A 241,107-nucleotide genomic window follows, 5' to 3' on the forward strand; every position below is an offset into this window, starting at 1 on the left:
GACAGATTAGCTCCTCAACCCAAGCTTAAAAAAATCTGCTATTCCTGTTTTAACATTGCATACATAAATTACTAGTTGAAGGACTAGATTTTCCCCCTCTCCAGCTATTTGTGTAGTTGTTTCATGTAGATAACTTTAAATCATACTTTACATGATTTAGCCATTTTAAACGCCCTCCTCCATCCCCGCCCCGCATCCCACCTTTTTGTTCCCCCCCCTCAAAAAAAGTCTTTCTTTTGAATTCAAGGAGCTACGTAGGATAGGTAAACACAAACGTCAGGTGAGCAACATTTCCAGAACTCACTCCAATACCTTACAAAAAACCTCTTTCTCCCACTGCAGTTTAACTCTTTGTGGTGATGGATCGCTGGTGACCAGCAACCTTGAAACCTAATTTAGCTTTTTCTCTTCCCCAACTATAAAATGCCTCCTTTTAATTTAAAAAAAAAATTTTTATTGAAGTATAGTCGAAGTGCAGTGTTGTGTTAATTTCTGCTGTACAGCAAAGTGATTCAGTTATGCATATATATACATTCTCTTTTTTGATATTCTTTTCCAGTTTATCATAGGATACTGAATATAGTTCCCTGTGCTATAAAATGCCTCCTTTTAGTTCTTGACCCCAGAGCTCTTTTTTTGTTCTGCCCTCTAAGAGGAAAACAGTTCCCAGCAGAGCTATTCATATAACATTGAAACTGATATTAATATCACGGAGGCCAAAGCCTCTCACTAAACATCAGTGTGCATGCTGATCACCTGGGAGCTTGTGAAACACAGACTCTGACTCAGTGGATCTGGGTAGAGCCTCGGCTCCCTGGTGAAATCCATGTTGTCCGTGGACCAGTAGCAAGTAGCAAGGATATATATCCACGGGGTAGACGTTGGACTTGGAAAAGGAACTGAGGCTTCTGAATCTAGCAAAAGTATATTCAACTTAGTCTGAAAAACTGTAACTTGCAACAGTTCTTATCACTATTCTGGAATCAAATGATGCAAAGCGATACAGCACAGAGACTGGCGTCTCGGTCCTTTCCGACTTGCTCACAACCTTCTGAGTGTCTCTCTGGCACAAGGGCATGTCACTGGAATTCCCACCCCACACACATACACCCATGTGTTATCCCACTGAATAGCCCAGATACCCCTAGTGTTATCCCAATGATCACATTTGACCAGAGCCTTTCATATGAGCATGCTGGTGTTATCTGTATAGGAAGCACTTTAGCTCCTTCAGGATATGTAACCCTGTATTAATCCATCAGCACAGATTCTCTTCACGGTAACATTTTGATCTAGAGGCTCTAATGCTTTTCCGAGTGGGCTCAGAATATCCCATTAGCTTAGGTTGAATTTGCTATAGAATCCAACCCACTGTGCTTCTTAAAGTGTTATGGAATTACTTTATTCATTTCCCGGAAAGAAAAAATAATTTGCAGTCAGCATCATTATCATTATTTCATTGGGAATTTTTCTAAGAAAGTCTTCCAAAGAGAATATAAGCATACCATCTACCATAACTTTGCCAATAAAGGCAGAGCTTGAAAAAAAGGGATTTTTCTTCTGTTAGACATGTATTGTTTTACAAATCTATTTTATACACATCTTTGGATGGTAAATTAGGTAGTACATTTTGGGAGGTATCTGGGAAATATCTCAGACTCCAAGATAGGAGAAACCAGTTAAAGGGAATTTCTCTCTGTATAGTGCTCCACAAACTATGAGATTTGACTCACAATTTCTTTCAAGGTTCCCTGAAATGGGACCCTCTCACCCTTAAACGTGTATCCCCAGATACTTCTTAACCAGGATATAAACTCCAGTCCATAGTTTCTGGAACTATACCCAACAAGGTAGGTCAAAATGAGAAGAGACTTTGCTTGCTCCCGCCTGCCCAATGAATACTGATTTACCATCAGGCAAGGATAGTCACCAAGGAGCCTTATTAAAGCTGTAGGACAGACTAGGAGCTTCCTTCTCTTCTCTGTCGCCTCTCAGGACAAATCTGGAGCCAAGAGGGAAATGACAGGATGAAAGATTAGGAAGGGATCGTCTAGTGCACCCCTCTCTTTTTATGTACATGGAGCCAGCATTCCATAAAAGCTAGGTGACTTAAAGCAACAGCTAGTTTGTTGACAGCAATAGAACTAAAACTCGCATTACAAAGCTCTCAGAGAGAATGGCAAAATAACAGCCCCCCTCTTCAGCATGTCCAAGGGATGTCCTAGATAAATGCCCCTCGGAGAAAGATTAAAGTCTTAACTGATTAGGGCAACATGGTAGTGAATAGTCCATCGATAGTAATTTAATCAAATAATACTCAACAAAGGCAGTCAGGCAAAGGACTACCGAAGGTTCATCAGTAAATAGCAAAAAAATGTCCTCTGCTTAGTAAAACATGCACTTTGGCGGGGGTTAGGTATCTGAACTATAACAGCTGCGAAGAGGTGAGTGATGAGGTAAGGGGAGACCATCCTGGGCAGTCCCTGAAGCCCTGAGTTCTTACGCCCAAACCCTCCTCCTTAGGTTTCTTTATAATGTTAGTGCTTTGTCACTGTTTGTCTTGAAATGAGAAATAATGAGCCTCACCTGTTTTCACACTCATTTTTTAAGAATGGGTGAGATGATAAAGTAATTTGAACTCCTTTACCCCCCCCCCAAAGCTATGTAAATTCAGTATACTTTGAAATAATCTGTCTCACTTACTGGGAGGAACTTGTAACACAAAACCCACACAAAAAAAATTAAAGCTAACACCTGCTCTCCATGTCTCACCTTCTTCTGTCTTCCACAACAATCATAAAGCCACTTCCAGAGACTAAATTATTACCTTCAATGGAAGTCAAAGTCAACCCTGGAATTTTTCCTGTTCCATTCTATCTTTGGTGGTTGAGATGACTACAAACATGGCCCCACAGGTCTCTGAGTCATCCCGCTAAAAGCAGGGTTATTATGTCTTCTATCCTGGGGACCCTAGTTATTCATTTGATTAAAATATTTAATCAAAAATATTTGATTAAAATAAAATCAAATTCATTTGATTAAAATTCATTTGATTAAAATGTCTTCCTCTGACATCTGCCAAAATTGGCTTGACAGATCTGGCTCAATAGGTTTCTTATTCCCTCCTCAACACATCTGTGTCCTTCTCAAAGAAGTGCCCTTCATCCAAGCAACCTGGCCATTCTCCCATCAAGGCCACACTAATAATTGCTCCTCCCAGTGGGAACTGAACACAACCACTCTTATGTGGAGTTCCCAGAACACAATAGTTTCTAAATGGTAACACCTCCACTACTTTCGAAAATAAAACCTCAGTGCAATAAGCGATGATCCTGACCTCCTAAAATTGTGGTCAAGGTCATTGCTCAGAGGCTAGAGGACCACAGCTTATGCTCTAAGAATTTCCTCTGATTCCAGCTCTACCACATCATTCTCCAGTAGTTTGTTTTACTTCTGAGTTTTCTGGCTTCCTAACGATGTTGGGTCTTATTTGGTGATACCAACCAAAACCTAATTAAGATTATTATCATTATGTTTCTTCCTGATATGTACCGTTGATTAGATCAAAGATGAGAAGACTAAAAGGGACAAAGAAAGCAAAGAAGTTAAGAGCTTCTTGGATGGAAAGAAGGGATTTACAGAAATGAAGTCGCAGAATGGAGAATTCATGACCCACAAACTTAAACACACTGAGAATACTTTCAGGTAAGAAGTTGTGGCTAGTTAACAGTGACTGTGTTCATATGTGAAAAAATAATAGTAATAATCAGTCTCCCTACCCTGTGCTTCCAGACAGAAATGTGCTAACAGGCAACCTACTTTTGTTGTGAGGTCATTGGCCATTGTCTTACAGATACTCAGTCAGCCGGTCTGGCTATCAGACACTAACAGGAGACCAGCAGGCATTGCTCAGACAAGGTTTGATCTGCTTTTCCCATTATTTGGCAAGGCAGATCATGCTTGGCAGCCATGTTTTTGTTCACTGATCTAATATGTTCATGTAAGATCAGTTTATTAGAAAACATGACTGGAGTTGTCATTGACTCATTCTCTGTATGGTCCACCCAACTTCCTAAGAGACCCTTCTCAGTACCATTTTAAAGAATGTATTTTCTAAAGGTTGTAAATAAATTGCTGCATAAAACTTAGATTTCCCTGTGGCCAAATACTTTGGAAACATTGGGTTAAACTAAATGAGTCAGCTCTCTTTACCACTTTGAGAGCGCTTGCTGTTAATTTGCCTTGGGAATCTCTCAGAGGGAGGAAGAGGGCATGCAACTAATGCTCCAGTTTTGGGAAACCCTCTTGCAGAGCTTCAGCTTCCCCTCCTTATCCCCTCCCCCATTACGGCGATTGATTTTAGGACAGATAGACAAGTATATGCAGGCAAATCCTCACTTCTAGGTACGTTGACTATGGAGGGCCCCCCATCAGCTTTGTAGAAGGACTCAAGTTGCAGAAGCTTGCCGTGGACACCTGGCTACCTAACTCTCTGTGCCCCATTCCCACACACACACTCCCTCCAACTGCTAGTGCCAAATTCCAATCTCTGTTACGTCCCTGGCTGCTGTGCCAGGTGTTCTGGAAAAGTCTTGGGTCCCCGTAACATGGATTCCCATGGGGCTGTTCTTTGGCAGCCGCCTTGCCTGTAGACCCTGTTTTCCGGAACACTTCAAAGAAGAAAGTTCCCAGTAGGTATTGTATGGAAGTCAGACTGTTCCTTACACCAAAGCCTGTGTAACATCCAGAAGCAAACGGAACTACTAAGGATGGACATTTCCAGCCGCTCTAAGATGTTATGTAAATATAGTTGTTCCCAAACAATTTTTCTACACAAAAATTTGAGCAGAAACCTAGTCACAATTATCCAAAAGAGAGCCGAAAGCACATGGAAGAAAAGGTGTGTATTCAAAGACTAAATGAAGTGTGAAGGAGTGAGAAGCGTAGAACCTATAGATGTTTCTTGGGATTGGCAAGAAAGTAGATGTAAAAATGAAGTTTATTAGCAACTCATAGAAAATCTAGAAATCAGGTTTGATTCAGGCTGATAAGCTGAGTGCAGAGCTTGCTGAAGCGCCAGTAGTTTAATGTGTTAAAGCCCTAGAACAGTGTCAGGTTCATAAAAAGCATTCAAAGAATATTACCTAATAATATTAGTGTTTAATTACTTGATAGTTTAAAACATGTGTTGTAGATAAGAGTACAATTTTGTTAAGAGAAATAACATTTAAAAAAATCTGTCAGTAGAAAGAAGTTTGGTTAACAATCGGCAAACTTGTCAACCAGCTTCAGTCAAAGCTCAAATTAATAATTAACATGCCCATCGTTTGAAAATCCAGATAACGGGGTAACTCAAAGAGAGAAGTCACAAGGGATGGCAACAGATTAAGCAGTGAGAACCCGTAAATGGGACTCTTGCTTTAATTTTTCTATGTCTGGGCAGAAAAAAAATGAAACAAGCTGCCACCATATTGTTAGTTTTTGTTTAGCTGCCAACATACCTTAGTTTTAGTTTCAGCTAGAAGTTGACGCCGATAGAAGCAGAGACGCCTCATTTTGCTCCATATAGTAATAAGGTGAGGAGCCAGGAAGGGAGTAAGAGCTTCTGTTTACCTTAGCTTAGTGCCTAATAGTCTAACTGAAAACAAGCTGTGTTCACGGTGAAAGGTCTGATGTTCATCTCAACTTTCACCTAGCGAAGCCAAGGATAGAGGAAAGAACCTTCTGGAAGAAATTTCCATATTGGTGCTACCCTAATGCTGAGGGCATGCCTGCATGTCTGAGCAGAGGTGATGTGGACAGAACTCTTGTTCCTGTTTTGAGCATAGCTCCTTTTGTTGGATTTAATTACTGTTCCCTTTGATAGACCCGTTTTCTTATAGCTAAATTGTTTTCTCTAAAACGTGACATGAAAAATCTCAATTCAAGGAGCAAGTTAAGTACCCATCACCCAAGGAAACCACCAGTAACATTTTTTCCAGATGCTCTCTATGTATATACATTCAAGACACACACACATATACATATAGTATGTATATGTGTATATAATTATAAATCTCTATTTTAAAGTGATTCTTGCTTTGTGCATAGCAATGTATCTTAGCTAGCCTTCTGTACCAGTGAATATAAGCCTACAGTTAATGTTAGAGTGTCCCACTGGGTGGATGGGTCATGATTTATTTAACCAGTCCCTAATGATGGGCATTTGAATGCCCAATATAAAGACTGAGTGACACCTAGTGGAATCCAGAGAAGTTTCTCTAGGCATGTGTTTTTCAGTCCTACCAAACACTAACACGATGAACACAGAGAGTAAACTCATCTCTGAAGATGGAGAGACTTTAACTGAAAGGGGAGAGTTCCTCTCTGGAGTCACAGGCCTATGGGCCTTTAAGACTGAAAAAGCAATACCAAGTTTTAAGGGACACTCTAACCTTGAATGAGTTAAAAATAAAAGTTCATCTTTAACCATCAAGAACGTAGCACAATATTTTTTTAACTTTTTAACCTCAACTTCTAGTAAGAAATTTTACATCATAACCCATTACACATCTACATATATATTTATAACTGAAACAAGCACATCAAGAAATGATCTTGGGCTTCCCTGGTGGCGCAGTGGTTGAGAGTCCGCCTGCCGATGCAGGGGACACAGGTTCGTGCCCCAGTCCGGGAAGTTCCCACATGCCGCGGAGCGGCTGGGCCCGTGAGCCATGGCCGCTGAGCCTGTTCCTCCGGAGCCTGTGCTCCGCAACGGGAGAGGCCACGACAGTGAGAGGCCCGCGTACCGCAAAAAAAAAAAAAAAGAAAAAAAAGAAATGGTCTTTTCCCTTGTTCCATGCAATGCCCTCTGATATTTTCTAGTTCATTTTTTAAAGGCTAATTACAGTCCACTAAATAGATTTTCCAAGCTGCAGCTTAAAAAGCATAGTCCTAAAGGACGTAGTTTATTCAGAGCTACCTCATTATTTTAAAAGCATGAGACGTACAGATAAGATCAATATTGGTAACTGTGTAATCTTGAACTCATTTTCTGTTTTATTCTTCTTGCTTCATAGCTAGAAACACTGTGCCATTCTCTACATGGAATAAATGATACTAGACCGTAGTAATTCATCTGTTACAAAAGCATCAGAAATGGGCTACCTATGGTCAGATACAGTTAAGAATGCCCTCACTACTTGTTAATGAGTATTTAAACAAGATTTCTTCTTTTTGTGGCTGAATGATATTCCATTGTATGTATTTTTACCACGTTTTCTTTATACATTCATCCATCAATGGACACTTGGGTTGTTTCCATACCTTGGCTACTGTAAATTACGCTGCACGACCATGGGGATGCATGTATCTTTTTGAGTCACTGTTTTTATTTTCTTTGAATAAATACCCAGAAGTGGAATTGCTGGGTCATATGGCAGTTCTACTTTTAGTTTTTTGAGGAGCCTCCACAGTGGCGGCATCAATTTACAATCCCACCAACAGTGCCTATTTGCCCCCATCGTACAGTCAAGGAAACCCAGGGTAAGTGGCAGAGCAGGGACTCAGATTCAGACCTGGAGATTCCAGGTGGACCCCAACTTACCCCTCGGACAGGTGGGAGGATCCACTGTCCAGTGAGGGCAGTGGAGATTTCGGTGTGGGATGCAAAGCCTGCAGACCGACATCCCCTCCCTAAGGCGGGAGGAGGGGAGCTGGAAGGCAGACGTGTGTCCAACTCCTTTGCAGCCGCCCTGGAGGGAGGGCCAGCGAGGCCAAGGAAGCTGAAGGTGCTTCCCAAGTGGAAGCTGGCAAGCGGCTGGAGGAGCTGCGCCGCCGCCGCGGGGAAACTGAAAGCGAGGAGTTCGAGAAGCTCAAGCAGAAGCAGCAGGAGGCGGCCTTGGAGCTGGAGGAGCTGAAGAAGAAGAGGGAGGAGCGAAGGAAGGTCCTGGAGGAGGAGGGGCAGAGGAGGAAGCAGGAGGAAGCCGAGCGGAGAGTCAGAGAGGAGGTAAGGCGGGTGCGGCGTGGCCCGTCAGGGGTCTTACGTTACCCGAGCCCCTGAGGATGTGTCTCTGGTGACCCTTCCAGCCCTGGAAATAGTTTCTTCCCAGGTGAACTGCTGCTGCTCTTTGAACATGAATTCTTACAAATACATTTGAAGATTAATCAGCTTGCTGTGTGCTAGACATGGTTCTAAAACTTTTATCCACATTAGTTTATGCAATTCTAAGAACTCTCTGATATGGGTCGTCTTCTCATCCCCATTTTACAGATCAGGAAACTGAGGCACAGAGAGGTTTTTGTAATTTTCCCCAGGTCCCACTTGTCTTAATCCATGACCCTGTAATGTCCCTCAATAAAGAACAGTTAGCAGAGAAGGATGAAAAAGTCTGCAGATTGGTTACAAGAACCGAGTCACATGATCATGATAGTTGTTTTTTGATATTTGAAGAGGCTTTATAGAGAAGATTCTCAAAAATAGCTTTTGGGGTGTTTTAAGTGGAAGAGTCAGTAACTAGATTTTCACAGGCAGTGACAGTATTGTTTGTTACTGTATACCCAGGACCCAGCCCAGTGCCAGGCATGTAGCAGCAACCCCGTAATTATGAACAGATGAATTTGTTCCATCTTTTTAAACAGAACTGAAAACAGATAAAGTTACAAGAAGGCAAATTTTGAAAACTGAACAAGTGCTTAACCAACTACTGTAAGCATTGCTACAGTTTACAAGGTGCATTTTTTCCTTTCATCCTGAGGTACATTATTCTCATTTTATAGACAAAGAAGTGGGAATCAAATAGTTTGAGTAACCTGTGTGAAGTTACTTGACTAAAAAGTGATAGAATTGGTACTGAGACCCAGCTTCTCCAACTCAGCCTAGAGCTTTTCCCACAAATCTTTGGAGATAGTGATCTCCCATCATTAAAAAATACGTAAAAAGACTTTAGATGACTTTCCGACGTGGATCCTATACAAACATTCCCTGAACTGTGCAAAGTTTGGATAAATTATTTCAAGGTCTCTTTCAACTCCAGCTCTAAATGAGCCAATGATCTTTGGTTAGGAAGTAATTGGGATGATAGAGCTTTAGAATCAGACACTCTGCCACTGGCAAGCTGGGACCTTAGGAGAGTCACTGGACTACTCTGAGACCTCTTTTCCTTAACTGTGAAATATCTACTTTCAGGATTGTGGCGATGATTAAATCATTGTATTCACGGTGCCTTGTACATAATAGGCACTCAGGAAGTCATAGTTATCATTATTGTTATTATTGTTATCTAGAGGAGCAGAATATCAATGAAAGCAGAAGAGAAACGTGAACTCTGAGAAGTGGATTGGACCTAGGAGATGATTCGGTCTAACCTCCCACCAAGCACAGTGTCTTAGTTCTGGCTGCTGTAACAGCCATAGACTGGGTGGCTGATAAGCAATAGAAATTTATTTCTCATAGTTGTGAGGCTAGAAATCCAAGATCAAAGTCCAGCACATTCTCTGTCTAGTGAGACCTCGCTTCCCAGTTCCCAGACGGCAGTCTTCTCACTGTGTCCTCACAGAGCAGAAGGGGTAAGAGAGCTCCCTGGGGCCTCTTTCGCAAGGGCACTATCCATTCATAAAGGTCACTCTCATGATCTAATCACCTCCCCAAAGCCCCACCTCCTAATACCATCACTTTGGGGGGCTAGGATTTCAACATATGGATTTTGGGGGGACACAAATATTCAGTCCACAACACACAGGATCTTTCTGCAACATCCTCTGAGAGATGAACATCCGGTCCCTGCTTGAGAACATCCAGTTTGAAAACTACAAAGACTACATAAATCTCTCAAAAAATTGTTCATAGAGTTTATGCAGCTTGATGAGAAGGCAGGGGAGAGTATTTTAGGCCAGGAGTGAAGGCACAGAGGGGTTAATGAGACAGATTGTAAACATCTGTGATTTCACCACTAGGGTGCAATATCTACACCATTTCAGGTTTGTCAAACCATCTAAAATAATCTACTCAGCTGAGGTGTGGACAACCATGAAATCGTCTCTTGTACAATTTAGTAAATATAGTAACATACATTTATATAACTTTGCACATGAATCATCTCATTTGTCTTTGCAACTCTCCTAGGAAGCAGGCGGAAGGGATACTTTACATGCACAAAGTGGAAGGTCAGTCCTAGATGACTTGACAGGATGATGATGACAATGATGATGGTCATTCTGAGCACTAGTCTAAGCATTTTACATGGGCTTTCTCATTTAGTCCTTGTTGAAGCCCTAGTCAGTGGATATTATTATTACCCCATTTTACAGATGAGGAAACCTAGGCACAGAGCAGGTAAGTAACATGGCCAAGGTCACACAGTTGAGAAGGGGCAGCCCAGAGTGCTTGTCGACAGTTAGACTCACAAGCTCAGGCTTAACCTCTGGTGCCACCCTTGAGGAAGGGATAGCATCCTTTCTAGAACCTGGGTCTTTTTCCTCTGGGACTATGCTTTCCCCTACAGCACTCTTTCCTTTTGGCTTGAAGCTGATCTTGACGTCCTTGTTATTTGTTCTTTCTCTCTTAGGAAGAGAAGAGGAGGCTAAAGGAAGAGATTGAAAGGCGAAGGGCAGAAGCTGCTGAGAAACGCCAAAAGATGCCAGAAGATGGCTTATCAGACGACAAGAAGCCCTTCAAGTGTTTCACTCCTAAAGGTTCATCTCTCAAGGTACTTTTTCCCCAGAAAACCTTCTTATAATATGTCTATTAAAATATAATAGAAATGTGATTTTAGCCCCTGGTTTAGTTATTGATTATTCAAAGTTTTGCTTCATTTATCTTTTTGCTCCTTCTTTCAGCAATTTCACAGCTTCTTTTTGTTTTCAAGATATGGAAAGGAGAGAAATAAAGTGGAGAAATTTTTGTCTGTTGTTTATTAGATCTTTGGTATACATTAAAAAGACCTTTGGTGATTATCTCTGGATCTCACTGACCCACGCCCTCCACATGCCTTATTACTTTGAGCAAATAAAAATGGAAACATTTAAACTTTATAAAGTGGGCAAATATATTTTAAAGGTTTAAGCTGCTTTTCATGCTAATGTTCATTTTTTTCCCTTGTCATTATTAAGAGCAGCACAACTGGAAATGGTACATGTCAAATTTTAAAGCTGTTATCATGGGAGGAGATGAAATGTGACTCGGATAGGCTCCTTTGCCAGGATGAGTTTGGTCCGACTACTGCCTTCATAGAGCACAATTCCTAGTGACTTGGAAGTGCTGCTGAAAGAAAAGAGAATGAGCAGGAAGGAGCCGACTCAGGGAGATGATGGGATGGTTGCCATGGAGGAACAAGAACGCACACTCAAATACACGTTTTTGCTTATACAGTTAGCGTGTTTTGAGTACCTGACACAGTGAAAATACTCAACAAGTATTTATTGAATGAATGCATGAATGAATGAATCTTCAGGGATTGGAACTTTGAGCAGTTTTTATTTTATCCTCATTTTCCATCAACCGAGCTAGGTTACAAAGCACTGACAACAGGTAAAGCCAGTATAGAATCATAGCCAGGCTCCAGCTGGTTAATGTGTGCATGTGTGTATCTGTCATTGTGTGTGAGGTCTAATGTCCACACTAACATGATCAAAAGCCAGTTACTTACGTTTTACAGTTATTACCTGTTTCACATGAAAAACAGTATGTTTTATCCCTAGATAACTTCACTTAGTCTTTAGAATGGTCTGGGTCCCAGTCCACCATAGTTCTAACTCCTCCCAAATAAACTCCTTATACTTGAACCCTCGTCTTAAGAGCGGCTTCAGGGGGGATCCAAACTAAACCACAGGGGCATTTTCTTATTTAATGTTTGATATTTATAACAAATCTAATGTGCGCTATGTGCTGTGAAGGCGAGAAGCACAAAGCGAGGTCACTGCCCCTAGGGCACTAATATAATTGACTGCCTCAGGAGAGTTCAAGAATTACAAAGGTAATGAAGTGCAGACGACCAGCTCAGTGAGGTCTCTAAGTGGGGCACAAGGAGGAGAGAGAGGCTTTGTTGAGTAGGTGAGCCTCATGTATGGATCTGAAATTTGAATTTCGTAAAATCTTCCTATGTCACAAAATATTCTTTTGACTTTTTTCCAACCATTTAACAATGGAAAATGTTCTTAGCTTTTGGGTGGGTGGAGGACATGGGCAAGTGGACCATAGTTTGCATGCACCTACTGTAGGAGAAAGAGCTGAAAGGCAAACCCTGCTCAGTGCAGACCATCTCTGTGCAGGCACCAGGTCCCTCCTCAGTCTGGGTCCTTTTATTCCTGGCTCATCAATAATTAAAGAAAACCATGTTCTCTCTCTTTCAACCTTCCGTCAAATGCCACTCAAGCTAAGCTTTCCTTGAACTGTCTTGGGAACATGAGGAAAGTAGTAGTCAGTAGTAGGAGGATGGATGCAACCCATCCTCCTCCAAACATCTCTCTACCTAGTTTCCAACTTAACTTCTCTAGTGTTTCCATCAACCAGACTCCTGGGTTCCCAGAAAGCTTTTGTCTACTCACTCTGGTAGAGAGGCACGTGTGAGCAATCAAAGTTGATATGTAAAAAAGAAAAAACACATTTTTAATTTCTGTGTAACAGAGACATGGTTTCAAGAACAGGCAGTCTAGTGCTTTTCTCCATAGTATGTGCCTTGAAGAACCTGCTGTGGTTCTTGTTTTAGAACTTAATTTCATGTCCTACAATTGAATTCCTGCAACTATTGATACTCTTGGCCCTGCAACTTTTATAAATGGTCACAAGCTAACATTGTCAAGTGCCAGTGGGAGGAGAAACACTTGATATTTGACCTCAAGATATTATCAACTGGTGTATTTTGTTCATTTCCCATGACTTATATTCCTTGTCTCAGAAGCTCAGAACCTGGTTACTCATAGTTAAATTATGCTAGCAGTGAATGATTTTTCTTACATAAGACATGCAAAGAATAAGCTTTAAGTAAATTAAATTTAGAATTTTGTTTTTATTATTATTGTTTTCATATACTGATGGTGGAAGGAGTGTGGAGTAAGGAGAGCGCCAGTTTGCTGAAATGTGTGGGGTTTTCCCTTGAGTTTTACAGGGACAACACTGCCACCTCTTGGTCTTCAGAAGAACCAATTTCCCCCTTTAAACTCCTTACGCAGGAGATTTAATTTACAAATTTAGTACAAATTGTTACATTACCCAGAGTCACTAAGGGCAGGAATTTTCCAACAAGAGTACATCAGCAATGGATGGTAAATCCTGATATAATGTGATAATGAAGTCAAGCTATATTGAATATTGTAGATACAAAAGGAGAAGGTAGGGTCTGAGAGCCTCTGTAGTGTGAATAAATGTGATGGCCAAGGTTAAGAAGATGATCCCCGAGTCAGAACGATGCTAGAGGTGCTACAAAGAGCAAGTCTCATCTCTGCCTCCCCTCTCCACCGGCCTTTCCCCACGCTGAATTGTTCTCCATTATTCAGTCCCACCACTCTACATGCCTCTTGGTTCCCCAAATCTTTGTATATGTGTTTGTTCTGCTAGAAATGTCCTCTCCCCTCTAACTCATGCACTCCCACCCTCACTTTCATGAACTCATTTATAAAACTGTGTAAACTATAAACTACAAATCTCAGCTCAAATACCAGAACATCTGAAAAGCCTTCTCGAACTCCCCCATTTTCTTATCTTTAATATGGTACCTACCACTGAATTTAAAATTTTTCATTTATGTGTTCTACTAGTCTCCCCTACTGACTCCTTAAATAATTGGAACCCTGTCTCATACATCGTTGGGTGTTCAACTTTATATAATAGTACTCACATATAATTTATTGGTTGGTTGGTTGTTTGACTGACAGGTTGACACGGTTAAATCAGAATGGATAGATGGGTGAATAATATTAAAGGTGCCAGTGCATTGCATGGTTCTAATGTGTTTTACCTCATTCAACTGGGAACTTTTTCTCCAGAAATGCACTTCTAAGTTTATGTTAAAATCAGAAAAATAAGATTTAAGACCCTTTACATCTCATAAACTCAGGGATACCTATAGCATTCTTTTGCATAAAGTTTTATGTTTAATGAGTTTGATTTTATCTTTGTAAGAAATCATTGGAAAGGATGAAGTGCTTAACTAACATCTTTAAAAGTATTATTCGACTGATATTAGGAGTGAAACATGTTTTCCAAAAAGCTTAAGGGTATTTATTAATAATCCATGAGTCCCAGGCCAACAGTCCAGAAAAAGCCATGACATCTTAAAGATTGTAGGGGACGGTCAACCACACCAGCCTAGGGTAACTGTAGCCTAGTAGATTCCTTGGCTGCCCTGAACAGGGCAGAAAATGGACCTGTGTGCTTGGCACATGCAGTCATATGCAAAGAAGCTGTTACTATTTGCTGATGATAGGTGATGCGTGGCAGAGGATATTTCTAGCCTGGAGTTGGGTATCATGAGGAGTCAACAGATATTTGCTGACTTATAAAGAACATCTGGATTTGAGTGATGCAGTTTCAGTAAAATATAATGTTTGATTTAGCAGCTTTAGTTGTAGCAAAATTTCTGGCTTTTAAAAAAAGAATTTATTAAAAATGACTAAACTGCCCATCGGTGTATATCCATAGCGGTTTCTCTGGGCTTATTTCCTTATTTCCCACTTGGACTAATAGGGCCTTCATGAGAGGCCTCAGCATTCCTGATGAGCTGTGCCCCAGTTTCACTCATCCCCACCCCCATCTCCTATATTCAGGGCAAATTAAGTTCAGCAATCGGTTTGACAGCTGTCAAATTAGAAAATCAGGCTAAGCAGTAAGTGAATAGTTCACAGTTCCTGGTTGTCTTTCTTATATATATAAATATCAAATTGTTACGTTGTATACCTAAAACTAGTGTAATGTAATATGTCATTTATACCTCAATAAAAAATAATGGAAAAAAATTTAAAGTACATCAGAAAGCAAAAAAAAAAATTGTTTTAGTCTTGGAATGTAATTATTTTGCCCTTGATTTATATTATTTCAGAGGCATTTTAATTCCACTTTGTCTCCAGAAGTTCACATTTCTCTATTTTCTTCCAGTCCTACCTTCGTCTCCCAAACCTCATTATCAAATACCTTGTACGTAGTTTTCCTCTCTAGCAGAGGTGCTGTGCACAGCACCCTCATACTCTTTGACACTCGTTGGTACTTTTATTCCCCGTGTTCAGGGAAGATAGTAGTATGGGCTGAGAAACACTTTATAAACTGAAAATATTAACTGGTTTTATTTTTTTCCAATTCCTAGATAGAAGAGCGAGCAGAATTTTTGAATAAATCTGTGCAGAAAAGGTAATATGGTTGATTGTTGAATTGAGAACCATCAGCCATTATATGTATGGAAAAATTCTCTCATTTTTATGTATGTATGTGTGTGTTTATTTACTTAGCAGTGGTGTTAAACCAACTCATCAAGCAGCAGTAGTCTCCAAGATTGACAGCAGACTGGAGCAATACACCAGTGCAATTGAGGTGAGAGATGTCCTCAGAGTTATGGTCAAACAAATCAACTCTGATTATATAAATAATCATAGAAACACTTAGGACAATAATCAAGTCCAGTGGTGTTAGAATGTTAATGATGTTTTATAACTAGTTAGAGAGAAAACAATAATAAAGACACATTATAGAAGAGTTTTAAATAAATTATTGTTTACTACTTTCCACCTGTATTCTTTAGTGAAGGTGTTACTTTTTTTAATGAATGAGTTTATTCTTATTTAAATATATTATTTATGTGTTCACAAGTATATCTTCAATATTCTTAATTCCTTATAAAAGGCGTTCCCATATATAGTTTTAAACAGGCCCCTTACAACCATGATTAGTCCTCTTTTATCTATAAGAACTTTTATTATCAAATAAATTGGTAGTATAAGTTAATATAAAGATGATAGCCAGCTGGAATTTAATGAATTTCAAATGGATTGTTTTATATATGAAGGATCATAGTTTTATGCTTCTGTCTAATCCAACATTTTTTCCGCCCAGTTGACCTAGGGGTGTTACTCTATTCAGAAATAATGTACTATATTTCCAAGTACCAAAACACTAAGAGGGTAGGGTGCCATTGATCAAGATGTGATCCTGGTTTTTTTCTCCTTTGTGTAGACTTTAGTCAGTGGTTTTAGTTGCCTGCTCTGAAGTAATTGGATCAGTTTCATTTGATTTCTCCTCTCCTTTGTACTGCAGAGTGGAGATACCTATAAAATAGTTCATAACAAATGATAAGAGGGAATAAGAAAGAGAGAGGTCTGGATGATTTATCAAATGAATAATCAAGTCTTAACATTCAAGAGGAGATTTTCAGAAGATTAAATGGCCGCTAAATTATAAGACAAATTGCAGATAGTTATTTTCTGTGGTTGAATTGATCACAGCTCTAACAGGGTTAATGAAGCCAAAACTGTGGCTCCAGGCTTTACATAGTCCAGCAATGGTGCCACTCACCCTGGCTGCCCACCTTGATGACACATGCCACAGGCCCCAAAGCAGGGCCAGGAGAGAAACTGCATGATTTGGGGTACGCCCATCACTACTGCTGGAAAAGTATCTTGAATGCACACCTTTCTGTTTACACCCGTTCATTCCTCCTTCCAGTCTCCATGCAGTGGTCTCTCAGTCTTTCCGTCTTTTAGCACACTCCCCGTCTCTGGTCCTTGGCGTGTACTCTTAGCTCTGCGTGGAGCGGTGTTTTCTCCTTCGTTCACCAGCCTCTTTCAAGTCTTCCATCAGATCTGGGTCTGAATGTCACATCCTCAGAGTAGCCTTCTTTGCCCCCCTAAACTAAGTACCACTGTCCTATCGTGTGCTCTCTTGGCATGCTTACGGCACCACACTCATCTTTCATAGCACTTACTACAATGTGAAATAATAGTGTATAACTAATTACTGTCTCTCCTATTAATGTCAGTCCACTGCAGCTTACAGAGTGGACTGTCTTGCGTACCACCACGTCCCCAGAGCCTAGCACAGTGCCCTGCACACAGCAGGCACTCAAGAAGTGTCTGTTGTAGCAATGAAGTAGCATATCACCTTAACAAGAAATGGAGTCCCAATGAAAAGCATATTTCACTTTTGAAAGATCCTCTGAAGTAGATATAATGGTTTATTTGGAGGTAGAGATGTCATCAGAATGTACTTTCACAACAGAAATTATGACTCTCATTTTTGGTGAAGGCATTTACACAGTGAATTTGTTAAGTGATAGTGTTGAAGAAGACAAGCTTACTATAGTTTTACAAGCGCAAACTTACCAGCACCAATCCTAAAAATAATTCACATACTTCAGGGAACAAAAACTGCAAAACCTACGAAGCCAGCAGCCTCGGACCTTCCTGTTCCTGCCGAAGGTGTCCGCAACATCAAGAGCATGTGGGAGAAAGGCAATGTGTTCTCATCACCCACTGCATCAGGCACGCCAAATAAGGTGAGCAGAGGATTGCCGTCTTTTAATTTTGGAGGTTGGGTTTTTCTTTTTTTTTTTTTTTTTAGGAATCACATAGTTAATTACAAAAGCAGTGAAAAAGGTATAATTCTTACTTACTTTTGCAATGACCAAAAAGCAAGCTCAGGAAGAGGCTAATAGACTATGCAGTACCCAGAGTTAATCACTGACCTTGGGGTTGGGGGTAGGAGAAGTGCAGGGGGAAGAACACCAGATAACATACTCTTTAAATATCAGGTTTAAGGTTTATTTTTGTCAAAATATTCAATATAATGATCAATAATTGATCAGTGTTATGTGAAATAATACTGGATATTATTTTGAGGTTGCTTTGAAATTTTCTTTCCAGGTAGGTTTTTTTTTTCTTTAATATGAGATGCTTGGCCTTTTGTAGGAAACAGCTGGCTTAAAGGTGGGGGTCTCCAGCCGCATCAATGAATGGCTTACCAAAACCCCAGATGGAAACAAGTCACCTGCTCCCAAACCTTCTGTAAGTAGCTCCAGGTTCTTCTGAATTTGTCTCATAGCTCAGCTTCCAGCAACAGAAGAAAACAGGCTGTTGGTCTATTTGCCTGGGAAAAACAAGGCCGTGACTGCTGAATAACAAACAAGGAGGGCTTCAGATTGAGGGAGAACAGTCCCGAGCACTATAATTACCCAGAAGGTAAAATGGGACCATCACCTCTCCACCCAGAGCGTTGAGGCAGTTCAAATTTACACTCTTAACTGGTCTGCATGTTTAGCTTCTATTCTATAAATTACAGATAGGAATTTGAAAATGAAAATGTCAAATTATCTTGGCCATTTCTCTGTCAAGAGCACCCCTAGACTTATTCCCAAAAGAATGTGTATGTTGGCTATTTGAACCCATGTTTTCTAATTTGCCTAATTTCTGTAACTTAACACAAAAATACAGTTACTGGGTATTTGTTGAAATAATTGCTGTAATTTTCTTGTCAACACCTCCAAAGGAAAGCCATTTTTAAAAAAAAACAACCGTAAAAGTAGAAACTATAAAAACTGGTTATGAATGTTATTTTTGGAAAGTTAAAATTTTCTTATTAAGTGCGGCTATCTTACTATAAAAATATACTTTTAACCTTTTCATTGAATGTATTTGGTCATTGCCTTGCATTTATCGTTATAATCAAAAACCTTATTAAGCTCCCTACTGTATACTGGTGAACTTTCTCTGTTAAGTTGGCTTTTATACCTTTGTTGGTGCCCAAGGCAGCAAAGGCTCAACTGTCACAACCCCCCCATTCCAGAGGTAGAAGAAGAGCTTTCCAAATCCTAGGCCTCTGCACTGTTGAGCATTTAGTTGCATCCCTTTGCTCTATATCTAATCTCCAAATTCACTAAAGTTTTATCACTTTTCCAATTTAAAAAGAAAAGAATGGAAATATGTCCATACTTTTCTTGGGTACAGTTCCTTGTAGTCAATTAATATTCAGCTTGAGCTTCTCTGCATATGGGCCTCACAAGAGGTATAAAACTAATGTAAACCCAATTTACAATTGGACAGTCTTAATATATTGAAAAGAAAATCTTTTTCCTCTCCCAGTATATATGGGAAAGGGGCCCTATAAAAGGAGACAGTCGAGGTGAGGGGTCATACCCACAAGGTATGTGATCTTTAGTGCCTCGAGTTTCCCCAACACCCCAGGTGACATAAAGAGTGGAAATTATTTTTTAAATGGCAGTTTATATAAAGTTTTGTGGTTCCAGATCAGTGATTATTAACCTTTTTGAATTATGGACACCTTTGAAAACCTAATGAAATGTAAAGACCCTCTCCCCCAAAACACTGCATATAATACAAGTTCAGCAAGTTCGTGGACACACTGAAGGTTTCTCATTACAGCAAAGATAAAGAGAAAAGGGTATATGTTTTTCTTCTTTGATGAGTATGGTACATTGCTAAAGGAGATGGTCACTTTTACACATGTATTTGCAACCTGTTTCATTTCTATCCCAGATTATACTCATGTATTTGGTTCAGGACTTGACCCATACTCTTCTATCAACACTTTAACCGATAAGCCTATCATCTATGTCACCCTAATGGGAGGGTTAAAAAGATTCAATACAGTTATTATTACAACAGGTATAAATGAGTCAAGGTTTCCACAGAAAGCCCCATTTTCTGGAGTTATTGATGGCCTCCTAAAAATGGCAGGACAAAAAGGCATTACAGGGAAATTACAAAATCATTGCCTGCTTTATCTAGTATTTAGTAAGTAATTTGCTAGACTGTCTACTAGAGGATAGAGGAGAAAAGGCAGGAAGAATGTGGCAAGTAGTATACATCATAATGATCTCTTCTTCCCCAGGTCCCATTGGATTTGGTACGTTAGTGTGGCTTCCTGAATAAAGGCCAGGTGGAAACAAAGCAAGGTGTAATTGATGTTGCAAATAAAAGGGCAGTTTGAGTAGATCGTACTTAATATATAACTTTGAGCTTTGTGCACATCCCGAGAGTAGTAGGCCCAGCAATGTGCCACGTCATGAATAGCAGTATGGCAGTCTCTTTGGGGAAAGATATAACTTGGAATTTAGTAAGGCAGGAGGGTAACTCACAGACACTACGGATCCAGCAGAAAAGAAATGAAAATGTCCAAACTGCTGGAAAGGGCTGGACGGATCCTGCAGATACATAAAACTTGTCAGGCAAAAGGTTAAGTCCCGGAAGGCAGCTTAGAAAGACAGGTCAAGCAAAGAATTTTGTCTAGGTCTTTCCCGGGGGTGTGTGACACTGGCGGCCTGCAGCTGAGATCTGTGTAGTCAGGGCCATTTTGCTTTATATTCCTTCTTTTTTTTTTTGCAGTACGCGGGCCCCTCACCGCCGCGGCCCCTCCCGCCGCGGAGCACAGGCTCCGGACGCGCAGGCCCAGAGGCCATGGCCCACGGGCCCAGCCGCTCCGCGGCATGCGGAGTCCTCCCGGACCGGGGCACAAACCCGCGTCCCCTGCATCGGCAGGCAGACTCCCAACCACTGCGCCACCAGGGAAGCCCTATATTCCTTCTTTTAAATTATAATTTGAACATTTTTTTAAGGTGTGGAGGCATGCATTCTTTAACTTGATTCCTTCTTTTTTAAAATTTTCTTACACCAGCCTCTTCAGGCATGTGTTTCCAGCCTGGCCCTTCATGTCAGGCCTGTGAGTTTGACACCCTTGGGATTCTGGTCAGACTGACCCTGAACCCAGGATGTCAGAGGATTACCTAAAGACAGCAGCAAATAGGAGGCTCCCAAAGGCTCCCTTCTAATTTGCGACCAGAGGTGATTTATTCTCAACCCCTTGTTTATATTCCTTGGCGTGTATGGGTGAAAGGGAAGCCTGGGTTTGCGTTTGCAGACATATGGCATGTGGCCATTAAGGAAAAATCAGAGAGAAATTCTTTTACCAAAAGAGTGCTCACCCAGTGAAACCTCAAGAACCAGGAAAAGAGTAATCCATGGGATTAGTGTCCGGTTCTAAAGTTCACTGAAGAGAAAAAGCATCCTCTGCTACTAGTTATGCATTAATTTTCATATAATTAAAAGTGCTCAAAAGCTTGTCAAATCAATATTATTTGGGTCTCTGAAAACTAGTAACTTATTTAAACATTGATCTACACCTGATTCTTTACTGAGACGTCTATTGCTATTTGTGGGTAGAATTTATAGGACTTCAGTGTAACTTTGTAACTGGAATTCAGTTCTAAGTGTGTCTGTTGTATCTGGTTAGTCTGTTCTTTGTGTCTAAACTACATGTTATATACAGCAATTAAAATGCTAATTTGTCTTTCTTTTTGTTTAAAAAAAACCCCAACATTGTCTTTCTCAGCTGAATTTTCTTCTTCATTCTTTGATCTCTGGTTGACTGGAAACCTGCTTCCCTGCCTTCATTTCTCCCTCTTCTTCTGGAGTGGGTCTTTCTCTAAAATGTAGGCTGGTCAGGTAATTTCATTTATATTTCCCATTTGAGTTAAAATGCCAATTTACTGCTCAGATGTTCATATTTTCTTAAAATGGACTCTTTAACTCTTTAAGTGATCTCAAATGATTCATAGGTAGGATTCAAGGAAAATACAATTCATTTTCTTTAGTGGAAGGGTATTCATGTGAAAGAAAAATATTTTTCTTATATGAATCAAATAAATAAAGTAGTAATAGCCACTTCCCAGAGCTTCCATTAGCATGTTCCTAATTATAGTTTCCAAATTTTTAAAACAGTCTTCCAGACAATTTGGCAGCTTCGACTTCCATTGGCGTACGTAGTGGAATTCTTCAAAAACAACCTGATTTGTTGCTTACTGGTTCCAAGTTAAATAGGTGTAACTCTCTAATAGAATATCAGGAATCCATGTCACAGTGAAAATCCAGAAATTCAGTAAGATTAAGGCAAATCTGAACTGCTTCACACGGTAATGTTTTTAACCAGTGCATTTCTAGTGTTGCAATCTCAATAGTATCTACTAAGAAAAATACATGTCCATTTAGACTGGTGTCCATGGATAAACGTAGTTGCTATTAGCTTTGCCTTCCTAATGAGAAAAGGGTTTGCCAAAATCAACATTACTATTTCAGTAAAACACATTTATTTTCTACAGACTACCTTTGCCAAGTATTCATATAAGCAAACGCTGGAAGAAGAGTAAATGGAAACAGAAATTTGGATCCTTATCCAAACCAAATTAATTATGAGGTAGTAAATAAAGATTCAAAGATATATAGCTGTCATCGATCATATTTTAGTGTTTTCTTCCCAAGATCTTTACATGTTCTCATATATGTCATCAACTGTCACTTTCTCTTATGGGTACACTTTGTAGTAAATGTTTAATTTCACGGGGCTAGGTGCTCCTGATACACTTCTGAATTACCCCTTGCTCCTCAGGAAACACAAAATGATTCTAATCTGAGGAAAGTGCAATTAGAAAAATGTCTTAGATTGGGCTGCCCAGAAGCAAACCCTAAAATAGTGGTTCATGTGCAAGTAGTTTACTTGAGACATGAAGAAAACACTACAGGAAGTGAGGCAGGAAAAGAAGTCAGCCAATAAAGAATGTTTATTAAGCAAGTCACTACGTGGGCTGTTAAAGATAATCCTGCTGGGAAAGCCTGAAAGCCACCACAAAGCACATGCTTCCGAGGTATCCTACCGGAGGCGTGAGCGAGTCTGAGAAATATTCTTGCACCAAATCTCATGAGTGAGTGGCTGAAGACTGCTCCTGGGGGTGTTAACTCTCTGGATGTCCAGCCTGCCTCCTGGGAGCAAAGTGGGCATCTGCAGCCAGAGGAAGTCCTCATGCAAAGAGATGCAGTGTTGGCCATTGGAAGTCCAGCTGGTACACATTAAAGTCATAAGGGCTGGGGGCCATGGGCAAGGCACCAAAGAAAAGTTAATTGGCAAGGGGTGAGGTCCTTTTCCAACCCCCTCAAAATTATTTAAAACTAACCTATGCTCGATTCACTTCTAAGGACATAGAAAGTTAAAAATTGGCTATCTCATTTTAAATATGCTTATATTCCAATTTTACTGGTCAATAAACAGTTAAGTCCTTGGTGAATGACAGGACCTAAATGCTGGATAGTTTCAGCCCATTCTCCTGTCACAGCATAGGTCAGGGTCCATATAAAATAGCTAGTGGGAAGCAGCCACATGGCACAGGGATATCGGCTCGGTGCTTTGTGACCGCCTGGAGGGGTGGGATAGGGAGGGTGGGAGGGAGGGAGACACAAGAGGGAAGACATATGGGAACATATGTATATGCATAACTGAGTCACTTTGTTATAAAGTAGAAACTAACACACCATTGTAACGCAATTATACCCCAAGAAAGATGTTAAAACAAACAAACAACGGCTAACGATCCTTTTGATTCAACCCATTTCAGATGACTAGGATAAAGTGTATTACACACATAAACAAACAGCAGATGTGGTGATTTATTTAGACCTGGCCAGAAAATATGAAGAGCCACCCATCATTTTTTTCTGCTTTCTCTTCATTAGGATTTGAGGCCAGGAGACGTATCTGGCAAGCGGAACCTCTGGGAAAAGCAATCTGTGGACAAGGTCACTTCCCCCACTAAGGTAATCTACTGGAAGATTTGTTTTCCACAGGTTCTCTTCCTGCTGTATCCTGCAGTATGCTGTCCCAGGGTCAAAAAAGAAATAATGCTGATCCAGAGAGTCTTGTCTGGGTAACCATCAGTTTCTAAAGACTTGTGTATGGTACCGTGAAAGGCAATGTCACGGAGCCTTCAGCATGGTAGGTTTGTCAGTCATACAAGGTAAATAGTCTAGATCTGTGGGATGGCTCCCAGTAAGACATTCTAGAAACACCATCGTGGTAGGGGTGTTGAAAACAGAAGGCTGTGTGGTATAACCATGGTCTACATTTCCTTACAAGGTCCAGGCTTGGAAATCAGAATTTGCAGATCACCTAGGAAAGAATGTCTGTCTCCTTGAGTAGTTTCAAATCTGCTTTCTGGAACCATTCTAAGGGGTTACATTGCCAGCAGCCTAGGACTCAAGGCTGTTACGGCAAAAAAATTGAAATAATATTCAAAAGTTAGCAAAATTTGCTACCCTATGAAAACTAATGGCTAAGAATGCTTGGATTTGTCTTTCTTTGGCCTTCTGCTCATCCTTCACAAAGTGGCCTGTGGTCAATATCTAAATGATGCACAAACTAAAAATAGGACCCCTTGTTGTACAAGGAGCTAATTCAACTCCTAATTCCCCATTCAAGTAATAATTCCACTCTTCTCCCTTGGTAGAGGGAAAATTGAAAAGAGAAAAATCAGAGAGCGACAATAAGTAAGATTAGAATAGACTGCTTATGGGCTGATGTAGAACTCTATACCCAGAAGCACTTTTTAAGCCAACTCAGAACTGAAGAACATCTCAAAGGCAACTGAAGAATCTCTACAACTCACCGAAGGGAGAGAATTGCTTCCTCTTTCCTACTTTCTACGACGTGCTGATAAGTCTGGTGCAGCTTCCTGAGTGTGTTGCATCTTCTCTATTAGTTAAGTTTTCTAAATAACTGCTAAATATATTCAAAGTACCGGTAATAATTTTCACCATTACAAACCACTAAAATGTAATGAGCATCCACTATATGCCTTCTCAACCTACATTATCTCATTTGACTCTCCAATCACCATTATTATTACCCCCATTTAGAGTTAAGGAGAATGAGGCACAGAGAGATTAAGTACCTCTCTCAAAGTCACACAGCAAATTAGGAGCAAAGCCTGGATTAAACTCAGGCAGTCTCTTCTGAGCCTGCATTCTTAACCCTTATACATGCTGCTTTTTTTTAGGATTGCATATTCAGTAGAAAATGTAAAGTTCTAAAGTTCCTTGCACAATTTTCTTCTGGTGGAATGGAGGGGAATCATTTTGTAGTTTTTTTTTTTTTTTTAAACAAAGAATGAACTTTTGTTGGCCTAAGCCATTATGACCCTTCTCGAAATGACCTTTCAGAAATGACAGTCTAAATGTTTATGTAGTCTCCTTTCTGAGTAGGGGGTGTCGGCTGTCCATAGACCATCGTCACAGGTTTAATAGATCCCCTCTGGACAACATTCCTCTGAACCAGGGTTCTAGGAAGTAGAGTAAAGATATGATCTGGAACGGTAGGTCTCAGAGACCACCACTCACATACAACATGAATGGTACTCCCTGGAATTATGCAATAATGTGTGTGGTACAAGGTGGGACGGTGACAGGGTGAGACTTCATACACATACATACTGCCCCCTCCTCCTTGGTCTATACCACAAAACTCTTTCTACAGTAATAATAATAACATAACCAGCAGGCCCAGAGCTGAGTTTGTGAGGTAGCAAAGTAGGTAGCTCCTTTGGTCCAAAATGTCAAATTCATTAGTGTCACGCAGTAATCCCTTTGAAATGAAACTGTACAACGCATTTGAAATTGCAGATTCATGACACTTTAACATTTGTGACTACCTCAGCAAGAATTTTTAGCAGCTAGCTGAGGGAAAGAAATGGTGTACAATAAGACCATTGGTCAGATAAGTTTCAAGGGTAGGGGCATAAGAATAGGAGGTAGGAAATGAAAAAATAGGAGAACACTAAAGATAAGCATAGTCCAGTTTACTATCATGCCTTGATGCAGCTGAGACAGCCATTCAGTCATGTGTGCCTGTCCTGGAACACACATTATAGAGTCCTGGCCCTTGCAGTAAGTAGTGTTTAAAAAAAACCTCCTTGACCCTGAATGCTATGAGCAAGGCTCAAGATCAAGATATGAAAAGGGGAATATAAAGAAGAAAGAAAGAGGAAACAAAAAAACCAACAGAAGAAAGGATAGACTGAAAGAAGAGGAGCATATTTGAAGAGAATGCCAAAAATAATCCTCCCTTTCATAGACATTTATTCCTGCCATATTATCTTTTTTTTTTTTTTTAATTCTGACACAAAATGTCTGGCTGAAAGACCATGGCCTGACGACTTAAAGCTCTCTTCTCTTAGCAGGTCTGAGACAGTTCAAGAAAGAACCCAAAGTAGCCGCTCAAGATGCCGGACCAGCTCAGTTGAAGAGGGCTCATTTGCTCTGTGTTATATTTATGTTGATTTACTAAATTGGGTTCATTTCCTTTTGTTTTTCATTATCCCAGTAAACCCATGTATATTATCACTATATTTAATAATCACGGTCTAGAGATGTTCATGGTAAAAGTATTGCCTTTGCACAGGAGCCTGTTTCTAAAGAAACCCATGCTGTGAAATAGAGACTTTTCTACTGATCATCATAACTCTGTGTCTGAACAGTGATAGTAACCACATCGGAAGTCAACAAAAGGAGATTCAAGTTGAAAATTGCCTGAGGAATGTGTGCAGTATCCAGAAAAATGAACCATAGTGTTTTTTTTGTTTTTTTGTTTTTTAAATACAGAAATCATGTTGTTTCTGCACTTTAGAATAAAGCATGGAAGAAATTATCTTAGTAGGCAATTATAACACTTTGTGAAAGTCACCCACTTCAGATTTTAGATACTACAATAATGATTATCTTTAAAAAAAAAAAAGATGTACTGTTAAGGTATTACTTTTTTCATGCTGATGAATATCTAAATTGGATTTTGATGTTAGCTGACAGTGGTACTGATTTCTTTAGGTTGGTTGCTTTGTGGATTTCTTTGGTAGTGATAGTGAACCACATTTTAGATGACGTGATCATGTATGTATGTGCATACACATATACAAACACACTAATGGTAGAAAGCTTTTTTATGTGCTAGGCTATTATATTTAGCAGTATGTCCCTGTAACTAGCCAATATCACTGCTTTTTAAAAATTAAAAATCACAATATTATATTAATATTTGCCAATAGAAACATGGCAGAATAGGTATCGATATGTTTCCAATGCCCAATAACCTATAAGAAAGAGATTAGAAATGTCAAAATGAATTGACATTTTCTATAAAGCATAGTATTTAGTTTATAATTAAAAGCAGTCTTGAAGTCCAGTGTGAATTGTACTAAATCTCAAAGCTTGCTCCAAACTTCATTCTTAAGAATCAAGTTCACAATCGGTTGGCTTAGATGATGTCTGAGGTCTCTTCCTTCTCTAAAATTTAAACACGAGAATTTTAGTGACAAAGTTGTACAGATTGGAATTCCATGAATAGGTGTACTACGACCAACTTTGGGTAATCTCTGGAAGCAGAAAAGTAAGCAAAAGCCAATATTTAGGAGTCATGACAGTACTTCCATCTTTAACTTACCGAAACATCTTTTTAGTTTACTTTTCTACCTTTATTAGTCATTGGCACTTGCCATAAGTTGATAATGTGTTGAACTTTCAAAAAATATATGTAATTTTTATTAGTTTTACCTTTTTCCCTAAGAGTCTATCAACTCGTCATTTGTACACACCCAATCCAGGTATCAGATCTTATTCTAGCTAATAAGCGTTCATCTATTCTTCACAATAGATGATAAAAGAGTACTCCAGTGTCTTGGCAATATGTTCTAGCATAGAGATATACATATAGTGTAGTTCTATAAACGTATACCTCATGACTTACCAAAATTGTCTTAGTCTCAATTCCTACACAACGAGGGAGCCTCCCAAATGACTCTTTTCTAATCCACAGTGTTCCCCTGGGAGAGCTAGCCAGGGTAGGGCTGGCATGAGGAGTGACCAGTGCCTTCCAAAGTCCATTTTCCTCATAAATCAGTAGAGTTGTTGAATCCTCTAGCTTTTAGCACATCTGGGCCAAAGAAAGTAAAGCCAGCAATATTGCATAAGTCACCCATCCATGACAGAGTAGACATGAGTCTATGATAAGATGAACTAGAATTCACATGCAGTGCCTGAGTTGGCATTGCCTCCCAGCATTCGAGTGAAATGGATCAAAGTTTGAATTAAGTCCTATGGCAAGATAACATTTCTTTGTTGTACTTTTGAATAAGAGCCTCTCCTGATCACTATTATATGTTTTTTTCTAGAAAGTCTAAATTTAAGAAGAGAATATATCGATCGATCCTGACTTTTATTCCAATATTTGGATGGAATAAGTTTTAGGGTAGAATTTTGTTCAGTTTGGATTTAATTTCTTGAAAAATTCCTTGTTTACTTGTTTGATTACAATTCTCTCTGTTATCTTTTTAAGAAGTAAAACTGCAAGGTGACTAGCATGTTCTGTGAATCTGCCATTCCTAAAAATTTTATAAACACGATATTTTTCACTGATAATTGATCGCTGCAATAAATATATATTGTGAAAATGCATCCACAATAAATGGAATTCCTCCAAATGTCTTTGCCTCACTTATTTTTATGTACTATATTGATTACAAGAGTTCTATCTGATGTAATAAAGATGATGGTATAGCAAAATGCATATTTCAGATTGAGTCTTGGTTTCATTCTTTAAAGAGGAAAGCCATTTCATATATATATATATATATATTTTTTTTTTTTTGCGCCCGGCGGGCCTCTCACTGTTGTGGCCTCTCCCGTTGCGGAGCGCAGGCTCCGGACACGCAGGCTCAGCGGCCATGGCTCACGGGCCCAGCTGCTCCGCGGCATGTGGGATCTTTCCGGACCGGGGCACGAACCTGTGTCCCCTGCATCGGCAGGCGGACTCTCAACCACTGCGCCACCAGGGAAGCCCGCCATTTCATATTTCTAAATACTTATTACAGGCAATTTTCCAACAAAATATTAAAAATTGCTCTGGTAGGGACTTCCCTGGTGGCGCTGTTGTTAAGAATCCGCCTGCCAATGCAGGGGACACGGGTTCGAGCCCTGGTCCAGGAAGATCCCACATGCCGCGAGGCAACTAAGCCTGTGTGCCACAGCTACTGAGTCTGCGCTCTAGAGCCCGTGAGCCACAACTACTGAGCCCATGCGCCACAACTACTGAAGCCCGCGCGCCTAGAGCCCGTGCTCCACAACAAGAGAAGCCACTGCAATGAGAAGCCTGTGCACCGCAACGAAGAGTAGCCCCCGCTTGCCGAAACTAGAGAAAGCCCGCGCGCAGCAGCGAAGACCCAACGCAACCAAAAATAAATAAAATAAATAAATTTATTAAAAAATAAAAATTGCTCTGGTAGAGACAACTGACCAAACATATATAGAAAAGGTTGAAAAGAGGGATTGAAAACCTTCTTCAGAAAAACACATTATCAAATGTTCCTTCATCCTCCTTCTCATTCCCAGTGTAGTCACATGTCACCCCTCTGGCACCTACGGTGGCAGTACTGTTTTCCCAAAGACATTGTCTTTTACAGTAGAAATACCCATTTAATATATACTGTTTGTTTGTAGAATACTTACTATTTGCAAGGCACTGGCGATTACCTTTAAATCCAAAGATATTTTTTCATAGTATTTTTTTTAATATTTATTTATTTATTTGGCTGCGCTAGGTTTTAGATGCGGCATGTGGGATCTTTAGTTGCAGCATGCAGGCTCTTTTACTTACGGCATGCGGGCTCTTAGTTGAGGCATGCGGGATCTAGTTCCCTGACCAGGGATCAAACCCGGTCCCCCTGCACTGGGAGTGTGGAGTGTTAACCGCTAGACCACCAGGGAAGTCCCAGTAATTTTATATATTTATGTAGCCCTACTTGAAATCTGAGGCTTTTCTCACAAAGGTTTTAAATTGTGAGTCGGGAGGCCCTGAACAGTCCGCTAAGTCTTGTTCATAAAATTGACGAGTTAACAAAATTACGGTAACTTAAAAAATACCGTAAGATGTTATGGAAAAACCCGAACGAACTTTTTGGCCAACCCAATAATTAATACTTTTGACTTCTACATTCTAACAAGAAGGGGTCTAAGTTTAGACAATGTTATCGTCAAAGTCAATCACAAAATTAAGAAATGAAAATAATACAATCTGTAGTACTAATACCAAACTGATAGGATTAGGGCTGGATGAACGTTTATCTTGTGCGTCTTCAGGGTTTGAGCTCAAAGATGTTACAGTCTTCTGCGTGATGTGGAAACTGGTCTGTATTGTAGGGGTTTTTTCTACTCTTGCTTGCATGTGTGCTCCAAATGGAAGGATGGTTAAGAAATGAAAATCTCATGACCCTAAATATGTGTTCTTCCACGGGAGTGAGGAGATGGCCTAACAAGGTCTTTATCTGGGTGCTGTGTCTATTTGTATTCAAGCTTATTAATCATGTTGTCCAAACATTCTATATCATTACTGGATTTTTTTTGTTCCTTTGTTCTAGCTGGTACTGAATTGGGAATGTGAAAATCTCCCTCTACAATTATGGATTTGTCTATTTCTCCTTGTAATTCTGTTAAATTTGCTTTCATATTTAAAGTCATGTTTTTGGTGCATACACAAATCTAGAATCATTTTATCTTCCAAGTGAATTGAATATTTTTAATATTATGAAGTGACCTTCTATTTGTAACAAATATTTTTGCCTTAAAGTTTATTTTTTCTGTTCTTAACATTGCTACCATGGCTTTCTTTTGGTTAGCACTTGTATAACTTTACTTTCCCCTTTTACTTTCAATCTGTGTGTGTGTGTGTGTGTGTGTGTGTACTTGTATATATGATATAACTTTCTCCACCCCTTCACTTTCAACCTTTGTATATCTTTAGTTTTAGATGCATGTCCATTTAGACTAGAGTCCATGGATAAATGCAATGGCTATTAGCTTTGCCTTCCTAATGAGAAAAGTGTTTGCCAAAATCAACATTACTATTTCAATAAAACATTTATTTTCTACAAACTACCTTTGCCAAGTACTAACATAAGCAAATGCTGGAAGAAAAGTAAATGGAAACAGAAATTTGGATCCTTATCCAAACCAAATTAATTATGAGGTAGTAAATAAAGAATCAAAGATTCTAACTTCTGTTCCCCATAATTCCTCACAAGAGATTGCTATTTCCTAGGAGCATGCCTTGAAGAAAGCCCCTTGTCAGGGGGCAGGTTGGGGCCACCATGCTCCTCTTGAAGCACACGGACAAGGACCAATAACAGCCCTGGAGACCAACGATGCAGACCGCAATCTGGCCCAGTTAAGGAGATATCTGCCCTTTTCCCCCCAGCCCTTACTCCTCCTAACACAACAAGGAACTAGCACTCAGAAGAAATATGGGATGAATGTAAATAGCAAAACACCAATTCCCTCCCACTTCCTCAGTCACCAGAGCTAGGGACAGATCTAGAGGGTAACGAGGAGGAGGGCATTGAATCGAGTTTGACATTGAAGTTTAAAGTGTACTTAATACCAAATACCAGAACGAAATCTTAAATACCAAAATGAAAGGAAGTGGCTGAAAAGTTGTGGGATCTGGCCAACACGTCCTTAATGAGAAGGGGGATTTCACCATTGCACAGTTCAGGTGCACTTACTGGTGGCAGTGGCGGGGGTACCATTTCATGTTTTTTATCATGAAACTTCACCCTGAGCCTGGGAGCCAGCTTTCTCTTTTGAGGTGATTTATCCTATCTGTTCATTGTTGAACAGGCTGGGGGCATTCTTACTGCCTCATTTCCAAGTGTTCAGAAGAATAATACTTCACTATAGTCCCCAAATTTAGACACAGTACATAAACTAACAGTGTAAGTATTCTACCAATGATAGAGGGATCAGGAAAGACTTCACTTAGGGGATGGCCTTTGAGCTAAGTCTTGGTTAGTTGACTGGCTGGGACAGATCTTAAGATCTGGAAACTGTTGGGGTGGTTTGGCCCTACACTGGAACATCCTAGACCCTGATAGTCTGAGGAAGGCCTGACGGGTACTAGATGACCCCAAGGCTCCCGGGATCCAGTATGGCTTCCTCAGCCTCTACAGCCACGTAACCACTAACTTCTGTGATGTCATAAATAACTTTGACTTCCCTAGTCACCTCATATGCTCATGTAAGCCTCTGCTCAACAAATTCAAAATGATATAATCACACAAAATAAATCACATTCCTAACACAATTTACATTTGGCCATGTTGCTAACATGACCTTTTTCCTCCTGATTCCCACACCAATAATTGTGCCTTTTGGAGTACTGTTTTGGTTTTTCTTTTCCTCTTTCCTTACTCTTACTATATTGCCTTTTATACTGCAGGCTTAGAGGTGATGAATGCATCAAAAAATTGGAGGAGGAAAGGTTGCTGCACAGGCAAAGCTGCCTTCCCAGGAAGCAGAAGCTGGCTCCATAAGGAGTATGTCCCATAACCTTCTCTGATAAGATCAGAGAAAAGGAGAACAAAAACTCAGACCGACATCAAAGTCCTTGGTTGAAGTTTACTGCAGGTCTTCCTTCCACTTGCACTTAAAGGCAAAGAATTTATTTCCACTGTATTCTACTGTCTAGAATAGGAGAGTAAGTTTTAAAAAAAAAAGTTAAAAAGGAACAGGTGCTTAAGAAAATCATTTTAAATTTACCTGGGGAAGAAAGAGGTCCTAATGAAATCTCTTTTCTTAAAATGTACTGACTCCAGCTAAGCTTCAACTAAACAGTGCTGCCTAGTATAATTCATAACATGATTTTCTCTCAGAGCCTTTGTACTTGCTGTTTCCCCTGCCTGCCAAGGTCTTCCCGTAGGCATCCACATAGCTCATCCCTTTACTTGCTTCAGGTTTCTGCTCAAAAGCCTGGTCAGAGAGACTTTCCTGGACACTCCATCAACAGAGCCACCCCTACCAAGGCCCACCCACTAGAGCACTCCCTATGCTCTTTATTTTTCCCTTATTTCTCGCCACAGCAATTTTCATCACCTGAGAGCTTTTTTCAAGTATTGGTCTTTCTTCTCTCAGTAGTACATAACCTCCACAAGGGATGTCCATTTTATTACACTGGGAACAGTCCCTGGCAATTAGTAGGCATTGAATAAATATTTGTTGAATTAATGAAAGAATGAATAAATACAATTTTCAAAGGTTTTTTTGAATTCCTGTTTTTATTATGCACTAATTTTTCTCTGTAGGATTACTTGAAATATGATCATGTAGATATGTGGACTAAAAATCTTGAGATTTAAGTCCCAGCTCTGCCATTAATTTCTTGCGTAACTTGTTTAGATCATTTCTTGGAGTTTCACCTTGTGTGTCTGACACTATGGCTTGCAATCATGACTCTAAAATCCAACAGAAAAATAGATTCCATATACAAAAATTCTCTATGCATGTCACCTTTAGTAACATATGTGTTACATAAAACAAGGTACAATTATAAAGGGTAATTGATTTTCAAGAAAGTGTGATCTAATACCTGCTCTATTTCTTTTTCTGGAAGGTCCAATCTTCTAAATCACTGACCTCAAAGAACATGTTATTTTTTGGAAACTAACAAAATTTAAGCAGAGGCTATTAACCTCATGTTTAAGCTATTGCTTTGCCCTTTATTTTACTTTTGCATTATCTCCATTTCTACAGTATTACAAATCTCATGACACATAATGCCTCGTGCAGGCACCAAACATTTAAAGACTTTTATTTTTAGCTCTACTTGGAAAAGTATTCTAAATAAATTATCCACTAAGCTACAGACCAGGGGGAAATCAAGGTGGGATGTACAGGAATAATGGCTAAATTTGTTACGGAATGATCATATTTAATTAGATGAGACAATACATGTAAAATGATTTGCATAGTGTCCCCGAAGATGTTCTTGATACGTTAGCTAACGATTATTATACTTAAAGAATCTCTGAGCTAATAATAATCTTGCAAGCTCACCCAAGAAAATCTAGGACTCTTCCATCAAATATTTAAAAAGTCTCTTTTTCCGAATCCAATAAAGATCATTAGTCACACAACCGTGCAAAACGCAACTCGGTGCGGATACAACTAAAGATCAACAAAGCAAAAGTCTTAACCAGTCTGCTCTAGTGTCTGCTCGAAGAAGGGACAGACATGACAAACAACCGATGTGCAGAACCGTAGAGACAAATAGCTGCCCTGCCTCCACCCCTAAAATTTCCCGCCAGCCCCCTGCTCTCTACCTTCCCGCCCCTCGGGATGCCCTTTGACGCCCACTCCTCTGCTGCTAGTCCGCCACATCCTTCGGGCTTTTCCTTTCCTTCAGCCGAAATCCCGCGTAGCTGACCAGTCTGAGATCTCGCGAGGTTGAGCCCGTTGCCCTGGTAACGAGTGCTGCGCTACGTGATGAAGGGCGTGGCTGCGGCTACTAAAAGGCCGCGGCAGCGTTCCTTCCAGTCGCTGGGCTGTCGGTATCACTGGCAGAACGGCTGCTCCCGGCGCACGGAAGGGACTACTGGCCTGACCGTGGGACTCGAGGCGAGGGTGAGGAGGCCAAGGCGGGACAGTGAAGTGCCGAGAAGGAAAGTCCCTGCGCGAAACGAGCGCGCCCAGAAAAGGCGCCCCTCCCTCCACTGCCGTGTCGCCGAGTGTGGGAGGAAAACTTCGCCACCAGGAATTGTGGCTTCATCGTCCTTCCCGCCAAGAAGGGAAGTCATCGTTGCTGCCCCGAGACTGCCGCGGCGCCGCTGGGCGAGGCCGCGCCTGCTGTGGCCTCTCTCGCTTCTGACGTGGAAGGTACGCACGGAGCGCTTATTGGATCCATCTGTGTGTGTGCCTCTCCTGAAGCTCAGGTTTTACTCCGCAGCAGGTCAGCACGTTGGTGCGCCTCATACGCTCATGTAAGGAAACAGAATCAAGATTTATGCCAGTCCAGTTTTCCAAATTCGGAGTTGTGATCCCCAGACGGAAACTTCAGTCTCTTACTACTGAAGGTGTCACCCGTAAGACAGACTTCTCTGTGGCATTCGTAAAGTTATTCGCTGTGGAGCTTGGGCTGTATTGTTTGTGGTCCACTCTCGAAAACCCACTTTTTGTAGAGAGGAGCATAAACTAGTAGATTCGAAATTAGTAAATTCCTTTGGTCTCTCAAAAATAGTAGACTCTTGACAAGGAATTTCTGTTATTTCATTGTCTTAATTACCACTTAAGAGGTCTTAATTACCACTTAATTACCACTTAAGAATTACCACTTCTGATAACTATTGCAGTAAGTTAACTATTCCAGTAAGACTAATGTGATCGAATATTAGAACAGTCTACAGAATATTAACCAAAATATAGAGAAAAAAACCTACTGTCATTTGAACTTTTGGTCAAATGAAAATTAAGCCGAAAAAAAAAATTAACTGTATTGCTACAACTCACTACCTGAATAAGTAACTGTAATTTTTCTCTGATGCATGAGCTTTTCAGTACCTCAGAATCATTCTGAACTCGCCATCGCTGTGTCTAGACTTGTCTATGATAAGTCTAGGATTTGGTTATGTACCCTGGAAATTCCTTTTTCAACTGAATTATTTACGTGATTTGTCTTATTCTGACTTGTCTCTATCTTATAAAAATGGAGAATTTCTTCAAATCTTTGAAATTAAAGGTTTAATTAGCTGTGTCTTAATTTACTTTTTAGAGAAGCCTGTTGTCACTGTTAATTAAATAAAATTGAATATATTTGGGGGTACACATTTAATGTGTACTTAAAAAGAAAACTGTCAAATAAGTTCCTTACAAATTGTTTTACAGCCTACCTACATAATAAAAGAAATTTCGAGCCAAATATTGGAGATGTCAGAAGATTCAGAAAAGGAAGACTATTCAGACAGAACAATCAGTGAAGATGAATCAGTATGTTTTTCTCAACTTAATCCTACTTAGAAATAAAACTTGTTATAAAATATAAATTCCCAGTAAAAATACTATAAATTCAGTTGGCTGTAAAAATCCGTTGGATATTTAAATCACTTTTCGCTGAAGTTGGGAAATAAATTGATTGAAAGCAAAGCTATTAATGTGTGCAGTATGCCCTATCTAGAAAGAGAATCTATATTGATTTGGGGGGGTTTTTGAGAAAATATTTTGGCTGAGATTCTTCTGAGTTTTATTAAAATGTGTGTAATAAGTAATTATTAGGGTTTTATTTTTATAATTCATGTCCACTTATTTTCTTATATGTACTAATTCTATGTTACATTATAATGTGTATCATAATAGTGAAACCTATTTCTAAACCTACTGTGTGTCACCATCATAGATTTCATGTGGCACTGTTGTAACAAAGGAAAGTACATGGAGGAAGAAGGGGGTAGTGGAGAAACAAAATGCAGTAGTTACAAATATTTTGTCTGGTCCCAGCACATATTTCTAAGAAATTTCCTTCACATTTTAGTAATGTATAAATTATCTATATAAGTTAAGGTCCCAAAATAAACTCCCCAAATGATGTATAACCCTTTAAGTCAATGGCTTTCTCCCCTCCCCGCATAAATTTATTTATTTATTTATTTTTGGCTGCATTCCTTGCTGCGCGCACGCGGGCTTTCTCTAGTTGCGGCGAGCGCGGGCTACTCTTCGTTGCGGTGCGCGGGCTTCTCATTGCGGTGGCTTCTCTTTGCCGGGGGGGGGGGGGGGGGGCACAGGCTCTAGGTGCGAGGGCTTCAGTAGTTGTGGCACTCGGGCTGAGTAGTTGTGGCTCGCGGGCTCTGGAGTGCAGGCTCAGTAGTTGTGGCGCACAGGCTTATTTGCTCCGCGGCATGTGGGATCTTCCCGGACCAGGGCTCAAACCCGTGTCCCCTGCATTGGCAGGCGAATTCTTCACCACTGGGTCACTAGGGAAGTCCCGGCAATGGCTTTCTGTGTTTCTTTTTTCTTCTTTTTTTGGTTAATTTTAGTCGTAATTTAACCTGTTTTGCCAGGTTTACCAAGAATCTTTAAACTGTTCCTTCTCTATAATCATTAATATGACCTTACCTTGTGGAAGAAGAGAAATGAAAGATGAAAACATTGTTTCAGGATATTTGAAGTGTTGGGTGCTTTGAGATCAATAGCCAGTAATAACCTTGAATTTTTTCATTTATTAAAGATTAAAGACACACTCAATTCTAAGTACTAAGGTAGATGTAAAAAATTTCTGGATTGGGAAACCGCTGGTTTTTAAAAGATAAATAATTTAAAACTCTCTTGTTTTAGGATGAGGATAACTTTATGAAGTTTGTAAATGAAGACATCCATCAGTGTGCACTTTTAACAGGTTTGACATTATTCATATATTCCCCCTTCTCTTTCTGATAATACCTTAAGTGGATGAAAAATGAGAGAGCGCTAGAAAAAAAAAGTCAGTGAATAATATAGGGAATTATTATTCTGTTATTGGTAAGGAGATGTGTGTTTACTTTTATAATAGTATTTTGGACTTCAAACTTTTTTTTTAATTGAAGTATAGGTGATTTACACTATTCTGTTAGTTTTGGGTATACAGAAAAGTGACTCAGTTGTGTATATATATTTTTCAGATTATTTCCCATTATAGGTTATTTCAAGGTAACATAATTCCCTGTTCTATTCAGTAAATCCTTGTTCTTATCTATTTTATATGTAGTAGATTGTTAATCCCGTACTCCTAATTTATCCCTCCCCCTTCCTTTCCCCTCTGATAACCGTTTGTTTTCTGTTTCTGTGAGTCTGTTTCTGTTTTGTATATAGATTCATTTGTATTAGATTCTATATATAAGTGATATAATATTTGTCTTCCTCTGCCTAACTTATTTCACTAAGTATAATACTCTCGAGGTCCATCTATGTTGTTGCAAATGGCAATATTTCATTCTTTTTTATGGCTGAGTAATATTCCATTATACACACACACACACACACACACACACACACACACACACACACATCTTCTTAAGCCAGTCATCTGTTGATAGGCACATGGGTTGCTTCCATGTCTTGGCTATTTTAAATACTGCTGCTATGAACACTGGGGTCTTTGTATCTTTTTTTTTTTTTTTTTTGTGGTACACGGGCCTCTCACTGTTATGACCTCCCCCATTGTGGAGCACAGGCTCCGGACATGCAGGCTCAGCGGCCATGGCTCACGGGCCTAGCCGCTCTGCGGCATGTGGGATCTTCCCAGACCGGGGCACGAACCCGTGTCCCCTGCATCGGCAGGCGGACTCTCAACCACTGCGCCACCAGGGAAGCCCTGGGGTGTATTTATCTTTTTAAATTAGAGTTTTAGTTATTTCTGGATATATACCCAGGAATGGGATTGCTGGATCATATGGTAGCTCTACTTTTAGCTTTTTAAGGAACCTCCATATTGTTTTCCATAGTGGCTGCACCAATTTACGTTCCCACCAACAGTGTAGGAGGGTTCCCTTCTCTCCACACCCTCTCCAGCTTTATTATTTGTAGACTTTTTGATGATAGTCATTCTGACCTGTTTGAATGATACCTCATTGTGCTTTTGATTTACATTTCTCTAATAATTAGTGATGTTGAACATCTTTTTGTGGGCCTGTTGTTCATCTGTATGTCTTCTCTGGAAAAATATCTAAATAAGTCTTCTGCTCATTTTTTGACTGGGTTGTTATTTGTTTGTTGGTTGGTTTTTAAATTTTATTGGCGTATAGTTGATTCACAATGTTGTTTTAGTTTCAGGTGTACAGCAAAGTGATTCAGTTATACATATACATATATTCATTCTTTTTCAGATTCTTTCCTCATATAGGTTATCACAGAATACTGAGTAGAGTTCCCTGTGCTATACTGTAGGTCCTTTCTGGTTATCTATCTTATATATAGTGGTGTCTGTATGTAATCCCAAGCTCCTGATTTATTCCTCCCTGCCCGACGTTTCCCCTTTGGTAACCATAAGTTTGTTTTTGAAATCTATTAAGTCGGTTTCTGTTTTGTAAATACGTTCATGTGTATCATTTTTTTAAATTAGATTCCACATATGAGTGATTTCATGTGATATTTGTCTTTCTCTGTCTGACTTATTAGTATGATAAGCTCTAGGTTCATCCATGTTGCTGCAGATGGCATTATTTCACTATTTTTATGGCTGAGTAATACTCCATTGTATATATGTGCCACATCTTCTTTATCCATTCCTCTGTCAGTGGACAGTTAGGTTGCTTCCATGTCTTGGCTGTTGTAAATAGTGCTGAACATTGGGGTGCATGTAGCTTTTCAGTTATGGTTTTCTCTGGATATGTGCCCAGAAGTGGGATTGCTGGATCATTGTAGTTCTATTTTTAGTTTTCTAAGGAACCTTCATACTATTCTCCATAGTGGCTGTACCAGTTTACATCCCCACCAACAGTGCAAGAGGGTTCCCTTTTCTCCACACCCTCTCCAGCATTTATTGTTTGTAGACTTGTTGATGATGGCCATTCTGACTGGTGTATGGTGATACCTCATTGTAGTTTTGAATTGCATTTCTCTGATAATTAGTGATGTTGAGCATCTTTTCATGTGCCTGTTGGCCATCTGTATGTCTCCTTTGGAGGCATGTCTATTTAGATCTTCTGCCCATTTTTTGATTGGGTTTTTTGTTTTTTTGTTTTTGTTTGTATAATTTGAGATTAATCCCTTGTTGGTCACTTCGTTTGCAAATGTTTTGTCCCATTCTGTGGGTCTGTTCGTTTTGGTTATGTTTTCCTTTGCTGTGCAGAAACTTTTAAGTTTAAATACATCCCATTTGTTTATTTTTGCTTTATTTTCATTACTCTAAGAGGTGGATCAAAGAACATAATTGTTGCAATTTATGTCAAAGATTGTTCTCCCTGTGTTTTCCTCTAGGAAGTTTTTAGCATCTGGCCTTACATTTAGGTCTTTGATCCATTTTGACTTTATGTATCTATATGGTGTTAGAGAATGTTCTAATTTCATTCTTTTGCATGTAGCTGTCCAGTTTTCCCAGCACCACTTATTGAAGAGACTGTCTTTTCTACATTGTATATTCTTGCCTCCTTTGTCATAGATTAATTGACCATAGGTGTGTGGGTTTATTTCTGGGCTTTCTATCCTGTTCCATTGATCTATGTGTTTATTTTTGTGCCAGTACCACACTGTTTTGTAGTATAGTCTGAAGTCAGGGAGCCTGATTCTTCCAGCTCTGTTTTTCTTTCTCAGGATTGATTTGGCTATTCAGGGTCTTCTGTGTTTCCATACAAATTTAAAATTTTTTGTTCTAGTCCTGTGAAAAATGCCATTGGTAATTTGATAAGGATTGCACTGAATCTGTAGATTGCCTTGGGTAGTATAGTCATTTTGACAGTATTGATTCTTCCGATCCAGGAACATGGTATATCTTTCCATCTGTTTGTATCATCTTCGATTTCTTGCATCAGTGTCTTATAGTTTTCAGAGTACAAGTCTCTTGTCTCCTTAGTAGGTTATATTTTTTGATGCAATGGTGAATGGGATTGTTTCCTTAATTTCTCTTTCTGATCTTTTTTTGTTAGCATATAGGAATGCAAGAGATTTCTGTGTATTAATTTTGTATCCTGCAACTTTACCTAATTCATTGATGAGCTCTAGTACTTTTCTGGTAGCATCTGTAGGATTTTCTGTGTATAATATCATGTCATCTGCAAACAGTGGTAATTTTACTTCTTCTTTTCCAATTTCGCTTCCTTTTATTTCTTTCTCTTCTCTCATTGCTGTAGCTAGGACTTCCAAAACTATGTTGAATGAAAGTGGTGACAGTGGGTGTCCTTGTCTTGTTCCTGATATTAGAAGGAATGCTTTTAGCTTTTCACCATTGAAAATGATGTTAGCTGTGGGTTTGTCATATATGGCCTTTATTATGTTGAGGTAAGTTCCCTCTATGCCCACTTCTGGAGAGTTTTTATCATAAATTGGTGTTGAATTTTGTCAAATGCTTTTTCTGCATCTATTGAGATGATTATATGGTTTTTATTCTTCAATTTGTTAATGTGGTATATCACACTGATTGATTTGCAGTTGTTGAAGAATCCTTGCATCCCTGGGATAAATCATGGTGTATGATCCTTTTAATGTAGAATATGCTTGGGAGTGTTCCTTCCTCTGCAATTTTTTGGAAGAGTTTGAGAAGGATGGGTGTTAGCTCTTCTCTAAATGTTTGATAGAATTTGCCTCTGAAGCCATCTGGTCCTGGACTTTTGTTTGTTGGAAGGTTTTCAATCACTGTTTCAATTTCAGTACTTCTGATTGGTCTGTTCATATTTTCTGTTTCTTCCTGGTTCAGTCTTGGAAGGTTGTACCCTTCTAAGAATTTGTCCGTTTCTTCTAGGTTTTCCATTTTATTGGCATATAGTTGTTTGTAGTAGTCTCTTATGTTCCTTTGTGTTTCTGTGGTGTCCATTGTAACTTCTCCTTTTTCATTTCTAATTTTATTGATTTGAACCCTCTCCCTTTTTTTCTTGATGAGTCTGGCTAAAGATCTATCAATTTTGTTTATCTTTTCAAAGATCCAGCTTTCAGTTTCATTGATCTTTTCTATTGTTTTCTTTGTCTCTATTTCATTATTTCTCCTCTGATCTTTATGATTTCTTTCCTTCTACTAACATTGAGTTTTGTTTGTTCTTCTTTCTCTAGTTGCTTTAGGTGTAAGATTTAGGTTGTTTGAGATTTTTATTGTTTTCTGAGGTAAGATTTTATTGCTATAAACTTCCCTCTTAGAACTGCTTTTGCTGCATCCCATAGGTTTTGGATCATCGTGTTTTCACTGTCATTTGTCTCTAGGTATTTTTTGATTTCCTTTTTGATTTCTTCTGTGATCCATTGTTCTTTTAGTAACATATTGTTTAGCCTCCATGTGTTTGTGTTTTTTTACTGTTTTTTTCCTGTAACTGATTTCTAATCTCATAACATTGTGGTTGGAAAGGATGCTTGATATGATTTCAGTTTTCTTAAATTTACTGAGGCTTGATTTGTGGCCCAACATGTGATCTGTCCTGGAGAATGTTCCAGGTGCACTTAAGAAGGAAGTCTATTCTGCTGCTTTTGGATGGAATGTTCTGTAAATATCAATTAAGTCCATCTGATGAATGTGTCATTTAAGGCCTGTGTTTCCTTAGTGATTTTCTGTCTAGATGATCCAAGCATTTCTGTGCCTATTGAAATGATCATGTGGTTTTTGCTTTCCTCTTGGTAATGTGGTGTATCACATTGATTGATTTCCGTATGATGAACTATCCTTGCAAACCTGGAATGAATCCAACTTGACCATAGTGTATGATCCTTTTTATGTATTTGGCTTACTAATATTTTGTTAAGGATTTTTTGCATCTGTTTTTATCACAGATATTGGCCTGTGATTTTCTTTCTTTGTAGTCCCTTTTTGGTTTTGTTATCAGGGCGATGGTAGCTTAATAGAATAAGTTTGGAAGTGTTCCCTCGTCTTCAGTTTTTTGGAATAGTTTGAGAAAGATCAGTGTAAGTTCTTCTTTGTATGTTCCGTAGAATTCCCCAGTGAAGCCATCTGGTCCTGGACTTTTGTTTGCAGGAGGTTTTTTTATTGCTGATTCTATTTCGCTTGTAGTGATTGGTCTGCACAAGTTATCTGTTTCTTCTTGACTCAGTTTTGGCAGGCTGTGTGTTTCTAGAAACTATTTGTTGGCATATAATTCCTCATAGTATTCTCTTAACAGTTTTTTGTATTTCTGCAATATTGGCTGTTATTTCTCCTCTTTCATTTCCTATTTTGTTTATTTGGGTCCTCTCTCTTTTCTTCTTGGCAGGCCTGGCTAGAGGTGTGTTGATTTTGTTTATCTTTTCAAAAAAACCAGCTCTTGGGTTTTTTATCCTTTCTATTGTTTTTTGGATCTCTAATTTATTTATTTCCTCTTTTAACTTTATTATTTCCTTCCTTTTGCTGACATTGGTTTTTTTCTTCTTCTTTTTTTAGGTGGTAGGTTAGGTTGTTTTTTTTGAGTTTTTTTTTTTTCCTTCTTGAGGAAAGCCTATATCACTATGATCTTCTGTCTTAGAACTGCTTTTGCTGTGTCCCATAGATTTTGGAAGTTTGTGTTTTCATTTTCCTTTGTGCTCAGGTATTTTCCAATTTCTTCTTTGATTTCATCACTTACCCATTGGTTTTTTCAGTAGCATGTTGCTTAGTCTCCATGTGTTCATTCTTCTCCCATTTTTCTTTCTGTGGTTGATTTCTAGTATCATACCATTGTGGTCAGAAAAGATATTGAGATAATTTCTATCCTCTTAAATTTGTTGAGACTTGTTTTGTAACCTAATATGTGGTCTATCCTAGAGAACGTTCCATGTGCACTTGAAAAGAATGCGTATTAAGGGGCGGGGGGCTTGATGTAGTGTCCTGTATGTATCAAGTCCAGCTGGTTGTGTCATTTGGGATCTCCGTTGCCTTACTGATTTTCTGCCTGGAAGATCTGTTCATTGATGTCAGTGGGGTGTTAAAGTTTCCTACTATTATTGTATTCCGTCAAATCTCTCTCTTTATGTCTGTTAGTATTTGTTTTATATATTTAGGTGTTCCTAAATTGGGGGCATATATGTTAATGAGTATAATATCCTCTTCTTGTATTGCTCCCTTTATCATTATATACTGTCCTTCTTTGTCTTTCTTTATGGCCTTTGTTTAAAGTCTATTTTGTCTGATATGAGTACTGCTATTCCTACTTTCTTATTGTTTCCATTTGCATGAAATATCCTTTTCCATCACCTCACTTTCAATCTGTGTGTGTCTTTTGCCCTAAAGTGAGTCTCCTGTAGGCAGCATACTGTTGGTGTTTGTTTTTTAATCCAGTCTGTCACTCTTTCTTTTGATTTGAGTATTTAGTCCACTGACATTTAAAGTAATTATTGATAGGTATGTACTTATTGCCATCTTATTTATTTTTCTTCTGTTTTATTTTATTATTTAGTTATTTATTTTAACATCTTTATTGGAGTATAACTGCTTTACAATGGTGTGTTAGTTTCTGCTTTATAACAAAGTGAATCAGCTATACATATACATATATCCCCATATCTCCTCTCTCTTGTGTCTCCCTCCCACCCTCCCTATCCCACCCCACTAGGTGGTCACAAAGCACCAGGCTGATCTCCCTGTGCTATGCGGCTGCTTCCCACTAGCTATCTGTTTTACATTTGGTAGTGTATATATGTCCATGCCACTCTCTCACTTCGTCCCAGCTTACCCTTCTCACTCCCCATGTCCTCAAGCCCATTCTCTACCGTCTGCGTCTTTATTCCTGTCCTGCACCTAAGGTTCTTCAGAACCCTTTTTTTTTTTAGATTCCATATATATGTGTTAGCATACAGTATTTGTTTTCCTCTTTCAGACTTACTTCACTCTGTATGACAGATTCTAGGTCCATCCACCTCACTGCAAATAACTCAATTTTGTTTCTTTTTATGGCTGAGTAATATTCCATTGTATATATGTGCCATATCTTCTTTATCCATTCATCTGTCAATGGACACTTAGGTTGCATCCATGTCCTGGCTGTTGTAAATAGAGCTGCACTTAATTTCCATTTTAAACCTTGTTTTCTAGTTGTTTTTGTAGTTCTTTCTTGTTCATTTCTTCTTTTTGTTTTCCCTTTTGTGGTTTAATCGTTTTCTTTTGTATTCTTGAGTTCCTTTCTTTTTGGTTTCTGTGAATCTATTGTATCTTTTTGATGTGTGGTTACCCTGGTTTTCAAGTATGTTAACCCATAACTATATCTACTTGCTTTAAACTGATAGTCATACAAGTTTAAACACATTCTAAAAGATATTCATTTTTGTACTCCCCTCCCCTACATTTTGTGATTTTGATGTCCTATTTTACATCCTCATGCATATCCTTTTACCATTAATAGTAGATATAATCACTTTTACAATTTTTTTGGATTTTTAAAAATTTATGTACTGACTTATTAAAGTGATCTTCAATCCTTTTATATATTTGCCTTTCCAATAGATACTTGCTTCTTTTCTATTTAGAGAAGACCTTTCAATATTTCTTTTAGGTTAGGTTTAATATTGCTGTATTCTTTCAGTTTTTGCTTGTCTGAGAAATTCTTTATCTCTTCTCCTATTCTAAATGATAATCTTGCTGGGTAGAGTATCCCAGGTTGCAGGGTTTTCCCTTTCAGGACTTTGAATATATCATGCCACTCCCTTCTGATCTGCACAGTTTCTGCAGAGAAATCAGCTGATAGCCTTATGGGAGTTCCCTTGTAACTGACTCTGTTTTTCTCTTCCAGCCTTTAGAATCATCTCTTTAACTTTTGCCATTTTAATGCTAATAATGTCTTGGTGTGGGTCTGTTTGTGTTCACCTTGTTTGGGACCCTCTGTGCTTCCTGTACCTGGATATCGGTTTCCTTCTTTAGATTTTAGGAAGTGTTCAGCCATAGTTTCTTCAAGTACATTTTCAATCCCCTTTTCTCTCTCTTCTCCTTCTGGAACCCCTATTATGCATAGGTTTGCACTCTTTATATTATCCTGTAAACCTCATGTGTTGCTTTCATTTTGTTTTCTTTCTGTCTGCTATTCTGATTGGGTGATTTCCATTATTCTATCTTCCAGATCACTTATTTATTCTTCTGCAGCACTTAGTCTGCTATTCATTGCTTCTAGATTGGTTTACTTGGCAATTGAATTAGCTAATTTTGACTGTTTCATTTATATAGTCTAGTTCCTTGTTACAGTGATCTGCATTTCTACTGATAATCTTTCTTAATTCCTTTAGCATTTTTATTACTTCCTTTTTGAAGTTGGGGCTTAGAAGACCAGTGAAGTCTGTTTCATTAGTTGTTCTTTCAGGGGAGTTCTCTTGTTTTTTTAATTGGGAGTAGTAGTAGTTCCTCTGCTTCTTCATTTTACTTAACTTTCTCTGTCTCTGAATTTAGGAGAAACAGTTATCTACTGTGGTCCTAAGGGGTGTTTTTATGTGGGAGCACCCCTGGGTAGACTGTGTGAGTTGAATATTTTTGGTGCGAGGGCTGGTTTTGGTATGGATACCAGCCACATCTTTCTTCAGAGTTTGCTGGCCATTATCCCCTTGATAAGGGGTGTGATTTGTTTTGTAGTGTCTAGAGTCTGTGCTTGATGTGAGGTGGGGTTTCCTCTTTCTCCGTGGTTGTCATTGCCTCGTTGGGTTCTGGGTCTGCTCCCAGGTTTTGGAGTAGAAGTCCTGAGGGTTGGGTTCAGTAAGGTTCCATTGCACTTGAGTGCGTGCCCTTCCCCAAAGGAGATGATTGCTGAAGCAAGTGAGGCTCTTGTGGTCACAGCAAACCTGTGCACCGCCTGTGTAGGTCTCTGCGCTTCCTCTCAGATGCAGCCCAAGGTCGTATCCCTTTCTCCATTGTGTTTGTCCCAGGTCTAGTACAAGGCTGTGGTGTGGAGTAGGCTGAGGCTGAGGATGTGGGCATTGTGGCTGCAGAAATTGAGGTGGCTGTGCTGCTGCCTGGGGTCTGGGCTGCCTCTGTGGCACACTTCTCCCTGGACCTGTCTGCCACATATCTGGTGCTGAGCTGCAGCACGGAGTGGGCGGAGCCAGTGTGCTCTCACTGGGGAACAGATTGCTTCACACTCCTCACCAGGACCTGTCTGCCCAAGATTCAGCACGTAGCTGCTGCATATTGTGGCACTGCCTTGTGTGTGTGCTGACAGTGGTCACCACAGCTATGCCTGGATCACACCGCATGCACCCTGGTCTGATCCTGTGCAGTTAGACCAAATCTTTGCCCTGATCTCGCACCAGGCTGTGGTGTGGTTTGAGCAGAGACAGGGCGTTCACCCCTTCCAATTGGGAAGTGTAGGAAGTCAGCAGCTGCCGGTGCAAGGCTCTCTCCACCTTGATTATTAGCAAGCCAGCTCACGTGCACTCCTCACAAGTAGAGTCTAGGCTTCTCCAGCTCTTCTCTCTGTCTCAGTGGATTTCCCAGCAGGCAAGAGGGCTTGTCTCCTTTGTGCAGGACCCCAAGACATGGATGCCCAGATTGTGAGTCTGTCTGTTCCCTCCCCAGGGTAAGGGTCTGCCCGTATGGACCTTCTCTTCCTTATAGATCCCTCTCAGAGGCACAGGTCCTGACCTGATGCCTTTTTTCCTGTCCTACCCAGTTACATGGAGATCTTTCTTGCAGCTTTAGTTGTATAGGACATCTTCTGCCAGTTTCTAGGTAGTTTTCTCTGAGAATTGTGCCACATGTAGATTTTTTTTTTTTTTTGATTTTTTTTTTTTTTAATGTATTTGTTGAGGAAGGTGAGCTCCACGTCCTCCTACTCTGTCTTCTTTTTTTTTTTTTTTTTTTAAAGAAGATTTTGGGGGTAGGAGTTTATTTATTTATTAATTTTTGCTGTGTTGTGTCTTCGTTTCTGTGCGAGGGCTTCCTCTAGTTGTGGCAAGCGGGGGCCACTCTTCATTGCGGTGCACGGGCCTCTCACTATGGTGGCCTCTCTTGTTGTGGAGCACAGGCTCCAGATGCGCAGGCTCAGTAGTTGTGGTGCACGGGCCTAGTTGCTCTGCGCCATGTGGGATCCTCCCAGACCAGGGCTCGAACCCGTGTCCCCTGCATTAGCAGGTAGATTCTCAACCACTGTGCCACCAGGGAAGCCCTACTCTGTCTTCGTGGTCCTCCCATGAAGTTCAAACTTTTAAGGTTTGTTTAAGGTTTGATTTTTAATTAAACTAAATGAAAGTGGTCATTGGAAAGGACTTCATTTAACAAAAGAATTTACCTTGACATTTCTTTAAATAATTAGCTCTTTAAATGCATTTACAGTATGATTCAAATTTTTATGGACACAATGTTTTGGAAGTACATCTTTATTTAAATGAAGTATGCCTGTGTGAAGAGTTTCCTTAATAAAGTCATTCATTTGCAAATGTATATGGCCATTTTGATGTATACTTGATTTTTTAAATTTTATACATTTAGAGTACTTTCAAATACACATGAAAATATTTCTTCTAAATATTCACATATCTATCTGAAGATATTCTGAAATTGAAGATAAGGTTTTTATCCTTTTTTTTTGATAATTTTCACTGCCATCCTATAACAAATGTTCCTTTTTGAGAAAACAATTATTCTCAGTTTGGTATGTATCCTTCTAGACCTTTTTCTTTGCATTTATACACATACCTATACCCATATTCATAGAAAGTTTATAGTACTATTTTGCAGACTTCTTCACCCACTTTTTTGTCTTTAAAATTTTGCCTGTCTGTTGGAAGAAAGAAGGTACCTCACTATTTTAAGTAACATTTCCTTGATTGCTACAGAAATTGAGAATTATTTCATATGCTTGACTATTTATATTCCACCTTGTTATGAATTGCCCATTCATAGTAATCCTTTGTTAACTTTGTTTTTGTTGCTTCTGTTGTTTAGAATTATTTTGATGTTAAGTTTATCATTCATTTGTGGCTTTTTATTTTTATATCTATTTAAGCTACAAAGACCTTCCCTACACCAAGGTCATGAATATAATCATCTAAATTTCCTTTAAGTACTTTTATCTACTTGTTTGAATTTTGGTATTTAATTTCTCTATGATTTACAAATAGTAAGAGGTATGGATCTAATTTTATTTTCCAACTCATAAATAGCTACCTTGCCTTTTTTTTTTTTTTTTTGCGGTACGCGGGCCTCTCACTGTTGTGGCCTCTCCCGTTGCGGAGCACAGGCTACGGACGCTCAGGCTCAGCGGTCACGGCTCACGGGCCCAAGCCACTCCGCAGCATGTGCGATCTTCCCAGACCGGGTCACGAACCCGTGTCCCCTGCATCGACAGGCGGACTCTCAACCACTGCACCACCAGGGAAGCCCTAGCTTTTATATTTTGAAAGGTTTTGTTATAAACGTTTCTCAAAGTCCTTTCCCTATGTTCTAGAACAATTTGAATAATACTGCAATTAACTGTTCTTTTAAGTTTGATGGAATTTCCTTAAAGCTATCTGGACATAATTGTTGTTGTTGTTTTAGAGTTACAAAGGATATTTTTATTATACAACTTATGTTTCTTCTTTGTTAGTTTAGGTTTTCTATCTATTCTAGGGACAGTTTTGGTTATTTGTATATTCCTAGAAAAATAATGCTTTTCATGGAGTGTTTTTAATTTATTTACATAGTTTTAGGCAAAGAATTCTTTTATAATTGTTATAATTTCCTTTGAACCTGAGATTTTTTTTCTGTTCTCATATTTTATGTTAAGTATTTGTGCATTCTTATTTTCTTCTCCCTGATTATATTAGTGGGATTTATCTTGTTTTGTCAAAGAGTCAATGTTTGAATACATTTATTCTGTTGTGCTGTTTTCTAATTCATTAATTTATGATTATTATAATTATCTCAGAATTATTGATAATATAGTAATAAATTATGTTGATGTATCTAATTGTGGCATACCGTTAAGGGAAGTTTTAACTCCTAGTCTTTAACTTAAAAGGTTAATGCTATTTAGCTTCTTAATGAATTTATAGTACTGGTGCGGATCATTTTTCTAAGTATTTTAGTGGTAGTAGTTCAAAGACAATAGGTATAAAACTATAATTTGACCCACAAATTTTCTGAACATTGTCTGTAGTACAGACCTGGTCGTGTTGATATGAGAGTTATTTGATTTAGGCATCCTGGGATTGCATCTGTCTTTAGGCCTAGTGAAGGCATGGCTCATGAGTATAAAAATCTTCTGAGGAGATTAGTATTTGGATTGTTATTTCTATGGGTAATACTACTTGGTTATTTACTTCTAATAGTCATAATTCTCCTGTCTTTAGGTCTGATGTTGGGATTATGTAGGAGTCAAAGTTTAAATCCTCACAGTCTGTATATTCTTAGATTCAGTATCACTGATGTGCTATAGTTCTTACGGTAAGGGAAGGATTATTAATTTCATCTATCATGTAAAGAATTCTTAATGATGGCAGGGCAGTTAGAATTAGGATAATGGCTGGTAAGTTTGTCGGGATAGTTTCTACTTATCGTGCTTCTGTTGTACTTGTATGTGTTAGTTTAGTTGTTAATATTAGTGAAATAATATAGAGGACCAAGGAGCTGATTAAAAACACAATTATCAATGTGTGATCATGAAAATGTAGTAATTCTTCTATAATGGGTGATGTTGCATCTTGAAAACCTAATTGTAGAGGATATGCCATGGAGATATATAGGACTTTCACCTATAATTTAACTCTGATAAAGTTATGGAAAATTTTACTAATATCTCATTTATTGAGAAAGACATAATGATTATGATGTTGGCTTGAAACCAGTAGAAGAGGATTTGATTCCTTCCTTTCTTAGCTATTTTGAGTTAACATAAGTGGGCGCTTCGAATGTGTGATATGGTAGACATCCGTTTAGTCATTCTAGTTAGCTCTACTGTTAAGACTTCTCATTTTGATGCAAATGCCTCTCAAATTATGAAAATTATTAATATTACTGCTGTTAGTGAAATGAATGAGCTTATTGATGAGATAGTGTTTCATGTTGTGTATGCATCTAGGTATATCATTGTGGTATTCCAGATAGACCTAGGAAATGTTGTGGGAAGAAGGTTATATTTACACCTACAACAAATATAGTTACAAAGTGAATTTTTGCTCATGTTGAGTTGAGTGTATAGCCTAAGAATAGTGGGAATCAATGTACAAAGCCTCCCATAATAGCGAATACAGCTCCAATTGATAATACTTAGTGGAAGTGTGCAACCATGTAATCTATATCATGAAGGACAATGTGTAGTGATGAGTCAGCTAGGACAATTCCTGTTAGTCCACCTACTGTAAAAAGGAAGATGAAGCCTAGGGCTCATATTATGGCTGGAGATCATTTGATATTACCTCCATGAAGCGTTGCTAGTCAACTAAATACTTTTGCTCCTGTTGGAATAGCAATAATTATAGTGGCTGATATAAAATATGCTCATGTTTCAACATCTGTATTTACTGTAAACGTGGTGAGCTCATACGATGAATCCTAAAAGTCCAATTGATATTATAGCTCATAGTATACCTATGTACCCAGAAAGCTCTTTTTTCCTGAGCAATAAGTTACAATATGTGAGATTATTCCAAATCCAAGTAAAATTAGAATATAGACCTCAGGATGTCTGAAGAATCAGAATAGGTGCTGATATAAGGTTTGATCTCCCCCTCCCGCAGGGTCAAAAATGGTTGTGTTTAGGTTTCGTTTCTGTTAATAGCATAGTAATTCCAGCTACTAGTACAGGTGATGATAGTAGCAGTAGCACAGCTGTAATTAAAACTGATCATACAAATAATGGTGTTTGATACTGGGGTATAGCATATGGTTTTATGTTAATAATTGTAATAAAATTAATAGCATCTAAAATTGAGGCAACAGCTGCTAAATGCAGGGAAAAGATAGTAAGGTCTACTGAAGCTCCAGCATGGGCTAAGTTTCTGGCTAAAGCCTGTACCAGCACTGGCTTCAACAATAGATGATGAAAGAAGTAGTAGGAAAGAGGGTGGAAGTAATCAGAAGCTTATATGATTTATATGGGGAAAGGCTATATCGGGTGCCCCGATCATTAGTGGAACTAGTCAGTTCCTGAAGCCTCCAATTATAATGGGCATAACTATAAAGAAAATTATTACAAATGTGTGGGCTGTTACAACTACGTTGTAAATCTGATAGTCTTCAAGCAGTGTTCCAGGTTGACCTAGTTCAGCATGAATTAGTAGGCTTAAGGTAGTGCCCACTATCCCAGCCCAAGCACCAAGTAGTAGATATAAAGTACCAATGTCTTTATGGTTAGTTGAGAATAGTCTGTGCTTTATGAACATAGGTTAAATGGCTGAGTAAGTATTAGACTGTAAATGTAAAGACGGGGGTTGAGTCCTCTTTTTGCCAAGTCCTGTGGTGAATTTTACATATTGAATTGCAAATTCAAAGAAGCAGCTTCAATTCTGCCAGGGCTTCTTCCACCTTTTTTTTTTCCTGGTGGTAGGAGAAGTAGATCGAAGCAAGTTGACCAGGGTATTTAGCTGTTAACTAAAAGTTTCTTGGGAAGTGTAATCCCACCAATCTAGTGAGGATTTAGCTTAAAGTGTTCAATTTGCATTCAATTGATGTAAGATATAGTCTTGCAGTCCTTATTAAGCAGGAATTAAGTAAACTTGCTTAGGGCTTTGAAGGCTCTTGGTCTGTGTAACCTAAATTCCTAATCCATTACTCAGAGTATTGGTGTAAGGGGTAGGAGTATTATGGATATTACAATTATTGTTGGTAGGAAAATTGTTTTGCAAAATCAAATTGTCATTTTATTTTTATATTATTTATGGAGGGAAATATAGTTAGTGCTGTAGAGTATGTGAGTCCTATGTAGAAGTATAGGTTGAGTAGTGCTGTAATAGCTATTAGTTTAGGTAAAATAATGTTGTTGTTTTTTGTTATTTCTTAAATGATTATTCACTTTGGCATAAATCCTGATAGTGGTGGAAGGCCTCCCACTGAGAATAGGGTGATGGGGATGAGGGTTGTAATAATGGATATTTTGTTTCATGTGTGGGATAGCGATAGTATAGCCGTAGCTGAGCTGTAATATGTTATTGTAATATAAATTAGAAGGTTTAGGGTTGTTATAGTTGGGTTTTACAGTATAATGGCTGATAGTCATCCTATGTGAGCAATTGATGAGTAAGCTATAATTTTTTATAGTTGGGTTTGGTTTAATCCACCTCACCCCCCAATTATGATGGATAGTATGGTTATAGATAATACTTGGTTTAGGCTGATGGATGGTGAGATTTGGTATAATACTGACAGGGGTGCAAGTTTTTGTCATGTTAGTAAGATGAAGCCTGCTATTAACGAGATGCCTTGTGTAACTTCAGGTACTCAGAAGTGGAATGGAGATAGTCCTAGTTTTATCGTTAGGGCTATGGTTATTACTGTCGATGCTGTTGGATTAAAGATTTTTGTAATGGTTCATTGACCGGAATATAACAGGTTAATAATAACGGCTATTATAAGTAATATTGATGTGGTAACTTGTGTTAGGAAATATTTAGTGGATGCTTCTAGAGCTCGTGAGTTAAATTTTTTTATTAAAATGGGAATAATGGCTAGTATATTTATTTCAAAATCGATTCAGATTAATAGTCAGTGGGAGCTGGTTATTACAATTATGGTTCCTGAGATAATGGTTGTTAGGATGATGATAAAGATGATGGGATTTATTAGTACGGGAAGGGTATAAACAACATTTTTTGGGTAAGCGTCCAATAGCTTATTTAGCTGATCTTACTATAGAATATGGTGTAATGTGGTAGCACGAATTTTGAATTCTTAATCAATTCCTATGATTCTAGAAATAAGATGATTTAAACCTCTATTATTTACTCTGTCAAAGTAACTCTTTTATCAGACATATTTCTTGATGGATGCTTGATATTGTAATAGGTAATGAGGCGTGTCATATGCATAGGGCTGGCGTTAGTGCTAGGAAGTTTTTTCAAAGTAAATATATTAATTCATCGTATCAACATCAAGGACAGGATGCTCAAATTCATAGGAAAGAGATTGTTAGTAATAGTGTTTCGATGATAAAGTTGGTTGTGTATAACTCTGACATATAGGGGTTATAGAATGCTCCTAGAAATAGTATTGTTGGGAAAATGTTTATTATGATAATGTTGGCGTATTCTGCTAAGAAATGGAGGATGTAGCTGGTCGTAGTGATTCTTTACTGAGTAACTTGACTGCATCAGCAATGGGTTGTATTAGACCACGTGGTCCTGTGATATTTGGCCCTTTTCGAAGTTGCATATAACCTAAAATTTTTTGTTCAATTAATGTTAGGAATGCTACAGCTAAAAGAATGGGGATAATAAGTGTTAAGATATTAATTATAAACATTTTGTTGGGGAGAGGATTTGAACCTTTGGTTGTAAAGGTTTAAGTTTTACGCAATTTCCGGGCTCTGCCACCTTAACAAACCCTAGTCTTGGGTAGATGTTTTGTATCTATTAATTAAGTTGAGATTATATCATTATTTAGTTTTAAGGCACTTTTTAAAGTGGGCCTTATTTCTCTTGTCCTTTCGTACTGGGAGAAATGTATAATAGATAGAAACCGACCTGGATTACACTGGTCTGAACTCAGATCATATAGGACTTTAATCGTTGAACAAATGAACCTTTAATAGCAGTTACATCATTGGGGTGTCCTGATCCAACATCGAGGTCGTAAACCCTATTGTCAGTTTGAACTCTAGAATAGGATTGTGCTGTTATCCCTAGGGTAACTTGGTCCATTGATCAGCTTTTTAGATCAATAAGTGATAATATGTTTTGACTGGTAAGTCTAGACTTTAATCACTCGGAGGCTTTTTTGTTCTCCGAGGTCACTCCAACCAAGTTGTCAACCAATATAAATTTTTGTTATCACTTGATGGTTTAGTTATTTTTTGGGGGGGTTGATAAATTAAAGCTCCATTGGGTCTTATTTTGTTATTCCCGCCTCTTCATGGGAAGGTCACGTTCACTGATTGAAACTAAGAGACAGTAAAACCCTTGTGTGGCCATTCATACAAGTCCTTATTTAGAGAACAAAGGTTTGTGCTACCTTTGGTCAGGATACTGTGGCTATTTAACAGTTGTCACTGGGCAGGCAGTGCCTCTAATACTTGTTATGCTAGAGGTGATGTTTTTGGTAAATAGGTGGGGTTTATGTTTGCTGAGTCCCTTTTACTTTTTTTAATTTTTCTTTGGGTGCATGGCTGTTGGATTAATAGTGTGTTTGATAAATAGTTTAACGTTGAGTTGTATTTATTTACTGTTAATTATTCATATATTATTAGTTACTGATGTAAACTTATGCAAGGAGAAATACTTCTTGTTACTCATACTAACATTATCGCCTCTATTGGTTAATAGATTAGTCCAGTATAAACCTATGAGTTGATTTGCTTGTTATTGGTATTAAGGTAAAATTATTGTTGAGCTTGAACGCTTTCTTAATTGGTGGCTGCTTTTAAGCCAGCTATGGTGTTGCTTATTTTTACTCTCTACATAAGGTTGTACCCATTTCTAAAAGGCTGTACCTTTTTAGACTAACGTTTAAAAATACATTAAAATTTATAAAAGGTTTCTGGTGATTTTTAAAGTTGAACTGAAATTCTTTTCCTGGACAACCAGCTATCACTAGGCTCGTTAGGCTTCTCACCTCTACTTATGAATCTCCTCACTATTTTGCTACACAGATGAGTTTGTTCTAATAAACTGTTCATAAGTAGTTCGTCTGGTTTGGGGATATTTAACTTAAGTTCTCTTTGTTGAATATTAGTTAAATCATTATGTGAAAGGTACAGAGGGTAAACTTAGCTTTTTGTTACTTTTAATGCTTCTTTCATCATTCCCTTACGGTACTTTCTCTGTAGCGCCAGGGATACTTTAAATTTCTATCTCGTATAATTTGAATGTTGAGTGAATGTTTTATTTAGTTTGCTTGTACTAGTAGAATGGAAAGGGGTGTTGGCCTAGATTTATTTCAAAGTATTCATAAATTATGAAATCTACTAGGTGAAAACTAGGTATTTTGTGTTTTTTTTACATCTTTATTGGAGTATAATTGCTTTACAATGGTGTGTTAGTTTCTGCTTTATAACAAAGTGAATCAGTTATACATATACATATGTTCCCATATCTCTTCCCTCTTGCGTCTCCCTCCCTCCCATCCTCCCTATCCCACCCCTCTAGGTGGTCACAAAACACCGAGCTGATCTCCCTGTGCTATGCAGCTGCTTCCCACTAGCTATTTATTTTATGTTTGGTAGTGTATATATGTCCATGCCACTCTCTTACTTTGTCACAGCTTACCCTTCCCCCTCCCCATATCCTCAAGTCCATTCTCTAGTAGGTCTGTGTCTTTATTCCTGTCTTACCCCTAGGTTCTTCATGACATTTTTTTTTCTTAGATTCCATTTACAGGTGTTAGCATATGGTATTTGTCTTTCTTTTTCTGACTTACTTCACTCTGTATGACAGACTCTAGGTCCATCTACCTCACTACAAATAACTCAATTTCGTTTCTTTTTATGGCTTAGTAATATTCCATTGTATATATGTGCCACATCTTCTTTATCCATTCATCTGATGATGGACACTTAGATTGTTTCCATCTCCTGGCTATTGTAAATAGAGCTGCAATGAACATTTTGGTACATGACTCTTTTTGACTTATGGTTTTCTCAGGGTATATGCCCAGCAGTGGGATTGCTGGGTCATATGGTAGTTCTATTTGTAGTTTTTTAAGGAACCTCCATACTGTTCTCCATAGTGGCTGTACCAATTCACTTCCCACCAGCAGTGCAAGAGTGTTCCCTTTCCTCCACACCCTCTCCAGCATTTATTGTTTCTAGATTTTTTGATGGTAGCCATTCTGACTGGTGTGAGATGATATCACATTATAGTTTTGATTTGCATTTCTCTAATGATTAATGATGTTGAGCATTCTTTCATGTGTTTGTTGGCAATCTGTATATCTTCTTTGGAGAAATGTCTGTTTAGGTCTTCTGCCCATTTTTGGATTGGGTTGTTTGTTTTTTTGTTATTGAGCTGCATGAGCTGCTTGTACATTTTGGTGATTAATCCTTTGTCAGTTGCTTTCTTTGCAAATATTTTCTCCCATTCTGAGGTTTGTCTTTTGGTCTTGTTTATGGTTTCCTTTGCTGTGCAAAAGCTTTGAAGTTTCATTAGGTCCCATTTGTTTATTTATTTTTTTTTATTTCCATTTCTATAGGAGGTGGGTCAAAAAGGATCTTGCTGTCATTTATGTCATAGAGTGTTCTGCCTATGTTTTCCTCTAAGAGTTTGATAGTTTCAGGCCTTACATTTAGGTCTTTAATCCATTTTGAGCTTATTTTTGTCTATGGTGTTAGGGAGTGTTCTAATCTCATACTTTACATGTACCTGTCCAGTTTTCCCAGCACCACTTATTGAAGAGGCTGTCCTTTCTCCCCTGTACAGTCCTGCCTCCTTTATCAAAGATAAGGTGACCATATGTGCATGAGTTTATCTCTGGGCTTTCTATCCTGTTCCATTGATCTATATTTCTGTTTTTGTGCCAGTACCATACTGTCTTGATCACTGTAGCTTTGTAATATAGCCTGAAGTCAAGGAGCCTGATTCCTCCAGCTCTGTTTTTCGTTCTCAAGATTGCGTTGGCTTTGGGGTCTTTTGTGTTTCCATACAAATTGTGAAATTTTTTGTTCTAGTTCTGTGAAAAATGCCAGTGGTAGTTTGATAGGGATTGCATTGAATCTGTAGATTGCTTTGGGTAGTAGAGTCATTTTCACAATGTTGATTCTTCCAATCCAAGAACATGGTATATCTCTCCATCTATTTGTATCATCTTTAATTTCTTTCATCAGTGTCTTATAATTTTCTGCATACAGGTCTTTTGTCTCCTTAGGTAGGTTTATTCCTAGATATTTTATTCTTTTTGTTGCAGTGGTAAATGGGAGTGTTTTCTTGATTTCACTTTCAGATTTTTCATCATTAGTGTATAGGAATGCCAGAGATTTCTGTGCATTAATTTTGTATCCTGCTACTTACCAAATTCATTGATAGCTCTAGTAGTTTTCTGGAGGCATATTTAGGATTCTCTATGTATAGTATCATGTCATCTGCAAATAGTGACAGCTTTATTTCTTCTTTTCTGATTTGGATTCCTTTTATTTCCTTTTCTTCTCTGATTGCTGTGGCTAAAACTTCCAAAACAATGTTGAATAAGAGTGGTGAGAGTGGGCAACCTTGTCTTGTTCCTGATCTTAGTGGAAATGCTTTCAGTTTTTCACCATTGAGAACAGTGTTGGCTGTGGGTTTGTCATATATGGCCTTTATTATGTTGAGGAAAGTTCCCTCTATGCCTACTTTCTGGAGTGTTTTTATCATAAATGGGTGTTGAATTTTGTTGAAAGCTTTCTCTGCATCTATTGAGATGATCATATGGTTTTTCTCTTTCATCTTGTTAATATGGTGTATCACGTTGATTGATTTGCGTATATTGAAGAATCCTTGTATTCCTGGAATAAACCTCACTAGATCATGGTGTATGATCCTTTTAATGTGCTGTTGGATTCTGTTTGCTAGTATATTGTTGAGGATTTTTGCATCTATATTCATCAGTGATATTGGCCTGTAGTTTTCTTTCTTTGTGACATCCTTGTCTGGTTTTGGTATCAAGGTGATGGTGACCTCGTAGAATGAGTTTGGGAGTATTCCTCCCTCTGCTATATTTTGGAAGAGTTTGAGAAGGATAGGTGTTAGCTCTTATCTAAATGTTTGATAGAATTCACCTGTGAAGCCATCTGGTCCTGGGCTTTTGTTTGTTGGAAGATTTTTAATCACAGTTTCAATTTCAGTGCTTGTGATTGGTCTGTTCATATTTTCTATTTCTTCCTGATTCAGTCTTGGCAGGGTATGCATTTCTAAGAATTTGTCCATTTCTTCCAGGTTGTCCATTTTATTGGCATAGAGTTGCTTGTAGTACTCTCTCATGATCTTTTGTATGTCTGCAGTGTTAGTTGTTACTTCTTTTTCATTTCTAATTCTATTGATTTGAGTCTTCTCCCTTTTTTTCTTGATGAGTCTGGCTAATGGTTTATCAATTTTGTTTATCTTCTCAAAGAACCAGCTTTTAGTTTTATTGATCTTTGCTATCGTTTCCTTCATTTCTTTTACATTTATTTCTTATCTGATCTTTATGATTTCTTTCCTTCTGCTATCTTCGGGGGTTTTTTGTTCTTCTTTCTCTAATTGCTTTAGTCGCAAGTTTAGGTTGTTTATTCGAGATGTTTCATGTTTCTTAAGGTAGGATTGTATTGCTATAAACTTCCCTCTTAGAACTGCTTTTGCTGCATCCCATAGGTTTTGGGTCGTCGTGTCTCCATTGTCATTTGTTTCTAGGTATTTTTTAATTTCCTCTTTGATTTCTTCAGTGATCACTTCGTTATTAAGTAGTGTATTGTTTAGCCTCCATATGTTTGTATTTTTTACAGATCTTTTCCTGTAATTGATATCTAGTCCTATAGTGTTGTGGTCGGAAAAGATACTTGATAGAATTTCAGTTTTTTAAAATTTACCAAGGCTTGATTTGTGACCCAAGGTATGATCTATCCTGGAGAGTGTTCCATGAGCACTTGAGAAAAATGTGTATTCTGTTGTTTTTGGTTGGAATGTCCTATAAATATCAATTAAGTCCATCTTGTTTAAGGTATCATTTAAAGCTTGTGTTTCCTTATTTATTTTCATTTTGGATGATCTGTCCATTGGTGAAAGTGGGGTGTTAAAGTACCCTACTATGAATGTGTTACTGTCGATTTCCCCTTTTATGGCTGGTAGTATTTGCTTTATGTTTTGAGGTGCTCCTATGTTGTGTGCATAAATATTTACAATTGTTATAACTTCTTCTTGGATCGATCCCTTGATCATTATGTAGTGTCCTTCTTTGTCTCTTCTAATAGTCTTTATTTTAAAGTCTATTTTGTCTGATATGAGAATTGCTACTCCAGCTTTCTTTTGGTTTCCATTTGCATGGAATATCTTTTTCCATCCCCTCACTTTCAGTCTGTATGTGTCTCTAGGTCTGAAGTGGGTCTCTTGTAGACAGCATTATATGGGTCTTGTTTTTGTATCCATTCAGCCAGTCTGTGTCTTTTGGTGGGAGCATTTAATCCATTTACATTTAAGGTAATTATCGATATGTATGTTCCTATTCCCATTTTCTTAATTGTTTTGGGTTTGTTATTTTAGGTCTTTTCCTTCTCTTGTGTTTCTTGCCTAGGGAAGATCCTTTAGCATTTGTTGTAAAGCTGGTTTGGTGGTGCTGAACTCTCTCAGCTTTTGCTTGTCTGTAAAGGTTTTAATTTCTCCATCAAATCTGAATGAGATCCTTGCTGGGTAGAGTAATCTTGGTTGTAGTTTTTCTCCTTCATCACTTTAAATATGTCCTGCTAGTCCCTTCTGTCTTGCAGAGTTTCTGCTGAAAGATCAGTTGTTAACCTTATGGGGATTCCCTTGTGTGTTATTTGTTGTTTTTCCCTTGCTGCTTTTAATATGTTTTCTTTGTATTTAATTTCTGACAGTTTGGTTAATATGTGTCTTGGCGTGTTTCTCCATGGATTTATCCTGTATGGGACTCTGTGTGCTTCCTGGACTTGATTAACTGTTTTCTTTCCCATATTAGGGAAGTTTTCAACTATAATCACTTCAAATATTTTCTCAGTCCCTTTCTTTTTCTCTTCTTCTGGAACCCCTATAATTCGAATGTTGGTGCATTTAATATTGTCCCAGAGGTCTCTGAGACTGCCCTCAGTTCTTTTCATTCTTTTTTCTTTATTCTGCTCTGCAGTAGTTATTTCCACTATTTCATCTTCCAGGTCACTTATCCGTTCTTCTGCCTCAGTTATTCTGCTATTGATCCCTTTTATTTTTAATTTCATTTATTGTGTTGTTCATCATTGCTTGTTTCATCTTTAGTTCCTCTGAATCCTTGTTAAATGTTTCTTGCATTTTCTCTATTCTATTTCCAAGATTTTGGATCATCTTTACTATTATTATTCTGAATTCTTTTTCAGGTAGACTGCCTATTTCCTCTTCATTTGTTAGGTCTGGTGGGTTTTTATCTTGCTCCTTCATCTGCTGTGTGTTTTTCTGTCTTCTCATTTTGCTTAACTTACTGTGTTTGGGGTTGTCTTTTTGCAGGCTGCAGGTTCGTAGTTCCCGTTGTTTTTGGTGTCTGTCCCCAGTGGCTAAAGTTGGTTCAGTGGGTTGTGTAGGCTTCCTGGTGGAGGGGACTAGTGCCTGTGTTCTGGTGGATGAGGCTGGATCTTGTCTTTCTGGTTGGCAGGTCCACGTCTGGTGGTGTGTTTTGGGGTGTCTGTGGACTTATTATGATTTTAGGCTGCCTCTCTGCTAATGGGTGGGGTTGTGTTCCTGTCTTGCTAGTTGTTTGGCATAGGATGTCCAGCACTGTAGCTTGCTGGTCGTTGAGTGAAGCTGGGTGTTGGTGTTGAGACGGAGATCTCTGGGAGATTTTCACCATTTTATATTACGTGGAGCTGGGAGGTCTCCTGTGGACCAGTGTCCTGAAGTTGGCTCTCCCGCCTCAGAGGCACAGCACTGGCTCTTGGCTGCAGCACCAAGAGCCTTTCATCCACATGGCTCAGAATAAAAGGGAGAAAAAGTAGAAAGGAAGGAAGGAAGGGAGGGAGGGAGGGAGGAAGGAAGGAGATAAAAGAAAATAAAGATAAAATAAAATAAAGTTATTAAAATAAAAAATAATTATTAAGAAAAAAAATTTTTTTAAGAAAAAACAATAGACGGATAGAACCCTAGGACAAATGGTGAAAGCAAAGCTATACAGACAAAATCTCACACAGAAGCAAACACATACACACTCACAAAAAGAGGAAAAGGGAAAAAATAATAAATCTTGCTCTCAAAGTCCACCTCCTCTATTTGGGATGATTCGTTGTCTATTCAGGTATTCCACAGTTGCAGGTACATCAAGTTGATTGTGGAGATTTAATCCGCTGCTCCTGAGGCTGCTGGGAGAGATTTCCCTTTCTCTTCTTTGTTGCACAGCTCCCGCGGTTCAGCTTTGGATTTGGCCCCGCCTCTGCGTGTAGGTCCTGGGAGGGCATCTGTTCTTTGCTCAGACAGGACGGGGTTAAAGGAGCAGCTGATTCGGGGCCTCTGGCTCACTCAGGCCGGGGGGAGGGAGGGGCACGATGCTGGGTGAGCCTGCGGCGGCAGAGGCCGGCAGGACGTTGCACCAGCCTGAGGCGCGCCGTGCGTTCTCCCGGGGAAGTTGTCCCTGGATCCCGGGACCCTGGCAGTGGCGGGCTGCACAGCCTCCCTGGAAGGGAGGTGTGGATAGTGACCTGTGCTCGCACACAGGTTTCTTGGTGGCGGCAGCAACAGCCTTAGCGTCTTGTGCCCATCTCTGGGGTCCGCACTGTTAGCCGCAGCTCGTGCCTGTCTCTGGAGCTCCTTTAAGCAGCACTCTTTTTTTTTTTTTTTCCTGCGGTATGCGGGCCTCTCACTGTTGTGGCCTCTCCCATTGTGGAGCACAGGCTCCGGACGCGCAGGCCCAGCGGCCATGGCTCACGGGCCCAGCTGCTCCGCAGCATGTGGGATCCTCCCAGACCGGGGCATGAACCCATGTCCCCTGCATCGGCAGGCGGACTCTCAACCACTGCGCCACCAGGGAAGCCCTAAGCAGCACTCTTAATCCCCTCCAGGTACGTGGGGAGTTTCTTGCCTTTTGGGAGGTCTGAGGTCTTCTGCCAGCGTTCAGTAGGTGTTCTGTAGGAATTGTTCCACGTGTAGATGTATTTCTGATGTATCTGTGGGGAGGAAGGTGGTCTCTGCGTCTTACTCTTCCACCATCTTCCCCCTCTCCTACTCCCTAGGTGCTTTTTTGAAGCTATGCTTTGATTTATTCAAGCACACTTTCCAGTATGCTTACCTTGTTACGACTTGTCTCCTCTCATATGATTATATTTGCTAATAGATTATAGAAAATTATTATAATACTTGAGGAGGGTGACGGGCAGTGTGTGCGTGCTTCATGGTCTTAATCAATTAAGCACTCTATTCTTAATTTACTACTAAATCCTCCTTTGGTTTTTAGTTTTCATAAACTAAAACTAAAATGTGGTGAAAATATATTCTTGAATATATTTTGAAGTAGAAAATGTAGCCCATTTCTTCCCATCCCATAGGTTACACCTTGACCTAACGTGTTTATGTATAATAATTATGTTTACTTTTACTTCTTTTAAGGGTTTGCTGAAGATGGCGGTATATAGACTCAATTAGCAAGAGTTGGTGAGGTTTATCAGGGTTTATCGATTATAGAACGGGCTCCTCTAGAGGGGTGTGAAGGACCTCCAAGTCCTTTGAGTTTTAAGCTGCTGCTAGTAGTATTCTGACGAATAATTTTGTTCTTGTAATTATTTGGGTTTAGGGCTAAGCATAGTGGGGTATCTAATCCCAGTTTGGGTCAGGAAATACTAAAGTCACTTTCATAGTCTACTTTTATTTTAGTTACGGCTTTTTATGACTTAATTAAAACTTTATTTTATGTAACTCTTTAACACGCCTTACACCATATTTTTATTAATTTGGGTTAATCGTATGACTGAGGTGGCTGGCACGAAATTTACCAACCCTTGTTGGTATAACTTAGTCGAACTTTTGTTTATGGCTTACTTTTTATCACTGCTGCTTCCCGTGGGGGTGTGGTTAAGCAAGGCGTTATGAGCTGCTAATGCTAATGTGCTTGATGCCTTCTCCTTTTAATCTTAATGATTTAGAGGGTATTCTCACTGGGGTGTGGATGCTTACATGTGTAATTTTATTAAAAACTAATAGGCTGGGACCAAACCTACGTGTTTGTGGAGTTAGTAAACTCATCTAGGCATTTTCAGTGCCTTGCTTTAAGGTTTTAAGCTACATTAACAAGTTGTTTTCACATATTGAAGTAACATGTATATAGTTGTTTTATGTGATTTATGTTAGATTTAGTGTTAAAATTTTGATTAAAATGGTCGGTAGATCTAGGGAGATGTCTGTCTATATAAATGGTGAATAAGTAGTTTATTGGTATGATTGGGGTTTATTTTCTAGGTCTGTCTAATCTTGGGCATTAAGTTGTCCATGTTATTGCGTAGGTGGCTAAGTTCTACGTACTTACGTGTTTTTGCCTTGTTTTGGGGGCTTGACAGGGCATTATAGGGATGCAGAGCATGGGATTTAGTGGGGGGTAAAGGGGGTTTGTTAAACAGGTCCTCTACCTGTTCATATGCATATGTGTGTACATGTATGTGTGTCTGCAGTTATCCTTATGTCCTGTAACCACTGACTGAATAACACCTTATGGTCGATGATGTTGGTAAATAATATTCAATTAAAGTCCAGCTACAATTTATTTGACTGTGTTAAGGCCTCAGACGGCCATAGCTGAGTCATAGCATCCCTTAAAAATTAAAAAATACTGAATGCATGAAATCACAGTTATGTGTGAGCATGGGCTGATTAGTCATTAGTCCATCAAGATGTCTTATTTAAGAGGAAAGAGTGAGTGATTTTAGGTGAGATGGTCTTGAAGTAAGAACCAGATGTCTGATAAAGTTCATTAACAGAAACTCCCACAAATTATGGGCCCAGAGCAAGAAGAGGGACACCTCTTTCAATTTATTTCAAAGTAAATTGTAGACATTCTTACATTTCTCCTCTAAAGTTCAGTCTTTGTGATTCTTTTTCTGTTTTGAGGTAATTTCTACATTAAATGAAATGCACAAATCTAAGTGTATCAATCAGTGAATTTTAGCAAACGCATATACATCTGTGTGATCCAAACCCCTACCACAATATACAGCATAATCACTCAGAAAACTTAAATACTTAGGTGTAAATTTCACAAAACATCTACAAGACTTGAATGCTTAAAACTACACAATGCCAATGAAAGGAATCAAAGAAGATCTAAATAAATCAAGAAATACACCATGTTCATTGATTGGAAAACTCAGTCTAGTAAAGGTGTCAGTTCTTCCCAAATTGATATACGGGTTCCAGGCAATTCCTATCAAGACTTTTTTTTAAGATATAGACACGTTTACCTGAAAAGGTAAAATGACTAGGATAGCTAAAATAATTTTGAAAAGAAGCATAAAGTGGGAGCATTAAGCTTATCTGATTTCAAGAACTTTTATATAGCTACAGTGGTCAAGGCCCTGTGGTATTAGTGGAGGGATATATACATAGATAAGTGGAACAGAATAGAGAGCCCAAAAGCAGAGCTACACAAATATGCCCAAGTAATTTTTGACAGAAGTGCAAAAGCAATTCAATGGCAGAAAGTGCCAGTCCTCTGACCTCCGAAGTCCGAGCCTCAGCTCCCAGCCCCGCCCGTCCCAGCCGGGGAGCAGACAAGCCTCTCAGGCTGGTGAGTGCTGGTGGGCACCGATCCTCTGTGCGGAAATCTCTCTGCTTTGCCCTCCGCACCCCTGTTGCTGCGCTGCTCCATGGCTCTGAAGCTTCCCCCCTCCGCCACCCGCAGTCTCCACCTGCGAAGGGCCTTCCTAGTGTGTGGAAGTCTTTCCTCCTTCACAGCTCCCTCCCACTGGTGCAGGTCCCGTCCCTATTCTTTTGTCTCTATTTTTTCTTTTTTCTTTTACCCTACCCAGGTATGTGGGGAGTTTCTTGCCTTTTGGGAGGTCTGAGGTCTTCTGCCAGCGTTCAGTAGGTGTTCTGTAGGGGTTGCTCCACATGTAGATGTATTTCTGATGTATTTGTGGGGAGGAAGGTGATCTCCACGTCTTACTCTTCTGCCATCTTTAAGCTCCCCCAGAACACCTTTTATAATCAATGCCCAAAGAATTTCTATTAAGAAAATACTGTTGTTACAGGAAGTTGTCATCAGGGTTTCTGAAGTAGTCTTGAAGTTTACAGGGACAGCAAATCATACTCCATTTGAACACAGACATTAGGTTAATTCCTCTGTGAGCCAAATAGGCTCCTCTTGCTTTTAAGAGAGAGTGATGAAAATGCAATAACTTTGTAACCTAAGTAAGAAAAGGTATCCTCAAACAAATTGCACAAAGATATAAAATGAGATGGCTGTACTCTTTTTTTTTTTTTTTTTTTTTAAAGGGGAAAGATGTAGTGCTAGGAGTGGAAACATGCTTTTGTATCTGGGAGGAAAGAAGTGCTGTGGAGGCCAAGTTGAGGAAGGTATTTCTTTCTTTTTTTTTTTTCATTAATTTATTATTTATTTTTGGCTGCATTGGGTCTTTGTTGCGGTGCACGGGCTTCTCATTGCCATGGCCTCTCCTGCTGTGGAGCACGGGCCCTAGGCACACAGGCTTCAGTAGTTGTGGCTTGCTGGCCCAGTTGCTCCACGGCCTGTGGGATCCTCCCAGACCAGGGGTCAAACCCGTATCCCCTGTGTTGGCAGGCGAGTTCTTAAGCACTGTGCAACCAGAGAAGCCCCGCTGAACTCTTTTTAAAGGGCAGATATATAGCTTTATATATCAAGGTGTTAAAAAAAAAAAAAAAAGGCAAATGGCTGAAATTCCCAAAAATTTCAGAACAGATGCTATATTATCAGTTAATGATTAATTTTGGTTTGAGGTGATTAAGTTTTCAACTAATGAGAATCTCACTTTTAAATTTTAGTTTGCTTTATTGTTTATTGTCAGTTTATTTGGTTGTGTGTTGTTCAGTTAACGTTACAATGTACACTGATGAATCTTTGCATCAATATTCTAGTCCATGCTTTTTCTGTAGCTAGACTTGACCCCTATTCATTGTGGCAAACACACTTCTGTTGCTAAAGCAGTTGTACATATTATCCCAAAAACATGTTTGCCCAGTGATACTTGTTTCATGTCACCAAGTTCTTTTGTTTATTGTTTCAGTGAATATATTTGGGATCATAGAGGCTGGCTTCCTCTATTGGAGCATATTTATTCCCAGAGCCAAGCATAGGCTGACACATAACAGCCAATAATAAACGAGAAGTAGGAGAATGAGTCATCACCAATTCTTGTCCACTAAAAAGTGGGAAAAATGAGGGTAGTTGGGCCATAAAGTCATTTTTTTCCAATCAGATAGATCATGGTAAAAAATTTGGTCCTAAAAATAACGAAGAGGGCTTCCCTGGTGGCGCAGTGGTTGAGGGTCCACCTGCCGATGCAGGGAACACGGGTTTGTGCCCCGGTCCGGGAAGATACCACATGCCGCGGAGCGGCTGGGCCCATGAGTCATGGCCGCTGAGCCTGCGCATCCGGAGCCTGTGCTCCGCAACGGGAGAGGCCACAACAGTGAGAGGCCCACGTACCGCAAAAAAAATAAGTAACGAACAGTACGAAAGCTGGTATAGATAAGGAAAATGGTGGGGCTCCAAGGATAGCCTTCCTGTGGAGAGACAAAAGAAACTTGAACCATGTGTATAAGCTTAGGGGACAACCATTATCAAGCAATAAGCTGAAGATGCAGGGAAAGGGAGAATAAAATGTGGAGCAAGATTCCCAGAGGTAGGTTAGAAAGGCATCAAGCACCCAGGAGAAATGAAACTTTAGTATAAAATCTGTGATGACACAAAATAATCATGAACTATATAATAACTTAGAACCAAGGTGCAAATGAAATGTTATGGGTTTTGTTAAAGTGTGACCATGCTCATTGTTACCTTCAATGAACCCCTGGTAAAATCCAGCTTTGCATAAAACACTAAATTTGAGCCTAGATCTACCAATGAATAATTTGAAAATATACAATAAAATTTTCCTCTTTTCTTTTGAAGTCATATTCAATTAATGTTTTTCCTTTTTTTATTTTTTAACATCTTTATTGGAGTATAATTGCTTTACAATGGTGTGTTAGTTTCTGCTGTATAACAAGGTGAATCAGCTATACATATAAATATATCCCCATTTTTCCTCCCTCTTGCGTCTCCCTCCCAGCCTTCCTATCCCACCCCTCTAGGTGGTCACAAAGCACCAAGCTGATTTCCCTGTGCTATGTGGCTGCTTTGCACTAGCTATTTTACATTTGGTAGTGTATATCCATGCCACTCTCTCACTTCGTCCCAGCATACCCTTCACCTTCCCCGTGTCCTCAAGTCCATTCTCTACGTCTGCATCTTTATTCCTGTCCTGCCCTCAGTTCTTCAGAACCACTTTTATTTTAATATTCCATATATATGTGTTAGCATATGGTATTTGTTTTTTTCTTTCTGCCTTCACTCTGTATGACAGTCTCTAGGTCCATCTACCTGACTACAAATAACTCAATTTCGTTTCTTTTTATGGCTGAGTAATATTCCATTGTATATACGTGCCACACATCTTCTTTATCCATTCATCTGTTGATGGACACTTAGGTTGCTTCCATGTCCTGGCTATTGTAAATAGTGGTGCCATGAACACTGTGGTACGTGACTCTTTTTGAATTACAGTTTTCTCAGGGTATATGCCCAGTAGTGGGATTCCTGGGGCGTAGGGTAGTTCTATTTTTAGTTTTTTAAGGAACCTCCCTACTGTTCTCCATAGTGGCTGTATCAATTTAAAGTCCCACCAACAGTGCAAGAGGGTTCCCTTTTCTCCACACCCTCCCCAGCATTTATTGTTTGTTGCTGTTTTGATGATGACCATTCTGACCCATGTGAGGTGATACCTTATTGTAGTTCTCATTTGCATTTCTCTGATGATTAGTGATGTGGAGCATCCTTTCATGTGTTTGTTGGTAATCTGTATATCTTCTTTGGAGAAATGTCCATTTAGGTCTACTGCCCATTTTTAGGTTGGGTGGTTTGTTTTTTTGATATTGAGCTGCATGACCTGCTTGTATATTTTGGAAATTAGTTCTTTGTCAGTTGCTTCATTTGCAAATATTTTCTCCCATTCTGAGGGTTGTCTTTACGTCTTCTTTATGGTTTCCTTTGCTGTGCAAAAGCTTTTAAGTTTCATTAGGTCCCATTTGTTTATTTTTTTTTATTTCCATTTCTCTAGGAGCTGGGTCAAAAAGGATCTTACTGTGATTTATTTCATAGAGTGTTCAGCCTGTGTTTTCCTCTAAGAGTTTGATAGTGTCTGGCCTTACATTTAGCTCTTTAATTTTGAGTTTATTTTTGTGTATGGTGTTAGGAAATGTTCTGATTTCATTCTTTTACATGTAGCTGTCCAGTGTTCCCAGCACCAAATATTGAGGAGGCTGTCTTTTCTCCATTGTATACTCCTGTCTCCTTTATCGAAGATAAGGTGACCATATGTGTGTGGGTTTATCTCTGGGCTTTCTGTCCAGTTCCATTAATCTATATTTCTGTTTCTGTGCCAATACCATACTGTCTTGATTATTTTAGCTTTGGAGTATAGTCTGAAGTCAAGGAGCCTGATTCGTCCAGCTCCGTTTTTCTTTCTCAAGATTGCTTTGGCTATTCGGGGTCTTTTGTGTTTCCATACAAATTGTGAAATTTTTTGTTCTAGTTCTGTGAAAAATGCCATTGGTAGTTTGATAGGGATTGCACTGAATCTGTAGATTGCTTTGGATAGTATAGTCATTTTCACAATGTTGATTCTTCCAATCCAAGAACATGGTATATCTCTCCATCTGTCTGTATCATCTTTAATTTCTTTCATCGCTGTCTTATAGTTTTCTGAATAGCGGTCCTTTGTCTCCTTAGGTAGGTTTATTCCTAGGTATTTTACTCTTTTTCTTGCAGTGGTAAATGGGAGTGTTTCCTTAATTTCTCTTTCAGATTTTTCATTATTAGTGTACAGGAATGCCAGAGATTTCTGTGCATTAATTTTGTATCCTGCTACTTTACCAAATTCATTGATTAGCTCTAGTAGTTTTCTGGAGGCATATTTAGGATTCTCTATGTATAGTATCATGTCATCTGCAAACAGTGACAGCTTTACTTCTTCTTTTCCGATTTGGATTCCTTTTATTTCCTTTTCTTCTCTGATTGCTGTGGCTAAAACTTCCAAAACAATGTTGAATAACAGTGGTGAGAGTGGGCAACCTTGTCTTGTTCCTGATCTTAGTGGAAATGGTTTCAGTTTTTCACCATTGAGGACGATGTTGGCTGTGGGTTTGTCATATATGGCCTTTATTATGTTGGGGAAAGTTCCCTCTATGCCTACTTTCTGGAGGGTTTTATCATAAATGGGTGTTGAATTTTGTTGAAAGCTTTCTCTGCATCTGTTGAGATGATCATGTTTTTTCTCTTTCAATTTTTTAATATGGTGTATCACATTGATTGATTTGCATATATTGAAGAATCCTTGTATTCCTGGGATAAACCCCACTAGATCATGGTGTATGATCCTTTTAATGTGCTGTTGGATTCTGTTTGCTAGTATTTTGTGGAGGATTTTTGCATCTATGTTCATCAGCGATATTGGCCTGTAGTTTTCTTTCTTTGTGACACCTTTGTCTGGTTTTGGTATCAGGGTGATGGTGGCCTCATAGAATGAGTTTGGGAGTGTTCCTCCCTCTGCTATATTTTGGGAGAGTTTGAGAAGGATAGGTGTTAGCTCTTCTCTAAATGTTTGATAGAATTCGCCTGTGAAGCCATCTGGTCCTGGGCTTTTGTTTGTTGGAAGATTTTTTTTTTTTTTTTGTGGTACACGGGGCTCTCACTGTTGTGGCCTCTCCCGTTGCGGAGCACAGGCTCCAGACACGCAAGCTCAGCGGCCATGGCTCACGGGCCCAGCCGCTCTGCGGCATGTGGGATCTTCCCGGACCGGGGCACGAACCCGTGTCCCCTGCATCGGCAGGCGGACTCTCAACCACTGCACCACCAGGGAAGCCCTGTTGGAAGATTTTAAATCACAGTTTCAATTTCAGTGCTTCTGATTGGTCTGTTCATATTTTCTATTTCTTCCTGGTTCAGTGTCGGAAGGTTGTGCTTTTCTAAGAATTTGTCCATTTCTTCCAGGTTGTCCATTTTATTGGCATATAGTTGCTTGTAGTGATCTCTCATGATCCTTTGTATTTCTACAGTGTCAGTTGTTACTTCTCCTTTTTCATTTCTAATTCTATTGATTTGAGTCATCTCCCTTTTTTTCTTGATGAGTCTGGTTAATGGTTTATCAATCTTGTTTATCTTCTCAGAGAACCAGCTTTTAGTTTTATTGATCTTTGCTATCGTTTCCTTCATTTCTTTTTCATTTATTTCTCATCTGATCTTTATGATTTCTTTCCTTCAGCTAACTTCGGGGTCTTTTTGTTCTTCTTTCTCTAACTGCTTTAGGTGTAAGGTTAGGTTGTTTATTTGGGATGTTTCTTGTTTCTTGAGGTAGGATTGTATTGCTATAAACTTCCCTCTTAGAACTGCTTTTGCTGCATCCCTATTTTGGGTCATCGTGTTTTCATTGTCATTTGTTTCTAGGCATTTTTTGATTTCCTCTTTGATTTCTGCAGTGATCTCTTGGTTATTTAGTAGTGTATTGTTTAGCCCCCATGTGTTTGTATTTTTTACAGATTTTTTCCTGTAATTGATATCTAGTCTCATAGCACTGTGGTCAGAAAAGATACTTGATACAATTTAACTATTCTTAAATTGACCAGGGCTTGATTTGTGACCCAAGATATGATCTATCCTAGGGAAAGTTCCATGAGCACTTGAGAGGAAATTGCATTCTGTTGTTTTGGGATGGAATGTCCTATATATACCACTTAAGTCCATCTTGTTTAATATGTCATTTAAAGCTTGTGTTTCCTTATTTATTTTCATTTTGGATGCTCTGCCCATCGGTGAAAGTGGGGTGTTAAAGTCCCCTACTATGAATGTGTTACTGTTGATTTCCCCTTTTATGGCTGTTAGTATTTGCCTTATGTCTTGAAGTGCTCCTATGTTTGGTGCATAAATATTTACAATTGTTATATCTTCTTCTTGGACTGATCCCTTGATCATTATGTAGTGTCCTTTTTTGTCTCTTGTAATAGTCTTTAATGTCTGTTTTGTCTGATATGAGAATTGCTACTCCAGCTTTCTTTTGATTTCCATTTGCATGGAATATCTTTTTCCATCCCCTCACTTTCAGTCTGTATGTGTCCCTAGGTCTGAAGTGAGTCTCTTGTAGACAGCATATATACGGGTCTTGTTTTTGTATCCATTCAGCGTCTGTGTCTTTTGGTTGGAGCATTTACTCCATTTACATTTAAGGTAATTATTGATATGTATGTTCCTATTCCCATTTTCTTACTTGTTTTGGGTTTGTTTTTGTAGGTCTTTTCCTTCTCTTGTGTTCCTGTTTAGAGAACTTCCTTTAGCATTTGTTGTAAAGCTGATTTGGTGGTGCAGAATTCTCTTAAAGAGCTTTTGCTTTTCTGTAAAGGTTTTTTAACTTTTATTTTTGGCTGCGTTGGGTCTTCATTGCTGTACACAGGCTATCTCTAGTTGTGGCGAGCCAGGGGTACTCTTCGTTGTGGTGCACGGGCTTCTCATTGCAGTGGCTTCTCTTGTTGCAGAGTACGGGCTCTAGGTGCGTGGGCTTCCGTAGTTGTGGCTCGCGGGCTCAAGAGCACAGGCTCAATAGTTGTGGCGCATGGGCTTAGTTGCTCCGTGGCATGTGGGATCTTCCTGGACCAGGGCTCGAACCCACGTGTCCTGCATTGGCAGGTGGATTCTTATCCACTGCCCCACCAGGGAAGACCTCTGTAAAGGTTTTAATTTCTCCGTCAAATGTGAATGAGATCCTTGCTGGGTAGAGTATTCTTGTTTGTAGATTTTTCCCTTTCATCACTTTAAATATGTCCTGCCACTCCTTTCTGGCTTGCAGAGTCTGCTGAAAGATCAGCTGTTAACCTTATGGGGATTCCCTTGTATGTTATTTGTTGCTTTTGGCTTGCTGCTTTTAATATTTTTTTCTTTGTATTTAATTTTTGATAGTTTGATTAATATGTGTTTTGGCGTGTTTCTCCTTGGATTTATCCTCACTGGGACTCTCTGTGCTTCCTGGAGTTGATTATTTCCATTCCCACATTAGGGAAGTTTTGAACTATAATCTCTTCAAATATTTTCTTAGTTCATTTTTTTTTTCTTTTCTCTTCTGGGACCCCCTATAATTCAAAGGTTCATGCATTTAATGTTGTCCCAGAGGTCTCTGAGACTGTCCTCAATACTTTTCATTCTTTTTTCTTTATTCTGCTCTGCAGTAGTTATTTCCACTGTTTTATCTTCCAGGTCACTTATCCATTCTTCTGCCTCAGTTATTCTGCTATTGATTCCTTCTAGAGAATTTTTAATATCATTTATTGTGTTGTTCATCATTGTTTGCTTTCTCTTTAGTTCTTTTAGTTCCTTGTTAAACGTTTCTTGTATTTTCTCCATCTATTTCCAAGATTTTGGATCATCTTTACTATCATTACTCGGAATTCTTTTTCAGGTAAACTGCCTATTTCCTCTTCATTTGTTTGGCCTGGTGGGTTTTTGCCTTGCTCCTTCATCTGCTGTGTGTTTCTCTGTCTTCTCATTTTGCTTAACTTACTGTGTTCGGGGTCTTCTTTTTGCAGGCTGCAGGTTCCTAGTTCCCGTTGTTTTTGGTTTCTAACCCCAGTGGGTAAGGTTGGTTCAGTTGGGTTGTGTAGGTTTTGTGGTGGAAGGGACTGGTGCCTGTATTCTGGTGGATGAGGCTGGATCTTACCTGTCTGGTGGGCAGGACCACGTCTGGTCGTGTGCTTTAGGGTGTCTGTGAACTTATTATGATTTTAGGCAGCCTCTCTGCTAATGGGTGGGATTGTGTTCCTGTCTTGCTAGTTGTTTGGCATGGGGTGTCCAGCACTGTAGCTTGCTGGTCGTTGAGTGGAGCAGGGTCTTTGCGTTGAGATGGAGATCTCTGGGAGAGCTTTCACCATTTCATATTATGTCGGGCAGGGAGGTCTCTGGTAGACCAGTATCCTGAACTCAGCTCAGGTCTGACACCCAGCCAGAGCACCAAGACCCTGTCAGTCACTTGGCTCAGATGAAAAGGGAGGAAAGGGAGGGGGAAAAAAAAGAAAGTAAAACAAAATAAAGTTACTAAAATAAAAAATAAATATTAAAAACAAAAGTAATAAAAATAAAGAAGGGAGCAAGCAAACCGAAAAACAAATCCACCAATGATAACAAGCGCTAAAAACTACCAAGAAAAAAAAACAGACAACCCTAGGAAAAATGGTAAAAGCAAAGCTATACAGACAAAATCACACAAAGAAGCATACACATACACAGTCACAAAAAGAAAAAAAGGAAAAAATATTATATAAATTTTAAAAAAGGAAGAGTGCAACCAAATCAATAAACACATCTACCAACGACAATAAGCTCTAAATATTAAACTAAGATAAACATAAAACCAGAAACAAATTAGATGCAGAAAGCAAACCCCAAGTCTACAGTTGCTCCCAAAGTCCACTGCCTCAATTTTGGGATGATTTGTTTTCTATTCAGGTATTCCACAGATGCAGGTACCTCAAGTTGATTGTGGAGATTTTATCCGCTGCTCCTGAGGTTGCTGGGAGAGATTTCCCTTTCTCTTCTTTGTTCGCACAGCTCCTGGGGTTCAGCTTTGGATTTGGCCCCACCTCTGTGTGTAGGTCGCCAGAGGGCATCTGTTTCCGCTCAGACAGGACAGGGTTTAAGTAGCAGCTGATTAGGGGGCTCTGGCTCACTCAGGCCAGGGGGCAGGGAGGGGTTTGGAATACGGGGCGAGCCTGTGGCAGCAGAGGCCAGCATGACGTTTTAAGAGGCTGAGGTGCGCCGTGTGTTCTCTCGGGGAAGTTGCCCCTGGATCACGGGACCCTGGCAGTGGCGGGCTGCACAGGCTCCTGGGAGGGAGGTGTGGATAGTGACCTGTGCTCGCACACAGGCTTCTTGGTGGCTGCAGCAGCAGCCTTAGCGTCTCATGCCCGTCTCTGGGGTCCGCGCTGATAGCCCTGGCTCGCACCCGTCTCTGGAGCTCCTTTAAGCGGCACTCTTAATCCCCTCTCCTCACGCACCAGGAAACAAAGAGGCAAGAAAAAGTCTCTTGCCTCTTCAGCAACTCCAGACCTTCTCCCGGACTCCCTCCTGGCTAGCTGTGGTGCACTAGCCCCCTTCAGGCTGTGTTCATGCAGCCAACCCCAGTCCTGTCCCTGGGATCCAACCTCCGAAGCCTGAGCCTCAGCTCCAAGCCCCCACCCGCCCTGGCAGATGAGCAGACAAGCCTCTCAGACTGGTGAGTGCTGGTCGGCACCAATCCTCTGTGCAGGAATCTCTCTGCTTTGCCCTCTGCACCCCTGTTGCTGCGCTCTCCTCCGTGGCTCTGAAGCTTCCCGCCACCCCCAGTCTCCGCCAGTTAAGGGGCTTCCTAGTGTGTGGAAACCTTTTCTCCTTCACAGCTCCCTCCCAGAGGTGCAGGTCCCATCCCTATTTTTTGTCTCTCTTTTTTCTTTTGCCCTACTCAGGTACATGGGGAGTTTCTTGCCTTTTGGGAGGTCTGAGGTCTTCTGCCAGTGTTCAGTAGGTGTTCTGTAGGAGTTGTTCCACGTGTGGATGTGTTTGTGGGGAGGAAGATGATCTCCACATCTTACTCCTCTGCCATCTTGAAGGTCCCTCTGTTTTCTCTTTTTCTCCAGATTGGACCCCTTCTAATCCTGAGCGAATGTACATCCCAACAGGCCTGGAGATAGAACCCCTTTATCCAAGCTCCAAGGAGGATCCTGTGGTTTACCTAGCTGAAGATGGTGGGTATATGAGACATGTTGCTATAAAAAATAACTTGGTACCTGGGCTAATCTCTTAGTTATATTTGTTCTGCTGTTTATAGTGGAAATTGTAAATTAACAGGAAGTCCCTGCCTCCACAAACACGTCTGGTTACATATTAATCCAAATGTTGATTCAGTGCTAATTATGTTCTTGAAGGTGCATATTGCAGCTTATGCATACTTACTTTAAGATAAAGCATCATGTTGACCATGAGAATGAAGAGTCTTATTGCGATGGAATTAAGCTTCGCATCAGTTTTCAAAGGTAAATCCAGCAGAGTGCTCTGCAACTATCATCCCCTTTCCATCTATAGGTCATTTTCATGCAGTCTTTCAGGTGATTTATTTTCATATTATGCCAGTTTGATGCATTTCTTGGGACTGCATTCTTGAAAAGAGGAAAATATCCCACATTGCAAATAACATCTAAGATTACATCTCAGGAAAGTGTTCTTAACACTCAGGATTAATGAGTGCATCTTGAGAGCTCTGGTAATGCAGAATCTCTGCTTCATGTTAGAGTATGCTAATAATCAAACATAGAAGTCTCAACCTACATTGTAAACTGCGCTGCTCCTGAAGCACCAATGTAAGGAAGTATGGGACTCCTGTACAGTTTCACCACATCTTATGGAAAAACCGGAATGAACTTTTTGGCCAACCCAGTATCTTAGACTATATATTAAAGATGACTTCCAGGAAGCAAATGTATTTTATTTAAAGAGCTGGCAAAACAGAGAAATTCACGGGAATTCCTTCTTACACAGTAAGCAGTTACAGAAATCATATACTCGTGCATTTTTAAGCAACTGGGGTGAGAAAAGCACCTCTGATTTTTTATATTTGATTTCAAATATTTACATAGCTAATGCACCTCCTAACTTTCACACATAAATGAGATCTAATATGAAATTAAAGTAGATGAGGTGAGTTGGTCAGGCTCTTGTCAGGAAGTGGATGGCTTACATAGAGTAATTTAAGAAACTTTAATGAAAGGATAACTTACAAAAGGGTGGACAGAATTAAGGGAGACTAATAAGGGATGGTGAAGCAACAGAGAATTGTCAATAGAGCAGAACCATTATTCCTCCTAGGCCTGAAGGGGTAAGAGAACAGAGTGGTTTCCAAACCTGTAGCTGTAGAAGGAAGTCCCCAAACAACTGAGTATATAGAATTCTGGGTTTACATTTTTTTCTTTTAAATATTTTTCTTTCTTTAAAGATATTGTTCCATTGTCTCATGACATCTGTTCTCTTTAGTAAAAAGTCAGCCATAATTTATATCATTGTTCCTTATATGTGATGTGTCTTTTTCTGTTTGGCTGTTTTCAGCAATTTGACTGTGACCTGCCTAGATTTGGTTATCTTTATATTTATCCGGTTTGGAGTTTGCTGAACCTCTTAGATCCATAATTTAATAGAGTTCTTTGTTTTTTTTCCAAATTTGAGAAATTTTCGGCCATTATTTCTTCACGTATTTTCTCCATAATATTCTTTCTCTTCTGTCCCTTGGAATTCCAACTCCAATCCATATGGTAGATTTCTAGCTATCTCGCACATGTCACTGGGTCTTTGTTCTTTTTTTCTCCTCTGGCCTTGGGTTTGGATAATTGTATTCATTTGTTTTTAAGTTCACTGAGTCTTTCCTTTGCAATATTCAGTTTCTCTTAAGCCCATCTGGTAAATCTTTCATTTCCATTATTGTACTTTTTATTTCTAGAATTTTCATTTCATTCTTTTTACAGTTAACATTTCTTCTTTTTTTGAATTACTTGATCTGTTTATTCACTATCTCTATCTTTTCCTTTAAGTATTTTAACATATATTCAAAGTCCTTCTCTGTTAATCGTACCATCTGAGTTATCTTTGGGTCTGTTAAATATTTATTGGATCACATTTCCTTCTTTGTGTGCTTCATAGTTTTTTTTTATCATATGTGGGAAATTGTGAAAGATATGTTGTAGGAGTTTGTATTATGTTCTTTTTAAACATTATGCTGAATTTTTTTCTGGTAGGCAGCTAAATTGCTGGCAAATCATTTTGCTTCCTTTGGAATTGGTTTATTTTTTTATAAAAGCAGGTCTGTTTTCATTTTGTCCTTAGTCCTAGGTCATGGCCCTTACTCCTGAATGCGGTTCTTATGCCTAATATACAACCTTTTTAGAGTCACGATTGAATGCCTGAGGTGCTCAGTGAAGTCCTTGTATTCTGGATAGGTTGAATTTCAATATATCCTAGAATGTTTATCCTCTGGTATCTCAGTCCTACAGTAGCACTCTGTCCTATCTTCCCTAGTCTTATCCTGTGCTTGTAGAGCCAAGCCTTCAGTCAAGGACTGGGGAACCACCATGTAGACTATTGAAGCCCTCCCTCTACATAGCGTTCTTCTCTCTGGTACCCAGGGTACCAATTTCAGCAGCCCCAGGCAACAATCTCGCCTCCTCAGCTCAACATGACTGTTATGCTATCCTTAAGTGCCATCTTCCTAAGAGGTAAAAAGTACCCCCAGGAAGAAAACAAGAATTAAACATGGGCTTATTTCATGTATTTACCTTCTTTGAAGAACCATATGTAGTTCTGGTATTTGTGTTGTCCAAATGCATGAAAACAGTTAATTCGTATTTTTTGTCCAGTTTTATAGTTATTTACAGTGAAAAGATGACTTCAGGACCAATTACTTCATTATAACCAGAAGTAGAGTATTTTTACTGTGAGAAATATATGAATTTATTTCAGGCATTGCTTTTCTAGTCTAAATACTTAGACTTACTTATTTCAACATAAACCTATATATGCTAGTGTCAAATTATGTTAAAATTTATAATCCTTAGTGACACTTCAGTTATACTGTAGTTCCAAACTCTATGCAGAATAGCCTATATACTTTAGCTATGGCTTGATATCTTTATGGTTTCTCATCAGCCTACAAAGAGCCTTGTTTTGTGTATTCCCAAGTTGGGGGCAACCGAACACCCTTGAAGCAGCCTGTGAATAACTGTGATGATACTTTGATGTTTGAAGCAAGGTTTGAGAGTGGTAATCTACGGAAGGTAGTCAAAGTGTAGGTTTTAATTATTTTTATTTGAGGAGGTAGACTATCAACTATTTATTATTTCCTGTATTAGATACATTACTTTTAGTATCCATTACTGAACTATAATTCCTTGAAGTATAGATGCTACTTAGAGATTATTTTAAGGGGGTAGGTATGGAAGGTTCTGGGTTCAAACAATTTTGAGAACTATGAATTAAACAGGTTTCTGTAATGTACATTTTCAGTATGCCAATATGAATTGTCACACACACACACACACACACACACACACACACCCCGCTTCTCAGACTTTTTAATGGAGTAGTTCTTCAGATGAGTGTTCTGTAAAACGTGCTTGGGAACATGCCTGCGATCCAAGGATATTTTTAAAAAAATTTTTTAATGAAAAATTTTAAACATACACTTAAGTACAGAGCATAATACAGTTCTACATTAACTATCATATACCCATCACCTAGATTCAATGGCTCTCAAGGTTTTACAACATTCATTTCCTAGTTCACTGTTTATAACTACACACACAAACACATATACACACACAATAAGTGCATAATGCTGATAGAATAGGAAGTACTTGGTAAAAAAAGTCACAACTAACCAGGTAAAATTGTTAGATATATAAGTAATGTACTAATGAAATTATTTTTGCCTTTAAGTATCTTCAATGATTAAGTATGGGGGATGCAAACAGTTATGAAATACAGTTCCTGTCCTCTCAGAGTTTACAGTTTTATAATCCATATGCTTATAGTAATTTATATAGGTTTTTAACCTTTCTTAGTGATAGGTATTTCAGATTCTTAGAGCTAGAATCTAATATAAAACAGAAATACATGTCTGAAGTAAAAAAAGAAACATTGGACTTGAATTCTTAAAAACTTAAGAACTCTTTAATCACTTCTTTTATAGGAAACATAACCGGGTTGACATATATAATTTTTGTCAAATGCCCATTTTTTTATGTGCTCTCTTGAATTACAAAGGAGTAAAAAGACTTTAGAATTCACATAGAAGCAGTTTTGCATCCAATAAAAGAGAAAGCTTCAAAACTTTGATTTTTTACAATTACTTGCTTATTGGACATTGCCTAAATAAATGTTGTTTCCCAAATAAAAAGCTTTCTGTGAATAGGTAGTTTATTATTTGTATTTTTATTATTTAATTTAAACTTGAATGTCATTTTTACATTTTTTATGTGCTTTTTTTCCCCTTCCTTTTTTTGTGTCTTAGGGCAGAATATGAATACCAGCTGACTGTGCCCTGACCTGTTCACAAATAAACACACCCAGTGGTACTACTTCCAAGTCACTAATACCCAAGCAGGAATAGACTACAGATTCACTATTATCCATTTCACCAAGCCTGCTAGTCTTTATAATCGGGGTATGCACCCACTGTTTTATTCTGAAAACGAGGCCAACGCTCATAATATTGGCTGGCAGAGAATAGGAGACCAAATGAAGTATTATAGAAGCAACCAGGGGCAAGACGGGTGCCATTATTTCTCTTACATGGACATTTCAATTTCCACACAGTAAAGATACCTGCTATCCATACACTTACACAAACCTGCAAGAATACCTTTCTAGCATCAATAATGACCCAGTACAGTCAAAGCTTTGTAAAATATGTGTCTGGTGCCACACAATTACTAGGACCATGGTGTATGTTTTAACGATTACTACCCCCTTGAAGAACAGTGAGTCAAGAAAGCGAAAGGCCATGATTTTGACTGCAGGGGTACATCCAGGAGAAACCACAGCTTTTGGATCATGAAGGGCTTCCTAGATTATATTTTAGAAGACTCAAGTGATACACAGTTGCTCCGGGACACTTTCATCTTCAAGGTGGTACTCATGCTGAATCCAGATGGTGTGATTGTGGGAAATTATCGGTGTCCCTTAGCTGGACGGGATTTAAACCTTAACTATACATCTCTCCTGAAGGAGTCATTTCCTTCTGTTCGGTATACCCGGAACATGATCTGTAGGTAAAATAAGCATCAAATTACCCTATGCTTATTTAGTAAACTTGGTAGTAAGAATTTTGCTCCCACAATCCCACTCATTTTACTCTAGATTTTCTTAAGATAGTTTAACTATAGCTACTTAATTTTTTTCCTTATTCTTCCCAACTCTGCTTCTGTACCTTTCTGGCATTATGCCACTACGTTCACTAGCTTTCTTTTAAGTAATGAAATAGACTCTAGAACATTTTAATGGCTTAGTGAAAATGTACAGTTACATTTGCCTATCCTAAAATTTGGTTTCTTCCTAAAGTTAATGGTAGCACTGATGTTTATTTTGGGATCCTTGAATCCCTTATATGTGAAAATTAGTTACATCTACAGAGCCTTCTGGCACTATGTTGACCATACATTGCTCTATGATGAGTCTTTTGATGATAGGTTACATACTTATTTAAACTTTCATGAATAGTCTTATTTGCCCCTGGAAAAAATGAACAGCTTTAAATTTTCTAAAGAATCAGAACAGTAAAATGCACATAGTATTTAAAGCTTTGTTGAATTACTGGGTGAATTATTTAATAGATTCAAGTAATAACAATCAGGAATAGGCATTGCTAGAGTAGAGAGATTTATTGGAGTCAAAGAACACCCAAATCCTCTTAACCTTTTTGGTTAAGAATGTGGAGACTAGAGTGAAAACATATCAGATTGGAATCCCTGCTATATCATTTGCTAACTGTGTGATTTTGAGCAATTTTAAAAACAAACCCAAACCTCAGTTTTCTCATCTATAAAGTGGGAATAATAACGCTTACCTCACAGACAAGAGGATTAAATGAGAATATTACTACTAAAGTGCCCAGAATAAAGTGCCCAATATTACTGGAACACTGGAAACTCTAAATGTATTCAGTGTTTCCACAAATGTAAAAAGAAGTTAATGAATTAGATATAGATGTAATAACTCTTCGTAAACTATTTAGGATTGTTCAAATGTTACAATAATAAGTACTATTATAGAGAGTGTTTATATCCTCATCCAGCTCTGTCATCAGGGCCCCTAATAAAAGCATACGAGCCCTGTTTCAAGGAGGAGGACCTCAAAGATACCTCCAGTCCCTCAGAGGAGCTGACAGGCTTCAGGAGCACCCAGCATGGCTCTAGTTACTTAGTTCAGCCTCAACTTTCATGTTAATCCTTTTATCTTTATAGACACATGGGGAGTGAAGCGCAGATCTCCACAAAAATGAGTAAAAACTCTTGTTTTATACCCCTCACAAATGTGGACTTCAGGATTCTCTGAAATTATTTGGGAAATATTTAAGTCATAAAGAGGAACCCATAACTAATTTTCCTGGGGATGGCACACAATGGAGAGAGCTGAGTAAATGCAATGTGGTATCCTAGATTGGATTCTGGGACAGAAAAAGGACATTATTGGGAAAACTAGTGAAATCCAAATAAGGTTGGGAGTTTAATAGTGATGTACCAACGTTGGTTCCTTAGTTTTTGACAATGTGCCATGGTTATGTAATATGTTAACATTAGGGGAAACTGGATGAGGGGTAGATATATGGAAACTCTCTCTACTATTTTGCCAGTTTTGTGTAAATCTAAAGTTATTCCAAAATTTAAAGTTTATTTTTTAATAGAAAGGGAGCTGATGGGATGCCCATTAGAGTATTTATAATGTCTACTTAATGCTCTTTGACATTAAGGGTGCCTGGCCCAACACAAGATGGATTACAGGCCAAGGCCCTTTGGCTTGTCTCTGTGGAAGACATTTTATATGTCTCTGTTCTTCTTAAATTGCCTCATAAGAAGGTTAAGGCAGGAATCTATTCAATAAGTTTCAGAAAGACTTCCAAGAAAGAGAACTACTTTAATGCAATTGATTAATCATAGGCAGATAAATGGAATAAAAGTCAGTCACATACGTGTGGAAAGGTGAGAGGCTGTAAGTATGTCTAAAACTAAATATATTTAAAGTATTTGAGGATAACAGAGAGTAGCTTTTAATATAGGCTACTTAGTGTAAGGTACTTAGAATATCTTAACTGGCTAAGAAAGAAATCCCAACCGTTTCTAAAGTGATTTAAATTAGTGTTAAGATGAGAGACCCTATTATGCTGTTTGACTTCAAAAGTAGTAACATTTCTTTGGGATTTAATTACTTAGAGGTTTCTTTTGACTCACTTATAAGAAACCAAATGTTCATTAAAACTGGGGAAATGGTTTAAAAATGTACAGCATATCTTATTTAAGGAGCTAACTTGATAGTCTTACTTTATAATCTAGTCCTTTTCCTAAAAACTTGTAATGATCATTTGGTGACTTTATGTCAATTTTATGTTATCAGTTAGAATTTACTGGTCATCAAATGAAAAAGGGCAATAAATTAATACGTGTAACAGACTTCAACTTGGGATTTCACTATAGTTTAAAGAAGTATTGTTTTGGATAGAAGCTACACTTTGAATATTTAGATTTTAGGATTTAATATTTTGTTATAAAAGTATTACATCTCATGTTACTATAAATTATTAACATTTGGTATTTATTCTTCCAGATATAAGCAGTATATGTAATTTTAGTTATTTAAGTAATATAATAATGCTATATGAAGTTTGGAAATATGATATGAAAATAAAGGCAAAAATGTCGGTAATCCTACCACCTTAACACCACCACTTTTTCACCTTTTGAAAGCCTCTCTACTAGTTATTTTCATCAACCAGTTTGGGGGACTTATTTTTTATTACTTTAATATTCATTGAATGCCTAAATTATGCAGGCTAAGAATTGTGCTCTTGAGAAATGATTTCTTTAAATTATTTATTAGAAATTTACCAGAAAAACAATCAATTCAAACTTTGGTACTATTTTTCTCAAAATGATATTTACTCACCACATTACTCAAAGGTTAAATATTAATTGGCTTCAGCACTAAGTCGTCAGGCACTCAATTTTTAACACATATTTTGGTACTTGTGTGCATAGCACTGTTTTAGATGTTTTGAAGCATTCCCTATCCATGTTTGATTAAATATCAAAAATATGAAAACTTACCTAGGCAAGTGCCAAGTAAATGGTACCAACATTAAGTGCTACAGGAGTTCAAAAAAGAAAAGTCTGTGGGCTTGACTAGTCAGAGAGGAAGTGAGACGTGAGGTTGGTGTTGAGGGATAAGGGGTAGTATTTGCATTTACAAATATGAAGAAAGAAGATACTTCAGTCAGAAAGAATCTATGTGAGAGCTAAAAGGCAAAGATAAGAGTGAGCTGTTTTCTGTGTACAACAAAAAACACAATCAAAAAAGCAGAGAGATCCTCTTGGAGAAAGTCTTGGGAGTAAGGTAAAAATTTTGTCCTTATACTGGAAGGCTAAAACATTCATATTTTATATACAATTAATAGGAACTTATTATAGGTGTTTAAAAAATTATATGTTAATAATCATAAGAGGTAAGAAAAGAAACTGAAAAGTAGGATATAAGAAACTCTGTTTATTTGGATATTAGACTTGTTAATCCATAATTACAGCCATAGAAGAAAAATGCAGAGGTAAAATGTAGTAACTTGTTCTTTTTCTTCTTTGTAGATTGATGGAGAAACGAGAAGTTATTTTGTATTGTGACCTTCATGGCCATAGTAAGAAAGAGAACATCTTCATGTATGGCTGTGATGATAGTGACAGATGTAAAGCATTATACTTACAGCAACGAATCTTGCAACTTAGGCTGAGCAAAAATTGTCCAGATAAAGTAAGCACCTTTAATATTTTGACTTTTCCTTTACTACATGTTGCCCATGCAAGACAGCAAAATGGATAATTTTAGTTAGTAAACTGCTTTTTTATTTAGTTATTCTGATTGGTTTATACAATTGACCGTAAGAAAGCAACTGTGTGAAATGTTTAATGACCAGTAATTTGAGATATGAAAAAAAATGCCCAATATCCTACCACCATACTTAATGATAAAAGACTGATTGTTTTCCTCCTGAGGTCAGGAACAAGGCAAGGATATCCACTTTTACCCCTTCAATTCAGCCTTATACTGGAGGTTCTAACAAGTGCAATAAGGGAAGAAAAAGAAATAAAAGGCAGACAGATTGGAAAGGCAGGCATGATTGTGTTCATAGAAAACCCATGCAATCCACAAAAACTCCTAGAACTAATAACTGAGTTTAGCAGTGTCATAGGATACAAGGTCGACCCACAAAAACCAACTGCAGTTCTATATACTCACAGTGAACAACTGGAAACCAAAATTTAAAAGAATATCATTTACCATCACTCCAAAATAAGTGAAATACTTGTGACTGCAAAGGGATGGCACAAGGGAGTTTTTAAGAGGTGATGGAATTGTCCTATATCCTGATTTGTGGTAGTGTTTACACAAACCTATACATGTGTTAAAATTCACAGAATGGAACACAAAGTAAATTTTTTTAATTGTAATTAAATTACAAAAACTCATTGTAGATACTGATGTTATAACAGTTCTTGAGGGCGACTTTCAAATTATCTTTCATGTGATAATAAAGCATCGTATTCGATTCTGAAAATCTACAACACTGATCTTCATTCCTAAACATGTTTAGGCTCCTTCCTATAGCCTTTTAAAGTCAACACTATCAAGAATTCATCAGCTGGTTTTGAATGCATATGTTATATATAGATAAAAAATAAAATTTATTTCAGAATTTAAGTCTATAATTCTCAGAAATGTAAATATGTCATCCTTAAAATGAGTTATTTTCATTGGTCAGGATATAAAAGCTCCCAAAGCTTTAGAGAGAATTATTGCTTTTGCACAACTACTTTTTCATTTCCAACCGTACTTCCTATGAAAGACATTGTGATTAGAAAAGCAATGGGTCTCATTTTTATTTGCGTCTTTTCAGTTTTCATTCTCAGCTTGCAAGTTTAATATTCAGAAGAGCAAAGAGGGAATAGGAACGGTGGTAACGTGGAAAGTGGGAATCAGGAACAGCTTTACCATGGAGGCCACTTTTTGTGAATCTACTCTGGGTAAGATCAAGTGTCCTCATTCATGACTGTCAGAACTTTAAACCAAAGAGACGTTTTTAATGTAAGATTAATAGTGTAGGCAACTGGATCGTGAGCACTTTCTTCCTGCTTAGATACATACTGATATCTAATCAATTCTATAGATAGGATGAATAAACAGACTCCCACTATATATCTCTATCATCATTTTCCTTTGTTTAGAAAAGGAAGTTTTAGCACATACATAGAATACCTAATTGGTTGTTTCATGAACTAATCTTTAATTGCTTGTTTGGGGTTTTTGTTTTTGTTTTAGAAGGGGTTCCTACAGATGACTCTAATGATTTCAAGAAAAAGCAATGCTCATAATTAAAATATCAGAATAGAAGTATCTTTAGTAGATTTGCCATTTTTAAGGCAAACTTAGACTGGACTTTGTTTTTGTTTTTTGTCAATTTGTATTTTAATTGGTTCCTTGAACTAAAAAGTGTACCCTAGTTCCATTTAAGAAAGCTTTCAGTCACATTTAACATTATCCTTAGAATGCCCCATATTAAGGTAATTGTCACATTATTAGAAAATGTATCAACTCAAAGGAAAGTACTGGAAATCCACACTTGTAACTTCTGGCTAGTTTTTAAAGCACCTTGAAATTCTTATAACACTATTAATGATGATGAAAACATTAAAATATTTACCCAGGTTTTTCTCTAAGTGATAACTAGGGTGCTTATAACTGGTAACCAAGTATTCTATAACTTTCTTGCTGAATTTTCTTCTGCTTTGCAACACAGACTAATCTGTATTAAGTCACCTTTGGTCCAGGTGGTGGAGAAGGAACAAGGGAAAGCAATAAGCTGTTAAATGACCTGTCCCAGTGTAGAAAAGCCAAAGGACAGAATACGGAATCATATCAGATGTTTTGTTTACACTTTGTTGGGCAACTTAAGCCTACCTGCTAAGAAAATATGTTTAAGTCACCTTCAAGGGTGGCTAAACTTATTGATGTTTTAGTTAATAAAAGAGGCATTCATTTCAACACAAAAGACTTGGAGTCGATGGGGTATCATTTTTGTGATTCTCTCTTGGACTACTGTGATCCAGACCGAACCAAGGTAAGTAAAGTCCATTTGATGATACATCAGACCCAGACTCCAGTCTCTCAGATAACATAACCTGCCTATGGGCCTACAGCAGTTTGTTCCTTTTCATATCCTAACAGTGTTCAGTGTTTTTTGTACTTGATGTTCCAGGTATCTATAAATATTCAGTTTAATTAGGAAATAGTTATTTTATAATTAACTCATCTATCATTTTCCCCTAGTATTATCAGTGCCTGAAAGAATTAGAAGAAATGGAAAAACATATAAACTTGGAAGAAGTCCTTGATGATTCAGATACTTCTCTGAAAGAAATTACATTGGATCTAGAGTCTAGGTAAGTCAGGATGGTGGTAGTAATGTAATTTGCTGTGCTGTTCTACTGATACTATGCTCTTTATAATAATATGAGTATGTAATTTTCAGTCTGTACTGAAAATCCTGGCTATAGGTGGAGGAAAATTTTTCCCATGCACATTACTTTAGCCAGACCCCATCAAGACTTCATTTATTCATTTATTTAGATGATATTAATTGAGCACCCACTACGTACTGTATATGAAAGACATATTCAAATTGTTTTTAATGCTGTCATTACCCACAGAGAACTGACACACTTATAGAGATGCCATATAAATAATCTAAGTTAGTGAATAATAAGTGCAAAATTTAATGCCAAGGGAATGTTATTGGAAGAAGGAAGGTGCTAATTTTAGTGCAGTTCCTATAGGAAAAGCAGAACAAATGTTTGATTCTTCCAATTTATTTATAAATTTTCAGACCTTGAGTTAGTGCCCCTGTATTGTTTGCAGATAGAGAGTATCATTTTGAACTCAGATTTGTTTATATTTGACGTGTTCCAATCAGTTTCAGTCATCATTCTTCTAATACTCTTATAATGCCTAGAACTACCAAACATCTATACCACCTTTGTAAACATTCTTCTTATAATTAGAACTATTTCTGCCATTCCAATAAGATAATAAAGTAAAAGTAACAGTTGAAATCTTAAAATACCACCAAAACATTCTGTAAATTAAAATAATTTATTATTTTTTGTAGTAGCCATGGCTCTGACAGTTCAGAATCCAGTGACTCTCAGACTGAGCTTCTCAAGTTAAGTTCTCAGGTACGACTGAAAATTTCTGCCTATGATATGGATATGCCAAATAAGTACTCTTCTTATTATGACTAACAATCAGGCAAAAAAAAAGTTTGCAGTTGTATAATTATTGTATATCATAATTGTTATTTTCTTACTATGTACCATATCCTTAAATCATAGAATTTTCTAACCTTAGGGCTTTTTAATACTCTTGCTTATTGATGAGAACAGTTAAAATCCAGAGAAATTAAATTACATTTCAAAAGCCACACCGCTTGTTAATGAGAGTTGGTAGCATAACATACATCACCTGACTGCTCGTCCTATATTCATTCATTCATTCATTCATTCATTTAACAACTATGTACTGAGCTCCAACTATGTGCTTGGGAATAGAGCAGTGAACAAAACAAGACAAAAATCCCTCCCTCTGTAACTTATATTCTAGTTAGTAAGTAAAATATCTGATGTGTTAGATGATCAGAAGTGCCCAAGGAGGAGATAAGAGCAGGAGGATTAGGGAGTTCAGGTGGTATTAGTACTGAATGTTTGTGCCCCCGCCCCAACCCTGACCTCCAATGTGACGGTGTTAGGAGGTGACCAAGACAAGCTTAGACAGTATTCTATTGGTACCTGTTAGAAAATGCTGATATTGCCATGAAAGGACTTCTGCAGGTGATTGTGGAGAAAGCTTAGAAAGGAAGAGAGTGGGAGAGTAAGTGTCCATCTTTTTAGACAATACAAGTAATCATGTACAGATAAGGTCTCAGAAATGAAGAACACGTTACTGGACAATGGACAAAAAGCAGTCCTTGCTATAAAATGGTAAAGAACTTGGCTGAACTGTGTTTGTGTTCTAGTGTTTTGTGCAAGGTAGAACTTGTGAGTGATAAAATTGTATATTTAGCTGAGGAGATATCTAAGCAAAGTGTTGAAGGAGTGGCTTGGTTCCTCCTGATTGCATACAGTTAAATGCAAGAAGAGATAAGTGAACTGAAGAAGGAATTGTCAAGCAAAAAGGACCCAGAACATTGAAATCTGGAAAATTCTCAGCCCATCCATAATCCAAAGAATGAGAATGTGTGTTCAGAATAGAACAGTTAAGTGTGTGGAGAACCAACCATTTGATAAGGAGATGAGTGTAGGTATGAAGCATGGAACTAATCAGCCACCCCAGCAGGAAAACTGCCAGTTTGAACTGAAGGGGAGAGCCACAATTTTTAAATGTTACACTCCATTTATAGTTATTATAAAATATTGGCTATATTCCCCATGTTGTACAATTATCCTTGTAGCTTATTTTATACATAATAGTTTGTACCTCTTAATTCCCCACCCCTGTAATGCCCCTCCCCCCTTCCCTCTTCCCTCTGGTAACCACTAGTTGTCTATACCTGTGAGTCTGCTGCTTTTTTGTTATATTCACTAGTTTGTTGTATTTTTTAGATTTCACATATAAGTGATATCATTCAGTATTTGTTTTTCTGACTTATTTCACTTATCATAATACCCCTCAAGTCCATCCATGTTGCTGCAAATGGCAAAATTTCATTCTTTTTTTTGGCTGAGTAGTATTCCAGTGTGTGTGTGTGTGTGTGTGTGTGTACACACACACACACACACACTTACATACACGTCATCTTTATCCATTCATCTGTTAACGGACACTTCCTTAGGTTGCTTCCATATCTTGGCAATTGTAAATAATGCTGCTGTGAACATTGGGATGGATGTATCTTTTCAAATGAGGGGTCTTGTTTTTTTCAGATATATACCCAGGAGTGGAATTGCTGGGTCATATGGTAGTTCTGTTTTTGAGAAACCTCCATACTGTTTTCCATAGTGGATCCACCAATTTACATTCTCATCAATAGTGTATGAGGGTTCCTTTTTTTTTTTTTTTTTTTTTGTGGTATGCAGGCCTCTCACTGTTGTGGCCTCTCCCGTTGCTGAGCGCAGGCTCAGCGGCCATGGCTCATGGGCCTAGCCGCTCCACGGCATGTGGGATCTTCCCAGACTGGGGTACGAACTCATGTCCCCTGCATCAGCAGGCAGACTCTCAACCACTGCGCCACCAGGAAAGCCCTATTTGTGTTCTTTTTGATGATAGCCATTCTGAGAGGTGTGAGGTGATATCTCATTGTGGTTTTGATTTGCATTTCCCTAATGATTAGCAGTGTTGAGCATCTTTTCATGTACCTGTTGGCCATCTGCATTTTCTCTTTGGAAAAATGTCTCTTTAGTTCTTCTGCCCATTTTTTAATTGGGTGGTATGGATTTTTGTTTGCTTGTTTGTTCTTTTTCTTTCTTTTTTGGTTGTGTGGCATGTGGGATCTTAGTTCCCTGACCAGGGATCAAGCCCGTGCCCGCTGTGGTAGAAGTGTGGAGTCTTAACCACTGGGTCACCAGGGAAGTCCTGGGTTGTTTTTTTGATGTTGAGTCATATGAGCGGTTTATATATGTTGGATGTTAACCCCTTATCAATCATATCATTTGCAAATAGTTTCTCCCATTCAGTAGGCTTTTTGTTTCGTTTATGGTTTCCTTTGCTGTGCAAAAGATTTTAAGTTTAAATAGGTCCCATTTGTTTATTTTTGCTTTTATTTCCTTTGCTTTAAAAGATAGATCCAAAAAAATATTGCTACAATTCATGTCAGTGTTCTGCCTATGTTTTCCTCTATGAGTTTTATGGTTTCCAGTCTTACATTTAGGTCTCTAATCCATTTTGACTTTATTTTTGTATATGGTATTAGTGAATGTTCTAATTTCATTCTTTTACATGTAGCTGTACAGTTTTCCCACCCCCACTTGGTGAAGAGATTCTTTTCTCCATTGTATATTCTTGCCTCCTTTGTCATAGATTAATTGAGCATAAGTGTGTGGGTTTATTTCTGGGCTCTCTATTCTGTTCCATTGATGTTTGTTTATTTTTGTGCTAGTACCATAGTGTTTTGATTAATGTGGCTTTGTAGTATAGTCTGAAGTCAGGGAGTGTGATTCCTCCAGCTCTGTTCTTTCTCAAGATTGTTTTGGCTGTTGGGTTTTTCATGTTTCCATATAAATTTTTAAAATATTTGTTCTAGTTCTGTGAAAAATGCCATTGGTATTTTGATAGGGATTGCATTGAATCTGTAGATTGCCTTGATCTTTCCATCTGTTTGTGTCATGAAGACAAATTTTCAAAAGCCCTGAAGGTGACTAAGAGATCATCAGGGCCATTAACACTAGGTTTTAACAGGGCAGACGGCTTCCAATAGAGGCCATGGAGGTGAGCCGCCTGGAGCTGTGCACTGTGGTGTGGGCAGAGTCCGGACAGAGAGCCAGGCATGAGTAGCACCCTGCCAAGCTGTTGGCGTGCTGTTGCCACCCTAGTGGGTCCAGAAGGCAGAGCACTGGGACAAGAGGATTATTCTTGACCATTAAGATCTCATTGAATCTGCTTTACTAGGTTTTGAGCTTGCTTGGGACCCATTCCCCATCCTTCTTTCCTTTTTCTCCCTTTTGCAATGGGAATGTCTTAGCCTATGCCTGTCCCACAGTTGTATTTTGGAAGCACATAACTTGATTGGTTTCATGGGTTCACAACTGGACAGGAAATTTACCTCAGGATGAATCATATTTTGAGTCTCATCCATATCTGATTTAGATGTTATTGAGATAAGACTTTGGAGTTTAGAGTTGATGCTGGAATTAGTTAAGACCTTAGGGGTTGCTGGGATGGGATGAATGAATTTTGCATGTGAGAATGACATGAATCTGAGGGGATTAGGGGTGGAATGCTATGGTCTAGATATTTCTGTCCCCCAAAGTCATATGTTGAAATTATAATGCCCCATATTATGGTACAAGAAGGTGGGGCCTTTGGGAGGTGATTATGTCATGAGGGCAGAGCCCTCTGAATGGGATTAGTGCCTTATAAAAGAGGCTCCAGAGAGATCCCTAGCCCCTTCTGCCTTGTGAGGATACAACAAGCAGCTGCAACCCAAAAGAAAGCTCTCATCTGACCATACTGGCACCCTCATCTCAACCTTCCAGCCTCCAGAACTATGAGAAATATATGTCCCTTATTTATTAGCCACACAGTTGGAGGTATTTTGTTATAACAGGTGAATGGACCAAGACAGATGTTGTATTCATTTTCTATTGCTGAGTAACTAATTACCCCAAATTTTAGCAGCTTTAAACAAAAAACGTTTATTATCACATAGTTCCTGTGGGTCCGGAATCCAGGAGTGGCTTATCTGGGTTCCTTTATCTAAGGTCTCTGAAAAGACTGCAGTGAAGGTAGCCTAATCTCAGAAGCAGAATCCCATTACTTTTGCCATATACCATTCAGTAGAAGTAAGTCACTAGGTTTAGCCCAGTGACCTAGGATTACAGAAGGGTATGAATACTAAAAGATGGGGATCATCAGAGGTCATCTTAGAGATTGTCTACCACAGATGTAAAAGCCATTACTTTGATTTGACATTTGCCTCAAGGCTATGTTGAAGCCAACCTACAAATTCTAGAATTTGGGGCTGTTTTCCCTCTCAATTCAGTTTTTTTATCCACATTTTTTGAGCTGATTTCTTTCTTGTAGCACACCTTATCAAATAAAGCTAGCAACAACCAACTCATAGTCTAAACTTCCTGCCTCAAAATCTCTTTGCCCAATGACTCAGTTCTGTTATGTACATTTTCTGTCTTTCACACTGTCACAGAAGATAGTTTTACTAAATGTATCACCTCTACATAACTTGTGTCACTATTTTTCTAGGTTCCTATAACCACCTGTTGTTATTCAGTCACAAAGCCAATGACTGCCACATAATTTAGGTTTTTATTAGGACAGCATTCTATTTCTAGGTATCAGTTTCAACACTATTCATATTTTATTCATTAAAACAAAATTCTCAGAATCTCAGTAGCTTATAATAGCAAATACCTATTTTCCTGTTCATGGATCATCTATGGCTCTACTGGGCTAATAGGAGGTCAGTTGAACTTATATCCAGACTGTGGGTTGTTTCAGATCTATTCTACATTTCTTCCTCCCCCCACCCCAAGACTAGCAGCCAGTTAGGGTACGTTCTGCTCATGGTAAATCACAAGAGTTCAGGAGGGCACGCCAAACCATGAAAGTATGTTTAAAGTCCCTGTTTCTCATTCCACTGGCTAAATCAAGTCATATATCCAAATCTAACATAATGGAATAGGAAGGGTAAAAATTTGGGAACAATCCAGGGGGATCTATTCCCGGGGTAGGTACTAGAATTGCAAAGGCCATGAGAAAGGAGTATGTCTGTCATCTTCTAGGAAGACCAAGGAGGCTAATTTGGGTAGAGAAGACTGAAAAAGGAGAACAGTGGTAAGAGATAAAGTGAGATAGGTGTTGGAAGTTGAGGGGGACAAATCATGTAAAACCTGGCTTAGGACTTCACTTTTTACTCTAAGTGAGTCTGGAGAGTTTTGGTCAGAGGAGTGACATGATGTGCTTTAAGTGTCAGCAAGGTCACTTTGGGTGTTGTTTTGAGAGTAGAATGATGAACCACAAGGGGAGACCATTTAAGGGGCTACTGCAGTTATCCAGGCAAGAAAAAGTGGTGGCTGGACCAAGGTGGTAGCCGTAGAGATGATGAGAAGTGATCAGATTTTAGATATATCTGACAGAGTCTAGAGAATTTGCTGATGGCTTGGGTGTGAGTTTGAACAATAAAAAGGAGAGCTAGAGGTCTCCAGAATTCTAGGCCTGAGCAACTGAAGATGGAGCTTCCACTTACTGACATGGGGACTATTTTCTTCTCTTCCTACTAAATCATGTTCTGAAGGTATGTATCAGGACTCCATCCATTGCAAGGAACAAAAAACTCTTCAAAAAAAATGGCTTAGCTGGGGTCTCCTGGTGGCGCAGTGGTTGAGAGTCCACCTGCCGATGCAGGGGACACGGGTTCATGCCCCGGTCCGGGAAGATCCCACATGCCGCGGAGCGGCTGGGCCTGTGAGCCATGGCTGCTGAGCCTGCGCATCCAGAGCCTGTGCTCCGCAACAGGAGAGGCCACAACAGTGAGAGGCCCACGTACCGCAAATTAAAAAAAAAAAAAAGGCTTAGCTGAAAGGGGAATTGGTTGGCTTAGTAAGGGAAAAAGTCTAGGGATGACACTGGCTTTAGCCATGGCTTAAATAAGGGGCTCAAAGGATATCACTAGGATTCGAAGTTTTTTCCCCATTTTAATGTCATTTCTGCCTCTTCTGGGTTGGTTCCATTCTCAAACTCTCCTCTCTTGCTGGCGAAATGGAATTCCAGCCTCACATTCTCACAACTGTAAGTCTGGTAGATACCCTCTTTTCCAGTAGCCCCCTCAAAAACATAGAGTTTGATTCTTTTATTGTAGTAAAAATACACATAACATTTACCATCTTAGCCATTTTTAAGTGTACACTTCAGTGGTATTAAGTACATTCACATTGTTGTACAACCATCACCACCATCCCATAACTCCTGTCATCTTCAAAAACTGAAATTCTATACCCATTAATAACTCCCCATTCTCTGCCCCCCTGGCCCTTGGAAACCACTGTATACTTTCTTTCTTCATGATTTTGACTACACTAAGTACCTCATGTAAGTAGAATCATACAGTATTTGTCTTTTTGTGATTGGTTTATTTCATCTAGCATAATGTCCTCAAGGTTCATCCATGTTGTAGCATATTTCAGAATTTCTTTCCTTTATGAGGCTGAATAATATTCTATTGTACGTCTATACCACATTTTGCTAATCCATTCTTCCATCAATGGACACCAGGGTTGCTTTCACATTTTAGCTATTGAATTGAATAATGCTGCTATGTACATGATTGTACAGATGTCTCTTCAAGACGTTGCTTTTCATTCTCTTGGTTATATACCCTAAAATGAAATTGCTGGATCATATGGTAATTCTACTTTTAATTTTTTGAGGAACCTCCATACTGTTTTTCACAGCAGCTATACCATTTTACATTCCCATCAACAGTGCACACAGGCTCTGATTTTTCTACATGCTTGACAGCACTTGTTATTTTCTGGGTTTTTTTTTTTTTTTTAAAATAATGGCCATTCTAACAGGTGTGAGGTGATATCTCACTGTGGCTTTCATTTGCATTGCCCTAATGGTTAGTGATATTGAGCATCTATTTATATGCCTATTGGCCATTCATATATTTTCTTTGGAGAAATGTCTATTCAAGTCCTTGGCCCATTTCTGAATTGGTTTGTTTATTGTTGTTGTTGAGTTTTAGGAGTTCTTTATATATTCTGGACATTAATCCCTTATCAGGTATGTGATTTGCAAATATTTCTCCCATTCTGTATTTTGCCTTTTAGAAATGCAACTGTTTTTGTGTGTTGAGTTTGTATCCTGATACTTTGCTGAATTAATGTATCAGTTCAAACAGGTTTTTTGTGGACTCCAGGGTTTTTAAATATATCATCTGCAAACAGAGATCATTTTACTTCTTCCTTTCCAATTTGGATGCCTTTTATTTCTTCTTCTTGCTTAATTGCTAGGGCTTGAACTTCCAATACTATGTTGAATGGAAGTGATGAAAGCAGACACCCTAGCCTTGTTCCTGATCTTAGAGGAGGTGCTTTTTGGTCTTTCACCATTGAGTGTGATGTTTGCTGTAGGTTTTTTATAGATGGCTTTTATTATGGTGAGATAGTTTCCTTCTATGCCTAGTTTGTTGAGTTTTTTTAATTCATGAAAGGGTGTTGAGTTTTGTCAGATGCCTTTTCTGCATTAATTGAGATGGTCATGTGTTTTTTTCCTCCATTCTATTGATTTGGTGTATTACATTGATCAATTTTCATATGTTAAAACTATCCTTGCATTCCAGATATAAATCCTATTTGGTCATGGTGTAAATCCTTTTAATATGCTGCTGAATTTGGTTTGCTATTATTTTGTTGAGGATTTTTGCATCAGTGTTCATAAGGGATATTGGTCTATAATTTTCTTGTAGTGTCTTTTTCTGGCTTTTGTATCACAGTAATGCTGGCCTTACAGAGTGAGTTAGGAAATGTTCCTTCCTCTTCAGTTTTTTGGAAAAGTTTGAGAAAGATCAGCATTAGTTTTTTAAATATTTGGTGGAATTCACCCAAGAAACTGTCAGGTCCAGGGCTTTATTTTTGGTTGGGAGAATTTTCATTACTGATTCAATCTCCTCAACTAGTTATATATAGGTCTACTCATATTTTCTATTTCTGCATGAGATAGTCTTGGTAAATTCTGTGTTTCTAGTAATTTGTCCATTTCATCTAGGTTATCTAATTTATTGGCATACACTTGTTTGCAATACTCTTATAATCCTTTCTATTTCTGTAGAATTGGTAGTAATATCTCTACTTTCATTTCTGATTTTAGTAATTTAACTTTTTTCTTAGTCCATTTAGCTAAAGGTTTGTCAATTTTGTTGATCTTTTCAAAGAATTAACTTTTGGTTTCATTGATTTTCTCTAGTTTTTCTATTTCATTTATCTCTGCTCTAATCCTTATTACTTCCTTCCTCTTCTGTCTGTGGATTTAATTTTTTCTTCTTTTTCTAGTTCCTTAAGTTTAAAGTTAGGTTACTGACTTGAGATCTTTAGTTTTTGAATGTGTTTATAGTTATAAATTTCCCCCTTAGCATTACTTTCACTGTGTCCCATAAATTTTGCTCTGTTGTGTTTTCATTTTCATTCAACTCTCTAAGTATTTCCTAGTTTCTCTTGTTTCTCTTGTGACTTCTTTGATTCATTGACTGTTTAAAAGTGTGTGTATAATTTCCACAATTTTTTGAACATTTTATTTTTCCTTTTGTTATTTCTAACTTTATTCCATTGTGGTAAGAAAAGATACTTTGTATGATATCTATCTTTTAAAATCTATTAAAACTTAATTGGTGGTCTAACATATGTTCTGTCCTGGAAAATGTCCTATATATGCACTTGAGAAGAATGTGTGTTCTATTTTTGGGTGGTGTTCTGTATATGTCTGTTAAGTTTCAATGGCTCATTGTGTTAAGTCCTTTTTCCTTATATACCTTCTGTCTGACTGGTCTCCCTATTGTAAGTGGCGTATTGAAGTCTCCTATTATATTGTAGAACTGTCTATTTCTCCCTTCAATTCGGTCAGTTTTTGCTTCATACATTTTGATGGTCTGTCATTAGGTATGTAAATGTTTATAATTAATTGTTATGTCTTCTTGCTGTATTGAATCTTTTAACATATCCTTTTTAAAGTAGTTTCTAGTAACATTTTTAAATTTAAACTCTATTTTGTCTAATAGAGCCACTCCTGCCCTCTTTTGGTTACTATTTGCATAGAATCTCTCTTTCCTTCCTTTCACTTTCAACCAGTTTGTGTCTTTGGCCCCACCCAAAATCCAGTCTTTGGATCTCAGTGAGTCTTTTATAGACTGAATATAGTTAGATCGTGTGTTTTTTATCCATTCTGACAGTGTCTGTCTTCTGATTGGAAAGTTTAATCCATTTACAATGAAAATAATTACTGATAAAAAGAGACTCCTGTCTCTGTGCTGTTTTCTATATGCCTTAGAGTATTTTTGTCCGTCATTTCCTGCATTCCTGTCTTCTTTTGTGTTTAGTTGATTTTTTGTGGTGAAATGTTTAAATTCCTTTCTTACTTCCTTTTGTGTATATTCTATAGGCGTTTCTTTGTTGTCACCAGGGGGATTACATTTAATATCCTGAAGTTATAACACTCTAATTTGATACAGCTTAACTTCAAAACATACATACAAAAACTCTGTTCCTTTACAGCTGCACTCCCAGGCTTTCAGTTGTATATGTCACCAAATTACGTAGTTGTATGTTGTGGGCCCAAAAACATAAACTAATAATTCTTTAAGTGTATTAGTCTCTTAAATTATGTAATAAATAAGGTTTAGAGTTACAGACCAAAGTGACAGTAGTCTAATACTAATTTTATACTAATAAATGCTATTTTTTCTTTAAATGTTTTTCTCTTAAATCATGTAGACAACAAAAAATTCAGTTTGAAACTATTGTTACAATAGTACTTACTAGCTTTTATAATTTCCCGTGTATTTAACTTCACTGAGACCTTTATTTTTCTCTACAGCTTCAATTTACTATCATTTCACCTTGCAGAAATCCCTTGGGCATTTCTTTCAAGGCAGGTCAAATGGTCACAAACTCCCTCAGCTTTTGTTCATCTGGAAATGTCTTTAATTCCTACCTAACTTTTGAAGGACAGTTCTGCTGTTTTTTGGGTTTCTTCCCTATTTTGCACTGTGTTCTGGCTTCCAAAGTTTCTGATGAGAAATCTGGTAATGATCTTATTGAGGATCCCTTGCATGTAATAATTTGCTTCTCTCTTAATGCTGTCAAAAGTCTCTCTTTGACTTTGAAAGTTTATGTGACTTACTGTGGGTTTTTAAATTTCATCTTACTTGGAGTTCACTGAGCTTCTTTGATATTTACCTTCCTGTCTTTCATCAAATTTGGGACGTTTTCAGGCATTATTTCTTTACTCCTTGGCATTTGTGGGTTGCTGACTTCTCCAGCTCTAAGGCTGGTATGCATGAGGCAAAAAGAAAACACATGAAACTACTCACCATCATGCTCCTCTTTCGCTGCTGAAGTCCCTCATCATCTGCCTTCTTCTTTCCACCTTTTAGAGCCTCTTGTGTGTATTTGGTCTGTAATACCCAGGGTATTAGTTGTACTTAGTGGAAAGAAGAGGACGAGTACTTCATCTTCCTAGAAGTGGAAGTCTTAAGATAGTTTTATGTCTGCATACATACATACTATCTTTGATATATTGATTAAATAAGGATTTTAAATATGATTCTCTTACCTAGATAAAAAACAAGAAAAAACATCTGAAAACAAAGAAGGAAAGAAACTCTACCACAGCAAGCCATCAGAGAAGAGCAAGAGGTAAATATTCATTGATATGGTTGTTAACAGTCGTTGAAAAAAAAACAAGAATGGCAAATTATTTCCTCTTATACCCAGGAAGACGTCATGATTTTTCCCCAGGTAAAATTAATGATTAAAATTTTGCTCATATTATTTACTGTTTATAAAAATACAAAAGAATCTTGACAGATGAGAGATGGGTCTTATTACGGTGCTATATTTAAATTTCACTTATACTTACCTTACTTGGAAAAGTATTTGAGGCATCTTACAAAGATGTATCCAGGAGAGCAAGAAGAAATAAATTAAAACTAAGAAAAATTAATGGGAAAACAAGAGTATAAAATAGATGGTACTGAGAGATTGCCTTCCATCATGATAGCATGAGGATCTCTGCAAACCCACTCACCAGCAAAAATCAGAGAAAATTATTTTTTTAAAAAAACAAAAATTTAAAGTTTCTGGAAATGGTCCTAAGGGCATACAGCAAATGAAAAATCATCTGTTCGGGAAAATCTACTAAAATTGGGTACAAACAAAAAAACAACCAAAAGGAAACCAGTGAGAGCCTGGGGTATTTGAATCAAGACTCTCCACACCCTGCCCCCCAGATTCCAGCTCAATGATACTCTACTCCAGGAGAGTGCAGCCAAGGACACAGGGTCCGCTTTCCCCACAGATGCCAGCCAGAGGGCTATCTTCCCAGGAAGGGCAGGGCTTGCACATTTCTTATCCTGTCTCCAGCTGCCTGCTGTTGAAGTGAAGTTCCAGGTAAGTGCAGTCAGGAGGTGGGGGCTCCCTTCTTTCTACGCAGACCCCACTCTTGAAAAGAAGGCTCCACACTTCGTGTGCTACATCACTGAAAATATTTTGGTCCTAATCACCCGTCTTGGATTGTAAAGTGTTGGTTCCACACTGGAAGAGGCAAATAGAGAAGACCTGAGGCTCCTGCCCTCCTTCCACCTACATCTTAGCTCCTAAAGTGGGGTACCACTGAGAGAAGAGTGCCACTGTCCCCACTCTCAGCTCCAGAGACACATCAGAAATTTTGCATAAGTGCATTAAGATGGCAGAGTAGGAGGATGTGGAGCTCACTTTCCCTCAAAAACACATCTACATGTGGCACAGTTCTCACAGCAAACTAACTGGAAACTGGCAAAAGATCTCTCATACAACCAAAGCTGCAAGAAACATCCCCATGTCATTGGGTACGATGGGAAAAAAAAGGCATCAAGACACAAGACGCCCCTGGGAGGTATCTGTGAAGGAGGGAGGGTCCACACAGGCAGGCCCTCACCCTGGGAACCCCATGACTGCTAGGAACTCCACCAGGACATACAGAGGGACTGGAGGGGCCTGGACTCTGATCTCAAGCCGTGTACATGTGCTGGCTTGCTATCAGTCAGGGCAGAAAGAGACTAGAGCTGATGGCTGCCACTTCATCACACTTCCCAGCCTGAAGCACATGCCAGGTGGGGCAGCTAGTATGTGCAGTGGCTAGGCACTGAATCTCGGGTTTGTGTGCCCTGGGAGTGAACTCAATCTAGCTGCACAGAGACAGCCCAGAGCGTCTGGGGTGTGGCCCAGGCCAAACCTCAGAGCCCATTGTCAGTACCTGCACTGCAGAGCACAAGTCTGCCATTGGAGCCCATCATCAGCACATGCACGGTGGGACACAGGTACGGTGGCAGCGGACTTCGTTGGCATACATACCACGTGGCATCACAGAATCGCATGTCTCTGGCAGACAGCCCCTGGGGAGGAATACACAGTGGTTCCTTTCCCTGTGAGAGTGCTCTGGTTCTTCCCACCTCACACCCCAGCTTGGAGCTGGATTGTGGGTGGACAGGTCCTGGGAGAGCAGCCCCAGGCAGCAGCACAATGACCTCAATTCCTGCAGCCACAACACCCCAGCTCCCAGCACCAGCCTAGCACTAGGTCTGGGATAAACACAACAGAGAAACGGACAAGACCTTGGGCTGCTTCTGGGAAGAACTGTGGATGCCTTCAGTGGTGGCACATAGGTCTGCTATGACTACATGGGCCTCACTTGCTTTGGCACTCACCTTTTGCAACAGAGCACATACTTAAGGGCAACAGAGTCTTACTGAGCCCAACTTTCAGGGCTTCTACTCCAACAACCGGGGAGCAGACCCCACCCCCAGCAAGGCTCTGACAGCCACAGAGCAAAGAGGAGGCCCCACCCAAAATCCAGTGCAGGCTCTGGACAACACACCACCAATCCCATCCCCTATCAAGGGGATAATGGCCAGCATACTCTGAGGAAAGATGTGGCTAGCATCCATACCAAAACTAGCCCTCACACCAAAAATCTTGAACTCACACATTCTATACAGGGACACTCTCACATAAAAGCACCCCTTCAAGACAACAGTAGCTGTTTCTCCTAAATTCAGAGACAGAGAAAGTTAAGTAAAATGAAAAAGAAGGAGAGGAACTGTTCCCAATTAAAAAAATAAGAGATATCCCCTGAATAAACAAATCATGAAACAGACCTCAGTGGTCTATTACACCCTGAGTTCAAACAGGAGTTAATAAAAATGCTAAAGGAATTAAGAAAGATTATCAACAGAAAGGCAGATCACTGTAACAAGGATCTAGAAACTATAAAAAGGAACCAATCAAAATTAGACAAGTCAATCGCCAAGATAAAAACCAATCTACAAGCAATGAATAGCAAACTAAGTGCCACAGAAGAATGAACAACTGATCTGGAAGACAGAATAATGGAAATCAGTCAGAACAGCAGACAGAAAGACAAATGAAAACAGAAAAGTGAAAGCAATATACGAGATCTATGGGATAACATAAAGCATGCCAACCTACACATGATATTGGTTCCAGAAGGAGAAGAAAGAGAGAAGGGGATCGAAAATGTAATCTAAAGAAGGAAACGGATATCCAGGTACAGGAAGCACAGATGGTCCCAAAGAAGATGAACACAAACAGACCCACACCAAGACATATTGGAATTAAAATGGCAAAAGATAAAGAGAGGATTCTAAAGGCAGATAGAGAAAAGCAGTCAGTTACAAGGCAACCCCCATAAGACTATCAGCGTATTTCTCCGCAGAAACTGTGCAGGTCAGAAGGCAGTGGCATGATATATTCAAAGTCCTGAAAGAGAAAACCCTGCCCCCTGGGATACTCTACCCAGCAAGATTATAATTTAGACCAGGAGGAGAGAGAAAGAATTTCTCAGACAAGCAAAAACTAAAAGAATACAGCAATATTAAGCCTAACCTAAAAGAAATATTGAAAGGTCTTCTCTAGATAGAAAAGAAGCAAGTATCTATAGGAAAGGGAAAATCACAATAGGAAAGGCAAATACATAAAAGGATTGAAGATCACTTAAGTCAGTACATAGATTAAAAAACAATCCAAAAATTGTAAAAATGATTAAAACTACAATTAACAGTAAAAGGATAAGGATGTAAAATAGGACATCAAAATCACAAAATGTAGGGAATGGGAGTATAATAATGAAGATCTTTTAGAATGTGTTTGAACTTGTATGACTATCAGTCTAAAGCAAGTAGATATGGTTAACATACTTGAAAACCAGGGTAACCAAACATCAAAAAGGTACAGTAGAGTCACAGAAACCCAAAAGAAAGGAACTCAAGCATAATACAAAAGAAATCCATCAAACCACAAAAGGGAAAACAAGAAAGAAATGAACGGAGAAGTACAAAAACTGGAAAAAAAGGTTTAAAATGGCAATAAGTACATACCTATCAATAATTACTTTAAATGTCAATGGACTAAATTCTCATCAAAAGACACAGAGTGGCAGATTGGATAAAAAAATCAAGAACCTACAATATGCGGCCCACAAGTACAATATGCTGCCTACAAGACTCACTTTAGGGCAAAAGACACACAGGTTGAAAGTGAGGGGATGGAAAAGGATATTTCATGCAAATGAAAACAATAAGAAAGCAGGGGTAGCAATACTCGTATCTGACAAAGTAGACTTTAAAACAAAGTAGTCTTTAAAACATAAAGACAGAGAAGGACATTATATAATGATAAAAGGAGCAATACAAGAAGAGGATATTACACTTGATAACATAAATGTACCCAATATAGGAGCACCTAAATACATAAATAGCAGCAGACATAAAGGAAGAGATTGACAGGAATACAATAATAGTAGGAGACTTTAACACCCCACTGACATCAATGGACAGATCTTCTAGACAGAAAATCAGTAAGGCAGCAGAGATGCTAAATGACACAACAGACCAAATATTTTTCCTTGGTCAGGGGAACCAGGTAAAACAGATAGCTCCTAATGTCTTCCCAAAATAAATGACTTAATTTGCAACAGATCCTGGAGAAATTCAAGCTTAACAGCATTCTCAGAAACAGTAGAAGTAGAGTAAAAGGCAATTCGGAGAAGATTGGTAGATCCATTGGAGAAACAGGCTAAACTTGTAGGCTGCCTAGTTCACCAGAGAGAACTGCAGGGAGGGGAACAGCTGGGAGGAGTCTGAGGTGGCATCAGAACAAATCTGAAACCCCGACCTGGGAAACTGTTCCTTTGGAGCCCAAATTTGATTGGATTAGTCTGTAGGGCAATTTATGCCCCAGGGCACTGTTGAAAACAATAGATCTATTAGCCAGAAATTAGTGGAATTTAACAGCAGGGTGTGTGATCAGGGAAGGTGTCAAAGACAACCCTGCCAAAACCACTGCCTTCCCAGAGAGAGTGGGGCACAACCAAGTCTGCACCCCTCAGGGAGCAAATTAGAGGTTTAACACTTCAGGGGGTAATGGACTTCGCTAAAATACACCAGCCAGTCACTAAAGAAACAAACACATACATAACAATAAATAGCTCCAGAAGGTATGGAAGGGGTAGCAGGGAAAGATTAGTACCCAGAGTTCAACAGAATTGTCTAGTTGGGAAATAAGCCTGACAAACACAGACAAAGGACAACATCCCTAGTTGATGCGATCCAAAAAATCATCCTTGGAGCCAATCAATCAATCTTTCAAGCATCTGTTACCTGCAGAGAGCCCAGAAGTTGAAGACCTGAGTACCAGACTTAGAAGATTTCTACTCAGATGTTTCTGGAGTTTAATAACAGTGATCCAGTGGGAAATTTAAAGTTAGCAGTCACAAGTTCATTCAGCAGATACTGAGCACCAAATACACTGTCATCTGCTAAATGTGGATTGAATTAACGGAATCTAATTTCCCAAGAACTTCTGAAATTTTTTCTCTTTTCCTCCTTTATTATTTACTAATAATCTTTGGCAGAAAGAGTGAACAGTATCATCTTAACTGAGTTTAATGCCTGAGGTCAACTTAAGTTCATGCTCTTGAACTATTTCTTACTTTAAATGATTGCTTGTTATCAGTATATCCCTAAAAAAAATTAGAGTATTTTAGTTAACTTTATTTCCTACCAGGACACTTTCAATAATTCATTTTGCAGACTTTAAGCAAAAACAAATAATTATAGATTACTGTGATTAGAATTTATAGATCACATTCATAAGGACACTGGCCTGGTGATTTTCTATGAGATAAATATAATAGTTTATTATGGTTCATAGCATTATTTCAATCAAAGGAAGAGGGCTAAAAAATGACATCAAGAGTTCGTTGAGTGGGCTTCCCTGGTGGCGCAGTGGTTGAGGGTCTGCCTGCCGATGAAGGGGACACGGGTTCGTGCCCCGGTCCGGGAGGATCCCGCATGCTGCGGAGCGGCTGGGCCCGTGAGCCATGGCCGCTGAGCCTGTGCTCCGCAACGGGAGGGGGCCACGGCAGTGGGAGGCCCGCGTACCGCAGGAAAAAAAAAAAAAAAAGAGTTCATTGAATCAAGTCTTATTACAAGTGAATTTTTTTCAGCCTAATTTCACCCCTTGTCTCTCCAAATTCTTTATAATGATTATATAATATTGCTACTTTTAACTTTGTGTAATTTTTTCTAGAATATTTCCTTTGCTCTCTCCCTTTAACAATCAAGTTTTGATTTTTACAGTTTCCTCCCATTTTTATCCTGATTATGTCATTTTTTTTTTTTGCTGCCATTCAATTTTATCTAAAAAGGATTTTAGCTTTTAACTATTTCATAGTCTACTTTTTATCATGAGTTGGTATGCATTACATCTTGGCAAAATGTTTTCAGTTCTTTTCTCAGGCCCTTTTGGGAAATTCTTTCTAATATCCACATAGCACAGATGCAGAAACAAAAGCTGGGAATCATTTAAAATGTTTTCACAATCACATAATGATTTGTAGACTACTCAAGATTAGCAGTCATAATTCTGCGGTGTTTTGTGTCTCTTTTAATCCAACTGGGTCATATTGGCAAGTATCTCCTCTCAAGGTAGACAGCAATGTCATGTGTATGATCTTTCTTACTCTGAACTTTTTTACAAGCTACAAGAAAATACTTTTTCAACTTTTCTATATAAACATAGTTTTGTAATTGCTTATACCTTTTCATACAGTTTTATATAGTTTCACTCATTTCACGCTTATCTTGCTACATCTTTATTCTTCTCATTAAGTGAGATTATAAGCATATATTTTTGTCCCTTTCTCATCATAAATAAGTTCTATATGAAGTAAAAAATTTTTTAAACTCCCTTTAATGCCAAAATACAATATTAATACTTTCTTCTATCATTGTTGTAGAAGAAAAGTAGTGTTGCGAAAGACAGTAAAAGGCTCTGATTTAAAAGATTATTTTTGTCCATTCTAAATCTATGAGGATAAAATGAGAAATGTTGAAAATTACGATAAATCATATAAAATATACGTCATTTGCATGTTTATAATATAGTACTGCCTTCCTTCTGGTTCTGTGTTCCATTAGGTTTGTGAAAAAGGAAATTTAGTTCAAAGACACAAGAATCAAATTCTGATGTGACAGGGAATGTTCTGCTTTTACCCTCTGACAAACAATTAATTCATTTCCTCAACAAACACTTTTTTGTGCTACAGCTTTGAGGTTATCACCGTGCTTTGTGCTAGGGATGTTAAGACTATACTTTACCATTTCTTATTCCCAGGAACTCATCTTTTAATAGGAGGAGACAAACAAGTTAAGCGCGGTGTTACAGGTGCAATGCCTATAGTCTGCACGGGGTAAGGGAGCACAGAGAAGGGAGTGGTCAGTTAGACTGGAGGGTTGGATTGAGTGGTCCCTGTACTTGAGAGATATCGCCGATTTGAAAGATTTTTCCCAAAACAGAATATAGGGATTTTATGTTTTAAAAAACATCTTGGTCCTTTTGTGATGAGCCAGGAGAGAAATTAAATTTTGGATTATTCATTTGCTTCTGTAGGAATCTGCTAAGTCTAACATAAATCTCTGAATCTCTAACATTTCTGGTATATTTTTTTCTTAATTTTTATCTCATTATCTTTACTTGAGGTCCTTTGAAATATATTCATAAAATTTAAACAATATTTTAATTTTGTCTAAAATACTTCTTTAATTTTATGTGTGTATATATTAATTTTTATACATTTATACCACACTTATTTTCAAAGAGAATTTCAGGTAACTTAATTAAAAGTATATATACAAGTACATAAATCCACTTAGTTTATGATACAGCAGGCTAATTAAAAATAGAAATGGAAGTAAGAACCACACCTAGGAAACGAGAGAATTTTATTATAATTAAGATGGTTACTTCATTGAACTTTAAATTATTCTTTCTCATAGTGATCAGCCAAGCAAATCAGTCACTTTTTATATGTAACTTTTATATATTCTTCTGTTAAATTTAATGTCAGAAATTAAAGAACACATTTTAGAATCCTTATTTTAGACTTTTTTCTATATATGTGTATAGAAATTGTGTATAGAAATTAATTAATGTTAATTAATCACAGGTTATTAATTAATCTTCAGGGTTTTTGGCAACCTATGTTTTCATTTAAAAGTACAGGATATTATTAACTTCTTTACATGTTAGTAAATGGTGGCAAAGTATTCCATTGTATTAGTGAACCTTTATTTAGCCACCCCCATTGTTAAACATTTTTTTCTGTTGTAAACAACAATGAAGATGTTTAACTCCCTATTTGTGTATATTCTTAATTATTTATTTATAATAGATTCCTAAAAAGGAACTGCTGACCCAAAGAGTATGAACATTTTTTAGACCTTACTATAAATAGCAAAAATGCAACAAAAATCATATAAGATTTGAGAACTGTTTGTATTAATTTCATTGAGCTAAACTACTATTTACATATTATCTGCTAGCATTTTTCATTTAGAAAAAGATAAAAATATGAAATGTAAAAGAGTCAATGAACTATTTTCATGCTTACACTAATGAACTTTTACCATCTTTTCTAGATACAAGGCCAGATATATCAGATGACTGTACATTTGATTATTTCAGAAGACAGTTCCCTAATCAAGGTTTGTGAATAAGATGGGAATATAGACAGTAATGTGTGGTCACCTATCATCTGAATGTAAGCTATTTAATATGTATCTGGTCAAGATTTACACATAAGAAACTAGAAGATTATCTTCAAATCGGACAGCCAAAGAACAATTCACCTTCCCAGAAATTCTGAATCTCAAATTTTTATTTTTCTCTCTAACTCTAGAAATATAAAAGACAGTAGAACTTCCTTATATGTCAACTTGATGTCTTGTAATTTTACCGAGTCGAAAAAAAAATATTTTGAAAAATATTATTTTCAAAAAAATATTATTCATCTCATTGTCTAATCTTTTCATTCCCATCTCATTGAATCTCAAAGCAGAGAGAAACCCTGAGAGCACCCTACTCTCACCTCCTACTGATGACAGGACCCAGGCGCATCCAACTTTTGATTGACTACACTTGGTGACAAGTAGTTTACCAAATTGTAGTCACTTCATTCCATTGTTAGAGAGCAATGTTCTTTTTATGTTGAGTTAAAAACATATGTCCCTGTAAATTTAATTCACCTCTTTAATAATACAAAGCAAAAAAGAATGAAAAGACCTTAAAGGTAAACATTTCTCATTTTCCCTAATTCTCCTTGAAATAATAAGAACAAATATAATGCCTCTTCCACATGACAGACCATAAATATTTTTTTAAAGCTATCATTTCCCTGACACTTTCCTTCCATTTCTTTCAGCCATCCATAATATGATTCCCTTTACTATTATATTTTACTGTTTTCTATCACTATTCAAGCTTGAATGAAACTGAACACAGTATTGCAGATGTCATCTAACTAGGACAGCCATTCCTTGGTATCTGTGGGGGACTGGTTCCAGGAACCCCACGGATAGCAAAATCTGAGGATGCTCAAGTCCCTTATATAAAATGGCGCAGTATTTGCATATAACCTATGCATATCCTTCAGTATCGCTAGATTACTTATAATACCTGTACAATGTAAATGCTATGTAAATAGTTGCCAGGGCACAGAAAATTCAAGATTTGCTTTTTGGAACTTCTTGGAATTTTTTTCCTACTATTTTTGATCCACAGTTGGTTGAATCCACAGATGCAGAACCCATTGATATGGAAGCCTGACTGTATACAATAAATTATCATTCTCATTTGCTTCTTTCTAGATACCAGATTTCCATTAATGCAGTCTAAGATTACATGTTTTTTTGAAAATTATCCTAGAATATTGACATATGGGATTTACAAATACTCAAACCTATAAAGTTTTATTTTCATAGTGCCACTGCTAACTTACGTCTCCTCCATTCTCTACTTCTTCAATTTTGGTTTGATATCTTGGTCCAGTGTACTGAGCCTTAAATTTATTCTTGTTAAACTAAGTCTTCTTAGATTCAGCCTTTCATGAACTTGATCTTGATTATGTCATATTGTTGTACTATATACACGTGTATATACCTTATACATATATACAATATATAAATACATATCCTATATCTGACCTCTTGTCAAAGCTTCAGCTTCTTTATCTGTTTATGTCTTCACTTAAATGTCCCTTATAGCCAAATTCAAATTCATCTAATCCCACATTGAATGCTGTTCCTTCTGTATTCACTGTAACTTTGGTAGCAGTACTATCTACATAACTACCCAAGCTAGAAACCTAATAGTTATCTTTTTTCTTCTTTCACTTCCACCATTCATATCTAGATAGCCACTGAATCCAACTGATTTTACCACGTAATCCCTTTTGTCTCCACCTTAACTACCATCATTCTTTTCAGTGCTTATTTATCAGAAGCACTTTAGATTTCTAAGTGGTCTCCTTGCCACCAATATTGTCATCCTAATTCCACCTCTCATACTACCATAAAAGCAATCTATCAAAAACAGAAATCTGATTAATGCCACTACCTGAAGCCTTTCAGTAATTCCCAGTTTTCTAAAGTAATTCCCAGTTTTCTAACAGTGGTTGAAGTTGGCACGGTCCTGAGACTTCAATTTGTTCTAGGCTTTCTCTTTTCAATTTTTTTTCAACTTTTAATTTTTAAATAATTCAAGAATAGTACAAAGAGCTATATCTATCTACCTACCTAGCTATATTTTCCCCCCAATCCATTTTTTGTAGACATAATGCTCCTTTATTCCTAAAGGGCTTCAGCATATATTTTCCAAGAACAAGAACATTCTCTTACATTAAAATAAGTAAATTCAACTTTGATACAATACTACTTTGTATCATACTGTAGTGAAATTTTGCCAAATGTACCAATGATGTCCTTTAGGGCACAACTTCTCCCTGATTGAGGCTCATGGATTGCATTTAATTGCCATATCCCTTTATTCTCTTTTAATTTGGAACATCTGCTCAGCCCTTCTTTGTCATTCACAGCACTGGCACTGTGAAGATTATGGGCCAGCAGTCTTATAGAATGTCTGGTTTTAAAATTTTAGAATTATCTGGGGAGTTTATGATAATCCCAGCTTTGAATTCTGGGTTGGCCTTTGCTGTCAACCCCCAAATCTGCATTTTTAATAAGGTACCATAGATAATTCTGATGTTGATGATCTGCTCTTTTCGACTCACCACATTGGGAACTATAGTGAGAGTCGGTGGGAGGCCAAGCATTTGGGACCTAGCCCATCCAACCCTTATTCATCCTGAGTAGCTTTCATGTACAATTTTTCTTCCAATACTGGTCTGTTACTTTAAAAACAAAAAAAAAAATTTTTTGACAACCACTTGCTGCATCAGAGAAACCAATTCCCTAACAAGACCTACAAGACTTCCAGTGAACTGGCCCCTGACTGCCTCTCCAGTTTTACCTCTTGCCATTCTCTGCCTTTTCCTTTACACTGCAGCAATGATGATCCTCTTGTGGCCTCAAAATACATCCGTCTTCTCACCTCCTTGCCTTTGCTCATTCTGTCTTCTCTGCCTGAAACATAATTCTCCCTCTTCAACTAGATAAGCTACTTCATCATTTAAGGAGTAGGTATCAAAGTGTAATAAGACTCATATACAGTTTATTATTACAATAAGAGTGAGATAGACTGAGTGATAATGATATGCACAAATTGCTCTGGTTGCTCAGAGAAGGGCATGTAATCCAGCCTGGAAATCTCAGGGAATGTTTTCCTGAAGGAACTGATCCTTAAATTATGATCATGATTATGATGGAGTCTTAAGTGATAAGTTAGGCAGTTAGCAGCAAGCGTAGAGTCACTTCCTTGAATTCTTAAAAGATTAATGTCAATGGTTTTGTGATCTTATTTATATGAAAATTCTTTCCTTACTTGAGATGAACTATGTCTGGGACTGAAGATAAGGCATTCAGAGCCTTTTGACTCCTGACGTCTCTCACCAATATTTATTCTCCCCTGTCTAAACAGAAGAAAACTCTATTCAATAGAAAAGACAGGTGCAACAGAGGAGCTGAGGGATTCTGCTCTTTGTCATCCATCAGTATTTTAAAATAATCCCAGCAGAACAAATCTAAACATTATTTGATATATTTTCATTCTGAATATAGCTAAGTAAAATTTACTTCTTTTTCTCAATACTTCTTCATATCTGAGTTCATCTGGTATTTTAACCTTCCTGATACTATTCTCCTGTGGCTCAGTCACTCTCCTATAATCCTCCTTTGTTATATAATCTCCTTTCCATCTTTGTTCATGTTCTTTTAAAAATCTGATGTTTATCTGCTTTGCAGAGGTCTCAATATACTAGCTGATGCCTGTGCTAGATACTGGGCTACAATGGAAAAAAATATAGTCTGTTCTCAAGAAGCAGAGAGAGTGACAAGTAGACAGTAGAAACATAACGGGATAAATGCTATTTACTGTGCTGTGATATTATACAGGAGTTGTTTGGGGATAAGGGAGTATCAGAGAAAGTTTCTCAGAAAAGGTAACTGTTACGGTTCCAGGGCCCAAATAAATAAATACTATTTTTTCTTTACCAAGTTTTGAATCTATTAAAAATTAAGACAAAAGAGTAGGGCAAAATACTAGCAAACTGAATCCAGCAACATATAAAAAGGATTATACACAGTGACCAAGTAGGATTTATCCCAGAAATGCAAGGTTGGTTTAACATATAAAAATTATCCACCTCCAAGAGTAATGAAAGTAAAAACAAAAATAAACAAGTGGAACCTAATTAAGCTTAAAAGCTTTTGCACAGCAAAGGAAACCATAAACAAAACGAAAAGAAAACCCACAGAATGGGAGAAAATATCTGCAAACAAAGCGACCAACAGGGATTAATCTCCAAAATATACAAACAGCTCATGCAGCTCAATATTAAAAAAACAAACAACCCAATCCAAAAATGGGCATAAGATCTAAACAGACATTTCTCCAAAGAAGACATACAGATGGCCAAAAGGCAAATGAAAAGATACTCAACATCACTAATTATTAGAGAGATACAAATCAAAACTTACAATGAGGTATCACCTCACACCGGTTAGAATGGCCATCATCAAAAAAATCTATAAACAATAAATGCTGGAGAGGGTGTTGAGAAAAGGGAACCCTCCTATACACTGTTGGTGGGAATGTAAATTGGTACAGCCACTATGGAGAACAGTAGGGAGGTTCCTTAAAAAACTAAAAAAAGCTACCATATGATCCAGCAATTCCACTCCTGGGCATATATCCAGAGAAAACCATAATTTGAAAGGATACATGCACCACAATGTTCATTGCAGCACTACTTACAATAGCCAGGACATGGAAGCAACCTAAATGTCCATCAGCAGAGGAATGGAAAAAGAAGATGTGGTACATATATGCAATGGAATATTACTGAGCCATTAAAAAGAATGAAATCATGCCATTTGCAGCAACAAAGATGGACCTAGAGATTGTCATACTGAGTGAATAAGTCAGACAGAGAAAGACAAATATCATGATATCACTTATACATGGAATCTTAAAAAATGGTACAAATGAACCTATTTACAAAACGGAAATAGGGTCACAGATGTAGAAAACAATCTTATGGTTACAAAGGGGGAAAGGTGGAGGAGGGGTAAATCGGGAGATTGGGATTGACATACACACACTACTATATATAAAATAGATAACCAACAAGGACCTATTGTATACCACAGGGAACTCTATTCAGTACTCTGTAATGACCTATATGAGAATAGAATCTATAAAAAGAGTGGATATATGCATAACTGATTCACTTTTGCTGTACAGCAGAAACTAACACAACATTGTAAATCAACTATACTCCAATAAAAATTAATTTAAAAAGAAATAAAATTAAACAACGTAATACACATTAATTGAAAAAAGAACAAAATGCACATGATCTTCTCAGTACATGCAGGAATAATGTTTGGCAAAATCCAACATCCTTTCATGATTTAAAAAAAAATATGCAACAAAGTAGGAGTAGATGGATGTTCCTCAACCTGATAAAGGCTATCTATAAAAATCCCACAGCTAGGGCTTCCCTGGTGGCACAGTGGTTGAGAATCTGCCTGCCAATGCAGGGGACACGGGTTCGAGCCCTGGTCTGGGAAGATCCCACATGCCGCGGAGAGACTGGGCCCGTGAGCCACAACTACTGAGCCTGTGCGTCTGGAGCCTGTGCTCCGCAACAAGAGAGGCCACGACAGTGAGAGGCCCGCGCACCGCGATGAAGAGTGGCCCCCGCTCGCCGCAACTAGAGAAAGCCCTTGCACAGAAATGAAGACCCAACACAGCCAAAAGTAAATAAATAAATAAATTTAAAAAAAAAATCCCACAGCTAATATCATAGTTGATGGTACAAGACAATGCTTTCCCCCTAAGATCAGGACCAAGACAATGGAGGTTTAGGCAGGGCAGTTTGGAAAGAAGAATAAATACAATGCATCCAGACTGGAAAGAAGTAAAATTACCTCTATTTGCAGAACACATGATCTTGTATGTAGAAAATCCTAAGGAACATACATATATACACACACACAACCTACCAGAGCTAATAATCAGTTCAGCAAGGTTGCAAGATAGAAAATCAACATGCAAAACTCAGTTGTAATGGGTAAATTGTATGGTATGTGAATTAGATCTCAATAAATCTGTTGTAAAAATCAATTGTATTTCTATATACTAGCAATGAACATTCTGAAAATGAAATTAAGAAAATTCCATTTACAAAGCATCAGAAAGAATAAAATACTTAGAAATAAATTTAACAAAAATAGTGTAATACTTGCATGCTGAAAAGCACAAAACACTGTTGAAATATATTAAAGAAGTTTTAAATAAATGGAAAGATTCCCCCACATTCAGGAATCAGAAGACTTGTTGAGATGGCAATACTCACCAAATTGATACGCAGATTCAATGCAATCCTATCAAAATCTCTGCCGAAACAGAAATTACAAGCTAAACCTAAAATGCATAGGAAATGTAAAGGACGAGAATAACCAAGGCAATTTTGAAAAAGAACAAAGTTCAAAGAGTCATACTTTCCAATTTCAAAACTTACCACCAAGCTGCAGTAATCGTAACAGTGTGGTACTGGCATAATGGCAGATACAGAGATCAATGAAATAGAATTGAGAATACAGAAATGAACCCTTATATTTTTTGTCAATTAAGTTTCAACAAAGGTACCAAGACAATTCAATGAAGAAAATAAGAGCATTTACAACAAATGGTACTGAGACAACTAGATATTCACATGCAAAAGAATGAAGTTGGACTCATTCCTTACACCAATTCATTAATTCAAAATGGGTGACAGACCTAAATGTAAGACCTGAAACTACTCTTAGAAGAAAAGATAGACATATAATGTAAGCATAGTAAGGGGACTACTAGCTTTAAGCTCCAACATGTAAAGGGCCGGATTTGGAGAGTAGACCTTTGTTAGGGAGAACGTTCTGGATAGTTTGCAATGCTTACTCTTCCCCCCTCCAGCCACAGCCAGCCCCTTCTAGCCGCCTTGTCTCATTGAAAGGTAGGGGGAAGAAAAGCTAAGAAATGCCTATTAAGGTCACAGCCCAGGGACACAGACCCACTAAAAGACTAAGATTTAATAAGATTATAGGATGTTCCCTTTCCCCATACCTTACCACCACACCAACATGACTCCAGTATAAGAACAATGATTTACAGGTAAAAGAGCTGCAAGCCAGACATGTATTCTATCTGATAAGTGGTGCATAGGGAACCCCAAAGACAACAGGATAGACAAAAACAAGGCTATTATAGGAATTCCTATAATGTATACACACACACACACACACACACACACACACACAACACATACCTAGCACATCATATTCAAACTTCAGAAAACCAAAGACAAAGACAAAAATCTTTGAATTTATCTTTCTCTGTCTGACTTATTTCACCTAGCCTAATGCTCTCAAGGTCCTGTTGTCCCAAATGGCAGGATTTCCTTCTTTCTCATGGCTGAATAATATTCCATTGTGTGTGTGTATGTGTGCGGGTGTGTGTGTGTATATATACACACACACACATACACACACCGTAACTTCTTTATCCATTCGACCACTGACTGACCCTTATGTTGTTTCTGTGTCTTGGCTATTGTAAATAATGCTCCAATAAATGGACAGACACCTCTTCAAGATCTTTTTTTTTTTTTTTCATTTCTTTGGATATATCCCCAGAAGTGGAATTGCTGGATCGTAGTGTAGTTCTATTTTTAATTTTTTGAGCAACCTTCATAGACACATACAACTAGTTAAGGAGATAAATAACCAAAACAGAGCACAATGTACATTTAGAGAAAAGAATTTGGAATTGATCGTCATAAAGGAGATTGAATCTCACAAGTCCAGATGAGAGAAGCAAGAAGTACTTCTAAATCAATTGAAAGTTTTTTCACCTCTCAAAAAGACACCAATGCTCAGTCAAAAATAATAGCTGGTGGATTCGCTTGGGCATATGACATGAATGAACACTGATTATCAGATAATTCCCTTGACTGCTTGATGAAACTGAGTAAAATTACATTTCCTAACTCAGAGTTTGCCACTAAAATGCCCTGTGGGTTAACCAAAGGGGAAATTTTGATGACAGATATGTTGGACTCTTATAGTGTAAAGCTCATTTTGTCAGATCTTACCAACAATAATGTTTTCTACAGTTATCACATGATACATTGAATAAAAAAGAAAAAACATTTCCTCTGGCTATTAGGTACTTTACTTTGAAAAATGGGGTTTCAAAGAATCTTGATTTCTATGGAGATTTTAATGAAACCACAGAAAACATCAAACCAAATATTGTCAATATGTTGTCCAAAGACAAACTAGACTTTGCTCATCTATCTGCATGGTTGGCTGACAATGAAAATATAAAATGTATATTTTGGCAAATTTCATTCAGTCTATTAACTTCTTACCAAAGAAAAAGATCTGATCTCTTAAATGTCTTGCACACCTTGTACTTAAAAAAGAGTGTGGGGGCTTCCCTGGTGGCTCAGTGGTTGAGAGTCCACCTGCCGAGGAAGGGGACACGGGTTCGTGCCCCGGCCTGGGAAGACCCCACATGCCGCGGAGCGGCTGGGCCCGTGAGCCATGGCTGTTGAGCCTGCGCGTCCAGAGCCTGTGCTCCGCAACGGGAGAGGCCACAACAGTGAGAGGCCCACATACCGCAAAAAAAAAAAAAAAAAAAAAGAGTGTGATTTGCTATCCTGTGATAATGAGGCTTTCATAATGAAATGTTTTGGTCACGTTTTAGTTTCCTCAAAAAATGCAGAAGCACTTAATGAGATTTTCGACTTTACAGAAATGAAAGAGGCCAGTTTCCTTAGACCTGTGCCAATAAGGTGGCTATCATTGTTGCCAGCCATAGAAAAGACATTAAAATGTTAGTCTGCCATTAAATCACATTTTTTCAACATGTGGGACAAGAAGAATGGCTTTCTCTAATTTGCAAATAGTTTGAGATGGGAATAGAGGAAAGGGCTACAGTAAAACCATTTATATGCTGTTTCTCTAATTCTGTTTGATGATCTTTGAAGAGGTCATATGGAGCATAGAAAAGGATGAACTGCACCTCAGTTGTTTGACATTATATGTAGGTTATGACAGAAACTCATACAGTGAAAAAAAATGACATTTAGGAGGAAATAAGACTGACTCAGAAGTCAAAAATATGTCACCAGAAAGGGCAGCCAAGTTAAACAGCACTAAAAACTGTAATTTATTTGAAATCCACCTTCAGTTTAAGTTCGAATTACCTCTGTGCTTTAAAAACCTATTCTCTGAGAAAGAAAAGTTTACTTACAGTGATATCCAGTGTGCTTCAGAGTATCTAAAAACAGTGGACATTTTAGACATGGCAAACACTACATGATGAATTTAAGGATGCAAAGGGCCAAATGCCCTAAAGCCACCCTACTAAATTAAGCCTGTAGATATAAAGTGGATGGACATTTTTGTACAGCTGGAAACTAATTCCGTACAAGTCTAGAAACCTGCTATTAATAAGTACGGTCATATTCCATGATCAAATTCCCTTGTTGACAGGATATCTAACTTGCTGTCATTGCATTGGCCTGCCACCAGGGGTCAGCATAATGTGGGGCTTCATAAGAGCAGACCTCAGAGGCCTTGACTTTGAATGTATTCAGTTTTACCACTACATAAAAGAAAAGAAGGATATCCTGAAGGCTGCAGGCAGTTCAGAGAAGTATTACTGGAAGAGGACACACAAAGAGCAAAAATATCCTACTTTATCATGGGACATAAAGAAATGTCAGTTTTTATTAATTATAAGTAATGTCTGTTTACTTAGCCCCATTGTATTTACATTCAACTTTTTAAAGGTCTTATATTTATGTATCTTAAAAAGACATAATATGGCCTATAAAATGTAAATATCCTATAAAGAGTTAAAATCTGTATCAGAGGAAAAAACTATTTATAATGTTATATTATTCTCACACATACTATTTGTTTAATTGGTTCCACTATTAATAACTACTAATTGCCACTGTTAACTAGTCCTACTGTTTTTCTTAAATAATGGCATTTATGTAACAAAAAAGCAAATACAGAATAATATATAATTTTAAATAAATGCCTAATTTATATTTTATGTTAAAATAATCATGTGTGTATAAGTATTTATTACATATTGTACTAATTTTTTGGTCTGTTGTAGCTGTTCTTGAGTTGGCACTCTAAAAGTTAGTCACCCTACTACACATGTAGATGGCCTTCATAGAGCCTGACATGCAGAATTCAGTTCTGAAACGCCTGATAATTATTGGACAGGTATTTCTAGTGTTTGCTCTTCTCTTGAAACAGTTTCATTTAAAAGCTTCCAGAGGAAGTATTCACTGATATATTTCATATGTCTGAATGAGATAATGTCAGATTAATTGAAGATAAACTCAAGCTAGCCATTAAATATATGAATGAGGTAATTGTGACGAAAGTAAAAAAATTGTTTTGTTAACCTTAAAACCTAAGTTCAGAAATTTTATGGTATATTCTCTTTTTTAGCAAAAATACCTGGACAAGCCCCTTCTTGGCTTCTAAAAAGATATCTTGGCTTCTAAAAAGAGGTAGGAGAACTACACTTAATTTCTTCTACCAGGTTACCTTACTCCCTTTCCTCTGTCTTATAAGATTTTTATTTTGCATTAAAGTAACAGCTAAAAGTGACGTTTTAATAACAATTGCTAATTGTCTCCTTAGAGTCTACATAGTGTCTGTGGCTAGGTCAGTTTTATACACAGGAGTGCACATATGATGCATTTTGAATGGTTCTGAGATTTCAGTATCCCTAAAGTATCCCTAATGGATGCCTTAACATCTGCAGTTAGACAGTTATTTCTTCTAAGCAATTACCATTGCTGTATTTGAGTTTCTCTCTTTAAATAGAAATACTTCTGGCATAAGATAGTTACTTAGAATGAATACTATCAAATGTTTTACTATCTATAATAGCAATTGAAGCATTGGTCACGTAGGGATTATACTAGTACCTAAAAATTGGAAAAGGAATAGAAAGGGAAGTCAGGGATAACATAGATAAACTGTAGTTTTGTCTAAACCGGTAATTATTATACCACTAGCCCCCCTGGCAAGTTTCCCTATCTCTAGGAATAATGATATGAACAACCACCTGAACAGTGGATTTGTAAGTATTTGAGAATAGAATGAATTTGCACAACAGAGGAAACATGGTATGCCTGTTCTCCCTTCCTTGGCCTCTTTTCTAAGAACTTGGTTTCTGCTCAATAATGGTTCTGTTGAAATATGTAGGCTCTCTTGCCCCCAAAACCTAGAAAATTAGGTTAAGAAACCATCTTTGGCCATACCTGTACTTGGATCTAGAATTGATTAATTTAGACTTAACTTTTTAAAATATATTACTTATCTATGGAAAGAAATGAAATAATATATCAACATAAGAGAAGGTAATAAAGTAGTGGAGTTAGAAGATATGTATTCTAGACCTGCCCCTCCTTATTAGCTATGTTATCTTGAACAAATAGCTTAACCTCTCTGATTCCCTAACATTCCCTTACATTCCCTCTCTGATGTAAGATGGGGATAACACTGGCCATCCTGCCTGTATCACAGGACTGGTGAGAGCCCCAAGTAAGATAATATCTGTAACAATACTCTGCATACTGTGAGATGTAAAATACAGATATAACATGGCATTACATTACTCTTGATTAGATAGTTCATTGTTGACATTGAAATCAGAGTACCTAATTTCTTTCAGCTCCCAAACTATGATTCAGAGGCTTAGCAAAGACCAACAAAGATATTTTTTAGAAACCGATGAGAGGCTGGTCCAGGAAACAATTCAGCCCAGAATCAATGATTTGTATGGAAACTGTGTCAAAGTGACATCCTTGAAGTGTCCTATGAGCAAACAAACTCCCATCTGGACTGAGAAGACAAGGATACCAACAGAAGGTTTTTCTTTTTTGTTGTTGTTTAGGATTTTAATACTATATACAAAGGTGGCTTTCACTGTATCATCATTAATATTGATAAATCCTATGAAATTTGGATTATGGGAACTTTTTATAAACAGAGGACAGCCATTTTATTCCTGACTCTGTAAAGTATTTGTCTTATTTAATTTCTATATAAGTTGAATATAGAAGAAAACTGTTTGCTTAATATAGCCTTGAAAAATCAATTTAATTTCCTTATTCCCATCACTTCCTTGTTATTGATGCCCTTTCCATATCATAGAATAAAAAAGTAATGAGCTGATACACACAACATGGATGAATCTCAAAATCACTGTGCTGAGAAAAAGAAGCCAGACACAGAAAAGTAAATACTATATGAAATCACATTTATATGAAATGCAAGCTAATCTATAGAGACAAAAAGTAGATAAAGGTTTCCTAGAGTAGGAAGGGACAGAGTAGGGAGGAAGGAAAGAAAGGACTGTAAAGGAGCATCAGGAATCTTTCAGGGATGATCCTCTCTAGATCTTGTTTATGGTAATGGTTTCACAGGTATTTACAACTGTTGAAACTCCAGGGTGTTGGGCCAGACCAACTAGCTGGATTGAATTTTCATCCGCCAGATGGCAAAGATCGAGTGGAGGAGCAGCAATTCAGGTTAGACGTGTTGCTTTTTAAATGCCTTTTAGACACTGAAGTGGAGGTACTGAATAGGCAGTTGGATATATGAGTCCAGCATTCAGGGAAGAGATCTGGGCTGAAGATGCATTTGGGAATTTTCAGCCTATAGATAGTATTTTAAGGCATGGAGCTGGATGAGATTTAAGTGAGTGTAGATATAGAAGAGGGTTAAGGAGCAAGTCCTTGGGAACTCTAACACGGATGGATCAGGAAAAGAGTAAGAACCCAACAAAAGAAGACTAAGAAGCCCCCTCTGGGGTAGGAGGAAAAGCAAGAGAATGTGTTGTCCTGGAAGCTAAGTGAGAAAGTGTATCAAAGAGAAGGGAATAAGCAGCCAAGTCTAATGCTTCTGATTAAGTCAAGTGGATTTACTATTGGATTTTACAACATGGAGGTTTTATTTGGGATCTTGATCAGAGAAATTTCAGTAGAATGATAGAGGTGCAAGTCTAATTAAAGTGTATTTTAAAATAGGAGCAGAGAAATTGGAGACAGGTAGTATTTACAGAATTTTGCTGCAACAGGGAGATTTGTTTTTCAGTTTTTCCCACTGCTGCCACCACACTGCTTAATTTAAAATTTGTTTCTCATCTTTCCCATCTTCCCTGAGCTGAGATTCTCATGGCTTTTTTATTATATTATCTCTAAACATGTCCTGATGAATCTTGATGACATATGAATAAAAATTCTACAATCTTCTTTTTTACTGAAGTAAATCATTTCAGAGAGTTATCTTTTGTTATTTTTTGCTGTTGTCCCTTTCTTTATAATATATACATTTAGGGCTATAAATTTTCCTTCACCTCCTCACCTGTATAATTCTCCACCTACTACAATCTAGCTTCTCACCATAACAATGATATTATTTCCAAAGTCATCAGCTCCTATCATACTTGACTTCTCTACTGTTGGTTAATTCCAGAGCCTTAAAACTCTCTCCCTTCATTCACTTAGCAATTCCAACGGACGTATCTGTGGAACTTCTCTCTCTTTTAGTCCTGTTTCTCTGCCCATTCATGTTTGGTGTCCTACATGGGCTTCACTTCCTCTGCCTGAATTTTAAGTGGGCTATTCCCCAGTATTCCATCCTTTGGTCTCTCCTCTTCTCACCACATACTTTATTTCTGAGCGCTCTCATCTATACCTGTAGCTTCAACAAACAACTGCTGATCATGATCATATTTTTTTAATCATCAATATAGGCATCTCTTCTGAATTCCATACTGTGCCTACTGGAATTATCCTTGTTTTTCCTCACAGATATTTCTAATACAACTTGCCCACTGCAGATCTCTTTCTCCTGCTGCATTCCATTTCTCAATCAATAATACTGCTGTCCTCCTGTTATCTAAATAATAGCCCGAGACATATCCTAATCTTCTCCATCTCTTTGGTATCCAACAATGAGAAGCTCTATCAATCTGCCCTCAAAGATTCTCTTGACTCTGCATTTCTTCGTCATACTGCTGCTCCTTTAGTTCAGACTCCCTTTCTGCCTCCCTTGAATTACTGCATTAGCCTCCTAACTTGTCTCTCTGCCTCAACTCTCACTTTTCTTCAACCTGTCATCCTCCTGGTTGCCGGCGTGATCTTTCAAAAATGCACATCTAATTATATCACTTCCATGTATAGTTTTCAATGGCCTCCTAACAATTCCATTTTTAAAACATTAAGCATCTACCAGTCACAAATTATTCCTGTCTCAGGAAATCTCCCAAAAGTACTATTATTACAAGATCTCTAGTTTTGAACCACTTATTCACAGCTACCTGATTTCTAGTCATTCTAAAACATACTTGTGATTTCCTGAATGTGCCATGTTAGTCCCACTATCTAGATTACTACCCTTTTTTTTTTTTTTTACTTAGCTGACATAGCTATGCATCAAGACTCAGATTAATTAGGAATTAGGAATATTTCCTTTTCCAGCTCTAAGTATGGCTAGAAGTCCCTCTTCAGCAGTCCTTTAGTAGGTACCTTGCCTTATCTCTATAGATAAATATTCTAATTGATGCTTTACTTCTCTCTCTCTAGTCCCAACTGTTGGCATATTAAAGGCAAGGACTATATTTTTCATACCTATTTACCAAACCAAACATAATGCCGGATACATAATAATGATTCAGTGAGTATTTGCTGAATGGCCTAGGAATGGCTTCTCAAGAGACTGTAGGTAAATTCAGTTTATTTGCCAGCACTGCCAGATATTGTAATCATACATACCCTCAATCATTGTCTTTCAAGACTAGCTTAATTCAGTGAGTGCTTTAGTCATCTGTTTCCTTTCTTTTTAGTAATGGATAATTCCTTTTTTAAAAGCATTATTGTGGATATTTCAAGCATAAACAAAAGTAGAATAAAATAATGAACCACTGGTGCCCGTCACCCACCCTTAATAGTTATCAGCATCCTGCTATTCTTGTTTCATCTATATTCCCACTGCTTTTTTTTTTTTGCTAAAGTAGTTAAAGCAAAGTCAGCAAATCATATTGTTTTGCCCATAAATAGTTCAGTGTATATCTCTAACTAGATAAAGCATAATGTATTTCTTGCTTTTATTCTAAGTGTATTCTACTTTTTCTTATGCTGTCTACGTATCAATTTAGGCATCATAATGATAAGTAACACTGCTACATCCTTTAAAATGTCTACCTATTTTCCTTCAGGCTTTACTTAGGGTTCTTTTTCCCCCTCTCTCTACCTCTGTATATTGAATTATTTTTAATTGTGTTAAAATACACATGACATAAAATTTACCATCTTAACCATTTTTAAGTGTCAAGTTCAGCAGTGTTAAGTACATTCACACTGTTGTGCAATCTCCAGAACTCTTTTTGTGCAAAACTGAAACGCCACACCCATTAAACAACAACTGCCCGTTCCTCCCTCCTCCCAGCCCCTGGCAACTATCCTGCTTTGACTGACTATTCTCGGGATCCCATATAAGTGGAATCAAATATTTGGAAGACAAATACAGTATTTGTCTTTTTGTGACTAGCTTATTTCACTTAACATAATGTCCTCAAGTTTCATCTATGTTGTAGCAGGTGTCAGAATTTCCTTCCTTTTTAAGGCTGAATGACATTCCATTGTACATACACCACATTTTGCTTATCCATTCATCCATCGATGGGCACTTGGGTTGCTTCCACCTTTTGGCTATTGTGAATAATGCTACTATGAACATGGATGTACAAATAACTCTTCAAGACGTTGCTATCAGTTCTTCGGGGAATATACCCAGAAGTGGAATTGCTGGATCATATGGTAATTCTATTTTCAATTTTTTAAGGAACCACCATACTGTTCTCCACATTGACTACACCATTTTACATTCCAACCAACACTGCACAAGGGTTTTAATCTCCCCACATCCTTGCCTACACTTATTATTTTCTGTTTTTTGACAATGGCCATCCTAATGGGTATGGGATGGAATAAACACTTTTAAAATGAACTTTATTTTTTAAAACAGTTTTCTACACATTTTAATGTTATTATACTCTTATTATCACAATTAACAAAATAATTCCTTCATATCATCTAATAAAGAAGGAATTTCTAACATGCTCTTACCATAGTTTTCACTGTATCTCCATCCTTCTGTTTCCTCAAACAGAAGCTTTGGAGCCACCGCTGATTTCACTCTTCTTTTCTCACCCCACATCTAAGTCATTAGAAAATCCCAAAATATATTCAGGATACTTCCCTCCCCCCCTCACTTCTCACCGTTCCGGCAGCTGCCACCACCCTGGTCCAAGCTACCATCCTCTCTCCTAAATTATTTCAGTAGCCTTCTAAGAGATCTCTCTGCCTGTTTACCCTTACCCCTGTTCAATCTGTTCTCAACTCATCAACCAGCATGATCCTCTTAGAGCAAATCGCAGATGTGACACTCCTCAAAGCCTTCCAGTGGCTCCCTGTTTCACACTCAGTAAAAATCAAAATCCTTATAATGGCCTGTGAGGCCTTATGTGAACTAAGTCCAAGTTACCTATCTGAGCTCGTATTACCTTATATCTTTCCCTTTGTTCATTCTGCTTTAGTCACTTGTCCCACCTTGGTGTTCCTTGAACACACTAACATGCTCCTAGCTCAGGGCCTTTGCACTTACTATTCCCCCTTGCCTAGAACGCTCTTCCCTCTGATTGACTGCTTGACTGCTTGTCTCGTTCCTTAACTCCTTTGACGTGGAAGCTTCACAGGGAGGCCTTCTCTGAACACCTTTTTAAGAACAGAAGTCGGCCCCTCCCCAAAGAATTCTCTATTCCCCTTCCCAGCTTTATTTTCTCCCGTAAATTTTTTATTATCTGACATAGATAGCTTATTTGTTTGCTTATTTTCTGCCTCATAATTAAAGTATAAGCTTCAGATGGATAAGAATTTTTAGATAGAATGTTTGGCAGATAATGCTCAATATGTAATTGCTTAATCAATTCAGTTTATATATCTATACATATTTTTATGGTTGCTCCCCAGATTTGCAGTACAACTTAGAAAGCAATATGAAAGAACGTCCATCTTTCCAAATCAAGAAGCCTGGAGTAAACTGGACAGATGATGAAAAAAGAATCTACAGTGATAAAAAAAAAAATAGCTGAAACTCAAGAAATATTGCAGTATTTGCTCCCCATCATGAAAAGCACTAAAAATGTGCAAACTACTCAGAGAAAACAGATACTCAATCCAAGAACCAACTTTCAAATCCAACATAAGTCAATACAATTTTGTCATTCTTAGCTATTTAATACATATGCTCTTTTATAAGGAAACAAGGCTTATTAAATTCATTATCCTAAGAAACAAACATAGGCTTTTAAAAATACTGGCAGCTACACCATGTTTGACAAAGGGAGAAAGGCCCAAAGCCTTAAGAAAACATTGGATATGTGAAGGGGAGTACGTTTTCAGGCCTTATTTGATTGTTTGTTTACATGAAGCCACTCATTAATTTGGATCTATGAATAAAGTATGCATTAATAAAGTATGACCACAGCCTGACTTGAAATTTCTTAGGTGTGTTTAAACCTTATAATCCTAGGGGGCAACCGGAATTAGAAATAATTAACCGGAGCTACTTCAGCTTACTGATATTCAGAGGAAAGCAGGAAGGATAAGACCAGATTTCTTTTCAAGATTATTAAAAAGAACCATCACTAAGGCCAAAAGGAAACTCATATAAATAAAAGTAAGACAATGACAAGCTGAAAACGATAAATATAATACTAATATTATCAACAAATTTTGATGAAGTATTTCTGTGTGCTACACACTATTCTGTGTTTACACACACAAACACATTTTACATTCTACACATAAGGAAATTGAAGTACAAAAGGTTAAGCAATTTGTCCAAGGTCACACAGACAATAGGTAGCAATCGGATTCAACCCTAACTAGACATTTTGACTGCAGAGTCCTTCATCAGCATGCTTTGAGATTTCTCTTCATAATATAAATGAAAAACAGAGGACCAATATACACTTAATATTCAAAGACTGCCTACAAATCAATGATAAAATTATGAATATTTTAATAGGAAAATGGGCAAAGGCTATGAACCAGAAATTCACAAAAGGAAAGAAGAAAAAAATGGCCAATGATCATTTTAAAATGTTCGATCTCACTTAAATCCAAGGAGTGAAAATTAAAACAATAATGAAATTCTCTTCATTTTTGTCTATCAATGGAAGAATTCATTCACTGATTGTTGGAATATAAATGGGTACAATTTCTGGAAGGCAATCCAAAAATATATGAAAAATCCGTAATATCTACGTTCGTTTTGACTAAGAAATTCCACTTTTAGAAACTGATCCTAAGGAAAAAAACCTAGGAAAGGGCTCGAAGATTTCTGTAGTGATGTTCATTTCAGTATTGCTTATAAGAGCCAAAGAGAAAGAAAAATGAATCTAAATGTCCAACAATAGAAGATTGCTTAAATAAATTATAGTACATCCATAAAGTGAAAGATTATGTAACTATTAAATATATCAGTGTATATTTTAACATGAAACGATGTTCACAATATATAAGTGAATAAAAGCTGCAGACCAGTCTGATTTGGTATGGCTGCATTTATATATGATGTATATATATTTAATGTGTGCATACTGTACATACTCAAACGCATATATACCTAGAAAAAAACTTTGGAAGTACATATTCTCAACAGTGATTATCGTAACCATTGGAAGAGTATTGGCAGAGTATGATACTCCTCTTCCTGATTTTTTTCTAAATTTTTATTAATGCCTATTTCTTTGCTGTATAATCATCAAAGTAATAAAAACTACAAAAATAGGCAATTGGTGGCAGTTTCTAGTGGGATGGGGTAGCTATCATGCTGGAGAAGACAGTGCCTGAAAGAAATTGAATGTAATAGGTCAGCTAATGTGAGAGAAGCAAACAGTACAGGCAAACAAGGGATCAAGTATGATAATATCAGCAAAATCAAAAATCAGAAAATGAATAACAAAATACAATGGACCTAGGCAAAGAAACTGAGGAGTTGAGAATCTGGATATAAGCAAGGGGTCTGAGAGGTGACAATTCGGCCATTGCTTGATTTTTAGGCATTATCTTCACAAGAGATTCCTTATATGCTTTGAACCTAGACATGTACTCATTGTGGTCTGGCCGGAACCTGAAGGTATAAATAAATGCTAGTCTTTATTAATTAAGAACTCTTTGGTTACATGTAACAAAATAATTCAAGCTAGCTTAATCAAAAGCATAAATTAGGGTAGGGGGGAAGAATTGTAAGAAAATATAAGGCTATTCATGGAAACAAGGGAGAGAATGAATTCAGGCATGATTCAGGAAAGGCCTGGAACTGGGAATGGAAAGCTATCCGTCTTCAGTCTCTGCTTTTCTCTCTCTGCAGAAAAGTCTTCACACCCCTGACTCACAAATTTGTACCCTACAGCAGTTTCACTTAAAAGACTGACTCACTATCTGTCATTCCCCATTCTAAATTATAGGAAAGATAATCTGACTGGCAACTATTCCAGTGGGTAGAGGTCAAATAGTTGCAAACACGGCTGACTGAAGCCCTTACCCTTGTGGAGCTAGAGGCAGTTCCCAGGAAGGGAAAATTTTGCCTGGGCTGGACACTTTCCAGAAGTATCTAATATAGGTATAGGTGGAAATAAGAAAAATTAGGAAAGCCAAAAGCAAAACCATTCTTAACAGATGATCTCACTACATATTTAACATCATCAAAATTGATATTTTTTGCTCTTACAACTTATTTCTTTATGGCTGCCTTTTCTCTGTTTTCTATATCCTTTACCTGACTGGCTCAACACACTGACATACTATTACATGATTACAGGGTAGAGTAAGAATAAGCAAAGAATGAAAAGATCACACCTTTGCTAAACCATTTTAGGCATCAATCCAAGTTTCGACTAAAGAAAGACTACTTAACTTATTGAAACAGCCTGCAGAATTATCATGCTTAAGGATATAAAATCTGAATATAATTATAAGACTGGAACTTAAACTGTTTTATTCTTATGTGAAAATTAATAGGGTATATATAGGTGGATTACTAATCAATAGCATATTAGCAAAATGATTTACATCTCTTAAATGTATCTCTGATCAAACATTGGTCAGACGTCAAACATGGAGGAATAAATCTCATGTTTGGTATTCCATCTGGGAATGATGAAAATTCTTGAGAATTTTCAAATTGGAGAGTTTTTTCACTTCCAGGAAGATGAAGTAAAATGTATTTTCCCTACTCTTTCACTAAAAACAATTAAAGACCCTAGACATTACATATAAAACAAACATAAGATAACTTTGAAAGGTAGAGAAAAGAAGGCACACTAGCTAGGGACCTCAAGAGCCAAAGAATGGTAACACAGTGGTGAGTGGATGGTAACACAGTGGTGAGTGGCCTGGGTTTTCTTTTTGCCTCATATATCCAAGAACTGGAGCTGAAGAAGCCACCAACATAGAAACACCAATGGACACAGACCAAGAAAAAAAGAAAGACAATAAAAGCCTGCATTATACCAAAAGACCTACCAGGAAAAGGATGACCTACCAAAATAGAAAACATTTAGATAAAAACTGCACTACTCCAGCCAAACACTACGGATAAACAGTGGCTCCACTCCCACCCACATAAGCAGAAGCAGAGGGAGAGGTCTAGACTTCCACTCTTATAAGATTATAATGAGGCCTCTCAACCCCCCTTGTAGGTAGTGTCAAAGAAGGGCAAGTACCAAGTCAGGACTTTCATCCCCACTGGCCTGTAAAGACCCCCGCCCCAGGGTGTCATTGGACACCATGTGGGGAGCTTAGACTTCCACACCCACTGGACAAAAATGAGGTGTCTTTCCCCCTCCCCACTATGGTGGTGTCAGAGTAGATCTAGTGGAGAGTCAGAACTTTTACCAATGCCCAGCAGTAATGAGACCACCTCTACCTCAGTATCAGTGGAGGCTACATGGGGAAATGAAACTCCCACACCTGTCCAGCAGGAATGAGAAGCTCCTCCCCTCTGGTGTCAGTGGAGTCCAAGTGGGGAATCTGGGCTTCTGCTTCCATCTGTCAGTAATGAGGTCTCACCCCTGCTACAGCAGAGTTACAAAAAGTCAGCTAAAACAGAAGGTTTAAATAAGATCCAGAGTCTCATAACATAATATGAGAATGTCTATGTTTTAATCAGAAATAAATCATCATACCAAGAACCAGGAAGATTAAAATTGATTAGAAAAAATAATCAGTAAATGCAAACAATGAGATGACAGTGACGATAGAATCTTCTGAAAAAGATTTTTACAACAGTCATGATAAAAAATGCTTCAACAAACACAAACACACTTGAAACAAATGAAAGAAAATATAAAGCCTCAGTGGGGAAAAAAAAAAGTGGGGGCGGGTAGACAGAGAAGGAAAGAAAGAAATAGAAGGTAATAACCAAAGGGAAATTTTTGAATGGAAAAATACAATAACTGGAATGAAAAGCTCAGTGGCTGAACTCAACAGCACAATTGAGGGGACAGAGGAAAGAATCTATGAACTGGAAGAGATAGAACTACAGAAATAACCCAACCTGAACATCAGAGAGAAAACAGACTGGAAATAAAATGAACAGAGCCTCAGAGACCTGTGGGACTATAAAACAAGATCTAACATTCATATTATCAGAGTCCCAGGAAGAGAGGAGAAAACAGCAAGGCTGAGAAGGTACTCAAAGGTACTCCAAATTTGGCAAGAGACATAAACCTACAGATCAAAAAGCTGACCAAACCACTAACAGGATAAACCCAAAGAAATCCATGCCAAGATATACCAGATAAAAAAAGTGTTTTTTTGGCTGTGTTGGTCTTTGTTGCTGCACACATCCTTTCTCTAGTTGCGGCGAGCGGGGGCTACTGTTTGTTGCCGTGCACGGGCTTCTTGTTGCAGAGCACAGGCTCTAGGCATGCGGGCTTCAGTAGTTGCAGCACCTGGGCTCAGCAGTTGTGGCTCATGGGCTCTAGAGCGCAGGCTCAGCAGTTGTGGTGCATGGGTTTAGCTGCTCTGCGGCACGTGGGATCTTCCCAGACCAGGGACTGAACCCATGTCCCCTGCATTGGCAGGCAGATCGTACCCACTGCACCACCAGGGAAGTCCAGATACACCAAAATTTAACTTCTGAAAACTAAAGAAAAAGAAAAACTCTTGGAGCAGCCAGAGAAAAATGGCACCTTATTTATAGGGAAAAACAATCTGTCTCATCATAAACTATGGAGGCTATGGAACTTCCCTGGTGGTCCAGTGGTTAAGACTCCACGCTCCCAATGCAAGGGGCCCAGGTTCAATCCCTGGTCAGGGAACTAGATCCCACATGCATGCCACAACTAAGAGTTCACATGCCGCAACTAAGAGTCTGCATGCTGCAATGAAGATCCTGCACATGGCAACAAAGATCCCACGTGCCACAACTAAAACCTGGCACAGCCAAGTACATAAATAAATAAATATTTTTAAAAAACTATGGAGGCTAGAAGAAGTGGCACGATGTTTTCAACTATTGAAAGAAAGAAACTGTCAACCCATAATCCTACACCCAGCAAAAATAAAGGAGAACTCAAGAAATGTTGAGATGAAGGAAAACTAAGAGAATTTTTCACTAAAAGACCTACACTAAAAGAATGGCTGATGGAATTTTTCTCAACAGATAGAAAATAATTAAAGGAGGAACATCAGGAAATAAATAACATACTGAGCAAATGTACAGGTAAATATAATGGGATTTCCTTCTCTTCTTCAGTTTTGTAAAATATTTTGATGGTTGAAGCAAAAATTATAACATTGATATGGTTCTAAATGTATGTAAAGGGAATATTTAAGACAAATATAAATATTAGAAGGTAAAGGGAGATAAAGGGAGGTAAGATATCTACACTTCACTCAAACTGGTAAAATTACACCATGAGATATAAGTTATCCATATGTAATATTTAGAGTAACCACTCAAAAACCTATTCAAAAAGATACACTCAAAAACACTATAGATAAATAAAAATGGAATTCCCTCGAATATTCACATTATTCACAGGAAGGCAGGAAAAAGAAAACAATGAGAAAAACCTGAGAACAAACAAACAAAACAAAAAGGCAGGCTAACGTCCTAAGATAACAATAACTACATTAAATGTAAATGGCCTAAATATAACAATTAAGAGACAGAGATTAGAAAAGTGAATTTAAAAATATTACCCAGTGATATGCAGTCCACAAGAAACTCATTTCAAATATGACAGTGTAGGCAGGCTGAAAGTATAAGGATAGAAGACAATATATCATGAAAACAATAAATGAAAGCAAGAGTGACTATGTTAATATAAGATGAAGTGGGTTTCAGAGCAAAGAAAATTACCAGAGACAGAGAGGGACATTATACAACGATAAAAAGGTCAACCAACTAAGAACACATAGTGATCTTATATGTGTATGCACAAAACTATAGAACTACAAAATATGTGAAGCAAAAATTGAAAGGAGAAATAGACAGATCCACAAATGATCAAATCACTAGATGGAAATGGAATAAGGATGTAAAAGAATTCAACACCACTGACCAACAAAATCTAATTTGCGTTTATAGTGTACTCCACTCAACAACAGATGAATATATATTCTTTTCAAGTATGCATGCAGCATATATCAAGATAGACTATATCCTGGCCGTAAAACAAGCCTCTACGTATTTAAAAGAATTTAAATCATATAAATCATATTTTTTTTACCACAATGGCATCAAACTAGCAATCAATGCACAAAGATAACAGAAAAACTCATGAACACTTGAAAATTATACAACATCCTTATGAACAATTCATGAGTCAATTCATGAGTCTCAAAGGAAATAAAAACATATACTGAAACAAATGAAAATGAAGACAATATATCAAAATTTGTGGGATGCAGCTAAAGCAGGGCTGGGAAGGACATTTATAGAACTAAACACATACATTAAGAGGAAAAATCTCAAACCAATAAGCTCCAACTGTAAGAACCTATAAAAAGAAGAGCAAAATAAACCCAAAGCAAGTAAAAGGAAGGGAATAATAAAGAAATGAAATTCAAAACAGAAAAATGACACACACAGCATGTTCATGGATTAGAAAACCCAACTGAGTAAAGATGTCAGTTCTTCCCAAATTGATATACAAGTTTTATGTAATTCCTATCAAAATCCCAGCAAGATTTTTTGTAGATATAGAAAAGATTATCCTAAAATATATATACAAAGGCATTAAAATAGCAAAAACAATTTTGAAAAAGAAAGATAACATGGAAAGAATCAGTCTATCTGATTTAAAGACCTTTAATATAGCTACAATAATTAAGAGAATATAGTATGGGAAGAGGAACAGACATACACATCAATGGAACCAAATAAAGAACCAAGAAATAGACCCTATGCAAATATCCTTGACTAGTTTTGACAAAAAAGCAAAAGCAACTCAATGGAGCAGAAAAAGCCTGTTTAACCAATCTTGCTGCAGCAATTAAACATCCACAGGCCAAAAAAATGAACCTTGACCTAAACTCATACCTTAAACAAAAAAATAACTCAAAATAGATCATAGAACTTAACTGCACAATATGAACCTATAAAACTTTTAGAAAAAAAGAAAATCTTCAGAATCTAGAGCTGGACAAAAAGCATGATCCATAAAAGAAAACTTGATAAGTTGGAATTTATCAAAATAACAGCGTTTGCCCTTTGAAAGACCCATTAAGAGGAAAAAAAACAAGCTATAATATTGGAAAAAATTTAAAAACAGCCCTCAAACCTAAAATATTAGACTCATGCAAGCTACACAGGATGCTCCCACATAAAAACAGCCATTCAAGACCACAATAGATATTTGCTTCTTCTAAACTCACAGAGTCAGAGGACTATAAGTAAAATGAAGAAGCAGAGGAACCACTCCCAATTAAAATATCAAGAGAATTTACCCTGAAAGAACAATGAAATAGATCTATCTAGTCTATTAGATTCTGAGTTCAAAAAGGAGATAATAAAAATACTGAAGGAATTAAGAAAGGCTATTGATAGAAATGCAGATTACTGTAAAAAGGAACTAGAAACTATAAAGAGTAACCAAGTAAAATTAGAAAATGCATTTGCCAAGACAAAAGCTGAGTTAAAGGCAATAAAATAGCAAACTGAATAATGCAGATGAATAATTGATCTGCAAGATAGAATAATGGAAATCACTCAATCAAAAAGCAGATAGAAAGACAAATTAAAAAAAAGCAGTATACGAGACCCATGGGATAATATAAAGTGTTCCAATATATGCATAATAGGGATTCCAAAAGGAGAAGAAAGAAAAAAGGGGATCAAAAATGTATTTGAAAAAAATTATGGCTGAACCTTCCTGAAATCTAGAGAAGGAAACAGATATCCAGGTACAGGAAGCACAGAGGGTCCCAAACAAGATGAACACAAACAGACCCACACCAAGACACAGCATAATTAAAATGGCAAAAGTTAAAAGATAAAGAAAAGATTCTAAAGACAGCAAGATAAAAAGAGAACTCAGTTACAAGGAATCTCCCATAAGACTATCAGCTGATTTCTCTGCAGATACTCTGAAGGGAGTGGCATGATATATTCGAAGTCCTGAAAGGGAAAACCCTATAACCTAGGATACTCTACCCAGCAAGATTATAATTTAGAATAGAAGGGATCAGGAATTTCTTAGACAGGAGGACCTTCAAGATGGTGGAGGAGTAAGACATGGAGATCACCTTCCTCCCCACAAATATATCAAAAATACATCTACATGTGGAACAACTCCTACAGAACACCTACTGAACGCTGACAACAGACCTCAGACTTCCCAAAAGGCAAGAAACTCCCCACGTACCTGGATAGGGCAAAAGAAAAAAGAAAAAACAGAGACAAAAGAATAGGGATGGGACCTGCACCAGTGGGAGGGAGCTGTGAAGGAGGAAAGGTTTCCACACACTAGGAAGCCGTGGGCGGAGCCTGCAGGTGGCGGAAGGGGGGAAGCTTCGGAGCCGCGGAGGAGAGCACAGCAACAAGGGTGCAGAGGGCAAAGCAGATTCCTGCACAGAAGATGGCTGCCAACCAGCACTCACCAGCCCGAGAGGCTTGTCTGCTCACCCGCCAGGGTGGGTGGGGCTGGGAGCTGAGGCTCGGGCTTGGGTCGGATCGCACGGAGAGGACTGGGCTTGGCTGCGTGAACACAGCCTGAAGGGGGCTAGTGCACCACGGCTAGCCGGGAGGGAGTCCGGGAAAAAGTCTGGACCTGCCTAAGAGGCAAGAGACCATTGTTTCAGGGTGCACGAGGAGAGGGGATTCAGAGCACCACCTAAATGAGCTCCAGAGATGGGCGCGAGCCACGGCTATCAGCGCGGACCCCAGAGACGGGTATGAGATGCTAAAGCTGCTGCTGCAGCCACCAAGAAGCCTGTGTGCGAGCACAGGTCACTCTCCACACCTCCCCTCCTGGGAGCCCATGCAGCTCGCCACTGCCAGGGTCCCATGATCCAGGGACAACTTCCCCGGGAGAACACACAGCACACCTCAGGCTGTTACAACAACATACTGGCCTCTGCCACTGCAGGCTTGCCCGGCAGTCCATACCCCTCCCTCCCCCAAGCCTGAGTGAGCCAGAGACCCCTCATCAGCTGCTTCTTTAACCCCGTCCTGTCTGAGTGGGAACAGACGCCTTCAGGCGACCTACATGCAGAAGCGGGCCAAATCCAAAGCTGAGCCCCGGGAGCTGTGAGAACAAAGAACAGAAAGGGAAATCTCTCCCAGCAGGCTCAGGAGCAGCGGATTAAAGCTCCACAATCAACCTGATGTACCCTGCATCTGTGGAATACATGAATAGACAACAAATCATCCCAAAATTCAGGCAGTGGACTTTGGGAGCAATGGTTTTTTTTTTTTTCCTTTTTCTCCTTTTGTGAGTGTGCATCTGTATGCTTCTTTGTGTGCTTTTGTCTGTATAGCTTTGCTTTTACCATTTGTCCTAGGGTTCTGTCTGTGCGGTTTTTTGTTCTTTTTTTTTTTTTGTATAGTTTTTAGCACTTTTTATCATTGGTGGATTTGTTTTTTGGTTTGGTTGCTCTCTTCTTTCTTTTTTTATTACATTTTATTTTTTCTTATTTTTAATAACTATTTTTTTGTTATTTTTATTATTTTATTTTTCCTCCCTCTCCCTCTCCCTCTCTTTCTTTCTTTCTCCCTTTTATTCTGAGCCGTGTGGATGACAGGGTCTTGGTGCTCCGGCTGGGCATCAGACCTGTGCCTCTGAGGTGAGGGAACTGAGTTCAGGACATTGGTCCACCACAGACGTCCCAGATCCATGTAATATCAAATGGCGAAAACTCTCCCAGAAATATCTATCTCAACACTAATCCCAGCTACACTCAATGACCAGCCAGCTACAGTGCTGGACACCCCATGCCAAACAACTAGCAAGACAGGAACACAACCCCACGCATTAGCAGAGAGGCTGCTTAAAATCATACTAAGGTCACAGACACCCCAAAACACACCACTGGACGCGGACCTGTCCACCAGAAAGACAAGATCCAGACTCATCCACCAGAACGCAGGCACCAGTCCCCTCCACCAGAAAACCTACACAAGCCACTGAACCAACCTTACCCACTGGGGAGAGAACCAAAAACAATGGGAACTACGAACCTGCAGCCTGTGAAAAGGAGACCCCAAACACAGTATGTTAAGCAAAATGAGAAGACAGAAAAACACACAGCAGATGAAGGACCAAGGTAAAAACCCACCAGACCAAACAAATGAAGAGGAAATAGGCAGTCTACCTAAAAAAGAATTCAGAGTAAAGATAGTAAAGATGATCAAAAATCTTGGAAATAGAATGGAGAAACTACAAGAAATGTTTAACAAGGAACTAGAAGAACTAAAGAGCAAACAAACAGTGATGAACAACACAATAAATGAAATTAAAAATTCTCTAGAAGGAATCAATATCAGAATAACTGAGGCAGAAGAACAGGTAAGTGACCTAGAAGATAAAATAGTAGAAATAACTACCGCAGAAGAGAACAAAGAAAAAAGAATGAAAAGAATTGAGGACAGTCTCACAGACCTCTGGGACAACACTAAAAACACCAACATTTAAATTATAGGGGTCCCAGAAGAAGAAGAGAAAAAAACGGGGCTCAAAAAATATTTGAAGAGATTACAGTTGAAAACTCCCCTAATATGGGAAAGGAAATAGTCAATCAAGTCCAGGAAGTGCAGAGAGTCCCATACAGAATAAATCCAAAGAGAAACACGCCAAGACACATATTAATCAAACTATCAAAAATTAAATACAAAAAAAATATTAAAAGCAGCAAGTGAAAAGCAACAAATAACATAAAAGGGAATCCCCATAAGGTTAACAACTGATCTTTCAGCAGACACTCTGCAAGACAGAAGGGACTAGCAGGACATATTTAAAGTGATGAAAGGGGAAAAACCTACAACCAAGATTACTCTACCCAGCAAGGATCTCATTCAGATTCGATGGAGAAATTAAAACCTTTACAGACAAGCAAAAGCTAAGAAAATTCAGCACCACCAAACCAGCTTTACAACAAATGCTAAAGGAACTTCTCTAGGCAGGAAACACAAGAGAAGGAAAAGACCTACAAAAACAAACCCAAAACAATTAAGAAAATGGGAATAGGAATATACATATCAATAATTACCAATAATTATATTGGTGATTATGTTACTTACCAATTAATTGATAATTATACTAATTATTAATTAACTGTATTACCAATTGATTGGTAATCAATAATTATCAATAACTGTATTGTAATGAAATACAAATGGATTAAATGCTCCAACCAAAAGACATAGACTGGCTGAATGGATACAAAAACAAGATCCGTATATATGCTGCCTACAAGAGACCGACCTCAGACCTAGGGACACATACAGACTGAAAGTGAGGGGATGGAAAAAGATATTCCATGCAAATGGAAATCAAAAGAAAGCTGGAGTAGCAATTCTCATAGACAAAATTGACTTTACAACAAACACTATTACAAGAGACAAAGAAGGACACTACATAATGATCAAGGGATCAATACAACAAGAAGATAAAACAATTGTAAATATTTATGCACACAACATAGGAGCACCTCAATACATAAGGCAAATGCTAACAACCATAAAAGGGGAAATCGACAGTAACACAATCATAGTAGGGGACTTTAACACCCCACTTTCACCAATGGACAGAGCATCCAAAATGAAAATAAATAAGGAAACACAAGCTTTATATGACATATTAAACAAGATGGACTTAACTGATATATAAAGGACATTCCATCCAAAAACAACAGAATACACATTCCTCTCAAGTGCTCATGGAACATTCTCCAGGATAGGTCATATCTTGGGTCACAAATCAAGCCTTGGTAAATTTAAGAAAACTGAAATAGTATCAGGTATCCTTTCTGCCCACAATGCTATGAGACTAGATATCAATTATAGGAAAAAAACTAAAAAATACAAACACATGGAGGCTAAAAAATACGCTACTAACTAACCAAGAGATCACTGAAGAAATCAAAGAGGAAATCAAAAAATACCTAGAAACAAATGACAATGAAAACACGATGACCCAAAACCTATGGGATGCAGCAAAAGCAGTTCTAAGAGGGAAGTTCATAGCAATACACTCGTACCTCAAGAAACAAGACAGATCTCAAAAAAACAACCAACTTACACCTAAAACAATGAGAGAAAGAAGAACAAAAACAGCCTCAAAGTTAGCAGAAGGAAAGAAACTATAAAGATCAGATTAGAAATAAATGAAAAAGAAATGAAGGAAATGATAGCAAAGATCAATAAAACTAAAAGCTGGTTCTTTCAGAAGATAAACAAAATTGATAAACCATTAGCCAGACTCATCAAGAAAAAAAGAGAGAAGATTCAAATCACAGAATTAGAAATGAAAAAGGAGAAGTAACAACTGACACTACAGAAATACAAAGGATCATGAGAGATTACTACAAGCAACTATATGCCAATAAAATGGACAACCTGGAAGAAATGGACAAATTCTTAGAAAAGCACCACCTTCCAAAACTGAACCAGGAAGAAACAGAAAATATAAACACACCATTCACAAGCACTGAAATTGACACTGTGATTAAAAATCTTCTAACAAACAAAAGCCCAGGACCAGATGGCTTCACAAGCAAATCCTATCAAACATTTAGAGAAGAGCTAACACCTAACCTTCTAAAACTCTTCCAAAATATAGAAGAGGGAGGAACACTCCCAAACTCATTCTATGAGGCCACCATCACCCTGATATGAAAACCAGACAAAGATGTCACAAAGAAAGAAAACTACAGGCCAATATCACTGATGAACATAGATGCAAAAATCCTCCACAAAATATTAGCAAACAGAATCCAAGAGCACACTGAAAGGATCATACACCATGATCAAGTGGGGTTTATTCCAGGAATGCAAGGATTCTTCAATATATGCAAATCAATCAATGTGATACACCATATCAACAAATGGAACGATAAAAACCATAAGATAATCTCAACAGATGAAGAAAAAGCTTTTGACAAAATTTAACAACTATTTATGATAAAAACCCTCCAGAAAGTAGGCATAGAGGGAACTTACCTCAATATAATAAAGACCATATATGACAAACCCACAGCCAACATCGTTCTCAATGGTGAAAAACTGAAACCATTTCCACTAAGATCAGGAACAAGACAAAGTTGCCCACTCTCACCACTATTATTCAACATAGTTTTGGAAGTCTTAGCCACAGCAATCAGAGAAGAAAAAGAAATAAAAGGAATCCAAATCGGAAAAGAAGAAGTAAAACTGTCACTGTTTGCAGATGACATGATACTACCCATAGAGAATCCTAAAGATGCTACCAGAAAACTACGAGAGCTAATCAATGAATTTTGTAAAGTAGGAGGGTACAAAATTAATGCACAGAAATCTCTTGCATTCCTATACACTAATGATGATATATCTGAAAGAGAAATTAGGTAAACCCTCCCATTTACCACTGCAACAAAAAGAATAAAATACCTGGGAATAACCCTACCTAAGGAGACAAAAGATCTGTATGCAGAAAACTATAAGACACTGATGAAAGAAATTAAAGATGACACAAACAGATAGAGAGATATACCATGTTCTTGGATTGGAAGAATCAACATTGTGAAAATGACTCCACTACCCAAAGCAATCTACAGATTCATACAATCCCTATCAAACTACCAATGGCATTTTTCACAGAACTAGAACAAAAAATTTCACAATTTGTATGGAAACACAAAAGACCCCGAATAGCCAAAGCAATCTTGAGAAAGAAAAACGGAGCTGGAGGAATCAGGCTCCCTGACTTCAGACTATACTCCAAAGCTAAAATAATCAGACAGTATGGTACTGGCACAGAAACAGAAATACAGAACTGGATAGGGAGCCCAGAGATAAACCCACACACATATGGTCACCTTATCTTTGATAAAGGAGGCAAGAATATACAGTGGAGAAAAGACAGCCTCTTCTATAAGTGGTGCTAGGAAAACTGGACAGCTACATGTAAAAGAATGAATTTAGAACACTCCCTAACACCATGCACAAAAATAAACTCAAAATGGATTAGAGACCAAAACGTAAGACCAGACACTATAAAACTCTTAGAGGAAAACATAGGCAGAACACTCTATAACATAAATCACAGCAAGATCCTTTCTGACCCACCTCCTAGACAAATGGAAATAAAAACAAAAATAAGCAAATGGGACCTAATGAAACATAAAAGCTTTTGCACAGCAAAGGAAACCATAAACAAGATGAAAAGACAACCCTCAGAATGGGAGAAAATATTTGCAAATGAAGCAACTGACAAAGGATTAATCTCCAAAATTTACAAGCAGCTCATGCAGCTCAATATCAAAAAAGCAAACAACCCAATCCAAAAATGGGCAGAAGACCTAAACAGACATTTCTCCAAAGAAGATATACAGATAGCCAACAAACCCATGAAAGAATGCTCAACATCACTAATCATTAGAGAATTGCAAATCAAAACTACAATGAGGTATCAACTCACACCGGTCAGAATGGCCATCATCAAAAAATCTACTAACAATAAGTGCTGGAGAGGGTGTGGAGAAAAGGGAACCCTCTTGCACTGTTGGTGGGAATGTATATTGATACAGCCACTATGGAGTACAATATGGAGGTTCCTTATAAAACTAAAAATAGAACTACCATAGCAATCCCAATACTGGGCACATACCCTGAGAAAACCGTAATTCAAAGAGTCATGTACCACAATATTCATGCAGCTCTATTTACAATAGCCAGGGCATGGAAGCAACCTAAGTGTCCATCGACAGATGAATGGATAAAGAAGATGTGGCACATAAATACAATGGAATATTACTCAGCCATAAAAAGAAACGCAATTGAGTTATTTGTAGTGAGGTGGATGGACCTAGAGTCTGTCATACAGAGTGAAGTAAGTCAGCAAAACAAATACCATATGCTAACACATATATATGGAATCTAAAAAAAAAAAAGGTTCTAAAGAATCTAGGGGCAGGACAGGAATAAAGATGCAAACATAAAGAATGGACTGGACATGGGGAGGGGGAAGGATAAGCTGGGATGAAGTGAGAGAGTGGCATTGACATATATAAATACCAAATGTAAAATAGATAGCTAGTGGGAAGCAGCCTCATAGCACAGGGGGATCAGCTCAGTGCTTTGTGACCACCTAGAGGGGTGGGATAGGGAGGGTGGGAGAGAGACGCAAGAGGGAGGGGATATGGGGGTATATGTATGCATGTAGCTGATTCACTTTGTCATAAGCAGAAATTAACACAACATTGTAAAGCAATTATACCAATAAAGATGTTAAAAGAAAGAAAGAAAAATTTAAAATCCAAAGGGGAAAAAAAAATTTCTGAGACAGGCAAAAATTAGAATAATACTAAACCTATGCTAAAAGAAATATTGAAAGACCTTCTCTAAATAGAAAAGAAGTAAGAATCTATAGGAAAGAGATAAACACAACTAGAAAATAAATCACTTAAATAAGCCAGTATACAGATTAAATAGAAAAAAACTTTTTTAATTTGTATATGTGAAAGTGATTATAACTACAATGAATAGCAAAAGGATCAATATGAAGATGTAAGAGGACATCAAAATCATAGAATGTGGGGGAGAGAAGTAAGAAAATGTAGATTTTTTCTGAGATTGTATTTGAGCCTATATGACTACCAGTCTAAAGCAAGTAGATATAGTAATGGGTTAACATTCTTGAAAATCAGGGTAACCACAAATCAAAAACATAAAATATATTCACAAAAACCAAAAAGAATAGAGCAAAAGCATAATATAAAAGAAAACCATCAAACCCCAAAAGGAAAAACAAAAAGAAAAAGAAAGGAATAAAGAAGAAATACAAAATCAACTGGAAAACAAGGTTTAAAATGGCAGTAAATTCATAACTATCAATAATTACCTTAGGGACTTCCCTGGTCGTCCAGTGGTAAAGAATCGCCTTCCAATGCAGGGGACGTGGGTTTGATCGCTAGTCAGAGAACTAAGATCCCACATGCCGCAGGGCAACTAAGCCCACGCACCACAACTACTGAGCTCCTGGGCCTCAACTAGAGAGCCTGCATGCCGCAAACTACAGAGCCCATGCACTCTCGAACCCGCGCGCCACAACTACAGAGCCCACTCACCCTGGAGCCTGCATGCCATAACTAGAGAGAGAAAACCTGCACGCCACAACTAGTGAGAAGCCTGCGTGCCACAACGAAAGATCCCACGTGCCTCAACGAAGATCCCGCATGCCGCCAAAAATAAATAAATAATAGAAAATCTTTTTTAAAAGTAGCTTAAATGTCAATAGACTAAATGCTCCAATCAAAAGACACAGAGTGGCAGACTGAATAATAAAACATAACCTATAATATGCTGCCTACAAAAGCTCACTTTAGGGTGAAAGACACACACAGATTAAAGTGAGGTGATGGAAAAGGAAATTTCATGTAAATGGAAATGACAAGAAAACAAGGGTAGCAATACTCATATCAGACAAAATAGACTTTAAAACAAAGGCTATAAAGAAAGGCAATAAAGGACATTATATAATGATAAAGGGATCAATACAAGAAGAGGATATTGCACTCTTTAACATACATGCACCCTACATAGGAGCACCTAAATACATAAAACAAATACTAACAGACATAAAGTAAGAAATTGACAGGGATACAATAATAGTAGGATACTTTAATACCCCACTGCCATCAATGGACATATCTTCCAAACATCAAACCAATAAGGCAACAGAGATTCTAAATGATACAATAGAACAGTTAGACATAATTGACATTTTTCAGGACATTACATCCACACACACACACACACACACACACACACACACACACACAGAATACACATTCTTTTCAAGTGCACATGGAACATTCTCCAGGACTGACCACATACTAGGATACAAAACAAGGCTCAACAAATTTAAGAGGATAGAAATTATTTCAAGCATCTTTTCTGACCACAATGGTATGAAACTAGAAATCAACCACAGAAAGAAATGAGAAAGAAACAATTACATGGAGACTAAACAACATGCTACAAAAGAAACCAATGGGTCAACAATGAAATCAAATAGGTATTTTTAAAATACCTTGAGACAAATTACAATGAAAACACAACCATACGAAATCTATGGGATGCAGCAAAAGCAGTCTTTAGAGGGAAGTTCATTGCAATATAGGCCTTCCTCAGAAAACAAGAAAAATCAGGAAAAATGATCAAATAAACACCTATCCTATTACCTAAAAGAATTAGAAAAAAGAGGAACAAACAAAACCTAAAAGTCAGCAAAAGAAAGAGAATAATAAAGACCAGAGAGGAAATAAATAAAATAGAAACAAAAAAGAAAAAAAAAATCAATAAAACCAAGAGCTGGTTATTTGAAAAGGTAAACAAAACTGACAAACCTCTGGCCACGCTCACCAAGAAGAAAAGAGAGAGGACCCAAATAAACAAAATAAGAAATGAAAGAGGAGAAATAACAACTGATACCACAGAAATACAAAGAAACCATAAATGAATACTATAAACAATTGTATGCCAACAAATTGGACAACCTAGAAAAAAATGGACAAGTCCATAGAAACATACAGCCCACCACAACTGAATCAAGAAGAAATAGATAGGAATTCCCTGGTGGTCCAGTGGTTAGAACTTGGTGCTATCACTTCGACATGTGGGCCCAAGTTTGATCCCTGGTTGGGGAACTAAGATCCCACAAGCTGCACTGTGTGGCCAAAAAAAAAAAAAAGGAAGAAGAAGAAGAAATCAAAAGTCCAGGACCAGATGGCTTCAGAGGGGAATTCTACCAAATGTACAAAGAAGAACTTACACTGATCCTTCTCAAACTCTTCCAAAAGATCAAAGAGGATGGATCAGTTCCAAAGTCATTCTATGAAGCCACCATCACCCTAATACCAAAACCAGACAAAGACACTACTGAAAAAGAACATTATAGGACAATATCTTTGATGAATGTAGATGCAAAAATCCTCAACGAAATATCAGCAAACAAATCCAACAACACATAAAAAATGTCACACACCATAATCAAGCTACATTCATCCCAGGGTCACAAGGAGGGTTCAACATATACAAATCAATCAATGTGATACACGACATCAACAAAAGAAAAGACAAAAGCACACGATCATCTCAATAGATGCAGAAAAATCATTTGATAAAATTCAACATCCATTCATGATAGAAACTCTCACCAAAGTGGTACAAAGCGAACATATCTCAACATAATAAAAGCCATTTATGATAAACCCAAGCCAATATAATACTCAACGGTGAAAAGCTGAAAGCCTTCCTGTTAAAATCTGAAACAAGACAAGGATGCCCACTCTCACCACTTCTATTCAACATAATAGTGGAAGTCCTAGTCACAGCAATCAGACAAGAAATAAAAGATATTCAAATTGGAAAGGAAGAGTAAAATTGTCATTATATGCAAGATGACATGCTACTATATATAGAAAACCCTAAAGACTCCACACAAAAACTATTAGAACTGATAAACAAATTCAACAAGGTAGCAGGATACAAGATTAACATACAGAAATCGGTTGCATTTCTTTACACTAACAATGAAGTACCAGAAGTAAAAAAAAAAAAACCCATTTAGAATCACATCAAAAAAAAAAAAAAATACATAGGAATAAACCTGACCAAGAAGAAGAAAGACCTATACACTGAGAACTATAAAACATAGATAAAGGGAACTGAAGATGATTCAAAGCAATGGAAAAATATTCCATGCTCTTGGATTGGAAGAATTCATATTGTTAAAATGGCCATACTACCCAAAGCAATTTACAGATTTAATGTGATGTCTATCAAATTACTCATGACATTTTTGACAAAACTAGGACAAATAATCCTAAAATTTATATGGAACCATAAAAGACCCAGACTTGCCAAAGCAATCCTGTGGATAAAGAACAAAGCTGGAGGTACTGCCTTCCCAGACTTCAGACAATACTACAAAGCTACAGTTATCAAAACAGTATGGTATTGGCACAAAAACATACATATGAATCAATAGAAAAGAGAGCCCAGAAATAAATCTATACACCTAGGGTCAATTAATCTTCAACAAAGGAGGCAAGAATATACAATGGAGAAAAGACAGTCTCTTTAGCAAGTGGTGTTGGGAAAGCTGGAGAGCCAAATGTAAATCAATGAAGTTAGAACACTCCCTCATACCCTACACAAAAATAAACTCAAAATGGCTTAAAGACTTAAATATAAGACAATGACACCATAAAACTACTAGAAGAGAACACAGGCAAAACATTCTCTGACATAAAATTGTAGCAATGTTTTCTTAGGTCAGTCTCCCAAGGCAATAGAAATAAAAGCAAAAATAAACAATGGGACTTAAACTTATCAGCTTTTGTACAGCAAAGGAAACAATGAACAAAAAGACAACATGCAAACTGGGAGAAAATATTTGCAAATGATGCAACCAACAAGGGCTTAATTTCCAAAATATACAAACATCTCATACAGCTCAATATCAAAAAAACAACCAAATCAAAAAATGTGCAGAAAACCTGAATAGACATTTCTCCAAAGAAAACATACAGATGGCCAATAAGCACATGAAAAGATGCTCAACTATGCTATTAGAGAAATGCAAATCAAAAGCACAATGAGGTATTACCTCACACCAGTTAGAATGGCCATCATTTAAAAGTCTACAAATAATAAAACACAGATGAACAATACAATAACTGAAATTAAAAATAGACTAGAAGGAAGCAATAGCAGAATAACTGAGGCAGAACAGATAAATGACCTAGAAGACAGAATGGTGGAAATCTCTGCCATGGAACAGAATAAAGAAAAAAGAACAAAAAGAAATGAGGACAGCCTCAAAGACCTCTGGGACAATATTAAATGCACCAACATTTGAATTATAGGGGTCCCAAAAGAAGAAGAAAAAGAGAAAGGGCCCGAGAAAATATTTGATGAAATTATAGTCAAAAACCTCCCTAACACGGGAAAGGAAATAGTCACCCAAGTCCAGGAAGCACGGAGAGTCCCATACAATATAAACCCAAGGAGGAACACACCAAGACACATACTAATCAAAAAAGCCTACAAATAATAAATGCTGGAGAAGGTGTGGAGAAAACAGGAACTCTCCTACACTGTTGGTGGGAATGTAAATTGGTGCAGCCACAATGGAAAACAGTATGGAGGTTCCTTAAAAAACTAAAAATTGAGCTGCCATATGATCCAGCAATCTCACTCCTGGGCATATATCCAGAGAAAAGTCTAATTTGAAAAGATACATGCACCCCAATATTCAGAGCAACACTATTTAAAACAGCCAAGACATGGAAGCAACCCAATGTCCATCAATAGATGAATGGATAAAGGAGATGTGGTACATATATACAATGGAATATTACTCAGCCATAAAAATCATGAAATAATGCCATTTGCAGCAACATGGATGGATCTACAGATTATCATACTAAGTGAAGTCAGGAAGAGTAAGACAAATACCATGTGATATCACTTATATGTAGAATCTAAAATGATACAAATGAAAGAGAACTAGAGTCACAGACACAGAAAACAAACTTACGGTTGCCAAAGTGGAAAGGGAGTGGGGGAGAGATAAATTAGGAGTTTGAGATTAGCAGATACAAACTACTATATATAAAATAAATAAACAATAAGGTCCTACTGTATAGCACAAGGAACTATATTCAATATTCTGTAATAAACCATAATAAAAAAGATTAAAACAATATATATATGTATAACTGAATCACTTTCTGTGCACCAGAAACTAACACACTGTAAATCAACTATACTTCAATTTAAAAAATAAAAATAAAATAATAATAAAAAAATAACATAAAACACACAAGTAGGAAAAAAATCTCAACAGTAAGAAAACAAATAGTTCATTTAGAAAATGGGCAAAAGACATGAATTGATATTTCACCATACAGAATATACAGATGGCACATAAGCCATGAAAAGATGTTCCACATCATTAGCCATTAGGGAAATGCAATTAAAACCACAATGAGATATCACCACACTCGTATCAGAATGGCTATAATAAAAAATAGTGAGCACCAAATGCCGATGAGGATGCAAAGAAACTGGGTTACTCACATACTGCTGGTGGGAATTTAAAATGGTACAGTCACTCTGGAAAATAGCTTGGCAGTTTCTTTAAAACCAAATATATAACAACCATATGACCCAGCAATAGCTCTCCTGAGCATTAATCCCAGAGGAATGAAGACTTATGTTCACAAACCTACACACAAATGTTTATAGCAGCTCTACTTGTAACAGCGATAAAATGGCAACAATCCTTATGTCCTTCAATGGATGAATCATTAAACAAACTGGTACATCCATGCCATGAACTACTACTCAGCAATAATGAGGAATGAACTACTGATACACAAAACAACCTGGATGAGTCTCCAGAGAGTCATGCTGGGTGAAAAAAGCCAATCGCAAAAGGTTACATATGGTAACCACATTCTCGAAATAACAAAATTATGTAATTTGGACAACAGACTGATTGGCAGGAATTAAGGAGGGGATGAGGAAGGAGGAAAGTAGGTATGACAGTAAAAGGGAAACATGAGGGGACTGTTCTGTATCCTGACTATATCTATGGCAATATCCTGATTGTGTTATTGTTTCTTATTTTGTAATTTTCTGAAATTTGTCATTTCGCATTTGTTCATGATACTCTTTGCTATCTAATGTCTTTAGATTATATGAAGTTAAAACTTTTCCCTTTAAAAAACAATAAAGGGGCACAAATCCAGTTCTAGAACTGCAACCTGAGAAAATCCTCCATCCACTCCCCAGTGAGAATACCAAAACTGGTTTTTTTTAAAAAAATTAAAGTTTTTAGAAATTGTCCTAAGGGCACACAACAAGCGAAGAAACATTTATTCAAGAAAATCTACCAAATCTCAGTAAGAGCAGTGAGAGTTTGTGGCACTTAAGCCACAACCCATTTCTCCCTTCACCCCAGTTCAGCATGAGGGAAACTCCACTCTCCCAAGTGTGTGACCAAGGACACAGGAATAGCACTCCCACAGCTCCCAGTCAAGGGCTATGGTATCTCCCCAGGCAAGGCAGGCTGCTAGCATTTCTCATGCCCCTACCTTTATTTCAGAGGCTAAATTCCAGGAAAGTACAACCAAGAAAGAGGTCAGAGCCTCCTGTCCTCCACCCAACCAGAGGGCTGGGTGGAGGACAAGACAAAGGCTCTTCCCCAGATACAGCAGGCCAAGAAGCTGGAGTCCCAGTCACCTTTGCCCAAGCTTGTTCATAGGGTGGAGGTTCCATGCAGGGTAAAAAGACCAGCGGCTACCGCCCTACCCAGCACCACACTCAAAAAGCAGAGGTGTGGCTCTAGAAGTGGATCGCTGCCTCCACCCCCAGCTCCACAGCTGTGGCTCAGAGAGTTTGCCCCAGGAGGAGAGGCATTCCATAAGAACTAAGAGCTCTGAAGTTCTCCCTGCCTATACTGATTTGTTTGGAACAGAATGTGGAGAAGCTCAAGCCTAAGGGTGCTGTCAAAAACAACAGAGATTTGGGGGTTAGCAATTAAGAGGAGGCTAGTAGCTTGGTAAGAGCGACAAACTCTACTAGAGGACCACTATGTTGTCAGAGGGAACCAGTGAAAGAGACAGCTAAAGAGAGCCCTCCAAGGGTTTAAAAAAAAAAAATTAGACTTTCAGTAAAAAATGGCAAACTGGACACATATTTAGACACATATTTATCCTTTTTTTTTAATCCTTTTGAGAAGGACACACATGCTCCTTCTCAGAAACCTACTAAAATAACAATTTTATATTTTAAGACAAAGCTACAAGGATGAGACTAGGAGAAGAGGCCATTTTGGAAGCTAGAAAGCAGAATGGCTCTAAACTTCTCAACTTCTAGTGAAAGCTAGATGGAATGGAACAAGACTTTCAAAATTATAAAGGCAAATTATTTTTAACCTAAAATTCTATACTCTTCTAGCTTTGATCAAATTTAAGAATAGAATAAAGAATAGATCAAGAGGGCTTCCCTGGTGGTGCAGTGGTTGAAAGTCCACCTGCCGATGCAGGGGACGCGGGTTCGTGCTCCCGTCCGGGAGAATCCCACATGCCGCGGAGCGGCTGGGCCCGTGAGCCATGGCCGCTGAGCCTGCGCGTCCGGAGCCTGTGCTCCGCAACGGGAGAGGCCACAGCAGTGAGAGGCCCGCGTACCGCCAAAAAAAAAAAAAAAAAGAATAGATCAAGAAAAGCTTCTGACACAGGAAATATGAGATCCAACATTGGACAGAGGCAATGAGAACCCCAGGATGGTGGTAGTGAAATGAAATACCAGGATGACAGCTGTGTATCAGCCCAGACTTGTTGGGAAGGCTCCAGGGGAGACTATCTTGGGAAGAGATCAAGTACCATGCCTACAAATTCCTTGAAAAAAGATATTATGAAGATTTAAGGGTTGGGTTAGTGTTAAGTACACAGAAAACCACGCAAACAAACAAAAAGTTAAGGTGAGTATCATCTCCAGAAAAAGACAAAAAATTATGCAGGAAATGAAAGAAATTATCATTTTCTGTGTGGCTCAGCTACTATATATGGTATTTACACAGTTATAATATTGTAGACACTGAGTACCAATTTAAACAAAATAATAACCAATTTGGAAGAGGGAATTAGGACTTGTGGCACATGGGTCAGGAAGAAGAAAGCTACATCTTCATCTTCTACAGTTGAGAGTCAAAAGATTATGCCAGAAACTGAGAAATCAAGAAGTACCATTATCAGCATGTTACTTACAGAGCAGAGGTAAATACCTAAAGAATCAGGTAAAACAGACGAGGTGCTTACCCTGGAGAAGAAGAAGGTGCTAGTGCGGGACTACTGTTTTCTATAACAAACTTTGACAAATTCTTGACTCTTTAAAAACTATGTGCATTCTAACTTGAAATAAAATTCTTAAATGTATACTTCTATCTCTTCTATATTGTGTCACTTCATTCACCAGTGTTCGGGTTTCAGCGTGACTAGTTTATACCAGTACCAAAAAATTAATTTTATCTCTGCCTTGAAGGCATTATTATGAAGGCTAGACAAGATATTCAGAAATTCTGCTTTTAATAACAGCTACCATTACTGTGTGCCCAGTACTGTACTAAGAACCTTCATACATTATCTCCAATTTCCACAACAGCCATGCAAAGTAGGTATTGTTTCCATTTTACACATGAGACCCTGATGCTCAGAGAGGTTAAATAATTTACTAATCTGTAGCAGAGCTCCTTGATCCCAGAGTTTCTGTTCTTCCTTCCTATTAGATCACATCACCTACATCACCTCTTTCTAGGGTTTGAGTTTAAAAGAACTACAAAGGGGAAAAAATGTAGCAGTTCAAAGAACTCCTTTGAGGGAAGGCCAGGGAGGGGAAGAGGAACCCTGAAGGATTCAGCAATATTACTAGGTAGCTGTCTACTGACTTAACCGAGCTTAACCCCAAATTGGAATTTCCAGCTGGTCATGTGAGCATAGAAAGCAATTTTTAAACTCTGGCTAGGAGCCCCTATGATTACAAAAATAAAAGCTCCGGTCTGCTCTTATTTTGAAATAAGATATTCCAGCTGTTCCAGCATGGGCCTAAACACCCTGGTGAGGACACTAAGACGACAAGGTTTTGTGTCCAGGGATACCCAGTCATCCTACAAGGCTGATTTCCGAAAAGGAGGGGACAGTTGTATAACTTCTTCCCCAGTGGTGACCTCGGTCTGGGATCTCAGACCAGATGATCTTGAGGGTCCCTTCTTAGTAAGATTCTAGGTTGTATTTATCTTGGTTTAAAACATTAGGAGTCTTGAGAGTGTCTTGGCCAGCTTCCTTTCTGGAATTGTGGTGTGATATAATCAAGACACTTGCCTGCCTCTTTAAGTCTGTTGGTTGGTTGGTTCAGGTGTGGGTAAAGTGGCCAGTTTGAGGAACAACAATGTTGTTTACATTCTTTCTTTCTGAAAAGTCAGGAGCCACCGGCAAGAAATGAAAGTGAAATCAGGGGATAGTGTCATCAGTCAGCACAAATGTGACAAAGTTCAGAGAGCTGTTTACTTAGGCACAACTGCGCCTGCCAGCCAGTCATAAGCTCGGGGCTTATGCTCGGGGCTGCATCGTTCCAGTCTCCACCGGCCTCGTTTCTGGAACCTGACATTAGGACGCAGCGAGAGAGAAGAATCAAGCGAACATGATTTCCTGCTCCTCCTCTTTATGAGTGTTTTGTGGGTTCTGCATCTTCTTTTTGGTAAGTACCTACCCTACATGCCCCACAGCTCGCCCAGACGCCTGCCTCTCTGCAAGACAAGTCAGCTTTCCTCTCAGACCCTGCATTCTAGCCATGGGCCTGGGGAAACGACTGGTAGTGAGGATCTGGGGACCTTCCTCCCCATACAGACCCACCTTCGTGAGCTCTGCTCTTCCCTCCTTCTCCCTACTCCCTGCAGCATCACTGTGCGACTCTGGCCTCAGAAGGGGTGCAGGTAATGTCAGTATAACTGGTTAGAAATGCAGGGGAGAACTGTGGGCAGCAGGGTCTTGCACCGAGTCTGTACAAATAATGGTTTGTGATGCATGAAGTGGATTCTTCATCAGAAATAGGCCACCAAACAAAAGCAGATCACTGACTCGCAGTAGCTAAACTGGTAGTTACAGGAAACACTATGAGTTCTTAAAATACGCACTGTGGACTAAGATTGTCAGAAAGACCTGTGTTCTTGACTCAGAAAGAAGACAAGAGATTTTCAGACCCTGTGTTATTAGACTACATTGCTTTTCACACCTTGATGGAAATTCATGGCGGGATTTTAGTTCAGTTGGTGATCTTAAAAGATTTTTTTTTAATGTGGGCTATTTTCCTAATAATTTCCAATATGCTTCTTCACCTGTAAAATCAAAGGCTCTTTGGGAAGAGATAAATACATGTATTATGTGATTTGTCCTTCCTTCCTCCCTCATGACGGCTGAAATGCATTTTTCAGTACCTTCTTCCTAAACCTCATCTCTCCCAAAGTCCCGAATCCGTGCACATGACGTTCTCCTTTTGATTTTGTATATTCCCCTTTCTCAACACTCTTTCCAGCTAACCCCCTGCTTTATCTAGTCACTAAGATTGTTGGTTTTCTAAATTTCACTTTTACATAAATATAACACATGATTCTGGAAATATTTTTAATGTAAAAAGAAAGGAACTCTTACCCATGCCAGAGATATCAGGGCAAACATGAACATTTTAGAAAAATTCCTTAGTCTCTTTCTTGCAGTTATACTATAAAGTATGATTTCAGACCTGGTTCTTCTAAAGGCTGCATAGAGTTTTAGTATCTTGATATGTCATAATTTGATTCTAATGTTGGGCATTCAAGTTGCTTCTCATTTTTTGCCAAAGTAATACTATGATGAACATTCCTGTATATAAATCATTGATTGCATTTCTGATTGCTGCCTTAGGGTAGACTCATAAGTGGAATTACTTGGCCAAAAGGTATGATGATTTTTAGGGTTTTCAGTGCCTTTTGCCATATTGCCTCCCAGAATGTTTCTAGGAATTTTCACATCCACCATCATTATATGAAAATGCTAGTTTTACTGCACTCTTGATATCAGTGTTTTTAGCTGCAGTTTTAATAGGGAAACTTATAGGTTATTTTACTTGGCATATCTTTGATTACATTACATGAGGTATATAGACTTTTTTTCATGTTAGTTAATGTGATAGAGTGTTTTATAATAAGAAATATGTGTTTGGTCTCTGTCTCCATTTCTGGCACAGAGCTCCTAAAACCCTTGGAATTTCCTTAGTGATAACAGAGGTAAAGGTGTCTTTTTTTTATTCATTACAAACCCTTTTCAACCACATCTGAGTTGTTAACTTTTGGCAAGTCGCTAAGAATGGGGCCGGCTGCCAGGGAAAACCACCACCCCAGCCCCCAACCTCTAGGGAGGTGAGAGCGGCTGGAGACTGAGTTCAATCACCAGTGGCCAATGATTCAATCATACCTACGTAATGAAACCTCCATAAAAATCCCTGAAGTACAGGGTTCAAGAGCTTCTGGGTTGGTGGACACACGGAGATGCCAGGAGGGTGACAGGCCTAAAGAGGGCATGGAAGCTCCACGACCCTTCCCCCCACCCTTTGCCCTAGGCATCTTCTGGGTGGCTGTTCCTGAGTTGTATCCTCCTATGATGAATGAGTATTCTAGTAAGTAGGCTGTTTTCCTGAGTTCTGTGTGAGCCACTCTAGCAAATTAATCAAACCCAAGGAGGGGGTCATGGGAAACTCGAAGTTATCCTAGACTTGCACTGCGGGGGGCAGCGCTCGGCTTGTGGCACTGACCCCTTAACCTGTGGGATCTGATGCTATCTCCAGGTAGATAGTGTCAGAATTAAGTTAAATTATAGGACATCCAGGTGTCACAGAAACTTCCTTGGTGGGGAAAAACCCTCACACATGTGGTGGAGGGTACAAATAAACAGAAGAGCTTTTACAGTTAACTATTTTGCATTCCTTCTTACGTGAAATATCTCTTCATATGCCTTGTCCATTTTTATGGAGATTAATGTTTTTCTTATCTGTTTGCATGAACATTTGTTATATTAGGTATATTAACCATTTCATGTTTGTTGCAGATATTTTTCCATACTCACTGACTTTTTTGGGGGAGGCTGCATTGGGTCTTCTTTGCTGTGCTCTGGCTTTCTCTAGTTGTGACGAGCGGGGGCTACTCTTCGTTGCGGTGTGGTGGCTTCTCTTGTGGCAGAGCACAGGCTCTAGGCGTGTGGGCTTCTGTAGTTGTGGTGCAAGGGCTCAGTGGTTGTGGCTCACGGGCTCTAGAATGCAGGCTCAGTAGCTGTGGCGCACGGGCTTAGTTGCTCTGTGACATGTGGGATCTTCCTGGACCAGGACTCAGACCCGTGTCCCCTGCACTGGCAGGCAGATTCCTAACCACTGTGCCACTAGGAAAGCCCTCCATGATCACTGACTTTTAATTTTACATTTTGTTGTATAAAATGTATATTTTAACAGTTAAATCTGTACTGCTTTTTTCTTTGTAGTTTCAATTTGCTTTTAAGCTCAGAGCATTCTTTCTCATTCATAAATCAAATATTTACTTTTTTCTAGATCTTTTTTTTTCTTTTGTCTGTTTGTTCCTTACACTTCACTATCGGATCCATGTGAAATTTATTTTGGTATGTGGAGTGAGATGAGGCCCTAAAATAGTTTTCTTTTGTTTTAACTAATCAATTGCTTCAGCATTAGTCAATGGAAAACCCTTTCTTCCACTGAATTATAACACCAATTTTACGGTGTATTAACTTCATATACATGGCTTTTCTGAGACATTCTGCTCTCTGAGCTGTCCATCCAGTACCCCTGCCATTCTGTTCTATTGGGCCCACTTCCCCCTCAGTTATTTCTCCTTGGGAGCTGGACACTGCAATGACCTCAGTGACTCTAGCCTGCCTTAGGCCTCTTCAAGTGAACTACAGCTTAAGGTGAATTAATTAATATAATAAATATCTTTGGAAGTTTAATCTTCACATATGCATACACAGTATGTTCTCGCAGAAACTGAGACTTTTTGCAGGGCTTTATTCTATACCCCTAGGCTCACACCACCTCAGCTGTCTCAGTCCTGTCAAAATGACAGAACTGAAATAATTTAGTAATGAGTTTACTCATTCCTTCGTTCAAGGAAAAACAATCCACAGATCCAGGGAGCGTGGCGCCTCACAAGCGGTGGAGCATTCTTTCTAGGGATGTGGGACAGAGCGTTAGAAGAGGCAACGTGGCTTATGATGAAGCCTCGACCTCGTAGCCAGCAGGTCCTGTTTCCTGGGGAAGGTGAGCTGGCTCAGGCTGCTGGAAGACTGTGATTGGTGTATGTTAGGGTTCCTTGACAGGTGTTTCCCAGGCAGGCTGACTTGGGTTTAGATTTGTGACCTGGGCTGGGCCACTGGGGCCGCCTCATTTTCTGAGTCCCAATATACAACTTAACTTTATCAGCCAAAAATCTAGACTTGAATAGACTTTGGGAGGGGACGCCCCCGATCCCCAGCTCTTCTGTGAGGACACAGATCTTCTGCCCACTCAGCAGCAGTAGGGAGGTGCAGGTACTAACAGCCAAGACCCTGGCAGAGCAGAGAACACAAAGGAGCAGCGACCTCGGCCCCTTCCTGCAGCATCCCGCCCACCAGGAAGCATCAGGCCTCAGTCAGCACCCCCCTAAGAGTGACCAGGGAAAGATTCACTTTCTGAGGGATGGAGGGAGAGGCCCCATAGCACCTGCTACTCAGTTTGCCTGTGATTTGCTTTCTTTGAGTTATTTTAGTGAGTTACAAAGCCATTTCATATGCGTTACAAACTCTCCAGGTAAGAACTGCATCTTCCTGTGTGGGGATGGAGGTGAAGTCCGAGAAAACTTAGCCTCCTTTCCAGCCAACTCTCAAAATAACTTTTGCAAAACTGAAGGTCTAAGTCTAAGTGACCATCTATCATTCTTTCCCTCCTCTTCTTTCCTTTTGACTTCTGGGGGCAAACTATGTTCACTAGTTTTACAGCGGGGCTAGTGGGCAGAACCGCCAGAGACAATGCCTGGCACTGCTCCAACCCCAGTTCAGGAACTCTCTGCACCTTCAGCCCCGCCACCTGGGGCCTCGCGCCTTAGGTTTGGGGGAGCAGGGGCTTGAGTTAATGAAGCACCTAGTGAGGATATAATCCAAACCTCTCACCCTGGCCTCCAAGGTCCTCAGGGACCTGGGTCCGCTCACCAGTCCAGCCTCGTCCTGTCCCCTCAGTCACTGGGCTGTCACCCAGTGTCTGTTCCTCTCCCAACCCGGTATTTATAACCACAGCACTCTGTTTCTAGAAGCCTCTTCCCCTGGCTTTTTCACATCCCTCAGGCCTCAAATCAAATGTCTCCTTCACAGACAGGCCTTCCCTGACCCTCCAATGGAGACCCATCACTTCCTTCTACCAGGTTCTCTCCTTCACATCGCCCTGTTTATTTGCTTCCCAAATCTCTTCAAAAATTATAATTATCTTTTTAAAAATACATGTTTGGTGTTTGTCTCCCCAACCAGAGTGCAAGCTCAAGGAAGGCAAGCCCCTGCTTTGCCCCGCATGTTACTGATTCCCCAGGGCCTGTGACTCAGGGAATCGTCCAACATGTATGATCGCTGGAGTCACAAGAGGAAACCCTGGCCTCATCAGTAGAAGGGGGGGCAGTGGCTCTCCAGGTGAGTGCAGGATAGAGGGCAGAAGCAGCATAATCGAGGGCGACAGCAAAGGCTGTCACTCTTTGCTGGTACTGTTATTTGTCTTCAAACTCTGCCTTGGGGCCTGTGAATCTTGGCCCCCCCGTAAACTGCACTGTGAAGTCCCCCCAGTAAAAACCAAACGAGGATGGGTCCCAAGGTGCAGGCGTTTTCTCATTTTTAAGGATTATTTTTCCCCGCGCTAAATTTTTTTTGACCTTTGTTCCCAGCTGGATCATCTGCTTACTAGCAGGGCTAATGAGCAACAGAACAACTGGACAAACAGCAAGTTAATATTAATGGAGCTGCTGAGACAGTCTATTGCGGTAGCTTGCTGGAGGTGGAGGGGGTGGCGAGTGCGCCAACTCCACGCTGCAGTCTCATGGTGTAGTCATGTTTCTGCTGGCAAAGCTGTTTTTATTTACATGGAAAAATTAAGTAAATCCAGACGTCACAGTGTTCCATAAAAAGCCACTGCTGGCCCGGCCATCCGTGCGGCATCTGAAACCCAGGCGGCTGCTTCCATCTTACAACATTTGGGAAACAGCGCTGTGGCCTCGTTTTCAAAAGTAAGAACCTGAGCTCACGTTTCTGCCAAAGCAAATATGACACATTTCCCTTTCTTCTTCCCTTTTTATTTTCGTCAGGAGCCACACCCAAACCACAAGCACAGTGATGGCTCAATGAGTTCAGCTAGACAGATTTTCGCCAGGGCTGGAGGCCCCCTCTGACAACCTGGCTCTCTCCTCTGTCAGATTCTGTTTTTCTGACTTTCTTCTGCTCGTATTTTCTTCCCTGGGCTTCGCTCCCCCCCATTCACGTCGCAGCCACGCCCTCCGCCCCTGTCCTGCTCTTCCCTCGTGTCCCCTTTCTCCCCTGGACCACAGCCTCCACCACGGCACCAGAGCAGGCAGCAGTCCACCTGTGCAGATCAAATTAACTCACTTCAGTCTCACAACAGCCCCCAGGGACAGGCTCGAAGGCGCGTTAAGGGCGGGGATGTAGACTCTGGCAAGCTCACTGACATGCCCAAGGTCACGCGCTATGAGCGACAGGACAGCAGCCTGAACCCCGGTGGTCTGGCGCTAAGGTCCACGCTCTTCACCACCACATCCCTCACACCATCCCGGAGTCGTCCGCGCCAGCCACCAGTGAGGACAGCTTCCTGGAGTCCAGGTTCTCCAGGGAAGCTCTGTTCTGAACTCCAGTACTAGTGTCTCCTCAAGAATGTCACTTCTCTGAGCCTCAGTTTCCTCTCTATGATAATAATTTAAGTAACACTAGGTAACGTTCCACATGCTGCACATAAATCACCTCACTTAATTTCCATAACATTTACAAAACATGCTCTATTGTTATACCCATTTTGCAGATGAGAAAACTAGGCAGAGAGACATTCAGGTAGCTAGTAAATGGTAGAGCAGGGATTTGAACCCAGGACACACAGCTTCAAAGTCTAAGCTCAATGTCACCCCCATACAAGAGGAGAATAATGTGATGTCCACACACTGTGGCCGTGAAGATTAAAGGGGATGATGCACGTGAGGGCCAGACCTCGGGAGACAAGACTCAGGTTCTTACAGTGATTTCACAATTCTGCCCGACAGGCCTCACCAGGCTCACTTGGGGAAGCCACTGAGCCTCACTAAGCCTCAGTTTTCTCCTCTGGAAAGTGAAGATAATAACATTAAATGTGCTCTCATAGTGAAAACTTAAGAATACCTGCTAAGTGCTTAGTACAGGGCCTGGCGCAGAGTAAATGCTCAAAAAGGTTTTGAGGTCAGTATTTGATCTTTAATAAGCCCTCAATCAAACTAGATTCTTTCTTAGACACCTCCAGTGATCATAAAGACTTCTCAAAGCAAGTTCTGCCCTCCAAGCTCCCCTATAGCTTTCTTAAGTCATTAATGAGAAGGAAGGCCGGGAGATGAATTTGTAGCCGACAAACTAGAAACCCATCCGTTTTTCTTTCAAGCTTCTGTTCCACAAAACTTGCACACTGTGTAGTGTCTGTCAGCAGCAAAATTGTAACATCCAAGTTTTGCCAGGTCATGGCAGCAACTGCTCCTGCTGGTGCGGGGGGCAGGGCGGGGCCTCACCACACCTGAGTCCCTCCTTGCAAGGGGCCTCACAGTGTCCAACGCCTGAAGCTAGCTACAGGCTCACATACATGTCTGAGAAAGAGGGGACAAGCTTGAGGAAACTTACATTTAGGAAATGGGAAGCATAAAAAACAGAGAAGGAGAACTAGGACAGAGATTCAGGTCAAAAAAATAGAAGCAGGTCTTCCCTGGTGGCGCAGTGGTTGAGAGTCCGCCTGCCAAGGCACGGGACACGGGTTCGTGCCCCTGTCCGGGAAGATCCCACATGCCGCGGAGCGGCTGGGCCCGTGAGCCATGGCCACTGAGCCTGCGCGTCCAGAGCCTATGCTCCGCAATGGGAGAGGCCACAACAGTGAGAGGCCTGCGTACCGCAAAAAAAAAAAAAAATAGAAGGAGGCATTTACGAAGCTCTATGTGCCATGGCTGACGTTCACGAAACCATTCAGAGGTCACTCAGTGGATACTTACTATGTGCCCATAATGTGCCAGGTAGTCCTGGGTGTTGCGGATGTAACAGTTAAAGGCAGATTTTGAGAGAGACGGGCAGCCATAGATTTTTGTCTGATTTGCCTAACAGATAAAATTCCTTGCCCACATGAAGTTTACATTCTACTGAGGGTTGTAGATGGAAGACAAAAGAAAACATTTAGCACGTTAGATGGTGGAAAACGGCAAGGAGGAAGAGCAGGGAAGCAGCACAGGGAGAGCCGTGCCGGTGCCGCGGAAGGGCTGCTGCGGCTTCAAAATGCCGACCAGGGATGGCGCCACTGAGAAAGGGACCTTTGAGCAGAGACCCAGGGGAGGCAGACACGTGATAACAGAGACCCAGGGGAGGCAGACACGTGATAACAGAGACCCAGGGGAGGCAGACACGTGATGACAGAAGAGCACTCCAGGCGAGGAATGCAAGTGCAAAGTCCCAAGCTTGCCTAAAGTTTTTGGAAAATGCGAAAGGAGCCAATGTGGCAGAAGCTGGGGGAGGGAGTGGAGAGCAGGAATAACGGGAGAAGAGGTCCAGGAGGTGACACGGGCACTAACAGCACTGGGGAGTCCTGATCCCAAAGAAGCAGGAGAAGGCCAAGTTATTGTTAATGTTGTCCCTGGAAAGTGGGCGCCCTTGGCGTCGAGAGTCATCCTTGTTAACAAGCTCCAGGACATTTACACACCTGTGGGCACAGCACACTGTACCATTCCCTGGCCGAGGAATCCAAACGTTCCAGAGTCTCGTCCCCACCCTCTGGAGCAGGAGCTCGGGCTGAAGGGGACACTTACAGGAACTTGCCTTCCTCTCCGATGGGCACCTATAAGGGCTCATTAAACACGTGATGAACGAAGCAGAATCTCCCGGTGGTGGATGAGTGGTGCCCTGATATGAGCGCCAGTGCAGGGTGCTCCAGGAGGCTACCCTCGGGGGCATCATTCGGGACAGAGGCGTGCAGGTGGTGAACTCGGGCAAAATGGCAAGAAACTAAATAAGCCCCAGCTATATAAAGTCTTGTTACTCAATATCATTAGACGCTCAGGCAGGAAGAATGAACTGAAGAAACAGAATGAGGTGGGTGATTTGGGAGTGGGTATTTTTGCTAAGTCAATGTAGAGAAAGGAGTTTTGTGGGGAATCTCGTATGTTGGGGTAAGATGAAAATGTAATATGTGAAGTCATGATTAGAGCAGTGACGAATCAGAAGTTATAAATAAGTGTGTGATCAACATCTGTATACAGCAGCCGCATAATGATTAAGCTGATAGATATTTTAGCATAAAAGAAAGAAGTGCTTGGGAGCTGGAGCTACAGACCTTCTCTAAAATGGAAACAAAAGGTCGACGGGCAGCAGTTTGCAAAGTTCACTTTGACCCTGGAACTCAAGAGAGCACGTGGTAGGCCTTCAGCCATCTGAAGTAAACAAGCCAGTGTCGGTGGCAAGAGCCGGCCTCCCCGCTCCATCAGCCCTTCTCAAGTGTCCCTTACAGTCAAGGGGCAGGCCAGGGGTGAAACCTATGCTGGGAAAAGCTCTCTGGTCACCCGTTCTCTGCCTGCCAGGTGTCCTGTACTCGGGGCGTGGGCGGCTGGAGGGATTTCCAGTGCAACAATCCGCCAGTGCTCCAACCCTCCCTCAGACACGACCTCATGCAAGTTTCCCTCTTTTAACATGAAGGTGGCAAGAACGTAATTTAGAAGATCAGGATACTATGTCTGTGCCTCTTTCAGCCATCATCCCATCAGCGTGAAAACTTCAGAGGTGCTTAAACTAGAAAACAAAAGCAGACCAACTGCCTCGAATGCACTGTCTGGGAGTGTTCTCCTTCTGCTTCTCTAACTGGGACCCTGCTGCCCTGGGCTCTCCGGTGACAAGCGTGAACACACTCCACACACTCACTCAGAGTCAAGATCTGTGTCTTGGTCCAGGGGCCCCACTGCCACAAAGGGTTATGCTTTACGATGACCGCTGTGACGACAAAAGGCTAGCAGCCTTTATTTATAAAGAGCTCATATACAGAAACCAAACAGAAACCAAAACTGAAAATGATAGAAAGAAAAAAAAAAAGGAAATGACAGCACTCCCAAGAGAAGAAAACAGAGACGGTAAACAAACACTTAAAAAACGTTAAACCTTGCTCATTAAAAAGAAACAGTACAGCAATGCTGTGTCATTTTTCATTATCAAAGATGAAAAGACAAGAAAATTCAATCTGGGAGGATTAGATGAGAAAGTACTCTCTTAAGCTGCTGGTGGAAGGATAAACTGATTCACAAACATAGTCACCCTGGCATTATTTTTAATATTATAAAACAACATCGTAAGACAGAATATATAAACCATACACAATAGAACAGCTAACGCAGCCGTTAAAAATATTGTTTAGGAAACACTTCTAGTGACAAAAGGAAATGTTAATGCTATAATGATGTTTACAAAGTGGGATACAAGCACATATATTTACGTGGTCCCAACTATGTAAAGCAACATTATAGAAGGAAATGTGTCGTTGACTGGTTACTTCTACAACCTTGAAATTATAGACGATTTTTAGTCTTGTCTCCATACTTTCGTGCATTTTTCTAGTTTTCTACAACCAAGATGCATTACTTTATTATAAACAGGAAAACTTCACCTAAAAATAGCAACAGTGACTCAGCAGTGTCCCCTTCTGCCCTCTGAAGGAAGCACAGGCTTATCATCTAAAGGGAACTAAAAAGCTCATTGTGGTGAGAACATGAATACTAGGATTGTTAAAAGCCAAAACAAAACAAAACAGGGTAAGCTCTTAGGAAGGCAGAGCAGAGTACCCTAGGGTTTTCCAACCAAATAACCATATCGTTTTACTGGGAAGTGTTTAGAAAAAAGAAGCTAGGACTAACCCCCAACCTCTCTGTCCACATCCCAACAGGAAGCACGGAGGAGCCATCCCAGCACTGAGTAAATATATATGAGACGTAAAACACGGCCCCTCACCTCAAGAAGCTTTGCCGTCTTGTTAGATAAGTACATGCAGGACCTAAAGGGCGCTACCTGTCATTTTCATTCAAAAAAAAAAAAAAGAGTTCCTACTGTGTATCACGCACCATTCTGGGATAAAACAGCGAGTGGGAGCATAATCTTGGCCTTCAGCTACAGCAGAGTGTGGGCTGAAGTAGTCTGAGAAAGCTGGTGAAAAATTAGTAGGACTCAGAGAGGCAGAGAACAGGGTAGGACTTGAGGAGGTGGAGTGCCTGAGCGGGTGGGCAGTCGGGAACGGGGACAGTGGGCAGGTGCCGGACTGAGCAAAGCAAGGGGGGAAGACCAAAGGGAGCTGGGCCTCACTGGAGAACCCAAGTTCAAGTTCTAAGCCATACCAGATCGTGGTGAGCCTCACGTACCAGGCATAGGAGTTGGGACTGAATTCTATGTGCATAAAGGGGTGAGAGGAAGTAAATCAGGGACTACCACCTTCTCCACACGCCTGCTCATGGGCTTCCTAGCTCCAATTTATTTTGTCTCACTCTCTGTTGAAAGCCTCGAGAGAGAAGAGGAAGTCAGAAACAAAGGCCCTGGGTGCCTGGGGAGCTGCTGATTGACATGGCTCAGGCAGTCTCCTCTGAGAAGCCCCAGGAATCTTTTTGCATTAAGCTTTATATATACATATATTTTTTTAGCCCAAGTGTAACAGGCTTGAAATAGGATAAGTAAGAGGGAGCGTTTACACAAAGGCACCCCAACTCCCAACCTGGACCATGGAGGCAAGTCAAATCTCATTTCCCACTGCACCATGGTGTAAATCCGGATTCCAGTCCTGGAAATCCATCCTACACCCCGAAATACCTAAATGCATTAAAAATGGAGATACAGGCTTTTACAAACACTTGTTAATATGTAAAACCGTGCAAACTGTGTTCCTGTTGGGAATTCTTCCCATCCCGTGGGCTGCACCGGTTAAAACTTACTGTACCAATCTAATACCGTGGACTAAACACACTCTTCTTATACCTGGTAAATCTTTCTGTCTCTGCCAAAGGAGTCACTGATAAATCTTTATTCTCATCAGCCACCTACTGCAGACTGAACATCTGTGTCCCCCCAAAGTTCGTATGTTGAAACCTAACCCCCAACGAGACAGTATTTGTAAGTGGGGCCTTTGGGAGGTGATTAGAATGGGATCGGTGCCCTTAAAAAAGAGGCCCCAGAGAGTTCCTGGTCCCTTCCACTATGTGAGGACACAGCAAAAAGCTGAGCCCTTACCACACTCCGAATCGGCCGGTGCCTTGATTTTGGACTTGCCGCCTGAACTGAGAGGAAGAAATCTCTGTTGCTGACGAGCCACCCAGTCCGAGGTAATTTGCTGTAGCAGTCTGCATGGCCTGACGCTGCCCTCCCCCTCAGTCTGCTCCACGTCCTGCCCCCTCTCACCACGCTTTGTTTTTCCACGTGCAGGACAAGTGTGGGAGTGGTCAGGCAGACCCTCCAGCCAGCTCTGGGAAAGGTGAGGGGCTGCACCTCTCAAGGGGTCCCTCCAGAAATTGATCTCCAGGGCCACCACTGGCCACCACTCCCTGCACTGCCCACACCACGGGCAGCCCTGGCCGGGTGCACTGCAGGATACCACTCTGTTCTGGCCCTGTGCTCCTAGGCACTTCAGGATGGAAATGGCTGTTTTGTTCCATATTGGCAAATTTACAAATATGAAGGCATAGTATGCAGATTACTGTTTGAGAGGCCAATTTGGAGAAGTCCTTCTGATTAAAAACTTAGTGAAAACATTTTTCCAAAAAGATGACGAAGGTACATCCTATATATATCGATACTATATACTATGGAGGGACTAGAGAAAGCAAGTTTCCTGTAGATCAATTTGGCAAAATGCAGTAAAATCACTAAAAAATATTGCTACCCTTGACCCAGTGATTGCAGTTTTAGATATTAATCCTAAGGAAAAATCAGATTCAGCAAAGTCTCAGGCCAAAGGTCATTCAGTTATGATATTTCCCGCCCTCAAAGCTGCCAGGGGGGCCCTTCCTCCTGATCTCAACCCAGACAGGCAGCTGAGGACTTAGCCCGTGGAGCCTGCCTGGAGGTTACCCCAGATGTCTTGGTTTTAGTTTGGCTGTCTTGAAGGGAGTTTGCCACAGGTTTTTATGGAATTCCAGAAGGGAGAGCAGGAGCTTGAGAAGAAACTGGGAGGGAGACAGGGAGAAATGGACACTCACAGCGTGACTTCCTGCAGGTACCCAGGAAGGCGCCCTGCGAAGCGCAGGAGAAGATGCCCGTCCTAAGGTCAAGGCGGAGTAACCAACTGCTGTTCCTGGGAATCATGACACTCACAGTCACAGTGATCTTCCTGCTGTTCTTTGCTCTCCTCTGGAAGGCCGGCAACCTTATCGACTTGCCCAACCTCAGAATTGGCTTCTACAACTTCTGTCTTTGGAACGAGGGCACTGGAGCCCTACAGTGTCACCAGTTCCCTGAGCTGGAGGCCCTGGGGGTGCCTCGAGTTGGCCTGGCCCTGGCCAGGCTTGGCGTGTACGGGGCCCTGGTCCTCACCCTCTTCGTGCCCCTGCCTCTCCTCCTGGCCTGGTGCAACAGTAACGAGGGAGAGTGGCAGCTGGCCGTGGGCTTCCTGGCCATGTCCTCCATGCTGCTGGCCAGCGGCCTGGGCCTCTTCCTCACCTACACATGGAAGTGGCTCCGGCTCTCCCTCCTGGGGCCTGGGTTTCTAGCTCTGGGTGTTGCCCAGGGCTTACTCATCCTCTTGCTTATGGCCACAGTCGTGTTCCCTCAGAGGGCAAAGGACAAGAACTTGAGAGCTGCTAGCTCTAAAGGCTTACGTGATTGCAAGGGTTCTGTTTGAACTATGCTCAGAGAAGGTGCCAGAGGATTCACGGGCTGCTGTGTCTTCTCGGCCATCCTGCTTCATAGCTAATGCTGATCTCAAGACTAGCAGACGGGACCCACCGCGGAGGGAGTAGGGCACCCGACGTCAAGGACAGGCAGCAAGGGCGGCCAGGGCTCCCTCGGCCACTTAGTGTAGGGTTGTGCGTCCTTTGGGACTTTTAAGGTTCCCAAGGTCACCCTAAAACCACACAGCTCATTGTCACAAGAATTCCTGCTTTAACTAACTGATCTGAGCAAGCCATTCTTACTTTATCCTCAGAACAATGGGGAGATAAGGCTTCCTGTCATGGGGCCAGATTTCCAGTACAAGTTGCCAAACGCCAGACTGGAACCCAGTGAGGGTTTATGAAGAAACACCTCAGGGTCCCTGGGGGCCCTGCCTGGCAGGCTCCCCATCTCCATCCAAGGCGGGTAGAACGCGATGAGCCCCTCACCTCTGACAACGCTCCCAAAGGCCCAGGAATAACCTGAGGGATTCACCGAAGACAGAACACATGGGCACAAAGAGCAGCCTTGGTGGCTTTGACGGTTCCCCTGAAAAGGCTCCCGGCTCCCTGAAGGCTCCCTGAAGGCTCCCTGAAGCCCGACAGAGCAGGGAGTCAGCGGGCAGATCCCTCCCAGCACGTGACCTGGGAGTTCAGGAGCCGAAGACACTGGGTCCCTGGTCAGGAGAGGAAGGTGAACAGGACTGAACGGTTCCACATCCACGTGAATGCTGCATCCCCTCACCTCTCAACCCGGGCCCAGAAAGGATACAAGCACAACTCACGCACTGGGGAACTTTGTGTATTTTTCAGCACCTATATATTGAAAATCTGTACAGCACGTGATTGCCTCATCCTATGCCTGTCAAAAGCCACACTGAATACAGAAGCAGAAACACGGACTCTAGTGTGATGTCTTGTCCTTGGTGTCTCCTTTGGGTTCCTGTCCCACTCTTGCTTTCCGACTGTCCAGGGACCAAGGCCGAGGCCACCAAGTGGAAGAAAGGTGGCAGCTCGGGGGGAGGAGGCCTGATTGGTCAGGAGGCTTCCCAATCTGTACGCTGAGCCTCAGGTTCCTGGACGGAGCCCAGCACTGTGGCAGGATGTCTGGTTCAGGGCTGGACGAGCAGGGGCTCACAGACTGATCGAATGCCTCGTGATTAAGGCTATTTTTAAAATAGGCTTCCTCCTTAGGGAGGCCAAACAGTAGGAATTCCAGTGTACTTAGCAGCCATACTTGTTTTTCTTTAAACATTATTAAGTTGACTCTTTGGTTCCAGTAAATTGACCACCACAACCTCATCTCCCTGGAACCAGGTAACTGAACACAACAGACTGTGGGGATCCCAGACCCTCTGAGCAAGGAGAGAGCACAGTGCAGGGAGGATCTCTAACGGGAGCTCATTCTGATTCCTCACTTCCCAAGGTGAATCTGTGCAGCCCAGAGAGGCGCAAAGCTGGGAGCAGAAGCCGTGACAGTCTGAGGGCAGCGCCCAGGCCAAGAGGGAAACCCCGCTTCCTTCAGCCACTCTGGGCAGAAAGTCCTGGAAGTTTGTCCCTTAGCTGAAAAATATCTCTCTGACGTATTTTAGCGCGTCCTGGTCCTCCTCGAGTTCTCTGCCGCAGGCCGAGTCAGAACCCGCAGGCCCCGGAGGAGGGCCGTCTTCCCCACAGTCCTCGTCCTCGCTGTCCTCGCTTCTGCTCCCGCGGGGACTCGGAGACGGCGGCGCTGAGCTGGCCGGGGACTGCTCTGGCTTATCAGCGCCTGCCAGAGGCAGCTGTTCCAACGGCTTTTCCTGTTTTCTGCCCTGCCGAGTAGAAGCAATGGCAGGCAAAACAGACGGGGGTTTACTTCCCTAACGTGCTGGTTTATCTGTCGGTGATGCAGAACATGCCCAGAAGCAACTGTGAAGCCAGCACCGGACGAGTCAGGCCCTGCCCCCAAATCACAGATGGCCCCTCCCTCCCTTCACCCGACCCCTCCCCTCCCCGCCACCCCTTCTCAGATGGTGCAGAAGTAGAGACCAGCTTGGGAGAGCAGCGGCAGGGGCCTGAGGAATAGCGCCACAGGAAAGAAAACTAGAATAAATGTACGTGGAAAGGCGGGGTGACAGAATGCAAGGAGCACAGGAGACGAACCCCGAGTGCGGGTCTTAGCCTCTCCCTTACTGGCACCAAATCACTTATTGTAACTAATAATAATATCTATCAGCAGGTTATTGCAAGGAATAAATGCGATAGGAATATATAAAAGTCCCTGAGCAACTATCAAGTACTATCAAGTACTACCAACTATCAAGTACAACTCTGAAGTGGGACAGTTATCATTCGCTTCCGGAAGCCAAGACACTCAGCGGCGTGGTGCTCCGTACGGCGCTCAGAAGTCACCTCGCCTGACTGAGACCCTCCAGAGAACATGAGCAGTTAACGACTTCTGTCCCGTCCACACGCCACCAGCACAAAGTCACCCAAACAGAGAGGGCTGCCCTCCCTCGCACAGCTGCGCCCTCCCAGGTCTCCAGCCCCAAGCGGGTGCCCACCAACCAGGAGCGGGCTGCGGATGAGTGGGCTCCTGGCCACCCCAGCAGGCAGGGCTCCTGTTTTATTAGCATGAACCAGGCCCTGGTCTAGTTTCTGCCCACCAAGAGTTTCTGGTCATAAGAAAAGACACAGCTGACTTTACCTCAATCAGGATCCCCAGAGCAACATCTACGATTTCAGCTTCATTCATGCAGTACACAGTCCTCACGGCAGGAAGTCTGAAAGAAAAGCACAAAGCTAGAGATGGCACGGAATCACCAGGAGGAGAGAATGAGAGCAAGAGCTGCATCTCAGGGCCTGCCCACCAGGGGTGAGAGCAGCAGCTTCCCCAGGGCACCAACGTGGCTTCTGCATCCTTGTAACCAGTGACTGGCACAGGGGGTTCTCGGGGCAACAGTGTGGGGCTTCCCAGCCTCCACCAGCTCCCCTGAGGATCTGGAAACAGGGCACGATGGCCGGCTTCTGAGAGTCAAACTCACACACACGGTGGATGCGAGCAGATCGAACAAGCCAAGACATAACCCACCCCCCTCCCACCGCAGTGCATGAACACAGTAAAGGAGGGCGGCACAGACCAGAAATCGCAGCTGGCCAATGAAGAAAACTTAGAAAGGGAAGGGCAGAGAGGGACAGTGAGCGCCTGGGACCACGAGGGGAGAGGGCAGGGACATCCCCTCCGTGGCAGCCCAGAAACCCCCGCCATTACCACCATTCAACTAACCCACCCCACGGCCTCTGATCTCAGGCCGGCACAGTAACCTGCAGCTTGTCCACCTGTCCCTGAAGATCTACCCACAAGGAGTCGGGACCACCTCGTCACTCATCTTGCCCAACGGATGGTCACAATTTCTGTGGCAAGAGAAGAGACTGGCAATTTGGACAACTGGCGTCTGAGAGCTTGCCTGGTGTGTGTGACCCGAGAGAGGGAGCCGCTATCCAGGAGCTGACAAGTGAGGGTCTGGCGGTGGAGATTCACCAAGAGAGGCAGGAGCCGGTGCCAGTCTGGGAGGGCACAGCTCACTTCCTGTGCACCCCCCGAGAGCTGATGAGAGGTCTGTGGACTGAAACACCCCACCTCACCGTTCTGCCAACACGGGAAGAGTGGGCCCCGGCAACTGTAATGTCCCAAATCCCTCCCCCTGTCCTAATTCCCCAGGAGGACCAGAAGCTGCCCCACCTTGCTGCAGCCACTGGCACCGTGGCTGTTCTCCTCTTGGGGGTCTTCACCTGCACCGTCCTCTTTTCAGCCACCTGGGCTGTCATCCATGCGGGAAGCACCCTTTTTTTATTCTCAGATTTTAAGTCTTCCATCTCCCTAGTCTCTCATGAAGAGGAACCAGGGCCCAAGCTTAATGACTTCAGGACAGCAAATCCCACTCTCTCATCACACCAGGAATTATAGGTCTGTTTGTCCTGAATGGGAGTCCAGCTTTAATTCCTACAAAGAAGAACAAAGACCAGTGAATTCTAATCAGCGAGAATACTCCCAGGCATCAGCCGAAATTACTGGTCAGGGCAGGGCCCAGGAGACGCAGATGTGCCGTTCACAGGGCATGAAGGGGCAGGCGAGGGGCTCAGGGAGAAGCAGCCCTCCACGCAGGGCCCAGGGACCCCACCGGCAGCCAGGCCCAACGCCTCCAGGAGCCTCTGCACTGAGCCATTCCACACGGGAGGAGTGGCATGAACATCCTCCCAGGAGGAAAGAGGGAGGGAGGTGCCCCTGCTCCTCTCCACCGCAGAGGCTCACGGTCCCCAGGGTGTCCAGACTACCCTACCCTTAAGACACCTCTCCAAGATCTCTCCCCTGTTTCTCCCAACCACAGACTTCTCATTCCCTCTTCTGGGAGCGGTTATAAGAAATTTCGAGGCCATTTTGATTCACAATGAGGTTTCACCGGCCAACACCCACTCCCTTACACCAAAGATACTTCTGACCCGTCAGATTTCAGCCAGCAGTAGGGTCAGGAATCCAGAAGCTGGGGCGCCGGGCTGGGGGGAGTGTCTCACCTTACCGGGCCTCTCCCCACCCGCACTGGATTCCTTCCACCTCAGCCCCTCCTCCTAAAGCTCAGCCCCGACCCTGTGTCTCAAAGGGTGCAGGGCTCCACCCTCCACTTAGCAGTTAACCCTGAAGGCAGCTGCGGGCGCCTTCTGCCTAAATTCAAGCGGTGCTAATACTCATTCCCACATCTAACGAGCACCGCTAACCGCCCGGCACAAACAGCGCGGCGGTCGGTGCATACACTGATTTGACCGTGAGGTAGATATGCTGAAGCGTATTTAACAGATAAGGAACTGAGACTGAGCAGTATGCACAAAGTCACAAAAAAGTTTGAAATGGCCGGCCGGGACACGCACCCGGGTCCTCCAGACTCCGCCGGCTGGGGGTGGATGAGGGCCTGGGACGCCCCGGGGCGGCCCCGCGGGCGCGTGCCCAGCCCAGAGCTCCCGATTCTCAGCCGCCGCAGCCCTCGGGGACCCCGCGCCGTCCTGGCGCGACCAGACCGGTGCCGACCTGTAGGAGGGCGAGGTGGGACGCGCGGCAACCACGCGGAGCCTCACCGGCAACAGCACCGCCCGCGTCCCCGGCGCTCCTCCAGCAGGGCTTCCTGCCTCCGGGCCCGCGCCCCCTTCTTGGCTTCCGGGGCGGGTCCGGGAGTCTGATTCTGGGCGGTAGTAGGGAACTCGGAGCCCGGCCGGCCGGGCTCCGACCCCGCGCGCACCGTGACCCGACCCCGCGCGCACCGTGACCCTTCCCCCGGCTCGGCCGCATCCCCGCACTTCCGGCTTCCGGCCGCCCGCGGGCGCGGAGGCCCTGGCGCGCCCCCTGTCGGCAAATCGCGTTGTCTGCGCCCTCGGCTGTAGAGCCCTGACTCCCCAGCTGATGGGAGACGCCGGCCCCGCTGTCCCGGGTCCTGACAGTCTCTCCTTGACCACATCCAGGTCGGGCTCCTCTCTGAACTCTTCTCAGCTAGGCCCTGCCTTTTGGACGTCCGTGTGCATCTCCAAATTGTCCATTTTTAGCAAGAATACTGCTAAGTTGATCTAACCAAAGTCCACCCATCCCCCGCATCTGATCATCACCCGCCACCATCTTCCAGGTGGTGTCTAATCACCCGGCCGCCCTCAGGAAGAATCCTGTTAGGTCAATTTAGCCAGAATCCCCTCTTACTCCTATGTTTCCTGTTAATAATCATCCATCCACCGACCCCCCCCCCAACCCTGCCACTTTTCTTTGTATTGGGAGTTGAGCACAACTTCGCCCCCACTGCAAAACCCTACTGAGTAGCCCCCTCGAATAAAGTTTGCCTTACTTGTCTTTAACAAGTGTCATAAATAATTTTCAACAATATTTTTTCTTTAACAGTCCCCAAACGTGGCTCCATTTGAGGCTTGCTGGATAGACTCTGTTAAAGTGTCAATTCCCAGCCCTCGCCCCCCACCAGAAATTAGGGGGAGGGGATCTGCATTTTTGAAAGCTCTGCTGGGGAAGGGCAGAGGCGCAGTGCTCCCTGCTGGAGGCGTGCACTCCCAGGCAAGGGAGGTGCAAGGTGAGCCCCCCACCCCCGGCTGCAGGAAGGGAAATTAAAGATTCTGTTTACATTTCAAATTGGCCAGAGGTGTTCTGTGAACAGGGCTGCTCCACGAGGCTGCCCAGATGTCCTCACTGCTTTGCTTTCAGCCTGATGCTGAGCACTGCAGTTTACACGTGGAGTTAGCATCTAGTTTAACTTAGAATCACACAGGTTGAAGTAGCTTAAAAGACAGACAAAAAAAAAACCCAGGTGGCACACATCACTAAAAACACAAGGACAAGTGCAGATGGTGAAACTTCTACCACATTTTGAGGCAAAAGGATGATCAGAACCAACCATCTACCCCCCAAAATGCAAAATTATCAAGACAGCCATTTGAAATGTGACTTACAACAAATCAGCTAATAATAGAATAATTACTCTCCATATGCTACAGGTGCAGGATAGGGGAGTGTGATCCAGAGTTTGGAGAATCCAGAGCCAGGAGTTCTCACTTCCAACTGTGTGTGCCTTTGGTTTCTGCAAAGCATTTTCACCCCATACTAATCTTCAATCCTAGGGAAGTAGGCTGGTCCAGCAAAGTTTAAATCAATCAAGGCTTAAGGAGTAAATCAGTGATTTCAAGTCACAAAACCAACCTGCTGTGCATTGGGGTAATTTAGCTGCGGGCTGAACCTGGGCTCCGCCTCCAGCCTCTTCAGGAGGCCAACCCTTTCAGGCAGGACTTGCTTCTCCTCTGATTCCCTAAAGGTTCCAAAATCACTGACCTCTAGGGTCCTCCGCTCCCACGGTCTGTGAGCCGGGACAAATCCAAGTCTGATGGGTGGAGATGCATCATTTTGTTTTAATAAAGGAACAGAGAACACTTGCCATCACGAGAACCACTCCCTCCACCTTTTTCTCAAAAACCTTCTCCCATAGCCAACCAAAAAATGGGGTCTGAGGAGCAGGAAACCCATCTGCATAAAAAACATAAAAAACTGTGTGAAAGGCCAAATAGGGATGAGAAACCCCAGCTGTGGGATTTGAATGGGTGGGAATCAGCTCCTGAAGCATTTTGAATGCTGAGTTCAGGGAGTCTGAGGTCTTGGAGCAGAAGCAGGCAAGCGCACACAGGTCCCAAGGACGAGGGGAACGCACCTCACTGTTCTCGTGCAGCCCAGCCCAGAGCCAGGCTACACCTGCGCAGGCTTGGGGGCCTGAGGCTGGACTGGCTTGATAGTTTTCATCTAGTTGCCCTTGCCCAAGCTAGTGGAGGAGTCTTGCTGGCATTCTCGGGTAGATGTCAAGCAGGTATTGTGAAGATGTGAATTTTTTTTTTTTTTGGCTGTGTTGGCTCTTCATTGCTGCACGTGGGCTTTCTCTAGTTGTGGCGAGCCGGGGCTACTCTTCATTGTGGTGCGCGGGCTTCTCATTGTGGTGGCTTCTCCTGTCGCGGAGCATGGGCTGTAGGTGCGCAGGCTTCAGTAGTTGTGGTGCGCAGGCTCTAGAGCGCAGGCTCAGTAGTTGTGGCGCACGGGCTTAGTTGCTCCGCGGCATGTGCGATCTTCCTAGAGGTCAAGACAAGGGCTCGAACCGGTGTCCCTGGCATTGGCAGGCAGATTCTTAACCACTGAGCCACCAGGGGAGTCCCTGAATTTAAGTTTTTGTTTTTGTTTTTTTTGCAGTACGCGGGCCTCTCACTGTTGTGGCCTCTCCCGTTGTGGAGCACAGGCTCCGGACGCGCAGGCTCAGCGGCCATGGCTCACGGGCCCAGCCGCTCCGCGGCATGTGGGATCTTCCCGGACCAGGGCACGAACCTGCGTCCCCTGCATCGGCAGGCAGACTCTCAACCACTGCGCCACCAGGGAAGCCCTGAATTTAAGTTTTGACATGCGTTATTGGAGGATGAGAGCTCATCTTGGAGGGGTGAGGAAGTGGGACAGGGAGGAACACCAGGATGAATGCATGCTGACAAGCACTCAGGATGGGGTGGAGGTCAGAGAGAGATAGGCCAGGAGGGGACAGGGTGGCCCGCTGCACAAATCGTACTTGCTAATTTCAAAAGGTCAGAGGTTAATGGTGTTTTGGTTTTGTGTTTTTAGGCAGCTTCAAAGTGATGTGGAAGCCCCACCTCAATCCCTCCTGGTGGAGCCTCAGTCACATCAGCTGTGAGCCAAGCTCAAAACAAGAGGGAGACAGGTATCCAACCCAGAGCATAAAGGAAATGAGAGAAGAGACAGCTCTTCAAGTGTTTTCTACAAACCTTAAAGACATTTCAGCAAACTGCGGAGACCGTATTGAGAGGAGAGAATGGGCAGTAAGACAGAAACTTCGAGATGGAGAGAGGAAAAGCTAAACAATGAATTCTCTCACTCAAATGAAACACATGACCACTTTTTAAATGTCCTACAGAATCACTGGGAGAGATCAATAAGGTTGCTCATTCAATGCAGAAGATGGGAAAAATTATAAATGGAAAAGTCTTGAGTTTGTTCATCTGAAGGAGGATTACCAGGTGGAAATGGGTAACAATGTGTAAGTGACTACTTATCACTAAGTCTCTGGTGTTATCTCATAATTGAGCCACATAAACACCTCCCTGCTTTCCTCCCAACTCCCAGCAGATCGGAGCCAAAGCTTTAGTACCAATCTCTTCATGATTTTCCAAAAGTAGGTAACTGGGAGCACTCCCACAGCAGACCTGCACCCCGGATCTGGGCTGGAGCCTCCGCAACAACTATTCTGAGCAGCTTGGTGACAAACTGCCCCTGTCAAGTGTCAGAGCCCGAGGTCCAGGCCTGAAATCCCACCGCCTCAGGTGGAAATGCAAGTGGGAGAACGGAGTCATTTTCTTGTTCCTCTCCACCCCGTGAGGGCATCTGCCTCTTCAAGGTCCCACCCCAGCCAGGGAGCAAAGGGCCGGGCTGTGGACACACGCGGATGGTGTGAACCCTAGGTTCCAGGCCGGCACCTGGCCGACTTGCTCCTGTCCTCTGGCCACTCACCAGCAGAGGGCGCTGGAGGCCGGCTTTGTTCAAACTTAGGGAAGTGAAGTTGAAAGAATGGGAGGAACCACAATCACCCAGATGGAGAGGGGCAGATGCCTCAGACCTTGCACTTGTCCTAACAAAAGCTGCCAACTCTCAAGGTAAAAAAGACACCATGGCCTCCTTGACATGAGCCCAAAGAAACGGGAACGGCACAAACCTTGGTTAGCCAACGGAGCAGTAGAGAGAGGACGTCCTACATCCGTGGCAAAGCAACAAGCAAACCTCCAATAAAGGTCAGCCCCATGGCTGGTGAGGTAAGAGCTGGGGCGCGGGGCCGAAGCTCACAGTGACCATCGCCAGGGCAAAGGGTGAAGGGAGATGCTCTGCTGCACGCGTACGTTCCAAAAAGAGACACCAGGTGACCACAATAACATTCTTTTTTAAAAAAAGAAAACTGAGTGAATATATACAAAATACTTTCAATCTCTTCTAGGCCAACAGAGCAGCCACCACAATGTTTCTCCTGCTTCCTGAGCTTTCCTCCCACCGTCTGGAGCCCGCTCCTGGCAGAGGCCAGCGTGCCGATGTCTGGGGAACACGTGCCACAGTTCTACGTGGCTCCTGTTCTCGTCAGGCAGCTGGACAGTGCCCGAGCCCCCTGGGCAGTCTCTCCCTGAAGACTCCCCACCCTGGCAGGGAGCCGGAAGGGGAGCGCCCTGTCTTCCTGAGCCATCTCTGCCTGCCTCCCAGGATAATACTGTTGCCGTGGGTGGCCCTTGGGGCAGGCCCCATCAGACTTTATGGGCCAGGAGGGTGGTCAGCTTGATCTTGCCGTCCATGGAGGCAGTGAGGCAGGTCCCGCAGTCCACAGCTGTGCTCCAGTCCACGGTGACCACAGGGGCGCGGTGGCCACCCAGGCTCAAACAGCTCTCCAGAACCTTCTCCTCCCCGCCCAGCTGCAAGGGGACAGGAGAGATGAGGTTGCATCATCAGGCACTGCTCACAAACACATCCACTTTATCCACTTTCGGTGGCCAAGCTGCCTCGAGCCTGGGGGCTGCCACCCCAAGCTGAGAACATGCCCAGGCACACAGGTCCCCCTTTCCAGAAAGTCTCAGGTTCGTTGCTTGGACCAGGAAATATCTTCACTTTCCCGACTACAGTTACTCCTTCAGCTGAAGTAGGAAATAAGTCCCTAATATGCTCTGAAAGACACAATTTTCCCTGCCACCTTTAACCTGCTGTGAGCCATGTCTCCTGCTTGTGCCTGGTGTTCTCTTCCAGCACCATCTGCCGCTCCCAGCTTCATATCATGTATCTGCCTCTCTGTTTTACATTTGCTTCCCCCAGGGAACACCAGCGGCAGGAGGGCAGGAGGGCAGGAGGGCAGGGTCTTGGTGATTCCCTGCCGTGCGGCCGGCACACACCCAGAGAGCAGTGCTGGCACCGGAGGCCCTGGGTCAGGGCACAAACACGGCTCTCCTCTGTGCCGCCAGCACCTGCTGTCCGGGACTCATGTGCACAGGTGTGAGGGGTCAGAAGGTAATAAGGAAGGGAAACCAGGAGCAGACTGTCAATCCAGCTACATGTAACATCCATGAGCAAGAAAGAAGAAGTATTCAGCCTTCACGGAGAAAACATCTTTAACAATCATGAATTATTTATAGATTGTAAAAATGGGACCTGAAGGTCATTATATTCCTTAAGTAATTAGACCCCATTTTTGACATTTTTTAAATGACAGAGGAAAATCTTTCAACCCGTTAATTGGTTATAGAGAAAGTCTGACTGCAAACCATATGAACTGATCAGGACAAATGATAAAGCCTGCACGATCAAAAATAAAATAATATACACACATACACACACAATCATACAGAGAGCAAAGGAGAGCCCACCTGAAACTCAACTAAATCTAAATAATAAAATAAAATGAGGCTTGTGAACAGAAAACGTTTTACAATACCTCCCGATAGCAATTACAAGAAATTATGGGGCTTTATATGAAACCATCACACTGTACCCCTTAAATATATACAATTTTTGCCAACTGTACCTCAATAAAACTTTTAAAAGATTTTTAAATGTATATATTTAAATAAATAAGTAAAAATAAAGTGTGGAACTAATTTTTAAGGAGCGGTCAAGAGCCACCCAAATCATCACCATCTGCGGAAAAGAGGAGCCTGGGCGACAGTAAACCCAGGCCTCCTGGTGCCACACTCAAGGTCAACAGTCCAGAAGCCTCGTTACTTGCCACTTCAGCAGCCCCCTTCCCCCTCGCCCCACCGTTTGCCCTTGCTCCCCTCTGCCCTGTGGAGCCCCAAAGCCCACCTTCCTCCACATCCTCCCAACCCCTCCTCCTCCAAAGGCCTCAAATCCACAGACAGCCCCCCTGCCCAGTCCTCCCTGAGGACTCGGCCCCCACCCGGCTTCCTCCCCTGGGGGCCCTCAGCTCTGTACTGTGGTCACTGTTGGTGCTCGCTCTAACTTGAGCGTGAGCCCCAGGAGAGCGGGGCCACACTCTCCGTCTCCTGTGTGCACTGCCCAGGGCCAAGGACACGCCCGCAGGCAGCTGCCGTCCAGAGCACGGGCTGCCCGCCGGCTGTGAGCCATGCGAGGCGAGCTCGGGGAGCCCCAGAGAAAGAGCATCCCACTCCATGACTCTACCTGCAGACGAAACACCGCCAGGCAGAGAGCTAACACCGAGGCTCAGAACTGAATCCACGTGGCAACGCAGAACCAGACCATGTGCTTAGGCCACGACACAAATCCTCATCCCTAGTCTATTTGGTAGTGCTAGTAAAATAGGAGAGGTTTATAATTTCATTCAATCATACATCCAAAAAAAAGTACATGAACCAGAGAGGCTGTGACATGAGAATTAAAATAAGCAGATAAACTGAGTGGACAGCTTACATCCCGTGTGACAAATCACACCCCCCGGATTTCTGTCCCAGCCATGGATTATAACGTCCTTGACCCACAGGACCTCCCATAAACAATAAACCTACACCAGATTAGAGTACCTGGAACAGACCACCTAGGCACCCTCCTGTTTGGGGTATGTCCCCCCAAACCAACCTACAGCCCTTCTCCCTAGCTCTTGAGGTTTCTATAGTTGGTATTATTCCCAAGGAGGGAGGCAGAAAAGGGACAGAGTCTCGTCCAAGGACAGTGACGGGCGAGCAGAGAGGATGGACATGCCACACTCATGCCCACTCCCGCCTGCTCCCTCGAGCTGGCCTGCAGCCGGGAGGCCCAGGCGCTGTCCATCCCGGGTCAAAGGCTTCTCCACGGCCATCGGGGAGGGACAGAGATTGGGACAGAGACAGGGACAGAGGCTCGAACTCAGCCGGGCCCAGACCTCCGAGGAGGAACCTCCCTGCCACCACCCGCCAGGTACCTTGTAGATGACGCCCCCTGTGGCAGAGCACGTCAGCATGTAATTCCCCTCCGAGTCAAAAGCGAAGAGTCGGCCCCGGGGGACCTGGACCTGCTTGTAGCCGCTGTAACCCGACAGCACGAAGGGGCCCGTGGCATCAGTGGGGAGGCCGTACTCGGACACCTTCAGGCCGCTCTTGTGGATGTTCCACTGGATGAACTGCAACCGCAAAGCACAAGCTCGGCACTCTCAGTGGGCCGGCAACAGAGCCCAGGTCCGGGGGGAGGAGAGAGGACAGGCCCCAGGAAAGAGGAGGTGGGTCCACAGGCCCCGGGAAAGGTAGTGAGATGACCACCCAGTCCCGACTCTTCCCAACACAATTTAAGCATTTTCTTAAGGGAAGAAAATCTAGAAAGAGTCAGCCACTTCATGTCAAAGCCTGAACTTTCTCTCTGGCCTGACTCCAGGAAAGGGAAGAGGCAGGCAACAGCCTTCGCCTGGATTCCCATCTCTCAAGCAAGGGCAACGCTCCAGTGATTGTTATTATTACTGTTGTTGTTGTTGTCATTATTAATATTACTATCAGGGTTAGAACCCAGCTAGATTTTTCTTAAAAATAGGACAAGTTCCAAATACACTTCCAGTTTCTCAGCAGTGCAATCAATGCAACATGAGCAATGAGGGATAAGCTGAGCTTCACGTTTTGTAGTGCAAACAGCCCTTTAGCCCACCCAAGGGACAGGCTACCTGGGTGTGGCCACCGCTTAACCGAGAATCCTACTCAAATAAATAGGAAGTAGGGCTTTGATTTAAAAATCCCCTCTCATAGTTTTCAAAAGAAGAATTCATTTTGTAATTACTGTCTTCACTGGATAATACAAGTGGATGGTATACAATCCAAAAGGTACAGGAGGGCACACGTGAAAAGCTCGTTTTTCTCCCCGCTCTGCCTGCCCCAGCTCCCTTTCCAAGGATCCTAATGAATCTTTCCAGGGAGAATCTAACGGGGGCACTGATTTTTACTTTTTTCCCCAGCTTCCTTTTTACATTTCTTGACTCTGTTTGGGCGAAACTGTCTGCAGCCCCCAGCCCTGGCAAGCCCTACATATCCGATGACCACCCGATGACCAAGCTCACTGAAGTACATCCTTGCACCCCTGGGAGCCCACCGAGTCAGGTGGGTCAGTGAGATGAGTGAGTCCTTTTTGCTACAACCAGGAGGAAGGATGTAGGTCTTCCCCTTTCATAAGAACAGTCAACTCCCACTGAACTCATTTAAACCTCACAAAGACCCTGTGAGACTGGTTACTATTTTCATCTGTTTTACAGATGACAAAACTGAGGCAGAGGCCCAAGGTCACAGAGATAGTAAGAAGTACAGTCGGGATTGGAACCCAGCCCGTCATGCTATTCTGGTGCTCTCTAGAATCTCAGATGCCTAAGCCAGAGGAAGGGAGCTTCCTGACCCAAATCCCATTCCCACCTACCTTCCCGTCCTCGCCAATGCTGTACACGGTGTTCTCATCGTAGCTGAACTCCACAGAGCAGACCTCCCCGCAGTGGGCCTTCCAGCTCATAGCGCACTCATGCTGCTGCATATCTGAGGCAATGAGACGCCACTAGGATTCCCGCCCAGGCCCTGGGGAGACATCTGCCCACAGCAGGAGGTACCTCCCACCCTCCCTCTGCCCCATGGGTGGCAGAGGGCCTCCCAGACCGACAAGAGTCACAGAGCTGACCCCCGGTGAAGAGTGGGCACTGGGTGCTTCATTTTACCAGTTGTCTCCTCCACTGTGCCTAGTCTTCTGCTAACCAATCTTAAACGGAAGCTTCTTTCACTGCATCAAAAGTCAGGTTCAGAAATCCCTGGGTGGAGCCTGAGCTCATCTGGCGAGCCCGTAAGTCTAGGAGGACACGAAAGTCCTTCCTGGGAGGGCGCTGTAACTTCCCACCAGGGAGCCCTGGAGATCGGTTAAAGATACAGTCCCCAGGGCCTTCCCAGACCCTCTGACTCTGGTCTCCTGGAACAGGCCTGGCGAGAGGAGCTTTAAACAGCACGCCAATGACTCTGACGCACACCGTTCTACTGCTCTCACGGGGACAATGAAGTGGTCACACCAAGAGGACAGGACGGCATTACTCTCTCGTATCCTCTTGGATCTCACTCGGGCCACAAGGACTCAGATCCAAAAGCTCAGGACTGGAGGACTGCTAAGCTCCACGCCGCCTCCCCGTGTCCACGGACACGGACCACGTGCAAGGTAATTAGGGGGTCCTGAAAACAGCAGACTCTGACCAAAGTTAAGTTCTATTACAAGCATCTTGAACTGGGGTTTTGCAATAGCCTCTAGTCCAGCTGGCAAAAATCCAACTCTCTTCCCTGGGGCATTTGAGGAGGGGACCAGGATGGCCGCGAGCACGCTTGCCTACCGAACAGCCGAATGACACCATCAGCTGCCCCCGTGACCAACAGGTTCCCATTGTGATTGAAGGCTGTGCAGTTGATGGCAATGGGCTCCGGATCCAGGGAGAACTGGAGCTAGAAAAAGGACAAACTAAATTTTAAAATGTACGGTGATAAACCAAATTTCAAGACAGGTTCTGTTTGAAAGGGGGAAGGAGACCAAGATTGAGGAAGGGCACACCAGGGCATAAAAAGTGTCGGTAATGTCCCACTTTTAAACCGTGATGGTAGGTAGGTGCTCATTTCACGGTTCTTCTCATTATTCCATACACCTATGATTTCAATATTCTCTTCTATGTATTCAATATTTAACGAAAAGTTGAAAAATAACAAGTGAACATAAAATTACAAATCATGACAAGTTCTTAGCACAAACTAACAAGATTAAAAAGGACCTAACCAGACTGGGTGGGTATAAAGGGGAGCATCTACAAGATGCTGAAGGACAGATGTCAGCCGGATGGAGTGGGGTAGGAACACTCTCGAGAGGGGACAGCATGCAGAGAGGGCGTGTGGCTGCAGGATGAGGAGGACAGGAGGCACCAGGAGGCTGGAGCAGCAGGGAGGGCCAGGCCAGGCACATTCCAGGGGGTGTGGATGGGAAACCCAGAGGAGCGGGAAGGGGCAGGACCTGCCTCCGTGTCTGCCCATCCCCCAGGCGCAGTGTGGCAGGCGGGCGCCATGGGGGGCGCTGTCCAGCAGCTGTCCAGCTGAGGGGTGCTAGTGGGCATGTCCCCGAAATGGAGAGGAGTGTTCAGACTGGAAACAGGTTTTGGAGGTGGAACTGACAATGTCTGCTCCTGGACTGACTTCAGGGTGAGGGAGAAGGCTGGCTCCAGAAAGACACCTGGTTTCTCAGTGGGACGCATCTGCCAGGACGAGGGAGCTAGAGAGCAAGAACTGACGTGGCAGGGTGGCCCTGACTGGCTGGAGAGACCTGCGAGGCTTCCAACTGGGAACAGGAAGGCGCAGAGAGGCACAAACGGAACACTCGGGACCCAGCCACCAACAAGACAGGGACACTTCAAGTGTCCGGTACCAGCAGGAAACACGCTGCTGCAGGTAAGGGCCTGACCGCAACTGATTCTCCCAAGAAACACCACTGCCTTTTAAACAGGTGAGTGTAAAAAGCACTGAAGCTCTCGGGATTCAGGGTCATAGCTGTAAGCATCTGCTACTGTTCTGGGTGGGAAGGCATCCTCTGCTGCTGGGGAAGGTGAGTCACAGGCCCCGTGAGCAAGCTTTCTCAAAACTGTCATTTCTTAAGAATACGCATGTGTCCTCACTGCTTCTAGCTGCTGCTGCAATTTTTATGCAGTTGTAAGTTAAGAGGCAGTCAGAAGGGGACTCTAGTTGCGTCCTGAAAAACAAACCACTTGAATGCTTAATAGTAAGTGAAAGAGGCCAATGTGAAAAGGCTGTCTGACTCCAACCATATATTCTGGAAAAAGCAAAACTATGGAGACAGTGTAAAGATCCACGGCTGCCAGGGGCTGGGGGCAGCGGAGACTACATGGAGCACAGGGCGATTTCAGGGCAGTGGAAATACCCTCTGTGACACTGTGATGGTGGCTACGTGTCATTACACATCTGTCCCAACCCTTAGCACGTACACCACTAAGACTGAACCCTGATATAACCATGGACTTTGGGTGATTATGATGGTCAGTGTAGGTGCATCAGCTATAACAAATGTGCCCCTCTGGTGGGGGATGCTGACAGCAGGAGAGGCTGTGCGTGTGTGGGCAGGGGGTCTATGGGGGATCTCTGAAACTTCCTCTCAATTCTACTGTGAGCCTAAACTGCTCCAATAAAAGAAAAAAAAACTTGGGGCTTCCCTGGTGGCGCAGTGGTTGAGAGTCTGCCTGCCGATGCAGGGGACACGGGTTCGTGCCCCGATCCGGGAAGATCCCACATGCCGCGGAGCGGCTGGGCCCGTGAGCCATGGCCGCTGAGCCTGCGCGTCCGGAGCCTGTGCTCCGCAACGGGAGAGGCCACAACAGTCAGAGGCCCGCGTACCGCAAAAAAAAAAAAAAAAAAAAAAAACTTTAAATATTAAAAGAAATTAAATTAAAAGATTTTAAATAAGCCAAAAGGGCCCGATAAGAGGCTGTGTGTGAATCCTAAATTTGTGGCATGATGCTGAACGACTTCAGTTGCTGGCAATCTGCCCCACTGGAGTATTACTATTTTTCAACACTTAAATGTTGAAACCTCCTCACAAATCAAAATCTTGACGAGCCCAAAGCAAAGAGGGAAGAGACCTCAGAAACAGAGGGCAGCACAGGCTGTGTGCCTGCCCGGGAGTGTGACCAACCCCAGGGAGACCACGGGGCAGGCCCGCACCTGCTGCTTCATGGTTTTCGTGTCCCACAGCAGCAGCTTGCCAGGAACCTGGTTAGTGCCCTTGCTGCCGATGTCTGGTGCGGACAAGTCCACCTGGGCAGCAAGGCTCGGAGCTGCAGCTGAACAGACGAAAGAGGCCCCGCTGGGGCTACACGCGAGAGACAGAATCCTGCAACACACGTGGGGCCGGGTCAGTGCTCCGCCTGTCCACAGAGGGAGGGGGAGCGGGGCTCGGGGGCTCGGCCAAGGCCAAGGTAGGCCCGCCGAGCACAGCAGTTGAGGGAGCGGCCTCCAGCGCACCTGGGCATATCATCGTTGATGCTGATTTCACAGAGGTTCTTCTTGGCTTCCGTGTCATAGAGGCGCACCGTCCCCACACCACTGCCCAGCAGGAGCTGGAAGGAGAAAGGGCGGGAGATGCAAAGGACAGCTCTGGGTCAGGCCCGCTCAGGGAGGCCCACTGGGGAGCCAGGCCCACCCCTGTGCAGTGGGCCAGGCTGTGGGGTGAGGCCTGCCTCCATTTCTCCAGCTAGTTCAGGGGAAAAACCCGGCTACAAAGAACCTCATTTAAAACTTAAAGACGTCACAGGTGACCTTGAACAGAAGCAAAACCACAAAAGGAATGTGTGGAATAGAAGCTCTATTGCTACCTCAGGTAGAGCTGGAAATGAGACCCTCTGCCCACCCCCCCCCCTTCCAGTTTAAATCCCAGCTGTCCCAGTCCTGCCCTCTGGCTCCGGATCCACCACCACTTCCCTGGGCAGCGGCCCCAGCTGGTCACTGGGCTGGGTAACAGCCCCATTTGTGTATCCTGGGGACAGCTCTGGCTCTGGGCCTACAAAGGCCTCCAGAAAAAAACAGAGGCTATCCTTGTGATTTATTTGGTGAAAACTTCAAAGACAATAACGAGGACCACCAGAAGAAAGCAACAGAAGCAGATCTGAGGGTGTCCCCCAGGAATATTCCCTGGAATATGGCCTCAGCATTCACCTAGCAAACTGACACTCGTACAGGGAGAGCCCCGAGATCCTAGTGCCATAAGGATAATTCCTGCAGTTGTCAAAAATTATTTAAAAACAAGGTCTGGGCTTCCCTGGTGGCGCAGTGGTTGAGAGTCCATCTGCCGATGCAGGGGACGCGGGTTCATGCCCCGGTCTGGGAAGATCCCACATGCCGCGGAGCGGCTGGGCCCGTGAGCCATGGCCGCTGAGCCTGCGCATCCGGAGCCTGTGCTCCGCAACGGGAGAGGCCACAGCAGTGAGAGGCCCACGTACCACAAAAAATAATAATAATAAAAATAAAAAAATAAAAAATAAAAAAACAAGGTCTGCTCCTTGGGCTGCTGAGTATGATCCCCTCCAAAATGGAATACGGTGAAAAAAAAAAAAAAACACTATCAATCAACTTTATCTCCTTAACTACAAATGCTATGTCAAATATGCTAACACCACTGTGGAAACCCCAGGATAGGACACACCCCCTCCGGCCTGGCCAGGGAGGGGTCTCAGCAGGAGGGGGCGCAGCTGAGAACGCTCGTGGTGCGCTGTCAGAAATGTGCAGGGATGGCAGGAACTGGTGGGGGAGAACAGGCAGGGAGCCGGTCTCTCTGCAGGAAGACGAAAAGCAAGCCAGACCACCCCACGCAGGAAGAAGGCCTCTGCCATCGGACAGGGTCCCACTGCAGCCTAATTCCAATTCCTGTTAATCCAGTAACCTCCAGATAGGAGCCTGCTGGGACAGTCCTGGATGTGTGGTCCCTGCCTTCCCAGTGAGAGAGAGAAGAGAGGGGGTCATCTTGGAGGCCCCCACCAGGCCTGTGGTGCTGGAGCCACTGGGGAGAGCCCTAGAGAGTTCTTCACTTAGACCACAGGTCCAGCAACAAGTAAGACCACTCACCAGCCTGTCCCGTTTGGTGGCCCACTCTAAAGAGAGCAGTGGCGACTTGGAAATGGAGGATGCCTTGGTCTGCATGATGGGGTTGAAGGACCACACTTTGATGACCCCATCTACGTCTAAGCTGGCGACCCTCCTCCCCGAGCAGTCCACTCTAAGATGAGAGAAAGGGGGACGCTGTTAGCACCCTTGCCTTAGTCCGCCGTCCTCTTCAGCGCACCCAGAGGATTGCTTTTCTGACTCTCCTGCTGAGAGTCAAATGCCCACACTCCAAGGACGGGCGTGAACTACTTCTAGAAATCTTCATTCGTTCATCTGTCTGAGAACTACTTACGAAGCATTTATTCAATATTATGTGCTGAGCCCCGCCCTCGGCACGCGTGTGGTCTCTAGAGACGGAGAGCCTCCGGCATCACGGCTCCAGAGCCCATCACGTCCATCAGAGCAAGGGATCACCTACCCTCTGGGCGTTACACCCCAGGATCAGGAGCGAAGAGGCTGACCCGGCCAACGGCAGCTCTCGGCAGGACCCCACTGGCAGCTGTCCAGCCCTCCTCTGACAGTTCAGGGGTGACCACGGTCCCTCCGGGCCATCCCACCCTCCGCATCTCTGTTACCTCTCATCATCCTGCTTGCCACACCTTCACACGCACAGCCTGAAAACCGAGGCTTCCCGGGGAGCCCAAACCCCACGCCATCAGCCTTTCCCCCAGAGGGCCCTGGCCCCGGCCGGCCGGCCCGACACCCACCTGCAGTGCATGATGGAGGAGTGGTGCTCTGCGTACTCCTCCTGCCCCAGCACGATGAACGGCTGCTCGGGCCGGACCCCCCCACCCTCAGGGCCTGCGGCAGGAGCCCGCGCCAGGGTCTCCAGCACCTCCACGTGGAGCTCCGGGCAGGGCTCTGCCTCCGGGCCACCAGCTTCGGGCTTCTTCTCTGCACACTGCACCAAGCAAAGGGGGCACAAGTCAGCTGTGAGGGGTCTGCACCGGGCCCAGCCATTCCCCACGTCTGGGGACACACTGCGAGATGTCTGGGACGCAGGCCACAGCCCTCGGGGGAGGATCCTGGTGGTCTCAGGGTCTAAAAGAAAGAGCTCTGAACTACAAGAGCCTGCTCTGCTGGCGGCCCCTTCCTAGAGGCCCTGCTCCTCTCACAGGCCCTGTGGAGGGAGTGTGGGCCACAGGCTCCCGGCCACAGCTGACGAGACTCGGGACACGCACCACCTTGACAGACCAGGCCAATGATAACAAGAATCAGTGAGTGAGTGAGTGCCTACTGCATTCCAGGCACTACGTGAGTATGATCGATTGCCTCATTTAATGCTCCACCCAAACATTTCTGATCCTACTATTAACCCCACTTTACAGCTCTGGAAAGTAAGACTGAAAGCAGAAGTTAAATAACTTGCCTAAGATCAAGAGCTGGCCCGGGGTAGGATGCTGATGTGAAGCCGGGTCAGCCAGAGGCAAGCATGGCCCCTTGCCAGTGCGCTGCCATGTCAACCAGCACCTCCTCCTGGGAGAGGGGTACTGAGAGACTGGGGCGACGGGCCAGGCACAGAGATAGACCTGAGCACAGCAGCAGAGCCAGAGCCAGGCGGGGCACCAAATGGCGCCCCACACACCCTGCCACCCGGGAGGGCGGCAGCCGCCCGTCTCTGCCTCCCTGGGACAGCAAGTGTTGGCCATCACGATTACTATCTGCTCACCCAGACGTAACCCAGGCCAGGGGGCACTAGCCAGGGCACTCTCTACCACCCGCATGGTTCCTGAGGCTCCTCTAAGCACTCCTTGGGGTCCCAGAAAGAGCAGTTCTACAGCAAAAACGGAATGAAATGGAATGGAATGGAATGGAATGGGATGGGATGGAATGGGATGGGGTGGGATGGGATGGGATGGGATGGGATAGAATGGAATAGAATGGAATAGAATAGAATAGAATAAAGTAGAATAGAATAAACAGAGAAACAGAGACCTCCAAGCTCAGAGAGGTACCTTACGGGAGTGGCTGAGCTCGGGTGCGCCTCTAATCCTACAGCACAGAAGGATTTGAGATCCGAGCCGTAAGGGTCTACGCTATCGAACCAGAACCAGCACAGGGCTGCTAACGCCAAAAAATGCCTTTAAAACAGGCAAGTAGCCTCAATTAGGAGATAAATGGTCAACAAGGTGACTTAGGCAGTAAATCCCTTTTGCCTTCAATCCAGAGTATTTGACCGAAACAGAAGCAGCTTATACCACCAGGAAGAGCAGACCCCAACCCACATCCACTAGTGAGAGGAGTCCCTGAGCTCGCGCGGCAAGGGCCCTGGGCCGCAGCACGACGCTGCGTGGACACGTGGCTCTCAGGGCAGCGGCTCCAGCAGGGAGTGCAGGAGAAAGTGATCCTGTGATTGAGCAAGTCTGGGAGATGCTGGGTTAAACCAAGGGAAACAGGTCTCTCTCCCACCGACTCTGAGCGCCCGTGACATGCTAACACGCACAGTTAACCTAAGGGAAGGACAGAGCATGCAAGGGGTCCAAAACCAATTATTCACAGAGCTCACCTTCTGGGAACCTTTTCAGAGGCCAGCATTTTATGGCCCCTGTTTAGGGAAACACTCCATCGGGAAGAGGGATCACTGGAGAGCCAGGTGGTTTTGGAACAAAACAACCAAAGTGCAAGCAATTAAACCCAGTTAGGCAAAACCACACTCTACACAGCAGAAGAAATCAAGAGAGGTAAGAGCAGGCCCTACAAGGCCCCCCCCATTTTCCACGGCCCTCCACCATGTGGCCACGTGGTGTCCCTGCAGGCGGTCGTGAGACGCCAAGGCCAAGCCATACCTGCAGAGTCATGGAGAAGAGCTCCTTCCGTTCCTTGCCATGGTCCTGCAGGCGCCGCTGGCGGTGCTGTGACCAGCTGGACTCCCCAGTGGCCAGCCCGCTGAAGAGGCTCTTCCCGTCCTTGGGTGCACATGCTGGCTCCCTACCCTTGGTGCTCTGGAGGACGAGACACCAGGCTGTGAAAAGTCTCTTCCTACCTGGGCCCAGGCCATGACACCTGGGCCAGGAAGGGAGCAGGGGCCAAGGAGTGGACTCTCCTCTTACTCCTGGGTAAGGTTCCTCCCTGGCCATGCTGAGAGGTAGTTAAAATGTTACTATGTCAGCCCATGAGCAAAGTCAAGGGCAAAACATAAGCAGGCTGGACCTCCTCCTTTCTGTTCCCCACTCCCCCATCCTAAGAGGACAGGTCCCTAGCACTTCTCCACCTGCCACACCTATCACCTGGAGGTAATACATATATATCCCCTTGATCTAACTGCAACTGTTAACTTTATTTAGCTTAGCACTTACTAAGTGACAATTATGAGGCAGATCAGGCCCTACGCTGGGTGTTACAAAGATTTACAAGCAATTATATGTTTGGGCAATACAGCAAAAAAAATTATACAAAATAAAATCACCCCTCTGGAGGGAAAAAGGAACACAGCACCCTCTTGTTTTGGGCCAAGTGCATGACTAAACCAGCCAATGTTAACAAATATTGAGGTATTTGGAAATGATTACTAGGCAACCAGAAAGTCTTAATAGAAATTGTTGGAAACTCAAGGCCTTTTGAGCAAGATAAATTGGACAAGAGAGAAACTGGCATCTTCTGGCTCCTTTTCATAGCAAGTGAGATAAAGTCAACCAAGGTTACAGCAAATGAACTCAGTAATTCCCACTCCTATAGAGACTGAAGATTCCTAATCTAGAGCTTTTTAAAAAGGAGCTGCCACCTCATCACCTTTCCAAATTATCTGGCTGGTTCCTTTTATTCCACCCTTATTCCCACAAGTTGTGATGGTCACACTCCTACCCCCCCAACACACATCTTTTTTTTTTTTTTTTTTTTTACACTCTTAGCAAAGGGATAAGATGCAAACAGCCGCTATGGTTTGAGACCAACCTCCTCACAAATCATTTGTACACAAGTCCTAAGTAAAGAGAATAAACTGAACCAAAGTCTATTTGTGGGCTTCTAGTTCTTCTACTGGTTATTTTTTATGTGAACACTAAACAACTTAAAATGATTAACGTATGTTCCTTGGGACCCCGGAGTCATGTGAACAGTTAAGAAAGGAAATTTTAAAGGCTATTAGTTTACCTGGAGCCTAACTGTGGCTGACCTACACAGGATTGGTTATTTTTGGTTTTCTGACGAGGCGACCTCCATTGGTATCTACTTGTGCTTGTAACAGATGTTTTCTCTAGAAAGAGTATTTGATTCTCTGAATTCTGACTTATTTTGGGAAAAGTAAAGATCTTAGTTAAGATTTTTTTTAAAAAACCTAAGAAGAAAACCAACAACAATAATAACATCAATATATACTACTCATTGAGCATTTACCATATGTAAGGTGCCATGCTAAGAACCTTACAAACACTCCCTTAAAGATGAGGCATTATTTTAACATGGGGAGCAGAGGTTTAGAGAGGTTAAGTTACTCGTTTAACACAGGGAGAACTTGACAGAACCGGAATTTACATCCAGATCTGACAGTGGCCCCAAACTCTGAGAAACCTGAAGAAAGAAAAACCATGATGGGAGCACATGGAAGAAAGTGACACTGAAGAGAAAAGATAAGAAGAAATGTCATAATCCTGGAGCAAAATAACAACCAAGGTAAGGCCCTTCTCTCAGTGCTTCCAGCCATTCTTAAGAAGTATCCCATGGTCCATGAAACACTGAATAGGTCCCACAGTTTTAGAAAGTGGAAGATGACTCCTGTTACCTTCCCAAAAGTAAGAGGTGGTCCTGAGGTAACCATGGTCCCTCACACGGTCCCGGGGTGGGTAGTGGGATCGGGGGTGGTTGACTCCCTAGGAGGAGATCCAAGGATGCCAACCTTCATTACACAAATCTATTAATTCCTCCCTATATCTACTGATCCAGAGGGCAAACTGCTCAGACTAAAGAATTCCACAGGGGAGGCTATACTTATATCAGACAAAATAGACTTTAAGCCAAAGACTGTAATAAGAGACAAAGAAGGCCATTACATAATGATAAAAGGGTCACTCCAACAAAAGGATATAACATTTGTCGGGCTTCCCTGGTGGCGCAGTGGTTGAGGGTCCACCTGCTGATGCAGGGGACACGGGTTCATGCCCCGGTCCGGAAAGATCCCACGTGCCATGGAGCGGCTGGGCCTGTGAGCCATGGCCGCTGAGCCTGCGCATCCAGAGCCTGTGCTCCACAACGGGAGAGGCACAACAGTGAGAGGCCCGCATACCGCAAAAAAAAAAAAAAAAAAGATATAACATTTGTAAATATTTATGTACCTGACATCAGAGCACCTCAATATATAAAGCAAATATTAACTGACCTGAAGGGAGAAATAGGCAGTAGAAAATAATAGTAGAGAACTTCAATACCCTACTTTCACCAGTGGATAGATCACCCAGACAGAAAATCACTAGGGACACACTGGACTTAAAACTGCACTTTAGAGCAGATGGACTTAATAGACATTTACAGAACATTCCATCCTCAAGCACACATGGAACATTCTCCAGGATAGATCATATGTTAGGCCACAAAACAAGTCCTAATAAATTTAAGGAGACTGAAATCATAGCAAGCATCACAATGGATGAAACTAGAAATCAATTACAAGAAGAAAACTAAAAAATTCTTAAATATGTGGAGACTGAACAACATGCTCCTGAACAACCAATTGGTCAAAGAAGAAATCAAAAGAGAAATCAAAAAATATCTTGAGACAAGTAAGAATGGAAACACAATATACCAAAACTTTTGCAAAAGCACTTCTAAAAGGGAAGTTTGTCATAACACCTACATTAAGAAGAAAGACCTCAAGTAAACAACCTAACTTTACACCTCAAGGAACTAGGAAAAGAAGAATACATGAAGCCCAAAGTTAGTAGAAGGAAGGAAATAACAATGATCAGAGTGGAAAACAATGAAATAGACTAAAAAGTCAATAGAAATGATCAATGAAACTAAGGGCTGGTTTTCTGAAAGTTAAACAAAATAGACAAAACTTTAGCTTGATTTACCAAGAAAAAAAGAGGACTCAAATAAAATTAGAAATGAAGAATTCCAAAACACGTCTCCAAAAGCTCTAACATTTTGATAGACAAGACAAAGGAAGAACTGACAGCAGAGGCCATGTTTTCTGGACTTCAAAGGTGGCTATGGGAACTCCACAGTTAGCTATAAAAATAGTGCTGAGAGGAGGAGGAGTTTCCAGGGTTGACGGCTGTTTTCCGAAATAGTGGGATCCTGGCAAGCAAGGAAGTCTCGAACAGCCTGGCACAACTATGATTCAGGTTTGACAGATTTATCAGCCTGACCAAGAGATCTTTAAACTGGATATGTGAGAAGGAAAAGAACCCATTTAATATTGCATGCATTCCCAAAGAAAGTACACAGACCACAGGGGTATCCCACCTTGGAACCAAAGGCTGGGAAGGCTGCAGAGCAGGCACAGGCACTTGGTGGCACACCTGTCTTTCCTTACTCACCTGCTACACCTGATAAGTGGTGTTTTTTCCTCTTCCAACACGTGGTTTTAAGGGTGCTCAATTCAATTGGCCCAAACTGATGGAACAGAGAGGCTTAGGATAGACTTCAAATTTCTCTAGCTGACACAAATTTCTCTAGCCACTTGTAACCCTTCCCCAGCAAATACATTACAACATTAAGAAGAACAAAAGCAATGCTACCCTGTCAAGTCAAGATGGCAAGGAAGTTGTCCAGTTTATCATTAGGTTGGGGGCTGGACGGTACTCCGAAATGAAAATTCACACAGGCATTAACATAAGGCACTGCAATAAATTAAGAAGAACTGTCTTTATAATGATAGGGTAGTTTATACCAAAAGAGCTATAGACCTAAGTGTGACCTATCAGATCCTGCTTAGAGAGAGCTTCTCCTTAAACTATATCTAAGTTATTTACGAAAGAAGGGTAAACTTCAACAAAAAATAGCACGCTAAAATCTGATGAATGCAGCCATCCACCAAACACCTAAATAAGTAAGTTAAGGTAAACTTGTGTCTAGCTACACATGCATATAACTTAAGTAAATGTTCACTGTGATACAACTGGAAATTGAAAGTTTTATTTTGTTTGAAGAGCAAACCTCATAAAAATCTTAACTACTGGATTCAGATAACATTCCAACAGTCCAAATTATATTGTCATATTCTACCATAATCTACCTGTCTCCTACAGTTCAGGAGAGGTATCTTAACCTATGTTTTATCATTTGACCTTCTTGCTTCTCACTCTAGGGAAGGATCTAAATTCATTTTCGGTGGCCTGAATAGAGCTTACCAGGCAGTCGTCCAAATGGAACAGAGAACAAGTTCCAGTAATTTAGGCTCACCTGAAGCAAAATAAAGACACCCAGAAGACAGGCCCTAGTAACACAGAGATTACAGAATGAAAGACGGGGAAGAGGGCTCCCTTTTCCCCATCCTGCTAAGATCCATGGAAACAGCCCCAAGGGCAGCATTCTTACTGCTGATGTCACGGGAGCTATGAGGTAGTTTGATACTAATAAGAGTTACAAACACAGAAGTCTGTGGTCGCTTTGCTTTCTTTGCATTACAGCCGATTAGAGGTTATCTCTGTAATAACCACAATTCCCCCTCACAGTCCCAAACGGACTGAGTAGTTATGGAAGGAGTGGAATTATAACTGGAGAGGAGGATGGGGTAGAACGGCAGTGGGGGAGGCTGCTGAGGAGATGCCCACAGGGGCTTCTGTCACAGAGATCCCAGAAGAGCTTAGGAATTGTGGTTTTACAGCTACTTCCATGTGTTTCTAAAATTTTGCCTCCGGATTCATAGTGAAAGCACAGAGAGTGTGTCGCCATAACTCTACATCTATAATTTTATGAACTTTTCAGTGATAACAACAACAGTTACAATGACTGATCACAAGTGGGTAAAATGCTGATGTGATTGAAACTTACAATGCTATGTATAAATAATATTTAAAATAGGAAAGCCTCTCATTTTATGTATTGCTAATGTTTTTTTATAAATTTTTTTTTAATTTTTTTTTTTTTTTTTTTGCGGTATGTGGGCGTCTCACTGTTGTGGCCTCTCCCGCTGCGGAGCACAGGCTCTGGATGCGCAGGCTCAGCGGCCATGGCTCACGGGCCCAGCCACTCGGCGGCATGTGGGATCTTCCCGGACCGGGGCACGAACCCATGTCCCCTACATCGGCAGGCGGACTCTCAACCACTGCGCCACCAGGGAAGCCCAAATTTATTTTTTATTTATTTATTTTTGGCTGTGTTGGGTCTTCGTTGCTGCGCGCAGGCTTTCTTTAGTTGCGGTGGGCGGGGGCTACTCTTTGCTGCGGTGCATGTGCTTCTCATTGCAGTGGCTTCTCTCGTTGCGGAGTGCAGGCTTCAGCAGTTGTGGCACGCAGGCTCAGTAGCTGTGGCTCGAAAGCTCTAGAGCGCAGGCTCAGTAGTTGTGGTGTACGGGTGTGGCTGCTCCGTGGCATGTGGGATCTTCCCGGACCAGGGCTCGAACCCGTGTCCCCTGCATTGGCAGGCGGATTCTCAACCACTGCGCCACCAGAGAAGTCCCTGTATTGCTAATTTAATAACACAACTCATGTTGTTTTGCTTATTAAGAGTAAAAAAGAAAGAAGGCGCTCTGGCATGGCAGTAGTGAGGAAAAGACTACGAGCTTAATATGCACTAACGAAGCCACGTGGCTGATTAAAAAACCAATGTCATTTTCTATTGCGTTAAAAGCAGTATAGCATTAAAATCACAGGAAGTGATCATACAGCTAACTGCATTTGGTATTGGTAAGAGAGCATCTTGAGTTGTAAACTCAAATTTGGCCATCGATTGTAGAGAGGAATTTAAAACTTAGAATGTCCCCCCTAGAAGAAGAGAACCAGAATGGTGAGGGGTCTAGAAATCATGCCACATGGGTAAACAGTTGGGCAGAAAGGAAGGAATGAACATAGTACTTAGTCTGGAAAGGACAGGAAGGGTTGTCCTAACCAGAAGCCTTATTCTCATAGCTCGAAGGCAAAGCTAAGATCAGTGAGTAAAAATCATAGAGGTTTCAACTAACAACTTTCAAACAGGCAAACATCCCACATGTACAAGCAGTGACCTCCCCAGCACAGGAGGCAATCAGTCACAGGACGTGCCCTCTCTCAATAGGAGGGTGGGGCAGGTGACCTTTAAGCTTTCTCCAACTCTAAAATTCTGTGATTTTTCTTGAACCTCAAATATACTAGTTATCTTTAGAACTGAAACATCACTGCTGAGTCAAATATATCAGTAAACAAACAAGTGACCCAACCACTGGATTTTTCAGATTGCAGACATTTATCAACTCCATTCAGGGAATGGAAAGGCTGCCTCTGCTCTGTTAACATGCCACACGGTGATCCAAGCTTTGTTTGAATATATTTCAGAGGTAAAGGAAGGCATGTTTTCTGCAAATTACACATTCTTACCTTTGTCTCCTGAACAAGAGCCATACAAAAAATTTCCAATCCCATTTCACCCTCACCATAGGACACCTTAGCACCTGAACACGTAAACATAAGGCCACAGGCTTAAGCCCAAAGACCCCGTCTCCATATTTTCTTTTAAGTTAATGAAATTGAATTTCATCATTTCATGCACATTTTAAGGGACGTAGCATTCCATACGTCATCTATTACACTTATAAAATCTTGCACAGTGAAAGCGATTTGCAAAGCAAACCGTAAAACTTACTCAACCATATTCTACAAAACTGCAGTTCTAATTTTAAGGTTTGAACTTGAAAAAAACAGTCGTAGAATAACCATGACTGATTTTTGATGCCCCAGACCCACCCCCACCCCGATGCTAAGGTTGCAGTCATTTTGCATTGCTGCCACTTTAGGTCTCAGAACTGACTTAGGTACCCAGGAGGCCAATACCTTCCCAGCTACAACAACTACAACTAAAATGTATCACGTGCTTATAACCTGCCAGGCACTGCATATACCAAGGGCTCTCATATCAGCTCAAATAACTCTACCCCTAGGGAGTGAATGCTGTTCTCATCATCCCAAGTGAAGTGGGATGCGTTTAAGCAATCTGAGCAAGGATGATAAACAAGGTACAGTTGCCTGACTCCAAAGCCCATGCTCTTTCTTCCCTGGTGTCCTGCTCAATGTCTGCACTTCAACAACAGTACTAAACCCAAGTGCTGTGCTAAAAGCCCCGACGTCCCGATGGCAGCCTTGGGGCGGACCCCTTTCTCCCCAGGCGGCCCCACGCTGCTGCATCACTTGCACCTGTCCTCAAGCCAAGGGTGGCAGGAGAGGAAGGCAGAGATGATGACAACTTACTGTATCTGCGACTAATAAAAATATATTAAAAGGGAAACGGTCCCTACCCGAGCAATAAGGCATAACTATGGGTCTGCTGAAGTTTCACTCTGGCCAGCACTTCTGAAAGCAATGAATTCTGACCATCTCTGCTCGGAAAACTCCTCAATTTTGGACATATGCTGGCATAGAAGAAATTCTCTTGCAAGCTTCTATAAAAGTGAAAAATAGCAAAACTGCTTTGTAGAATCAGGAAATAACAACTTGTAAAAGAAATACTACACTGGATTTAGAAGTAACTTTAATTTAGTCTTTATCGACATGCTACTTTATATCACCAAAAATCTAAAAGTCCAGAATTGCTTGAATTCACACTTGAGTCAACAAATCACAGTCATAAGCGCTCATGAGTTAGAGGACATTTACGAGAAACGGGAAGGGGCCCTTCAGAGCATACTTCCTCTTGTCACCATCCACCCTCCACCTGCAGGTCCTAAGGGAGGGTGGACAAGTCTCCACCTGACGAGTGGGATGTCGGAGGCCTCCTGGCGAGAGTTAGAAAGGCAGGACTTGCACTAACCTGGCCGCCAAAGGACTCCTTCTTGGCCGAGCTCTGAGCCTGAGTGGGGGCCTGGGCAGGCAACAACCTTGAGGGGCTCTTCTTACTCTGAGGCAGCAGCGAGGACAGGAAGCCCACACGAGGCGACTGGGAGAGGGAAGCGTTCCTCTGGCTGCACACCATGGCTCTGGACAAGCAGACACAGCACAAGGTCACAGCGCTGGAGGGGGAACCTGGGAGAACCCAGAGCACAGACCTCCCAGGCTATGGACGCTGCCAGTGACCAGGGCCTTGGCCAGGTTTGCACGCCTGGGCCTTAAGGCGGCGTGATGCTTGGTGCTGTTCTCGTACGAAGGGAGCCAGCAGCCTAACTGGCACAATGGTGAAGGCTGCGGCTCTCCTTTGAGGGCCGTGGTAAAGCTCAGAGCAGCGCTAATAGCCACTGGTCACATGTGGCACTGAGCACCTGAAATGTCTTTAGTCCAAATGGAGATTGTGCTGGAGGCGTAAAATCCACATTGGGATTCAAGACTGAGCATGAAAAAGAGTGTTAAATATCTCATGAATACTTTGTTTATGAATACAATATTTTGGGAAAGTTGGGCTAAATAAAATATATCATTAAAATATATCATTAAAATTAGCTTGTTTCTCCTTTTTTTAACATAGCTACTAAAAATTTTTAAGTTAGATTTTTGGCTTGCACTTTATTTCCATCGGAGGGCGCTAGCTCAGAAACTAGAGCAGTTTCATCTGCTGCAGTACTTGGCCACATGCAGGTTTGGAATCTGACTGCCTGGGTTTGCATCCTGACTCACCAATCGCTAATTCTGTGACCTGTGGTGCCTACGTCTCTTCAACTGCTATTATTCTCATTGCCTGGGTGTTCGGCTGTAACTAGCTGTTTTTTAAGGTTGCTCAAATACCTCTCTTCCAACCTGCCTACCTTTCCAAACCCTGAGACAAGAGCATGCTTCTACGGAGAAATGTATCCAACCTGTGGTTGGCAATCGTGTCATCCAAGAGGCGCTCCTTTCAGGGCACAGAAACTTCCCAGGGCTTCACGAAAGCGGCTGTGATTATTAACCCAGGCTGCACACGTCTGGATGTGCAGGCCCCTGGAAGAGCAGGCCTAGAGGCTGGGAGGTAGGGGACAACTAGAGGACCAGGGGACCTTACTCAGAAAGCTCAGACAAGAACAGTGAGCACCGGGGAGGCTCCTGGCAATTCCACGTCATCGCCGGGAGGAGGGGAGAGCACAGGGGACAGAGGCGCGGAGTGGGCGCAGCACACACTCACAGTTCCGAGTCCCCCAGGCGGTCCATGTTGGAGACATAAGAAGGCAGTCTGTGCTGGACTAAGGCCTCTTCCTCTTCTGGCTGTTGCTCCTCTTTCTTCAGTCGGTGGATTTCAGCTTGCAGTGCAAACAGCTGCGTAGAGGTGGGACGAGTAAGATGGGGATCTCACCCAGCCTTCCCTCCCCTGAGGAAGATTAGACTCACGTCACATCCAAAACCCAACCACACTGGCTCAAAGGCCGCTCGCCCTCAACCTCGGAGTGCCTCTCTCACTCTCTGCTGACTGGAAAAATGGGTGAGGCTGCTGGTACTTGACTACAGGGAGGTGAGAAAACTAAAAACCGTTAGATATAAAAAACCCACTTTTTTTTTTTTCTTTTTATCATTTGACTCGCTTCTTCCTGAATTCAGTGAGAAAAATAGTTCCACCCAATCCTGCTTTGCTCTTTGGAATCTACAAAATCAGACTTTGGAACTCAAATGGAAAAAAGAAATTTTAAATGAAGGTCAGCAATTTTGACCTTTTGCCTGAAAGAAAATTATACACACACACCCAAACCCAAGAATCTTAAACCCCCAAACCTAAACAGCTTGTAACCTTCCTTTTTCTAAAAAATCCTCCCTTTTCTGAAGATGTGTCAATCTCAAGGTTAGAGAAATGCCCCTCAGGCAAAATGTAAAGGCAAATGTGGGTCCCCTGGAGCTATCATTTTACCAAACTAGAGAAACCTAGTTTAGCTTAGCTGAGAACAATTAAATCATTTCTGGGCTGTAAACAATACAGATGTGGGGACAGGTGGAAAAGGACTAGGGGTGGGAAGCAGACGTATGAAAGCAGGTTAGATGTAAGGTGACATCAATGCCTAGAGTCTTTTTCCTCTTAAAAGTTCACTCCTGTTACTGTGTTGTTCGCACTACGTGACTTACAACATGAACCTCACCTCTGGTTTTCAAAGACTTGTCACATGGCCCCCAAATCCCCAATACTGCCTTTCTGGTGACTCACTTTCATCTGAGATCAGTGCTTTCCTCTACTGAAATCAGCCCTCCATGGCTACAACCTAATTTTACACATGAAAAGCAGAAGTACTTCCCAAGGAGCAAGCATTGTTCGCAACAAACCTTCTGGCGCAGAACTTCATTTTCTTCCTGAACCTGGTTGGTCCGCTGGCACTCTGCATCGAAGTTCAGGATCACGGGAACCGGTGCACCAAGTTAAAGAATAAACCTGCCTCTTAATCAACTTGACTGGGGTGATTATGTCACCATGTGTACGTACCCCGAACCATCAAGTTTTATACCTAAAATATATACAATTCTTAATTGTCAATTATCCTCCAACAAAGCTGGGAAAAATAGCCGATTAAAATAATTCAAATCAAAAAATAAAAATAAAATTCAAATCAAAAAATATATTCTATCACAAACTCTGCAATAAGATAAAACAATTCAATACAAAAAAAAAGAAAGAATAAGCCTGCCTGCAAAACGATTAAAAGCCCTTCCCAAACTCTTGACACCACACCAACACCCCTGAACATGACACAGAGTAAAAACTCTGTGCTGTGGGCTCTTCACAGCTTCATGAATAGTCTCTCCCTTGACAGCGGGCCTGGCCTGACTTCCTTCAGAGAGACTCACGGACACATGACAACCCGCCTGGCTAGCCCACAGAGAGGACATAAATCCAAATCAGACGCTTTCTCCCAAATACCAGCAGTAGAGGGCTAGTATCCTGCGGGCTTCACAGCCAGCCTAAGCTTTAGTGACACGGAGCAAAAAGCCAGCCCAGCAGCCAGTGGCTCTGCGGGCACACCGTCCGCTGCTCCACCAGCTGGGCAGAAGGGCTGGCCACTCGCCTTTCCCCTCCACAGGATGAGCCTCTCTGGCAGAGGTTCAGACTGAGAAGCAAGCTTTCTGCAGACTGCCACCCTATGAGCACCCACATTCTAGGTCACGGTGTCAGTCTTGCCTGACCACCTCAAACAGCTTCAGTCCAGAGGAGCACAGAGCAGGCAGGGCCTCAGTACCGGGGAAGGAAACTTCCCTAGAGGGCCCATGGGGTCAAGCTGTAACCACCTCTGGGCTGGGTGCCCTGTTAGTTTTGTTTGAAAGCCCTGGGGATGAAGGGCAGCAGCAGGGGGAGAGAAAAGGCCAACCTGGCAAGGGCGTAATTCACACTCACCACAGCACAAAAGGAAACACTCCCTTCCTACCCCCACCAGAAGACGTTCCTCCCAGAGCCAAAAGGAGATGGTGGATGGGCCTCCCCACGTCCAGTTTAGCAGTGACTCACCAGACAGCCCCATTCAAGCCAGACTCCCTTCTCCTCCCGTGGAATTCCTGCTAGAGAGCAAGAGTGAGCGAGGAGGATGTCCTGGGCTTTCCACGACAAAATGGTAAATACGGTCGGCTGCAAATTATTCACATCCTCTCTCTCTTAAATATCCACCTATATTCTTAAAGCTGCTCTGTCCTCTGACAAGTCAAGGGATCCTAAGGTCATTATAAAGACAGTGACCCAGGCACTGACACAGGGAGGAAGTTCCAGCCCTAGAAGTGTTCTCACCTGCTACCTAATCCCAGCAAAGACAGGTGAATCCTGGGGGGCACAGGGCATGCACAAAGGGTGCTCCCGGGGTTGGCTGGTTTCGCTGCAAAGCAGCTCTGCACTGACCCCTGCCTTTGCTGAGAGAGGCCCTATTTGAGGGCTCCTATCTCCCCACTGCTAGTACAGTCCCCACCCACACATGTCCACTATTCAGCAGCAGAGCTGCTGAACAACTGTAATAATGATTACAATTCCTGACCTACGATCTCCGGCCTACTGATCAAAATAACCACAATCTGTCCAGACCCCTCACGTGACACATGACAGTGATCCTCGGGCATTTTGTAGAAGAAACGATTGCATTAAGAGTAGCCTGGGCCCCCAGCCCCGAGCAGCTGAGAGGATATGCATGCACTGAAACAGGACGCTCAGGAAGTTGTGCAGGGACACGATGAAGGTATCGGCCCACTGGCGAGAAAAGTAGGTAGCAAAGATGGGGTTGGTGTCTGGGGATGGCAAGAAGGGCAGGACAAACCAATCCTTCCACTCGGCCTGGTTCTGGAGCTCCGTGGCCTGCTTTGCAAAGAACTCCTGAGCCTTGTCACTTCTGTTTGTCTGCCAAGACACAGAGGAGGTAGCAAGGAAGGGGAAGAGACAGAAGTCCAGAGGTAAGATTCTTCACCACCGCACAGCAGACAGCCTCTGAATATTGGCCTGCTGGGTAAGTGGCCAAACATGATCTATAAACTCTATAAAATCAAAAGAATCATCACACTCAAGTTCCTTGTAACTTCAAAGAAGCTGGTTTAAACTAAAGTCCTGAGGGACCTCCCTGGCCGTCCAGTGGATAAGATTTCGCCTTCCAATGCAGGGGGTGCGGGTTCCATCCCTGGTCAGGGAGCAAAGATCCCACATGCCTTGGGGCCAAAAAACCAAAACATAAAACAGAAGCAATATTGTAACAAACTCAATAAAGACTTTAAAAATGGTCCACATCAAAAAAATCTTCAAAAAATTAATAAGTAAAATAAAATAAAGTCCTGATGATAAATACCATCCTAAAAATTAATTCCTAGTTGATTTTCAAATAATCTAAGTGATTTACTCCCCCAGGTCAGCCATAATCTTTATTACTCAAACTTTAACCCAGCTACTTATATTCTTCAAAACTCCACCCAGGCTTACGTGCTTAAAACAAGAGGGGAAATAGGAATGAGGAAGACAAGTCCAATCATCTACAGATGAGGAGAAAAAAAGTAGGAAAACAGTCAAAAATAATTTGCACTGTGACTGTTTCACCCTCTCCCAGGAGTAACAGAGACAGCTGTCCCTAGGCGTTAAAAGAAAATCTATCTCTGGATCAAAGAACTCTCTCCAGCAAGAAATCCCTAAACCAAAAGCACCTGGATTGTGTAGACGAGATAAAAGCGGAACAGGCTGGTTTTCAGCTTGTTGATGGTGGGTCTATACATATCCTCCAAACGGCTGAAGAGCCGACGTTCCAGGTAGTTCCAATAATCCCGAAGGGCAGCCAAGTCATACACCTGCATTAACTGCTGCAGCTGGTCCACAATCTTGTCCACCTGATGAGAGAAAGATGAGATGGAGAAGGCATTGAAGGACGGAAGGGAATTCTCTCCTCGTTCCAGAGTTAATACAGCTTTTTCCTCTTGCTGTGGCTTCTGGATGTTAAATTTTTTTTTCTTTAAGTTAGCAATCTATAAAACTTTCAAAACACAGTGATGTAATAGCTTTTAGGTTTTTTCCTGATGTAAGTATGTGTTTTGACCCTCTACCAAGCATGGAAATTGCAGGTGTCAAAGCACCCTGGCCCAGGAAGGAGGAGATCTGGGTCCAGGGCCTGGATCTGCCTCTGACTTACTCAGCCACCTTAGCAATGTCACTTCAACTCTCTGGTCTCAGTTCCTAAGCAAAAAAAGACAGAGTGAGACAATCTCCATGCCCCTCCTCCTAACTCCTCCATTCCAGGATTCCAAGGCTCATGGTGAGATATACTGTCTCCTTCAAGTCCTCAAAGCACTACCAAAGTCCTGGCAGTTGCTCAGAGTGTCAGCCAAAGGAGTCACCTCCTTGTGAGGAGCAATCATACCAGAGTACACAAGAAGGAAAGGCTTTTGAATATTGATACCATTCCAACACACCCATTTTATAGATCAGGAACACTGAGGCTCGGACAGCTGAAATGATTTCTTTTGCCACCACCAAGTAGCCACTAACTTCGGCAAGACAAGAACTCAGGTCTCCTAACTCCCCTCCAGTGTTCTTGCTGCTAGCTCACTGCCTCTCTCAATTCACCTGCCAACACCAACTGAAGCCAGCAAATATACACACAAATCACACACATATAAATTCCAAGAACTTCTCAACAGAAAATCATGTCTGAGCAGGGGAAGTATGTTTTCAAATGCACAAGGTCTTCCTCAATAGTGGAGCAAAACTGCCAATGAGTCACTGATAAAGCCGTTTCAAACAGATACTTGAACCCAGCTAACATGTTGGGCTGCAGACCCCTTTGTTCCCAATGCCACTGGAAGCCAACTTCAGAATACTTCTGCTGCCAAAACCCCAAACATCTACCCCACGTTAGCTCCTAAAACCTCATCGCCATCCTGACCAATGACTGGCCAGCACCTGCTGAGAGGCTGGGGGTGGAGAAGGGAGCCCCGGACCAGGAGTCAGGGCACCTGAGCTCCAGCCTCGGCGATGCTCCTAACTCGCTGGGTAACTTCAGGCAAGTCACGTCCTCTCTCAGGGCCTCAGTTCCGCATCTGTCAAGCGACTGTCGCACGCGCTGATGTCGACGGTCCCCCTGGCGCGGTGACAGCGCCGCTCCCGCCCCGGAAGGCAGTGCTGGGGTAGAGCCAGCTCCGGGCTCCCTCGGGGCCGCCTCTGCCCGCGCCGCACCCGCCGGCCCCTCACCCGGAACCCCTTCTCCTTGTCCGCCTTGATCTCGGCGTCCAGCTGCCGCAGCGTGTGCGTGAAGCCGCGGAAGAGCAAGTACTCGCGGACCAGCTCGTCTGTGCGCTCCACTGCCTCCGCCATCTCTGCGCCAGCGCCGTGAGGGACCGCGACGGACCAGGGAGGGAGGGGCGGGGCCTAGGCCGTGCGGGGCGGGGCCAGGCGCGGTCGCCGATCACGTCACGCCGCGGCCGGCCTACCAGCCCGCACGCACCGCTCGCCGCGCGTCTGTGGACCCGCCCCGGCCCCGCCCCGCGACACCATCACCCAGCTCCAAGAGCGAATGAAAGAAGCACTGCCCGCCGGGGTTTTCTGGCAGCGCTGGCAGCGGCTTTGTCATCTGAGTTATTGAAAGTGGCGGCTGCCGTCCAAGTCAAGTAGGGCTGGACCTTGGAGATTATCCCAGATCGTCACGAGGCGGGCGAGGGGCTGAGGTGACCTGCTTGTTGGCATTACCTCGCGGAATCCTCTGTGATCTGCCTGCCCTCGTTTTACAAATGGGGGAAACTGTAGTCCTAAGAGGCAAAGTGACTTGTGTGAAGTCACACAACCAGGTGTTGTGTTACCAGAGAGCTCTAACTCCCCAAAAAGCCTGCTTTCATTAATAAGATTTATTAACACAGCACGATAACCAAGGCACACCGTTCTGAGAAAAAAGGCAAGTTTCAGAACAATATGTATAATACGGTCCCAGTTTCTTGGGGGGCAGAAAAAAGGTATACGTATGTGCCTGTGTGTACATTTTTAAAATTCAGGAAGATTGAACACTAACCGCCTGTAGTTGTTTCCTCTAAGAGGTGAGACTCTGAGGGACTTCCACTTCCTATTTTTTATGGTTTTTTATTTGACATTTTTATAAAGTGCATATATTTTTGTAAGCAGGGAAATAGTCAATATCTTTGAGCCTCACTTTCCACCTACCTTCCAGAGTAATAATGAAAATGTATTTAATGTATCAGTATGGTAAACGCTTAGCACAGTGAATAGCCCATCAGTAAATTGCAAAGTTTGTTCCCTTCTCCTTCCCTCTAATGGTATGGCTTTATCAAAATACTACTCAGAATCATTACTGCAACTCTGCTCAGATCCTCCAATCCTACTGCATGGAAATTTAGCCCCAAGGGTGTTCTGATCTGCACTAGAGAAACGTGAAAATATAACAAAAAGCAAAACCCGTGGCAAGACAAGGTAGAGACCTGTTCCACTCTGCCTGCTTTACCTGTCTCCAAAGGTGTAAGCATACCCCAGGCAAACAGCCTTGCCACACAGGGCAGGCAAGAAGAGTCGCCTCTGTGATTACTGAGAACCTGGGCAAATCCTATGTTGACTGGGATCTCAGATCTTCAAAAGTGAACTTGGGAAATCCTGACAAGCATCCAATGCCCAAACCTCCCCCTACAGGAAAGTTGCGAATCAAATTCCCCTAAAGGCGCCTGAAGCTGAAGCCACAGCTCCCACCTCCCGCACCTCCAACGGCCATGGCAATTTCCGACCAGAGCCTATAAAACCAACTCAGACTGGTTTTCTGATCAACAAAATGCAGTTCCTCTGGGCCTTAGTAGGAACTCTTTCCTCTACCAGGCATGCCTTCTCCCAGATATCCATATGGGTAGCTCATTTGAGCAAACACACAAAGGAGGCTCCACACGTTTGCACTAATGTCACCTTCTCAGAAAGGTCTGATCATCCTGTACAAAATAGCAGTTCTATACCTCCAGAATTCCTAGACCCCTTGCCTTGCTCTGTCTTTCTCCGTAGCACTTATCACCATCCAACAAACTAGATATTTTTCTTATTTGTTGTCTGTCCCCCTCCCCCCTCAAAAATACATGCTTCATGAGAACAGACATTTTTGTCTGAATTGTTTGTTACTGTATCCCCATTGCCTAAAGCAGTGTCTGGCTTATAGTACAGGCTCAATAAAAATTTACTGAATTATAAATGAGGACAAATTCAGTGTGGACCCACCACATTCAAGCAGGACAGCCCAGTTAGAGGGAATGTAAACTCTTGGGTCACTCCAGTGTGTAGGCTCTGTGGGCTTCTGACCGGTTTCCTGTACAAAGCATTCCTCTTCCCCCATCTTCCCTTCCTACCATTTTACTCTCTCTTTCAAAATTTTTGGAGACATTTAACTGAGTTTCTTTATGTAACCGGAGAAGGCACTAGATTCTCCAGCTCACCCATCAGCTCCAGCGTGTCTGATTAAGCCTTTACTGTTTATGCTCTGACGCCTGCTATGAAAGTAACAGGTAGACAGACTGATGTTCGTTTAAGCAGGTGCTAGTGGGGCCCGCAGCAGTCCCGTTATACAATGAAAAGTATGCGGGTACCCACAAGGAGAACCACAAGTTATCTTTTCTTCCAATCTAATAATCTCTCTTTGCCCTTGAGGCTTCGAGTTGGGAGAGAAGGGAGGGCACGGAGCACGGGGACGGGACGAGGGGTAAACATTTAATGAACACCTACTAGATGCCAGGCACTGTGCTAGGTGTCAGGGACACAATTATATGCAAGACCAGGGTGTCTGCCCTCAGGACTAGCTCTGGCTGGTTGGAGGAGCAGGATGACTTCAGAGTGGAGGCTGGATTGGATGGGAACAGGGCTGGAAGGAAGATGGAAGTCAGCTAGGAGCCTGTGGCACTCCAAGCAAGAGATGAGAGTAGACGGTGGCAGTGGGGATGAAGATTGCAGGGGCAGGGGGAGGGTTTGAGAATTAAGGAGGAGTGGAATCAGCTCAACTTGGTGATTAATTAGCTAAGATGAGTGAGGAGCAGAGATAGTGATTGGCAGGTTTCTGACTTGGGCATCTGATCGTGCCATTTGTGGGTAGAGAGAACTCCGGAAGAGGAGACCATGGGACATCCAGACACACTCTTTTTGGTAGAAGCTAAAACAAACGGGGACCCATAAACAGTAAGCAGTGCTGGGACCTGAAGCACGGCTATCCTACCCCACCCTCGTGAAGGCTTCATCTGTTACCTGTACACTGAGGACTCCCAAATCTTACCTCCAACCCAGACCTTTCTCCTGAGCTGCTACCCAAATACCTGGGGACATTTCCACTTGGGTATCCTACAGGTGTCTCAAACTTAATTGTACCAGTTGCGTTCAGAAGCATTTTTGGAGACCCAGTTCAGAATGGTGAAGGAGGCTTTAGTCCTGCTACATTCGACTGTATTGGGCTGGCCAACAAGTTCATTCAGTTTTAAGTAAAAATAAAAGGCACGTTTTTCATTTTCACCAAGAACTTTATCGAACAACGTATTCATTAACTGAACGAACTTTTTGGCCAACCCAGTAGAACTCAGTTCCCGTTTCTCCAGCATGTGATTGTGTCGCCACCTGCATCATAATTACTTCAAGGTCTTGTTAAATTACAAACTCATGGGACCAACCCAGACCCACTCAATCAGAATTGCTTGGGATGGTGCCTGGGAATCTGCAGCTGGACCAAGTTCCAGGGGATTCTTAGGAACACGTGTGTCTGAGAGGAGGCTAGAAGGGGTCAGCTGCCAATTAACAGAGCTTCCATGAATAAATGACTATGTTAAGCTCAATAGTAATAGTAATAACCATAAGATTTGTAGCTACAAAACACTTTTACATGCCTTATTTCATCTGAACCTCTTGCAGCCCTATGAAGTCTTTTTCCCCTCATCTCAGAAACAAAACACTGAGATTCAGGGAGACTAAATGATTTATTCAAGGTCTCGAGTTGACGTTTCTGATTCCAAGTCCACCAGTGCTCACAGCAGCATCACTGAATCAGTCAACTTGTGAGACAGGCCACGTGGCTGAATGAGGATGAATACACCCCACTTCTGAAGAGTACTGGAGCTCAGACTCACCATGCAGGGTCTCTTTAATGGCTGGAGCATTCTGCCTGGGGCAGGGATCAATCAGTTTAACCCCGGGTGCCACAGATAACAGATCAGAGTTATAAGAGCACCTGGAGCTCTCTAAGGTTCTGGGGTACCTTAGAATTTCACCTCTTGCCCTTACTTCTAATCTTGATGTTCTGGGCTGCCCTTTGTTTAACCTACAGTTTCTGAGATTTCTTTTCACACGATCCTTTGCCTGACTCTGCCTGTGATTGTTCCCTTGAACTCCTATCCTTTAAGACTCAACCTAGAGACTACATTGTTGTCGTGGCGCTTTAGGGGAAGAAGTTGGTGTTTCGCCGGGCCCTGGTACTGAGCACGCGGTCGGGGTGGCCCCTGGCCTCTTCCTACCCACCCCTCCGCCCGCCTTTTCCCCCGCTCCTCTGGCAGGATGAGGCGTGCAGGCCTGGGTGAAGGAGTACCTCCTGGCAACTATGGGAACTATGGCTACCCTAATAGTGGGTATAGTGCCGGTGAAGAAGAAAATGAGAGACTCACGGAAAGTCTGAGAGGGCTTCCCTGGTGGTGCAGTGGTTGAGAGTCTGCCTGCCGATGCAGGGGACACGGGTTCGTGCCCCGGTGTGGGAAGATCCCACATACCGCGGAGCGGCTGGGCCTGTGAGCCATGGCCGCTGAGCCGGCGCGTCCGGAGCGTGTGCTCCGCAATGGGAGGGGCCACAACAGTGAGAGGCCCGCGTACCGCAAAAAAAAAAAAAAAAAAAAAAAAAAAAGCAAGAAAGTCTGAGAAACAAAGTAACTGCTATAAAATCTCTTTCCATTGAAATAGGCCACGAAGTTAAACATCAAAATAAATTATTAGCTGAAATGGATTCACAGTTTGATTCTACAACTGGATTTCTAGGTCAAGCCATGGGAAAACTGAAGATTTTATCCAGAGGGGGCCAAACAAAGCTGCTGGTTTCATGGTTGTCCTTTTCTGTCATTTATTGGATTATTAAACCGAGGTGATGCAAGCAACTGTGAGTTTGGAATTTGTTCCAACTTCACGGCTTGGAGTACCACTTCAGTAAAAATTCAGCATCAAAACATTCCTAAATTTCAAATAATGCTATGGCTTTTTCCATCAAAGATTACTGGATTTTACTTGTCTTATAAGTCACATTAGATAATACAGTGCTCTTTGGATACTGTTTCTTAATGATTCATTTTTTTGCCCCTATTTTCAGGGGTATTGACATAGGCCGAGGTCAGTCTGGCCCTAAGAAGTTTTTTTCCTGTTTTTTGCTGTCAGGTTAAATAGCAGTGTAATATCCTGTTGTTACCATAAATGTAGGTTTATGTTCCACATAAAGAAACTTAGTGGGAAAATAACAATGCCTGGACAGCCTTGTGCTGAGCTCTTGAGGTGGTGAGAAAGTTTGTGATGGATGGTAAATGTATTTCCCTGAACTGTCATCGCCCCTGATGATGTACTCTCCTTGCCTCCTCTATTTGGTTAAAATTGTAGGCTGATGTCTTTTTACCTACAGTTTTCCTAATAATTTTTGATGATATGACTCTTCTTCCGCCTCTGCCCAAGGACCTCATTCTTTAATAAAACTTGTTATTTTGGCATATTTCTAGTAAGATTCAAAACAAATGTGTACCCGTATAGTTGTCATTTTATATTAACTTTATATATATACCATTGACTTGGCTTATCATAGTTTTATGATTTTAACTACTTAGGCCATTTGGTTATCATTTATGACAGAATAATGTGAAGTTAAAGTAATTTGCTAAGCTCTGAATGGAAATAGAATGTTCAAGAAAAGTAAAAAAAAAAAAAAAGACTCAACCTAGTCATCCCTGGCCTTACCCCTCAGGTTGCACTTGGTGTTTCCCTCTCTCTGTTCCTACGGCTTAGCACCCTGTTTGTGCTTATCACATTGCTTTGTAACTATCTGTCTGTCTCATCTCCTTGATTATAAACTCCTGAGAGCGGAGAGTGTGTCTGGCTGATCCTCCAATTCCTAGCATAGCCCCTTGAAAGGAGGTACTCAAGAGCTGTTTGTTGAATTAATGAATGAATGAAGCCCACCTGTCTGTACTGCCTGGCACTCCAAGTTACATGCTCAGTACAGAGCTTCCATCGCCATTGCCTTCAGCAGAGGAATCTTTTCTTACTGTGGTCAGTGCCATACAAAGTTCTGAGCACTTCTGAAAACTGGAAGTGGCCCAGCCCTGCTGATAACCCTTGGCCTTGCCTTAGGGGGCAGGCTGTTGACACGTTAGCTCTCAGCCCATTGAAAATCGATGACATACAAATTAGAACAGATGCCCTTTTCACTCACCAAATTTGCATTAAAACATCTACTAGCCAGTATTGATAAACATAAAATGAAGCGGGCGTTCTCACAGAGCTCCAGAATGAGCTATGATACTTTTCTAGGGATGGCATTATCAATGATCACCGCCACCAACAAAAAAAATGTTCATACTCTTGAACCCAATGACTACGCTTCTAAAATTTCCCTTAAAGAAATAATTTTAAAAAGACAAGGTGCATGTAGAATGGGTTGTTTGTAAGAGCGCAAGTTATTTGTAATAATGAAACATTTATAATAGTAGAAGCTGTAAGTACTCAGAGGCTACAGTAAAGTATCCTCCAAGAACTTAGGAATGAGGAAACTGCATTTCCCACTGAGCGCTGAATGGCAGAATCCACCCAAAATGGATCAAAAACCAAAGACAGTCAATGGAAGGAGAGAGAAAAGCTACTGGCTCACAGGACTTGATTGAGGGCATCAATTCACAAAATAAATAGTGTCCATCAGAAGAGGTTTTGCACACAGACATGCAGAAATCAAGAGAGTGACCATGGGCAGAGCCCACTGAAGCCCTCGTGTGCATCTCGGCCAGCAGATATCCTGAGTTCTGTTCTATGACAAGACCATTCCCAAGATGAGAAGAAGGCACTAGACCACGAAAATGGAGCCATTAGAGGTAGTCCACCCTTTTCCTGGTTCCAAGCTCACCAGGGGACCATCTGATCACCCTGGCACTTGACCACAGGAAGAGTTGTGGCATTCTGGTGTCTTTCTCCTGGTAAACTAAAAAGGAGTTTACAATTATGTTAGCCTTCCAACCCAGCCAAAGGGGATGTCGTTTATGCCAGTGGTACCATGCATACTCCCTGTGTGTGCGATGGTTGTATTTCTTGCTGAATGACAAAAAGGGTGGCATTCTGATGTCTCCCTCAGGCCCCTGTGCAGTGAAGTTAGCACAAATCAATCTTTCAGAACCTTCTCATCACTGGGCACGGCAAGAACAGTTCCAGCCGGCCTGTTCTTCACACCAACTGCACATGCAGGCGTCTAATCATGATTTCTACAGGGAAAGAGAAATCTGAAACAACCAAAATGTTCAACGTTAGGGAAAAGCTTAAATAAATTATGCTATACCCATCCCATGCAATATAATGTTGTCATTTAAAATCTTTTTGGCAAAGCCTACTTTATTACTTAGAGAAATATTCACACTACATGTTAAAAATGTGTGATTCAGGGACTTCCCTGGTGGTCCAGTGGTTAGGACTCTGCGGTTTCACTGCAGGGGGCACGGATTCAGTCCCTGGTCTGAGAACTAAGATCCTGCAAGCTGCGTGGCATGGCCAAAAGGAAAAAAAAAATGTGATTCACACTTCAAAAAAAATTTTAGGCAGTTTCTTATAAATTAAACACACAATTACTACGTTACCCAGTCATCAAGTTCTTGGACATCTGTCCCAGAGAAATGAAAACATATCTTCACATAAAAAGTTGTACATGAGTGCTCATAGCGGCTTTATTTAATCGCCAAAAACTGGAAACAACGCTGATGTCCTTCAACTCTTTTTGGTAGAGGCTAAAATAAACAGGGACAACAGGCAATATGGCTGACCTACCTCACCTCCTCTAGTTAAACAAACTGGTACATCCATAGCACAGAATAGTACTCAGCAATAAAGAGAAGTGAATTAGTGATACACAACTGGACAGATCTCAAGGAAATTATGCTGATTGGAAAAAAACAATTCTAAAATGTTTTATATATTTTATATATATATATATATATATATATATATATCTCAAAAGGCCATTATGATTCATTTATATAACATCTTTGAAAACACAAAATTTAGACATGGAGAACAGATTAGTGGTTGCCAGGGGTCAGGAATGAGTGAGCGGGTATGAGAGTAAGGGGGTGTGATTATAAAAGGGCAAAATGAGAACTCCTTGTGGTACTGGAACTATTCTGGGTTTCACTGTGGTTGTGGATACATGAAACTACACACATGATAAAACTGTAGAGAACTAAACACACACACACTCACAAATGTGTTTAAGTAAAAGAGGGACATCTGAATAATATCAGTGGATTATAAATGTCAACGTGCCGCTTGTGATATTGTACTATAGTTTTGCCAAGATGTTACCATTGGGGAAAACTTGGTAGCGGGTACGTGGGATCTCTGTATTATTTCTTACAACTGCATGTGAATCTACAATTATCTCAAAATAAAAAGTTTAATTTTAAGTGCAATACAGAATTGTAGATGCAACATGATTGCCTTATATAATATTTTTGACCTATACGTACACACAAAATATCTACAATTATTGGCTTTAGGTAGTAGAGATGTTGGATTTTATGGGTGATTTCTGACTTTGTCTATATACTTTTTAATATTTTTCAAATTCCCTACCATGAACATGTATTAATTTTATTTTATAAATATAATGACTGCCTTTAAATATAGCATGTTCATTTTTCATAACCATATCTTAGTGCTGACTCACACAAAGCTTTTATCAACGATCCACCCAAAACTTTTAAATATAAATTGATGCTAAACTCGGAATTCCCAATCCTATGCTTATACAATTCAGTTTTCAGAACAAAAGATAGGACCTTACACCTGAACTCTGATGATCAAGTTGTCCAGCTTCCTCAGCTGCAACATAAAGACCTTGGGTTAAGAAGAACCCTGGGGTCCTTCCAGCCCTTACAGTCCATGGGCCTCATGCTGGTATAAGGCACCTGCTGCGAACCTTGGTCTGTCTGTTTAGAGATTATCTCTAAGATTATCCCAAAGACTGAAAGTGATCCACCTTCTCCCAGACCACATTTCTCCTTTATTTTAAAAATAAATTTTTAAATTTTTATTTATTTTTGGCTATGTTGGGTCTTCGGTGCTGAACGCAGGCTTTCTCTAGCTGCTGAGAGCGGGGGCTACTCTTTGTTGCGGTGCGCGGGTTTCTCATTGCGGTGGCTTCTCTTGTTGCAGAGCACGGGCTCTAGGTGCGCGGGCTTCAGCAGTTGTGGCACGTGGGCTCAGTAGTTGTGGCTCGGGAGCTCTGGAGCACAGGCTCAGTAGTTGTGGCGCACAGGCTTAGTTGCTCCACGGCATGTGGGATCTTCCTAGACCAGGGCTCGAACCCGTGTCCCCTGCATTGGCAGGAGGATTTTTAACTACTGTGCCACCAGGGAAGTCCCATGATCATATCTCTTGAGGAGCAGCTCAAATTAGAGTGAGAACCTGCCTGCCTCCAACCCTCTGCCTTCCACCCCACGTGGCAGCAAAGTCCCCATTTGCACAGGGCAGTAAACTGCCAATAATGGCATGAGACTGCCAGCAGCAGGAATCCATGAGTTTATGAGTCTATAAAATCATTCACTTTCACTGCTGGAACAATTCACATCTCCTAGGTTAATAAGAAATATGCCTTCGCAAACACTGAGTTGAGGACAGCATGGGGGAATCCCATCTCTGTTGCCACTTTTCCTAAAAAACAACTCCTTGCTCTCTGCAATCCTGTTTCTACCTTCTGCAATAATTAGGGCAGCTTCCCCTGCCTGTCCCCCACACCTCTCTCCGCCCCTGTATAAATATATTCTGATTCTCTGAAGAACCCTGACTAATACACCTTTCAAAAGTTTTCTCCACTTTCAAATGAAATCACCATTCCTTTAAAGTTGTCTAATATAAGGAATATTATGCAGTCATGAAAACAAATGAGGTAGATCTCTATGTACAAGTATGAACTCATTTCCAACTCATATTATTGAATGAAAACAGCAAGTTGCAGAGTGATGTATTTATGTAAACTTCTTTCCTTTCAGAACTCACAAAACTGTATTTTCCAAGGGAATATCTGTAGCTACGTAAACATCTAGCAAAGGATCTGGGAGCATTCATACCAAACAAATAACAGTAGTTAAATCTATAAAGGTGGAAATAAGACCAAGGTGGGCTCAGATGTTTCCATTTTTACAAGGGGAATGTGTATGCTTTGTATAATTAAAATTCATTTTATGTAGCAAGTGAATAAAGGAGTTGACCAATGATTTGATTTACAAGAACTGAACCTGCCTGACCCATGGTCTTCCTCATCCTTTCATTTCATCCTTCCAGCTCTCCAGGCTCAAAACCAGGGAGTCACCTTTGACTCCCCTCTTTCTGTGGTGTCCTCCCACCATCAACCCATCAGGATATTCTGTGGGCTTTGTCTTCAATATCTAGTGATTTCTAACCTCGTCCACCACCAGCTCTCATATTTTCTCACCTGTGTTATTGTAAGGGCTTAACTTGCCTCCAGGCTTCCCCCATCACTTCCTCACTGCCTCTTCTTGATACGGCAGCCAGAGAGGTCCCAGGAAAGCCCTGCCCCCTGCCCTTTGCTCCTCTAACCTCATCTTTCACCATCCTCCTCCTCACTCACTCTCTCGTTCTGCTCCAGCCACAGGGATGCCTTGCTCTGCACTTGACACAATCCTGCCCAAGGGGTTTTGCATTTGCTACGCCCGCTACCTATTTAAAGTGGACCGCCTCCCCCTGTACTCCCTATCTCCCTCCCCTGCTTTATTTTCCTTCTTAGCCTTTATCATATCACCATCTTTTTAGGAACGAAAAAAAGTAAGTTGTTTATTGAGGGCAAGAGGATGTGACCAATATAAAAATGAAAAGCTTATCTGGGGGGCTTCCCAGGTGGCACAGTGGTTGAGAGTCCGCCTGCCGATGCAGGGGACACGGGTTCGTGCCCCGGTCTGGGAAGATCCCACATGCCGCGGAGCGGCTGGGCCTGTGAGCCATGGCCGCTGAGCCTGCACATCCGGAGCCTGTGCTCCGCAACGGGAGAGGCCACAACAGTGAGAGGCCCACATACCGCAAAAAAAAAAAAGCTTATCTGAGACTTCCCTGGTGGCGCAGTGGTTAAGAATCCACCTGCCAATGCAGGGGACACGGGTTCGATCCCTGGTCCAGGAAGATCTCACATGTCGCGGAGCAACAAAGCCCGTGTGCCACAACTACTAAGCCTGTGCTCTAGAGCCTGCGAACCACAACTACTGAAGCCTTCGCGCCTACAGCCCGTGCTCCGCAACAAGAGAAGCCACTGCAATGAGAAGCCCGTGCACAGCAACAAAGAGTAACCCCCACTCGCCACAACTAGAGAAAGCGTGCGCACAGCAACGAAGACCCAATGCAGCCATAAATAAATAAATAAATTTATTTTTTAAAAAAAGCTTATCTGGCTTTAACTGACTCTGCTTTCTCTGCTTGTCAAATGGGAGTTGGATTTTATTTGTACATTTTCTAAGGGGCCCTATCTGCTCATGAAATCCTTATACAGGGGGAAGCTATGGGACAGATTCCTTAAGAGCCCCAGTGGGAGAACTCTAATCATGGTGGGAGTAATGGCTCCATGCTGCCTTCTTCTTTCCCTTCTGCTTCATGTGTACCACAAAATAGTCATCGCACGCAATAGTGAGCCCAGAATTTAGCGAAAAGGAGCTCTGGAAGCCCACTTAACCATCTTACTACGGGTCCAGATCCTTCAATATTTTGATTTTCCAAAAATCCAGGGAACTCCTTTTCCATGAGTATCCTCAGGTCCTCCTTTGTAAAGTAGACTTTATCCCCAGCAAATTTGTGAAACGTGAACATCATGGTTTCCATGGCATGTTCCATTTGACATGGCATTTCGGTGAGGTCTGTTGAAACCTTAGCGCAAGGTGTGGAGGGGTCACTTGGCTAGCTGGGATGCGGGTTTAGTTTATCACCTTCTAATATACTATAAACACGTTGGTCTTTTTTTTTTTTAATCTTCCCAGCACTAGAATTAAAATTCAACAAGGATCAGCATTTATGTCTGTTTTGTTCATGGTCATATCTCCAGCACCTAAAACAATGTTTGGCACATAGTGGACATGCAATAAATATTTCTTTAATGGGGAATTCCCTGGCAGTCCAGTGGTTAGGGCACCATGCTTCCGCTGCAGGGGGTGCAGATTTGATCTTTGGTCAGGGAACTAAGATCCCAGATGCCATGCAGTGTGGCCAAAAATATATATATATATTGAATGAGTAAAGAATACATTTGACCACAAAGTTTCATGAGTTACACTATAATAATGGGAAAAAACCCAAAATGAGACCACATTGATTAGCTTTTCAATTTTGAGTAAATCACTTAGCCTCTTCTTTTTTTTTTTTCAATTGTGGTAAACACACACACACACACACACACACACACACACACACATAAAATGAGATTTACCCTCAACACATTCATAAGTGTACAGTACCATATTATTAACTATATGCACAATGTTGTACAGGGATTTCTAGAAATTTTTCATCCGTGACTGAAACTCTATACCCATTAAACAGCAATTCCCCATTTCCCTCTGGCAACTCTCCCAGCCCCTGGCAACCACCACTCTACTCTCTGTTTCTATGAGTTTGATTACTCTAGATACCTCATATAAGTAGAATCATGCAGTATTTCTCATTCTGTGACTGGTTTGTTTCACTTAGCATAATGTCCTCAAGGTTTATCCATCTTTTTTTATGACTGAATGATATTCCATGGTATGTCTATACCACATTTTCTTTATTCATTCATCTGTCAATGGACATTTAGGTTGCTTCTACCTCTTGGCTATTGTGCATAATGCTGAAATGAACATGCGTGCAGACATCTTTTTAAGATCCTGCTTTCAGTTCTTTCAGATAAATACGTAGAAGTGGGATTGCTGGATCATATGTTAGTTCTATTTTTAATTTTTTTAGGAACCTCCATATTGTTTTCCCTAATAATTGCACCATTTTACATTCCCAGAAACAGTGCACAGGGTTCCAATTTCTCTACATCCTTGCCAGACTTGGTTTGTTTGATAATGGCCATCCTAACAGGTATGATGTGATATCTCATTGTGGTTTTGGTTTGCATTTCCCTGATGATTAGTGGTGCTGAGCACCTTTTCATATAGCTGTTGGCCATTTGTATGTCTTGTTTTCAAAACAGTTCAAGTCCTTTGCCCATTTATTAAAAAGGTTATTTGTCTTTTTGCTGTTGGGTAGTAGGAGTTCCTTACATATTTTGGATATTACCCCTTACGAGACATAAGATTTGCAAATACTTTCTCCCATTCTCTGGGGTGCATTTTTACCCTGTTGAGTGTTTCCTTTGCTGTGCAGAAGGCTTTAGTTTGATGTCTATTTTGGCTTTCGTTGCCTGTTCTTTCAGTGTCATATCCATGAAATCATTGCCAAAACCAATGTTATGAAGATTTTCCCATATGTCTTCTTCTAGGAATTTTATAGTTTCAAGCCTCAACTTTCTATATCAGTATTTGTATAGCTCTTTCTACATTTCAAAACACTTTCATATACATTAAACCCTAAAAACAGAAACCCCAGAAGGAAGTCCCTTGTCATGATGACAGGCCCTGAGCCTTTGGGAGTTTTACTCTGGAGGTCAGGGGAGGATGGGTACTCTCACCCTGGGACATGTCTTGGTAGTCATATATCTGCTCTTCTACAGCAGAAAGTGCCCAGCCATGCTGACCCAGCAATACCTGCTCCCCATAAAGGAGCCTACTATATTCCCAGCCTCTCCTGGAAGCCAGAATCTGCCCTTGTGCAAAGGAAATGGAGGGCAAAAGCCCATCTGAGCTTGCATCCAAGGTTCCTCTTAGCAGCAGTGCTGGGAGCTCCTAACTGGAGTCAGAGAATGTACGTCTCCATGGATCTCTGCCTTCCTCATCCCTCCCTATAAGCTACTGTCCACAGACCTCAGTTCACAGCTGAGGGTCTTTTGCTCTGAAACTTACAAAATCATGCAAATTTCTCTCTGGTCAAAGATAGTTAATATTCCTTTCACTAAATGCCACCCAAGGAGGCGTGGTGAGCAGAAGACCAGAGAGAACTTTAGGTGTTTAAACCTCAGGCAGGTCACTGCCCTTCTCTGAGCTGGCTTCCCCATCTAAAATGAGCAAGAGAAGACGCTTCACAAGGTCATCCACAAGGATTAGGAACATAGTAGGTGCTCAGTACACGATCCATCACTCTTATTTTGTTTGGAGGAGATAGAGTCTGAGACTCCCTGCCCTTCATCACATGAAGTGGATGGAAAACAATGTTGATGTAAATAATCAATAAACAATTTATAATAAGGGATAGAGGAGAGTTTCATGTGAGCCAAAATGAGGACTGTAGCCCAGGAGACACAGATTCAAAAAGCACTTGAATTGTCTTCCACCGGACCACAAAATGAAGGAGGCTTATATATGCAAAACCCATAAAATTAAATAAGTTGTTTGCCAAGAATTAGGATTGGAGCTGGCACGAAGTAAGGGTGCTTGTTAAGCACGGATTGGTTGGGGCCCAAAACGGTTGCATAGCTACAAGGGGAGACCCTGAGACCATAAGGTTGCAACTGGCAGCTGCTAGCAGATATTGTTTTGAAAACAGCTGATGATGTCCTTGAGTTTGAGATAGTTCAGAAAATTCAGGAGTTGATGCAAGAATGTGTCTGAAACCACATCCACAATGGCCACCCGGCTCCATTGGATACGCCTGAACCACAGTTCCTCCATTTTTATTTTTAAATGATCTTAAATACGTCATCCCCAACAATGGAGAACAAGTGAAAAAGGCTGTTTCTCCAACCAGAAAGTTAAGGCCGAGGACACAGAACACGAGTGGCCATACTGGGTTGGCATTAATGCAAGAATGTTAGCTCCCCATTGGGACAGGTGTGGAGCTGGATCTGAGGGGAGGAAGTGCTATCAGACTGGTGGAGGGCAGGGGTATTTCAGGGCGGAATCTATGCTACTTAGGGGGCTGGCATTGGGGGCAGGATCTACGTTACCTTGAGGAGGCATGTACAGGGCAGGATCTCTGGTACTGGGAGGGAGGGGTCAGGGTCAGAAGGTGATGGGGTGTCCTTGGCTGTTGCCGTGGAGAACTCTGATTGTATCCAAAGCTGGTGAGAGACCACCCAGAGGTCCCAGGGTTCATGAGCAGAGCCTCCTGCCTCACAGCTGCGGGGAAGGTTGACTTAAGTGGACCAGAGATCTTCATTTTCTATAAAGAAATCAGGCTGCGGCAGGTAAGGAACCCTCGTAGCAACATCCCACCCCAGGACTGCATTTCTTCTGGGTGCAGATCTGCTCCCCAGTGGGCCTCAAACAGTGAGGCAGATGAGTGTGGGTTGGTGGTTGATGGGGGGAGGGGATGACTAGATGAAGGCCAGGCAGGTTGGTTCCTGGACCTCTGTGTGCCCTCTCGGTGCAAACATAAGGCTCTCCAAGACAGAGGTACACAGACTCCTGAATGCCCTCTGCTCCCAAGGAAGAGAAACCAGGGAGTGGGGGAGGGGAGAAAAGCCGTTCCTCAGGGACCCTCCGTGACCCTGGGTCATGGACAGCCAGCAGGGACAGGGCCTCAACCTAGGCAGAATTTGATTTTAAAATGAACATTTTACATTCACCTTGAAAGGGAGAAGGAGAATTTGCTCCTACTGGGCGCTTTCCGTGTGGCAGTTTCTTTCTACATAACACAACGTTTAATTTAATGTTCCACAAAGACCCGAAGTTGAATTTCAGGAGTGTCCGCGCGGGCCAGGCGCCCTATTTGTCTGCTTTAGGTAGAACTCATTTGTGATCCTCACGGCCACTTTGAGGTGCATCCTGGATCCGAACCCCAATTTGAGCGCCACCAGGCCCAGGTTGCTTCAGCGAGGCTGTGTGACCTCAGGTTCACCCTTGCCCCGGGGTGAAGCAGCTTGCCCCAGGTCAGAGAGCAGCAAGGGGCAACTGGCCTGGCTGCTGCTTCCTAGGGTAAAACTGAAGGCATGGGAACACCACATCCTGAAACATTCAGGGGTGCAAGAATTCAAGCAAAAAGAAACCTAAGAGGGAAGAGATATGGGAACATATGTATATGCATAACTGATTCACTTTGTTATAAAGCAGAAACTAACACACCATCGTAAAGCAATTATACTCCAATAAAGATGTTAAAAAAAAAATCCTAGACACATGAGTCTATCTATATTTGGGGTAAAATGAATTTTTTTCCCTAAGCTGGAGGAATATGTTTCCTCTTGTCTCAAAGAGTCAGCACCTTTTCTCTTTTCTTCTTGCTATTTGATCCCCCCCTTTTAAAGGCCTCTTCTGCCCAGCCTCTCTTAAGCCCCACTCCCATTTCTTCTTCCCTAGTTTAAAACATCATTCCCGGGTTCCCCCTTTTACGCGTCTCTCTATTTCCTCACGCCTGCATGCTCTCATCTTTTCCCCTGAGACAGGGAGCCTCTGCTCTAGACCCTTTATTGACCTCCTCTTCTATAAGTCTCAGGATAACCCCGTAAGGCAGGTGTCAGAGCCCCGTCTGAGGGATGAAGATACTGGGGCTCCAGGTCAGGTGAGCAGACCCAGTCGGAGGACATCCGTTCAGTTCTCTGTGGGCACATACAAGCCGTTTGGGGCACCTGAGGTGACAGAGGTATCCCCTCCCTGCCCCCTGGGCCTCCGCTTGGAAAGGAGCCATCGGGCAAAGGTGAGAAGTTCAGCCCCGCCCCTCCGCCTCTCTCCCCGCCTTCTTGTGTAGCCTTCAGACAAAATGTTACACTGTTCCACTGCCTGCACCCTCATTGGCTGGCCACCGCGCGTCCCCATTGGCTGTGAGCCCGGAGACACACTGCGATTGGTCCCTGCACCTGTGCCGAGTTGCTGGGTCTGTCTGGCCCGGGTGGAGACACGGTCACCACTCTGGTTGGCACGCGAGGCCGGTGACCGCTGCCACCGCTGTCAAGCCTTCTGGCGGCCCGCGTGTTCCGGGAGTGGGGACGTCGTGTGCCTGGGTGCCCATCTGCCTCCGAGGGTGAGAGTCGACTCAACGCTGTGGAGGGTAGGGGCTGACCTTCTCACCTCGCCGGCCGGCTGGCTCCTCCATAAAGGTGCACTTGTCCTTGTGGGTGTTTATGTACATGCAATTGATTCAAGACCCTGGATCCAAACAGGTGAACATTTAGGTCTGGGTCCAGACTTTAATAGGAGCGTTTGTACATGTCATCTTGACACCCTACATATTTCTGAGACTGATTTTGGATTTTCTTTTTACATGATCTAATAAGCATAGGGAACCAAAGGAAGCTGCTGGTGGGTTGCAAAACGTTATCCAGTATCTTGTATGCGTTTGCTTAGGGTTTGCTAATGAGACTGGATCACACTCATATGTTTTGCAGACTGATGCTTAAAAATGATTGAGGGCTTCCCTGGTGGCGCAGTGGTTGAGAGTCCGCCTGCCGATGCAGGGGACACGGGTTCGTGCAGCGGTCCGGGAACATCCCGCATGCCGCGGAGCGGCTGGGCCCGTGAGCCATGGCCGCTGAGCCTGCGCGTCCGGAGCCTGTGCTCCGCAACGGGAGAGGCCACAACAGTGAGAGGCCCGCGTACCGCAAAAAAAAAAAAAAAAGATTGAAAGTTACTCTGAACCTTGGAGAGGGTGAAGTCATAGTTTTTGAAAGTTCAGCCTAGGGAGTTTTAAAAAATGTAAGCCCTAAATGGGTACTAAGTGGTGTTTTAATTGGAAAGTCTTTGGTAGTGAAAGTATACTTTGCTTTATACATGAGAGTTGATAAAAATTATGGCATGATAGTATGAACCTTCACAAAATGCCTTTTTAGAAGAATGCATCAATGAAGCTGTCTTCTAACTTTGTGAGACTGAAGGTTACGCTTAGCAGGCTGATCTAATGAACAGAATTGAGCACAGTAAAAAGTTTTTAGAAAGGAAAATATATCAGAGTTATGGCCATTCTGAAATGCCTAATATTATTTTTGGCCCCAGTTTCCCTCAGAATGAATGGGCTTTGCATAAAGTGCCCAGTAAACATTTGTTTACGGAGCTGCAGTCCCCAGAATTCCTTCACATGCAGCTTCCCATGCTGTTGTATGCTCCTTCCTCCACTTCTGTTGGGAAATGAGCGGCTTGTGCTACTTGCCCTTGTTCCAGATAGTCACAGAATTGTGACAATGACCTTCCAGGGGTGGAAAGTTTAAACTATAATCTAGTTAAGGACTTTTTTTTTTTTTTTTTTTTTTTGCGGTACGCGGGCCTCGCACTGTTGTGGCCTCTCCCGTTGCGGAGCACAGGCTCCGGACGTGCAGGCTCAGCGGCCATGGCTCACGGGCCCAGCCGCTCCGCAGCATGTGGGATCTTCCCGGACCGGGGCACGAACCCGTGTCCCCTGCATCGGCAGGCGGACTCTCAACCACTGCGCCACCAGGGAAGCCCTAGTTGACTTTTTCACCTCCTTTATCCAGATAAAGAAATTAAGATTTCAGGTTTCTTGGCTCATAAAAAGTCACATTGCTGGTTAACAAAGAGTTACAACCCAGGTCTTGAGCCAATCTATAATCCATCCTGCCTTTTCCCACACTGGTTCATCTCACTGGCCGGGCACCATCTCTGGGAGCATCCCTGCATCATCCTGCCCACCGTGGATTTGTAGGACTAGCTTCCTTCCACCTACTATCCCCGTACTGAGTTCCCCCAATTCTTAAACCTTTCAGATGCCCAGAAATTCACACTCACCCTCCAAACATGCCCTGTTTCCTGAGCCAGAATAGGATACCCAGGTTCTTGCCCCTGTATAATCCCTCCCCACCTGTCTCACATGGCAATGGGCCAGGATCACCTTCAAAGGCTTTTTCTTTTTCAGCTTCTCAAATATGTGCTTCTCACTGTGAACCTTGTCAAGAGCTGAATTCATGAGACTGTAAATGCTTGGGATCCAGAGAGGCCTTCTGGGTCAGGGTTGAACTCGCTATTATTTCCTGCCCCCAGTGTTTTCTCTTAATGCTATCCTGTCTTATTCCTATTCTGATGCACCCCAGAAAGGACACTTTAGATGCTGGATACATGGATCCTGAGGAAGGATCGTACCGATTTGTTGGCAAAACAAGATTGAAATGAGAAATCTGTGTGGACTGGGGCTGAAAAACTTCTCAGAGAAATTGGGACTTAAACTGGGAACTGAAGGACAAGCTGACGCTAGAGAGGTAGAAACTGGGGGCAGGGAGGCATTCTCGGTAGGAGGAAAGAGAATGGGCCATAGAATAGGGGTTGGTGGGCAGGGCGGTAACATCTACTGCTGGGGACAGTTTCCTTAACACACTTTGTATCTACGTAGGACCTTTAGGAGAAAAGGTTTGTTCTTGTTTTGTTCTGTTTTGAAATAAAAGATCACTTATTGATCTCATTTTTACCGTTAATTCCCCCATTCCTAGCAAAAGAGCCAAGCTTGCAAGAAGGCGGAGGAGGGTCCTGCCCTCCCCTCCCGCATCCAAGAACACGACTTCTGTGGTACTTGTCCTGGGCGAGCACCCCTTCACACAGATCACAGATGCAGATGGGACAGATCCAACTGTATTATTGTAACAAGAGGCTCTGTCTGAAAAATATCCACCTAAGCTCCTGCTGGGCCCACAGTGCAAGTCAATAAAGATAACTTGGAAAGAATGGCTTTGGGGGATCATAGCAAAGCATCCCTAGTGGAGAGCACGATGGAGCATCTAGGAATAGGATATTTAAAACTGCACAAGGTCTAATGAAGGTTAACATCTTGATTAGATCCTTGGCTTGATTCCCCACTGAAAGCAGAATGGAAGGATCATCTCCCATCTTTTACTGCGGTGTTCCCATCTCCCAGCTCCTGACCTGGGGCGCCCGAGGCAGGCAGGCTGAGATGGAGGCCACAGCACCCGGCAGCTGGGCAGATGCTCTGGTACCATCCTCACCCCAGCGGCAGGCAGAGAAGGCTGCCCTCAGAGGCAGCAAGTAACGGGAGTGTCTGCCGGCTATGGGAGAGGCAGAGGGCTGCACCCTTATTCAGTGACTCAGCAGTCCCCATAGCCATCCAGATATTTCCTGAGGAATGTGTTTGGGTAGAAGCCTGGGAGGAAACCCAAATTATCAGCATGGGCACTGGGAGAGCTCCAGACTCCCCACAAGCCCAAAGGCCTTTGGTGTTCATGTTCCGAGACTACTAGAGAATTTGAGATGCTGGGAGGATCCTGGTATTTTTTCCTCCCTTTGTCGACCTAAACTCCCTGGTGTCCACGCACATGCATTTCTCTTTAATTTAAACAGGTAAAGAAGACCTATGTTCTTTGGTTCAAAAGTTTCTTGTTTTTCTGTAGGTAGTTCAAAACCTTCACTGTTTTACTTTGCTCCCTATTAAAGATTTGTTGATGTCTGGAAATGGGAGACTATAAAAGTGTGGCCTCTGATGTAACCTAGCCCTCGGGCTGGATGGGCCTTTGTGATTCTGTGGCTGTCCTCCCCACACCGATGGCATAACTCCTGGGAATGAATGTTACAGGAGCCGAAAGCGACCAGCGCAGGCAACAAAAAGGGCACCTACTTACCATCTTCCCACCACTGTTCTGAGAAGCAAACCGAGGCAAAGTGGACACCCTAGTGAAGACCACATTGGTGACAGGAGACTTGCTGTCTGACCTAAAAGACATTTTAAAATCCCACATTACTTCATTGGGTTCGTGGTCTCTGTGGCCAGTTCTCCCCCTAGAACTTAGTGAGAAAGCTTTCTTCCACCTCCTTCCCTGATATCCCTCTTCGAAGGAGATTTTGCTCCCAGCTGCTGTCAGCTGAGGTGCTTTGAGAGAGGGGCTGCTTGTCTGTGCCCCAGTGGTGGCTCAACCGGGAAAGCATCAGAATCATCTGGGCAGCGTGTCACCTACACAGACGCCTGGGCCACCCCAGGAGATGCACATCCAGTGTTTCTGAGGCAGGGCCTGGGCGTGTGTATTTTCATCAGTCTCGCCAGGTGGCTGACATACATCAAAACCGACCCAGGTCATGCATTGTCTCTGCCCAGCAGAACTGTGCTCAGGGGAGAGTGGACCCCGCGGAGAACTCCCATCCTAATTCACTCAAACCCCAGTGCTGAGTACCTCCTGCGAGTATAGAGGTGATGACAATGCAGCCCCCTGTTCAAATTGCTGGCAGAGCCATCCATGGCTCAATCTTTTATTAAAATCGTTACATTATCAAGCCTTAGAACCGCCTATCTTAGAGAAGGGCTTCTGATTTGTAAAGTTAGATGTGACCAAGGACAACATAATGATCATTTTCAGAACCCACTGGAAGCAGTTCAAGGCAACCCAGCTTCCAATTCTCTGCCGTCACGTACCTTTTTGCTTTCACATGTAGAAGAGTGCGTTCTCTTCTTTTTTAGGTACAGTATACATGCGGAAAAGTTCACGAATCTAAAGAATACACCTTGATGGATTCTTTTCATATAATACATACACCTGTGTAACTACTTCCCAACTCAAAGAGGGGTGCCTTCTCACAGTAGGAAAGACCTCCAAGGGTGGGACACATACTTGTTCCACCTCTGACAGACTGTAAAGAATGCGATCTCAGGGCACGGCTTGCTCCCCTTGGCCACTGTGGTCAATTAACAAGTGTCTGGTGAGTACCTGCAAGGTCCTGGAAACTTCCTGGTGTAAAGCAGCTGTGCCCTTCAACTGTAAGTCAGATATGAGCACCTTGTGTTTTAGGAGTCGAGCTTCAATAACAGATTTTGTATCATCTGTTACTTATTGTGTATCTGTCAGCGATTAGACTCATTGGTTTGGGACCTTTTACTTGGGAGTTGTTTCCCTTTCTTTCTGCTTCAATCCACTTTCCTTTTTCTTTAATGTTGTATCTTTATTATTTAGGGCCAAACAAAGCCTGGTACGTTGCAGCTTCTCATGGAGACCTCTGGAGAAGACAATAACCCCAGCGGCAGAGCAATGCCCTGGTCCCTGGCACAGCTGCAGAAGGTCGAGCCGCGGGTGGCCCGCAGACGCCTGTCCCAGGCCCGCCACCGAGCCACCCTGGCAGGGCTCTTCAACAGCCTCAGGAAGACCGTTTACTCCCACTCTGATCTCACAGCCTCAAAGGTACGGGGACCTTAGGATAGGGAGGAAAAGGTCCCACGCATGGAGGGACTGTGGAGCCGAGATGGGGACTGGCCTGGAGCTCCCGCCCCCGAGGGCTGCGGCCTGGGTGGGTCAGCGGTCAGCTGCGGACCCCTCATGGCACTCTGTCTGCTGCTGCATGTGGGTAAAGCCTGAGAGCCGGGCCTTACCTACCTGCTGCAGACAAGCCTGGCCTTGGAGGGGAAGTGACGGCCCGAGAGGCCCGGTGAGCCAGTGACTGCAATGCCCATCCCTCTCACGGGCAGTGGTGAGCCTCTAGCAGCTGCCCAGACCCTATGTCCTCAGCCCAAGCACGCACACGTACCCCAAAGCACACCCCCCAGAACACGCCCGTGTGTGCCTCTCAGTTTTCATGCATCAACCAGGTCTTTCCCTAGGCGACAGGGCTCTCCAGGTAGGCATTTATCTTTTCCTGATCTTAATTTTGCCTTTCTCCTTATGCAGCTTTTTCATTGCTGATCAGTGCCTCTGGTGGAGCACAGAAGGTTCGGGTGGGTTTGGGTGGTGGTGGGAGAATGGAGTGGGTATCACTGCAGGAAGCATTTAGGAGGTCTCCGACAGGGGAGAGGTCCCCGACAGCCTCAAGTCCCCCCACCCTCTTTTAAAAGAGGAGGGAACTGGAGTCCAGACAGGACCTGTCAGCTGGTTGGTGGCAGATCCAGGAGGAGGCCTGGTTTCGGGCTCCAGACCTGGCCTTCTTTCCCCGTCCATCTCTCTAGACCAGCCCGATGCCCTACAACTGCTTCCAGACAATGGGTTTCCCTGTGGGCTGGTGCTTTCAGCAGAGCTGCGCTTATGGAGAGGGACCACTTGATGGGTGGGAGCATCCTGCCTCCAGAGCTGGCACTGGAGCCTTGCTGAGGACAGGCACACAGAAGAGCCCCTCAGTGGGCACAGGGCCAGGGCCTCTGTGGAAATTAAAGGAAGGCGCCCAGAGCGCCCTTGTGCAGGGCTCCAACTGGGGCTGGAAGAATATCCACAGAGGTCCCACGTGCTCCTCTGGAAGGCTCTGGGTTGTAGCGGGAGAGGTATGGGGAGGGCTACTCCCTGGCTGAGCCAGGCGCAGGGGCTCGGGACTCAGGTGAGGGTGGGGAGAGAGAGTCCACATCTGGGCCTCTCAGCAAAGAGCTTGTCCAGCACAGCTCTGCTCTGTGTCCCCTGGGTGACGAAAACCCCAAAGTCCCTGTCATTGGCCAGTGAAGAAGTTTGCACAGACTGCAGCACAGCTGAAGAAAGAACAGGTACTCAGGGCTGGCAGTAAGGAGTGGAAGTGAATCTAGAGGAAAACCCTTTGCAGCCCCTAAAACTCACACCTCACGACGTGGTGGTTGAGAGCCTGGATGTTAACTGGCCTCGGTGCTCGTGAGGCAGGTTACTCGCTAAGCTTCAGTTAACACACCTGTTAAACAGGGACAACAGTCATGGCTTCCTGAGGCCTGCTGTGGAGTTCTGCAATATAGTAGCATGAAAAACATAGCATGGTCGTATGTGGTTTAGAACGTTAGTATCACTTAGGAGTATCACTTAGTATCACTGAGGCTCCAGAAAGTTAGACAGTTTGCCTGGAATGGCACAGCCAGAGGGCGGTCTGGAGATCAGATGTTTTCTGTCCTCTCCTTCTTTCTCTTTCGTGCTGGAGGGACAACCCTGAATTTTGCATTTGTGATGTCCATGGAGAAAGGATTTGTTCTACAAGAGTGAGCTGCACGTATGCGTGGTAGCAAGGTCTTCCTAGTTGTCTGTGGCTGCCAAAACAAAATACCACACACCAGGTGGCTTAAAACAACAGAAATGTATTGTCTCAGAGGTCTGGCCTCTAGAAGTCCAAAATCAAGGTGTCCACAGGGCCGTGCTCCCTCTGACGGTTCTAGGGGAGAAGACTTCCTTGCCTCTTCTGGCTTCTGGCATTTGCTGGCAATCCTTGGCGTTCCCTGGCTTACAGAGCCATCACTCCAGTTACATGGCCGTCTTCTCCCTGTGTCTTCATATTGTCTTCCCTGTGTGTGTGTCTGTCTCTGCATTCAAATTTCCCCTTTTTATAAGGACACCGGTCATACTGGATTAGGGCCCACCCTAATGATGTCTTTTTAACTTGATTACCTGTAGAAAGCCCCTATTTCCAAATAAGGTCACACTCACAAGTCTGGGGGTTAGGACCTCAACATATCTTTTTTAGGGGAACACAATTCAACCCAGACAAAGGTCCTAAGAAAATCAGCCTGCCAAAACCATTCTAGAAACAGAATTTCAATGAATTGCACCCGGCTTACCTAGCTCTGTGCTGGTCCAGTTGACGTAGTGAGACTGTGAGGTGAGCGTGGGGTGGCCCGGCTGTGTGGACACAGGTGACCAGCCTGGACCAGAGGACTAGAAAGTCCTCGCCTCACCCTGAGAACAAGCCTGAGGTTCACGCCACCTGTCAGCCCCTAGTGTCCGAAGAGGGGACAGAGTCCTTGCTGACCCAACGGTATAATCCTGAAGCCGGGGTGGGACAGGGGCAGCAGATAGTGTAAAACAGCAGGTGGCCCCTGCTCTAAAGGAGATCCTGTGTCCACTGTGTTCTCCTGTCGCTGTCTTTTGGGTCTTCAGAGCGCTGTGCTTTGAGGTTCCTCAAGTCTTCTTGTGCACCAGCCAGGGCAGCGGGAGTCTACAATGGCAGCCCCTGGGCTGTGGGCCCCTGGCTGCTGCGGCGTCCTCTCCCACCGCCTCCCCATTTCCTTTCTTTCCGCAGCTCCCTGAGCGAGGCCTGTGTCCCGCAGCACTTCAGAGTCCATGCATACTCTGGGGCTCAGCTGAGCTCAGCTGCCCGGAAGCCCGGCTCCATCGAGCCCTCCAGTTAGATGGGTTCCTCCTCCCGCTGCCGTGCGTTCCCACAGCGCTTTGCGGTGCTTACTGAATTCTAGAGCGTGTTACACGCAGTTGTTACGTGTTTTGTGCGTTGAGTGGTTGTTTCCATGCTCATCTTCCCTGTTAGAATGTCAGCGGCGTGAAAGCAGGGCTGTCTTGTTTACTCTGTGTCCCCGGGCTAAGCACACAGCTTTGCCCTCATACATTCCGGATGAAGGTGTGGGACTCCTGACAGGCATCGGGTGTCTGCATAATAAACAACATTTAGCATTTCTCATTTTTGAATAATCTTGCGGTTACCATTTTGACTGTAGTAATATTACATACAGTACAAAAGGAAAGAAGGGAGGGAGGGAGGGAGGCAGAAATGCTTGTGATTCTCCTCTTGCAGAATAGGAAATTCACAGTTCAAGTTGACAGAGCACTTGATCAATGTTTAGATCAACTAGAGTGTACGCATTTAGCAAACAAACAATATTAGCACGTTTAATGTTAACCTGCCGGGCGCACACTGGGACAAGCGAGCAGAAGTTAATTGGCCTTCGTGCCGCCTGGAGCTCTAACCATCAGGCCACCTGTGCCGTCACCGTCCACGCCGACTTCATGTAGCGTATATAGTAGTGTGCAACCCTAGTTGTCTGCCGAGCTCACGCCGACTTCATGTAGCGTATATAGCAGTGTGCAACCCTAGTTGTCTGCTGAGCTCAGCTTAATTGTTTCCAAATACTTTGATATTTCTGTGAGAACCATTTCCAGAATACAAAGTAAATGTCATGCCTTCTGTGGATCAGAACAAACTTCCTACCTTTTCTGTCGACAGCGTCAAGGACTGGGGCTTTGCCCCCGAGGGAGGGTGGCCTCAGGCCAGGAAAGGGGCTCCTGTGTCCGCAAAACCTTCTCTGTGGTGGGAGCCTGGCTTTTCCGCACTGTCTGTCTCTGTCCTCAGTGGCAGGTTTTGAATAAGGCGAAGAATCGTATTCAGGAGCTGGAACAAACCTTGGATACTCTGCTGAAGCTGAAAGGTAAGAGATCCCTACCTGCCACTCCTCTACCTCCCAGGGAAGGGCTGGCTTGTTTTTCTATTGAAAACAAGGAGATTGGGTTAAGCCAAGTGAACATATATTTATTGAGAGCCTACTGTGTGTCAGGCACTGCACCTGGGCCAGGGGTACGGTGAGATCCATGCCCCTGTCCTCAGGGAGCTTAGCGTCTGGCAGGACAGACAGACGTCAGCGGGCTGTGTGAGCATGATGAGCTCCTTCCTAGGTGCTGTTGAAGGGTGCCTGACCTCCTCAGGTCAGAGAGGCCAGAGGAGTGGACTGGGGCCTGTCCAACTCAAAAGCAAAGGGCAGAAGCTGTCTCCCTTCCTTGCACTCAGGCTGGGAGACATGGCTGGCTGGGAATTTGGGTTTCATAAGCTAGTGAAAGCCGAATTCTGAAAGGGATACTTTCCATGTCTTGACTGAGAAAGTCCAGTTCAAGAAACTCTTCCCCTGTTCTAGTGCTCTCCCCGCACACCTAAAAGGAGACGTGAAACTGGGCTCTTGACTCCCTAACACTGAACCTGGGTGGGCTCAGCGACCACCCATGGTCCACCCAGGCCAGAAAGGCAGGAGAGACTGGACAAAGTCCCAACTATCATGTGTGACCCTTGACTTCAACTTCCCTCATAGAATCCTTCAACCTGGAGGATGGGAATGTAAACAGCTTAGAGGAGGTCAAGGAAGAATATGCCAGCATGCACTCTAGAAATCCCAGGTAAGACACCCAAGCACCAGGAGACCTAGAATCTGCTGTTCTACTGCCACAGTGCTGCTACAGCTCCACAGCCCACCTTTCCCCTCCAGAACACAGAACCGAGGAAGAGGTGCTGCTTACCTGTTTAGAACAGCCTTGTGCTGGAGAGATTTCTTTTCTATTTTATTCGAATCACACGCATTGGATTTTTTCCCGATTATGAAAATCCTACTTATTAACAGAAAATGTCAAAAAGACAGAAATGCCCAAAAAAGAAAATTAAAATACATATTATCTCACCACTAAAAGAAAATCAATGTTAATCTTAAAGAATATCCTAGTTTTTTTCATTTTGCACATTATTTTGTAGAGAAATGAGATCATAGTGTTCATATCGTGTTATAGCTTTTAAAGAAACTCACCTAATGGCTTTATTGAGGATATATATGAAAATAATGAAAATCCAAATCTCTGCCTACTTTCCAAGCTTCATAGGAACCTAAGAAAAACCAAACTGAACTTCAGAGAGGAAAGGAAAAGTAGTACATTCAGGTGTCACAGATGCTGAAAGGGGAACCTCCTTTATAATGTCACAGTCAGACAAGAGAGGCTGATTCGAACAATGTCTTTCTCGTACTTTTATGATCTCATTTTGAACATTTAACTCTCGCACTTTTTGATGTGTACTTTGTAGACTTAGTCTTTGCTGTGCTCTCAAAGGATGACCCAGGCCCTGTACCACCATCCTGCACAGCTGCTTCGAGAGCGGCCTGGACTTTAGGGACAACGGCTGGGCCCTCATCACCTCTGGTGGCCCCAGGGCGTGCCCAGCACAGTGTACATTCAGGCTGGCCTCTCAGGAGGCACAGGAGTACGTGTATAAACAATTTTACTCACTCTGAAAAGGGGACTGCGAACTGCTTACTGTCAGAACCTCCTGAGAGCCTGCCGAGGTGAAGTGATGTTGTTTCCTCTTTTTTTGGTGGGGTTACTACTGATGAATTTTATTTTCTTCTCCGTGCTTTTCTGTATTTTCCCATTTTTTAAAACAATAAATGTGTATTATTATATCCTAAGGGAAATAATCAGGGGGAAATGATAGATTATTAAATTAAATTAAATTCACATTGTAGACAACATGAGAATACAGAAAAGTATTAGAAGGACACGATCACATATAATCACACTCTGCACTGCTTTGGTCGTCGGGGGCGGAAGCAAGAGTGGGGTGTGTGTGTGTGTGTGTGTGTGTGTGTGTGTGTGTTGAGTGTATGTGGCAGGGTGTTTGTGGCCACGTTTTACAAATCAGACTAGCCCCACCTGGAAATCAGCCTGGGAGATGATCTCAGTGAGGCAGATGTTAGCTACTGGTCCCACCACATTTATTACATAAGCCATCCTCTCCTTCCTGATTTAACATACGACCACTATCACATACTAAAATCTTATTAATACTTGTATCACTTATCCACATGAGGATGACTAAATTTCTTTCAGAATCATATTAATTAGGGAGGATTTTTCCACTAGAATTATTATAAGCCTACAATAATTAAAACTGTGGTACCAGCAGAGGAATAGATTATTACATTTTATAATTATTATATTTTAATTAATTAATTAACTTATGAGTGAACTTAAGTGCCTTTGTTCAGGATCATTTGTATTTCCTTTCCTGGGAGCTTCTTTTAACCTATTCTTTGCCCATTTTCCTGTTGGGTTGGTGGTCTTTTTCTTATTTAGTGGTAGAAGGGCTTTATGTATCATAAGAAATTAGCCCTCTTTCTAGTATATGGATTCCAAACAATTGTACCTTGGTTGGTTGTTTTCCTATTTTGCTTTCAATGTTTCTGTTTTTTCTTTTGTCCATGCAAAAATGAAGTCTACTCTGTCCATCTGTAATGGCACCTGATGTTGGGTGAATAGAAAGGCTTCCTCCGCTCTGAGATTAGAGAGAGAGAAAGAGGGGTTGAGACTTCTCCTATGTTTTCTTCTGGCACACTTGCTTTTTAACTCAATCTGATACCTTGGGGATTATTCCTATCAGTATAAAGAGATTCTGGGTACAAGTCCTGGTTTTCCAAATTATGTCATGTTGTTTCAGTCTCAAAACTGTCTTCTGAAGAGCAGAATTAAAAACCTTATGAAGCCCAACTTATTCATTGTTTTCTTTTCTAGATGGAGCTTTTAGTTTAAACCGAAGTATTTAACCATGGGTTTTTGTGCTATTGTAAATGGTACTTTTTAAAATTTCAATTTCCAATTATTCATTGCTAGTCTATAGAAATACTATTGGTTTTTGTATACTGACCTGCAACCTTGCTTCCTTAGTTCTGGTCACATATTTGTAGATTCTTTGGGATCTTCTACATAGATAATCACATTGTCTGCAAATAAAGACAGTTTTATTTCTTCTTTCCAATCTGTACACCTTTTATTTCTTTGGTTCACCTTATTGGACAGGCTCTAATCTCCAGCACAATTTTGAATAGAAGTGGTAAGAGAGGACATCCTTGTCTTATTCCTGATCTTAGCAGAGAAACAGTCTTTTACTGTTAAATATGATGTTAGCTGTAGGTTTTTTGTAGATGCCTTTTATTAGGCTGAGGAAATTTCCTTCTATTCCTAGTTTCATCATGAATGGACGTTGAATTTTGCCAACGCTTTTCTGCACCTGTCGAGATGATCATATAGGTTTTTTTTCTTTAGTCTGTATATGCTAAAATTGTGTCAAGAATTTCAGTCTTGATGTTCATGAGGGATTACCTTGTTTCCATTTCCTCCCCAGTCTGATATTAAATACAGTTCATCAGAAAGGTTCCGACAGCTGGCGCCCAATCGAGGCAGTCGGGAAGGAGGTTGAGGAGGAAGAAGAGGAGGAGGACGATGACGAGGAAGAGGAGGACGACGAGGCAGAGGAGGAGAAGGCAGAGGAGAAAAACGCGGAGCTCTTCAACTCCTCGGTCACCTTGCTGCCAGACCTCTTGGAATTTGAACGGTGTGAAGAGCTGGGCCCCTGTGGGTAGGGGGACAGGTGCTCCACCTGGGGCGTCCTGCAGGCCCCGAGTCATGGAAGCTCCAGGATTTCCACGTGGCGGGGGCTCAGGGATGAGGTTGTTAGAGGAGCCAGAGAAATAGTCCTGAAGCCACATCTGCATAGCACGTGAACTGTGTTTCCTTAGACTGACTTTATTTGGGGTGACTTTGGGGGGCCTATGGGTGGGATATGAGAGCTAAAGCCACCCCCACTGCTGCACACACACCACAGGTCTGCTTCAGCAGCCTTACTAATTAATCTTGGAGTAAGAAAGGCAGTGGATGGATGGCTCAGATTCCCCTGTCCCTCACCGCTCCTCCACAAACCTGAGGCCCTCCGCATCCATGTGGGAGGGGCGGGCCCAGTAGAAGGAGGCTCGCTCCACAGCTTCCAAATTAAAGCGAGGTCATATCATATCTGCACACGTCTGGGCTCTAAACTTGAAGCAGTTTTCCCCTGGGGGGAGAGCTGAGCCTGCCCTGCCTCCCGTCCTCTCTTTTGTCCGACAGAGAGCTTCACAGGGGGCGCTGGGAGGACTTGGGGAGGGACCCCCCAAAGCACAAAGCTAAGTCGCCCATGGCCCCCCAGATAGCTTCTACTCTGCAAGTGGCAGGGCAGGCCGCGGCCAGAGAGGCTGAGTCCCTGGTGAAGCACAGCGCGGGCAAGGCCTGTGTGCTGTGCTCGCTTCCCCTCTCCCCGCCACCACGGGATCCCGAGGAGCCGGCTTGGGCGGGACCCCGGGCCACCGGCTTCAGGTCCGGGAGTTGCTGACCTTTCTGTTGCAGGTACCTCAACTTTTACAAGCAGACGATGGACCTTCTGACCGAGAACGGGATCGTCTCCTCGCAGGAGGTGACCCTCCCCATCATGTCTGCGGCCATCTCCCATCTGTGGCAGACCCTCTCCGAGGAGAGGAAGGCCAGCCTCCAGCACGCCTGGGCGCAGAAGCACAGCGGCCTCCTGGGCTTCGCGGGGGCCTGTCAGGAGCCGGCCTGTGCCGAGGGCAGCGTGAAGGACAGCGGAGTGGAAAGCCAGGGGGCCAGCTGCTCGCTCTTCTCCACCCCTGAGGAGGTGAGCGGACCGACGGGTAGGGTGGAGGGTGGGCATCACCTTTGCCTGGAGATGCCAGGGAGCTGCCCGGGTCAGACAGTAACTTGGAGGTGCTGTCTGGATTCTGGCGCGCGCGGTAAGTTTCTGATTTTCCCGACATTATATACGCAACCACAGAACCACAGTTATTTCTCCCCTGCTACTTTCCTGGCCTTTCCATGGGGATTACAGAAAAGAAGGTTTAGAAGGTTGTACGCACTAGGATTCTTTCGGCTTCAAGTTACTCGCTGTTTAAGCCAAGAGGAAATGTACTCGGGACACCCAGGGAGGGCCCGAGGCAGGAGGACTTCCGCTTCGTCTCCCTGCGTCGTCGCCGCTGACTCGGCTCTGCCCGTCTGCCTGCTCTGCCTCGTCTCAAGGCCGGCATCTCACCTTCCCTCCCCACCCCACTTCCCCCACCCCGTGTGGTGACTGTGGAATGGCAGCTGGTAGCAATCAAGTTGTTATCCCTTTTCTACACCAGGTAGGAGAAAAGATTCCCTGCCCCTCTTTCTTAAGGGTCAAGGAAGAACTTTCCCAGAAATTTGCACCATACCTCTCCTGCCCTCTCATTGGCCGGAATTGGCCAGATTGCCAGATTACTGAGCCAATGAGTAATCGAGATAGGATCAATCAGGCCCAATCCCTGAAAGCAGGTCAGCTCCCACCCCAAAGAGCATTGCGGAACGCAGAGGAGGCAATCACGCCTCTGCCGTAAATGTGCTTCTCGGCGTTCAAGCAGCAAGAACAGCCATGGTGAGCCGTGCCGAGCGTTGGGTGGCGTTAGGTTAGCGGTCAGCTCAGCGCTGAGCTCAAACTGGGCCCCTCAGCTGCTCTTCCAGAATTAGGACAGCCTCAGAAGGCTGCTGCTACCACCTGCGGCTGCATCTGCCCTCCCTTGTCTAACGGGGAGGGCAGTTCTTTGCTCTCCGCGTCTGTCTAGTGCTTTGCGGTACATTTAGCTTCCATGGACCCCACCCCTGCTTTGCCCTGACTTTCCAAATACTCCTCCGCGGGTGGTCGCTTGGAGGGGACGTCCAGTGTCTCTCTGGGGAGTCTTAGAGCCAGAGAACCTCCTCTAAGTGCCTCTGATGCTGGGGGCCAGCCCTGGAGGCCCCATTCTCTGGGAGGCTTCCCAGCCACCAGGGCCCAGGCCTGGAGAGCAGTGGTCACCTTGTCCAGTCTCCAGTTCACAGACAAGGCCTAGCATGTGGCAGGACTTGTCCAGGGCACATAGTTCCTGCTTCAAGCATTGTATCCTTCATCACAGAGTTTTTCAAGTCTCTGCCCTTTGGTCACCTGTTTATGCTCTGCCCTCCTTGATCTCCCCTGATGCTTCTCAAGTGGAGTTTAGTTAAAAGGCAGGTGCCTGGGGACTTCCCTGGTGGTCCAGAAGCTAAGACTCTGTGCTCCCAAGGCAGCGGGCCCAGGTTCTATCCCTGGTCAGGGAACTAGATCCCACATGCCTCAACTAAAGATCCCAGGGCTTCCCTGGTGGCGCAGTGGTTGACCGTCCGCCTGCCGATGCAGGGGACACGGGTTCATGCCCCGGTCCGGGAAGATCCCACATGCTGCGGAGCGGCTGGGCCCGTGAGCCATGGCCGCTGAGCCTGCGCGTCCGGAGCCTGTGCTCCGGAACGGGAGAGGCCACAACAGTGAGAGGCCCGCGTACCGCTAGCTAGCTAGCTAGCTAGCTAAATAAATAAATAAATAAATAAATAAGTAAATAAGTAAATAAATAAATAAATTCGATAGCATAGGCTTTAAAAAAAAAAAAAAGATCCCACATGCCTCAACTAAGACCCAAGGCAGCCAAATGAATAAATCTTTAAAAAAAAAAGACAGGTGCCTGGCTAGTACCCCAGACCCACTGAATCCGAGTCCCCAAGGGAGTGGCTCAGAATCTCATTTTGAACAAGCACCCCAGGTGACTGATGACTGCGGGTGTTAGTCGACGGAATTCACAGGGCAGATGTGCCACAGTCAACCGCTACCACCATGCCCCGTCCCCACCCCCCATTCGCCACTCCACTGGACTATGGTTTCTGATCTGACTATCCACGAAATGTTGGGTCCACCATGAGAGGATGTGAGCTCTCCTCCATAATGGCCAAAGCAGGGCCAGACAACCAGCCCCAAAAGACCTCAACCCAAGGCAAGCATCAGCCAGGATAGATGTCTTTGTAGCCTCAAAGTGCCTGGCCCTGGGGTCCCACAACAAAGAAGGCAAAAGAAAACGTATGTCAAATGCATGAAAATTCTGTCAAACTGTAAGCTGACTGCACACGTGTTTGCAGCACAAACCTTTCCTCAAGGAGGAGCAGACCCAAAGAGAAAACTTCAGAATCCAATGTCTCCAAATCACGGAAGCAGCTTGTCTGGGCTTTTTCAGGAAGGGCTAAGGGCTCACATTCTTCTGGTGTTGAGGGAAGCTGGCAGCAGAGTCTCTTAGCCATGCCCAGAGCAGGGCTCTGACTGCATTGCCATCCCCAGGCTTGGGCCAGCCCAGGGCTGAGTGACAAGGTGAGTGGAACAGATGACAGTTATGCCCAGGGTAGGTACAGAGCCAGTTACTCCTGCTGTGGCTTCTAAATTAGTTGCAGTGAAACCTCTGCAGCTCCTGGTCCACCTGAGAGGTTTTGCTGTGGAACAGTTGCGTTTGGGGCCAACCCCTGGGCTCGGGATCACTTCTGAGAGGTGCGGCCCCGTAAGTGTGCTGGGTGCCCCAGAAGGACCTCAGAGCCTGGCCATGCTGCCCCCAAGAGCTGGCTTGGGAGAGGGGTTTGCACAGGTGAGGATGGTGTGTGGCCTGTGACTGTGATGGGCTGATGGATTTGAGGGAAGGAATTTAAGTCCTGCGTCCCTGCCTCAGGCCTGCTGGGAAAGAACACGGAGACAATGGGCTTCTGTGCTGATGGACACAGGAGCCCAGGCCTTTCAGTGACCCCTTCCCAAATCCTCTTTGAGGTGACCAAAGGGGTATCAAAAAGAAGGACACCAGAAAATGTCCAGAAAGCCAGGAGTACAATTCACAATTCCAGAGTCCCAGGGAATTCAGTTCCGGGAAAGTGAATTGTAAGAAGACATGAAGTGGGGAACTTCCCTGGCAGTCCAGTGGTTAAGACTTCGCCTTCCAATGCAGTGGGTCGGATTCAATCCCTGGTTGGGGAACTAAGATCGCACATGCCCTGCCACCAAAAAACCAAAACATAAAAGAGAAGCAATATTGTAACAAATTCAATAAAGACTTTAAAAATGATCCACATCAAAAAAAAAAAGCTTTAAAAAAAAAAGACACGAAGGGCAGACAGAAGGCCCCCAGACAAAGAGCAAAGTGTCCCCAGGTAAGAGGGGAGGAGACCCTGGGGAACCTGCTAGAACCTGCCAACTAGGATCAGAGAATGCCCTCTTGACTCCCATATAGAAGGGGTAAAAAGCACAGCTAGTTAAAATTTTCATATAAGAGTGTCCATGCAATACTTGGGACATTTGTATGCCAAAAAATTATTCATTCTTTATGTAAAATTCAAATTTAACCAAGCATATCCTGTATATTTACTAAATCCTGCAATGCTAAGTGTGTATCATGTTCCCATGGAATATTTAATATTTGTCAACAAATTTTTAAAAAGCAGAACTGAGAACTTTCTAAATAGCAAGATTCCAAAATAGGAAATATATGCTATAATATGCCCTGGGAAATGACTGGAGGAAACAGATCAGTATGTCAACAATGGACATCTCTGGGTGGGACTGTTTCTCAGTGATTTTAACTTTGTTTCTATTTTCCATTTCCAAGATGAACCTTGTTTCTTTTACAAAGCACATAGTATTCAATAATAGCATATTTGAGCCATTATTCTGTGCCAGGTGCTGCCCATACATCATCTGATTCTTGCAGCATCCCTAGGGGTAGGCACTGTTGTGATTCCCTTTGGGATCTGGGAAATCAAGTCACAGCTTAGTGAGTGGCAAGGCTGGGAGTCGGCTTTCCTGCAGCTTAACCCCAGAGCCCCCTTAACCTCTGTCCAGCTGCCCTGGCATGAAACCGCTGGATTGTGGATCCTGGGCTCAGACAGCCTCTGCCCCTCGGGAGGAGTAGATGAGCCCTTTCCAGTGTAAACTGAGGCTCACCTCTGGCTGTTGCATCTCGCACCTGAGCTCCTGCTTTCTTTAAAAGGAGGAGACCATGGTGCCCGGTGCTTCCCCGTCTCTCAGCCACCTCTGGGGTTGGCAGTTTGTTCTGGGTGGGCAAGAACTTAATACTCATCCTCTAGAAAGGTCACCAAGGAGAGAGCCGGGGTTTGGGCCTCAGCTTTAAGATGCACCCATTTGGGGCTGAGGGGTAGAGAGGCTTTCTACGCGTCTCTCCCCCAGCCGCCCAGAGCAAACGTCAAAGTGTAGGGGTATTTCTGACACATGAAGTTTTGTGCTTCCTTTCAGATCCTTTTTGAAGATGCCTTCGATGTGGCAAGTTTCCTGGACAAAAGTGAGGTTCCAAGTACATCTAGCTCCAGGTGAAGATGGGGGTGTGAGACTGTGTGTGTATATGAGTGTGTGTGTGCGTGGGCACCCCTGTTGGGGTGTTTACGGGCCTCTCCCCTGCAGCCTCTCAGAAAGGAGCATAATTCAGTGGAAGTTCTTGGAAATCCACTTTTTTCTGTGATTCAAAGTAGGTCCTAGGATTGTGCCATTGCCCTGGGGATGATGTTGTCTGGGGCTTCTTCAGAGCTGACAGTTCTTCCATTGTGGCCCAGGGCTGAGACACACCAGGTTATCAACTCCAGGTGGCTTGTGCTGCACTGTTCCCCGGGGTGAGGTGGCCATGGGCAGGTTACAGCAGTCGGTCTGGTCCAGGAGGTGGGCGGGGGGCTCTGGGCCATAGAGAGCCGGGGCCAACGTGGAAACAGGCCCGGTGCCCTGGGCTCTGAGTCACACAAGGGGAGAAGCTGCTTTTCATGGTGCTGATGGGAAGGATGTGGAAGGAGGGGAGGAGGGGATGGCTGACGCCCTGAAGTGAGAAGAGCATCTGGGGAGATGTTAAAACAAGAAGGAGCTTGTTTTAAAAAAAGAAAACAGGTGTGTTTTCTCAGAAAGAAAGTTTAGGATGGAAATTCCCTTGCTGCTTTGAAAAGCTGTGGTCTTACAGCCTGAAGGCACAGGCCCTTTGCATAGCCGGCTAGAAAGAAGCAAGAAAATTTAGTTTTTCTGCCTTGGGAGTGAGGCTGACGTTCATGTCCTCGTGATCCCAAAGAACATGTCCATTCTCCCCGAGGCCTGTGGCTACGGCCTGGAGCCCTGGCCGCCTGCTGGCAGGTCAGGGGGCAGCATTTGCTCCTCTGCTCCCACCCCACCGCCCCCAGCCCAACCAGACTTACCCCAAATCTCAAAGCGCTTTTCCCTGGTGACTCAGGCTCTTCCCAGCCATGTGTGGAGTCTGATTTGGCTGAAACTGGCTGGAGACAGACGTTCCTGTTTCTGAGCTGGGCTTGGGCTGTGAAGACAATTTTGTTGAAAAGTGGCCAAAGTGTACTTGGAACTCCTCATTCTACTGATGGAACAAAAACCAACCAATTAAAAAATTTTTTTTCTATTTTCCCTAGAAAAGGCAGGGGTTGCTGCCAGGGGTTCCCACGCTGACTGTGAGACCTCACTCCAGCAGGAAGTCAGCTGTCCAGGCCTGATTCACGGTCCTGTTGGCAGGCTTCTCCCCTTGTCCCAGGAAGCAGCAGGAAAGGAATCTGCAAAGCAGCCTGCCCTCTGCGCCAGGCCCGTGTTCCGTGTTAGACCTCCTGAGCGGAGGCATCTCAAGGGGCTGATGTCGATCGTGCCCTGAGCCCCCCGAGCCTGGGCAACCACCGGTGGGAGCAGAACCGTATGGCGTTGCTGTACGAGCCTGACTCCGGGAGGAGAGGAAATCTCGCTCCTTGTTCCACAGGCCGCAGCTCAGAACACTAAGCTAGGCATGCGGGCCTGCCTCCCTGTAGTCTCACTTTCCCAGCAGGTTCCAGACATGATGTTGGAACTGGGGCCATGCAAACCTTCCATGGAGGGCTCGGCTGCGTGCTTCAAAGTGCTTGGCTCCCACTGTAATCCAAATATTTTAGTGGGTACAAACAGAGGTAAAACGTTAGGATTTTAAAGGTTTGCTGTTTCTTCCTCCTTTCTGCTGTCAGTTCCGTGCTGGCTGTCTGCAACCCACAAAATCCCGAGGACAAGTTTCAGCTCTACCTGCAGATCGTCAATTTTTTTAAAGGCCTTTGCTGTGTTGACACTCAGTTCAAACAGGTAGGATGGAGCAGAGCACAGTGAGGCCTTGGCTCACCACCTCCCCTCGGAGGGCGGGAAGGGCTCTGGAGGGGAGACCCAGCTACAGCCCCCCCAGCTCACACCCCGGCGGGGGGACGTTCTTCCGCGGGTGGTTGACTTCAGCCTAATGCATCCTGTGAAACGGAGGATGTCCGGGGAAATGGAGGGGAGAGACAGAGGGATGCTCTTCAGGGCAGACCTGAGCCTGGGGAGTCCCTTGATGCCGGGACCAGACCTCCGGGGCCTGGCCCTTCGCAGGCATTCCTACATGTTGTGTGACTCCTTTATGCCTTTCTAAGAGGCCAGACCGTTTCGTCGTCTTCGGAGACCCCGGGGTAATATTTGCTGCCAGCTTTTGAAGGATATTAATTTCTGCTTCCAAAAAGCTGACTGTGCAGCCCACGGGGACATGCACTCTGGGGGGTCTTGGTTAGAAGGTCCATTCCTGGAAGCTTCCACGGGGGTAGAGGGTTATGCCTGAGCTGCCAAGGGGACAGGCCCTTTCAGGTTCATAGCCATTGATCTTCTCACGAATTTAGCAAAACTATAGCTGTTCATTAAAAAAGGTAAGTGATAGGGATGGAAATGTCTCAAATAATTCGGACAGCTTTTCCATGGGGCCTCTTCCTGCTAACCCTTCATTTCCCTCTGCCAAGACCACTCTGAATCTCCACTTGGAGCCAGGGCCCTTCCCTGTGCTTTGCTCTCCACCTCCCAACCCTTGGCCACCGGCTCTGACCACTGTGTCCCTTTCTCTCGACACAGTGAAGTCAGTTCACTTTACCAAGGCCTTGAGAATGGATCGATGGGACAGTCTTTGCTTTCCCTGCTTCCTTTCTCTACACATGGCAGGAAAGAAAGAACAGGCAGGGCTGGAGCACCCATGGAAAGCAGAGGTACTCAGACTTGAATCGCCTTGGGAGCTCACTGGAAATGCAGACTCCTGATGTCCCCACACCCAAGATTCCCATCCAGTGTTGCGAGATGCAGCCCCAGAAATCTGTATTTTGAACAGGCTGTTCAAGAGTGTCCTCGTGCAGGAGGCCTCAGGCTTGGTAGATGGTTTGTAAAGAGGGCAACTGCATTCTCTTCCCCGTTTGTTCCCCGCTATCAGCTTCACGGGAGGTGGTTGGATGAAGCTTAATTAGTACCTGTACTGGTTTCCTAGGGCTGACGTTACAATTACCACAAACTTGGTGGCTTAAAACAAGAAAAATCTATTCTCTCGTAGCTCTGGAGGCCAGAAGGCCAAATCAAGGTGTTGGCAGGGCCACGCTCTCTCTGAAAGCTCTAGGGAAGGATTCCTCCTTGCCTCCTCCTAGCTCCTGGTGGCTCCCAGCCATCCTCGGCATCCCCTGACTTGTAGCTGCATCACTGCAGTCACTGCCCCCGTCTTCACATGGCCTTCTGCTGTGTATCTCTCCGTCCCTCTCATCTTGTAAGGACACCAGCCATTTGGGTTGAGGGCACACCCTAGATCCAGATGATTTCGGCTTGACATCCTTAACTAATCTTACATCTGCACAGACTCTATTTCCCAATAGGTTTCAGGAGGATATGAACTAGAGGGAACACTACTCAACACATTTCAGCACCCAATCCCAGCAAACACCTCTCACAGACTAGTGCTTTCACAAATCTGCAGCTTAAAAATGCCTCATCACCGTTTTCAGAGGCTTAAGGAAGTAGAACATTTGGAATGACATTCAAGCACTCTGTGTGATAGAGACTCCAGCGTGTGGTTCCCTCCCAGGACGCTTGGGCTCCGGGCAACCACTATGCTCCGACTCCCTCTTTTCTCAACCTTTGCCGCATCCTCACCCTGAACGATGGGTCTGGGTGATTTTCCTTCTACCAGCTCTTCCCCCTCTTGGACCCCCGGGCTCTCGTGCGCCCCTCCCCCAGCAGCAGAGCACAGCAGGTGGGGGCGGCTCTCCAGAGCTGGGGAGGCTTCACTGGCAGTCACCCCCAATCTGGCCGTCACCCTGGGGACCAGGTCCCATGTTCATAAGATGGTTGGCTGGATTAGGGGTGCTTCCTGGGGCCCAAGGGGATCAACCCCTAACCATCAGGGCTAACAAATTACAGGGCTGATTTTCTGCTGGGGTGCGGAGAGGTAGGAAGAACATAAACCCAGGAATGTACGGTTAGGGGAAGAGGTAATGGGGAGTCAGAGAGGTTGGCTGGGGTCATTGTTAAGGGACTGAGAAACCCTTGCTAAACAGACATAGCGCTGTTTCTTTTAAAAAATTATCTCCAAACAGCTAACCCATGAACATGGTTTAAAGTTCGAAAGTTACCAAAAGATATACAAAGAAAACGTAGTCTTTCGCCTACCACTGTCCCTTGCTTACTATCGCATTCCCTTCCCTGAAGGCAATTACCATGCCCAGTTTCTGTACAGCCATCCAAAGGTATTCTCCAGATATTTATGTAATCTTTCAAACACAAATGGTAGCCTACTATACACATTGCTCTGTGCCTTGCCCTTTTAAAATAGTTTATCCTACAGATAGAGAGGGATCTCATTCCTTTTTTTTTTTTTTTTTGAAATAGCTGGTGGGTGCATAATGGTGTAATTCACCATCCTCTGTTGAGGGCATTTGGATAAAGCTTTAAGACTGCCCCCGTCTCTCTTATGGCATCCCAGGAATCTCCAGGAGAGGAAAGAAGTCAGTTCTGTTGAATCCAGGAGAAGCCATTCTGGAGATCACAGAGTATTGAGTGGAGTGAAATAGAAATGGACTCCCTGCCCCCCATTGCTTTTAACTTCCTGGCTGGAAGCTGGAGAAGAAGATACCACTGAAGAGACGTGGGGGAGAGACAGAGGGAGGGGGCACGTCTGAGATGATGGGGCCTTCTCCTCTGCCTGAGGCCCAGAGCCCTTAAATAAAGTTGAATCCTCTTCTACCTGTGTTTTGCAGGAACCAGACCTTTCCTTCGACGATGAGACGGTAATGTTGAGGTGCACGGAGACGTTTGACGATGAAGATCTGTGATGCAGTGGGAGCAGGAGGGGTGAAGGAGGGCGGGCAGTCTCCAAGTTTGAATGCTCACAGCCCAGGTTGCCCCTGCCTCAGCCTGGCAGGACGTTTTGGAGTGGGCTGTCCTGAAAGCATTTTGATGGTTGTCGTTTCTGATTATTATAAAGTATTTAAGAGGAGTGTGGCCCCGTGTCAGTCTTTCAGGGTTGTTTGGTATGAGGTGCTGGCCTGCTGCAGGGCACACACCTGCTCCCACTGTGCTCCTATTCAGGGGGTACCGGATGCACCCAAGGCCCAGGCCACGAGCCTTTCAAGAACAGGCCAGGCAGGATCTGTCCCATGACACCGGGTACTTGCAGCACACCTGGGTTCAGGGCATTGTTTTGATGGGTTCTAGAGAGTTCTGGAGCCCACCACACATCCGGCATGTTCTAGGAGCCCAGGAACAGTGTTGACCTCCTGTGCTCCAGGACATCAGCTACATCTGCTTCTTCTGATAATAAAGACTCCTGAACGGAGTCCAAGCCAGATCCCACAGTGTTCTGAGTGCTTTCTGGTGAGGCCCCTGGGCAAAGAGTGCATAAATGTCCCTGGGCCTGTACACTGGGTGTGATGGTTAATTTTGTATGTCAACGTGGCTAGGCCATGGTACCCAGGTATTTGGTCAAACATTATTCCAGGTGTTTCTATGAAGGTATTTTTTTAGAAGAGATTAACATTTAAATCAGTAGAGCTTGAGTAAAGCAGATTACCCTCCATAGTGTGGGTGGGCCTCATCCAATCAGTTGAAGGACTGAATACCAAAGGATTGACCTCCCCCAGGAAGAGGAGATTCTGCCAGTGACTGCCTTCAGACTCCAGCTGTAACTCTTCCCAGCCTGCTGGTCTACCCTGCAGACTTTGGACTTGCCAGCCTCCACAATCACATGAGTCCATTCCTTAAGTCAATCTCTCTCCCT

At 42.3% G+C, this 241,107-nt stretch overlaps 6 protein-coding genes and 2 pseudogenes across 28 annotated transcripts in view; 5 read left to right on the forward strand and 3 right to left on the reverse strand.

The window, feature by feature from the left end:
- Positions 1-28,262, forward strand: part of CALD1 (caldesmon 1) — a 184,975-nt gene extending 156,713 nt beyond the window's left edge. For 7 of the 11 annotated variants that reach the window (XM_060020927.1, XM_060020925.1, XM_060020926.1 and 4 more), the window contains 9 exons: positions 3,563-3,705; positions 7,729-7,987; positions 10,545-10,685; positions 15,273-15,316; positions 15,415-15,496; positions 17,316-17,453; positions 17,866-17,961; positions 23,473-23,597; positions 25,728-25,761. In XM_060020927.1, coding sequence (XP_059876910.1) covers positions 3,563-3,705; positions 7,729-7,987; positions 10,545-10,685; positions 15,273-15,316; positions 15,415-15,496; positions 17,316-17,453; positions 17,866-17,961; positions 23,473-23,597; positions 25,728-25,746 — 1,047 coding nt within the window. In that variant the 3' untranslated portion in view covers positions 25,747-25,761. Of the gene's footprint in view, positions 1-3,562; positions 3,706-7,728; positions 7,988-10,544; positions 10,686-15,272; positions 15,317-15,414; positions 15,497-17,315; positions 17,454-17,865; positions 17,962-23,472; positions 23,598-25,727; positions 25,762-25,967 lie in introns of those variants that run through there. The other 4 variants (XM_060020930.1, XM_060020935.1, XM_060020932.1 and 1 more) reach the window with 3 other exon arrangements.
- A 5,326-nt stretch (positions 28,263-33,588) lies between these two features.
- On the forward strand, positions 33,589-125,146 carry AGBL3 (AGBL carboxypeptidase 3). Its single transcript, XM_060020951.1, is given in 18 exon segments — positions 33,589-34,482; positions 35,488-35,589; positions 36,931-36,991; positions 74,851-74,958; positions 77,903-78,041; positions 79,266-79,292; positions 79,294-79,539; positions 79,541-79,791; positions 79,794-80,025; positions 83,605-83,767; positions 84,912-85,038; positions 86,032-86,132; positions 86,342-86,454; positions 87,180-87,246; positions 98,070-98,250; positions 106,488-106,553; positions 123,644-123,747; positions 123,749-125,146. Coding segments are annotated over 18 exon segments (2,634 nt in total). The 5' UTR covers positions 33,589-34,092; the 3' UTR covers positions 123,905-125,146.
- Positions 65,948-168,728, reverse strand: CYREN (cell cycle regulator of NHEJ). 10 transcript variants are annotated; one of them, XM_060020947.1, is made up of 6 exons: positions 168,013-168,413; positions 166,832-167,092; positions 165,797-165,872; positions 99,746-99,884; positions 97,824-97,907; positions 66,585-66,663 (listed from the first exon to the last, which is right to left on the reverse strand). In XM_060020947.1, exons 2-5 carry the CDS (start codon positions 166,963-166,965, stop codon positions 97,858-97,860), a joined length of 399 nt encoding a protein of 132 aa, XP_059876930.1. In that variant the 5' UTR covers positions 166,966-167,092; positions 168,013-168,413; the 3' UTR covers positions 66,585-66,663; positions 97,824-97,857. The 10 variants fall into 10 exon arrangements, with proteins under 10 accessions (XP_059876925.1, XP_059876926.1, XP_059876924.1 ...); XM_060020948.1 differs by lacking the exon at positions 66,585-66,663 and adding an exon at positions 75,300-75,369; XM_060020946.1 differs by lacking the exon at positions 66,585-66,663 and adding an exon at positions 79,889-80,019.
- TMEM140 (transmembrane protein 140) lies at positions 149,378-164,016 on the forward strand. 4 transcript variants are annotated; one of them, XM_060020940.1, is made up of 3 exons: positions 160,305-161,571; positions 161,672-161,720; positions 162,462-164,016. In XM_060020940.1, the coding sequence occupies exon 3, from the start codon at positions 162,498-162,500 to the stop codon at positions 163,083-163,085; it is 588 nt and encodes a 195-aa protein (XP_059876923.1). In that variant the 5' UTR covers positions 160,305-161,571; positions 161,672-161,720; positions 162,462-162,497; the 3' UTR covers positions 163,086-164,016. The 4 variants fall into 4 exon arrangements, 3 of the variants coding, with proteins under 3 accessions (XP_059876920.1, XP_059876923.1, XP_059876921.1); XR_009520684.1 differs by lacking the exons at positions 160,305-161,571; positions 161,672-161,720; positions 162,462-164,016 and adding exons at positions 149,378-149,651; positions 160,152-160,218; XM_060020937.1 differs by lacking the exons at positions 160,305-161,571; positions 161,672-161,720 and adding an exon at positions 149,383-149,651.
- Positions 168,729-172,563: 3,835 nt separating the features above from the next.
- WDR91 (WD repeat domain 91) lies at positions 172,564-200,085 on the reverse strand. The gene is made up of 15 exons (XM_060020936.1): positions 199,936-200,085; positions 198,399-198,578; positions 197,403-197,610; positions 195,567-195,649; positions 194,446-194,576; positions 193,168-193,333; positions 185,079-185,234; positions 183,000-183,193; positions 182,254-182,404; positions 180,658-180,752; positions 180,358-180,526; positions 177,978-178,086; positions 177,035-177,147; positions 175,569-175,766; positions 172,564-173,118 (listed from the first exon to the last, which is right to left on the reverse strand). Exons 1-15 carry the CDS (start codon positions 200,056-200,058, stop codon positions 172,954-172,956), a joined length of 2,241 nt encoding a protein of 746 aa, XP_059876919.1. The 5' UTR covers positions 200,059-200,085; the 3' UTR covers positions 172,564-172,953.
- Positions 200,086-204,249: 4,164 nt separating this feature from the next.
- LOC132430540 (BET1 homolog pseudogene) lies at positions 204,250-204,827 on the forward strand (annotated as a pseudogene).
- A 6,693-nt stretch (positions 204,828-211,520) lies between these two features.
- Positions 211,521-211,824, reverse strand: LOC132430541 (protein S100-A10 pseudogene; annotated as a pseudogene).
- A 10,063-nt stretch (positions 211,825-221,887) lies between these two features.
- On the forward strand, positions 221,888-240,173 carry STRA8 (stimulated by retinoic acid 8). Its single transcript, XM_060020011.1, has 8 exons — positions 221,888-222,106; positions 225,939-226,014; positions 226,666-226,750; positions 229,518-229,727; positions 230,552-230,837; positions 235,299-235,372; positions 237,032-237,143; positions 240,089-240,173. Exons 1-8 carry the CDS (start codon positions 221,915-221,917, stop codon positions 240,161-240,163), a joined length of 1,110 nt encoding a protein of 369 aa, XP_059875994.1. The 5' UTR covers positions 221,888-221,914; the 3' UTR covers positions 240,164-240,173.
- Positions 240,174-241,107: the final 934 nt, after the last annotated feature.

The sequence above is a fragment of the Delphinus delphis genome, chromosome 9, assembly GCF_949987515.2.
Source record: "Delphinus delphis chromosome 9, mDelDel1.2, whole genome shotgun sequence".
NCBI classification, from domain to species: domain Eukaryota; kingdom Metazoa; phylum Chordata; class Mammalia; order Artiodactyla; family Delphinidae; genus Delphinus; species Delphinus delphis.

Coding starts and splice junctions, on each gene's coding strand:
- TMEM140 (XM_060020937.1), top strand. CDS start 162,498: ATGCCCGTCCTAAGGTCAAGGCGGAGTAACCAACTGCTGTTCCTGGGA.
- WDR91 (XM_060020936.1), bottom strand. CDS start 200,058: ATGGCGGAGGCAGTGGAGCGCACAGACGAGCTGGTCCGCGAGTACTTG. Junction 198,579..199,935: donor ACAAGGAGAAGGGGTTCCGG/GTGAGGGGCCGG, acceptor TTCTCTCATCAG/GTGGACAAGATTGTGGACCA. Junction 177,148..177,977: donor TGGTGTCATTCGGCTGTTCG/GTAGGCAAGCGT, acceptor TCATTGCCTCAG/ATATGCAGCAGCATGAGTGC.
- STRA8 (XM_060020011.1), top strand. CDS start 221,915: ATGGAGACCTCTGGAGAAGACAATAACCCCAGCGGCAGAGCAATGCCC. Junction 226,751..229,517: donor ATGCACTCTAGAAATCCCAG/GTAAGACACCCA, acceptor TTTCCTCCCCAG/TCTGATATTAAATACAGTTC. Junction 229,728..230,551: donor GACCTCTTGGAATTTGAACG/GTGTGAAGAGCT, acceptor TTTCTGTTGCAG/GTACCTCAACTTTTACAAGC.
- CYREN (XM_060020942.1), bottom strand. CDS start 166,965: ATGGAAGACTTAAAATCTGAGAATAAAAAAAGGGTGCTTCCCGCATGG. Junction 97,908..165,796: donor CTCTGGGGATCCTGATTGAG/GTAAAGTCAGCT, acceptor TGGGTATTACAG/ACCAAATACACACAAGAGGC. Junction 66,664..97,823: donor AGCGAAAGAGGAGCATGATG/GTGAGTAGTTTC, acceptor GTCTCTCCACAG/GAAGGCTATCCTTGGAGCCC.